At 51.6% G+C, this 287479-nt stretch overlaps 3 protein-coding genes across 6 annotated transcripts; 1 reads left to right on the top strand and 2 right to left on the bottom strand.

The window, feature by feature from the left end:
• The first annotated feature begins 19982 nt into the window (after positions 1-19982).
• EDAR (ectodysplasin A receptor) lies at positions 19983-82107 on the top strand. The gene is made up of 11 exons (XM_029051140.2): positions 19983-20099; positions 23397-23519; positions 28338-28519; positions 42528-42613; positions 67363-67449; positions 70951-71076; positions 71162-71236; positions 71512-71584; positions 74455-74617; positions 75077-75137; positions 81627-82107. The coding sequence occupies exons 1-11, from the start codon at positions 20049-20051 to the stop codon at positions 81947-81949; spliced, it is 1350 nt and encodes a 449-aa protein (XP_028906973.1). The 5' UTR covers positions 19983-20048; the 3' UTR covers positions 81950-82107.
• Positions 82108-123686: 41579 nt separating this feature from the next.
• Positions 123687-200396, bottom strand: CCDC138 (coiled-coil domain containing 138). Of its 2 annotated transcripts, XM_029057570.2 has the most exons (15): positions 200311-200396; positions 194509-194569; positions 192385-192508; positions 190623-190741; positions 187844-188031; positions 182710-182868; positions 177105-177224; positions 174702-174779; positions 174515-174622; positions 172341-172505; positions 167577-167693; positions 165637-165826; positions 154023-154199; positions 132178-132316; positions 123687-125702 (listed from the first exon to the last, which is right to left on the bottom strand). In XM_029057570.2, the coding sequence occupies exons 1-15, from the start codon at positions 200386-200388 to the stop codon at positions 125537-125539; spliced, it is 1989 nt and encodes a 662-aa protein (XP_028913403.1). In that variant the 5' UTR covers positions 200389-200396; the 3' UTR covers positions 123687-125536. The 2 variants fall into 2 exon arrangements, with proteins under 2 accessions (XP_028913403.1, XP_028913404.1); XM_029057571.2 differs by lacking the exon at positions 154023-154199.
• Positions 200397-207599: 7203 nt separating this feature from the next.
• On the bottom strand, positions 207600-268097 carry RANBP2 (RAN binding protein 2). Of its 3 annotated transcripts, none has more exons than XM_029057955.2 (29): positions 267992-268097; positions 259109-259176; positions 257258-257369; positions 256567-256719; positions 251233-251463; positions 249501-249646; positions 246841-247033; positions 245668-245758; positions 243637-243846; positions 242320-242501; positions 242042-242217; positions 241766-241889; positions 240956-241117; positions 236538-236675; positions 236308-236454; positions 233830-234003; positions 233645-233728; positions 232535-232673; positions 231618-231712; positions 225870-230643; positions 221428-221598; positions 220899-220991; positions 216082-216281; positions 213706-213910; positions 212160-212264; positions 211730-211872; positions 209075-209348; positions 208656-208990; positions 207600-208134 (listed from the first exon to the last, which is right to left on the bottom strand). In XM_029057955.2, the coding sequence occupies exons 1-29, from the start codon at positions 268061-268063 to the stop codon at positions 207829-207831; spliced, it is 9303 nt and encodes a 3100-aa protein (XP_028913788.1). In that variant the 5' UTR covers positions 268064-268097; the 3' UTR covers positions 207600-207828. The 3 variants fall into 3 exon arrangements, with proteins under 3 accessions (XP_028913788.1, XP_028913789.1, XP_028913791.1); XM_029057956.1 differs by having other exon boundaries at positions 230547-230643; positions 267992-268063; XM_029057958.1 differs by lacking the exons at positions 225870-230643; positions 231618-231712; positions 232535-232673; ... (15 more) ...; positions 259109-259176; positions 267992-268097 and adding an exon at positions 224648-224708.
• Between the last annotated feature and the right edge of the window lie 19382 nt (positions 268098-287479).

The raw sequence follows: 287479 nt of genomic DNA, 5'->3' as shown, positions 1-287479 counted from the left end.
CACGTGGGGCTCACAGTTTTAATCCTCATTATACGGATGAGGTAACTGAGGCACAGAGACGTTAAGTGACTTGCCCAAAGTCGCCCAGCTGGCAAGCGGCAGAGCCGGGATTCAAACTCATGACCTGAGACTCCCAAGCCCGGGCTCTTTCCACTGAGCCACGCTGCTTCTCAGTGCTCTAAACACAGTAAGCTCTCCGTAAACGTGACTGATTCATTAATTCCTGGCTAATACTTTACAGAGGGATTGTGTGGCTGTGAGCTAGTCCAAGGCGACCATAGAAACAGCGTGGCTCAGTGGAAAGAGCACGGGTTTAGGAGTCAGAGGCCGTGGGTTCTAATCCCGGCTGTGCCACCTGTCAGCCGTGTGACTTTGGGCAAGTCACTTCACTTCTCCGCGCCTCCAGTTACCTCATCTGTAAAAGACCGTGAGCCTCACGTGGGACAACCTGATTACCCTGTATCTACCCCAGTGCTTAGAACAGTGATCAGCACATAAGTAAGCATTTAAATACCAAAATCATTATTATGATATATAGGTAAATGGCAGGGAGGATTCTGGGAAGTAGTAGGATTTGGGAATCCACAGAGTTTTTCAGCTGAATCCCGCGTTCTGGACATCTGAGGAGAAAATGAGTATCTGTGACTTTACTTCCAATTCATCTCATGTATCGATCTATCCGGCAATTATATTTATTGAGTGAAAATAAGTATCTGTGACTTTACTTCCAGTTCATCTCGTGTATCGATCTATCAAGCAATTACATTTATCGAGTGCTTACTTTGCGTCTTGTCTTACGCCGTCGAGTCGACTCCGACCCCCACGGTGATACCACGGACGCTTCTCTCCTAAAACACCCCACCTCTGTCTGCCGTCGTTCCGGGAGCGGATCCATAGGGTTTTCTTGGTAAAAATGTGGAAGCGGTTTACCGTTGCCTCCTTCCGCACAGTAAACTCGAGTCTCCACCCTGGACTCTCTCCCGTGCCGCCGCTGCCCAGCACGGGTGAGTTTTGACTTGTAGCAGATTGCCTGCCACTCGCCAGCCACTGCCCATGCTAGGCCTCCGTCGGACTCTCCCTCCTGTAGTCGAGACTGGTAGAGGACTGGGAACTCTCCAGATGTTACCCTGAAAGGGCAACAACTATATCAGATCTTATCATCAGAATAGTTAGCTCAGAGTATTTAGCAAAGAGAAAACAGCCGAGATTTACAGATCTGCCAAACTGCGGGTCACATCTGTGAGGTTCGGGGGCTTGATGTTTTGGGGGTTTCTGGAATTTGCCCTTCTGCCCGTCTCCTTCGAAACACGAGAAGCCGGAGGAGTCTCGATGCCGAGACTAGTAAAATGGGAAATTCTTCTTGCGGCCTGAGAGATCCATAAAATATCGTACGGCTCTTGCGTCAAAACACGCGTGGGACAGTTGGCACAGCAGATAGCCTTCCGATAACACCTTTCGGCAGTAGAAGCACGAGTGCTCGGTGTGGTCCCTACGGAACGGGGTACGCGGCCCCCATAAACCAACTCACAGGGGCAGGGTGGTCCGGGAAACCATCGACTCCGGGGAACGAAAAACTACTTGCGTGCAAGAGACGATGGCCGAAGACCCCCCCCCCCCCCCAGATTTAAACCGCCACAGCCTCACGACGCACGTCGTCCCCAGAGTGGGACGTCTCGCCCAACCTCAAGTCAGCCAGCTCCTGCTCAAAAGCCACTCGACTAGAAGCGCTGACGCTCAGACCGCAGCCCAATTCGGACAACCGACTGGAGGACCCCCGGGGAAATTTGGACTAGACGTCGACCCAGACGGCTCAACGAGGCTTAGATCCCTCCCTCCCCTCGCCACACACACATGCGCACACCTCACCGGAAACACACCTCTATCTATTTCCAGCCCACGAAAACCTAGGCAACACCAAATATGTATGTTTGCACCCATACATGTACAAAGCCCTCTCTGTGTGGGTCTCTGCTATTTAATCTGCGGCCAACTTCCACTCAAGAGGCTGAAAGAGTGCGTGGTTGTGCCTCGGAGCAGGCAGGCTCCAGGCCCTGGCTCTGAGCCAGGGGCTGTTTCCTCTTTACCCCCTCGGATCTCTTTCCGGCGCTGCGCTCCCCCTGAACTTCAAAGGGGACCAGAGGTGGAGGAGAAAGAGGAGCGGAGGGGCAGGTGAGGCGAGAGGAGCCCTCTAGCAGCGAAGTTGACCCTCATGGGCCGGCCGCCCACGGATTCTTGCGTTTCCAAACCGGTTTTGACTGACACCTGCCCAGTGCCTTTGGCTTCTCGGCAACCCCTTCACCACACGGGAGTTGCCCTCCAGCCTTCCGCCACCCATGATGGCAGCCTTTTAAATTACTGCAGCCCTTTAACAACCTTCCAGATGAACATCAAACCTTCCAAGTGTCCCTCCGGGGCTAAAAAATAATAATACTCTCTCCCACCGCCACCAACCGCCCCCCCCCCCCAAAAAAACCCTACACCCTCCCCCCCCAAACGTACCCTTACCTCACTGCTCATTGCAGCTTTGTAGCTAATTTTGCATCGATTGATCCCGGTGCCAATAAATGTTTATCTCCGAAAACTCCTTTTCCTTATAGGGATACATCTTCACTGTCAAATTAATGCCTTTGATTTGACAAACGCAGCCAGGGGTTCTAATTGTGTGCCTTACAATGATGGTTTATTGTGTGTTTGTTTTGGTTCCGCCGCCTCGCAGAATGGATGTGATGTGCCTGCGTTTGTCAAGAAAGCCCAACTCATAAGGCACTGTAAATATTTTAATTCAGGTGCTAATTTACCGCCAACCCGCGCGGTCTGGATCGGGGCTTAATGAGGCTGGATGGAGTCGGCAGGTGGCGGGCGGGTTTCTAAACTGCCTCCCGAAGCATCTCAGAATCCGAGCTTCCAGGAAAGGAATGAAAGGAGGAGAGAAGCGCCGATCGGGCCGCCCTGGATAAGCTGGGGATAGAAAAGGAGTCTTGATCGCCTCTTCACGCAACGCTCCTTAGAGAAGCAGCGTAGCCTAGCGGATAAAGCCCGGGCCCGGGAGTCAGAGGAACCTGGGTTCTAATCCTGGCGCCTCCACTCGTCTGCTGTGTGACCTCACTTCTCTGTGCCTCAGTTTCCACGTCTGTAAAATGGGGATTAAGTCTGGGAGTCCCGTGTGGGACACGGACTGTGTCCATCTGATTAGCTTGTATCTCTCACAGCGCTTAGAACTATCAATCAGTCGTATTCACTGAGTACTTCATGTGTGCAGAGCACTGTCCAAGACCATGGGAGAATAAAATATAACAGTAGAGCAGTGTTGGTAGATACATTTCCTGCCCATAATGAGCTTACAGTCTAAAGGGATAATAATAATGCTTACTATGTGCCAGGAGCTGTACTAACCGGTTGGGTGGATACAAACAAATCAGGTTAGGAACAATCCCTGTCCCATATGGGGCTGACAGACTTATTTCCCATTTTGCAGATGAAGTAAGTGAGGCCCGAGGTCAAAACAGGCGAGTGGCGGAGCCGGGATTAGAACCCAGCTCCTTCTGACTCCCAGGCCCATGCTCTATCCACTTAGCAGCCAAGCATATAGTAAGCGCTTAAATGCCGTTTAAAAAATGCCATTAGTGAAAGCGATCCACTGTAATTGATCTTTCCCCCAAGAAACTAAGGGAGAAGAGAAAGGTGAATTGGAGACAACTGAGCAATGATGGGGAATTCAATAAAAGAAAGTCATATGGTTTTTTGTTGTGTTAAGGAACAAAAGGGCCAGAAAAGAGCCAACCGCGAAGTTTAATAATGCCTTTTTTGGCTTCGATTTCCAGGAGAAGGAGAAGGGAGGTATTCGGTGGGGAAAACGCCTGCCTTTTTAGGAGCAGGCCATAAAAAACTCAGGAAATGTGAAAAACAGAGTTTTTGGTTTCCATCAAATGTGGACAGATCATCGTCTTCATGTATTGGCGCATGTATCTGTAATCACCAAAATAGCGGACTAAGCAACTAAAACCTATACTTGCGGCCACAGTGACGACATTGCACAAATACTGAATGTTCAAGGATGTCGCACCGTTTCCGACCTAATTACCGCCATCCCCGGGACAAGTAGGAAAAGAGACAGGGATAGCAGGTTTGATGCTTCCCTGTGCTTCCCAGCAGAGAAAACCGGTATTCCCAGGATTCCACCAGTTGTTCCGATCCCCTCCTGTTCAGCTTTTACACTGAGAAACTCTCACTTGGAAGCGTTAGCTCAAAGCTCAGATACGCATTCACCAGGTGGGAAGCCAGTCCCTCATTTTTTAAACCAGGAATCAATCAATCCGTGGTATTTATTGAGCGCTTATTGGGTGCCAGGGCACTCTACTAAGCGCTTGGGAGAATACAATACAGTATGGAGTCAGTAGATTGCGTCAGTAGATACAGTCCCTGCCCTGGAGGAGTTTACAGTCTCTGTTTCTCTGTCTCTCTCCACCGGATAAGCTTTCACACACCTTCACACCCAACACTGTATCTTTCCAGCTCCAAAGTATCCTAGATACTTCCAGAGTGTAAGCTTCCTGTGGGCAGTGAACGTGTCTGCCAATTCTGTTATACGGCAAGCGCTCAGTAGAGTGCCCTGGACACGGCGAGCACTCGATACATACCATCGACTGATCCCTTTGGAAGAAGGAGGTGGAAGAAGGCTAGTCTCTGAGGACCCGAGGTAGCCTGTTCATCGGTCGCAACCAGGTTTCCCGAGAAAGCCTGATTTCGACTAATCCTCTGCTGGAGGAGGGAGTCCATAAGATTTGCCTTCCGGACTCGCGTGAGGAAAGGTTTACGTCTGAGGCGGGAAGCCACGGCCCGAAAGGTGGCCGGCCTAGACGGAGGCTACTCCCAAGGAGACTGGTTAAAAGGAATGGGATTGGCTGGAGGAGAGGGGAGGAAGCCAGAGGGTGGGATTGAGCTAAGAGAGAAAGGATTTGAATTCTGGGTGAGATAGTTGATGAACTCAGTTAGGTCTTCCTGACTGGGGATTGTGCCTACACCCGGCTGGACTGGGTTAGGTCCTAGGGCTTCCCGAGGGGAAATCACCCAGAGACCACCCACAGCCTCGGCAGCCCACCCCGGCTGATCCGACGGCGTCCTCCCTTGCCCCACCCTTCCCTGCCTCGGTTGCTGTTCTGGACTGAAATCGCTCCCGGCACGTACTGAGCCTCAGGCATGTTCTCGAGATGCAGAGAAGACTAGGCTGGTCTCCCACGGTCCGGGTCTCCCCCGATCCATAAATGGGGCCTCCCAGATTCCCCACAGGGCTGGTGTCTGGACAGGACCGTCAGCCGTCCCATTCTGGACGCGGGGTCAGTCCCGACCGGCACTCCGTCCCCAACAGTGGCAATCCAACGACATCGGGAAGGGGAAAATTTCTCACTGCAGAATCAGGACCACTCTCAAGTAATAATACTCACGATGGTATTTGTTAGGCGCTTACTATGTTTCAGACACTGTACTAAGCAAATCAAGTTGGACCCAGTCCCTCTCCCATGCGGGACTCACAGTCTCAAGCCCCATTATACAGATGAGGAACTGAGACACAGAGAACATAAGTGACTTGCCCAAGGCCATACAACAGACGAGTGACGATGCCGGGTTGGAACCCGTGACCCTCTGACTCCCAGGACCGAGCTCTACTCACTACTCCATGCTGCTTCCCAATGATAACAAGAATAATAGTATTTGCTAGTTGCCGAGCACTGTCTAAGCGCTAGGGTAGATGCGGGAGAGTTAGATCGGACACAATCCCTATCCCACATGGGACTCTCAGACTTACGGAAGAGGAAACTGAGGCAGAGAAAAATTAAGTGACCCACAGTCACCCCAGAGGCTGAGCCAGGATTAAACCCAGGCCTTCTGACTCCCAGCCCTGTGCTCTTTTCACTGGGCCACATTGCTCCCCTCAATTCTATTCTTCAAAAGTCTTTCTAGGCCTAAACTTCAGCTTACACCACATTCCCTTCACACGGCCCCAGCCTGAGAGTGGTTTGGGGTGGTTTTTTTTTTTTTAAGCTTGGGATGGAATCATGTTACATATTCAGCGATCATGCTGTTTCTATTGCTACTGGATTTGCTTTCAGAGTGAGAACGGACCAGACGGCTGTCCTTCTGGGAAGCAGGGAGAGGGGTGAAGGATTCAAGAGTCCGTGAGTCTTCCACACCTTCCATTCCCCTCCGCCACTGGCTCAAGTAATTCCGAAGCCACCACGCTGCCCTGCTCCACCTATTTCCAGTTGACCATTCTTTCCACCGGGTCCCACTCAGGATTGCTGTAACTTCATCCTTTAGATTGGAAGCTCGTCCTCCAGACTCTAAGCACCTTGTGGGCAGAGGATGTGTCTTTCTATTCTTGCATCGACTCTCCCCAGCGCCTAGTACACTGCTCCGCACACAGTAAGCACTCAATTAATACGACTGATTGAATGACCGACTTCTGATCCCGCTCCGGACAGCGTCTCCCACTCGCCACAGCCCCGAAAAACTCAGCTGCCTCAGGGAGAGAGGTTGGGGGTTGGGGGGGGGAGGAGGGATTAATTAATCTCTTCACAATCTAGTGGTAATTAGCCTTATCCAGCGGAGAATGTGGAAATTGCACAGGCATAAATCCCATCAAATAAAACGATTTTCGGTTACTCGGATAATGAAGTCCACAGACTCCTGGAGGGTGAACAGGAGGTCCGCCTCCGTCTGTGGGAATTCTCAGGGCGCCTTCTGGGGAGTCTGCAGAGCAGAGGAGCCCGTTGAGGATGGGGGTGCGGGACCCCCCGGCAGGCGGGCTCCTGCCGGAAGAGGGGCAAGGAAGAGGGGGCGGGAGGAGAGGACGAGCCACCCTGCAGTCTCTCCCGGGGATACAAGTCGCTGCCAGAGTCAGTACAGAGCAGCCAGGATTGTCAGCCCACCTCCCCCAAACCTCCCCTCACCCCCCACATACACACACACACTCTCCCCAAACACCCCGGGTGGGCAAGGGGTGCGCCCAAAGGCTCCTGGTGGCGGCCAACAGACCCCCCCTCCCTCTGCAGATCCTGGGGCTGGGTGCGGGGGGGAGGAGCACCACCTTCTCCCCCTTCCCCTTTGATCCTGCCTCCGCCTCACACTGTTGATGTAAACGTGATTCACTGAACTTGCTCGTTGACGCTTCCTGTCCCGGGTCCCTTGAAGGCCCCGTCTTCAAAAAGCTGCCTCTCCTTTGCGTCTTCCCGGCCTTCCCGGCGCCGGGCCACCGGGATGGGAATACGCACGCCGCGTGGGCTGCTCCGGCCTTCCCCCATCGGCCGGCAGCAAGGCTTGGGAGAGTGGCCAACTGGACTGAACGTTCCTCAGGGAGACGGCCACTCTTCAGGTCACAGCGGAAGTCTCTGCTCTCACCAATTTTTCATCCCCGCTCCCGATTTCGGAGAAACAGCGTGGTCTAGTGGAAAGCGCGTGGGCCTAGGAGGCGCAGGACCTGGGTTCTGGTCCCGGCTCTGCCACTCGTGTGACCTCGGGCAACTCACTTCACCTCCGTGACCTCGTCTTCTCATCTGCGGAATGGGAATTCGATACCAGCTCTCCCTCCTATTTAGCAGCGTGGCTCAGTGGAAAGAGCCCGGGCTTCGGAGTCAGAGGTCATGGGTTCGACTCCCGGCTCTGCCACTCGGCAGCTGCGTGACTGTGGGCGAGTCACCTCACTTCTCTGTGCCTCACTTACCTCACCTGTAAAATGGGGATTAACCGTGAGCCTCACGTGGGACGACCTGATCACCCCGTATCTCCCCCAGCGCTTAGAACAGTGCTCTGCACATAGTAAGCGCTTAACAGATCCCAACATTATTATTTAGACTGTGAGCCCCATGCGGAACCTGATGATCTTGTATCTGCACCAGTCCTTAGTGCAGCGCTCGGCAGGGAGTAAGCACTGAACAGTTAATATCGTTATTATTGTTATCATTTTTATTATCTCGACCAACTGCTTGCTTGCGCGGCCCTCATTTCTCCAAACCCCTCTTCGAGTCTGGGAGGCAGTCTCTTACCGATCTTCCCATCGTCCCAGACGTGTTTCTTCTCAGCCACCTTAACCCACCCAAAGGGTTGGGATCCCTGCTCTGCCACTTGTCAGCTGGGTGACTGTGGGCAAGTCACTTCACTTCTCTGTGCCTCAGTTCCCTCATCTGTAAAATGGGGATTAAGACTCACGTGGGACAACCTGATCACCCTGTATCTACCCCAGCGCTTAGAACAGTGCTCTTCACATAGTAAGCGCTTAACAAATACCAACGTTATTATCGGGGCTGAGCACCTCTCTTGGGCTAAGCGCCTAAGCCGGAGCTTGTCAACCGGGACACGTGCCCGGGTATCTTCTGTATCAGAAGTGCCAACTCCACAACTTTTGGAGACTCCACTCCATACTTCACTCTGCTGCCTGGATCATCTTTCTGCAAAAACGTTCCGGACATTTTTCCCCACTCCTCAAGAACCTCTGGTAAAATTGCCCATCCGCCTCAAATCCAACAGAAACTCATCACCTTTGACTTTAAAGCACTCAATCTCCTTGCCTTCTCTTATCTCACCTTCCTACTTTCTTACTACAACCCGGCCCGCGCGCTTCGCTCCTCTAAATGCTAACCTTCTCACCGTACCTCGATCTCATCTATCTCCCTGCCGACCTCTCGCCCACGTCCTGCCTGGAACATCCTCCCTCTTCATATGTGACAATGACTCTCCCCACCTTCAAAGTCTTATTGAAAGCACATCTCCTCCAAGAGGTCTTCCCTGAGTAAGCCCTTTTCTCTCTCCTTCAATTCCCTCTGCGTTGCCCTGATTTACTCCCTTTATTCATCCCCCACTCCCAGACCCCCAACATTTATGTACATATTCATGTCTGTCTCCCCCTCGAGACTCTAAGCTCGCTGTAGGCACTTGTACTCTCCCAATCAGTGTGATGCCCTACACAAAGTAAGCGCTCAATAAACAGGATTGACTGACTGACTGTGATGGACGCTCTGACCTTGTTCCTCTCGAGCCAAGACCTGAACATTTTCCATCGGGGCTGGAGAACCTCAAAATGGTTTGCTCAAGGAAAGGGGAAGACCCAAAAGCTTTGGGCGGTATGCCAAAGATTTCATTAAAGTAATAATAATAATGTTAAAACGCTCAATCGCCTTGCCCTATTCTACCTTAACCTCGCCGCTCTCCTACTACAACCCAGCCCACACACCTCACCCCTCTAACGCCAACCTACTCACTGTACCTCAGTCTCGACTATCTCGCCGCCGACCTCTCACCCACGTTCAGCCGCTGGCCTGGAACGCCCTCCCTCTTCATATCCCACGGTCTTCAAAGCCTTATTGAAAGCACATCTCCCCTAAGAAGCCGTTCCTAAGCCCCCATTTCCTCTTCTCCCACTCCCTTCCGTCACCCTCGCTCTTTGATTTGCAAACCTCATTTACCCCTCCCTCATCCCCACAGCACCTACGTACATATCCATATTATTTATTTATATTAACGTCCATCTCCTCACTGATTGATAACTGCGGTATTCATTTAGCGCTTTCTCTGCTAAGCGCCGGGGTAAATACAATATAATCAGATCGGACCCAGTTCCCGTCCCACATGTGGGCCTCACAGCCCAAGTAGGAGGGCGAACAGATCTTGAACGCCCATTTTATATCGTGGCCAATGAAGTAATAAACCATTAAGCCAATAAACCTAGATTTGGAGGACCATCTGGTTCCCAACAGAGATGAAAAAATCAACAGAGGTGAAAGATCACCTTGATAGGACCCACCAAGCAGTTCCCCGAGGCCCCGGGGCCGATTATCATCTCTCAGTCAATCAACCATCTTTATTGAGCATTTACTGTGTGCAGAGCACTGTGCTGAGCGCTTGAAAGAGGACAGTATAACAGAGTTGGTAACTTCATTCCCTGCCCACAATGAGTGTACTAGGGGAGATGTACCCAGAACACTATTCTCTTCCCTTCTTCCTCTTATTTTTTTACCATGTGTCAGGTGCTGTACTAAGCGCTGGGGTAGATACAAGCTAATCACGTTGGACACGGTCCCTGCCCCACATGGGGCTCACAGTCTTAATCCCCATCTTACAGATGAGGTAACTGAGGCACAGAGAAGTTAAGTGACTCTACCGAGGTCGCACAGCGGACAACTGGTGGGCCTGGGATGGGGCCTTCTGACCCCCAGGCCCAAGCTCTCTCCACCAGGCAAACGGCTTCTCAGAAGAATCTTTTCCTGAGATTCTGCTTCCCCGTGGGGTCCGGCTTCCTGATAATAATAATAACAACAACAATAACAAATGATTGTTGTGTGGCTCAGTGGAAAGAGCCCGGGCTTGGGAGTCAGAGGTCATGGGTTCGAATCCCCGCTCTGCCACTTGTCAGCTGTCTGACTTTGGGCAAGTCACTCCGCTTCTCTGGGCCTCAGTGACCTCATCTGTAAAATGGGGGTGAAGACTGCGAGCCTCCCGTGGGACAACCCGATCACCCTGTATCTGCCCCTGTGCTAAGAACAGTGCTCTGCACATAGTAAGCGCTTAACAAATACCAACATTATTATTACTATTATTATTATTAAAGCCGTCGAATCGTTTCCAATTCATAGCAACTTTATAGACTTTATCTATAGAGTTTTCTTGCTAAAAAATATAGACGTGGTTTACCATCGCTTTCGTCCACGCAGTAAAAACGTCTGTCTCTGCCGTCGGCTTCGATCAACATTTTGATCGCTCGATCATCCACCTTTGACTCTTTCCCATGTGATTGCTGCCCAGCGCAGGTGAATCAACTTTATCTGATGCTTAGTTTTAGACCTTTCCATTATGGGTAACCCTGGCCAGAGAATATCTCTCAATGGCAAAGCTCGAAGACTCACCGGCGTCCGCAAACTCTCCCGCCACGTTAAGGCACTGCTTCGCTAAGCGCTGGGGTAGAGAAAAGATATTCAGGTGGGACACAGTCCCTGCCCCACACGGAGTTCACAATCTAAGCAGGAGGGAGAACAGACATGGAAACCCCATTTTACCGATGAGGAAGCTGAGGCACGGAGAAGGGAACTGACTCGCCTAAGGTCACGCAGCAGATAAGTGGCGGGGTCGAGATTAGAACCCAGCTCATGCCCGGCTCATCTTCCTGCAGAAACGCTCTGGGCCTGTCACTCCCCTTCTTAAAAAGCTCCAGCGGTTGCCCGTCGACCTCCGCACGAAACAAAAACTTCTCACTCTAGGCTTCGAGGCTGTCCAACACTTTGCCCCTTCCTACCTCTCCTCCCTCCTCTCTTTCCACCGCCCACCCCGCACGCTCCGCTCCTCCGCCGCCCGCCTCCTCGCCGTCCCCCGGTCTCGCCCGTCCCGCCGTCGACCCCCGGGCCGCGTCCTCCCGCGGTCCCGGAACGCCCTCCCTCCTTGCCTCCGCCAGACTCATTCTCTTCCCCTCTTCAAAGCCCTACTGAGAGCTCACCTCCTCCGAGAGGCCTTCCCAGACTGAGCTCCCCCCTTTTCCCTCTGCTCCCTCTACCCCCCGCTTCACCTCTCCACAGCTAAACCCTCCTCTCCCCCCTTTCCTTCTGCTCCTCCCCCTCTCCCGTCCCACCCCCTCGGCGCCGTACCCGTCCGCTCGACTGTATATATCTTCATCGCCCTATTTATTTTGTTTAATGGGACGTTCATCACCCCGATTCTATTTAGTCGCCATCGGTTTTTACGAGATGTTCTTCCCCTCGACTCTATTTATTGCCACTGTCCTCGTCTACCCGTCTCCCCCGATCAGACCGTAAGCCCGTCGAAGGGCAGGGACAGTCTCTATCTGTTGCCGATTGGTACATTCGAAGCGCTTAGTACAGTACTCTGCACTTAGTAAGCTCTCAATAAATACTATTGAATGAATGAACCCAGGTTCTCTGACTCCCAGGCCTGTGGTCTTTTCTCTGCCACGCTGTTTCTGACGTTAGTTAAGACTTGCTACAGAGGAATGATGATGACGAGAGGAATCGGATATAATAATAATGTTGGTATTTGTCAAGCGCTTACTACGTGCAGAGCACTGTTCTAAGCGCTGGGGTAGACACAGGGGAATCAGGTTGTCCCACGTGGGGCTCACAGTTGATCCCCATTTTCCGGATGAGGGAACTGAGGCACAGAGAGGGGAAGTGACTTGCCCACAGTCGCACAGCTGCCGGCATTCGAACCCATGACCTCTGGCTCCCAAGCCCGGGCTCTTTCCGCTGAGCCACGAAACAACAACCACCTGATCCACGGGGCTGAGGGGCGAGGAGGAGGAGGGAGCAGGAGGGGGGAGGGGGCCTCTCACACTTAAGCAGCGTGGCTCAGTGGAAAGAGCCCGGGCTTTGGAGTCAGAGGTCATGGGTTCGAATCCCAGATCTGCCGCCTGTCAGCCGTGTGACTGCGGGCAAGTCACTTAACCTCTCTGTGCCTCGGTTCCCTCATCTGTGAAAATGGGGATGAAGACCGTGAGCCCCACGCGGGACCACCTCATTCCCCTGTGTCTACCCCAGCGCTTAGAACGGTGCTCGACACAAAGTAAGCGCTTAACAAATACCAACGTTATTATTATGTCCCAGAGGTGGTGACTGTTCCCTCTAGGAAAACATCCTCCAGGCCCGCTGAGGCTGACTATCCGGGGACTTTCCCCCCCCCCCCGAGACTGTAAGCTCGCTGTGGGCAGGGAATGTGTCCGCTTATTGTTGCACGCTTAGTACAGTGCTCTGCACACGGTAAGCGCTCGATAAATACCATCGAATGAATGTACGAATGACTCCGTCCAGTCCCACACTCACCTCGGCGGTGCCTCGAGTTGGAAGGATGAGGAAACAGCATGACGTAGTGGATAGAGCGTGGGCCTGGGAGTCAGAAGGTCATGAATATGATGGCATTTTTAGGTGCTTACTGTGTGCCAAGCACTGTTCTAAGCACGGGGGTAGATACGATAATAACGATAATAACGTTGGTATTTGTTAAGCGCTTACTATGCGCCGAGCACCGTTCTAGGCGCTGGGGGAGATACAGGGGAATCGGGTTGTCCCAGGAGGTTGTCACAGACTTAATCCCCATTTTAGAGATGAGGTGACTGAGGCACGGAGAAGTGAAGTGACTTGGCCAAAGTCACACAGCTGCCAAGTGGCTGAGCAGAGATTAGAACGACATCTGACTCCCAAGCCCGCGCTCTTTCCACTAAGCCACGTGTCATATGCTCATGGGTTCTGATCCTGGCTCTACCGTTTGTCTGCCGCATGGTCTTGGATAGGTCACTTCACTCTTTTGTGCCTCAGTTCCCTCGTCTGTAAAATGGAGATCGAGACTGTGAGGCCCATGTGGGACAGAGACTGTGTCCAACCCGACTGGCTTGTATCCACCCCAGCGCTGGCACACAGGTCGACAAATACCACAGTTATTGTCATTGATAATAATTATTACAGTAATGAAATATAATAGCATACATCATTATAAAATAATTTATATTATAATGCATTGAAATCTAATATTGTGTATTCTACATTATAAAATTTACTATTGCAATTATTAATGATAATTTTGGTATCTGTTAAGTGCTTACTATGTGCCGAGCAACGTTCTAAGCGCTGGGGTAGATACAGGGTCCTCACGGTCTTCATCCCCATTTTACGGATGAGGTCGCTGAGGCGCCGAGAAGTTAAGACACTTGCCCACAGTCACCCAGCTGGCAAGTGGCAGAGCTGGGATTCGAACCCATGACCTCTGACTCTCGAGCCCGGGCTCTCTCCACTGAGCCACGCTGTTTCCAGAACGCCAGCCACTAATGCTGGCCCTGCAGTCGATTCAATCAATTAGCCCGTCGGTAGAATATGTCAAGCGCTCACTGGGTGAGGAGCACTGTACCGAGCGATAGGGAGAGCACGGTACAATCAATGCGGTCGCCGCTATCCCTGACCTTAAAGAGCTTACGGTCTAGTGGGGGGGGGAGAGACATTGAAATGAATATTTTAGAGAGGGCAAAGAGCAGAGGATGAGGATATGTGAATTCCATTCATTCAATAGCATTGATTGAGCGCTTACTATGTGCAGAGCACTGTACTAAGCGCTTGGAATGGACAATTCGGCAACAGATAGCCCCGTCCGATGACGGGAATATAGGTGTGCTGTGAAACCACCGATGTTGCAGGGAGAGGGGGTAATCTGGATTCTTGCCCCTTGTCAGCTGCGTGACCGTGGGCAAGTCCCTTCACTTCTCTGCGCCTCAGTTCCCTCATCTGCAAAATGGGGATTAACCGGGAGCCTCACGTGGGACAACCTGATGACCCTGGATCTCCCCCAGCGCTTAGAACGGTGCTCTGCACAGAGTAAGCGCTTAACCGATACCGACATTATTATTAAAAATAGTAAGGATGATTTGTTAAGCGCTTACTTTGTGCTAAGCGCTTAGCTGAACGCCGGGATAGATACAGTGTAATCATGTCAGACACAGTCCCCGTTGCCCCACCCTCCACCCCCGGGGGGCTCACAGTCTAAGGTGAAGGGGAAAAAAAACCAGCCTCTTAGCCCCATTTTACAGATGAGGAAACTGAGGCACAGAGCATTAACGTGACTTTCCTCAGGCCACAGAGCAGGCGAGTAGCAGAGCCAAAATGAGAACCCAGATCTCCTGAATCCCAGATCCGTTCTCTTTCCACTAGACCACATTGCTTCAGCGTGGCTCAGTGGAAAGAGTCCGGGTTTGGGAGTCAGAGTTCATGGGTTCGAACCCCGGCTCCGCCCCTTGTCAGCTGGGTGACCGTGGGCGAGTCACTTCACTTCTCTGGGCCTCGGTTCCCTCATCTGGAAAATGGGGATTAACTGTGAGCCTCACGTGGGACGACCTGATTCCCCTGTGTCTCCCCCAGCGCTTAGAACGGTGCTCGGCACATAGTGAGCGCTTAACAGATACCAACGTTATTATTATTATTCTTGCCGCTTCTTTCACGCTGCTTCTGTGTTTTCTCCAAGCCCCCAGTACAGGTCTCTGCAGCCGATCGGTGCCCAGTAGATAAGGCTGATGACCAGCCGGTCGATCGTATTTACTGAACGCTTACTGCGTGTAGAGCGCTGTACTAAGCGCTTGGGAGGGTACAGTATAAACGTCTAAGCGATGACATTTTAGACCCAAACCAGATCCCTGCTCATCAACGTTTCTCTCCAGATAAAAAAGCAACCGACCTTTCTCCTTCCTATTAATCCGAAAGCTATCACCGTGGACGGAGAATTGTATCTGCTTCTTGTTATATCGTCCTCTCCCAAGCGCTCAGTAAACTGGTGGTATCTGATAAGCGCTTACTATGTGCAGAGCACCGTCCTAAGCGCTGGGGGATACGAGGTGATCAGGTTGTCCCACGTGGGGCTCACAGTTTGAATCCCCATTTTACAGATGAGGGAACCGAGGCCCAGAGAAGTTAAGAAGAGAAGCAGCGTGGCTCGGTGGAAAGAGCGAGGGCTTTGGGGTCGGAGGTCGTGAGTTCGAATCCCGGCTCTGCCCCTTGTCAGCTGTGTGACTGTGGGCGAGTCATTTCACTTCTCTGGGCCTCAGTTCCCTCGTCTGTAAAATGGAGATGAAGACTGTGAGCCCCACGTGGGCCGACCCGATTCCCCCGCGTCTCCCCCAGCGCTTAGAACGGTGCTCTGCACATAGTAAGCGCTTAACAAATACCAACGTTATTACTATTATCATTAAGTGACTTGCCCGAAGTCACACAGTGCTCTGCACACGGTAAGCGCTCGATAAATACGCTTGAACGAATGAACGTACGGCTAGATAGGCAGGCCCACTCTCCACCCCAGCGCTTAGAACGGTTGCTCTGCACATAGTAAGCGCTTAACAAATACCAACGTTATTATCCTCACTGAACGGAAAGGGATCTCGGACCGCAGAGCTCGCACTGGAACACGCTGAAAGCGTTCCTTCTTCGTAGCAAGTTAACGGTCCGATCGGACCGCAAGCCCGTCCGAGGGCAGGGACCGTCTCTATCTGTTGCCGATTTGTCCATTCCAAGCGCTCAGTCCGGTGCTCCGCACACAGTGAGCGCTCAATAAATACTATCGAATGAAGGAATAGGCGCCTCCTTCCACTTGAGTTCCCTCCCGCCCCTGCTAAAATTAGAATTCAATTAAATCATCCCTGGAAAGCCACCAGGGCCCGGCAGGCCACCAACCCTCCTGGCCGATTGCGGCGTGGGGAGGGTTATCGCCCCGAAAGGAAGCGAGGGAAAAGTCGAGCGTGTTTCAACAGAGTCAGCTTCTCCTCCGTCCCTCCCCCCCGTCCCCTTCACCGGCCCAAAAGCCATTTCCCGGAGAAGGGGATGGATCGGCAACGTTGGGCCCTCTCCCCCGACTACCTGCCTCGACCCGCACCGTTGCTCGAAGGGTAACATCCAGTGAGGTCACCGTCGGGCGCGACGGGGCTTTAACCTTCACTCTTGCGCGTTTCCCGAGTGAACCGCGGCGCTCTCCGCGTTCGATCCGGGCAGCCGGCGGGAACGGGCCGGCCGCCGGGGCGTGACCCAGTTCTGAGGTCGCGTTTGCCGTGGGCACCCGAGGAGATCCCAAGAGAGGCGACGTCCGGGGCCGTTCCTACCGCCGAGGACCGGTGACCGGATGGGACGGGCCCGGGCGAGAGGCTTGAGATTTCTTCACGGGGATGGGTGGGTGATGCCGACGAACCGGTCCCCGGAAACGGCTCGAATCGCGAGGCGGACCCCGGAAGGCTCACCCCATCACACCCTCCCTTCCCGTCAAAGCCAGCACAAAGTGGATCGTATTTACGGAGCGCTTCTGTGTGCAGAGCACGCCGCACCAAGCGCTTGGGAGAGTACGGCGGAACAATAAACAGACGCATTCCCTCCCCACGGCGGCGTGGCCTAGCGGCGAGAGCACGACGGGCCTGAGAGACAGAGGACCCGGTTCTAATTCCCGACCTGCCATTCGCTTGCCGTGTGACCTTGGGCCAGTCGCTTGACCTCTCTGCACCTCAGTTTCCCCAACTGTAAAATAGGGATTTAATACTTGTTCTCCCTCCTACTTAGACTGTGAACTCCAGGTGGGAAAGGGACTCTGTCTGACCTTATCAACTTGTATCTACCCAGAGTTTAGAACAGCGCTGGACACACAGTAAGCGTTTGAGTCTCGTCCCATGCCGTCGGGTCGTCTCCGGCCCATAGCGACTCCGCCTCCATCCGCGATCGTTCCGGGAGTGGATCCCGAGAATTTCCTTGGTAAAAAGAAGAGAACGGTTTACCGTCGCCTCTTTCCGCACGGTGAACTTGAGGCTCCGCCCTCCACTGTCTCCCGTGCCGCCGTCGCCCAGCACGGGTGAGTTCTGACTCGTAGCAGATGGCCGTCCGCTCGCCAGCCACTGGCCGAGCTAGGAATGGGACGGACGGGCCTCCGCTTGACTCTCCCTCCCGTAGCCGAGACTGGAAGAGGACTGGAAACTCTCCAGGTGCCGCCTGAGAGGGGAAAACACTTTAGTACCGTTAAAAAAACAACAACATCTTAAGCCCTCAGAAGAGTTAGACCGCATCGCGGGCCCCGTACGTTATCGCCCAGACATTGCGGTGAGGTCAGTCGGTCGATCTATCGTATCGACTGAGGACTGGCTATGTACAGAGCACCGCGCTGAGTGGTTGGGAGAGCACCGTCATGGCCGACTGGCAAGACCACAGCCTCAAAAGTCAGTAGACGTGAGTTCTAATCCCAGCTCTGCCACTTGACGATGAGGAGGAGGAGGATGAAGGTATTTGTTAAGCGCTTACTACGTGCCGAGCACTGTTCTGAGCTCTGAGGGAGATACAGAGTAATCAGGTTGCCCCACGTGGGCTCACGTGCCCAATCCCCGTTTTACGGATGAGGTCACTGAGGCACGGAGAAGTTAAATGCATTGCCCAAGGTCACACAGCAAACGATAATAATAATAAGGTCGGTATCTGTTAAGCGCTCACTATGTGCCGAGCACTGTTCTAAGCTCTGAGGGAGGTACAGAGTAATCAGGTTGCCCCACGTGGGCTCACGTTCTTAACCCCCGTTTTACGGATGAGGTCACTGAGGCACGGAGAAGTTAAATACCTTGCCCAAGGTCACACAGCAAACGATAATAATAATAATAACGTCGGTACCTGTTAAGCGCTCACTATGTGCCGAGCACTGTTCTAAGCGCTGGGGTAGGTACAGAGTAATCAGGTTGCCCCACGTGGGCTCACGTTCTTCATCCCCGTTTTACAGCTGGGGTCACTGAGGCACGGAGAAGTTAAGTACCTTGCCCAAGGTCACACAGCAAACAATAATAATGTTGGTATTCGTTCAGCGCTCACTATGTGCAGAGCACTGTTCTAAGCGCTGGGGTAGATAAAGGGTCATCAGGTTGTCCCTCGTGAGGCTCACAGTTCATCCCCATTTTACAGATGAGGTCACTGAGGCCCAGAGAAGCGAAGCGACTCGCCCACAGTCCCGCAGCCGACAAGTGGCAGAGCCGGGAGTCGAACCCACGACCTCTGACTCCGAAGCCCGGGCTCTTTCCGCTGAGCCACGCAGAGCCGCGATTGGAACCCATATCCTCCGAGTCCCGGCCATATGCTCTTGCCACTAAGCCACGCTGCTTCTCTACCCTTCACTTCACTCGTCTACTCTTCTTCTCTTCACTCGTCTACCGTGTGACCTGGGACAAGTCACTTCACTTCTCTGTGCCTCAGTTACCCCATCTGTAAAATGGGGATTAAGACCGTGAGCCCCATGTGGGACGGGGACTGTGTCCAAGGTGATTGCTTTGTATCAACCCCAGCACTTAGAACGGTGCTTGGCACACAGTAAGCGCTTAACGAATGACATAATTATTATTATTACAGCACATCTGTAAACAGACACATTTCCTGCCCACAGTGAGCTTAGAGTCTAGAGGGGGAGACAGACACAAGTAGAAATAAATACATTACAGCGATGTACTGTCTGTCCGTCTCCCCCGATCAGACCGTAAGCCCGTCAGAGGGCAGGGACCGTCTCCATCTGTTGCCGACTTGTCCCATTCCAAGCGCTCAGTACAGTGCTCTGCACATAGTAAGCGCTCGATAAATACTACTGAATGAATGAATAAGAGCTGTGGGTCTAAGAGGGAGGATGAATGAAGGGAGCAAGTCAGGGCGACACAGAAGGGAATGGGAGAAGAGGGAAGGAGGGCTCAGTCAGGGAAGGCCTCTCGGAGGAGATGGACCTTCAGTAAGGCTTTGGGGGCGGGGAGAGCAATTTGGAAGCACCCGGGAGGGGCGGCGAGGGAGACCGTCTCGATAAATGGATATCGACGGGAGCCCCGGGCGTCCCGGTGAGGACCGACGAATCCGGGCCGCTCGTCGAGCGGCTCCGCCATCTTGGCTCTTGAGAGCCAGCGGGTCGGCGGGGCGAGCTCCGCGCAGCTGCGGACGACGATGGGGGTGGAAAGGATGAGCCCGGGCTTTCATCCCGGAGATCCCCACGGGGGGGAACGGTCTCATCGGACCGGAGCCGCACCTCCGAGCCACCCGGGTGTCGGGTTCGCGCTGAACGACGCTCTTGGCCCTGGGCGCTTACGTAAGGTTTGACGTCTTCAAAGCCTTTTCCGAACATGAAACGATTAGTCACTAACCATTGGGTTTTACAACGGGCCCTTCAAGGTTCTCCGAGGCCCCCGTTCCTGTGGTCCCGGCTCGCCGGCGTGGGCGTCCTGGGTCGGGGCCACCCAATCCGCCCCAAGGGAGGAGAGAATGGAATTGAGCTGGAAGCCCGGCTTTCTTTCTTTCTTTCTTTCTTTCTTTTGGCATGGGGTGCTCCTCCTCTGCTCGGCGAGGGCTGCACAACAGCTCCTTCATCCCCCGCCCCCCGATAATCTGCTCGCGAAAGGCTGCTTTGTTCACCGTTCTGGCAGGAGCGGAGAGAAAAGAGGTCGCCCTGAGCCGGATCGGGGAGGAATTGAACTCACCCCGCTGGGGAACGCTCCCGTGGTGACCGCTGGCTGTGTCTTTTTTCAGGTGAAGAAGCAAGAAAACATGGCGCCCGTTGGGGAGTGCAAATGGACCTCCCTGCTTCCCTTCTTGGTGGTAAGCCTTCCCCGATGCCTACGCCCCCATCTCCATCTTCCGTCCGCTCGCACCGAGGATTCCCCTCCCGGTTGATGACCGGCCCGTAGGTCTTCTCCGGGCCTCGGTTTTCTCATCTGCAAAACGGGGGTCCGGTACCCGTTGGCCCGCCCGCTTAGACCGGGAGCCCCACGTGGAAGGGGAACAGTGGTCCGATACGCTTTTCCCGTATCTGCCGCAGTGCTCGGTACAGTGCTTCGGCGCGTCGTAAGGATTGACGAATCACTGTTATTTACGGTTTGGAAGATCTGTCAGGAGTCCATCCTAGTTTTCCCCGGAGTCAGTGGCAGTTGGGATTGGAGAGGAGGGAGGTGACACCACCTCAACCCCAACCCCGACGGTTACGGAACTCTCGTGCTCCGCAGCTGAATCCCAGGCCATGGAATAATAATGATAATAACAATGTCGGTATTTGTTAAGCGCTTACCATGTGCCGAGCACTGTTCTAGGCCCCGGGGGAGATACAGGGTCATCAGGTCGTCCCACGTGAGGCTCGCGGTTAATCCCCATTTTCCAGACGAGGGAACTGAGGCCCAGAGAAGTGAAGTGACTTGCCCCCGGTCACACAGCTGACGAGCGGCAGAGCTGGAAGGAACCAGATAATCATAATTATCATCACGGTATTTCTCAAGTGCTTACCATGTGCCAGGCACTGTACTAAACACCGGGGTGGAGACGAGCAAATCGGGTTGGACACAGTCCTTGTCCCACGCGGGGCTCACGGTCTCAATCCCCAGTCGACCGATGAGGGAACTGAAGCGCGCAGAAGTGAAGTGACTTGCCCACGGTCACACAGCTGACAGGAGTAAGATAATAATTAGGCTATCTGTTAAGAGCTTACTATGTGCCAAGCACTGTTCTAAGCACTAGGGTAGATACAAGGTAAGCTGGCTGTCCCACGTGGGGCTCACACTGTGGGCAGGTCCCTTCACTTCTCAGTGCCTCAGTGACCTCATCTGGAAAATGGGGATTAAAACTGTGAGCCCCGCGTGGGACAACCCGATTCCTCTGCGTCTGCCCCAGCGCTTAGAACAGTGCCCGGCGCATAGTAAGCGCTTAACAAATACCAACATTATTGTTATTATTAATCCCCATCTGACAGATGAGGGAACTGAGACACACAGAGGTTAAGCGACTCGCCCAAGGTCGCACAGCAGACAAGCGGTGGAGCCGAGATTGGGACCCAAGACCTTCTGACTCCCAGGCCCCGTGCTCTAGCCACTAGGCCCCGTTGCTTCTCTAATACCATCCTTGGCCTCGCGGCGGAGATTTATAATAATAATTATTATTACAGTACTTGTTAAAAGCTTACTATGTGCCAAGCACTGTTCCAAGCACTGAGGTAGGTACGGATTGATCAGGTTGGACACAGTCCCTGTCCCACATGGGGCTCACACTCTGAATCCCCATTTTACAGGTGAGGTAACCGAGGCACGGAGAAGTGCGGGTCATTCCATAGCATTCATTGAGCGCTTCCCGTGTGCAGAGCACCGTACTAAGCGCTTGGGATGGACAAATGGGTAACAGATAGAGACGGTCCCCGCCCTCTGACGGGCTTACGGTCTACCCAAGGTCACACGGCAGACGCGTAGAGGAGCCGGGATTAAAATCCGGGTCCTTCTGAATCCCGGGCCTGTGCGCTATTCAGTAAGCCACGCTTGCTCCTCTAGATTTCTCCTTCCTGCAGTTACCCCGCTACGTGACTGGCGCTTTCTCCACAGGCTGAAAGGTGAATCGGGCGACGAGGTGACTGCGGGGAGGGAGAATGATAATGTTGCTATTTATCAAGCGCCGACTACGTGCCGAGCACCGTTCTAAGCACTGGGGGGGGGAGATCCGGGGTCATCAGGCTGTCCCACGTGAGGCTCCCAGTCTTCATCCCCATTTTCCAGATGAGGGAACTGAGGCCCAGAGAAGTGAAGTGACTTGCCCACGGTCACACGCACTCTACTGAGTGCTGCGGGAGACGGAGGAAAGTTGTACATTCCAAGCGCTTAGGACAGTGCTCTGCGCACAGTAATACAATTCCCTCACCCCGCACGCCACTCCAAGGGGGGGGTCTTAAGCTTGCCTCGGTGAAATGAGCCAGTCTGGGTCATCAGGGAGGAAGATTCCCTGAAAGAAAAAGAAGCTGTCATCTGAGCTAAAGGAGAAAGGAAGAAGGAGTGCCGAGAATAATGATGTTGGTATCTGTTAAGCGCTTACTATGCGCCGAGCACCGTTCTAAGCGCTGGGGGAGATACAGGGCCATCGGCTTGTCCCGCGTGAGGCTCACGGTTAATCCCCATTTTACAGATGAGGTCACTGAGGCCCAGAGAAGTGAAGTGACTTGCTCACAGTCGCCAAGCTGGCAAGCGGCAGAGCCGGGATCCGAACCCATGACCTCTGACTCCCGAGCCCGGGCTCTTTCCACTGAGCCACGCTGCTTCGGGGCCACCTGTGGCTAGAGATCGGGGGCCTGGGAATCAGAAGGACCTGGCTTCTAATCCCAGCTCCGCTATTTGTCTGCTCTCTTACCTTCACTTCTTTGTACCTCCGTTATTATAATAACGTTGGTATTTTCTGAGCGCTTACTAGGTGCAGAGCCGTGTTCTAAGCGCCGGGGGAGATACAGGTCGTCCCACGTGAGGCTCACGGCTAATCCCCATTTTCCACGTGAGGTCACTGAGGCCCAGAGAAGTGAAGTGACTCGCCCACAGTCCCACAACTGACAACAGCAGAGCCGGGATTGGAACCCATGACCTCTGACTCCCAAGCCCGGGCTCTCTCTCCACTCCTCCTCATCTGTAAAATGGGGATTCATTCATTCATTCATTCATTCATTCAATAGTATTTATCGAGCGCTTACTATGTGCAGAGCACCGTACTAAGCGCTTGGAGTGAACAAGTGGGCAACAGATAGAGACGGTCCCCGCCGTCTGACGGGCTTACGGTCTGATCGGGGGAGACGGACGGACGAGAACGATGATTTATGAGGCCCGGGGGTCCCGGGCCTGTATCCAACCTGATTAGCCTCTATCTACCCCAGCGCTTAGTACGGTGACTGCCACATAGTGAGCCCTTAACAAATACCATTTAAAAAAAAAGTGAAAATCTCCAGGCTCTAGACTCCCGGGGATTAACGGATTTCCAGAGAGGCGGCCGGTCTGGGTGGGCGAAGGTACCCGTCCTCCTCCCTCCTCCTCGGGGGGAGAACGTCCCGGGATTGGAAAGAGAATGCGGGGGCCCCGACATCCAACGTCGGCTCTGTGGCGACAGGTGTCTCTGATGTTCACGGCGCGGGCGGAATATTCCAACTGTGGAGAGAATGAATACTACAACCAGACGACCGGCATGTGTCACGGCTGCCCGCAGTGTGAGCCGGGAGAGGAACCCTATATGGTAAGTCCCGCCTTTCCTCTTTCTCCCATTTTCCCTGGCCGGACCCCCGACGGCATCCCAGCTAGTCTCCCCGTCTAGACCGTGAGCTCGTCGTGGACAGGGACGGCGACTACCAACTCCGTCTGTACTCTCTCGAGCGTGAGTGCTCAGTAAATACCATCGACCGATCGATCGATCCGTCGGTGGGCGCCAGCTGCGAAGTCATGGCCCGGAGGGGAAAATTGGCCCCAGGAATTAGCTGACCCTCCGCCTGCGTATTAACAGATAAGTACGCAAATACACACGTGCACACACACACGCTCATCCCCCACTTGCCGTGTCAACATTTCCATGCCACCTAAGGATTTTAGAACTCCCCTCCTCCGTCGGGAAGCGGCGTGGCTCAGCGGAAGGAGCCCGGGCTTGGGAGTCAGAGGGCACGGGTTCGAATCCCGGCTCCGCCACTTGTCAGCTGGGTGACTGTGGGCGAGTCACTTCACTCCTCTGTGCCTCGGTTACCTCATCTGTGAAAATGGGGATTAAGACCGTGAGCCTGACGTGGGACAACCCGACGACCCTCTATCTCCCCCGGCGCGTAGAACAGTGCTCTGCACATGGTAAGCGCTTAACAAATACCAACGTTGTTATTATCATTAGTATTGATGTATATTGCTTGTATCCACTCCAGCACGGAGTACAGTGCCCGGCACATAGTGAGCACTTAACAAATACTGTAATTACTGTTATTATTATTATTATTACATAGCAATATAGTCTATTACTTCCTCCTATCTGTAATAGAAGGTTAATTTTACAGTCTGTCTCCTCTGCTAGTTTGGAAACTCTTTGAGGGCAAGGATCGAGTCTGCTGACTCTATTGCATCGTACTTTCCCAAGCTCTTAGTACAATGCTCTGGTCATGGCAGGTATTCAGTAAATACGATCGACTGATTGATCGATATCTAGGCACCCGCGTTAACTGATTAATACACAGACACCGTTCACAGATACCGTGACTTGGAGGTTGTGTTTTTATTCCTCCTGGAGACTGTATACTCCCTTTGGGCAGGGAACATGTCTACAAACCCTACTGTAATATTCTTTCCTAAGCACCTAGTCCGCAGAGAGTAAGCACTCAATAAATACCATTAATAATAATGTCGGTATTTGTTAAGCGCTTACTATGTGCGGAGCACTGTTCTAAGCGCTGGGGGAGATACAGGGGAATGAGGTTGTCCCACGTGAGGCTCAGAGTCTTCATCCCCATTTTACAGATGAGGGAACCGAGGTACAGAAAAGTGAAGTGACTCGCCCACAGGCACACAGCTGACAAGGGGCAGAGTCGGGATGCGAACCCATGACCTCTGACTCCCAAGCCCGGGCTCTTTCCACTGAGCCATGCTGCTTCTCTAATAAATGGTGGTATCTGTTAAGCGCCTACTATGCGCACACCACTGTTCTAAGCGCTGGGGGATACAAGGCGATCAGGTTGTCCCACGTGGGGCTCACGGTTTTAATCCCCACTTTCCAGATGAGGTCACTGAGGCACAGCCAAGTGACCCGCCCACAGTCACCCGGCTGACAAGGGGCAGAGCCGGGAGTCGAACCCACGACCTCTGACTCCCAAGCCCGGGCTCTTCCCACTGAGCCACGCCGCTTCTCTATTTTGATTTGATTAAGGAAAATTCACACTCTAGTTCTCATCCATTCTGCTGTTGAGTGAGAATGCCCACAAGTAATTTCTTCCAGTCGGTCAGTCGACTGTATTTATTGAGTGTTCACCATGTGCAGCGCACACAGAGAGTACAACGTAACGGAACTGGTAGCCACGTTCCCTGCCCACAGTGAGCTTAGAGTCTAGAGCCCGCCACGTTCAAACAGGTTCACTTTACGATTCCTTAGCAACCTTCTACCCGAAAGTTCATAATGGAAACAACATAGTAGCTCAGGACTGAGTATATAATGAGCTGTTTTCTCTTTTAATAATGATGTTGGTATTTGTTAAGCGCTTACTGTGTGCAGAGCACTGTTCTAAGCGCTGGGGGCTACAGGGTAATCAGCTGGTCCCACGTGAGGCTCACAGCCGATCCCCATTTTCCAGATGAGGGAACCGAGGCCCAGAGAAGTGAAGTGACCCGCCCACGGTCACCCAGCCGACAAGGGGCGGAGCCGGGAGTCGAACCCATGACCTCTGACTCCGAAGCCCGGGCTCTTTCCGCCGAGCCACGCCGAAGATGACGCCGTTAGTAGGACATATATTCATCCCGTGGCGATCACACTGATCTCCTGGAAAAGCCAGGCATCGAGAGGCAGTGACTTGGAAGGCTGGCAAGAAGTCGAATCTTTTGTAATTTCCTCTGCACATACCCAAGTCCTGTTCGGTTTTCGGCCACGGAGCTTCTCTGAGTCCATCTCAATTCCTGGATGGGCAAGGACAGACTAGGTGTAAAGCCCCGCTGCAATTCATTTAACGAGCATGTCCACCCTCTACAGCGAGCGTGGCTCAGTGGAAAGAGCAAGGGATCGGGAGTCAGAGATCATGGGTTCGAATCCCGGCTCCGCCCCTTGTCGGCTGTGCGACTGTGGGCGAGTCACATGACGTCTCCGGGCCTCCGTTCCCTCATCTGGAAAATGGGGACGAAGACCGGGAGCCTCACGGGGGACAACCCGACCACCCTGTATCTACCCCAGCACTTAGAACAGTGCTCTGCACATAGTAAGGGCTTAAGAAATAGCAACATTATTATTATTATCAAACCGAAACTCCTCACCATTGGTTTTAAAGCAGTCGATCCCCTTGCCCCCTCCTACCTCAATGCACCGGGTCCTACTACAACCCAGCCCGCGTACTTCACTCCTCTATCTCTAGCCTTCTCGCTGTACCTCCATCTCATCTATCTCGTTGCCAACCTCTCGCCCACATCCCGCCTCTGGCCGGGAACTCCTTCCCCCCCTCATATCTGACAGGCAATCGCTCTCCTTCAAGGCCTTATCGAAGGCCCATCTCCTCCAACAGGCCTTCCCTAAGTCCTCCTTTCCTCTTCTCCCGCTCACTCCCTTCCGCGTCGCCCTGACTCGCTCCCTTACATTCATGTCTTTCTTCCCCTCTAGACTGTCCACTCGCTGTACGCGGGCCATGTGTCTGCTCATTCAAGCGTTTAGGACAGTGCTCTGCACACAGTTAGCACTCGATAAATGGGATCGACTGACTCGATTGACCCTGCTGCAGAGAGGGCAGGCTGGTCCACCACGATGATGAAGCCGAGTCTTCGGCAGACTCAATTTTGCTCCTGGACAGGACCGTCTCCTTCGTTATTATTATTATTACTATTAAGAGCCGTCGAGTTGTTTCCGATTCATAGAGACTCCGTGGGTGTACGTTCTCCTGAACGTCCCGTCCTCTGCCATAATCCGCAACCTTTCTAACGGTTCTTCCGTTATCGTTGTTTTGGTCTCCGTCCATCTAGCTGCCGATCTGCCTCTTCCACGCTTTCCCTGGACTTTTCTTAGCATTAGTGTCTTCTCCAGAGAATTAGTCCTCCCGATTATGTGCCCAAAATATGCGGAGACAAGTCATTTGGCCTTCCGAAGACCATTTTCCTTTAATTTGCTCTAAAATCCATTTGTTTGTCTTTCGGGCCGTCCGCGGTATTAGCAAAAGCCTTCTCCAACACCACATTTCAAAAGAATCGATGTTCTTTCTATCCTGTCCTTCTCACTGTCCGTCTCCTTCATAAAGGGCCTTAAAAAATAAACTCCACACTCGTCTACCCTCCTTCCCCAGAGCAATCAAAGCTCTTTCCAAAGGAGCATCCATTAAAAGCTGGGGTCCGAGGCCTAACTTGGCAGATGGATCACTCCGCACGCAGGACTCCCCGTTCCCCGGCTGCCCCATCGGTTAAGGATGGGGCCCGGGGCCCAGTCTCGCTTCACGACTTAGGCTGCAGAGGGGACAGGTTGGTCCGTCGCGATAATGAGACCGAGGATTTTTTCACGTGGGCGGTTCCTCCGACCCAGAGAGAGGAGGGAGAGAGAGAGAGGCAGAAAGAGAGACAGGAAGAGAAAGAGAGAGCGCACCCAGCCCCATTTGAGAGTTTGTGATTGCCACGAGCGATCAGATTACGCCCTCCTGCGTCACCCTGACTTGCTCCCTTGGCTCTTCCCCCCTCTCCCCACCCCATAGCACTCACGTCTATATCCGTAATTTTATTTATTTACGTCGACGTCTGTTCACTTGTATTGATGTCTGTCTCCCCCCTCTAGCCTGGGAGCTCATTGTGGGCAGGGATTGTCACTCTTTATTGCTATATTGTACTTTCCCAAGCGGCTAGTACAGTGCTCTGTACGCAGTAAGCGCTCGATAAATACGATCGAATGAATGAATCGGAGCCCTACTTGACAACAGTAACAGCGTTGGCATTCGTTAAGCGCTTACAAATGTGCAGAGCGCCGTTCTAAGCGCTGGGGGAGATACGGGGTCATCAGGTTGTCCCACGTGAGGCTCACAGTCGTAATGCCCATCTCACAGATGAGGTCACTGAGGCCCAGAGAAGTGAAGTGACTTGCCCACAGTCACCCAGCTGACGAGTGGCAGAGCCGGGATACTTAAGAGCTGGCATGGGAACTGAGGACCCTGCAGAAGCGGTGGGTGGGAAGAGAGAAGGCCCGGGGGTCGGGTTAGCTGAGGCGGAACACGCTTCCCGAATCACGGAGAGGGAGCACGGGGCTTCACGGGGGGGCTACACGAGGGGCAACACGCTACCTGAGCCAAGGAGAGGGAGCGCGAGGCATCCCGGGCCCATCCCCGGCTGACCGTCCCCCCGTGTTATTCCATCCCAGACGTGTGGCTACGGCACCAAAGATGAGGACTACGGCTGTGTCCCCTGCCCTTCCGAGAAGTTCTCGAAGGGAGGCTACCAGATCTGCAGGCGCCACAAAGACTGCGAGGGCTTCTTCCGGGCCACCGTCCTGACGCCGGGCGACACTGAGAATGACGCAGAATGCGGGCCTTGTCTCCCCGGGTAAGTACCCGACGAGCTTGAGGGCAGGGGTCGGCTCTCCCTCTACACTTTAGAGTCACCGTGGGCGGGGACCGTCACTCTGTCAGTCGATCGTACTTAGATTGGACGGAGCACGGGTCAGCAGGTCCTGGGTTCTAATCCCGGCCCCGGCCACGGCGTAATAGTAACGGCGGTGTTTGTTAAGCGCTTCCTATGGGCAAAGCACCGTTCTGAGCGCTGGGGGGATACGAGGTGATCAGGTTGTCCCCCGGGGGGCTCACACGCTTAGTCCCCATTTTACAGATGAGGTCACCGAGGCACCGAGAAGTGACTTGCCCAGAATCGCACAGCAGAGAAGTGGCGGAGCCGGGATTGGAACCCATGACCTCTGACTCCCAGGCCCGGGCTCTTTCCGGATATGTGACCTAGGGCAAGTCACTTCACTTCTCTGTGCCTCGCTTACCTCATCTCTAAATTGGGGATAAGGGTGTGAGCCCCACGTGGGACAAGGACTGTGTCCAATCTGATTCACTTGTATCTACCCCAGCACTTAGAACAGTGCTCGGCACATAGTGAGCGCTTAACAAGTACTATTATTATTATTAATAATAATAATAATGTTGGTATCTGTTAAGCACTCACTATGCGCCGAGCACTGTTCTAAAGCGCTGGGGTAGACACAGGGGAATCCAGATTGTCCCACGCGAGGCTCACAGTCTTCTTGCCCATTTTACAGATGAGGGACCTGAGGCCCAGAGAAGTGCAGTGACTTGTCCACAGTCACACAGCTGACAAGTGGCAGAGCCGGGGTTCGAACCCACGACCTCTGACTCCCAAGCCCGTGAGCTTTCCACTGCTTGCTGTGTGCTGAGCACTGTACTGAGCGCTCAACATACAACAATAGAGCAGACACATTCCCTGCCCATAACGAGCTTACAGTCAAGAGGGGGAGACAGACATTAATATAATAAATCAATTTCAGATGTGTACATAAGTGCTGCGGAGCTGGGAGGAGGGATGAGAAAAGGGAGCAAGTCAGGGTGACACAGAATATAATGTTGTTATAGTGCACTCTCCCAGGCGCCTAGCTCAGTGCTCTGCACACAGTAACAGCTCAATAAATACCATTGATTGATTGATAGTAACTCAGTAGTACTCTCCCAAGAGCTTAGGATAATAATCATCATGGTGGTATTTGTTAAGCGCTTACTACGCGCAAACCTCTGTTCTAAGCGCCGGGGGATACCAGGTGATCAGGTTGTCCCACGTGGGGCTCACAGTTTTAATCCCCATTTTCCAGATGAGGGAACTGAGGCCCAGAGAAGTGAAGCGACTTGCCCAAAGTCACCCAGCTGGCGAGCGGCGGGGCCGGGATTAGAACCCACGACCTCTGACTCCCAAGCCCGGGCTCTTTCCACTGAGCCACGCTGGATAGTGCTCTGCACACCGTAACGGCTCAATAAATGTCACTGATTGATCGACTGATCGTTACTAACTCTACAGTACCCTCCCAAGCGCTTGGTACGGTGCTCTGCACACGGTAAGCGCTCAATAAATACCACTGATGGATAGGCTGGACATTTCCTCTGAGGTCACTTGCCTGAGGCTTCTGGCAGAACGGTCGCTTCTCGGAGAGTCGGACCTGGTGGAACGTTAAATGGCCGAGGCCCCGGTCCTTCCTTCCTTCCGTGAGATCTCAAGCACGACGGCCTTGGCCGGGGGACGGTAATTGAGAGCATTTTTACACGAGCGACTAGGGAGTGGTAAACCTAGCGGTGCTTATTCATTCATTCAATAGTATCTATTGAGCGCCTACTATGTGCAGAGCACTGTATTAAGCGCTTGGAACGGACACATCGATAACAGAGACAGTCCCTGCCCTCTGACGGGCTGACGGTCGAATCGGGGGAGACGGACGGACAAGAACGAAGGGCAATAGACTGGGAGCCCGTCACTGGGCAGGGATTCTCCCTATCTGTTGCCGAATTGTACATTCCAAGCGCTTAGTACAGTGCTCTGCGCTATCGAATGAATATTCATTCATTCAATAGCATTTATTGAGCGCTTACTATGTGCACAGCACTGTACTAAGCACTTGGAACGGTCAATTCGGCAACAGATAGAGTCAATCCCTGCCCATCGACGGGCTTACGGTCTAATCGGGGGAGACAGAGGGACAAGAACAAGACAACTTGATCGCAATAAATAGAAGCGGGGGGATGTACACCTCATTAACAAAATAAATAGGGTGATAAAAATATAGACAAATGAGCACAGTGCTGAGGGGAGGGGAAGGGAGAGGGGGAGGAGCAGAGGGAAATAGTAAGTGCTCAATAAATGCTATTGAACGAACGAACGAATGACTTACAATAGAAAACGTCTGGAGGGAGGAAACCCTGCCTGCTTTCAGTCTGAAAATGTCTCCTTTCAAGAAAGTGGATAATAATGTTGGTATCTGTTAAGCGCTTACTATGTGCAGAGCACTGTTCTAAGCGCTGGGGTATATAGGGTGATCAGGTTGTCCCACATTCATTCATTCATTCAATAGTATTTATTGAGCGCTTACTATGTGCAGAGCACTGTACTAAGCGCTTGGAACGGACAAATCGGTCACAGATAGAGACGGTCCCTGCCCTCTGACGGGCTCACGGTCTAATGGGCGGAGGCGGACAGACGAGAACAATGGCGATAAATAGAATCGCGGGGATGAACATCTCATTAAAACAATAGGAAATAAATAGAATCGAGAGCAAATAAATAGAATCAAGAATAAATAGACTCAAGACAATATTAATAATATAATAATAATAATAATAACGTTGGTATTTGTTAAGCGCTTCCTGTGTGCAGAGCACTGTTCTAAGCGCTGGGGGAGATACACAGGGGAATCAGGTTGTCCCGCGTGAGGCTCACAGTTCATCCCCATTTTCCAGATGAGGTAACTGAGGCCCAGAGAAGTGAAGTGACTCGCCCACAGCCACACAGCTGACAAGTGGCAGAGCCGGGAGTCAAACCCATAACAATAACAACAATAGAATCGAGATCCAATATTAGCCACTATAATAGCCAAAATCCCAGCTCCCTTTCGACTCCTGAATGCTTTAGATGGCATTTCTCTTTGCCGTCTTGTATTTTCACATCTTCACTTTCAGGGGAGAGGAGCCTCAAGGATTCTTACGGTCAAGGCCCTTAGGTTTTCAACAATTTCCACCCAAGATGACACAGAGTCTTGCCTCGGCGGTTCCACGTCCCCCTGCTGTCTTCGCCGCCGAGGTGGGGGAGCATATTTGATGTCTCATGAAAGCACCCGCCCTTTTCCCTTAGACAGTGTGGACAGGAGTAAAATGAAAGTAATAATTTTTAAAATCAAAGTATTTTAAGGACTTCATATATACCAATAATAATAATAATAATAATAACTGTGGTATCTGTTAAGTGCTTACTACGTGCCAGGCACTGTACCAGGAGCTGGGGTGGACACAGGCAAGTCGGAATGGACACGGTCCCTGTCCTGAATGGGGCTCAGTGTCTTAAACCCCATTTGATCTTAATCCCCATTTGATCTTAATCCCCATTTTACAGATGAGGGAACTGAGGCACGGAGAGCTGAAGTGAAGTGAGCGAAGTGAGTGAAGTGAAGCCGAGCTGAACTCAGCAGACAAGTGGCGGAGCCGGGATTAGAACTCATGACCCTGTGACTCCCAGGCCCGTGTTCTATCCACTACATCATGCTGCACCAGAGACTAGGGGAGTTACAAGAAAACTGGTCAGACGTGAACCCTATCCCCCGCAGGGCTCGCAATCTATGAGAGAGAGAGAGAGAGAGAGAGAGCAGGTCTAGTATCCCCAGTTTACAGCTGGGGAAACTGAGGCACGGGACGGTTAAGCAACTTGCAGATCCGGAGCAGCAACTTAGCTTAGTGGATCGATTTCGGGCCTGGGAGTCAGAAGGACCTGGGTTTCGATCCCAGCTCCGCCCCTTGTCCACTGCGTGACCTTGGACCAGTCATCCAATCATCTGTGCCTCAGTTCCCTCATCCGTAAAATGGGGATTAACACTGGGAGCCCCATGTGGGACAGGGACTGTGTCCAACCTGATTAGCTTGCCTCTACTCTAGTACGCAGTACAGTGCCTGGCATATAGTGAGCGCTTAACAAATACCCAGGGAAAAAAAGGATCCACTAACGACGTCGGGTGCGGCTTGCCCCAAGGGAAGCCTCCCAGTCTTGACCCTCCCCCAGGCTCCGAGTTTCCAGAACCCAATTTTCCTGTCCCGTGAATGTTGCTGCGAAGATTTCATAGCGTTTTCGGCAGCTTGGTTTAATTAGCTGCGGGCAGGGTGTTTATTTTTTCTAACCCGCCGTGGCTTTTAGCCGGATTCGGGCTCCCTTGTATTTATCTGTTCTGCTCCTCAGGCTCCCTTGCTTCCCCCTCCTCACCTGTGGTTTGGCAGGGCCTCTTTCCCCATTCATTAAGGCCCCCACGGGGTAGCTTGAATAGGGCACGGGGCTTTCTTGGCAGAGGGGTGGAGGGTTTGGACCGAGGAATGAGCACGTGAGAGGAAAGGGGGAAGAGGCAAACCTTTCACACACAACTGCCCTCCGGACCTCACCGTGTGCCTGGAGGCCCCTCGATTTCCGTCGCGGGCCTCCCTCCACCCTTTGGCCAAGAATAGGAGAGCGCAGAGAGCGGGAATAAATGTTCGACCGGCTTTCCTGGGCTCGTCAGAAGACAGAAGTGACCGTGGCCCAAGCCCGGGCCGTTTGCCCTAAGTCTGAGTTGGCTTGCCCCAAGGCCAGGCTGTCTGCTCCAAGTCCCGTTTCCTAGCCCTAAACCCAAGTCGCTTGCCTCAAACCCAGACTGTCGGGTCTAAACCGAAAGCTTGATGTTTGTTCGTTTGGGGTTTGGGGTTTGGTATTTATTAATAGTAATAATAATAATGTTGGCGTTTGTTAAGCGCTTGCTACGTGCAGAGCACCCTTCTAAGCGCTGGGGGAGACACAGGGGAATCGGGTCGCCCCACGGGAGGCTCACAGTTAATCCCCATTTTACAGACGAGGTCACTGAGGCCCAGAGAAGTGAAGTGACTCGCCCACAGTCACCCAGCTGACAGGTGGCAGATCCGGGATTCGAACCCATCACCTCTGACTCCCGAGCCCGGGCTCTTTCCCCTGAGCCACGCTGCTTCTCTGAGCACTCACTATGTGTCAAGCACCGTTCTAAGCCGTGACAAGAGCGCAGGACTGAGAGGAAGAAGACCTGAATTCTAATGCCGACGCTGTCTCTTTCTTTGCGTGGCTTTGGGCAAGTCGCTTGATTTCTTCAGGCCTTAGTTTCCTCATCTGTAAAATGGGGACTACGAACCTCTTTTCCCTCCCCCTTAATAATAATAGTAACACTAATTATGGTATTTGTTAAGCATTTGCTATTGGCCAGGCACTGTACTAAATGCTGGGCTGGATGCAAGCAAATTGGGTTGGACATAATCCCTGCCCCTCGTGGGGCTCACAGTCTCAATCCCCATTTTACAGATCAGGTAACTGAGGCCCAAATCACTCAGGTGAGGAATAGTCCCTGCTCCACATGGGGCTCACAGCCCAAGTAAGAGGGGGAACGGGTACTTAATCCCCATTTTACAGCCGAGGGAACTGAAGCACAGAGAAGCCAGGTGACTTGCCCAAGGTCACAGAGCAAGCTATTAGTAGAGAAAGGATTAGAACTCAGGTCCTCTCATTCCCGGGCCCGGGCTGCTCACTGTGGGCAGGCAACATCTCTACCAGCCAACCCTGTTGTACTCTCCCGTGCGCCCAGTACGGTGCTCTACGCAGAGTAAACACTCAGTAGGTTCTGTTGACTGATTGGTGATCGGTCGCCCTCCGAACCCAGACCGTGATCCTCATAACCAGATCGCTTGACCCAAGTCCAGATTGTAACCTCTGGATTGTACATCGACTGTGGGCCTGGAACGTGTCTACCGGCTCTGAGAGTGTGAGAGAGGAAAGACGGAGAGGGGTGAAAGAAAGGGAAGAGAGAGTGAGAGGGGGAGAGAGAGAGAAAGGGAAAATAGGGAGAAAGCGATGGTGGGAGAGAGACAGAGAAAGGGAAAATAGGGAGCAAGAGATGGAGGGAGACAGAGAAAGGGAGGAAGGGAGGGGGGAGGAAGAAGGGGGAGAAAAGGAGAGACAGAGACAAAGACAGAGGGGGAAGAGAGAGGCAGAGAAAGAGGGAAAGAGAGAAACAGAAACAGAGGAAGAGAGAGAATCAGCCCAGCTTGGGACCTTTTTATTGCCTGGTGGGGTTAATGTGGACACCGGGCACTCACGTTTGGCCTTCTCAGAAAGATGTTTAGAGTATCGATTAATGAATGCTTATAAGTGGATCAAAGACCAGATATTTGTCACCGTGATGGAATTGGGAGAGCACCGTCTTCATTTAGCACTGGGAGTGTTTTTTTGGAGGTGCTCGGTCCCTCCGGACCTCCAAGTGGACAGTAACAGCAGCAGGACTCGCTCCCGGGGCTTCTCTGGGAACCGCGAAAAGAACCGGTAAACAACAACAACGGAAGACCCAGGCACGCGGCCCTATTAGTCATAGCTTGCACTGTCAGAAATGAACGATTAGACCGCGAGCCCGTCAAAGGGCCAGGGACCGTCTCTATCTGTTGCCGACTTGTTCGTTCCAAGCGCTTAGTACGGTGCCCCGCACCTCTTTGCTTTACTTAATCTACTTTTCAGGTTGTGATAAATGGCTTCCAGGCCCACGGCTGCGGGTTGATGTTTATGGAGCTCTGGCGTCTCTGAGATCAGCCTTTCGGACAGACCGAGGGGCAAGGGCAGAGGCCGAGAATGTCTTCTCTCTAGGCCTGCCAATCAATCGGCCGTTTTTATTGAGCATTTATTGTGTGCAGAGCACTTTTTTTCATTGTATCTGTTAGGCGTTTACTATGTTCCAGGCACTGTACTAAGCTCTGGGGTAGATACAAGCAAACAGGGTTAGACACAGTCCCCGTCCCATGTGGAGCTCCCAGTCTTAATCCTCATTTTACAGATAAGGTAACTGAGGCACAGAAAAAGTGAAGTGACTTGCCCAAGGTCACAGCGCACACGAGTGGCGGAGCCGGGATTAGTTCACCCTGACCTTTTGACTCCCAGGCCCGGGTTCTATCTTGTACTGAAGTGCTTGGTAGAGTCCAATATAATAATAATTATGGTATTTGTATGTGTTAAGCGCTTACTGTGTGCAGAGCACTGTTCTAAGCGCTGGGAGAGATGCAGGGTCATCAGGTTGTCCCACGTGGGGCTCAGATTTTTTAATCCCCATTTTTATAGATGAGGTAACTGAGGCCCCGAGAAGTTAAGTGTCTTCCCCAAGGTTACACAGCAGACGAGTGGCGGAGCCGGGATTAGAACCCACGACCTCCGACTCCCAAGCCCGTGCTCTTTCCACTGAGCCACGTTGGACCCTGGTCTCTTCTATCAATAAATCATCGAAGCCACGCTGCTTCTCAATATGACCGAGGCGGTAGATACGTTCCCTGCCTAAGAAAGAGGCTTTCTTCCCTAACAGCTTCCTGGATAGATGGGAGCTTGGGGGGGGGGGGGTTAAATAAGTGATTCAACCATTATTATCTAATAAATCATTCGATGATTTATCGATTGAAGAGACCAGGGTCCAACGTGGCTCAGTGGAAAGAGCACGGGCTTGGGAGTCGGGGGTCGGGGGTTCGAATCCCGGCTCTGCCACTTCTCAGCTGGGTGACTGTGGGCAAGTCATCTCACTTCTCTGGGCCTCAGTTCCCTCATCTGGAAAATGGGGATTCACTGCGAGCCTCCCGTGGGACGACCCGATGACCCTGTATCTACCCCAGCGCTTAGAACGGTGCTCTGCACATAGTAAGCGCTTAGCAAATACCAACATTATTAAGTTAAAGGATGTTGTTGTCCTAGGCCATGGATTAGAATACAAAGGCCGAGAAGAAAGGAAAGGAACCTAAGAGGACAGGAAAGAGTGGATAGCTGGAGTGGGGAATAATAATAAATTATGGCATTGTTAAGCATCGACTATATGCCAAGCACCGTTCTAAGTGCTGGGGAAATAATAATAATAATAACAATAATAATGATGATGATGATGATGGTATTTGTTAAGCTTACTATGAACCCAAAAAAAATGCTGGTATTTGTCACGCGCTTACTACGTGCAGAGCACTGTTCTAAGCGCCGGGGCAGATACAGGGGAATGAGGTTGTCCCACGTGAGACTCACAGTCTTCACCCCCATTTTACAGATGAGGGAACCGAGGCCCAGAGAAGTGAAGTGACTGGCCCACAGTCACACAGCTGACAAGGGGCAGAGCCGGGATTAGAACCCGCGACCTCTGACTCCCAAGCCCGGGCTCTTTTCCACTAAGCCACGCTGCTTCTCTGATTCAAGTTGATCAGGTCAGACCCAGTCCCTGTCCCACAGGGGGCTCACACTCTTATCCCCATTTTACAGATGAGGTAAGTGAGGCACAGAGGAAGGGAAGTGACTTACCCAAGGTCACACAGCAGACAGGTGGCAGAGCCGGGATTAGAACCCACAACCTTCTGACTCTCCGGCCCGTGTTCTATCCACTTGGCCCAGTGACTTGTGGGCAGGGAATGTGTCCGTTCATTGCTGTGTCGTACTCCCCCAAGCACGTAATACAGCGTTCTGCACGCGACACGATAGCAACACAAAGATAGACCGTGAGGAAAGTTAGCACGTTTGAGAATGCGGGGCACCACCGTGGCATCTGGGCAAGTCACTTCGCTTCTCTGTGCCTCAGTTCCCTCATCTGTAAAATGGGGATGAAGACCGTGAGCCTCACGTGGGACAATCTCATTCCCCCGCACCTCCCCCAGCGCTTAGAACAGTGCTCTGCAGGAAGTAAGCGCTTAACAAATACCAACATTATTTTTATTATCTAGGTTCAGGCCAAACTGAAAGAGATAGAGGAAGGGAGGGTAGGGGGGGGAGAAAGAGGGAGAGAAGTAGGAGGGAGAGAGAGAGAGAGAGGCAAAGACAGAGGGAGGAGAGAGGAAGCGAGGTAGAGGAAGAGAGAGAGGTTGTGGTGTCCAACCTTTTAATAATAATAATGTTGGTATTTGTTAAGCGCTTACTACGTGCCGAGCACTGTCCTAAGCGCCGGGGTGGACACGGGGTAATCAGGTTGTCCCACGTGGGGCTCACAGTCTTCATCCCCATTTTACAGATGAGGTGACTGAGGCACCGAGAAGTCAAGTGACTCGCCCAAAGTCACACAGCTGACGAGTGGCCGAGCCGGGATTCGAACCCATGACCTCTGACTCCCAAGCCCGTGCTCTTTCCACTGAGCCACGAAAGCTCTCTACCACACCCCCAAATTCCGCATCCGCCGTCCAGACCAGTATATCCTCAGTGCAATCCTTAGCATCCAGTGGCTAGGCAGGATCCCGGGAGGGCGGCCCGTTTTGCCGCTTGCCTGCTGTGTGACCCTGGACAAGTCACTTATCTTCTCTGTGCCTCAATTTCCTCATCGGTAGACTAGAGATTCGAAAGCTGCTGCCCTCCTACTTAGGCCGAGAGTACGACGAGGCTCCAATCTGATTATCGCGTAGCTTCCCCAGTGCTTAGATCGTCCGTTCATTCAATAGTATTTGTGGAGCGCTTACCGTGTGCAGAGCACTGGATTAAGCGCTTGGAATGGACAATTCGGCAACAGATAGAGACCGTCCCTGCCCAATGACGGGCTCACGGTCTAATCGGGGGAGACGGACGGACAAAAACGAGACATCATCATCAGCTTAGTTCATTCGTTCACTCAATAGAGTGCTTACCATGTGCAGAGCACTGTACTGAGCGCTTGGAATGGACAATTCGGCAACAGACAGAGACGATCCCTGCCCAATGGCGGGCTCACGGTCTAATCGGGGGAGACGGACGGACAAAAACGAGACAACATCATCAGCGTGGCACATAGTGCTTAACAGAAACCAGTTACTGTAGTATTTGTCAGGTTCCAGCAGTAAAGCAATGTTCATTTTGTATTCCCTTGCAAGGGTGGGCTGTCGTGGGTAGGGAATGGGTCTGTTTACTGTCATACTGTAGTCTCCCAAACGCTTAGTACAGTACTCTGAGTACAGTAAGTGCTCAATAAATCCAGTTGAATGAATGAATGACATGGGAAAAGAGTGGAAAAGAGCGGAATAAGCAGACGACTGCTTAAGAGCGAGCTGATGTGAAACGGCGTTAACAGCAAATATGAGTCCGTGTTGAAAAGCAATATGGTCGAGTGGTTAGAGCACGGACCTGGAAGTCAGAAGGACCCGGGTTCTAACCCCGGCTCCGTCCGTTGTGTGACCTCGGGCAAGTCACTTCACTTCTCGGTGCCTCGGTTCCCTCATCTGTAAAATGGGGATGAAGACCGTGAGTCCCATGTGGGAGACGAAGCAGCAGCAGTGCTTAGAGAAGCAGCGTGGCTCGGGGGAAAGAGGCCGGGCTTGGGAGTCGGAGGTCAGGGGTTCGAATCCCGGCTCTGCTGCCGGTCAGCTGTGTGACCTTGGGCAAGTCACTTCGCTTCTCTGTCCCTCAGTGACCTCATCTGTAAAATGGGGATGAAGACTGTGAGCCTCACGCGGGACAACCTGACGACCCTGTATCTGCCCCAGCGCTTAATGTTCGTTCATTCATTCGATAGTATTTATTGAGCGCTTACTATGTGCAGAGCACTGTACTAAGCGCTTGGAATGAACAAGTCGGCAACGGAAATGTGCTCTGCACCTAGTAAGTGCGTAACAGATACCAACAGCAGCGTGGCTCTAGTGGAAAGAGCCCGGGCTGGGGGGTGGGGGGCGGTCAGAGGTCATGGGTTTGAATCCCAGCTCTGCCACTTGTCAGCTGGGTGACCGCGGGCAAGTCACTTCACTTCTCTGGGCCTCAGTTCCCTCATCTGGAAAATGGGGATGAAGACTGGGAGCCTCACGTGGGACCACCCGATGACCCTGTATCTAGCCCAGCGCTTAGAACGGTGCTCTGCACATACAAAGCGCTTAACAAATACCGATATCATTATTATTATTATATGGACTGGGTCCAACCCGATTAACTCACATCCACTCCAGTGCTTGGTATATAGTATGCCAGTTCCTGGCATATAGTATGCATAGTAAACGCTTAAACAAATACTATAAAAAAGACCAAGGAGAACAGAAGGAATCATTCAAAGATATAACAAAGCAAAACCTCAAATAACATAGCCTAGCCAGGGGCGTCGGAGAGCAAGCATGAGAAGATTAACAGACCGGGGCAAGCAACTAGAAATGGCCCAAGTCTCTCAGGACGGAGATTTCAGGAAGGTTACAACACGAACGAGTCGAATCCACACCACCGCCAGGCACGGTGGGTATCAGATGCGGTGCCGGCAGTCGGCAGTGACCGGGAAGCAGCTTCGGAGTCCGAGGTCACGAGTTCGACTCCCGGCTCTGCCACTTGGCAGCTGCGTGATTGTGGGCAGGTCGCTTGGCTTCTCTGTGCCTCAGTTCCCTCATCTGGAAAACGGGGATGAACTGTGAGCCTCACGCGGGACGACCCGATTCCCCCGTATCTCCCCCAGCGCTTAGGACAGTGCCCTGCCCCTAGTCAGGGCTTACCAAACGCCAGCGTTGTTATAATCTCTACAAGCAGACGACGTAGAGAGGCCGTCAGTCGTACGCGTTCGTCTTGATACTTGCTGATAAAATCTCCTCGTCGGCAGCTCCCTGTTCAAACCCCGAACAACAGAGGTCAACGTGTTGTGGCCTCGTTCCGGGGAACGGCGTCTGTGCAGTCGGGAGGCAGACGGGGCTCAATCTCCGGGCCCCGAGACCGTAGGCCTGTGGGGGGCAGGGAGTGCGTCCGTTGTATTGTCCCATTCTACTCTCCCAGCGCCTGGCACACGGTAACGCTCAATCGAAACTAACGATCGACTGACTTCGGGAAGGTTAGGATGCCAAGTGACAAGCCGAAAACTGAGTTGCGCCCCCTCTTTGCCACCCCTCTTCGCCCCACTGTTTAGCACAGCAAGGATCTCTCAATAAGGACCCGGGTTCTAATGCCATTTCTATGCTGTGTGACCTTGGGCAGGTCACTTACTGAGCGTGAGCCTCATGTGGGACGGGGACCGTGTCCATCCTGATTACCTTGTCTCTACCTCAGCGCTTAGAACGGTGCTTGGCACCTAGTAAGCGCTTACGAAATACCATTATTATTGTAATATAATATTGTTATATCATTATAATAATCATGATTTCTCCGTGCCTCTGTTAGGTCATCTGGAAAACAGGCATTAAGACTGTGAGTCTCTTGTGGAACAGGGACTGGGACCGATCGAATTGGCTTGTATCTGCCCCGGCGCTGAGTAATACTAATAATAATAATAATAATGTTGGTGTTTGTTAAGCGCCTACTATGTGCAGAGCACTTTTCTAAGCACTGGGGTAGATACAGGGTCGTCAGGGTGTTCCACGTGAGGCTCACAGTGAATCCCCATTTTACAGATGAGGTCACTGAGGCCCAGAGAAGTGAAGTGACTCGCCCACAGTCACACAGCTGACAGGTGGCAGAGCCGGGATTCGAACACATGACCTCTGACTCCCAAGCCCGGGCACTTTCCACTGAGCCACGCTGCTTCTCTGAGTACACTGCCTGGAACATAGTAAGCGCTTAAAAAAGACCACACAAAAAGAGGGTAAACACCACGGGTGGGTGTGCCAGTCTGGCATCCCTCTTTCCAGCCTCCACTGGATTATTGAAAGTGTCATCACTTTTAAGAAGGACAGGTGTGTGTGAGAGAGAGATAAATGTGCATAAATTGTATAATAATAATAATGTTGGTATTTGTCAAGCGCCTACTATGTGCAGAGCACTGTTCTAAGCGCTGGGGTACACAGAGGGGAATCAGGTTGTCCCACGTGGGGCTCACGGTCTCAATTCCCCATTTTCCAGATGAGGTCACCGAGGCCCAGAGAAGTGAAGTGACTTGCCCACAGTCACACAGCTGACAAGCGGCGGAGCTGGGATTCGAACTCATGACCTCTGACTCCAAAGCCCGTGCTCTTTGCACTGAGCCACACTGTATCTACCCCTTCTCTTAGCACAGAGCTGGGCTCCCACTAAGCACCTAACAAATATCACAATTATTACTATTACTATCTTGATCATTATCTCTGCCGTAGCTGAGAAGCAGAGTGGCTTAGGGGGTAGAGCCCGGGCCTGGGAGTCGGAAGGAACTGAGTTCTAATCCCGGCTCTGCCACTCGTCTGTTGTGTGACCTTGAGCGAGTCACTTCACTGCTCTGTGCCTCAGTTACCTCATCTGTAAAATGGAGATTAAGACGGTGAGTCCCTTGAGGGACAGAGCCTGCATCCAACCCTATTAACCTGTATCGACCCCGGCACTTAGAAGAGTGCTGGGCACATAGTAAATGCTTAACAAGTACCATAATAATAATTATTACGATTATTATCATTATTATTGTAGATGAAGAGAGGCAGAAAGGGGGGAGGGGGCGAGAGAGGGGGGATTTAGAACGGAGCAGTCTATAACTCATAAAGCGTTTCTGGTTTACGCTGCGCCTTTCGCGGATCCGCTCCATCCTTCAGACGCTCAGAGAAGTAAATGGACCCGAAAGAGCCGCTCGGCGCACTTTACGGCAGATCGTTTGGGTTCCGCCATCCCGGTTCGGACAAAATCCCACCTCGGGATCCTCTGAGTTGGGCCCCGACTTCGGCAGGGAGAACGTTGTTTGCGAGCCGCGCGATCTCTATTTCGCGGCTGATTCGCGGCCTTTGCGGTGGAGCCGTCGGGAGGGGGGATGAAAGCAGCGCACAGCCCGTTGAAAATTATAATGTCATCAAAATGTTAATAAAGGTTCTGCCAATTAATAGCGATTTTATCTCCGACGATAATTGGTCACCGTTCGTTTGCTCATGACCGTACCCACTCACTCGGATCGCTTGTTCTGCCTTGCCCTGCCCCTTCCCTTTTGCAGTTACTACATGTTGGAAAACCGTCCGAGGAACATCTATGGAATGGTTTGCTACTCCTGCCTGCTGGCGCCTCCCAATACCAAGGAATGTGAGTTCCCCGTCCGTTCCGTTGAGCATCCGTCCGCGTAGGCTTGGGCGAAACCAGATCCTCAGGAGTCGAATAACGGCTGGGCCGAAGAGAAAAAACATCCAGAGGGGGCTTGACATCTCCCTGACTCCCTCTCCCTCCTGCGTCACTCTGATTTGCTTCCTTTATTCACCCCTCCCTCAGCCCCACAGCACTTAAGTACATATCCACTTCTCCGTGCCTCGGTTACCTCATCTGTAAAATGGGGATTAACTGTGAGCCTCACGCGGGACAACCTGATTCCCCTGTATCTACCCCAGCGCTTAGAACGGTGCTCGGCACATAGTAGGCGCTTAACAAATACCAACATTATTATGCAAAATGTATCGATTTCTATTAATGTCTGTCTCCCCCTCTAAACAGTGAGTTCATTGTGGGCAGGAAATGTTTCTACCAACTCTGTCACTTTCTACTCTCGCCCAAGCACTTAATATGGTGTTCTGCCCTCAATAAATACAACTGATTGATTGACGGATTGATTGATCGAAGCACAGTCAATCCTCAGAAATGGGTTTTTTTCCCGGTTCCCACAGAGGTGATTTAGGGCAGGACTGTAGCCCCGAAGTCTCCGCTGTTCTCCCGAAATTTCCCTTATCTTTCTCCCCTCCCTCCTGTCATACAATCGATCGATCCATCAATCAGTGGTATTTGTTGAGAACTGACGGTGCGCGAAACACTGTACTAAGTGTTTGGGAGAGTACAATGCCACAGAGTTGCTTAATGGAAAGTGTGGCTCAATGGAAATGGCCCGGGCTTGGGAGTCAGAGGTCGTGGGTTTTAATCCCGGCTCTGCCGCTTGTCAGCCGTGTGACTCTGGGCAAGTCACTTCACTTCTCTGGGCCTCAGTGACCTCATCTATAAAACGGGGATTAAGACGGTGAGCCCCACTTGGGACAACCTGATGACCTTGTATCTCCCCCAGTGCTTAGAGCAGTGCTTGGCACATAGTAAGCACTTAACCAATGCCATCATCATCATTATTATTATCCCGGCTCTGCCGCTCGTCAGCTGTGTCACTTCTCTGTGCCTCAGTGACCTCCTCTGTAAAATGGGGATTAAGACTGTTAGCCCCACATGGGACAACCTGATTACCCTGTATCCACCCCAGTGCTTAGAACGGTGCTCGGCACGTAGTAAGCGCTTAACGAATACCATGATGATGATTATTATCATAGAGCTGGTAGATGTAACCCCTGGCCACATGGAGCCTGCAAACTCCTTGGCCAGAGGAGGGGGACGGAGGAAGAAAGACATTAAAATAAATTATAGGTGGATATGTACATAAGTAATCCAAGGGTGGGGTGAAAATCACAGTGCTTACTGTGTGCCCTCGCTCATATTCAGTTCCCCATCTCTCTCTCTCTCTCTTTCTCTCTCTTTCACACACACACACTCACACATACCTCTTCCCTCTATACACACAGACAATCTGAAATATTCACCAGGATTGAGCAACCCTTTTGGGGAAACTAAAAACAGCAGCAGCCGGAGCGGGAGAAAAGAGAAAACATTTCCTTTGTGACTCAGAGCAGAGCCCATCTGACAAAATCCTCTCTTCTCATATGTTCTTTCTGAGGAACCTCTCCCCTCAACTACTCATTACCTGTCCTCATTGTCCGTTGCAGAAACGGCATATCCCCGACTGGGTTTTGAAGTACACCCAGATGAAAATTCTCAATGCTCTTTAAAATAGAGCCTCAAATCTAAACTTAGAACCTTCTAAGAGGGAAGGGGATAGATTGCTTTTGCTCCTAGAAAATCTAGTTGTCGTTTCTAAATAAGATCGAATAAGAGGGTGGGTGACCTAGTGCCACATCTATATGCTGTGATTTCTATGATTTTTTTTTTTTAAATTTATGTGCCCAAGGTCTAAGATAAATCTGACAGGCACCTAAAAGTATCACACTGTTCATTTTTTAGTTTGCTTAGGCGAACCTGTTTGGGTGCTTTGGGGAACTCGGAAAGATTGTACTGCTTTAAGATGATTATGCTCACTTGGGAAGGAAGGGAGTGGGAAGATATGGGCAAAGCAAATGCAAATTTTGCAGATCAGGCGGAAAGTTTACAGGCTACATAGAATGTTTGCGGGTCGGTTAGAATAATTACAGGCCAACTCAACTATTCATAGGTGAAAGTAGAATGTTTACTAATAGACTGTCTTAAGGCCTAATAGGGTCTGAAAACTATTTACAAAGTTGCTTTTTCTCCCAAATCATCCCCAATCTCTCATTCATCTGTTTGTTCAGTCTCCCGTTGTTCTCCCACATCCCGACTTGGAAGGAGGGTTATATGGGAATTGCCAAAGGCATTCATCCTCTTCCATTCAGAGATTCATTCATTCATTCATTTATTCAATCATATTTATTGAACACTGTACTAAGCGCTTGGGAGACTACAGTATAACAATAGACACGTTCCCTGCCCACAGCGAGTTGACGGTCTAGAGGGGGAGAAAAACTCTAATAGAAATAGATGACGGATACGGACATAAGTGCTGTGGGTCGATTAGACTGCAAGCCCGTCACTGGGCAGGGATTGTCTCTATCTGTTGCCGAATTGTATATTCCAAGCGCTTAGTACAGTGCTCTGCACATAGTAAGTGGTCAATAAATACTACTGAATGAATGAATGGGAGGGATGAATAAAGGGAGCAAGTCAGAGAGATGCAGAAGAGGAGGGGGGAACAAAAATGAATGGGAGGAGAGGGTTTCGGGGGGAGGGAGGCGGTGGCTTTTGTGAATCTTCAGTAGGAGCTGGGATGGAGGGTGGCAACAGGGAGAAACTGGGGTATTGGGTTTCTGGGACCCCACTAGAGTTTCTCAACCTTCTTATTTTCCCCTTGGTTCCCACTGGGTGTAGAGTGTGAAAAGGCAGGCTTCACATTCTTTTCCGTATGGTCATTAGGTCTAAACTGTGCTCAAAATTCCCTCCAGCTCTCCATATTGGTTTTCGCTGTTAAATGAATATGCATGGAGATAGGAAATGGCTAGGTCAGCTCAGAGAAAAGCCAGGTCTGCTTCCCACATAATAAGATCACAGCTAACACGGGCAGTGAGCTGCTGAGGAGTGAAAAGGACTTTGGAAAGCAGAGGAAAGGCCAAACCGTACTGGGCTGGCAACACACTGGACACCCTTCTCAGCACACTACATGCTACCTGACTGACAAATCTATGGCGGCTGCTTTTTTAAGTCGAATTTGCCGTAGAAACCCACTCGACGCCTTTTACGACCAGCGGTCGGGTCTCCCTTCCACCGGACATCGTAACCAACTGCAGAGAAGCCGTGCGTCCTAGTGAGAAGCTGTGTGGCCCAGCGGAAAGAATAAGGGACTGGGATTCAGAGGACCTGGATTCTAATCCTGGCTCTGCCACTTGCCTACTGGGTGACCCTTCATTCAGTCGTTCGTTCAATCGTATTTATCGGGCGCTTACTGTGTGCAGAGCACTGTAGTAAGCACTTGGGAAGTACAATTGGGCAACAAACAGAGGCTATCCCTGCCCAACAATGGGCTTGCAGCCTAGAAGGGGGGAGACAGACAAACGAAACAAGTAAACAGGCATCATTAGCATCAATATGAAGAAATACAATTATAGATATGTAAACATTAATAAAATAGAATAAATATGTACATATGTGCACAAGTGCTGTGGCGGGGGGAGACGGGGTAGAGCAGAGGGAGGGAGTCGGGGCGATGGGGAGGGGAAGAGGAGCAGAGGAAAAGCGGGGCTTAGTCTGGGAAGGCCTCCTGGAGGAGGTGAGGGTTCAGTAGGGCTTTGAAGGAGGGAAGCGTGCTAATTTGGCGGATGTGAGGAGGGAGGGCGTTCCAGACCAGAGGTGGGCCGTGGGCCAGGGGTCGACGGTGATAGAGGCGAGAACGAAGCGCGGTGAGGAGGTTAGGGGCAGAGGAGCGGAATGTGGGGGCTGGGCAGTAGAAGGAGAGAAGGGAGGTGAGGTAGGAGGGGGCAAGGGGATGGACAGCTTTGAAGCCAAGAGTGAGGAGTTTTTGTTTCGTCTGAAGGTTGATAGGCAACCACTGGAGATTTTTGAGGAGGAGGGTGACATGCCCAGAGCGTTTCTGTTGAAAGATAATCCAGGCAGCAGAGTGAAGTATAGAACGAAGTGGGGAGAGACAGGAGGTTGGGAGATCCCTTGGGCAAGTCATTTTACTTCTCAGTTATCTCATCGATTAAAGGGGTTTCAATACCTGTTCTCCCTCCCCATTACACTGTGAGCCCCACGTGGGACAGGGACTATGTCTGACCAGATTACCTTGCACCTACACCAGTGCTTAGTATAATGCCTGGCACACAGTAAGTGCTTAATAAATACCATATCATCATCATCGATTTAAAAAAAAGCCCATTCATTTTCTTTAGCCAGCAGAATAGCTAAAAAATTCAGATTGTGATCATAATGGTATTTGTTAAGTGCTTACTATATGTCAAGCACCGTTCGGAGCGCTGGAGTAGATATAAGCTAATCTGGCTGGACTCGGTCCCTGTCCCACATAGGGCTCACAGTCTTAATCTCCATTTTACAGATGAGGTAAATGAGGCCCAGAGAAGTAAAGTGACTTGCCCAAGGTCACACAGCGGACAAGTGGCAGAGCTGGGATTAGAACCCATGACCTTCTGACTCCCTGGCCCTGCCTGTGATCTATCCACTATGCCAAGACCCCAGCCTGCTGGCCCAGTTCTTCCTGAAGGCTAATTCCCCTCCACATCCAGGAGAAGTTCCTGATTATTAGCTTTAATGCGGTGTCAACTCTCTCACTCCTATTTATCCACCACAGCCCATGTCGTTAGCCTCATGTGGGACATGGTGTATGTCCAAACTGACTGGCTTGCATCTACCCGAGTGCTTAGTACAGCGCTTGGCACATAATCAGCTCTTAACAAATGCCTTTCATAAAAAAGGAAGGCTTTCTCCGATTAATTTCTCCAATTATTACTTTCTCGACGTACAACCAAGAGAAATTTTTTACGGTATGTGTTGAGCGCTTACTCCGTGTCGATCACTGTTCTAAGCAATAGAGTAGGGACGAGTTAATTAGATCGGACACATTCCCTGTCCCGCATGGTACTTACAGTCGAAGTAGGCGGGGGGACGGTTGTCCTGATTTTACAGTTGAGGAAACTGAGGTGCACATAAATTGAGTGACCTGCTCAAGGTCACCCAGCAAGCAATTGGCAGAGCTGGAATTGGAACCCGGGTCCTTCTGACTCCCAGGTCCGTGTTGTCTCCGCTGGACCACGCTGCTTCCCAGCCTATCTGTAAAACTGTACATGGAAGAAATTCCCCCGCCTCCTTCGGTAGCCCATTCGGGGGATCCGAAAACCCTTCTGCCAAGGCCTGGGAACTATCAGGAGGGGAGATACCCACCCCGATGGATGATCGATCCTTTCCTCCTCCTCCTTTTCTCTTTCCTCCACATCATCACCTTCTTTGAGTCAGGGAAGATGCCTTGGACATCATGACTCAGAAGTTCCGAAAATACCTAAGAGTCCTTGCTCAGCTTTGCAACTGGAGCCTCCTCCAGACATGCTTAGACCTTGCTCAAAAGCAATCACCAACTCGATGCTTTTTGGAGATCCCCTTCATGATTATTCATGAAGGGGATGCAGTTCACACTTAACTCTGCTGCCCGGATCATTTTTCTACAAAAACGTTGGGGACATCTTTCCCCCCCTCCTCAAGGAACTCCCATCCACCTCTGCATCAGACAAAAACTCCTCACCGTCGGCGTTGAAGCAGCGTGGCTCAGTGGAAAGAGCGCGGGCTTGGGGGTCAGAGGTCCTGAGTTCGAATGCCGGCTCTGCCGCTTGTCAGCTGTGTGACTGTGGGCGAGTCACTTCACTTCTCTGGGCCTCAGTTCCCTCATCTGGAAAATGGGGATTAGCCGTGAGCCTCACGTGGGACGACCTGACGACCCTGTATCTCCCCCAGCGCTTCGAACGGTGCTCGGCACATGGAAAGCGCTTAACAGATACCGACATTATTATTATTATTTAAAGCACTCAATCATCTTGCCCCCTCCTACCTCACCTCCCTACTCTCCTACTATAACCCAGCTCACACACCTCACTCCTCTCACTGTGCCTCCATCTCATCTATCTCACCGCACACCCCTCGCCCACATCCTCCCTCTGGCCTGGAACGCCCTTCCCCCTCAAATCCGACAATTACTCACTCCCTCTTCGAAGCCTTATTGAAGACAAATCTCCTCTAAGAGGCCTTCCCTGACTAAGCCCCGCTTTTCCTCCTCTCCCACTCCCTTCTGCATACCCTGACTTGCTCCCTTTGTTCATCCCCCCCCCCAACCCCCGATACATATCTGTCATTCATTTATTTCTATTAATGTCTGTCTCCCTCCCTCTAGACTGTAAGCTCGTTGTGGGCAAGGACTTAGTACAGTGCCCTGCACACAGTAAGGACTCAGTAAGTGTGACCGAATGAACCATCCAAACGGAAGCAGTGTGGCTCGGTGGAAAGAGCACGGGCTTTGGAGTCAGAGGTCAGGGGTTCGAATCCCTGCTCCGCCACTTGTCAGCTGTGTGACTGTGGGCAAGTCGCTTCACTTCTCTGTGCCTCAGTGACCTCATCTGGAAAACGGGGATTAAGACTGTGAGCCCCACGTGGGACAACCTGATTCCCTTGTGTCTACCCCAGCGCTTAGAACAGTGCTCTGCCCATAGTAAGCGCTTCACAAATACCAACATTATTATTAACATTATTATGGAGGCGGGCCCCAATAAGCAGAAATCCAAGCCCTTTCCTCTTCCTGCTCTGACGACCAAGCCGATCGATTAATCAATCAGTGGTACTTTGTAAGCACTTACTATGGGCAGAGCACTGTACTAAGCGTTGGGAGAGTACAATACAACATTCCAAGCGCTTTGTCCAGTGCTTCGCACATAGTAAGCGCTCAATAAATACTACTGAATGCATGAGTGAATGAATGAATATAACAGAATTAACCCACCATTCCCTGCTCATAATGAGCCCACGGCAGCGTTGGAATGTGAACTTTAAAGGGAAAAAGAAGAAGCCATCGATCCTTTCAAGTGGTCAACCAGCAAGACCGATCCTCGGCCACACCTTTGCCGTGGAGGGGGTCAAGTCGGGAGGGGTGGGGGAGTTTCGACAGAACTCTCCCGGGCAAAACTTTGATTTGGCAAAATCACTAGCTTCTCGCACAAAAAGGCTTTTATGCATCAGCCACAAGAGGGAACTCAGACAATGCAAAGGGATGGGGGAGGCTGTTATCGATAGTGGTGCCAAAGGGAAATCCAGTCATTTCTTCAGGTGCCCACTACCTCCCGCGAAGCGTTATGCCAATCCATCTCTTAGCTACATCCTGGCAGCCTTATAACCCACTTGGACTAATGAATCCTCGAAAGCCCCATTATGCTTCTCTCTCGCTCACCGATCATCAGCATGATGATGAGATGCAACATGGCCCCGTGGATAGAGCGCGGGCCTGGGAGTTGGAAGGTCCCGCGTTTTAATCCTGCCTCCGCCTCTGTCCGCTCCGTGACCTCGGTCAAGTCACTTAACGTCTCTGGACCTCGGTGATCTCATCCGTAAGGCGGGGACTAGGAGTGTGGCCAGGGACAGTGTCCAACCTGATTAACTTGGATCTAAACCAATGCTTAGGCCAGTGCTTGCCGCGTAGAAGGCGCTTAACAAGTACCATAATTATTATTACACTGCAGAGGAAATATCACCTTCTCAGAATTTAATAGAATTGAGTCCTCCCCCCCGGAAGGAGGAACCGGTTAGCCTTCGCAGCTGGGATCGAAGGAAAATACACAAGTCCACCAAACTTCTCCTCTGCTGTCGTCTTTGAAATCCCTGCTAGTCTGAAACTCCCGGGGACAAGGAGAACCTGGGGTCCGAGGCCAGGCTATAGCTTTAAAGCTTCTGATTAGGAGGCTTGACTACGGAAAACCTGACGGGATTTTATGGCAGTAGAATTGGTCGAGCTGGGTGGTAAATCCTGCAGTTTTCCAGGCACCAGGGGCAGAAAACCCAAACTCCACTGCTGTCCTCAGCCAGCAGAACGCCGAGGCCCCGAACAAAAGCCGTTTCCACACGGTGCTGTACGATCCCTTCCGGAACCTCTCTGAGACCACCCCCGGGACGCGCCTGGAACACCGGGTCTGAGGCCTAAATGAAGGCAGGCCTCCCGGCGCCATCTTTCCAACCCTGTGGCGTGTCTTTAAATGAAAAGGGCAAAGCAGCTAGAACAACTCTTCTTTCATGGAGGGAGGGGAAAGGCCAGCTGCTGGTTTCCTCTGGGAATCTCATTCCCGCTCCCTCGGTCTCTCTGGGGTAATTAACGAAGGAGCTGAAGAAACTGGCTCTTTTTGGTTCACCTCCCCTCCCCCGCCCGTATTCTGCAGGTGCCTTTGCTGGCACCCTCCACAAAACCACATCCAAGGCCCAAACTTGGCTCTTTGAGATCGAATCTGCCAAATTGTTCCTATTGATAATAGGCTTTACATAGGTATAATAAGTGTAACACCTACTTAGGAAAAGTGGCATTCCTGGGCCCCCATCAGCCCTGATCCCCAGAGAGCCAAGAGATCGTTAAAATTCCATTCTAACGAGAAAGCGAGCAAAGGAGAAGGAGCCGCTGCTGGAGAACAGAAGGATGCACTGTTGATGGAGAGCTTTTGTGGCTTCCTGTTCCACCCCGCCTTTTACCCATTTACCATCCCCTTTATAGTGGGGAGAAGTGGAGAAGACCCCTTCCCTCTTCCTCTTCCTCTTCTTCCTCTTCCCTTTCTCCTTTTCCTCATCCTTTTCCTCCTCCTCCCCATCCTCTTCCTCCTCCTCCCCATCCTCTTCCTCCTCCTCCTCCTCATCATCCTCATCCCCCATTTTCCCTCATCCTCTTCCTCCTATTTCTCCTTCGTCTCCTTCCCTTCCTCTTCCCCTTTCCTCTTCCCCTTTCCTCTTCCTCCTCATCATCCTCTTCCTCCTCCTCATCCCTTTTCTCTTCCTCCTCCTCCTCCTTTTCTCCTCCTCCTCTTCCCCTTCTCCTCCCTTCCTCCTCTTTCTCCTCCTTCTCGTCCTGCTTTTCCACCTCCTCCTCCTCTGGTGCAGTGGATAGAGCGCAGGCCCGGGAGTCAGAAGGTCATGGGTTCTAATCGTGGCACTGCTTCTCTGCTGTATCACCTTGGGCAAGTCACTTCACTTCTCTGTGCCTCAGTTACCTCTTCTGTAAAATGGGGATTGAAACTGTGAACCCCAGGTGAGGCAGTGACTGTGTCCAACTTCATTTACTTGGAACCACCTCGGCGCTTAGTACAGTCCCTGGTACATAGTAAGTGCTTAACAAATACCACCGTGATTATTCTTCTTATTATTATTTCTCCTCCCTCTCCTCATTTTCCACCCCCTCCTCTTCTTTCTCCTCCCCTCTTTCTTTCCGTTCCTTCAGGCTCTCAAAATGAATATTCTTCTGCCAACTGTATTTTCGGTTCCAAAGGTCTTCTGAACTCTTCCACCCCCAAGTAATAATAATAATAATGTTGGTATTTGTTAAGCGCTTACTATGTGCAGAACACTGTTCTGAGCGCTGAGGGAGATACGGGGTAATCAGGTCGTCCCACGTGAGGCTCACAGTTAATCCCCATTTTACAGATGAGGGAACTGAGGCACAGAGAAGTTAAGTGACTCGCCCACAGTCACACAGCCGACAAGTGGCAGAGCTGGGATTCGAACTCATGAGCCCTGACTCCAAAGCCCATGCTCTTTCCACTTAGCCACGCTGCTTCTCGTGGAAGTAGAAGGGGCAAGTGAGTTGAGGCATTTTTAATGGAATTGGTTCAGTGCTTACTATGTGTCAGACACTGTTCTAAGCACTGGGATAAATATACACTAATTAGGTCAGACATAGTCCCTCCCCCACATAGGGTTCACAGCCAAAGTAGGAGGAAGAACAGGTATTGAATCCCCATTTTACAGTTGATGAAACTGAGGCAGGGCAAAGTTAAGTGACTTGCCAAGGGTCACACAGCTTGTCGAGAGCTAAGATTAGAAACCAGGTCCTCTGATTCCCAGATCCAGGCTCTTCCCACTAGGCCAGGCTGCCTCTCCAGCTTGTCCACCTTGACTCAAATAAGCGTGTAGGAGGAAAAATGGATGGCCACCCCGGTCGCGAAGGGGTCCGTGGCCCAACCCACCAAGAACCCCATCTCTGACAGATGTCATCCTTGCACTTTTATATGGCATTGGTTAAGTACTTACTATGTTCAAAGCACTGTGGCAGATATAAACTAATCAGCTTGGATACAGTCCATGTCCCACATGAGACTCAAAGCCTTAATCCCCATTTTACGGACGAGGCAACTGGGGCACAAAAAGTGAAGTGACTTGGACTGGCCCTCTTTATTCACTCCTCCCTCGGCCCCACAGTACTTACGTATCTATTTGTAATTTACTTATTTCTATTAGTGTCTGTCTCTCCCTCGAGCTGGAAACTCCTCGTGGGCAGGAGAAGGTCTACCACCTCTGATCTGTTGTTCTCTCCCAAGCGCTTAGTACAGTGTTGAGCCCACTGAAAGTGCTCAATAAGTACGACTGATTGATTGCTAGGAGCCCCGGGATGAGGAGCTGTGTTCTAGTTGCCCTCCCGAACATCCATCGTCAGTCGGGGATGGAACAGCCACTCTCTACCATTCCCCTCTCCATCCTTGACTGACCCGTGAGAGGCCCAGCACGGACCAATTGTCCTTGGATTTGCCCAAAGCTCTTTTTTTGAAATGGTATTTATTAAGCACTTACTACCTTGTCAGCTGTGTGACTGTGGGTAAGTCACTTCCCTTCTCTGTGCCTCAGTTCCCTCATCTGGAAAATGGGGATGAAGACTGTGAGCCTCACGTGGGACAACCCGATGACCCTGTATCTCCCCCAGCGCTCAGAACAGTGCTCTGCACATAGTAAGCGCTTAACAAATACCAACATTATTATTATTGCCTGCCAGGCATTGTTCTAAGCGCTGGGGTAGGCATGAGCTAATCAGGTTGGACTCGTCCATCTCCCACATGGGGCTCGCAGTCGTAATCCCCATTTTACAGATGAGGTAACTGAGGCCCAGAGAAGTGAAGTGACTTGCCTAAGGTCACATAGCAGAGTGGCAGAGCCTGGACCAGCTCTCTCAAACCTGGCGGTATTTTCTTCTTGAATGAATTCCCCGACTGAATTCCATCCGTTCATTCTCCACTGGGACGAAGAAGCAGTAAGCTTTCTGGGGATTCTGTCAGGGCCCAAATTTCACCGGTTAAGGATGTGGTCCGATCAGCCTCGGGTGCTAGGAAGACCTAATTTCACCGGGAGGTGAGGAGGGAGAGATGGGGTTGTGGGCAGGATTCAGCATTCCTCTTTCTTTGTGGGATTTATTCAGCGCTTAATATGTGTCAAGCACTGTTCTAAGGGCCGGGGTAGATTTGAGCTTATGAGGGAGGACACGCTCTCTGTCCCACGTGGATCTCCTAGTCTAAATAGGAGAGAATAGAGAAGCAGCGTGGCTCAGTGGAAAGAGCCTGGGCATGGGAGTCAGGGGTCATGGGTTCGAATCCCGGCTCGGCCGCTTGGGAGCTGTGTGACTGTGGGCAAGTCACTTCACTTCTCTGGGCCTCAGTTCCCTCATCTGGAAAATGGGGATTAACTGTGAGCCTCACGTGGGACGACCGGATGACCCTGTATCTACCCCAACGCTTAGAACGGTGCTCTGCACATAGTAAGCGCTTAACAAATACTAACATTATTAAATAGGAGGGAGTGGGATTTAATTCCCATTTTACAGTTGAGGAAACTGAGGCCCAGGGAAATGAAATGACTGACCCAAAGTGACACAGCAAGCAATTTGGTGGAGCCAGGATTAGAACCCAAATCCTCCGACTCCCAGGCCCGTGCTCTTCAAACTAGGCCATGCTGCTTCCTCTTGGCCTAAGAGAGATGATGTCCCGGACCTTTTTCTCCCCTTGGCCAAAGATGGTGTAATAATAATAATGTTGGTATTTGTTAAGCGCTTACTATGTGCAGAGCACTGTTCTAAGCGCTGGGGTAGACACAGGGGAATCAGGTTGTCCCCCATGGGGCTCACAGTCTTAGTCCCCATTTTACAGATGAGGTAACTGAGGCACAGAGAGGTTAAGTGACTCGCCCACAGTCACACAGTTGACAAGTGGCAGAGCTGGGATTTGAACTCATGACCTCTGACTCCAAAGCCCATGCTCTTTCCACTGAGCCACGCCGCTTCTCATAATACTGTTGGCATTTGTTAAGCGCTGTTCTAAGCGCTGGGGTAGATACAGGGGAGTGAGGTTGTCCCACGTGAGGCTCACAGTCTTCACCCCCATTTTACAGATGAGGGAACTGAGCACAGAGAAGTGAAGTGACTTGCCCACAGTCACACCGCTGACAAGGGGCAGCGTGGGATTTGAACCCATGACCTCTGACTCCCAAGCCTGGGCTCTTTCCACTGAGCCACGCTGCTTCTCTAAGCATAAGTGTAAGCATTTACAAGTGCGGTAGATACAAGCTTAGATCAATGCTTGGCACATAGAAAGCGCTTAACAAGTCCCATAATTATTATCATCAAATGTGATCACAGAAGCTTCTGACAATAATAAAATCAAATCTCCCCACAATTCCCGATCCTTTTTAGATCCTCATTTTTTAACCGCGCCTTCCAGGAGGCAAAACAAATGAAATCCACATGCTTGTCTCCTCCCCACCAATCTCCTCTTCCAATTCCCCCAACCGCTGGCTGCCCCATAGTGTTCCATCTCGTAGTTGGTTCTTCTGGGCCCAGAAGATCCAGGCAGCCCTCAGTCTAACCGGAAAATAAAACAGGTCGTGTAGCAGAACTGGAGTGGAGGGAAGGTCAGTTTATTTCTGGGTCTGTTTTTAGGGAAGCAGCGTGGCTCAGTGGAAAGAGCCCGGGCTTGGGAATCAGAAGGTCGTGGATTCAAATCCCATCCCTGCCCCTTGTCAGCTGTGTGACTGTGGGCAAGTCACTTCACTTCTCTGTGCCTCAGTCACCTCATCTGTAAAATGGGGATTAAGACCGTGAGCCTCACGTGGGACAACCTGCTTACCCTGTACCTACCCCAGCGCTTAGAACAGTGCTCTGCACATAGTAAGCGCTTAACAAATACCAACATTTTTTTTTTTTAATCATTCCACTTGAGTTAACTCTCCACCAGTCCAGCTTCTTCCTTTCGTCTCTCCCTTCAATCCTCATCTTCCTTCCCACTCTGATATACTCCTCCCACCCACCCTCAGCGGAAAGAGCGCGGGCTTTGGAGTCAGAGGTCATGAGTTCGAATCCCGACTCGGCCACCGGTCAGCTCTGTGACTGTGGGCGAGTCACTTCACTTCTCTGTGCCTCAGTTCCCTCATCTGTAAAATGGGGACGAAGACTGTGAGCCCCACGTGGGACGACCTGATTCCCCTGTGTCTACCCCAGCGCTTAGAACAGTGCTCTGCACATAGTAAGCGCTTAACAAATACCAATTTTTTTTTTTTTTTTTTTTTTTTTTACCCCAAAAGGCCTCCTCGGGTAGGATGGACACCAGGGTTCCCTGCCTCTTCGCCGAGGTGAAATAATAATAATAGCAATAATAACTGTGGTGCTTGTTAAGCATTTACTATGTGTCAAACACTGTTCGAAGTTGAGGGGAAAATCGAAAGTAATTAGGTAGATGGAAGAGAGGAGCTGAGTGGAAATGGCTTGCTGACCTTTCCCTGTGACTCCAGGAGGGCCAGAAGGAGCCATGACCATTTTTTCTCCCAGTCATCTTCCTTTCCAAGTCCAAAAGGAAGCGGTTTAAGAACCAGGAGTTTCCCCAGGAGGGCTGTGGGAAGATGGGTTCTTTTTGGTTTGGGGTTTTTTTTGTTTTGTTTTATGCTATTTGTTAACCGCTTACAATGTGCCAGATACCGTACTAAGCCCTGGGGTAGATACAAGCTAATCAGGTTGCACGCGGTCCCTGTCCTACACGGGGCTCACAGTCTTAATCCCCATTTTACAGATGAGATAGCTGAGGCACAGAGAAGTGAAGTGGCCTGGCAGCAGACAAGAAGCAGAGCTGGGATTAGAACTCGGGTCCTTCTGACTCCAAGGCCTGTGCTCTATCCACTAGGCCACACTGTCTCTGCAGCTGCCTGTTTGCTTAGGAGTTCTGCCTGCAGCAGTCCTCCGGGTTGGGGGATCGAAGAGGGGAATGGGAGGAGAAAAGGACTGGGCCCGCGCGGTGACGGATTAAACCACTCAGGTTAAAGCGTTCGATAAATCCAGTTCGGGCAAAGGGTGAAAGGCGAATTTCCTTTTCCCTTCATTCATTCAGTCGAGCGTTTACTGTGCACCGTACTAAGCGCCTGGGAGAGTCCAATTCAACGATAGACAGATTTCCTGACTACAAAGAGCTTTCCTTCCTTGGCCCCCCCGAAACCCCTTCGCGGCCCCCTCCCCTCCTCCCCCAACATCATTTATGCCCCTTAAAGGGTGTCACCAGGTAAGCCGGGGCTGGGGGACGGGAGGGCGACTGACGGTCCCCGTCCCCGTCCCCCCCCCCCGGGCGAGGGGGCCGGACAAGGGGATCGTCCGACCGTTCGGAGCCGCAGTTCAGTCGTCAAAGCGGAGGCCGGGATCAGGACAGAGCTTGCTCCCGGGGGGAGCGAGACGTGGCTTGTCGGGCATCGGCTCAAGGTCTGTGCCTGCTTGGTTTGGGGCGAAGGCAACCTACTGTTGACTTGTTGCAGCCTGCGAGGAGTGTTTGGCACCGTCCTTGTTTAACCAGCCCGTGCCAGGGGGAGGAGGAGAAATTTCACAAGCCCGGTGGGCTGAACTGGCCGTGTTGGGGCGGGCTGGGGGGGGGGGGGGGAGAGTGAAGGAGGAAGGTGGGCGGGCCGGGGGAGAGACTGGGGGCTCGAGCACGGGCCTGGGAGCTTAGAAGGTCATGGGTTCCGATCCCGGGCCACTTGTCTGCTGCGTGACCTTGGATAGGTCGCTTCGCTTCTCCGGGCCTCAGTTACTTCATCTGTCAAAATGGGGATTGAGACTGTGAGTCCCACGTGGGACGGGGACTGTGTCCAATTTGATTTGTTTGTGTCCACCTCATCGCTTTGTACGGTGCCTGGCACGTAGGAAGTGCTTAATAATAATGATAATAATGATGTTGGTATTTGTTAAGCGCTTACTAGGTGCAGAGCACTGTTCTAAGCGCTGGGGGAGATACAGGGTCATCAGGTCGTCCCACGTGAGGCTCCCAGTTAAGCCCCATTTTAAAGATGAGGGAACTGAGCCACAGAGAAGTGAAGTGACTTGCCCACAGTCACACAGCTGACAAGGGGCAGAGCCGGGCTTCGAACTCAGGACCTCTGACTCCCAAGCCCGGGCTCTTTCCACTGAGCCATACCATCTTTATCATCATCATCATTCCTATCCTTTCCCCCAGCTTCAGCCAGGGATTCATTCATTCATTCAATCGTATCTACTGAGCGCTCACTGTGTGCAGAACACTGTTCTAAGCACTCGGAATGTACAATCCGGCAACAGACAGAGACGATCCCTGCCCAACAATGGGCTCAGGATGAGATGCCGGGTGGACTCGCCCTCATCTGGACAAGTGGCGGGCTTTCCTGCAGACCCGTCTCATCTACTTTATTTTCTTAAATGATATTTGTTAAGTGCTCACTATGTGCCCGGCGCTGTATTAAGCGTTGGGATAGCTACAGGTTAATGAGGTTGGACACAATCCCTGTCCCTCGTGGGGCTCACTGTCTTAATCGCTCACTGTCGAGAAGCAGCGTGGCTCAGTGGAAAGAGCCCGGGCTTGGGAGTCAGAGGTCATGGGTTCGAATCCTGGCTCTGCCACTTGGCAGCTCTGTGACTGTGGGCAAGTCACTTCTCTGGGCCTCGGTGACCTCATCTGTAAATGGGGATGAAGACTATGAGCCCCACGTGGGACAACCTGATTCCCCTGGATCTACCCCAGCGCTTAGAAGGGTGCCTTGCACATAGTAAGCGCTTAACAAATACCAACATTATTAATCCCCATTTTTTACAGCTGTGGTCACTGAGGCCCAGAGGAGTTACCTGCCTCGCCCGAGGTCACACCGCGGACACGGGGCTGAGCCGGGATTAGAACCCAGGTCCTTCTGTCTCCCAGGCCCTTGCTCTATCCACTAGACCACCCTACTTCACCTTTTTTCTTGTGGATTGTTTGTTTGCTTTGCAAAGACGGTCTGTCAGGCCGTAAGCCTCATTAGCCCTTCTCTCTCTCCAATACTGTCGGATGGCCACTGGATGAGACACAGTCCCCGATCAGACCGTGCGCCCGTCAGAGGGCAGGGACCGTCTCTATCTGTTACCGATCTGTCCATTCCAAGCGCTTAGTACAGTGCTCTGCACAGAGTAAGCGCTCAATAGATACTATTGAATGAATGAATGAATTTAGAATTACCCTCCTCCCGGGGGCCACATCTCCCCGCTTCCCTCTCCCCTCCCCTGCCCATGAAACCAAGCATTGGTGGCTATAAATGATTGTAATTTACATTTCACCCAGAGCAGATTTCAACTATATTTTGATTAGCTGCAAATAGCACCTAATGGGTGACCCCCCCCCCCTCCTCCCGCCCTCCCCAACCGCCCCCACTCTTCAAAACAAATAAATCCTGTGGAGAAGGAAGGGTTCAAATAACATTAGGAGCAGGAGTGGGTGGAGTGGGGCACAAAAACATGCAAGAACACGAGCCCGCAGACTAGGTTATTCTGGACCGGCGTCACGACCCATCCGAAACAGACCTCTGTTGGTATTTGTTAAGCGCTTACTATGTGCAGAGCACCGTTCTAAGCGCTGGGGGAGATACAGGGTCATCAGGCCGTCCCACGAGAGGCTCACGGTTAATCCCCATTTGACAGACGAGGTAACTGAGGCACAGAGAAGTGAAGTGACTCGCCCACAGTCACGCAGCTGCCGAGTGGCAGAGCCGGGAGTCGAACCCATGACCTCTGACTCCGAAGCCCGGGCTCTTTCCACTGAGCCACGCTCTGTGTCAGCACCCTCTCTCTCAGACCCCTGGGGCCGAGACTATGATAGCTGCCCTCCTGAATCCTAGCTAATAATAATCGTGGCTCAGGGGAAAGAGCCCGGGCTTCGGAGTCAGAGGTCATGGGATCGAATCCCGGATCTGCCCCTTGTCAGCTGTGTGACTGTGGGCAAGTCACTTCGCTTCTCTGGGCCTCAGTTCCCTCATCTGTAAAATGAGGATTAAGACCCTGAGCCTCATGTGGGACAACCGGACTACACTGTATCTCCCCCAGCGCTTAGAACAGTGCTCTGCACATAGTAAGCGCTTAACAAATACCAACATTATTATTAGTATTCGTTCATTCATTCATTCGATCATATTTATTGAGCACTTACTGGGTGCAGAGCACTGTACTGAGCACTTAGGAGAGTACAATACAGGTGCTTAGTCCAGTAAGCGCTCAGTAAAATCCGATTGAATGAGTACAATACTAAACGCAATCCCTGCTCACAAAGGAGCTTACAGTCCGGAGGGAGGGGAGTAAGCGTGTACTATGTGCCAAGCACTGTTCTAAACACCGGGGTAGATACAAGTCAATCAAGTCGGACCCAGTCCCTGACCCACATGGGGCTCAGGGTCTTAATCCCCATTTTAAAGATGCAGAAACTGAAGCACAGAGAAGTGAAGTGATTTGCCCAAGGTCACACAGCAAATAAGTGACGCAGCAGGGACGGCCTAGGGGCAAGAGCACGGGCCTGGGAGTCAGAGGTCGTGGGTTCTAATCCCGGCTCCGCCACTTGTCGGATGTGTGGGCAAGTCACTTCACTTCTCTGTGACTCAGCTGTAAGACGGGGATTGAGAATGTGAGCCCCGCATGGGCTTGTATTTAGCCGAGTCCTTAGAACAGTGCTTGGCAAATAGTAAGCACTTAAATACCGTAATTATTATGACTGTTATTAGAACCCAGGCCCGAGCTCCATCCACTAGACCACGCTGCTGCCCTCCTGGACCCAAAGCTCATCGTTAAGGAGGAATTACCCCAGACTTCTAACTTTCCCTCTAATAAACCATTAAAGATTTAGAACCCATCTATTTCAACCCTTTCTCGACCTTCTAATAAACCAAACTTTTCCTTCTGCTGGCCTAATTAGATATCTAACAATCCCGTTATGGATTCCCCCTCCGTGAGATTCTCCATGACAAGAGTTCAAGGAGGATGAGGGGAAGAGGAGGAGGTGGAGCTTACGCTAAATTGTAAGCTCCTTGAGGGCAGAGTTAATGTCTAGCAATTCTATTATATTGTACTCTCCCAATCGATCAATAAATCAGTGGTATTTATCGAGCGCTTACTGGATGCAGAGCACTTGGAAGAGTACAATAGAACAGAATTTTCCTGCCCACAAGGAGTTTACAATCTAGAGGGGGAGCACTTAGTACAGTATTCTACATACAAGAAGCCTTAATAAATACCAGTGATTGATCGGTTAAGCGGCTCGGCTTAGCGGAAAGGGCACGGGCTTGGGAGTCAGAGGTCGTGGGTTCTAATCCCGACTCCGCCACTCTCTGCCGTGTGACCTTGGGCAAGTCACAACTTCTCTGTGCCTCAGTTACCTCATCTGTACAAATGGGGATTAAAAAATGTGAGCCCCATATGGGACCATCTGATTACCCTGCATCCACCCCAGCACTTAGAACAGTGCTCCGCACATAGTAAGCGGTTAACAAATACCAACATTATTATCATTATTATTGAGGAGGAGGAGGAGGAGGAGGAGGAGGTGGAGTTTATTTAAAATTGTAACTTCCTTGAGGGCAGGGATTGTTTTTCCAACTCTATTATATCGCACCACCCGAAGCTCTTGGTACACAAAGCACAAAGTCAGTTCTCAATAAATACCAGTGATTGATTGATTGAAGAGGAGGAGAAAGAGGGGAAAGGGGGAGGAGAAGGAGGGGAGAAAAAAGGAAGAGGAAAGATGAAGAAGGGGGGAAGAAGAGGAGGAAGAGAAGGAGAGAGGAGAAGGAGGAGGAAGAGGAGGAGATCATCAAGAGAGATGATGATCAGGATGGTTGACTTATTTTTTAAAAAATGATGCTCATTCTCTTTTTTCCTTTTGATATCAGTAAAGCTATCTAATTCTGTGGTGAAATGACTGGGAAGCAGCATGGCTTATTGGAAAAAGCACAGGTCGGGGTGTCAGGAAACCCGGGTTCTGGTCCCACCCTCGTCACTGGCCTGCCGTGTGATCACTTAAGTCACTTAACCACTCTGTGCCGTTAACGTTCTAGAGGCCAGTCGGGGATAAGAATCCCAGCCTCTCCCCGCAACGTTAAGCAGACAGAAATGAGCTAAGTAATGTAAAAGCACTTTTGCAAAATAAAAGAGCTCTCTAAATGCGAGGCATTATTATTACTAGGGTATTAGGGAATTATTTATCTTTCCTGGGATAGGATACCTTCTCACGCCAAGCAGTGTTTCATAACATTAAGGTTCGTTATTTAAAGAGCATGTATATTTTGTTATTGAGGGGGCCCTGTGACATTTCGCCTTCCCTGCCAGACAGTTTAATTTCCCGAGGGATGGGCCAGGGCCCGTGTGACTTAGGGCCCTTCAAAGGGCTGCACAATGTCAGAGCACTAGTCATTTTTCAGCCGTGACATCAATCTGCTCAAATAATGACTTCCACTCCTTCCCCCGCATTGCTTTGTATGCATTCAGCTGAAAGCGCTGTCATTCAACATCAAAACTCCCCGGCTCCAGCTCCTCTAACCAACCTCTGCCCTCACCCAGCCAAGTGCAGAATAAATCAGCCTCCCTTCAATCGGTCTTATTTACTGAGCGCCTTCTGTGTGCGGAGCACTGTTCTAAGTCCTCGGGAGAGTACGTATAACAACAGAACAGAGTGGCGGAAACATTCCCCGCCCACAAGGAGCTTACAGTCTAGAGGGGGAGACGGACATTAATATATATCAATAATTTATTTTCCCCAGCATCGTCTGGAGGTCGTCTTTTTAGGGCCGTGAAGTGTCTTCTGGATTTCTGTGCTCCCCGGTGACTCTTTGACTCAGTCAATATTGTAGATCCCCTTGATTCTATTTATCGTGATTATGTTGTCTTGTTTTGGTCCGTCCGTCTCCCCCGATTAGACCGTGAGACCGTCACTGGGCAGGGATTCTCTATCTGTTGCCGAATTGTACATTCCAAGCGCTTAGCACAGTGCTCTGCACATAGTAAGCACTCAATAAATACTATTGAACGAATGAATGAATAAATCAATGGTATTTGAGTGCTTACTGTGCACAGAGCACTGTGCTAAACATAGAGTAAGCCTTCAAAAATGCCTAGAGGATTCAGGAGAAAAGACGGGGAAGAGGGAGAAATCGTTTCTGGGGTTTAAGCAGCATGGCGTAACGGATAGAGCACGGGCCTGGGAGTCAGAAGGTCATGGGTTCTAATCCCGGCTCCACCCCTTGTCTGTGGTGTGGCCTTGGGCAAGTCACTTCACTTCTCTGTGCCTCGGTTCCCTCATCTGGAAAATGGGGATTAAGACTGTGAGCCCTGTGTGAGACAGGGACTGTGTCCAACCCAATTACCGTGCAGCTACCCCAGCGCTTAGAACAGTGCCTGGCACATACTAAGCACTTAACAAATACCATTATTATTATTAACATCCCCAAGGTTCGATAATGCTAATAATAACGATTATTATTATAGTATTTGTCAAGAACTTACTACATGCTAAACACTGTGCTTAGCACTGGGGAAGAGACAGTGCAATCAGATAGTAGACAATCCCCGGCCTTTATGGGGCTCAAAGTCTAACGGGAAGGGAGACTGGATATTGACCTGAGGGAACTGAGACATAGAGAAGTTAAGTGATTTGCCCCAAGTCACACAGCAGACAAGCAAAGGATGCATGATTAGAACTCAGGTCTCCTGATTCCGGTCCTCTGCTCTTTCCATTCAGCCATGCTGCTTTTCTCAGGTCTGGGAAACGGGCCACAGGTGGAAATGTGACGCGTGGCCTGTAGCGACAGCAAGGCCCAGAGGAAAGAGCAGGGACTGGGCCACGGGAGACCTGGGTTCGAGTTCCTGCTCTGCTACTGGTCTCCTGTGTGACCTTGGGCAATCCGCTTAACTTCTCTGTGCCGCAGTTTCCTACTCTGTAAAACATGAGGATGAGATAGATTGTGAGGCCCCTGCGGGACAGGGATTCATAGCTGTCCCAGGACCCAATACAATGCTTGGCGCGAAGCAAAACCTTAATAGAACTATAATTATCAGCGCTTGGCATCTTGTAAGAACTTAATGAATGTCGTAGTTGTTATTATTCAGTGCTCCAACCTCACAGCTCGAGAGGAGACAACTGAGACAGAAGTTATTGATCTGTTGGGGAGTGCTGATATCTCATCCTTGATTCAGGACCTGCCTTTCCTTCCTCAAAATCCACTTTATGACGGCTCCAGCGTTGGATTAATAGAAAGTCAAGCAACTGATATGAGCGAGATCGTTCTCATTGATCTCACGAAGTTATCGGCAGTGAGGACACGGGGTCATTGGGTCAGCTGGGGCAATAGTGCCCCGGCATCAGACGCCCTCCGGGACGACGCTATGTATTCTTGCGTTACTTATGGATCCCTTTTTAACCGAAGGATTCTTCAAGGCAAGAGGCAGCCTGGTCTCCTCGCTGCATTGGAGAAGCTGAAAGAAGACATTTCTCCTCATTCTTCACTGGCTACGGCCTCATCCCTCATCCTAATGAATAATGTCGGTATTTGTTAAGCGCTTACTATGGGCCGCTCGCACTGTTCTAAGCGCTGGGGTAGATGCAGGGGAATCGGGTTGTCCCACGTGGGGCTCACAGTCTTCATCCCCATTTTCCAGATGAGGGAACTGAGGCACCGAGAAGTTAAGTGACTCGCCCAAAGTCACACACCTGACAAGTGGCCGAGCAGGGAGTCGAACCCATGATCTCTGACTCCAAAGCCCATGCTCTTTCCACTGAGTCACGCTGCTTGTACCTCCATGTTGGGGTTTCGTAGTAATAATGATGATAATAATAACAATAAGAAGAAGAAGGTCGACAAGATCGATTAAACACTTGAGAAATAATCCCGGCTCCGCCGCTAGTCAGCTGTGTGACCTTGGGCAAGTCACTTAACTTCTCTGTGCCTCGTTACCTCATCTGTCAAATGGGGATTAAAACAACTGTGAGCCCCACGTGGGACAACCTGATCACCTTGTATCCCCCAGTGCTTAGAACAGTGCTTGGCACATAGTAAGCGCTTAACAAATACCACAATTATTATTATTATTATTATTAGAAAGAGCACAGGCCTGGGAGTTTTATTGTAGTCTCTCAAGGGCTTAGTAAAGCGCTCTGCACACAGTAAGTGCTCGGTGCAGTGGCTAGAGCACGGACCTGGGAGTCAGAAGGTCATGGGTTCTAATCCCAGCTCGGCCATCTGACTGCTGGTTGACCTTGGGGCAAGTCACTTCACTTCTCTGGGCCTCCGTTCGCTCATCTGTAAAATGGGGATTAAGACTGTGAGCTCCATGTGGGACAGGGATTGTGTCCAAACTGATGACCTTGTATCTACCCCAGCACTCAGAACAGTGCCTGGCACATAGTAAGAGCTTAACAAATACCACCATCGTTATTATTAACAATAAATATGATTTACTGGCTGATTTGCTGACCTAGGTTCTAATCCCAGTTCTGCCACTTGCCTGCTGTGTGACCTTGGGCAAATCACTCGACTTCTCTGTGCCTCAGTTCCCTCATCTGCCAAATGTGGATTTAACACCCGTTCTCCCTCCTGAGCCCTACGTAGAACTGATTATTTCGTATTTACCCTGGTGTTTAGTTCAGCGCTTGGTAGATAGTAAGCAGTTAATAAATGTCACTATTATCATCATTGCTAGGATTCTTATTATTATTACTATGTGCTAAGCACTGCGATAGATATTCTACAACCAGGTCAGAACCCGTCTCTACCCCACATAGGGTTCACAATCTAAGGGAGAGGCAGAACAAATATTTTATTCACATTTTCAGATGAGGGAACTGAGGCAAAGAGAGGATAGGCGACTTGCCCGACGTCACACAGCGGGAAAGGGACCCAAGAACCCACGTCTCACGACTCCCGGCCCTGCGTTCTTTCCTTTGGGCCCTGTTGCTTCTGGACTAAAATGTTTTGCCTTGGATCATCCAAAAAGTCTTCTGGTGGGGCTCTAAGGAGGATTGCTGGGGCGGCAGAAAGCTAAATGGATTTGTGCTCCTCCTTTCCTTAGAATGACTAGGCCCTCAGTACATATATTAGATGTATATTACACTTACGCATCCATCTCACAGATGCACATATTTCTTAAGGACAACTCATGGACCTAGCCATTTTTCCCTCTTCCTCATATCTGTAACCCCTTTAATAATAAGTAGAATAACTACAGTGTTTGTAAAGTGCTTACTATGTGCCAGGCGCTGTACTAGACCCTGGGGTGGATACAAGCAAATCGGACAGGACGCGGTCCCCTGCCCACGGGGAGCTCACCGTCTCAATCCCCAATTCGGCAGATGAGGTAACTGAGGCCCAGAGAGGTAAAACGACTTGCCCCAAGTCACACAGCAGACAGGTTTCAGAGCCGGGATTAGAACCCCTGACCTTCTGACTCCCAGGCCTGCGATCTATCCACTAAGCCATGCTGCTTCTCAGATCCCCTTTCCAGGTCTGTCTCCCCTGCTAGGATATAAACTCCTTCACAGCAGCAACCATGTCTACTAACCCTATTAGCTTCTCCCCAGGTGCTCACCATAGTGCTGTGCACATAGTAGATGCTCAAGAAATATTTCGGATGGATGGATGAGAGGCAGCATGGCAGAGTGTCTAGAGCACGAGCCTGGAAGTCAGAGGTCATGGGTTCTAATCCCGGCTCTGCCACTTTTCTGCTGTGTGTCCTTGGGCAAGTCACTTCACTTCTCTGGGCCTCAGTTACCTCATCTTTAAAATGGGGATTGAGACTGTGAACCCCTAGTGGGACAGGGACTGTGTCCAACCCCATTTGCTTGTATCCACCCCACTGCTTAGTACAGTGCCTGGCACAGGGTAAGCACTTAAATACCGCAATTATTATCATCATTAGCTGCATTCTAGGATCTCGCTGCTTTGGAATCGCTGCTTGCGGGGAGGAAGGGCCCTTCCCACCGTTATATCCGTGGTATTTGTTAAGCGCTCACTACGTGCCAAGCACCGTACTGAGCGCGAGCGCTGGGATCGATACAAGATAATCGGGTCCCACCGGGGGCTCAGTAGGAGGGAGCACAGGTATTGAATCCCCATTTTGCAGATAAGGGGAACTGAGGTATGGAGAAGTTAAGTGACTTACCCAAGGTCACCCAGCAGGCAAATGTGACTCCTAGACCCATGCTCTTTCCGCTAGGCCACACTGCTTCCCTGGTAACTTTAGAGGTAACTTCAGAGGGACTGTCTCTCCCTCTGTCTCCTCTTCTAGACTGTAGGGTGGGCAGAGAACTTGTCCTCCAACTCTGCCTCACTGTACTCTCCCAAATGCATAGTACCACGCTCTGCACGCAGTAAGTGATCAATAAATGCAATGGATTGAGCGATCGATTGATTGAAGGCCAATTTGTTCTGCTTTGCAGGTGTGGGTTCCTCCTCAGGAGCTGCGGCTAGCTCTCCCAGTACCTCTGGAACCAGCACCCTTTCACCTTTCCAGCACGCACATAAAGGTGAGTAAAGAGCCGGGGTTGGAGCTTCCGGATTTCCCCTCCACAGAAACAGAAGGGGACGGACCGTGAGGGGGAGGAATCATTACCGGGAAGATTCCTGATGCATTCCCTGCTCCTCTAAACCATTTTCTCACCCCGAGCTGAGCCAGAGAATGGCTTGCCACTTGCTCGGGCTTAACAGCAAACACTCGGAGCAAATTAGAAGCAGAGTGGCCTTCCGGGGCTGGGTTTTAGAGTGGTTTGGGAAGAAATGCTGCCGACCGTTGAACTTGCCGGAGGGATCGAGCGGTTAGGAAAAGGCCTCCTCCACCTAGAGGTCGAAACTGACTGCGGTACAGAGAAATGGAGTGACTCGCCCAAGTTCACACAGCAGGCAAGGGGCAGAACCGGGATTAGAATCCAGATCCGCGGACCTGCGGGCCTGCGCTCTTTCCCCTACGCCATGGTACTTCTCAGCGTGCGGAGGAAAGGCCCCATTTCCTCCCCGAGCTCACCTGTGAATGAGGTGATGGTGGTGAGCAGTGCCTGAGGGAAGGTCCAGGGGTTACAGGTCCCAGAGGTCGGAGCTCCGTCTTTCTGGAAGAGAGGATGGGACTTGGAATTTGGGGCTAGATTGGAATGCCACAGTCTGACTTCTGCTCAGGCTTCAGACTCCCTGCCCAAGCCTCACCTACCTACCAGACTCAGGCCTCAGACATTCATTTTGATTCCACACAGCTGTTTTCCTTCCCACCTTTCAGTATTGGGAAAGGGTATCGAGAGGAACAAGGCTGGATAATCATCTCAGAGAAATCTTTAGACTGGGTTTTCCGTCCCCTGGGTTCTTTTCTTCTTTAGGAAACATTGTTTTGGGGAGCTTGGAGGGAATATTGGCCCATCCCCCAACGTATCTAGGGGTCCCCTTATTTATGTAGGGTGCCAAACCAGTGAAACCTTGCCGAGATAGATGTGTCTCATTTCTCCTGACACTCCGGGGAGGTAGCACACAATACTGAGAATATTAAAAAGATTATATCATCTGCTCTTGGCTAAGCAAGCCAAACATGCTTTCCTTCACTTGCAGAGACTAATTTTCCTACTTTGCTACTTTAATAGTTCTCTAGTCATTGTTTTTTCCCAGGCTGCCACCTGAAGATTATTATTTCCCTTTTTTTTTTTTTTTACCTTTGGCAACATAAAATACCTAAGTAAAACTGGATTCCACTTCAATCCTCTAACTCCAACTTAACGGGCTTCGATTTCGTCTCTTTTGCCGATGACCCCCTTCCTCACGTCTTTCCTCCTGTCAGGAACTCCCTCCCCCTCCACCATTCTCCCCACCATCAGAGTCCTCTAAAATCACATCATCATCATCATCTTAAGGTCGTTATGAGCAGGGAACGTGTCTGCTAATTCTGTTGTTTCATTCTCTCCCAAGGGCTTAGTGCTCTGCACATAGTAAGCGCCCAATAACTACCATCGTTGGACTGATTCATCATCAACATAAAAAATGATAATAAAAGTTATATTTGTTAAGTGCTTACTATGTATCAAGCACTGTTCTCAGCTAGGTAGATACAAGGTAATCATGTGGGACACAGTCCCTGTCCCTCATGGGGCTCACAGGGACAGAAATTGAAATCTCCTCCTCCTCCAGGAAGTCTTCCCCAATTAATCTCCCATCTGCCCATCTATTCCCCCATCCTTTTTTATAAACAGTATTTATTAAGCACTCTCTATGTGGCAAACACTATTCTAAGCACTGGGGTAGATACAGAGTTATCAGGTTGGACACAGTCCCTGTCCCACCTGGGACCTCACGGTCCAAGAGAAGCAGCGTGGCTCAGTGGAAAGAGCACGGGCTGCGGAGTCAGAGATCATGAGTTCAAATCCCCGCTCTGCCGCCTGTCAGCTGTGTGACTTTGGGTAAGTCACTTGACTTCTCTGGGCCTCAGTTCCCTCATCTGTAAAATGGGGATTAAGACTGTGAGCCCCATGTGGGACAACCTGATCACCTTGTATCCTCCCCAGCGCTTAGAACGGTGCTTTGCACACAGTAAGTGCTTAACAAATACCAACATTATTATTATTAAGGAGACTCCCCTCTGCATCACCTTTGGGTCCTTATCCCCTAAGCACTTCAATAATTAGGGCATTTGTTAAGTGCTTACTATGTGCCAGGCACATATTCTAAACGCTCTACTCACTCCACCTCACTTATGTCTGTATCCTTTTACTCAGCTGCTTTCCCGATCTGTAATTTATTTCAACGTCTGTCTCCCCAATTAGATTGTTATGCCCTTGTGGGAAGGAATATTTCTACCGACGGCACTTTACGCTCCCAAACAAAACAGCACCAGACGCTACAAACATTAAGTACAACAGAAGAGACTCCCTTTCCATATGTTCAATTAGGCCAGGACTGCCAATCCTACGCTGGCGTGTTCTATTGTTATATTGTACTCTCCCAGGGGCTTAGTACAGTGCTCTGCACACAGGAAGTGCTCAATAAATAAGATTGATTTTTCAGTGACACTCAGAGAAGGACTGCCCCATCAGTGTTGTCGTCTTTGAAAACGGAGAACAAATCACATATATTCCCCCGAACATTTAGTACAGTGTTCTACAAAGAGTAAGTGCTCAATAAATACCATCGATCGATTGACTCTTCACATTCGCAGGCTCCTCCTTGTCTTAGAATGCTGGCCTCGCCACCGTAGAGCAAGGGGCTGTTTGGTGAGAGAGTTTTACCAATACAGTCCTCAGATTACCCATCCAAAAGGCAGAAAGAGCGACGTTTGGGAGTTTAAAGCTCAAGCTCTGGGTCGCTGGTCTTTTAGCCACCTTTTGGAACAGTGTATCTAGCTTCTACAATATCAATAAGTTGCTCACTCAGGGATGGGAACCCAATTCCCTTTTTACTATGTGAAAGTGGTTCACCTTTACCCAGATTTGTTGGCAATTTTTTTTGGTGGTTTTTTTTCCGGGCACAATCCCAGGGCAAAGGGAACACATCCTAGGTTATGACGGATGATTGAGAAGCAGCAAGGCCTCGTAAAATGAGCAAGGGGTTGGAGATCAAGAGGACCTGAGTTCTAATCCCAGCTCTGTCACCGTGTACCTGCTGCATGATCTTGCCTGCTCTCTGCCTCGGTTTCCTCATCTGTCAAATGGGGATTCACTCCCTGTTCTCTACGTGGGGCTGAGTCCATCCTGATTAACTAGCTATCTGCCGCGGCGCTTAGTGCAATGTTTGGCAAATGTCACTTATCATTATTGACTGCTCCACCTCTGCGGCAGGGCTTCCTCGGGCATCAGCCGGGATGCCCCTTATCAAAATGCACCTGTTCTTTAAATGTAGTTGCTAAAAGTAAGCGCTCAATAACCAATTGAATGAATAAACGGGCAAGGACCTGGCGCCTGATCGCATGAAAATGTTCTGACAGTCCTAAGTGTGCATCAAGAGTTCTCTGCCACCGTGCGATAACCAGGAGTTTCCTTCTTTCTCCCCGGGCTGTAAAGACCTGGCAGGGCAAGGGCACCTGGCCACCGCCCTGATCATCGCCATGTCTACCATCTTCATCATGGCCATCGCCATCGTCCTCATCATCATGTTTTACATTGTGAAAACCAAGCCTTCCGCTCAAGGTAACCGTCACAACTCTACCCAGCTTCCCCCCTTTCCCTCCCTCCCTCGGCTCATCCCCTAATGGGCTCTTCGTTCCTCTTCCAGCCTGCTGCACCAGCCACTCGGTCAAAAACGTGGAGGCCCAAGTCAGCAAGCCGGAAGAGAAGAGAGAAGTCCAAGGTTGGCATTCAACTTTCTACTTTCGCGCCTGGGCTACCGAGGGATTGAGGTCCCCGTTTAGTTCCCATCCTACCCAGCCGTCTCTCCTAATTGCTTCGGCTCTACTGCTGGGGAGCAGAGAGATCAGGGGAAGTGGTGTCTTGATCCCTGGGGAGTCATGAAATGAGTGGATTTAGCCCTTCTCCAGAATCAGACAGCAGAGGAAGCAAATACCCTTCTTCCATAGCCTTGATGCCAATTTTGACCTCTCCTCCCTCCTTCCCGTTACCCTGCAGAGAACGGAGTGATATTCACCGAAAAGGATGAGTTTGAGAAGCTGACGGCCACTCCGGCAAAGACCGTTAAGAGGTAAACCACGCTCGGTGACCCAGATTTGGGGCCGTAGGGACTTTGGGAGACTCCCAGGACTCGGACCCAGGTCGAGAGAGGGCGGATGAGGAAGATCAGATTCAGATCCCGATTCTGGGATCCGGAGATCTTTGTTGAATAAACCAGGTCACGCTGACAGCCTGGTTCATTTCATCAATGATAATAAGAGCAAGGGCCTGGGAAGCAGAGGACCTGGGTTCTAATCCCGGATCTACCACACAGACCTTGAGCAAATCACTTAACTTTCCTGTGCCTCAGTTTCCTCATCTGAAAATGGGGATTCAACACCTGTTCTCCTTCCTACTTTTACTATGAGCACTATGCTGGACCTGATTATCTTGTATCTACCCCCGTCCTTAGTACAGGAGTAAGCACTTAAATATTAGAATTATTGTTATTATTCTTATTGTTGTACTTATTAAGCTCTCCTTCTATGTGCCAAGCACTGTACTAAGCACTGGGGTAGAGATAGAATCATCAAATTGGACACAGACCCTGCCTGAGACTCACAGTCTAGGAGGGAGGGAGACCAAGTATCTTATCCTCATTTTTACAGATGAGGAAACTGGGCACAGAGAGGTTAAGTGACTGCCTCGAGGTCACACAGCACTCAAGTGGTGAAGCCAGCATTAGAATCCAGGTGTCTGGACTCTAGAAGTTAGAGATGTCTGCTGCTCCATCCTTTATCCTCTAGGCTGTAAGCTCACCATGGTCAGGGAATGTGTCCAATGATTTTGTTGTGTCACGCTCTCCCAAATGCTTAGTAAAGTGCTCAGCACATAGTAAACACTCAATGAATACCACTGATTGATCGATCGATCAATCAAGGGGATGAAGGACCACAGGACGACAGTAATAATGTTGATATTTGTTAAGCGCTTACTATGTGCAGAGCACTGTTCTAAGCGCCGAGGGAAATACAGGGTAATCAGGTTGTCCCACGTGAGGCTCACAGTTAATCCCCATTTTACAGATGAGGGAATTGAGGCACAGAGAAGTTAAGTGACTTGCCCACAGTCACACAGCTCACAAGTGGCAGAGCTGGGAGTCGAACCCATGACCTCTGACTCCAAAGCCCACGCTCTTTCCACTGAGCCACGCTGCTCCCCAATCACCCGGGCCCCCCCCCAAGAATCCTGGCACCACTGTCAATCAACCGGTGGTATTTATTGAGCCCTCACTGTGTGCGGAGCACTGTACTAAGCACTTGGGAGAGAGAAGCAGCGTGGTTCAGTGGAAAGAGCGTGGGCTTTGGAGTCAGAGGTCATGGGTTCGAATCCCCGCTGGGCCACTTGACAGCTGTGTGACTTTGGGCAAGTCACTTCACTTCTCGGCGCCTCAATTCCCTCATCTGTCAAATGGGGATTAAGACTGGGAGCCCCACGTGGGACATCCTGATTCCCCTGTCTACCCCAGCGCTTAGAACAGTGCTCTGCACATAGTAAGCGCTTAACAAATATCAACATTATTCTTATTATGTCCATCCTGATGAGATATTGTATCAACCCCAGCTTTTAGAACAGTGCTTGACACAAAATGGAAAGAGCACAGGCTTGGGAGTCAGAGGTGGTCGGTTGTAATCCCGGCTCCGCCACTTGTCAGCTGTGCGACTTTGGGCAAGCCACTTAATTTTTCTGTTCCTCAGTTACCTCATCTGGAAAATGGGGATGAAGGCTGTGAGCCCCACGTGGGACAGCCTGATTACCTTGTATCTACCCCAGTGCTTAGAACAGTGCTTGGCACATAGTAAGCATTTAACAAATACCAACATTATTATTACTATTATTATTTCACTGCTGAGTCTCATGGGTCAGGTTGTTGTGTGGGCGGCGTGATTATCACCCAGTTACCAGCAAATATAATTCCTTTTTAAGGCTTCAGCCCAAAGCACGAGGGGAAGATAAAATTCTTATAAAAGACTATGTTTTTAATATATTTTGAGTGATTTTTCCGTAGCTCACTTCCCCCTAGTTTTAAGCCCTTAATGAACGCAGTGCGGCTGTGTTGGTTTCTGAGGAGAATTCGGAGAGTAGCATTCGCCACGGGGCCCAAAACGTACACCTGACACAGTCCTCCGTTGCCGAGGCTTAACAGGTCACTTCCCGTCACCACGGCTGTGGGATGAGGTAGCCCTCGGGTAGCCCTGTAATTCCTCCCTTCGGGGACTTGCCCATTCCAGCCCGTTTGAGTCCAGGCACAAAGCGAGAGTCCCCATGGGCCTTGCTTCCAAGCGTGTAGTTTTGATCTAGTAGTTGAGGTGAAATCTCCTGGAAATAGGCTTCCATTAATCCTAGCCAGGAGTGGAGAGGCAGTTTCTGCGAATCTTGACAAGGAAAAGTGGTGGTCGGGTAATAATAATAATACTAATGTTGGCATTTGTTAAGCGCTTACTATTAGCGCTGGGGTAGATACAGGGTAATCAGATTGTCCCACGTGAGGCTCACGGTCTTAATCCCCATTTTACAGATGAGGTAACTGAGGCCCAGAGAAGTGAAATGACTTGCCCACAGTCACATAGTTGACAAGTGGCAGAGCCGGGATTCGAACGCATGACCTCTGTCTCCCAAGCCCGGGCTCTTTCCGCTGAGCCACGCTGCTTCCCCGTGGGTAGGTAGGAGCAAGGCGATTGAGTGCTTTAAACCCGATGGTAAAGCTTTTCCGTTAGCGACCGTAGATGGGGTCAGAACTGGAGTTTCTTCAGGGGTGGGGAAATACGGACCCAACGGTTTTGTAGAAAAATGATCCGGTCGGCAGGCTGAAATACGCACTGGAGTGGATGGACTGAGCACTCAGCACAGAGTAAGTGCTCCATAAATGCCACCGATCGATCGATCGGCTTGTTTTTCCAGTGAAAACGACGCCTCTTCCGAGAACGAGCAGCTGCTGAGCCGGAGCATGGATAGCGATGAAGAAGCCGCCGTTGACAAGCAAGGATCCCCGGAGTTGTGCTTGTTATCGCTAGTTCATCTGACGAGAGATAAATCTTCCACCACCAACAACAAATCCACCGGGGTACGGTCCCACAGCCAACACTCCGGGCTTTCACAAACACCCATTATTCATAAGTGCGGCGAAATGATGTACTGTAGCTGCAGCTGAGATTAGGGGAATTTCTGGCCAGGAAATGGGAACGCTCTTCACTTCAATAATTGCTTCTGTTCTTCCAAATCTTCCTTGACTATTCCCCAGGTCTCTTGCTTAAGCGTCCCGCTAAAAGGAAGCAACCCACTTAATGCAGTGCCTCGTTAAAGTCCCTTGCGATGGGCCGCGCAACAAAGCGGTGGATGGGAGATTTTTCTCCCTGGCCATCTAATCCCTTCCCACCTGGCTGTTAGAACCCTGCACTTCAAGGGGAGAGGTTGGGTGGGGTATTTTCGGCGCGGGCTGTTCCGTGTCGAGGAGATGCTCTGTTAGTCCACATCAGTGGCCTTCGCTAAGGATGATACGCTCTCTCTGTTTTGTGTCCTGCAGATTCAAAGTCGACGGAAAAAGATCCTTGACGTGTACGCCAATGTCTGTGGGGTGGCCGAAGGTAAAGGAAAAAGGGGTTTGGGGATGGCCGACGATTCAAACAAGCCATCACATGATGTATTGCCAGATCTCTCTAGAAATGCTTTCCCACGATCTGCCTCCAGAGAGCAGGGATTCCTTGAGGTGCCCCCAGTTTTTTTTTTCTTTTTGATGGGATTTAATAAGCGCTTACTATGTGCCAGGCACCGTACTAAGTGCTGGGGCAGATATCAGGTTGGACTCAGTCCATGTCCCACACGGGGCTCAGTTTTAGTCCCCATTTTACAGAACTAAGGCACAAAGAAGTGACTTGGCCGAGGTCACACAGCAGACAAGTGGCAGAGCTGGGATTGGACCCCAGGTCCTTCGGACACCGAGGCTCTACCCATTAGGCCACACTGCTGCTCTCCCTCCATCTGAGTGGCGCATTTTTGGCATTCAAGCTGTCGGTGCCTTCTGTTTCTAGGCTCCTGATTCCTTGCTTCTCGGGAGAACATCCTTCTCTAGACCCTTCTCTCATCCCAACTGCCCTCCGTGATCCAGCCCTCTGCTCCATATACTGGAAAAGAGAACTTGTCCGCTGGGTGACCTTAGGCAAATCACTTCACTTCTCTGGGCTCAGTTACCTCATCTGTAAAATGGGGATTAAGACTTGAGCTCCACGTGGGACAGGGACTGTATCCGAGCCAATTAACTTGTATCTGCCCCAGCGCTTAGTACAGGGCTTGTTGACAATGAGCACTTAAGTACCGTAATTATCATTATTTACTTCACTTCTCTGTGCCTCGGTTACCTCATCTGTAAAATGGGGATTAAGACTGTGAACCCCATGTGGGACAGGGCTTGAATCCAACCTGATTTGCTTGTATCCACCCCATCGCTTAGTACAGGGCCTGGCTCTGTGACTTTGGGCAAGTCACTTCACTTCTCTATGCTTCACTGACCTCATCTGTGAAACGGGGATTAAGACTGTGAGCCCCACGTGGGACATTCTGATCACCTTGCGCTTAGAACAGTGCTCGGCACATAGGAAGCGCTTAACAAATACCATCATTATTATTAACAAATACCACAATTATTAGTATTATTATTGCTCTCTCTGCTGTATTATGGAGGGTGTCTCCTGAGTCCCACCCTGATGCCATTTACTTAGCGTCCGCCCTAGTGATTCTTGGTCTCATCGTCGACCTGCTCCCTCTGCCTCTCTCCCGTCTGTTCCGGCGTGGGGTCTCTGCCTGGCCCGGTCCCACCCTTCCTTCCTTCCAGCCCAGACTCCGGCGCCTCTGTCCGGATATTTGGCCCGAGGTCTGAGCAAAGGAGTCTTGGAGAGAACCCACAAAGTTCTCCCTCCCTTCAGCACTGCCCTCCTCTCTACCCTACCTCCATGCACTGCACTCCCCCAACGGCCTGCGGTGATATATCTCGCCCCCGTCTCCGAATTAGAAAACTCAACCACACCCTGCAGAAACTTCACAGACATTATCTCCAGTTTTGCAAAAATGGCTGGTAGCAGTCAGATTTGCTCCCTTTCTTCACCCCTCCCTCACCCTTGCAGCACTTATGTACGTTTCCCCCATTTATTTATTCGTATTAATGTCCGTATCCCCCTCAAAGCCGTAAGCTCATTGGCGGCAAGGGAACGTGTCTACCGACTTTTTTCTGTTGTACTCTCCCAAGCTGTTAGTATAGCACTCTACCCAGTAAGCACTCGGTAAATACGATTGATAAACTCAGAACTGAAGCTCCGAAGTTTTCCTCCCAGGCTTAAACCTCTACTCCACGACTTCTGAGGGAGAACTTAATTTGAAGAAAAAAAAAAAAATGAGTCTTCTAACAATCATGCTGTCAATCCTACCAGATAGAGGGCTTTGAAGATGTCTTGCTTTGATGTTTGGGAAGGCCTTTGAAACCGGCAAAGACTCTAGAGATGCCACTCATAGCCAGAGGGCTGTTTTAACGCTATATTTTGGTATTTTAAATGCTTATTAGGTGCCAAGCACTGTACTAAGGGCTGGGGTAGATAAAATATAAGTTGATCGGATGCAGTCCTTGTCCCACGTGGGACTCGCGGCCTAAGTGGGAGCTTCACACTTCACCTGTGTCCAACCCGATTTGCTTGTATCTACCCCAGTAAAGGGCCTGGCATATAGTAAGTGCTTAACAAATACCCCAATTATTATTATTACCTAGCATCCAGTGATCTGGACAAAATTCCATTAGTGAGTGTCATTCATAATGGTGAATAAGGAATCAACCAACTGTAATTATCGAACGCTTACTATATGCAGAGCACTGTTCTAAGCGCTTGGGAGAGTACGATATAACAGAGTTGGGTAGGCATGTTCCCTATGGCACGGCTTAGTGGATAGAGCACGGGGCTGGGAACCAGAAGGTCATGAGTTCTAATCCCGGCTCCGCCGCTTGTCTGCTGTGTGACCTTAGGCAAATCACTTCATTTCTCTGGGTCTCAGTTACCTCATCTGTAAAATGAGATTGAGACTGTGACAGGGAATGATCCAACCTGATTTGCTTGTATCCACCCCAGTGCTTGGAATAGGGCCTGGCACATAGCAAGCGCTTAACAAATACCACAAAAAAACCCCTAAAAAACAAGCTCACAAGAGTCTAGAGACTGTGATCAAAAATAATCCAGAATAATTAAAAAAAACTTGAATTTTTACCATTTGATCCTCACAACATCCCGGTGAGGTAGGGAGAGGCAGAGTTATTATTCTTCCCATTTTACAGATGAGGAAGCAGAGGCACAGAGAGGTTAAGTGGCTTGCCTGGGGTCCCACAGGAGCCCAGAATTCCCTCCCTCCCTCCCTCTCTCCCGATTCTCTACGGGGAGAAGCTAAGGCGCGTACACAACGTGCCTTGCCTGGAAGCTCAAGTCAGTGACGGAGCTGGGCCTTTGGTTCTCAGAACTGCTCCTCATCCGCCTCAAGAAGCAGCACGGGCTAATGGATAAAGCACGGGCCTGGGAGTCAGAGGGACCTGGGTTCTAATCTCGGGTCTGCTGTGTCCTGGGACAAGTCACTTCACTTCTCTGTGCCTCTGCAACGTCAATGGGGGACAGGGACTGTGTCCAACCTAATTAACTCGTATCTACCCCAGCGTGTCCAATCTAATTAACTCATATCTTGATTCTATTTATTGCTATTGTTTTTGTCCGTCTCCCCCGATTAGACTGTAAGCCCGTCAATGGGCAGGGACTGTGTCTGTTGCCGATTTGTACATTCCAAGGGCTTAGTACAGTGCTCTGCACATAGTAAGCGCTCAATAAATACTATTGAATGAATGAATATCTACCCCAGCACTCAGTACAGTGCCTAGCATACAGTCAGTTCTTAATGATCCCATAAAACAAACGCCCCACCTCTTCCCCCACCACATGACCAACTGTAATAATAGTAGCAATGACTGTCGGACTCGCTAAGCGCTTACTATGTGCCGAACACTGTACTCAGCGCCGGGGTAGATGCAAGATCATCGAGTTGACAGTATTTACTAAGCATTTACTATACGCGGAGCACAATACTAAGTGCTGGGAAAGAGCGGGAATTATAACCATCCCTCAGGGGAGACCCTGACCCACGCAAGACACACAGATGAACAGGGAGGGAGAACAGGTATTGAATTCCCATTTTACAGAAGAGGAAACCGAGGGTCGAGCGACAGGCAGGCAGCAGGCAGGAGGCAGAACCAGGATTAGAACCCAGGTCTTCTGAGTCCCAGGCCCGGGCTCTTTTCACTAGACCCTCGCTGCTTCTCTCCAGATTTATCTTCATCTCCAGCTGCAGAGGTGGGCAGAAAGCTTGGCTGAGACTGCACGCCAAGCCCAAGGGAAAGCCAGAGAAGAGGGCCTGGATCAAGAACTGAGCGGATTAGTAGCTCTCGTTAAACTGCTCTGACAAAAACCCGGCCGTGTCTTGCACCACCCAAATTCTGGCTGGGCCTGGTGGGAGTCTGGCAATCCCTAAACGAAACACCTGGACACCAGCTCGCTCAGCTCAGCTGCTCCTTCTTATTATTATATCCCACATCGGCGGCTTACTTGTTGTCAGAGAAGCAGTGTGGCCTAATAATGATAATAATAATGTTGGTATTTGTTAAGCACTTACTATGTGCGGAGCACTGTTCTAAGCGCTGGGGTAGACACAGGGGAATCAGGTTGTCCCATGTGAGGCTCACAGTTTTAATCCCCGTTTTACAGTTGAGGGAACTGAGGCACAGAGAAGTGAAGTCACTTGCCCACAGTCACACAGCTGACAAGTGGCAGAGCCGGGATTCGAACCCATGACCTCTGACTCCCAGTCCCGGGCTCTTTCCACTGAGCCACACTGCCTCCCTACAATGGAAAGCTCCCAGGCCTGGGCGTCAAAAGACCTCAGTTCCGATCCCGGCTCCGCCGCTCATCTGCTGGGTGACCTCGGGCAAGTCACTTCTCCGTGCCTCAGTTCCCTCACTGCAAAATGGGGATTCGATACCTGTGTTCCCGCCGACTTGGACCGTGGGCCTCCTATGGGACCTCATTACCTTGTATCTATCCCAGCGCTTAGGACAGTGCTTGGCACATAAGCACTTAAAAAAACACCACAATCAATCTGCTGTATTTATTGAATACTTACTGTGTGCAGAGACTGTATTAGAGCCTGGGAGAGTACAGTGAAACAGTCTAACAGAATTGGTAGAGACATTCCCTGCCCAGCATGAGTTTACAATCTAGAGGGAGAGACAGAGATTAACAGAAATAAATAAAATACGGCTATGGGCTGTGGTGACACTCATTCATTCATTCAATAATATTTATTGAGCGCTTACTATGTGCAGAGCACTGTACTAAGTGCTTGGAATGTACAAATCAGTAACAGATCAGTAACGATCGGCGGGGCAGAGCCGGGAGATTTGGAGCTGAGGGAAGGGGGGATAAAGGGAGTCAAGTGCAAGGGTGACGCAGAAGGGAGAGGGAGAAGAGGAAATGAGGGCTTAGATGGGGAAGGCCTCTTGGAAGAGATGGGCCTTCAATAAGGCTTTGAAGGTGGGGAGAGTGATGGTCCGTAGGATATGAAGAGGGAGGGCAATCCAGAGGCAGGACACGGGCAAAAATAATAATGATTTGCTGGAAAATTGTACCCTCTTGGCCTGCTCTCTCCCCACCCTGGCCTCAGTCTCCTGGGTTTCTGGGCCCCTCTCCATGCCCAGGCGTTGACAAAGCTCCCGGCTCTGCCATGCTGATCGTGTCACCTAGCCAGCGAGCCCCTCTCTAGGCCGGCGGGCCGCTGGGCGGTACCCACTTACCTCGGATGGGACGGGCATACAAGCACCGGGAAGGCAGTCTCTTCTCCCCGTGAAGTCCCCGGGAGCCAGAAACGGGGTCTGCTAAACGGAAACGGGGACAGTGGGGAAATGGGGAGAGAGGAGCGGTTTGATTAAGGAACTGGACCCTTCTGCCCAAAGAAGCCGGCTTTCACAGCCCAGCTGACTGGGGTTTGCCGCCTGATCTTCTAGACTGTAAACTCATTCTGGGCAGGGAAAGTGGCTGCTTATTCTCTTCTATTGTACTCTCCCAAGTGCTTAGAACAGTGGTCTGCACATAGTAGGCTCTCAATAAATACCGTTGATTGATTGAACGGGAGGGACTCAGAATTGTCATCTTCTCCTCAGACCTCTGATCATTATCTGGGATTAGATGGGAAATTCCCCCTCCCCTCGACACTTAATTCACGCTCACCTGGGCACTTAACTCACTCTCCTCTGGTCACTTCCCTCTCCCTTAAGCACTTACTTCACTTTCCCATTAGCATTTACTTCAATTTCCCCTGGGCACTTACTTCACTCTCCTGTGAGCCCTCAGTTCCCTCACCCCTGAGCACTCACTTCATTTTACCCCGGGCACTATCCCAGGTCTCACCTCCACTTCAGGTTCCCATTCTCTCAGGCAGAGTAATTAATCAATGAATCGAGGCTTACGTGCCACGATGATATACTAAGAACTGGAGTAGAGATAAGCAGGTTGGACACAGTCCCTATGCCACGTAGCGCCGGCGGTCTAAGTATTATTGTTTTTATTAGTATTATTATCATTATTGTATTTGTTAAGTGCTTACCACGTGCCAGGCACCGTACTAAGCGCTGGGGTGGATACAAGCAAATGGGGTTGGACACAGTCCCTGTCCCACGTGGGACTCACAGTCTCAATCCCCATTTTACCGATGAGGTAATTGAGGCCCAGAGAAATTAAGGGACTGGTCCAAGGTCACACAGCAGACAGGTGGCGGAGCCGGGATTAGAACCCATGACTTTCTGACTCCCAGGCCCGTGCTTTATCTACTGTGCCATGCTGCTTGAGGAAGGGTAACCTTTCACCAACAGTTCCTCGCTCGGGGTGCCCCCTTAGCCAGGGGGTGTTGACTCTCGGGCAGCACCGCCCCCAGAGCCGAAGGAGCGGGTCAGCCTGCCCCCGGCCTCCCCGGACTGCCAGCCATAACCGGGCCCGCTTGTCTTGCAGGACTCAGCCCCACGGAGCTGCCCTTCGACTGCTTGGAGAAGACCAGCAGGATGCTCAGCTCCACCTACAACACGGAGAAGGCCATCGTCAAAACCTGGCGTCACCTGGCCGAGAGCTTCGGGCTGAAGCGGGACGAGATCGGGGGCATGACGGACGGCATGCAGCTCTTCGACAGGATCAGCACCGCGGGCTACAGCATCCCCGAGCTGCTCACCAAACTGGTCCAGATCGAGCGGCTGGACGCAGTGGAGTCGCTCTGCGCGGACATCCTCGAGTGGGCCCAGGTCCTGCCCCCAACTCCCCCTCCGCCAGTGACATCCTGAGGAGGGCGGGGGGGGTCTCTGTCCAGACCACCGGTCCCCGGGATGAGTTTCCCCCTCTCCCCTGAGCGGAGAACGACCTGGACGCCGCTCTCACCGGGGCGCGGGGGCAAAAGGACTCCAAGTCGCCACGTTCTCCTTGCTCGGCCCTGCGGCTGGGCCGCCGGTGGCTTCCAAGAGCAGAGGCCGGGGGGGGGGGGGACGGGTCCGTCCACTGGGGGATGAGATGGGGGCCACCCCCCGCCCGCCCCCACCCTCTCCTGTGGCTCTCCTCTAGGCCAAATGGGCCGCTGGCAAAAAGCTTGTGGCTTCCCGGGGATGCGATCTGCGGTTGCCCCTCTCCGCCTCTCGCCCTATCATCTCCCTGCCACCATTTATCTGGGCCTCTCCCGATGGGCCATTAACATCCCGTCCGACTTGGCGGAAAAACCACCGAATAACTTGGTATGGAGCATGTTGCCGTCTCCTCCGACTGTCCCCACCGGTAATGGCGTTGCTCTCTCGGTGGCACATCTGGGGATTCCACCCTGGTAAGCCTGGGAATTCTGCGGGACAAATCCAGAGGAATTCTGCTGTGCACAGCCTGGGAATTCTGCTGAGTGGAGTTTGGGAATTCTGCTGAGCGAAGCCTGGGGATCCCTCTTTGCGAAGCCCACACTGACCAATCCCCAAGGCATCTCTTGCTTAGACCGCAGAGCGTATGTTAATTCCAGATGAGCCAGCTTGCATTTCGCCTGGTTCCACAGATCGGGGTGAATTTGCAGAGTAGCCAACTCTGGAAGAAAGCATTCTTCAGCATCTGTAGTTGCCAGTTTCTCTTATTGAAGAGGGATGACCTGGATCTGTGATTCCACAAATGCGCAGTTGCACCCAGGGACTCTGGCACAGACCTGGCGGTAGCTTCGAAGGAAAGTCCTCACTGTCTCGATTTACTGGATCCCGGAAAATCCGGCCAGAGAAAACGATTTCCACAGAATACCGTGCTCTAGCCCAGCCCACGGGGCATGTTTGGTGGGAAAGCAGGGTGCGGGGGGAAGGGGAGGGGGTCTTGAAGTTTTGACCTGGCAATACCTCTGAAGGAAGCCCCCCTCCCCTCCCGAGGGTCTGGGGGGGGGACCTGAAAATTCGCCTCAAAACATCCATTTCCGGGGATTACCACTTATCAGAGTACCACATCAAAGCTGTCAGGCTGAAATTTGAGAAGGAAATAACTCCGCACCAAGCTCTGCGCTATTATCCTGTGGGGAGAGAAATCCACACCACAAGGCCATTTCAGGGGGCGCTTCGGCCGAGAGGGGCCCGGGAGTACCTAGAAACCCACGCCAGGAAGTTCCGTTTTTTGAGTGGAGGAAAATGAGTCTCTGGTGACCACTGAAGAGATCAGCGTGGACGAAGAGCCCCCCGTCAAGAGCTCACAAAGCGAACCAGACTATCCAAACGGAGGTTTGACCTGTTCCTCGGCAAATATCTAACACGGCAGTCTGATTTAAGTTCATCAACCTTCACTGCTCTGACCCGGGGGGTTCCAAGCTCATCTTCGCCGACCCCCTGAACACGGTAGCCCCTACGAGCCCTGGTTTTCACAATTCACGGCTGAGTTGCCATAACGGTAGGGTTTGCTGACTGACCGAGGAATACTTTTTTTTTTTAATTACAAGTTAACATGACTGAGAAAATGCTTTGGGGAAACAAATTAAAAATCGGTCAGCGGTTTGAAGTCCATTACCCATTTCCCACGAATGCGAATGTAAAACATACTGTGATGGGATCGTAATGAGATCCTGAATATTTAATAGCCACCATTTACTGTGTCTGTTTGCTGCTGGTTTCGGAACCTATTTTTATATCGCCTGGAAGCAAAATTTTCTAAGGTGAAATTTAATGATCTTTTTTCATTCCTCTCTGCAATCCCACAGCGGTTCCCCTCTCTAACTGTTTGGTGCTAACAACGATGAAGTCATCTCTTGCAGTGGAAAGAGCACAGGTCTGGGAGTCAGAGGACCTGGGTTCTAATCCCGGATCCCCCGCTTGTCTGCTGCGCCTCAGTTCCCTCATCCTGCAAAATAGGGATTCAATGCCTGTTCTCCCTCCTGTGAGCCCCACGTGCGACCCGATTATCTTGTACCTACTCCAGTGCTTGGCACCTAGTAAGGGCTTAACAAATATCACAGTTATCGTCTGGATTGCCAATGCCACCCGTTACCTGAAGACAAGACGCTTCTTCCGTTTCGAAGTATCTTTCCCCAGGAATGGGAAGCCTGCCATTCCTCCGTTTCTCAGAGGCCCAACGTGCGTGCCGGAAGTGGTGATTGGCAGCCGGGGCACCTCTGCCTCCCCTCTTCTACTTAGATTAGGGACCCGTTTCCTTCCACAGGGAGAGATACAGCAGTGACATCTATTGATCGGGTCTCGGGAAGTATCATGACCTCTCCGGTTCAGGGAGTCCCCTGCCCTGGCCGTGGGAGCCGCCGGCCCCCGTCCTTGTTGGAGAAGCCGGTGATAAAAATCCTCCCTCCCTTCCCCACCCGACTCACCCGGGAGCCCGAACGGGATATGCCCTGTCGGCACGTCTTGACCGGCGAAGCCTTGATCGCTAATGATTTTGTGTAATTCTGTACATATAACTTATTTTATTGTACAATCTAAATATGCAAATAAACTAATAAGATCTACAGACAGCGCTGGGGTATGTCCTTTCTTTCATGAGAAGTTATGGTGACCTTTAATTATTTATTTCTATTAATAATAATAATAACATCGGTATTTGTTAAGCGCTTACTATGTGCAGAGCACTGTTCTAAGCGCTGGGGGAGATACAAGGTAATCAGGTTGTCCCACGTGAGGCTCAGTCTTCATCCCCATTTTACAGATGAGGTAACTGAGGCCCAGAGAAGTTAAATGACTTGCCCACGGTCACACTCCCGTCTAGACAGTAAGCTCGATGTGGGCAGGGAATGTGTCTACCCCCTCTTTTGTACTGGGCTCTCCCAAGCGCTTAACTGTGTGCTCTGCACACAGTAATGAAGGAAGGAAGGAAGGAATGCATTGCTGCCCCTCCCCCATAGGGCTAATGATTCAGAGGCATTTATTGAGCGCTTACTGAGAGCAGAGCACTGTACTAAGCGCTTGGGAAAGCACAGTACAACAATTAACAGTGACAATTCCTGCCCACAACAAGCTCACAGTCTGTTGGGGGGAGACAGACGTCAACACAAATAAATACAGATAGATAGATATAGATAGATAGATAGATAGATAGATAGATAGATAGATAGATGGATGGATGGATGGATGGATAGATGATAGATATAGATGATAGATATAGTTAGATATAGATGATAGAGATAGAGATAGATATATGATAGATATAGATGATAGATATAGATAGATATAGATGATAGAGATAGATAGATATAGATGATAGAGATAGATAGATAGATAGATAGATAGATAGATAGATAGATAGATAGATAGATGGATAGATAGATAGAAGTGCTGTGGGGCCGGAAAGGGGGTGGGAAGAGCAAAGGGAGCAAGTCAGAGTGATGGAGAAGGGAGTGGGAGATGAGAAAAAGTGGCGCTTGGCCCGGGAAGGCCTCTGGGAAGAGATGTGTCTTCAATAAGGCCTTCATTGGGGGGAGAGTCATTGTCGGATTTGAGGCGGGAGGGCGCTCCAGGCCAGAGGCAGGATGCGGGCCGGGGGTCGGTGGCGAGGCGGGCAAGGTGGAGGCACAGTAAGAAGGTTAGCACCAGAGGAGCGAAGTGTGCGAGCTGGGGTGTAGTGAGAGAGAAGTGAGGTAAGGTAGGAGGGAGCAAGGCGATGGACTGCTTTAATGCCAATGGTGAGGAGTTTCTGCTTTTGTTTGCACCCCCTACCCTCTCTCCTCCACCCCCTGCAACGTAAACAGGTAGGGCAGGACTAACTCGCCGCTTCAGACCATACGGCCCAGAGTCTCCGACTGAAGGGACCTTTCAAAATCAATCCATAAGAATCAGATTCATTCCATGAATGCAATGCTTACAATATACAGGTCTACTAAGCCTACGAGATGCATACGTACGTATAAAATAGACCGCCCGATTTACGGTTTGAGGTACGGATAATTGCCCCGAAGTCTTTAAAGTTATCTTGGATTAACGCACCATTCTACATGTTCGAAGACTGAAGCGGAGCCACGGAATGGCTTCGCGTTCATTAAAAGGCAAGTTTGGAATAGCGTTAATAACCTTGGAGCCAAAACTGTGATTGGTTCATTTCGCGCTAGGGAAAAGGCTCGGTTACAGAGGCCCCGAAAGGTCTTATCGTTCCGTGGCCCCCAGGGTAGTTAATTTGCCCCTGCACAGAGGGGGTGGCCCCTGCCAGGGGAGGAGAGAGGGGGAGATAGAAAGAGAGCCCGGTGGGGAAGGAGGGAGGGAGAGAGAGAGATAGAACACCTAGTGAGGAAGGAAGGATAGAGAGAGAGCTGGTGGGGAAGGAAGGAAGGAGAGAGAAAGAGAAAAAAAGACAGACGGGACACCCAAACCCGTAAGTAAGCAGACAATCAGGTAAGCAGGTTTGTGTTTGTGTTTAAGCCCTTGTGTTCGGTGGAGTCCGACTGCCGCTGGTGACTCTAGTGATCCTGAAACATCTTCCTTTGATAGGATCATCCCGGATTAGAACCCATTAATCAGTCAATCACTGGTATCTGATAAACATCTACCCCATGTCCAGCCCTAAGAGCTTGGGAGAATGCAACAGAAGATGTTCATCCCTTGCCCTCAAAAAGTTTGCAATCTAATTCGCGGGTAGAGAAACAGACAAAAACGTCCCAGTGTTGCCGAACTGTACATTCCAAGCGTTTAGTACGGTGCTCTGCACATAGTAAGCGCTCAATAAATAGGATTGAATGAATGAATGAGGGACCGAGAGGAAGAACAGGATGAAATAGCCAAACAAGAATGCACAGATGCACAATACAAATCAAACGCTCAGGACGTGTTTTTTTGGTATAAACGTACAAATAATGAAACACCAAACGTCTGAGGGTGGGAATAAAATACACAAGTTCTATGGGTGCGTGTTGGGTTGACATAGATAAGGTAGTGAATCGGTTGGGGAAGACTTCCAGGAAAGACTGTGGAAAGAGACCAGATCTGGAAGTCTGGAGGCTTGGGTTCTAATCCCAGCTCTATCACTTACCCGCTGTGTGACCTCGGGCAAGTCACTTAACTTCTCTGTGCCTCCGTTCCCTCATCTGCAGAATGGGGATTCGATACCTGTTCTCCCTCTTAAAACTGTGAGCCCCGTGTAGTATCTGATGACCCTGTATCTGCCGCAGCACTTAGTACAGCGCTTGGCACATAGTGAGCACTTAACAAATACCAGAATTATTTTTATTCCAGGAGGAGGTGGGATTTCAGGAGGGCTCAGAAGATGGGATCAGGCTGATTTGGGAGATAGTTTACCCCGGGAGGAACAGCATGAAGGAGGGCAGGATCCGCGGTATAGATGGAAGACAATCTTGGGAGAAGAGCAAAGAGCATGTGTTAGCACGGGAAGCAACGTGGCTCAGTGGAAAGAGCCCGGGCTTGGGAGTCGGATGTCATGGGTGCGAATCCCAGCTCTGCCACTTGTCAGCTGGGTGACTGTGGGCAAGTCACTTCACTTCTCCGTAGCTCCGTTACCTCATCTGTAAAATGGGGATTAAGTCTGTGAGCCTCACGTGGGACCACCTGATTACCCCGTATCTATCCCAGCGCTTAGAACAGTGTTCTGCACATAGTAAACGCTTAACAAATACCAACATCATTATTATTATTATTAGCAAGTAACAGGTGAAGAGAACCGACACACAGTAGAAATAGTCTTTATTAAACACTTACTGAAAGCAGAGCACTGTTCTAAGCACCGGGAAGGAGTGTACAAGTGGGATTTGGTCAGAGACCCTGTCCCTCAGGGGACTCACAATCTATTAGCATTAGAAGGTCATGGGTTCTAATTCTGCTTCCATCACTTGTCGGCTGTATGACCTTGGACAAGTCACTTTACTTCTCTGGGCCTCAGTTACCTCATCAGTAAAATGGGGATCGAGACTGTGAGCCCCACATGGGACAGGGACCGTGTCCAACCCAACCCACCCCAGCGCTCAGTACAGTTCCCTCCACATAGTACGGGCTAAACAAATACGCTTATCATTATTACTATGAAAGATTCATACACCGTGGTGCAGTGGAACGAGCACGGGCTTTGGAGTCAGGGCTCATGAGTTCGAATCCCAGCTCTGCCACTTGTCGGCTGTGTGACTGTGGGCGAGTCACTTAACTTCTCTGGGCCTCAGTTCCCTCATCTGTAAAATGGGGATTAAGATTGTGAGCCCCACGTGGGACGACCTGATTCCCCTCTGTTTACCCCAGCGCTTAGAACAGTGCTCTGCACATAGTAAGCGCTTAACAAATACCAACATTATTATTAGTAGTAGTATTTATTGAGCGCTTCCTATGTGCAGAGCACTGTACTAAGCGCGTGGAATGTACAGTTCGGCAACAGATGGGGACAATCCCTGCCCAATGACGGGGTTACGGTCTAATGGGGATTTTGTCCAGCCTGATTAACTTGTATCCACCCCGGCATTTAGTCCAGTGCCTGGTACCTAGCAAACGTATGAGGAGAGAATGAACGGCTGGAGCCCCCAAGCAGACCCTCTCCCCCTCGATTCGGGGTGGGGTCCGATTTAAGGGAGTTTGCTCTTGAGGGAGGCGCCCAGAGTGAGCCCCAAATCGGTGGGTCGCCAGATGCTTCTGTTTCTCAGGAGCCAGGGAGGCGTCCCTTCCCCTCTCCCACCGCCCCAGGGCTCCATCTTGTCCTCACCACCCTTCCTGTCACCACCCCCCGACCCGCCACCCACACTGGCGGCCTTTCCCTTCAAGGATCCCCTTCGGCCCGGCGTACACCGAGATACGGCGCAGGGAACGTGAGGAAATCGAGGCTGAGTCCTGAGCCGGGCCGGCAAGGTAGCCGGCAAATGCTTCCTGGCCGACTGGATGGAGCACAGGCCTGGGAGTCGGAAGGAACTGGGTTCTAACCCGGGCTCCACCACTTTTCTGCTGTGTGACTCTGGGTACGTCACTTCACTTCTCTGCGCCTCAGTTCCCTCATCTGTAAAGAGGGGATTAGGGATGTGAGCACCGCGTGGGACGGCTGTCCAAGCTGACGAGAAGCCGCGCGGCTCAGTGGAAAGAGCCCGGGCTCGGGAGTCAGAGGTCACGGGTTCTAATTCCGACTCCGCCGCTTGTCGGCTGTGTGACTTTGGGCAAGTCATTTCACTTCTCTGTGCCTGAGTTACCTCATGTCTAAAATGGGGATGAAGACTGTGAGCCCCACGTGGGACAACCTGATCACTTTATATTCCCCCCCCCAGTGCTTAGAATGGTGCTTCGCACATAGTAAGCCCTTAACAAATACCATCGTTATTATTAATATTATTAGCTTGTGTCTACCCCAGAGCTCACTACAGTGCCTGGCACCTAGTAAGCGCTTAACACATTTCATTAGAGAAGCGGCGTGGCTCAGCGGAAAGATCCCGGGCTTGGGAGTCAGAGGCCATGGGTTCGAATCCCACCTCTGCCACTTGGCAGCTGGGTGACTGTGGGCAAGTCACTTCACTTCTCTGTGCCTCAGTTACCGCAACTGTAAAATGGGGATGAAGACTGTGAGCCTCACGTGGGACGACCTGATTACCCTGTATCTCCCTCAGTGCTTAGAACAGTGCTCTGCACATAGTAAGCGCTTAACCGATACCAACATTATTATTATTAAAAAGAAAAAAATAAAGTGCCGCTTGACAGCTGACCTGGACCCGTGCCAGGACCTTGTTGGCGATCTTTTTCTGCCACTTGAGGTTAAATTGTTCAAGAAACCGAAGGGGGCCCCCGGTGCCCCAGCTGTGCTTTGGGTTGGATGCGATTCCGGGCCCGGAGGCCTCTGCTCAGTTTGGAGCTCGAAGCCGCCTTCCCCAGCCTCGCCCTACCTCACCTCTGCCCTCTCACTTCACGCTTCCTCCTTGTCTATCAGCACATCCTTTCAACTGCCAAAAGAGCCAATTTCAGAGCCAATTCTCAGATGTTCCCTCCGCCGAAGACTGAAGGTTGGGATTCCTTGAGCCTGGGGTGCTCTGCCACGTGCCTGCTGTGTGACCTTGGGCGAGTCACCATCTCCCTGGGCCTCAGTTTCCACATCTGTAAAATGGGGACTTGTTCTCCCTCATTCTTAGACCGTGAATCCTTGGATGGGACAGGAACGGGATCTGCCCTGATTATCTCGTATCTACCTAGTACTTAGTATTAATAATAACAATAACTGGGGTATTCGTTGAGTGCTTACTATAGGCCAAGCACTGGAATAATCACTGGGGGAGATGAAAGACAATCGGGTCTCATATAGAGAAGCGGCGTGGCTTAGTGGAAAGAGCCCGGACTTGGGAGTCAGAGGTCGTGGGTTCTAATCCCGGCTCCGCTATCTGTCTGCTGTGTGACCTTGGGTAAGTTACTTAACTTCTCTGTGCCTCAGTTACCTCGTCTGTAAAAATGGGGATTAAAAAAAATGGGAGCCCCACGTGGGCCAACCGGATTACCCTGTATCTACCCCAGCGCTTAGAACAGTGCTCTGCACATAGCAAGCGCTTAACAAATACCATAATTATTATATGGGGCTCACAGTCTAGGTAGGAGGGAGATAAGTATTGAATCCCCATTTTGCAGATGAGGGAACTGAGGAACAGAGACTCGCCTGAGAATACGCAGCACGTAAGTGGCAGAGCCAGGATTAGAATCCACGTCCTCTGACTCCCGGGCCCGTGCTCTGTCTACGGGGCCACACTGCTTCTCACCAAGTGCATGGAACAGTGCTTGCTTGGCACAGAGCAAATGATTAGCAAATACCACTCTAATAATCATCATTAATAATAATTATGGTATTGGTTAAGCACTTACTATGTGCCAGGCGCTGTACTAAGCACTGGGGTGGATACGAGCAAATCGGGTTGGACACAGTCCCTGTCCCACATGGGGCTCACAGTCTCAATCCCCATTTTAAAGATGAGGTCACTGAGGCCCAGAGAAGTGAAGTGACTTGTCCAACGTCACATTGCAGACAAGTGGCCGAGACGGGATTAGAACCCATGACCTCCTGACTCCCAGGCCCGTGGTCTATCCACTATGCCAGGCTGCTTCTATGATATTATTATTATTATCATTATTATGATTATTACTTTCTGACAGGCCTCTCTTCTTGGCACTGTCTCCTCTGCCCAAGTCTGTCTGTCAACAGTATGTATTGAATCGATTAGACCGTAAGCCCGTCAAAGGGCAGGGACTGTCTCTTTCTGTTGCCGACTAGTACATTCCAAGCGCTTAGTACAGTGCTCTGCACATAGGAAGCGCTCAATAAATACTATTGAATGAATGAATCCCTACTGGGTGCCAAGCGTTATGGGCATCTCCTCTAAGTAGTGACAAGGTACTGGAAGAGGACAATCTAGACTGAAGGAAAATCAGTGTCGCTTAGTGGTTAGAGCATGGGCCTGGGCGTCGGAAGGTCACGGGTTCTAATCCCAGCTCCACCACTTGCTGTGTGACCTAGAGCAAGTCATCTCACTTCTCTGGGTCTCCCTTCTAGGCCGTGAGCCCGCTGTGGGCAGGGATTGTCTCTGTTTGTTACTGAGCTGTACTTCCCAAGCGCTTAGTGCAGTGCTCTGCACACAGTAAGCGTTCAATAAATACGACTGAATGAATGAACGAATGAACCTCAGTTTCCTCATCTGTAAAATGGGGACTAAGACTAATTCTCTTCCCGCCAAACTAATTTCTTCCCCTTTTCAAAACCCTACTTAGAGCTCACCTCCTCCCAGAGGCCTTCCCAGACTGAGCTCCCCCTTTTCCCTCTGCTCCCTCTCTTCCACCTCCCCTCAGCTAAACCCTCTCTTCCCCCCTTTCCCTCTGCTCCTCCCCCTCTCCCTTCTCCTCCCCTCAGCACCGTACTCGTCGCTCAACTGTATATATTTTCAGTACCCTATTTATTTTGTTAATGAGATGTACATCGCCTTGATTCTATTATTTTGCTAATGAGCTGCACATCACCTTGATTCTGTCTATTTGCTATTGTTTTAATGAGATGTTCATCCCCTCGATTCTATTTATCGCTATTGTTCTTGTCCGTCCGTCTCCCCCGATTAGACCGTAAGCTCGTCAAAGGGCAGGGACTGTCTCTATCTGTTACCGATTTGTCCATTCCAAGCGCTTAGTACAGTGCTCTGCACAGAGTAAGCGCTCAATAAATACTAATGAATGAATGCATAAATAAGACTGTGAGCCTATGTGGGACAGGGACTGTGTCCAACCTGGCTACCTCATATCTGCCCCATTGCTTTGAACAGTACCTGGCATATAGTAAGCGCTTAACAAGTACTATTATTATTATTATTATTATTGTTATTATTATTATTAAAGGGCAATAAGAAGGTTTCCTTGTGGAGAGGAAGATCCCAGCAGGAGTGGAAGAAAAGGAGAGAAGTAGGTGTGGTCTCTTGCACTCCAATAGCTCACAAACAAAAAACTAAGGCCAGAAGCGGTGTTTTGCCAGACCCGATAGGAAAGATTAAGTAATGCAAAACTAAGAGAAAAAACTCCGAGTTGCCCACGAAGCCTTCCGACACTCTAAAAGTTGCAGTCAGAGAAGCAGCACGGCGTAGTGACTGGAACTCGGGCCGGGGAGTCAGAAGGTCATGGGTTCTAATCCCAGTTCTGCCACTTGTCTGCCGTGTGTCTTAGAGCGGGTCGCTTCCCTTCGCTGGCCCTCAGTCACCTCATCTGTAAAATGGGGATTGAGACTGTGAGCCCCACGTGGGGCAGGGACTGTGTCCATCCTGATTAGCTCTTATCCAGCCCAGTGCTTAGTATAGTGCCTGGCACATAGTAAGCGCTTAACGAATACCATAATTATTATTATTAATAACTTTAATCCAGTGGGCCCCCGTTACTGGTCAGTCGGGGGCAGCAGGGGGTCCCGGTGGTCCACCTCGGCAGTCCAGAGGGGCCGGGGGGGGGGGGAGGCGCGGGACTGCGTGATGGCAGCTGAGGTTCCAGGATTTCACCACTCCGCCCCGGCTACTCCCATCCTCTGTTTTCCACTCCTCCTTGTTCTTCTCTCTCCCTGCCGCCCTAAACCTCCCAACCTGATTAATCTATTTCTAGAACAGTGCTTGGCACAGAGTAAGTGCATAACAAGTACCGTAAAAATTTAAAAAAATATTTAAAAAGAGGGAGGAGTCGGCCTGCTCCCTGCCCTGAACCAGCTTTCACAAAATCCAACCACCTCCATCTCGCTCCTCTTTCTTTGAAGCCCACCCTCTCACCCTCAGCGTGGGGAAGCCCCCCTCCCTACACCCCTGCTAGGTGGGGTATAACAGAAGCACCCACAAAGCACCTTCACGCTGGAAAAGTTGCGGAGGTTTCTCACGGAGGACGGATGACCCTTGACCGCCCAGAAAAGATCACCTTACTTCTTTTGGTAGTGATGTTTTTGATAGTTGGATTTTCACTTGTATTCACTGAAGTAGCGCGGCCTAATGGATAGAGCACGGATCTGGGAGTCAGAAGGACCTGGGTTCTAATCCCCGCTCTACCACATATGTGCGAGACACTTAGCTTCTCCGTGCTTCAGTGAATATCATCTGGAAAATGGGGATAAGACTATGAGCCCCATGCGGGACACGGGTTGGGTCCAACCTGATTAACTTGCATCTGCCCCGGTATTTAGTATAGTGCCTGGCACATAGTAAATACTTAATGAATTCCATATATATATATACACACACACACACAAAGAAGATTAGACAAAGAGAACATAAAGATGATGATCCAAACAGCAATACAATACTGAACAAATCGCTTAACAAATACTCTGTGTGTGTGTGTACATGTCTGTGTGTTTGTGTGTCCTTCAGCTCCTTAGTAATGATTTGTGACCCAGGAACTATCTCCTAATTGACTTAAAGTGTGTAAAGAATACTATATATTTTAAATATACATATACATATGTGAAGGAGATTAGGCAAAAAGAATATGAAGGCAATCCAAATGGAAATATATAAATAGTAAAGAGCCTAACAGATTGTATATACATATGCACGCACACCATCCGATCCCACCTAGATTACTGCATCAGCCTCCTTGCTGACCTCCCAGCCTCCTGTCTCTCCTCACTCCAGTCCATTGTTCACTCTGCCTCTGCCCCGATTATCTTTCTATAAAAATGTTCAGGACACGTCACCCCCCTTTCTTAAAAATCGCCAGTGGTTGCCCATCGACCTCCGTATCAAAGAAAAACTCCTCAGCATTGGCTTTAAAGCAGTCCACCACCTTGCCCCCTCCTACCTCACCTCGCTTCTCTCCTACTACACACCCCAGCCCGCACGCTTCGCCTCCTCTAGTGCTCACCTTCTCACTAAGACCCGATCCCACCGGCCACTGGCCCACGTCCTGCCTCTGGCCTGGAACGCCCTCCCTCCTCCAATCTGGCAGACAACGACTCTCCCCTGCTTCAAAGCCCTACTGAAGGCCCACCTCCTCCAAGAGGCCTTCCCAGACTAAGCCTCACTTTTCCCCATCTCCCACTCTCTCTGGGTCGCCCTGACTTGCCCCCTTTGCTCTCCCCCTTGCCCCACCCGACTTATGTAATGGGGAAGAAGACTGTGAGTCCCATGTGGGACAACCTGATGACCTTATATCTACCCAGTTCTTAGAACAGTGTTTGGCACATAGTAAGCGCTTAACAAATACCAAAATTATTATTATTTATATATCTGCCCTTTCATCTATTTGTATTGATATCTGTTTCCCCGGGACTAGACTGTGAGCTCGTTGAGGGCAGGGTACGTCACTGCTTGTTGTTGTAGTGTACTCTCCCAAGTGCTTAGTACAGTGCTCTGCACGCAGTAAGTGTTTAATAAATATGATCAAATAAATGAATGAATGAATGTATATGTGTGTGTATATCATAATAATGTTGGTATTTGTTAAGCATTTACTATGTGCAGAGCACTGTTCTAAGCGCTGGGGGAGATACAGGGTAATCAGGATGTCCCATGTGGGGCTCACAGTCTTAATCCCCATTTGACAGATGAGGTGACTGGAGCCCAGAGAAGTGAAGTGACTTGCCCACAGTCACACAGCTGACAGGTGGCGGAGTCGGGATTCAAACCCATGATCTCTGACGCCCAAGCCCGGGCTCTTTCCACTGAGCCACACTGATCCATCTATATATAAATAGACAGATAGATATTGATAGTTGGATTTTCACTTGTATTCACTGGAGCATGTGAATGGCTTGTGGACATTCACAAGCCATTCATAAGCATGTGACATATATATATATATATATATATATATATATATATATATGCATATCTATCTATATACACATACACATATATACACACATATATACACATATCTATACACACATAGGTAGATAAATAGATATGTATATATACTTGTATATTGTTCTTTGAATGGTCTTCTTCATGTTCTTTTTGCCTAATCTCCTTCAGTCCCTTAGTACTGGTTTGTGGTCAAGAGGCTAAATTCTAATTCATTTGGGGGCAATATCCCAGCATTTAATACAGCTCTCTGTGCCCTGTGTATGCTTCGGGAATATTTCCACCAGCAATAATTGCCATCACTCTAGCTCAGCACTTGGGAGTTCACCCCTCCTAGCCCCCAACAGCACTTATGTACATATCTTCATACTTGTTTGCCTCCCCAATCCATCGGTGCTCCGCACACAGTAAGTGCTCAGTAAATACCACTGATCCATCGATTCAACATACCAGGCTCCAAGGTCTTGGGAAGCAGTGTGGCCCTGTGGATAGAACAAGGGCCGGGGAGTCGGAGGACGTGGGTTCTAACCCCGGCTCCACCCTTATCTGCTGTTGTGACCTTGGACAAGTCACTGCAGTTCTCTGGGCCTCAGGGACCTCACCTGTAAAATGGGGATAAAGACTGCGAGCTCCACGTGGGACAAGGACTGGGCCCAATCTGATTAACTTGAATTCATTCATTCGACTGTATTTATTGAGCACTGTACTAAGCGCTTGGGAGAGTACAATATAACCATAAACAAACACATTCCCTCCCCACGACGAGCCTGAATGCTTCGTACAGTGCCAGACGCATAGTAAGTGCTTAATAAATACCATTAAAAAAAAGACTACTACTAAAAAATATTCAAACGTTGAGCGCTTACTGTGTGCAGAACACTAGCGCTTGGGAGAGCCCGATATCGGTTGGTAGACGTGGAAGCTGAAGGTCTCTTGGCGATCCTTGGCTGATCTGACTTTATGTTTTATCTGGATTTATCAGTCAAATGGATACTCCATATCAAAGAGCACGGGGGCTCCAGTCCCATCCCCCACGCCCTCTCCGACAGAATATCAGAGTGAAAAGACCTTCCAGATAAAAGGCATCAGTCAGTTTCTAATCAGTTCGGGTTCAGGGACCTGATACCCTGTAGGCCTTCAGAGTAAGCAATAAACACTTTCAAAGAGGGTAGGCGAGGATTATCTACTCACCTCCCCTTGATGTGCCTCTGAATCTTGCCGTTGCTTTGAAAACCTACCTCTTCTCCCAGAACTAATGAGCTCTGTACCCTCCAGGGGCAATTAGGAAGGAAGTGATCCAGTGGAATTCGCTCTATGAAGATCTGCTTTCACCCCCTAGTCTCCCAACGACTTATTTGATTCTCTTTATTTGATGTCCTATGGAACAGCAAAGAGGAAAACTCACCTGCATGTATGTTACAGGCATTTATTTCATCCCCGGAGCTAATTTCCCGTCCAACCTACTTTCCATTTAAGTGTGGTGGTATGAACGGAGATCCTCACCCTATCTGCACCGGGTAGGTACAGATCTTAAAAGAAAATCTTTTTTTTTACGGTATTTATTAAGCACTTATTATGTGCCAAGCACTGCACTGAGCACTGGGGTAGACACAAGCTAATCAGGTTGGACACAGTCCATGTCCCACAGTGGTAATCCCCATATTACCGAAGAGGGAACTGAGGCACAGAGAATAATAATAATAATAATAACGTGGGTATTTGTTAAGCGCTTACTAGGTGCCGAGCACTGTTCTAAGCGCTGGGGGAGATCCAGGGTCATCAGGTTGTCCCACGTGGGGCTCACGGACTTTTAATCCCCCTTTTCCAGATGAGGGAACTGAGGCACAGAGAAGTTAAGTGACATGCCCACAGTCACACAGCTGACAAGCGGCAGAGCCGGGAGTCGAACTCATGACCTCTGACTCCGAAGCCCGGGCTCTTTCCACTGAGCCACGCTGCTTCTCCACAGAAGCTAAGTGACTTGTTCAAGTTCATACAGCGGAGCTCACTGTGGGCAGGGAATGACACTGTTCATTGTTGATTGTATTCTACTTTCCCAAGAGCCTAATGCAGTGCTCCGCACACAGTAAGCGCTTAATAAATTCAATTTAACGAATGAATGAAAGCGGCGGAACCGGGGTTGGAACCCAGGACCTTCTGACTCCCAGGCCTGAGCTCTATGCAATAGGCCACACTGTTTCTCGGTCTTCCTAAAGAAAATTCTGCACAGGCCAGAGCCATAAGCGCATACTATGTGCCAAGCACTCTTCTAAGCACTGGGGTAGATACAAGACAGGTTGTCCCACATGGGGCTCACTCTCTGCAAGTGGCTTAACTTCTCTGTGCCTCGGTGACCTCATCTGTCAAATGGGGATGAAAACTGTGAGCCTCAGTGGGACAACCTGATCACCTTGCATCCCCCAGCGCTTAGAACAGTGCTTTGCACATAGGTGGCGCTTAACAAATACCACAATTCATTTATTTATTTTTTTAGTTCAATCCTCGTTTTACAGCTGAGGTAACCGAGGCACAGAGAAATGAAGTGGCTTGCCCCAGGTCACACAGCGGACGAGTGGCCGAGCCGGGATTAGAACCCGGGTCCACTGACTCCCAAGCCCATGCTCTTTCCATTAAGCCACGCTGCTTCTCCATATACGATAGAACAATAAGCAGCGTGGCTCAGTGGAAAGAGCCCGGGCTTGGGAGTCAGAGGTCATGGGTTCGAATCCCCGCTCGGCCACTTAGCTGTGTGACCGTGGGCAAGTCACTTCACTTCTCTCTGCCTCAGTTACCTCATCTGGAAAATGGGGATTAACTGTGAGCCTCACATGGGGCAACCTGATTACCCTGTATCCACCCCAGTGCTTAGAAGAGTGCTCTGCACATAGTAAGCGCTTAACAAATACCAACGTTATTGTTATTATTAATATATAATAATATTCATTCAATAGTACTTATTGAGCACTTACTATGTGCAGAGCACTGTACTAAGCGCTTGGAATGAACAAGTCGGCAACAGATAGAGACGGTCCCCGCCGTCTGACGGGCTCACGGTCTGATCGGGGGAGACGGAGGGACGAGAACGATGGCGATAAATAGAGTCGAGGGGAAGAACATCTCGTAAAAACCGATGGCGACTAAATAGAATCGAGGCGAAGTACATCTCATTAACAAAATAAATAGGGTGATGAAAATATATACAGTCGAGCAGACGAGTACAGTGCCGAGGGGAGGGGAAGGGAGAGGGGGAGGAGCAGAGGGAGATGGGGGGAAAAGAGGGTAAGCTGCGGAGAGGTGAAGGGGGGGTGGCAGAGGGAGTAGAGGGAGAAGAGGAGCTCAGTCTGGGAACGCCTCTCGGAGGAGGTGTGTTTCAAGTAGGGTTTTGAAGAGGGGAAGAGAATCAGTTTGGCGGAAGTGAGGAGGGAGGGCGTTCCGGGACTGCGGGAGGACGCGGCCCGGGGGTCGACGGCGGGACGGGAGAGACCGGGGGACGGCGAGGAGGTGGGCGGCGGAGGAGCGGAGCGTGCGGGGTGGGCGGTGGAAAGAGAGAAGGGAGGAGAGGTAGGAAGGGGCGAGGTGACGGAGAGCCTCGAAGCCTAGAGTGAGGAGTTTCTGTTTGGAGCGGAGGTCGATGGGCAACCGCTGGAGTTGTTTAAGAAGGGGAGTGGCAGGCCCAGATCGTTTCTGCGGGAAGATGAGCCGGGCGGCGGAGTGAAGGATAGACCGGAACGGGACGAGAGAGGAGGAAGGGAGATCGGAGAGAAGGCCGACACGGTAGTCTAGCCGGGATATAACGAGAGCCCGTAACAGTAAGGTAGCCGTTTGGGTGGAGAGGAGAGGGCGGATCTCGGCGATACCGTAAAGGTGAGATCGGCAGGTCTCGGTAACGGATAGGACGCGTGGGGTGAACGAGAGAGACGAGTCGAGGACGACACCGAGATCGCGGGCCCGAGAGACGGGAAGGACGGTCGTGCCATCCACGGTGATAGGGAAGTCCGGAAGAGGACCGGGTTTTTGAGGGAAGATGAGGAGCTCAGTCTCGCTCACGTCGAGTCTTAGGCGGCGGGCCGACATCCAGGCGGAGACGTCCCGGAGGCGGGAGGAGATGCGGGCCCGAAGGGAGGGGGAGAGGACGGGGGCGGAGATGTAGATCTGCGTGTCATCTGCGTAGAGATGGTAGTCGAAGCTGTGAGAGCGGATGAGTTCACCGAGGGAGTGAGTGTAGATGGAGAACGGAAGAGGGCCGAGAACCGACCCTTGAGGAACTCCGACGGTTAAAGGATGGGAGGGGGAGGAGGCTCCGGAGAAGGAGACCGAGAATGACCGGCCAGAGAGGTGAGAGGAGAACCGGGAGAGGACGGAGTCCGTGAAGCCGAGGTGAGATAAGGTATGGAGGAGGAGGGGATGGTCGACGGTGTCAAAGGCAGACAATAACTGCTTGGGGACAACATGCTGGCATCCGGTGAAATGTTCTCGACTGTTACCCTAATATCACCTCTGAGTCCAACCCGGGAATCCTGACCTCAGTCGATCGAGAAGATTTATTGCGCACTTCCTGGGTGTGGAGCTAAGCGCTTGGGAGAGTGCACTATCATCATCAATGGTATTGATTGAGAGCTCTCAGTGTGCGGAGCACTGTACGACGCATGTGGGAGAGTAAAATCCAGCAGAACTGATAGACACGTCCTGTGCCCGCAGGGAGCTGGCAGGGTACAGGGGAAGACAATACAACAGAGTTGAGACAAGACCCGAAGGAGTTTGCGGTCTAGAGTGGAAGACAAACATTAAAATAAATTACAGATAACAGAAATGGCAGAGTATTAGCGATAAATACATAAACTCTGTGGGCCTGAGGTTGGGGTGAATAACAAGTGCCTATGGGGGGGGACATCTAGTTAATCACTCACAGAACACAGGCCTGGGAGTCAGAAGGACCTGGGTTCTAAACCCGGCTGTGCCACATGTCTGCTGTGTGACCTTGGGCAAATGACTTCGCTTCTCTGGGCCTCATTTACCTCATCTGTAAAATGGGGATTAAGACTGGGAGCCCCATGTGGGCCAGGGTCTGCGTCCCATCCAATTTGCTTATAGCCACCCCAGCGTTTACAACGGTGCTTGGCATTCATTCAGTAGCATTTATTGAGCGCTTCCTATGTGCAGAGCACTGTACTAAGCGTTTGGAATGGACAAATCGGTAACAGATAGAGACAGTCCCTGCCCTCTGACGGGCTTACGGTCTAATCGGGGGAGACGGACGGACAAAAACAATAGCGATAAATAGAATCGAGGGGATGAACATCTCATTAAAACAATAGCAAATAAATAGAATCAAAATACCATCATTATTATTAAGCGATCAGTGTTATTTATCGAGCGCTTACTACGTGCCGAGCACTGTAGTAAGTGCTCGGAAAAGTACAATATAACAGAGCTGTTGGATGTGAACACCGCCCATAAAGACTTCAAAGACTACAGGGAGAGACAGAAAATAACAGAGAATAAAGGTGCAGTCAAAGGGGTTATGAGTTATCACAGTTCTCAAGAGGTACGCAGTGACATGGTCTGCACTGTGACCTTGGACAAGTCACTTCACTTCTCTGGGCCTCAGTTCCCTCATCTGTAAAATGGGGATTCATTCTGTGAGCCCTAGGGGGGACAGGGACTGTGTCCAACCTGATTACCTCCTCTCTAACCCAGCACTTAGAACAGTGCTGGACATAGAGTGAGTGCTTAACAAACACCATCATTATCATTAATATTATTATTATTATCATCTGCCTGAGAGCATGCCAGTCCCCGGGTCGTGTCCCACTAGGGGGCGCTCAGCCCACGGCCATTTGGGGTGACTCCTGGGTCAATCAGAACCCCCCCCCCCCCCATGACTCAATCCCAGTAACAAGCTCATTCATTCCTTCAATTATATTTATTATTAATAATAATAACGATAATAAATGGTATTTGTCCACCACTTGCCAGCTGTGTGACTGTGGACAAGTCACTTCACTTCTCTGTGCCTCAGTTACCTCATCTGTAAAATGGAGATTAAAACTGTGAGCATGGGACATCCTGATCGGCTTGTATCCCCCCCAGCGCTTAGAACAGTGCTTTGCACATAGTAAGTGCTTAACAAACACCACCATTATTATTAAGCGCTTACTATGTGCCCAGCACTGGGGGGATACAAGGTGATCGGGTCTGGGCTTACAGTTTAAATCCCCATTTTACAGATGAGGCAACAGGCCCAGAGAAGTGAAGTGACTTGCCCAAAGTCACACAGCAGGCAAGCGGCGGAGCCGGGATACGAATCCACGCCCTCTGACTCCCAAGCCCGGGCTCTTTCCATCGAGCCATGCTGCTCCTCTAATAGTAATGATGGCATTTGTTAAGCGCTTACTATGTGTAAAGCACTGTTCTACGCGTTGGGGAGAATACAAGGTGATCAGGTTGTCCCAAGTGAGGCTCACGGTCTTAATCCCCATTTTACAGATGGGGTAACTGAGGCACAGAAAAGTTAAGTGACTTGCCCAAAACAAAGCTGTCCATCCCCTCGCCCCCTCCCACCTCTCCTCCCTTCTCTCTTTCCACCGCCCACCCCGCACGCTCCGCTCCTCCGCCGCCCGCCTCCTCGCCGTCCCCCGTTCTCGCCTCTCCCGCCGTCGACCCCCGGGCCACGTCCTCCCGCGGTCCAGGAACGCCCTCCCTCCTCACCTCCGCCAAACTAACTCTCTTCGCCTCTTCCAAGCCCTCCTGAGAGCTCACCTCCTCCTAGAGGCCTTCCCAGATTGAGCCCCCCAGAAAATGCTCAACAAATACTATTATAACTGTTTTAATTGCAATTATAATGATGCAAAATCATTATTACCTCCTCTTCAATCTTGCGTTTCCTTTAGTCTCCAAGTCTTCACCATACGAATATCTTGAGAAGCAGCATGGCTTAGTGGAAAGAGCACAGGTTTGGGAGTCAGAGGTCGTGGGTTCTAATTCCGGCTCCGCCGACTGTCAGCTGTGTGACTTTGGACGAGTCACTTCACTTCTCTGTGCCTCAGTGACCTCATCTGTAAAATGGGGATTAAGACTGTGAGCTCCACGTGGGACAACCTGATTACCTTGAATCTACCCCAGTGCCTGGCACATAGTGAGCGCTTAACAACTACCATTAATATTATCATCCCACCAGCTTCTTAAACTCAGAAGCAGCAAGCCCTGCTGGATAGAGGACGGGCCTGGGGGTCAGAAGGACTGGGGTTCTAATCTTGGCTCCACCACTTACCTATTGTGTGACCTTGGGTGAGTCACTTCACTTCTCTGTGCCTCGGTCACCTCATCTGCAAAGTGGGAATTGAGACTGCGAGCCCTAAGTGGGACAGAGATTCTGTCCAACCCAATTATCTTGTATTTATCCCAGCGCTCACTACCGTGCCTGACACACTGTAAGCATTTAATTAATATCATCATTGTTAATAAAAGTGAACTCTTCAACTTCCTTACCAGATTCACTCCTCCCGCTAAGTTTTCTCCAACGGTGACATCCATACGCCCTTGTCTCGGGAGCCAACAACCTCGGCATGATCCTCGACTCCTCGCTCTCATCCGACCCCCCCACGTTCGGTCCGTAGCTCAATCCCGTCACCTTTTCCTCCTCAGCCTTTCCCGGATCTGCCTTTTCTTTCCACTCGCAGGGCCCGCCACCCCGGGCCACGCACGACCCGTATCCTAACTAGGCTACTGAATCACCCTCCTCACTAGCCTCACTCAATCGATGGATGGTATTAAATGTGTATCTGTTCTTTGCGAGCACTGTACTGAGTGCTTTGAGAAAGTACTGTAGAATTAGTAGACACATCTCTGTCCTCAAAGAGCTTACTACCTAGCCGGGGGGAGACAGACACTTAAATGAATTACAAGTAATAATAACGTTGGTATTTGTTAAGCGCTTACTATGTGCAGAGCACCGTTCTAAGCGCTGGGGGAGATACAGGGTCATCAGGTTGTCCCACGTGAGGCTCACAGTTAATCCCCATTTTACAGATGAGGGAACTGAGGCACAGAGAAATAAAGTGACAATAATAATAATAATGTTGGTATTTGTTAAGCGCTTACTATGTGCAGGCACTGTTCTAAGCGCTGGGGTAGACACAGGGGAATCAGGTTGTCCCACGTGGGGCTCACAGTCTTAATCCCCATTTTCCAGATGAGGGAACTGAGGCACAGAGAAGTGAAGTGACTCGCCCACAGTAACACAGCTGCCAAGTGGCAGAGCCGGGAGTCGAACTCACGACCTCTGACTCCGAAGCCCAGGCTCTTTTCCACTGAGCCACGCTGCTTCCCGGCTGGAGAAGCGTGCCCCGTTTTTGTCCTTCCGGGAATAGTGCGTAAACTGGGCCGGGGTCCCGCGTCTTCTCAATATCCTGCTTGAACCTCCGCCCTTCCTTCAGTTCTCCCGGGCTCTCGGCTCGCCGGTTCTCCCTTTTCATTCATTCGATAGTATTTATTGAGCGCTTACTATGTGCAGAGCACTGTACTAAGCGCTTGGAGTGGACATATCGGTAACAGATAGAGACGGTCCCTGCCCTTTGACGGGCTCACGGTCTAATCGGTCCAACGGGAGAGATTTTGGAGACCGGAGTGGGTCCACCCTGCCCCTTCCTCGCAGTCTCTTGGCCAAACCGAACCGATCGAATTCTCTTTCGGTCTCCGCTCGAAAATCAAAGCCTCGAGACCATTATTTTCACCGCTGTTCTCTGAACTCCTTCCAGTCTGCGGCTTACCGATACCGCCGGATTCCAGGTGCGGGCTCCACGGAATAACAAGAACTCGGACTTCCACACGCTGGCTCTGGGACGGGACGCTGCCTGCCGGTGACGCGCGACGGCCCTCCGTTTAAGACTTCAACAACACATAATAATAATGTCGGTATTGGTTAAGCGCTTACTACGTGCCGAGCACCGTTCTAAGCGCTGGGGTAGACGCAGGGGAATCAGGTCGTCCCACGTGGGGCTCACGGTCTTCATCCCCATTTTCCAGATGAGGGAACCGAGGCACGGAGAAGTGAAGTGACTCGCCCAGAGTCACCCAGCTGACAGGTGGCCGAGCCGGGATTCGAACCCATGACCTCGGACTCCAAAGCCCGGGCTCTTTCCACTGAGCCACGCTGTCCCTTCCCTCAGCTTCTTCCAGCTTGGCTCCCGGTCGACCGAACGGCTCAGACACCGAAACGGTAGGTCCGGTGCAGGGTCGCCCTCTGCCACCGGCCAAGACCGTCTTTGCTCAGACGGTGGGGTCACGGGAGACGACGCGTCACGAAGTAACGTGGCCTCCTGGAAAGAACGCGGGCCTGAGGGTCAGAGGGCTTGGGTTCCGATCCTGACTCGGCCTGCTGTTGGACCTTGGGCAAGTCGCTTCACTTCTCTGTGCCTCAGCTCCCTCGTCTGCAAAATGACTGTGAGCCCCATGGGGGACGGGGACCGTGTCCAGCCTGATTGATTTCTATCAAACCCAGCACTTAGAACAATGCTTGGCACAAAGGAAGGGCTTAACAAATGTAATAATTATTATTATTGCTATTATTATTAATACTGGCTTGGCCACTTGCCCGTGGGACCTCGGGCAAGTCACTTCAATTCTTTGTACCTCAGTTTCTTCAACTGTAAAATGGAGATGAATGGCCTGTGCTCCCTCTTACTTAGACTTTGAGTCCCAATAGGGAAAGGGTCTGTGTCCAACCTGGTTATCTTGTATTTATCCCAGGATTTAGTACAATACTCGAATCACAGCGCATAACAAGTAATAATGATGTTGGTATCTGTTAAGCGCTTACTATGTGCAGAGCACTGTTCTAAGCACTGGGGTAGATACAGGGTCATCGGGCTGACCCACGTGAGGCTCACAGTTCATCCCCATTTTCCAGACGAGGGAACTGAGGCACAGAGAAGTGAAGCGACTCGCCCACAGTCACACAGCTGAAAAGTGGCAGAGCCGGGAGTCGAACTCATGACCTCTGACTCCGAAGCCCAGGCTCTATAGCATTATGCAATGTGGAACTTTCCATTCGGGCCTATTTTAGGACTGTATTCTCTTCTCTTCCTTCAGCCTCTAGACTGTGAGCCCATCGTTGGGCAGGGATTGTCTCTATTTGTTGCTGAATTGTACTTTCCAAGCGCTTAGTACAGCGCTCTGCCCACCGTAAGCGCGCAATAAATATGACCGAAGGAAATCTTGCACCCCTTTTCTGGTGGAAATGGAGACCTAATGGCCCGGTGGATAGAGAACGGGCCTGGGAGTTAGAAGGACCTGGGTTCTAATCCTGACCCTGCCGCATGTCGGCTGTCTGACCTCGGGTTAGTCACTTCACTTCTCTGTGCCTCAGTTACCTCATCTGGAAAATGGGGATTAAGACTGTGAGGCCCATGTGGGACAGGGACTGTGTCCAACCTGATTAGCTTGTATCTACCCCATTGTCAAGACCAGTGCTTGCCATTTAGTAAGTGCTTAACAAAAAAATAAAAAATAAATGGCGGTATCTGTTAAGCGCTTACTATGTGCAAAGCCCTGTTCTAAGCGTTGGGGGATACAAGGTGATCAGGTTGTCCCATGTGGGCTTACAGTTTTAATCCCCACTTTACAGACGAAGTAACTGAGGCCCAGAGAAGTGAAGTGACTTGCCCACAGTCACACAGCTAAGCGGCAGAGCTGGGATTCGAACCCACAACCTCTGACTGCCACGTCTGGGCTCTTTCCACTGAGCCACGCCGCTTCATCATCATCATCATCATTATTACAGTTCCTCCTCCTTCCAGCTCCCTACGGTTCCGTAGCGCTGGGCCGTGGACACCTACAGACACAGGAAATGCTCAGTAAATCCCATCAATCGATGGCTCCGCCACTTGTCAGCTGTGCGACTGTGGGCGAGTCACTTAACCTCTCTGTGCCTCAGTTACCTCATCTGGAAAATGGGGATTAAGACTGGGAGCCCCACGTGGGACAACCCGATGACCCCGGATCTCCCCCGGCGCTTAGAACGGTGCTCTGCACTTAGTAAGCGCTCACCGGATACCAACATTATTATTATTATTAGGGCTTTGATCAAGCGAGCGCACGGAAGAAAGAAATCGGTGGCCGTTCCCTGGAGAAGGTACAGAGTAGAGCGATAAGGAGGATGCAGGAGAGAGATGAAGATGGGCTGAAAAGATGAAAAGCAGGAGCGGACATAACGTGACCTTTTTCGTTTGTTTTTTTCTTAAAAATGCCGAAAGGTGAAGACGCACAAATATGGAACTGTTGGTCCCAGATCCCACACCGCCAGAATGAGGGGGGGCTTCCCGGACCTTGAAGGTGACATCCCCACCTCCCAATAACCCTCTCTAGACTGCAAGCTCCTTGCGGGCAGAGTCTCCCAACACTTAGCAGGGTGCGCTGCACATAGTAAGTGCTCGATGAATGCCACTGATAGACTGACGGATAGGCTTACCACGTTAATACAGTCACTCGTCCTATCCCGACGCGCATCAGCTTCCTTTCTGACCTCCCAACCTCCTGTCTCTCCCCTCTTCGGTCCATACCTCACTCTGCTGTCCCGCTTCCCTTTCTACACAAACGCTCTGGGCATGTCTCATGGCTCAGCGGAAAGAGCACGGGCTTGGGAGTCAGAGGTCATGGGTTCGAATCCCCGCTCTGCCACTCGTCAGCTGTGTGACCGTGGGCGAGTCACTTCACTTCTCCGGGCCTCAGTTCCCTCATCTGGAAAATGGGGATGAAGACTGTGAGCCCCACATGGGACAACCTGATTCCCCTATGTCCACCCCAGCGCTTAGAACAGTGCTCTGCCCATAGTAAGCGCTTAACAAATACCAACATTATTATTATTATTATGTCTCTTTCTACAGAAACGCTCTGGGCACGGAAGCAGCGTGGCTCGGCGGAAAGAGCCCGGGCTTGGGAGTCAGAGGTCGTGGGTTCGACTCCCGGCTCTGCCGCTTGGCTGCTGTGTGACTGTGGGCGGGTCACTTCACTTCTCTGGGCCTCAGTTACCTCATCTGGAAAATGAGGATTAACCGTGAGTCTCACGTGGGACAACCCGATGACCCTGTATCTACCCCAGCGCTTAGAACAGTGCTCGGCATGTAGTAAGCGCTTAACAGATACCAACATTATTATTATGTCACCTCCCTCCTCAAAAATCTCCAGTGGTTGCCTATCAACCTTAGCAAAACTCCTCACTCTTGGCTTCAAAGCTGTCCATCCCCTCGCCCCCTCCTACCTCTGCTCCCTTCTCTCTTTCCACCGCCCACCCCGCACGCTCCGCTCCTCCGCCGCCCGCCTCCTCGCCGGCCCCCGTCCTCGCCCGTCCCGCCGTCGACCCCCGGCCCGCGTCCTCCCGCGGTCCCGGAACGCCCTCCCTCCTCGCCTCCGCCAAACTAGCACACCCCCCCCCCCCCCTTCAAAGCCCTACTGAAGGCTCACCTCCTCCAGGAGGCCTTCCCAGACTAAAAGCCCCCTTTTTCCTCAGCTCCCCCTCCCCTCCGTGTTGCCCTGACTCGCTCCCTTTGCTCTACCCCTCTCTCCCCACCCTACAACACTGGTGCATGTATGTAATAATAATAATGTTGGTATTTATTAAGCGCTTACTATGTGCAGAGCACTGTTCTAAGCGCTGGGGGAGATACAGGGGAATTAGATTGTCCCACGTGAGGTTCACAGTCTTCATCCCCATTTTACAGATGAGGGAACTGAGGCAGAGAGAAGTGAAGTGACTCGCCCTCAGTCAAACAGCTGACAAGGGACAGAGGTGGGATTCGAATCCATGACCTCTGACTCCCATTCCCGTGCTCTTTCCACTGAGCCACGCTGCTCCTCATTTGTACGTATCTAAAATTCTAGAGGGAATCACCTCCCAATTCAATCAATCAATCAATCAATCAATGGTATTTACTGAGCGCTCGGAGTGAGCAGAGCATCATCATCATCAAGTAGCGGACAGAACACAGGCCCGGGAGTCAGAAAGTCATGGGTTTTAATCCTGACTCTGCCACATATCTGCTGTGTGATCTTGGGCGAGTCACTTAACTTCTTAACTTCTAGAGAAGCAGCGTGGCTCAGGGGAAAGAGTCCGGGCTTGGGAGTCAGAGGTCATGAGTTCGAATCCCAGCTCTGCCACTTGTCAGCTGTGGGACTGCGGGTGAGTCACTTCACTTCTCTGGGCCTCAGTTACCTCATCTGGAAAATGGGGATTAACTGTGAGCCTCACGTGGGACGACCCGATGACCCTGTATCTCCCCCCCCCCCCAGCGCTTAGAACGGTGCTCGGCACGTAGTAAGCGCTTAACGAATACCAACATTATTATTATTCTGTGCCTCAGTTACCTCGTCTGTATAAAATGGGGATTAAGAATGTGAGCCCACTGTGGGACAGGGGCTGTATCCAACCTTATTAACTTGTACTACCCCAGTGCTTAGAACAGTGATTGGCACTTAATCATTATTATCATCGCCAGTATTTATTGAGCCCTTACAGTGGTTTGGACAAGTCACATCATTTCTCTGGGCCTCACATACCCCATTGGTAAGACGGGGATTAAGACTGTGAGCCCCATAGGGGACAGGGACTGGGTTCAACCTGATTAGCTTGTACCCACCCCAGCGCTTAGTACAGAGCCTGGTACATAGTAAGCACTTCACAAATGCCATTTAAATCAAAAAGAGAGAGAAAGGCAAAGAAAGTGACGTCGAGGAAGACGAAGAGACAGATAAAGAGACAGACGGAGAAGCTGCTATAGCAGGGAGAGAGAATGAATAGCTTATAAAAGTCTTAAGAAATCTTTAGAAAGGGTTTGGGGGAATAAAATGGACTGGAAATTCAAAAAAGGAATAAAAATTCTGCATGAAAATGATAAGCTCCTCCCCATTAGGTTGCAAGTGCCTCGAGAGGAGGGATCACGTTGATCCTCGATTCTATTTATCGTTATTGTTCTCGTCCGTCCGTCTCCCCCGATTAGACCGTGAGCCCGTCAAAGGGCAGGGACCGTCTCTGTTACCGATTTGTACATTGCAAGCGCTTAGTACAGTGCTCTGCACAGAGTAAGCGCTCAATAAATACTATTGAATGGATCATGTCTATTTCGCTTTGTGGGCAGGGAATGAGTCTGTTTATTATTTATTATATCGGACTCTCCCAAGCGCTTAGTACAGTGCTCTGCAGACAGTAAGTACTCAAAAAATACGATTGAATGAAGTGCTCAGGACAGTGCTCTGCAGAGATTAATCAATGAATGACATTTACCGAGCGCTTACTGTGTGCAGACCACTGTCCTGAGGGCTCGGCCGACTATAACATAACAATGTAACAGACACGTTCTCTTTTTTATTGTACGCTCCCAAACGTTTAGTACAGTGTTCTGCGCACAGTGAGCGCTCGATAAATATGACTGATGCTTTCGCCTAGGTTCTTTCCACGCCACGATATACAGTCCGGACAACCAAATGGTTTGAGGCTTCAGCAAGCCAGCGAGTTGTTGCAAAATGCTAAAACAGCTGAAGAAGCCGGGTCTCTCCGCCGCCGGCTAAAATTTGGGGATTCATTCAATAGTATTTATTGAGCGCTTACACTACGTGCAGAGCACTGTACTAAGCGCTTGCAATGGACAAATCGGCAACAGATAGAGACAGCCGCTGCCCACTGACGGGTTTACAGTCTAATCGGATTAAAGATGGGATTAAAGATGTCTGCATTTTAAAGGGAGTTCCTAAAAATGATTGACGAAAACCCTGATCAAGAGGGGAATTCAATCAATTATATTCTAATCCCGGCTCCGCCGCCAGTCAGCTGTGTGACCTTGGGCAAATCACTTAACTTCTCTGTGCCTCAATTACCTCATCTGTCAAATGGGGATTAAGAGTGTGAGCCTCACGTGGGACAACCTAATAATAATAATAATAATGTTGGTATTTGTTAAGCGCTTACTACGTGCAGAGCACTGTTCTAAGCGCTGGGGGAGACACGGGGGAATCAGGTCGTCCCACATGGGGCTCACAGTCTTCATCCCCATTTTCCAGATGAGGGAACTGAGGCCCAGAGAAGTGAAGTGACTTGCCCACAGTCACCCAGCTGACAAGTGGCAGAGCTGGGATTCGAACTCATGACCTCTGACTCCAAAGCCCATGCTCTTTCCACTGAGCCTGATCACCTTGTATCCCCCAGCGCTTAGAACAGTGCTTTGCACATAGTAAGCGCTTAACAACTACCACAATTTATTTCAATCAATTAATTGTATTTATCGAGTGCTTACTATGAACAGAGCTCAGTGGCCTGTTTACTTGTTTTGATGCCTGTCTCCCCCTTTTACACCGTGAGCCCGTAGTGGGCAGGGATTGTCTCTATTTTTCGTGGAATTGTATTTTCCAAGCGCTTAGTACAGTGCTCTGCCCACAGTAAACGCTCAATAAATATGACTGAATGAACGAGGGTTCTAAGCGTTTGGGAGAGTACCATCTAACAGAGTTGGAAGGCACACAGAGAAGCAGCGTGGCTCAGTGGAAAGAGCCCGGGCTTGGGAGTCAGAGGTCGTGGGTTCAAATCCCGGCTCTGCCACTTGTCAGCTGTGTGACTGTGGGCGAGTCGCTTCACTTCTCTGGCCCTCAGTTACCTCGGCTGGAAAATGGGGATTAACTGTGAGCCTCACGTGGGACAACCTGATTACTCTGTATCTACCCCAGCGCTTAGAACAGTGCTCTAATTCTCTTCCCCTCTTCAAAACCCTCCTTAAAGCTCACCTCCTCCAAGAGGCCTTCCCAGACTGAGCTCCCCTTTTCCCTCTGCTCCCTCTACGCCCCCCTTCACCTCTCCTCAGCTAAACCCTCTTCTCCCTCCTCTCCCTCTGCTCCTCCCCCTCTCCCTTCCCCTCCCCTCGGCACCGTACTCGTCCCCTCGACTGTACCTATCTTCATCACCCTATTTATTTTGCTAATGAGATGTACATCACCTTGATTCTATTTATCTGCTATTGTTTCAATGAGATGTTCTTCCCCTCGATTCTATTTATCGCCATCGTTCTCGTCCGTCCGTCTCCCCCCGATGAGACCGTGAGCCCGTCAGAGGGCGGGGACCGTCTCTATCTGTTACCGATTTGTACGTTCCGAGCGCTTAGTACGGTGCTCTGCACATAGTAAGCGCTCAATAAATACTGCTGAATGAATGAATGTTCTGCACATAGTACGTGCTTAACAAATACCAACATTATTATTATTGCCCGCCCAGGATGAGTTTACAGTCTAGAGGGGGAGAGAGACACTACTATCATTAAATTTCAGATATAGACATAAGCGCCGTTGGGCTGAGGGAGGGGTGAATAAAGAGGGAAAATCCAAGCGCTCTGCACATAGTAAGCGCTCAGTAAATACTATTGAATGAATGGAAGTGCAAGGGCGAGGCAGAAGGGAGTGGGAGAAGGGGAAATAAAGGCTTAGCCAGGGAAGGCCTCTTGGAGGAGACGTGCTTTTCAGAAGGAGCTAGTCTGCTGTATGGCATTTTAGGAAGACAAGAGGAAGGCTGTTTCTCCATCTAAGTGAACAGATTCTTCATTAAAGTTGAAAAACCTCTGCCCCGGCCAGCAAAACAAGCTTCTACTTCCGCAACCTCTTGCAGTGATTCGTAAGCCATATCACAGATCCTCATTTATTCATTCAATCGTATATATTGAGCGCTTACGATGTGCAGAGCACTGTACTAAGTGCTTGAAATGTACAATTTGGCACCAATATAATGATGCTTTGTTTTGAATTACTGGGACAAAGATTAAATTCATTCATTCAGTAGTATTTATTGAGCGCTTATTAGGTGCAGAGCACTGTACTAAGCGTTCGGAATGTACAATGAAACTACGGCTATATGGCGCGAAACAGTATTCGGCACCAAGAGGAATTTCATATTATTTTGCCAGAGATTTCAGAATGGATCCCTATTCATAACATGTAGGTCCAAGGGGAAAATCGTGGCCGAATTGTACATTCCAAGCGCTTAGTACAGTGCTCTGCACATAGTAAGCGCTCAATAAATACTATCGAATGAATGAAAAGCCTAGCTCAGGGTACGGCCTTTCCTAATAATACTTTTGCTATTTGTTAAGCACCTACTTTGTGCCAAGCACTGGGATAGATACAGGGTAATCAGGTGGTTGCCACGTGGGGCTCACGGTCTTAATCCCCATTTAACAGATGAGGTAACTGAGGCACAGAGAAGTTAAGCGAGTTGCCCAAGGTCACCCAGCAGACAAGTGGCTGACGGGATTGGGACCCGCGTCCTCCGCCTCCCAATCCCGGGCTCTTTCCACTAAGCCACGGGGCTTCTCCGGTTTGTTTCAAGAAGGAAACCAGTTTGGTAGGAACACAGCAATTAATTAATTAATTCATTCATTCATTCAATTGAATTTATGGAGCACTGACTGTGCGAAACGCTTGGGCAAGTGCAATACAACAATAAGCGGCACATTCCCTGCCCATCACAACTCTAGTCTTTAAGCTCCTTGAGGGCAAGGATTGTGTCTACCAGCTCTATCGTATTATACGTTCCTTAAAGCTTAGTATAGTGCTCTGCACACAGTAGGTGCTCAATAAATACCCTTGATAGATCGTCTGTTCTTGGGGTGTGCCTGAAATAATAATAATAATAATGTTGGTATTTGTTAAGCGCTTACTATGTGCAGAGCCCTGTTCTAAGCGCTGGGGAAGATACAGGGTCATCAGGTTGTCCCACGTGAGGCTCACGGTTAATCCCCGTTTTACAGATGAGGTAACTGAGGCACAGAGAAGTGAAGTGACTCGCCCACAGTCACACAGCTGACAAGGGGCAGAGGCAGGATAGAAGCCTTCAAAGTCTCCCCAGTTTTGCCCTGAAGGAATGGCCGATTCACGATGCAAACCTTCAGAGAATGGGACAGCTTTGAGGCGTGGCTCAGCGGAAAGAGCCCGGGCTTGGGAGTCAGAGGTCATGGGTTCGACGCCCGGCTCTGCCGCTTTTGTCAGCTGTGTGACTGTGGGCGAGTCACTTCATTTCTCTGGACCTCAGTTCCCTCATCTGGAAAATGGGGATTAAGACCGTGAGCCTCACGTGGGACGACCTGATCGCCCTGTATCTCCCCCAGCGCTTAGAACAGTGCTCTGCACATAGTAAGCGCTTAACAAATACCAACATTATTTCCAATCAATAGTATTTATTGAGCGCTACAGGCAGAGCACTGTACTAAGCACTTGGAGAGCAGGATACCACAGAATTAGCAGACACGTTCCCTGCCAATTACAAACCTACCGTCTAGAGGGGGAGACGGCCGCCGATGTAAATATAATATCTAATTTAAAAATATGTACACACACGCTATGGAGCTGGGGTAAATATCAAATGATAATAATAAAGATGGGATTAGTTAAGTGCTTACTATGTGCCAAGCACTGAGGTTGTCCCACGTGGGGCTCACAGTCTTAATCCCCATTTTCCAGATGAGGTACCTGAGGCCCAGAGAAGCGAAGTGGCTTGCCGAAGGTCACGCAGCAGACAAGTGGCGGAGCCGGGATTAGAACCCAGGTCCTCTGACTCCCAAGCCCGGGCTCTCTCTGTCCAAATGCCCGCAGGTGACAGAGCCAAGGGCATAGATGATGCGGAAGGGAGAATGAGCCGGGGAAAAGAAGCCTCAATCAGGGAAGGCCTCTTGGAGGAGGTTTGTCATGGTGGCTACTCTCCACCCACCACCTCCCGACTGAGAGCCCGAGGTGCAAAGCTCGTTTCTCCTCAAGACTGAAAGCTCGCTGTGGGCGGGGAATGTATCCGTTATACTGCTATATTGGGAAGCAGCAGCGCGGCGCGGTGGAAAAGAGCCCGGGCTTCGGAGTCAGAGGTCATGAGTTCGACTTCCGGCTCTGCCGCCTGTCAGCTGTGTGACTCTGGGCGAGTCACTTCACTTCTCTGGGCCTCAGTTCCCTCATCTGGAAAATGGGGATGAACCGTGAGCCTCACGTGGGACGACCCGATGACCCTGTATCTACCCCAGCGCTTAGAACGGTGCTCTGCACATAGTAAGCGCTTAACAAATACCAACATTATTATTATTATTATATCGGACGCTCCCAATCCTCAACACGGTGCCCCGCACCCAGTAAGCACCGCCGATTGATCGATTCACCTCTACAGCTCCCGAAATGAGTCTGCGGCCGGGGAGGGTGCCGAGTGCTGAAATGGAAGGGACGTGAGGGGGGACGGTGACCAGGTTTTCCCCTCCCTGACCGCCCCCGGCCTCATCTTCCCCTTCGACGGGGCTCGGGGGGGTGGACACGTCTGCACCGGCCCCTGGACGGCCTCGATAGAGAGGCCTGGGCTGCTCGGCTGATCTGCATTAATAATAATAATAATAATGTTGGTATTTTTTAAGCGCTTCCTAGGTGCAGGGCACTGTTCTAAGCGCTGGGGTAGATACAGGATAATCGGGTTGTCCCACGTGAGGCTCACAGTTAATCCCCGTTTTCCAGATGAGGTAACTGAGGCCCAGAGAAGTGATGGGGACTCGCCCACCAGTCACACGGGTGGCAGAGCCGGGAGTCGAACCCACGACCTCTGACTCCGAAGCCCGGGCTCTTTCCACTGAGCAACATCCGCATTAAAGCGGGGGCGAACGAGGAAGCGACCCTCTTCGAAGTCTGAACTTGCCAAAGCAGCCCACGGTAATATTTACCTTGTTACTCAGCCAACGCGTCACCTGAGGGGGAGAAGTCACATCCTTTTCTTCCTTTCTTTCCTTCCCGAAAGGTATCCGTTAAGGACTTGCCGTCTGGCAGACGCTGTTCGAAGCGCTGGGGCAGAGCCGAGTTAATTGGGTCGGAGGCGGTGCCGCAGTCTAAGTAGGAGGGAGAATTCCGCCGCTTGTCCGGGTGACCTTGGGCTGGGTGACCTTGGGCAGGTGGCTTAACTTCTCTGGCCTCCGGTTAACGTCATCTGTAAAATGGGGATTGAGTCTTGAGCCCCACGCGACGCAGGGACCGTTCCAACCTGATCAGCTCGTATCCACCCCGGCGCTTAGATCGGTTCCTGGCACATAGTAAGCGCTTAAAAAGATGCCATTAAAAAAAACGAAGAGGAGAACAGAGGGACCGAGAAGTGAAGCGACTTGCCCCGAGTTACACAGCAAGCAATTGGCGGAGGCAGGATTAGAACCCAGGCCCTCTGGCTCCCTGGCCTGCCATGCCGCTTTAAAAAAAGCCCTCTTCTCATGGCCCTAGGTTTCCACCGTGAGGATGAGGCTTCCTCCCCTTTTCCATCTCTCCCACGTCAAGTGGGGAATCTCAGGGTTCTGAAAGGGGAACGATACAAACCTTTCCGGGGCAGGCATCTTCTCAGAGGGAATCCGGGAAGTCCATCATATTAACTGAGCGCTTACCGTGTGCAGAGCACTCTACTGAACGCTTGGGAGACTACAATATAACAATAGAGCAGACATATCATAGACTCGAGACATATCTTGATTCTATTTATTGCCTTGATTCTATTTATCGCTATCGTTCTCGTCTGGCCGTCTCCCCCGATTAGACCGTGAGCCCGTCAGAGGGCAGGGACTGTTACCGATTTGTCCATTCCAAGCGATTAGTACAGTGCTCTGCACATAGTAAGCGCTCAATAAGTAAATACTACTGAATATCCCGGCTCTGCCACTTGTCAGCTGTGTGACTTTGGACAGGTCACTTAACTTCTCTGTGCCTCATCTGTAAAATGGGGATGAAGCCTGTGAGCCCCACGTGGGACAACCTGATTACCTTGTACTTGGCACATAGTAAGCGCTGAACGAATGCCAACGTTATTATTCCCTCCTCACAGTGAACCTACGATCTAAAGGGGGAGACGGTCAGTAATATAAATCAATTAATGATAGATATGGACATAAGTGGTGTGGGGCTGGGAGGGGGGATGGTAAAGGGAGCGAGCGTGGGGGATGAAGAAAGGAGGGAGAGAAGAGGAAAGGAGGATTTGGTCGGGGAAGGCTCCTTGGAGGAGATGGGCCTGCAATAAGGCCTTGAAGAGGGGAAGGGTCTGTCGGATACGAGGAAGGACGGGCCTCACCGCTCTGCCGGACGGTACGTCGGGGTGAGGAGAGCGGCCCGGTCCATGCAGGCTGCAGGGTGGCCCGCGAAATCCCCCCGAGGGGACCGGGACTTCTGGATCATCACCCCAAAATAGGAAGCTGGCAGACCCTTCTCCAACAGGGAAAGCGCAACATCTTCCCAGTTTTATTTCATTTCCTTTAAATGGTATTTGCTAAGCGCTTCACTATGTGTCGGGCACTGAATTAAGCGCTGGGGTAGATACATGCTCATCAGGTTGGACGCAGTCCATGAGCCACGTGGGACGCAGTCCATTTCACAGATGAGGGAACTGAGGCACAGAGTAGAAGTTCAGTGACTTGCCCGAGGTCACAGAACAGAGGCAGAGCCGGGATCAGAACTCCCAAGTCCGGACTCTATCCACCAGGCCGTGACCCGGACGCTTCATACGGATACTGAGATTCCCCAGTGAAGCTAACGAAAGATTGGATTCCAGACCGTACGGTTCGCTACACGGGTCGTGTCGAATTCCTCCTTCCCCACTTAGATCGAAATGAACGATCTTCTCACCGGCGACTCAGATCTCATGTGAGTCCTAAGGGGGGAAATCGTGCCAGTGGCCGGAATAACGCATCTCTAACCATCCAACCCAGATTGGCCAAGAAAGGGCCACGCCATTCGGCAAGATGAGATTTGCCAGGCAGAAGTCACGTGCACCTCTTTATACGAGCAAAAGCGCGAGGATATTTTTCATTTTCACGGCACTTACGAGATGCCTATCGCTTCACTCCTCGGCCGTTTGTCAAGCCTGCTAGTGAAGCCCAAAATATATACGGAAAAACAAGATTATCCTCTGTGGCTTTCGGCCTTCCTGGATCTCTGGCCCAGGAAGAAGTATAAATTCGAAGCCAATCTGTACCGTCCAAGGTCACACAGAAGACAAGTGGGGGAGCTGGGATTAGCCAGAGTAAAGTGTAGAGTGGGCAAGCAGAGTACGGACTGCAGCGGGGAGGTCAAGGTAATCAAGGTAGGCTAGGATAAGTGCTTATCCTATCCGTTACCGATCTGTCCATTCCAAGCGCTTAGTACAGTGCTCTGCACATAGTAAGCGCTCAATAAATACTATTGAATGAATGAATGAATGAATGGAAGTGTTTGGTATTTTGGATGGAGGGGAAAGGGCGGATTTTAGCCATGTTGGATGGAGGGGAAAGGGCGGATTTTAGCGATGCTGGATGGAGGGGAAAGGGCGGATTTTAGCGATGCTGGATGGAGGGGAAAGGGCGGATTTTAGCGATGCTGGATGGAGGGGGAAGGGCGGATTTTAGCGATGCTGGATGGAGGGGGAAGGGCGGATTTTAGCCATGTTGTGAAAGCTGAACCGCCAGGACTTAGTGACCGCCTGAATGCGTGGGTTGAAAGAGAGAGGAGTTGAGGCTGATGTCAAGATCGCAGGCTCGTGAGACAGGAAGGACGGCGGGCCGTCTAGTTTGTGAGATAGGAAGGATGGTGTGCCGTCTACAGTGACGGGAAAGTCAGGGGGAGGACAGGGAGTGGGTATGTTCGGTTTGAGTTGTGTTTCGGGGGTGTTAAGTTGGAGGTGTCGGGGGGACATCCAAGTAGAGGTGTCCTGAAGGCAGGAGAAAAAATGAGACTGCCGAAAAGGAGAGAGGCCGGGTCCTTGTGACTCCCAGGCCCGTGCTCCGTCCACTAAGCCATGCTGCTTCTCCCCACATTTTTTTACAAGTAAGGAATCAGGGTGGCCAAATCCAGGGGAAACACCAACATCACGGAAAAGAAAACGTCAGTGCCCCCAAGAGAACCAGATTTCAGAAAATACAGTCCAGCTCGAAGCCATTCCTGGGGCAGACCCACAGTCCGGCCAGCCAGGGTTCAGTCGGTCAGTCGGTCGTATTTATGGAACGCTTACCGTGCGCAGAGCACTGTGCTAAGCTCTTGGGCGAGTACGATAAACAATGTAACGGACACATTCGCCGCCCACAACGAGCTTACAGTCGGGAGAGGGAGACAAGAGTGGCGACGACAGGGCTCAAGGTAAAAGCGGCTTCTGGGGGGAAGTGCACGGGCGGTGAGTTGGCGTGACCGGCATGAAAGAGGGCGAGAGAGGGAGAGCAGGAGGTAAGAGGGAAGCCCGAGGGACCCCGCTCCTCCCCCCCGAGGGCCTGCATCCCACAGAGCGACGGCGGCGTGGCTCAGGGGAAAGAGCCCGGGCTTGGGAGTCAGAGGTCATGGGTTCCAATCCCGGCTCCGCCACCTGTCAGCTGGGTGACTGTGGGCGAGTCACTTCACTTCTCTGGGCCTCAGTGACCTCATCTGTCAAACGGGGATTAACTGTGAGCCTCCCGTGGGGTGACCTGATGACCCCGTATCTACGCCAGTGCTTAGAACAGTGCTCTGCACATGGTAAGCGCTTAACAAATACCAACACTAATGGGGAGGGATGGGGGAGAGGGTGGAGAGAGGGAAGGGATGGGGAGGCTTTGCAGGGTGGAGGCTCGGCGCCAAGGAGGCTGGGGAGGGGGGCATAAGGCATCTGGGGGGGCTCGGGGATCAGGGACCCTCCTCCCTCGGGCGGCTCCGGCAAGGCCCGCCTCGGCCTTCCCCTTCCCCGGCTCATTCCTCCCCCCCTCTGCCGCTCCAGAAACGCCTCGGCCTCTGCTCCTCGCCGACCGCAAACTGAGAAACACCTCGGCCTCTGCTCCTTGCCGACCGCAAGCTGAGTCAGAGAGGCGGAGGCAGCCCCAGCGTTTCTCACAGTGCAGCAGCATCCCCGCCCCCCCGTGGGACCCTCCATCTCCGCTCGGCTCCCTCGAGTCCTAATGATAACGGTGGGATCTGTTAAGCGCTTGCTGTCGGGCACTGTACTAATCGCTGGAGTAGGTACAAGGTAACGGGGTGGGACGTGAGGGTCCCGGGCTTAATCCCCATTATGCAGATGAGGTAACTGAGGCACGGAGAAGTGAGATGACTTGCCCAAGATCACCCAGCAGACGAGTGGCAGAGCTGGGATTAGAGCCCAGGTCCTCCTGAGCAGGGTGGCTCAGCGGAAAGAGCGAAGGCTTGGGAGTCAGGAGACGGGGGTTCTAATCCCGGCTCCGCCGCCTGTCCGCTGTGTGGCCTCGGGCAAGCCGCTTAACTTCTCTGTGCCTCAGTAACCTCATCTGTAAAATGGGGATCGACTGTGACCCCTACGTGGGACAAACGGATTACCTCGTAGCTACCCCAGGGCCTGGAACGGTGCTCGGCACATAGTAAACGCTTCACAAATACCATAATTATTTATTATTATTGATTTACTCTGACTCCCAGGCCCGGGCACTACGTCACGCCGCTCCTCCTGCTTCCGGGGGCCCCGTTCCGGCTGCGAGTCGCCCATGAGCGGAGACGTGGGAAATGGCGGGCAGGAGGTGCGTGAGAAGCCGGCACAGCTCGGGAAATTGGGAAGGGGAGAAGGGAGAGAGTCCCCCGCCTCTGTCCCATCCTCTCCTCCCCTTCTCCTGCCCCCCCAAACGCCTGACTGTGAGACAGGTGACCCCACGGGGGGCCAAGGGGGGAATGGAGGGCGGGGGTCAGCACCACCTATAGCCCTGAGAAATAATAATAATTCTGGTATTTGTTAAGCGCTTACTACTTGCCAGGCACTGTACTAAGCGCTGGGGTGGACATAAGCAAATTGGGCCGGACACCGTCCCTGTCCCACGAGGGGGCTCGCGGTTTTAATCCCCATTTTACAGATGGACAGAGAAGTAGAGTGACTTGCCCAGGGTCACACCGCAGGCACGTGGCAGGGTCGGGATTAGAACCCGTGACCCCCCCCCCGACTCTCAGGCCGGTGCTCTCTCCGCTACGTCACGCTGCTTCGAAAGAAAGCTGCCAGTTAAGTCCTCACCATCTCGCTCCTCTCTATCAATGGTATTTATTGAGCATTTCCTGGGCGCGGCAAACACGACCCCTGCCCTCAGGAGGCTTTTCTTTTCTTTTCTAATGGTGCTGGTTAATCAATCCATCAGTGTATTGACCGACCACTTCAGAGAAGCAGCGTGGCATAGTGGATAGAGCCCGGGCCTAGGAGTCAGAAGGTCAAGGGTTCGAATCCCGACTCTGCCACTTGGCAGCTGCGTGACTGTGGGCAAGTCACTTCACTTCTCGGTGCCTCAGGTACCTCGGCTGGCAAACGGGGATGAAGACGGTAAACCTCACGTGGGAAAACCCGATTACCCTGTATCTACCCCGGTGTTTAGAACAGTGCTCTGCACATAGTAAGTGCTTAACAAATACCAAAATAATCCCGGCTCCGCCACTTGTCTGCTATGTGACCTTGGGCTAGTCACTTCACTTCTCTAGCCCTCAGTTCCCTCATCAGTAAAATGGGGATTGAGGCCGTGAGCCCCATGTGGGAAAGGGACTGTGTCCAACCCGATTTTTGCTTGTACCCACCTCAGCGTGTTAAAAACAGCATAGCAGCTCTTGATCTAAATGACTCTGTTTTTGTCTCAGGAAGTCCCCCAATTCAGGCGGGATGTATATCACATCCGCAAATTCCAAATTCCGGGGGACAGGAGATTGCTTCTCACCCAAAACGGATAAGGCCCGCTTGAAGAGTCTCTTTTGTCACTGAAGAAAACACACTTGTCCGAGTTCTTTCGTGACTGGCTACTTCTCCTATACGTTGCAAATAAAGGCCCAGCCAAACAGGAGAGGGGGGCCGTTGCGTCACTCGTACCTCTCCGGAGGTGAACGGGCACTCGGTCACCTTCCTCCCTTTTCTGATCTCTCCAACGCTGTCTCTGAGTGTCGCTTTTCCTCGCTTGCGTCACCACCTGGGGTTCGAATCCTCACTGCCTTTGAGTTCCATTCCCTTTTCGAGTACAAGCACTTAGTAGAGTGCCTGGTGCATAGAAAGTGCTTAACAAGTACCATATTTATTATTAATTCATTCATTCAACAGTATTTACTGAGCACTTACTATGGCCAGAGCACTGTACTAAGCGCTTGGAATGTACAAATCGGCAACAGAGAGAGACGGTCCCTGCCCACTGAAGGGCTTACGGTCTAATCGGGGGAGGCGGACAAAAACAATAGCAATGAATAGAATCGAGGGGGAGGTACATCTCATGAACAAAATAAATAAGGTAATAAAAATATATAGAAATGAGCGGACGAGCACAGTGCCGAGGGGAGGGGGAGAGGGGGAGGGGCAGAGGGAAAGGGGGGAAAAGGGGCCTTAGCTGAGGGGAGGTGACTGTGTGCAGAACACTGTTCTAGGCGCTTGGGAGAGTACAGTATAAAAGATTCCCTGCCTACAGTGGCCTTTCAGACTACAGGAATAATTACTGTGGTTTTTGTTAAGCGCTCACTACGTGCCAGGCATTGAACTAACACACAGTCCCCTGTCCCACACGGGGCTAATCCCCATTTTGCAGATGAAGAAACCGTGGCCCAGAGAATTGAAGTGGCTCGGCCAAGGTCACGCAGCAGACAGGCAGAAGAGCACGGATTAGAACTCACATCCTCTGACCCCCAGGCTCAGGCTCTATCCACAAGGCCACGCTGCTTCCCGATTCTCTCCCTTTCCAACCAAACTTGACTGCTGCAGCAGATGGGGAATTGCAGCCCAGTCTCCAGAAAGTCCAGGTCCTCGGAGGAAATCTGCAGCGAGGTGACCACCGGTGTGCAATTTCCCACATCATAAAACGGGAGGCGTTGCCGCTGCCATGCCTGACGGGGCGGCTTCGGAACCTGTGATTTCCGGCCATTTTGCCAGCGTTCTTCCAGTCGTTCCCTAAAGTGAGCTGTGCTGACCAGGGAGAGCGTCCGACATCTTGGATCCGTGCCGGGATAGTCCCGCCATTCCCGTGCTCCCGTCCCTGGGGGCTCCTCCGTGTGAACCCTCCGGACACCCGGATCGAGTCGGGTGCGGGATTGGGAGGCATCAGGCTGGTGAATAATAATAAAAATGATGGTATTTGGTAAGCGTTTACTGTGTGCCAAGCACTGTTCTAAGCGCTGGGGCAGATACAAGACGATCAGGTGGTCCCAGGAGGGCTCCCGGTTTTAATCCCCGTTTTACAGTTGAGGTAACTGAGGGCCGGAGGAGTGAAGTGATTTGACCAAAGTCATACAGCTGGTAAGTGGCAGAATCGGGATTAGAACCCACGATCTCTGACTCCCGAAGCCAGGTTCTTTCCACTATGCCACGCCGCTCCTCAGCGCGAAGCGATTCGGTTTGTGTCTATCTATTGTTATATTATGCCCTCCCAAGCTCTTAGTACAGTAGAGAAGCAGCGTGGCTCAGTGGAAAGAGCACGGGCTTTAGAGTCAGAGGTCACGGGTTCGAATCCCAGCTCGGCCACTTGTCAGCTGTGTGACTGTGGGCGAGTCGCTTCACTTCTCTGGGCCTCGGTTACCTCATCCGGAAAATGGGGATGAAGACTGTGAGCGCCACGTGGGACAACCTGATTCCCCTGTGTCTACCCCAGCGCTTAGAACAGTGCTCTGCACATAGCAAGCGCTTAACAAATGCTAACATTATTATTATTATTACTCTGCATCAAGTGAGCGCTCAGTACGACTGAATGAATTGATTGGTTTTGGCGCAGTCACAGGCGAAGCAGCAGGAACACCGCAGAACTTGGGCCAATATGCTGGGGATTTCGTTTAAATGCTTTGGGACGACTTAAAGATTTCTCACTGATCTTCCAGGCTGTCCAGGACTAGGAGTCCAAGACCCCCAATAACTTTGTTTTATAGTAGAAAGAGCCCGGGCCTGGGAGTCAGCGGTCAGGGATTCTAATCCCGGCTCCGCCACTTGTCTGCTGTGTGACCTTGGGCACGTCCATCACTTCTCTGTGCCTCAGTTACCTCAAATGGGGATTGATACTGTGAACCCCATACGGGACAGGGACTGCGTCCAAATTGATTTACTTGTTCCACCCCAGCGCTTAGTACAGTGCCCGGCACGTAGTAAGAACTTAAATACCATCATCATTATTATTATTGTTATTGTCAGTGTCTCTGCCCTGTCTTTTCCTCTCTTCCCCAACATTTCCCCTTGTGCCTCTCTCCTCTCTTCCCCTGTGTTCTATCCTCTGCTTCACTCTTCAGAGCTCCTCAGATCCATCTCTGAGATCTACCGTAGCAAGGAATTTCTCTTCCAAGTGTGAATGTTGTTTCCGGGCTGGAGGTGCAAGTGAACTATATCGGGAACGTTTTAGGAGAAACAAAACAAGAAGTCAAGCTTAAAACAGTAAAAGGAAAGGCATTTTATTCATCCATCTCTAAAACAAATGCTTTTAAGTACAAAACCTTTACAGCTATTTAAAAAGAAATTAAATATTCAGTGTTTTATTTCCAGCCTCTGAGAGGGACGCAGGCCCAACGGAACACTCTCTAGATAGGAAGTGCTTTAAAATACGACTATTAGAGGGCCACAGTGCAGCAACACAAACTAATTTCTGCAACAGGGACACTGCCAAACATTCTTTCCTGTGATTACTTTTATGGAGAAAACAGTTCAAATATAAAAGATTTAAAAGACCCCAAGAATTTGAAGGAAATGGTGGGAGAAAAATAAACCTCTGCAAAAATGGTACGCTGATTTTTTTTTTTTTTCTTCTGCAGCATACCTCTTTTGGAGTGCTTGCTTTTTCCACTAAATTGAATGACTACTTTCAAATTTAAGGTCTGTCCTTTAGGGTTTTAAAGGTCAACGCTCTTTAGGATTGAAGCAGTTATCTAGGCACAAGTGATTTTCCAACAATAAGGAGAACAACCGATTGCCTCCGGGAACTATTTCGCATGGGAAATGGGACAGATCGCTTCCAACCAATTCCGTATTTTTGAAGGGAAAGGGAAATTTCTAAAAATTGAAATTTCCATAAACATTCTTTACAGCGTGCGCGCACACACACACTTTCAAGACATATGTGACCAGAGACCGCTATTTTAGACAAACACATTTTAGACGAAATATTTTAGACGAAATATTTAACAAGAATGAACAGGGTTAGAATTGTCCACGTTGAACGCGATTCTCGCTGCTGCTGAAGAGATCGGGGAAAGTACGATTTCGACAGGGCCCAAACCCATTCAGAAGGCAAAAAATATTTAACAAGAATGAACAGGGTTAGAATTGTCCATATTGAACGCGGTTCTTGCTGCCGCTGAAGAGATCGGGGAAAGTATGATTTAGACAGGGCCCAAACCCATTCAGAAGGCAAGGAATATTTAACCTCCAAGAAGTTGAACATTTTGAAAGAGCAGGAGCCTGGTTATTTGATTCTAAGAACTCTTAGAAACAGCCCAATCAAGCACCTCCTAATAACAATTCCCAATTTAATTACACCGGCAGAAGAGCCCTGACAAGTCTGAAAAAGCTTCCCAACGCTACAACCTCCTGGATACCATTTCCTCAGAGTATCTGCTCATGCCTCTTTTGGTGGGCCCAAATTTTGAAAGAACCAGACTGCTCAAGGATGAATTAAAGCACTGAGGGCTAACAGTTCAAGAAAGCCTTTAAATTCCACTGGATTCCACTGTGCCTCAGGGAACAGAAATATCCCTATTTCAGAATAAGACTCTAAATGCTATTCTTTGGAGAAAAACAGTTCTGAAAGGGTGAAATTCGCAACTGTCTTTAGTCCCACGTACCGGAGGACTGATCCTGTTGTGGAATCTCTTCGGGAATGGATGGGGATTCGTTCCGTTTCCTCAGCACACGCACCCCGAACCACAGCCTCAAGAGGGCTGTCGCTCGGGGAAAAGACAATGGACTCCCCCCGACCCCGACACTTCTTCCTCGGCTTAATCTAAAGGTAACAAGCAATCAATTCAAAACTGACGTTTTCCCGAGAGGCCCGGCAAACGACAGCGTGAACTTTACCTGTCAAGGCCGTGGTATCTGGGTTTAAAAGACAGAATGTTCCAGTGTTAAAAAAAGGAAGTTTTTTTAAAAAAATCCACGCCTTCCACTCCCTGACAGGAGACGGTAATGGCGCACCGGATAACTTTGCTTTGTCAGTGTCTCCGTCGTTCTGGTTAATTTCTCCTCAGACGAAATACATCAAACAACCGACCAAAAAGATGACTCCTAATGGACTGTAGTGGTGGCCACGGAGCTGCATTTGGTCATCCCCAGGTTGAAGAGCGTTGAATTGAGGTTGATGCTGAGAAAAGCATTGTCCGGATGTGCTGTCCTTTGAATCTCCTGAAGCATCAGATGAATAGTAAAAAGTTCAAACAGCTTCTTGTTACTCCTAAATGAGAATTTAGGGCATGAAATTAATCACAGGTGACTGGGATTTTTTCACTATAATGACATTTTCGATCCATATTCCATATTCAATCCATCACTAAAACCTGTGGTTCGACCTTTACATCATCGCTAAAATCCGCCCTTTCCCCTCCATCCAAACGGCTACATTATTCCGAGCCTTCATTTAATGGTATTTACTGAGTGCTTACTGTGTGCTAGAGTACAATACAACAGCACACACATCCCCTGCCCACAACAAGCTTACCTTCCAGGCGGGCCATGACAGACATTAATATAAATTACAGATATTTATGACTTTATTACTTCAGCACTTATCCTATCCCTCTTCGATTACTGCATCAGCTTCCCTGCTGACCTCCCTGCCTCCTGTCCCGCCCCACTCCGGTCTATATTTCACTCGGCTTCCCGTGTTGTTTTTCCACAAAAATGTTCAGGCCATGTTTCCCCACTCCTCAGGAACCTCCAGCGGTTGCCCATCCACCTCCGCATCGAACAGAAACTCGTCACCACCGGCTTTAAAGCACTCAAATCACCTGGCTCCCTCCTACCTCGCCTCACTACTCTCCTACTACAACCCAGCCGGCACACTCTGCTCCTCTAATGCCAAGCTATTCACTGTAGCTCGATCTCCTCTTTCACGCCGCTGGCGTCTCGCCAACGTTCCGCCCCTGGCCGGGAGCGCCCTCCTTCTTCATATCCATACTGAAGGCACAACTCCTCCAAGAGGCCTTCCCTGACTAACTCCTCCTTTCCCTTCTCCCACTCCCTTCTGCGTCACCCTGACGTGCTTCCTTTATTCATCCCTCCACCATGTCCCACAGCACTTTTGCGCATTTTATTTATTTATATGAATGTTCGTCTCCCCCTCTGGATTGTAAGCTCACTGCTCACCCAGTGTCTGTTATTTTGTTACACTGTATTATCCAGAACGCTCAGGACAGTGCTCTGCACACAGTAAGCGCTCAAGAAATCCGACTGACTGATTTTCCGACAGGCAGCAATAGGCATCTAATAACATCAAAACAAGCAAGGCAGAGGGAACTTCCTCTTTGACAAAAAATGTTTTTTGATGTTGAAAACCGTTGCAAAAAAAAATGTGGTTAAGTAAAGCCCTAGTGGCAAGGAAACTGAGTAGCGTATGTTTGAAAGGAAAGTGAGAAGGGAGACCTCAAGAGAGATCTGAAAGATTGCTACAAAAGGAATCGATCTTATTTAGCCTGTGAACCGATTTGATCTTTCAAAGTGGGTAATATTTACTTTCCCCTTTCGAAGCACCTTGTGGTTCTGCGGCTGACAATCATGTTTTTACAAACCAGAGTTCCTATTTGTTGGAGATGGGGTATCTGTTTACTCCTTGACTTCCTATGCTTCGAAGTACAAGAAACCATCTCACGACGACCACTCCTTCCCCAACTTCCCAGCCACCTCAATAATGGCACCTGCGGTCATAAAGAACACTAAATTTTAGATCCCTTTCTAATTTGCTTAATGGATTTAGCAAGTCACCCGGTAAGCCCACCTTCTTCGACAAAAGGCTCTAATTTACATCTTGGTGGTTTTACACACTCACGGCAAGACCTGGTTGAGCACTAAACGATTGGTTCCGTTTGACTACCGAGACTTGGAAAAGAACTGAGTGAATGCTTGGATTAATGACGGTATTTGTTAAGTGCTTACTATGTGCCAAGCACTGAATTAAGTGCTGGGGTGGGTACAAAATAATCAGTCTCGCATGGGGCTCACATTCTAAATAGGAGGGAAAATAGGCACTGAGTCTCCATTTGGCCAAGGAGGGAACTAAGGCCCAGAGAGGTGAGTGACTTGCCCAAGGTCACACAGCAGACAGAGAGCAGAGTCGTGATTAGAACCAAGGCCCTCTGACTCCCGGGCCCGTGTCATTTCCACGAAGCCACGCTGCTTACATCTGAAATGAGAGCGGACCGGAGACGAGCCCATTAATAGACATTCGACCGGAGGACTATTTTTAAAAAGTTAAATTAAGTAGAAATGATCAAGGTGGGTAGAGGAAATGACTTCATAGATTTGGGACACGGTTTGGTTACTAAGACCGCCCGTTTCGTCGCATTTCTGGATCACGAAATACTAAGTGATGGGATCGCCGAGTGGGAATTCAGTAGCGTGGAGAAAATCTGAGCTGTTCTCAGGACGGAAAAACACGATTCTTGGATTGGCTCGAGTGTTGAGTTTTAGGGCCTCAGCTAGCGGAGTTGGCTCGTACGATAATCATCACCCCACTTCAAATATCCACTTTCCCCTACATGCCGCGCACTGTAAACACTGGGCACTGCCAGGATACAAAAGATACGGCCCCTGCCTCCGGGAAGGGTGAAGTACCTGAAATTCATTCCCGCAGCAAACGGTTCCTGCTAAAAATATCAGTAGGATGAAGAAAACTTTGGATACATTCGTAGACAAGATCCCGTAATGGGCTAATGGAAGGAAAACGAGGACTGTGGGGGAAATGCTGGGATGTGTTTCTCATACAGAATCCTTCTGTTCATGTCTAAGACAGAATATTAGGCTGGACGGACCGCTGGGGTGACCCAAAATGTCACTCTCTTGGGTCTTAGTCATGATGGGTATGAAGCATTCACTCTCTACTCAAAAAGAGTGGTGTGGTCTAGTGGAAAGAGTACGGGCCCGGGAGTCAGAGGACTTGGGGTCTAATCTTGCCCCCCACCCGGCCCCAACACCCACACCCACTTGCCTCTACAGGACCGTGGTCAAGTCACTTCACTTCTCCGGGCCTCAGTTTCTTAATCCGTAAAATGTGGATTCGATGACTGTTCATCCTCCTTAGCATCCTACTTAGTAACCAATGGTGTCCCATAGCAAGATTAATCGAGCCCCGTGCGGGACAGGGACAGGGTCTGACAGCCTGGAGAGGCACTGTGGCCTAGCGGGTAGAGCACATCCCGGTAATCAGAAGAACCTGGGCTCTAATCCCCATTCCGTCACTTGTCTGCTGTATGACCTCGGGCAAGTCACTTCAATTCGCCGGGCCTCAGTTTCCTCATCTGTCAAATGGAGATTTAACGCCTGTTCTCCCTCCTACTTGGACTGTGAGCCCCATAACCCCCTCTGTAAAGTGAGGATTTAAGACCGTGAGCCCCATGTTGGACGTGAACCGTGCCCAGCCTGATTAGCTTGTGTCTGTCCCAGCACTTCATACAGTACCTAGAGAAGCAGCGTGGCTTAGTGGAAAGAGCCCGGGCTTTGGAGTCAGAGGTCATGGGTTCGAATCCCGGCTCTGTCACTCGTCAGCTGTGTGACTGGGGGCGAGTCACTTCACTTCTCGGTGCCTCAGTTAGCTCATCCGTCAAATGGGGATGAAGACTGGGAGCCTCCCGTGGGACAACCTGATGACCCTGTATCTACCCCATTGCTTAGTACAGTGCTCTGCACAAAGTAAACGCTTAACAAATACCAACATTATTATTATTATTACCTGGCATATAATAAGCACTTAACAAATACCATAAAAACTCACCACGTTAAAAACTGGAGTAAATACAATGCAATCAATTTAGTTACCTGTCCCACAGGAAGCCCCCAGTCTAAGTGGGGGTAATAATAATAATAATAATAATGTTGGTATCTGTTAAGCGCTTACTATGTGCCGAGCACTGTTCTAAGCGCTGGGGTAGATACAGGGTAATCAGGTTGTCCCACGTGAGGCTCCCAGTCTTCATCCCCATTTTACAGATGAGGGAACTGAGGCACCGAGAAGTGAAGTGACTCGCCCACAGTCACCCAGCTGAAAGGGTAAGATGCCTTAGTGGCTACCGCACGGACCTAGGAGTCAGAAGAACCCGGGTTCTAGTCCCGGCGCTCTGCCAATTGTCTGCTGCGTGACCTTGGGCATTTCTCTGTGCCTCCGTGAGCTCATCTGTAAAATGGGGATTACGACTGTGAGCCCCATGTGGGACAGGGACCGTATCCTCCCCAAATAGCTTGCGCCTGTCCCAGTGCTTCGTACTGCGCCTGGCACAGAGTTAGCGCTTAACAAATACCCCAATTCTTATTACTTATACAACAGGAATGAATCGTAAACGGTCCTCTGGACTGTGAGCTCGTTGTCGGCAGGGAATGTGTCGGATGGTCTGCTGTACTCTTCCGTGCGCTCAGTACAGTGCTTTGCACACACTAAGTGCTCAATAACTACGATTGAACGGAATTGAGCCACAGCAAACTGATAAAACCAACAGTCCAAAATAGCAAGATTAAACTGTGTAGGTCAAAGAGCATTTAAAGAGGGCCCCTAGCATTAATCTTTAGTTAGGAAGCATCTCAGTCACCCCGGTTTTCAAGGAGCTGGGATAATAATAATATTGTTGGTATCTGTTAAGCGCTTACTATGCGCAGAGCACTGTTCGAAGCGCTGGGGTAGACACAGGGTAAGCAGGTTGTCCCACGTGAGGCTCACAGTCTTCATCCCCATTTTACAGATGAGATAACTGAGGCACAGAATAATAATAATGTTGGTATTTGTTAAGCGCTTACTATGCGCAGAGCACGGTTCTAAGCGCTGGGGTAGACACAGGTTAATCAGGTTGTCCCACGCGAGGCTCACAGTCTTCATCCCCATTTTACAGATGAGGTGACTGAGGCACAGAGAATAATAATAATAATAATAATGTTGGTATTTGTTAAGCGCTTACTATGTGCAGAGCACTGTTCTAAGCGCTGGGGTAGACACAGGGTAATCAGGTTGTCCCACGTGAGGTTCGCAGTCTTCATCCCCATTTTCCAGATGAGGTAACTGTGGCCTAGAGCAGTGAAGTGACTTGCCCAAAGTCACCCAGCTGACAAGTGGCAGAGCTGGGATTCGAACCCACCACCTCTGACTCCTAGACCCGTGCTCCTTCCACTGAGCCACACTGGATGAAAGGCATCCCCGGTTCCGGGGGCCAGGAAGGCTGGTCCGGCCACCGGGCGAGGCCCCCTGGGATGGAGGAGGAATCCTCGTGGCGTGGGAGTTCTGGAACACGCGGTGCCAGCCTCTTACTTTGAAGAGATAAATGACCAGTACTCAAGGCCAATACAGTAGTCCCCCATGTCACTTTCCAACCCACCGAGACCAGAACGGGGTGGTGTAGAAATTGGAGAAGAAATCCTAAAAGCACATGATGCCCAGCCTCGCAGATATTACGATCGAGCCCGCTAGAGGGACAAAATACACTGCGGAGAGAACAGAAAGGAAAAAACGGATACGCTCAAGGGGTAAGGAATGGAGGACGGCACATGCGGGAACGTTATGGCAAGTAGGATATCTGGGCAAGTCACTTAACTTCTAGGGAACTCGGTTTCCCCGTCTGTACGGCGGGGATTAAATACCTCTTTCTCCCTCCTACTCAATCTGTGAGACCTATGTGGGACAGGGATTGAGTCCAACTTCTCTTGACTCGTCCCCACGGCTTATTTCTGTGCTTAGCATATAGTAATAATAATAATAATAATGTTGGTATTTGTTAGGAGCTTACTACGTGCAGAGCCCTGTTCTAAGCGCTGGGGTAGACACAGGGGAATCAGGTTGTCCCACCTGGGGTTCTACATTTCACAGATGGGGTAACTGAGGCACAGAGGAGTGAAGTGACTCGCCCACAGTCACACAGCTGACAAGTGGTAGAGCTGGGATTCGAATCCGTGATCTCTGACTCCAAAGCCCGGGGTCTTTCCACCTAGCCACGCCCGTAAGTACCACAAATATTATTATACGTGCATGGTCGAAGCAACAGTAAATAGCATAATTATTGTACTCCCGTCTTCCCGGGACCTCAGATACTCCTTAACCACCCTGGATCGGTTTTGAACGCCGGAGAGGGAAAACGTGGTGAGTCAAGGCACCTAGGCTCAGTGCAAAGAGTCCGGGCTTGGGAGTCAGAGTTCATGGGTTCGAATCCCGGCTCTGCCACTCGTCAGCTGAGTGACTGTGAGCGAGTTACTTCACTTCTCTGGGGCTCAGTTCCCTCATCTGTAAAATGGGGATTAACTGTGAGCCTCACGTGGGACGACCTGATGACCCTGTATCTCCCCCAGCGCTTAGAACGGTGCTCTGCACATAGTAAGCGCTTAACAAACGCCAGCATTATTATTATTGGCACAGAAGGCAAAGATACTTAACTACCGGTCAATATCAGCCCTCCTTGGGTTCTAGATATCAGGGGAAGATCGGACGGTTATGGATTCAGATTTTTGTGGATTTCCCCTCAAGAATCTTCCTAATGTGAATAATCTGAATCTACCCCAGTGCTTAGAACAGTGACTGCCAGATGGTAAGTGCTTAACAAGTACCACGATAAGAAGAAGAAGAAGAATTCACAAGCTTGTTCCCAAACCATCTAAATTAGATCTGGAGGAAATCACACAACTGGAAAGGGACAAGACACGTAAATTTCTCTTACAGGGGACCGGCTGGAAAACGTAACACTTACTTAATTTTGGAGAGTTTCTGCAGTATGATGCTGAGCTTTTCCAATATCTGCGTATCAAGCTTAGGGTTGCGAAGCAGCACAGAGCAGGTCCGGAAAAATAACTCGTTGCTACAAGCTTCTAGGAAAGGCTGCAAGGATCCTGGAAAAGAGAAAGGGAGTCCTCACTTAACTGCATCGCTTTCATTCTACTCTGAGAGCATTAGGGAATACGGTCGGAGGAGTGGTATTTATTGATCGCCCCTGGGGGCAATGCACTGTATTAAGCTATTGCTTACCGTTTAGATGGAAAACGGTACTTGAGGGAAACACTACAATTTAAGCTAAAGCACTACTGTAAAATGGGCATTAACGGTGAGCCTCACAGTTAATTCTGAATCAACATTAAAACTGGAAGCATTAGGGTTTACCATCACATACACACACAAAAAGAGGCCTATTAGAGACCTCATTTTTGCTCTCCTGATTTAGAAAAATAAGCGGTTTTTTTTTTAGACCAATTTTCTTGTTAACAGCCTTTCTGACTAGTTAGTGCGGATAAACACAAAAAACGGAGCTGCGGTTCCACTAATTTACCATAATCCCTACTACTCTACAGTTTTTCTTAAATACAAGCTCAAACTGTTCTAATTTTGTCAATGACTCCTTTTTTTTCAGTCTAACCACAGATATACCTCCGCTTTTTAATAATGTTGGTATTTGTTAAGCGCTTACCACGTGCAGAGCACTGTTCTAAGCGCTGGGGGAGATACAGGGTCATCAGGTTGTCCCACGTGAGGCTCACGGTTAATCCCCATTTTCCAGATGAGGTAACTGAGGCCCAGAGAAGTGAAGTGACTTGCCCACAGTCACACAGCTGACAAGCGGCAGAGCTGGGATAGATTCCCTTTTAGATTCCCTCAGGTTCCCTTTTTAGAGGGAACCTAAGCAAGGGACTTAAGACCTCGCTTTGAGTTATAACCTTATTAGTTCAGGAGGGTGAATCTAGATGTTTCATACTCAATACAAACTTGGTTTCATGCTGCTATGGACTTTGATAATAATAATAATAATGACGACATTTGTTAAGTGCTTACTATATGCCAAGCGTTGCTCTAAGCGCTGGGGCGGGTACAAGGAAAGCAGGTTGTCCCACATGGAGCTCACGGTCTTAACCCCCGTTTTCCAGATGAGGTAACCGAGGCCCAGAGAGGTTGAGTGACTCGCCCAAAGTCACCCAGCTGACAAGTGGCAGAGCCGGGATTCGAACCCACGACCTCTGACTCCCAAGCCCGGCCTCTTTCCACTGAGCCACGCTGCTTCTCGATATACTTCCATATATTGGTCTACTCAAAATCAACGGGATCACCACTAGATGTTGGCGAGGAGATAATTTAAAAGGCTCATTCGTTCAGTAATATCTGCTGAGCGCTTACTGTGTGCAAAGCACCGTACTAAGCGCTCGGGAGAGTGCAATACAACAGTGAATAGACACATTCCCTGCCCACAGTGAGCGTACGGTCTAGAGGGGGAGAGAGACATTCATATAAACAAATAAATTACCGATATGTACATATCGCTGTGGGGCTGGGAGGGGGGATGAATAAAGGGAGCGAGTCAGGGCGAGGCAGAAGGGAGTGGGAGAAGAGGAAGGAAGGCATAGGTGGCAAGTGGTTTCCGCCGGTAAAGAATCAGTTCGCTTCACTGTCTGCATTAATTCTTCTACCACATCATTCTGAACACGCCTCTCCACCTCTCACCCCCGCCCGTTTCCTGCCTGGTTCCATTTTCCCATAATAATAAATGAGGCATCTGTTAAGCTCTTCTTATATAATAATGTTGCTATTTGTTAAGCGCTTACTGTGTGCCGAGCACTGTTCTAAGCGCTGGGGTAGACAGAGGGTCATCAGGTTGTCCCACGGGAGGCTCACGGTCTTAATCCCCCGCTTTACAGATGAGGGAACTGAGGCCCAGAGAAGTTAAGGGACTTGTCCAAAGTCACCCAGCTGACGAGTGGCGGAGGCGGGATTAGAACCCATGACCAAGCCCGGGCTCTTTCCACTGAGCCACACAACTGAGTTGGTAGACACAAACCGAAGGGGCTTACACTCCAGAGGATGACCCAACAGTCTACCTCTTGCCATCTCTCTTCCTACCCAACGGTTCCTGTTCCTTTACCCTCTCCTCAGAGGGGAGGTCACGTCTGACGCTTCAACTCGGTTGCTGCAGACTCTGGCTTCTCCGCCCGCCTCTGCAACGTGACGGCGACAAAATGAATAAAACCCTCCGGTGTGGTTCTAACTGAAGTGCCGGCCCCGGCGGGATCTCGGGGTTTCGTTGCCGGCGGGCGCTTCTCCAACCCCTCCACTACTCACATCGTGTTTCGAACTTCGAACTTCGACCTTTTAAAATGGCGACGTTACGGCGACGTCTGGAGAATGTCGGCGCTCTCAACTGTTAAGCGGGACGAATGCTGCTGATTATTGGTTTTAAATTTGGCTGGACTTGCCACTGGTCGGAGGACAATTCCTCTCTTTTCTCCATCTACACCCACTCCCTTGGAGAACTCATTCGCTCCCATGGCTTCAATTACCACCTCTGTGCGGATGATTCCCAAATCTCCATCTCCAAGCCCTGATCTCTCTCCCTCTCTGCAGCCTCGCATCTCTTCCTGCCTTCAAGACATCTCTACTTGGATGTCCTCTCGTCACCTCAAAATCAACACCTGATTTGGTCCCTTTTTTCACCCGCCCCTCTGCCCGCGGCACATATCCGCAATTCATTTATGTTAATGTCTGCCTCTCCCTCTCGACTGGCGGCGAATGTGTCTGTTAAGTTGTCATACTGTAGTCTCCCAAAATGAACATGTCCGAAACAGAACTCTTCATCTTCCCACCCAAACCCTGACCCAGCCCCGACTTTCCCATCACTGAAGAGAGCACCGCCACGCTTCCCGTCTCACCGGCTCCTAACCTTGACTCATCTCGCTCACTCTCCCCACATATTCAATCGGTCACTAAATTCTGTGGCTTCAACCTTCACGACATCGTTAAAATCCGCCTTCTCCTCTCGATCCAAAGTACTTCCACGTCAAACCAAGCATCTATCCTGCCTCCTCTTGATTATTATATCGGTCTCCTTGTTGACCTCCCCGCCTCCTCTCTCCCCCCACTTCAGATGGTACTTTGCTCTGCTGCCTGGATCATTTTTCTACAAAAACATTCAGGCCGCGTTTCCCTTCTCCTCAAGAGCCTCAAGTGGTTGCCCATCCACCTCCGCATCAAAAAGAAACTCTTCACCATCGGCTACCCCGGCGCTTAGAACAGTGCTCTGCACATAGTAAGCGCTTAAGAGATGCCGACATTATTATTTACAGCCCTCCAACACCTTGCCCTCTCTTACCTCACCTTGCTGCTCTCCTATTACAACCCGGCCCCGCACTTCGCTCCTCTAATGCCAACCTTCTCGCTTTACCTCCATCCCGTCTACCTCGTCGCTGACCTCTTGCCCACTTCTCACCTCTGCCTGGAAACCTCTCCCCGTTCATATCCGACAGACAATTACTCTTCCCAGCTTCAAAGTCTGATTGAAGACCTTCCTTGACTAAGCCCTCACTTTTTATTCTCCCACTCCCTTCCAGGCCACCCTGATTTACTCCCTTTTTTCACCCGCCCCTCAGCCCCCGGCCCATATCCGCAATTTATTTTAATATCTGCCTCCCCCTCTAGACTGGCAGCGAATGTGTGTTATATTGTTACACTGTAGTCTCTCAAGCGCAGATACAGGGCTCTGCACTCGGTAAGCGCTCAATAAATATAATTGATAAGCCAAGAATAATAATCTCAGAAAATAATAATAATTTCCTGATTATCTTGGGTTCAAAAACTATCTTATTTTAATATACCCCCCCAAAACTGGAAGCAATGACTAAGTTGACAGCTGATCTGTGTCTCCTTCCCTTCCTCAATGCCCCTCATCTCTCGTCCATTGACCCCCACCTTGACATCTGTCGGAAACTACGCGTTGCCAGTTGATTACGGCTTCTTTTGATCGACATTTGTGGGGTGCACGTCGAGAGGCCTCAAATTCAAAGCCATCTGATCTAGTCAGAACAAATACGATCTAGTTGCAACAAACTTATTGGAGTAAAGAGTCAATTTAAAAAACCCCCATAAAATCAAAGCAGAACGCCCCAACGTAGCCTAATGCAAACCCCTCAAAATCTACTTTAGCCCAAAGTCAAAACCTGTGACGCTCTCACTCGCACTCTGTTATAAATCTGCACGTCACTGATTCAACTTCATTTTTCACTTCTGAAGAGGGCTTATAATGTGTTTCTGGGTCTTACTACTCATTTGAAGCTATATTAATGGGGGGGGAGATACGTATCTGTTATTAAAACATTGCAAAATAAAACCAATTAATGCATTACAGCCATTCATCCTTTCCAAAGGGTGAGTGACTGAAACAAGCCTTACAAAGGAGGACAGGATAAAAGGCAACCAGAACTGGACTTCCTGCAAAAATGGATCTGCCACATTTCTTAGCCTACATAAGCTATAAATCATTTCTTTTCTTTAGCTTCAGTATCGCGCTCTTGAAATCTATTGTATTGCACAATGAAAATGGGGAATAGGTTTTCGCTTATTAGTATTTATGGACTTGAAAGTGATTTTTTTTCAACACATTACTTCATAGACACCCGTCAAATATAAGGTCCACATCTGATTTACTTTTTTCTCTCTTTTGCTTCTGTACAGAGCAAAAGCCACTCTTTAGGGTGGAGAGCTATTTTTGGGGGGCCTCGTAAACACGTATTAGACTGTCTTTTCTTTCTGAAATATAGACGATAAAAAAAAAAAACAACGCTCAAGGCAGTAAAGCAAATGCGCTAATGATCCGGAGCAATATCTAAACCGATCAATATTCGTTGAGCCGTCAGGTGTGTCTGAGGCATCTCCTGTTTTGCCGAAACATGAGTCGTCTTCACAGGGGAAGCGGCACGGCCTCGTGGATAGAGAGAATGGGCCTGGGGGTCAGAAGGTCATGGGTTCCAAACCCGGCCCTGCCACTTGTCTGCTGCGCGACCTTGGGCCTGTCGCTTCACTTCTCCGGGCCTCAGTTCCCTCATCTGCAAAATGGGGATCGAGACCGTGAGCCCCCCGTTGGGCGGGGACCGTGTCTGACCCGATTCGTTTGTCTCCGCCCCAGCGCTTAGTACGGTGCCTGACACAGAGTGAGCGCTTAACCAACACCGCAATTATCATCGTCATCAAACCTGCCTTGATGCTGTCTCTCTGCCTCGTCCAGAGTCCGTACTCTCCCGGATGGTTAGTCCAGTGCTCTGCACACAGTAAGCGCTCGTTAAAGACGACCGAGGGACGGAGGGCTGCTCGGCGGACGGTAGCGTCTCTGAGAAGCGCCCACATCCCGGTCCACGTCATTCCTCGTTGGGGTTCCTGGTTCCGACGGGAGAGCCGTGGTGCTGTCTCGAAGCATCGCGTGGGTTTCCTCACGTTTTCGGAGCTCAAGATTTAGCCTTACCTGATGGCTTGGGTGCCGCTTCTCAATGCGCGGATCACACTGAGTCAATGCTCCATCCAGAACAATAATAATGATGGCATTTGTTGAGCGCTTACTTTGTGCCAAGCGCTGTTCTGAGCACTGGGGTAGATACACGCTAATCGGGTTGTCCCACGTGGGGCTCACGGTCTTCATCCCCATTTTACAGATGAGGTAACTGAGGCACCGAGAGGTTAAGCGACTTTCCCAAAGTCACACAGCTGACAAGTGACGGAGTCGGCATTAGAACCCACGACCGCTGACTCCCAAGCCCGGGCTCCTGCCACTAAGCCACGCTGCTTCTCTGAACTCAGAACTCTGTCCCTTACCCTGCCACTGTAATCTGGCCACCTCTCCAGAAGCGCCGACAGGTGACGGTATAGTTTATGCCACTGGCGAAATAATAATAATAATAATAATGTTGGTATTTGTTAAGCGCTTACTACGTGCAGAGCGCTGATCTAAGCGCTGGGGGGGGATACAGGGGAATGAGGTGGTCCCACGTGAGGCTCACAGTCTTCATCCCCATTTGACAGATGAGGGAACTGAGGCCCAGAGAAGTGAAGTGACTCGCCCACAGTCACACAGCTGACACGTGGCGAGCCGGGATTGGAACCCATGACCTCCGACTCCCAAGCCCGGGCTCTTTCCACTGAGCCACGCTGCTTCCTTAAAATGCCACCGTGATCACCAGTTTCAAAAAGAACGGAGAGCTGACTGGGGCAAGTACGGGGTAACCACCCCCGGAGCTTCCACTGACTGGAGAATGAGATCAGCGGGACTCTCACCTGAATCCAGATTTGGCTTTAGACCAAAGTGGGGCATAGAGATGGGAATCTTTGAGCTTTTCTTAGCTGTGTCCCGCTGGGGAAGGTAACGACGAGGCCTCTACGGAGCGTTGATCCATCTTACAGAGGGAGGCCCCTTGGGATCGATATCTCTACCACTGCACCGTTCATTTTCCCTCCTGAATCCACTCCTCCAGCCACTCCGCCCCATCTCTGTTGTGCGGTACTTTCCCGAGCTCTTAGTACAGTGCTCTGCACACGGTGAGCGCTCAGAAAATACGACTGAAAGAATGAACGAGGCCCGTATCTTCAGTATCATCGGTCCCGCCTTCACAACATCGCTAAAATGCACGTCACCTCTCTGTGCCTCAGTGACCTCATCTTCAAAATGGGGATTAAGACTGTGGGCCCCACGTGGGACAACCTGATTCCCCTGTGCCTACCCCAGCGCTTAGAACGGTGCTCTGCACATAGTAAGCGCTTAGCAAATCCCAAATTATTATTATTATTATTATACGTAACTCCTCGCTCCCTTACAATGCTCGGCGTCGCTAAACCCCGCCGGGATCTTCCTCCGACCGAATGACCGTTATTCCACTGCAGTCAGTCATCACATCCCAACTGGCCTCCCCGTCCACGCTTCACGCTGCTGCTCGAATCATTCTTCTAAAATGTCACGCTGCATATGTATCTCCGCTCTTCAAAAACCTTCAATGGCTAGGCGACTCTCTCTTTAATTATAACGTCGGTATCTGTTAAGCGCCTACTACGTGCGGAGCACTGCTCTAAGCGCTGGGGGAGATACCGGGTAATGAGGTTGTCCCACGGGAGGCTCACGGTTAATCCCCATTTTGCAGGTGAGGGAACCCAGGCCCAGAGAAGTGAAGTGACCTGCCCGCGGTCGCACAGTTGACAAGTGGCGGAGCCGGAATTCGAACCCGTGACCTCTGACTCCCAAGCCCGGGCTCTTGCCACTGAGCTCAAGTAGACACTACGGACCAGCCCACTGGCTTTAATGGCGTCCATTCCCTCTTACTTATCGGCTCTCTTGTCCCACTTCATCCCAGCTCGCACTCTTACTTCCTCCCAAGGTGACCTCGATGGGCCTCGTTATTCTCCCGCTTCTGACCGCTGCTCATTTCCGCCTACCGGTTTAGAATTCCCTGCCGCCGCAAATCCGCCCCACCACAGAGCTCCTCGTGTCCAAAGCCCTCTTGAAATCCTTCCTCATGCAGGGCACATTCCCCGATTACTTTCCTTCTCCCAATCTCACAACCTCCCAACTTCCACCCCATCTAGGGCGCATTCTCCATTGCTTCTCCCAATCTCATATCCTCCCAACTTCCACCCCACCTAGGGCGCATTCCCGATTTTCTTTTCTTCTCCCAATCTCATATCCTCCCAACTTCCACCCCATCTAGGGTGAATTCCCGATTTCCTTTCTTCTCCCAATCTCATATCCTCCCAACTTCCACCCCATCTAGGGTATATTCCCGATTTCCTCTCCCAATCTCACATCCTCCCAACTTCCACCCCATCTAGGGCGCATTCTCCATTTCTTCTCCCAATCTCATATCCTCCCAACTTCCACCCCATCTAGGGCGCATTTCCGATTTTCTTTTCTTCTCCCAATCTCATATCCTCCCAACTTCCACCCCACCTAGGGTGCATTCCCGATTTTCTTTTCTTCTCCCAATCTCATATCCTCCCAACTTCCACCCCATCTAGGGTGCATTCCCGATTTCTTCTCCCAATCTCATATCCTCCCAACTTCCACCCCATCTAGGGTGCGTTTATGATTTCTCTTCTTCTCCCCAACTCAGATCTTCCCAACTTCTACCTCATCCAGGATGCATCTCCTGATTAATTTTCTTCTTCCAAATTCATATCCTCCAAATTTCCGGCTCATCGCTCATAGATTTCACAGCCACTTGGAGCACTTTCTCCCTACAGATGACCTACCCAAAACTTTCCTCATTATAATCTCCTCGTGCCGGGGCTGTACTTAGTGTGGAATTAGAGGTGAAGAGAAGAGGAAAGGGAATCACGCAGGAGTACGCGTCGGGCGGCACTGAGACGCAGCACGGCGTAGTGGAAAGAGCGCGGGCCCGGGAGTCAGAGGGTCACGCGTTCTGATCCCGGTTAAGCCGCTTGTCGGCCGTGTGACCCTGGGCAAGTCACTTGACTTCTCTGGGCCTCAGTTACCTTATCTGTAAAATGGGGATTGAGACTGTGAGCCCCACGTGGGACAAGGACTGTGTCCCGCACGATTTGCTTGGACAAGTCGCTTCATTTCCCTGGCCCTCAGTTCCCTCATAAATGGGGATTAAGGCCACACGTGGGACCACCCGATCACCTTGGATTTATCCCGGCGCTCAGAACAGTGCTTGGCGCACAGTGAGCGCTTAACAAATACCATCATTACTCCAGCGCTCGGAACAGTGCCTGGCACACAGTAAGCGCTTAACAAATACCATCATCATTATTTTAACAAGCTCAGATTTCACTGAGATCTTCCTTTAAAAAATAAACACCTATCCCGGCTCTGCGACGTGTCAGCCGTGTGACTGTGGGCGAGTCACCGCACTTTCTCTGGGCCTCGGTGACCTCATCTGGAAAATGGGGATGAAGACTGGGAGCCTCACGTGGGACGACCCGATGACCCCCGTATCTACCCCGGCGCTTAGAACGGTGCCCGGCCCATAGTAAGAGCTTAACGAATGCCAACGTGATTACTCACCTTCGAACTCGTAGAGTCCGACGAAAAGTACAGCAGGGCAAGAGTAGCCGCGCAGAACGACCCAGTAGCTGGAAAAATGCCTAACCTAGTGTGCCGCCGAAGGCTCAGTGGAAAGAGCCCGGGCTTGGGGGGGGGTCAGAGGTCACGGGTTCGACTCCCGGGCTCTGCCACTTGGCAGCTGTGTGACTGTGGGCGAGTCACTTCGCTTCTCTGGGCCTCAGTGACCTCAGGGAAAATGGGGATTAAGACTGGTGAGCGCCCCGTGGGACAACCTGATGACCCTGTGTCTACCCCAGCGCTTAGAACGGTGCTCTGCACGTAGGAAGCGCTTAACGAATACCAACTGGGCAGCTTTGTGGGCGAGTCCCTTCACTTCTCTGTGCCTCAGTTCCCTCATCTGGAAAATGGGGATTAGAAGTGGGTGAGCCCCACGTGGGCCAACCCGATGACCCTGGATCTCCCCCAGCGCTCAGAGCCGTGCTCGGCACCTAGTAAGCGCTTAACAAATACCAACGTGATTACTATGATTATTATTAAAAATGGAAGCGGTGCCCACGGGCGAATATCAAAGCAGACAGGAGAGCTGAGGGCAGCTGGCAGAAATCCAGGCGGCTGACCGGCTTCTGCCATTAGCAGCTCATTCTGTCGGTTGGAACTCGACTCTCTCTCCTGCCGTTCTCCCATCCCTCCCTCCCTCCCGTATGCAGTCCCCCGGCCACAGTCCGACTCTTCCGAACGTGTCGTTCCCTCCTGAGGTTCCCCAGACCCTTCCCCGCCTCGCCAACCCCTGACGACCGCAGCGGTTCCTCCCCATCCTTCCGATTAGTAATAATGCTAACGATGGTATCTGTTAATGATAATAACGCCGGTATCTGCTAAGCGCTCGCTATGCGCGGAGCACTGTTCTAAGCGCTCGATTAGACCGTAGGCCCGGCGGAGGGCGGGGACCGTCTCCGTCTGTTACCCATTTGTACATTCCGGGCGCTCGGCACACATGGTAAGCGCTCAATAAATACTACTGAGTGAATGAATGGGGGAGATACGGGGGGATCAGGTTGTCCCACGTGAGGCTCCCAGTCTTCATCCCCATTTTCCAGATGAGGGAACTGAGGCCCAGAGGAGTGAAGTGACTCGCTCACGGTCACACAGCGGACAAGCGGTAGAGCCGGGGTTCGAACCCATGACCGTGTTAAGTGCTTACTATGTGCCAGCACTGTAATGATAATAATGACGATACCTGTCAAGCACTTACTATGGGCCAAGCGCTGAGAGAAAAGGAACGCTTTGTCCCCCCCCCCGCCAGGGAAAGTAGCGTTGCCTGGTGGAAAGGGCACAGGACTGCAAACGACCAGGCACTGTACTAAACGCCGGGGTGGATCCGAGCAAATCGAGTTGGACACAGTCCCCGTCCCACGTGGGGCTCCCAGTCTCACTCCCCGTTCTACGGATGAGGGAACCGAAGCGCCGAGAAGTGACGTGACTTGCCCCAGATCACACGGCGGGAAAGTGGCAGAGCTGGGATTGGAACCCGTGACCTTCTGACGCCCGGGCTCTATCCACGCCGCCGCGCTGCCTCTACTAAGCACTGAGGTGGCCGCAAGCCAATCGGGCTGGACACAGTCCCTGTCCCACATGGGGCTCACAGTCTTAACCCCCTGCTGATTCTGCTGATCAGTACAGTGCCGGGCACATAGTAAGCGCTCAATGAACGCCATCGATTGATCCGTAATGACAACGGTGTTTGTTAAGCGCTTACTATGCGCAGAACACTCTTCTAAACGCTGGAGTGTACAGGGTAATCAGGTTGCCCCACGTGAGGCTCACAGTTAATTTCCATTTTCCAGATGAGGTCACTGAGGCCCAGAGAAGCGAAGCGACTCGCCCACAGTCCCACAGCTGCCAGGCGGCGGAGCCGGCATTCGAACCCACGACCTCCGACTCCCAACCCCGGGCTCTTGCCCCTGAGCCACGCTGCTTCTCAGGACAGTAATAATAACAACGTTGGGATCTGTTAAGCGCTTACTATGTGCCGAGCACCGTTCTAAGCGCTGGGGCAGATACCGGTTGAGCAGGTGGTGCCAAGGGAGGCTCACAGTCTTCATCCCCATTTTCCAGATGAGGCCACTGAGGCCCAGAGAAGCGAAGGGGCTCGCCCACAGTCACACAGCTGCCAGGTGGCGGAGCCGGGATTCGAACCCATGACCTCTGACTCCCGAGCCGGGGCTCTTCCCACTGAGCCACGCCGCTTCTCAGTACGGTACAATACGACGGGGTGGGTTAACACGATCCCTGCCCAGCAGCTTAGCGTCTAAACAGTCGCTGCCTCCCCACTGGCCGCCCCGCCCTCAGCCTCTCCCCTCTCGCATCAGAACGGTGCTTGGCACACAGTGAGCGCTGAACAGATACCGTCATTATTCCGGGGCTTGACACGTGGTAAGCGCCCGACGAGTACCATCGTTATCGTTTCAACAAGCCAAAACCCATATTCAAAATTTCGCTGAGATCCTGCTGCCCGGATCGTCTTCTTGAAGGGCACCGCTCAGCACACGGGTGCTCATTTGTATATATATTTATTAACATTTATTTTGCTAATGAGGTGTCCCATCCCCCTGCGTCTATAATAATAATAATAACGTCGGTATTTGTTAAGCGCCTCCTATGTGCCGAGCACCGTTCAAAGCGCTGGGGTAGACACAGGGGAATCAGGTTGTCCCACGTGGGGCCCGCAGACTTCGTCCCCGTTTTCCAGATGAGGTCACTGAGGCACCGAGAAGTGAAGTGACTCGCCCACGGTCACCCAGCTGACAAGTGGCCGAGCCGGGATTCGAACCCATGACCTCTGACTCCAAAGCCCGGGCTCTTTCCACTGAGCCACGCCGCTCCTCAATAATAATAATAATGTTGGTATTTGTTAAGCGCCTACTACGGGCAGAGCACCGTCCTAAGCGCTGGGGGAGACACGGGGGAATCGGGTCGTCCCACGTGGGGCTCGCGGTCTTCGTCCCCATTTTACCGATGAGGGAACTGGGGCACGGGGAAGTGAAGGGACTCGCCCAAAGTCACACGGCTGACAAGTGGCCGAGCCGGCGTTCGAACCCCCGACCCCCGACTCCAAAGCCCGTGCTCTTTCCGCTGAGCCACGCTGCTTCTCTAAGTGCTTACTACGTGCCAGGCACTGTGATGATAGTAGTAAGCGCTCAATAAATACTATTGAATTGAATAACTGAATGAATAATAATCATGATATCCGTCAAGCCCTCACTATGGGCCGAGCACTGAGAGAAAGAGCCCGGGCTTTGGAGTCAGAGGTCATGGGTTCGGATCCCCGATCCGCCACTTGGCAGCTGTGGGACTGCGGGCGAGTCCCCTCACTTCTCTGTGCCTCAGTTACCTCATCTGGAAAAGGGGGATTAATAACAACAACGTTGGTATCTGTTAAGCGCTTCCTATGTGCCGAGCACCGTTCTAAGCGCTGGGGTAGACACGGGGGAATCGGGTGGTCCCCCGTGGGGCTCACGGTCTTCATCCCCATTTTCCAGATGAGGTCACTGAGGCACAGAGAAGTGAAGTGACTCGCCCAAGGTCACCCAGCAGACAAGGGGCGGAGCTGGGATTCGAACCCGTGACCCCTGACTCCGAAGCCCGTGCTCTTTCCACTGAGCCACCCTGCTTCTCTAAGATTAAGACTGCGAACATCACGTGGGGCAACCTGCTTCCCTTGTGTCTCCCCCAGCGCTTAGAACAGTGCCCTGCACATAGTAAGCGCTTAACAGATACCAACATATTATTATTACTATTATTATTATTATTATTATTACTATCAATGCCCAGCATTCCACTTTCTATTAACCCACTAGGAATCACTAGCATACATGTCCTTATTCCCATCCTCGACACACACCCGGGTGTATCCAAGTACAACGCGCACAGCACAGGTACAATAAAGACAGACCTACGTGTTTACCTGATAGTATTTATTGAGCGCTTACTATGTGCAGGGCACTGTACCAAGCGCTTGGAATGGACACATCCGCCCGCACATTCAATCTGCGGACGACTCCGAAAATATTTTTACGTCTTCCTGGCCCGTTCAGCTCCCTGCGAGCCGGGAGAGTGTCACGTCTTCGTTTTGAGCTTCCCGCGTCCTCAGTAGAAATGCTTTACTCGCACTCCCGTCTCTCTCCCCCTCTAGACCGTAAGCTCGTTGCGGGCACGGAATGCGAACGTCGGCTCCGTTGTACTCTCCCAGGCGCTTAGTACGGTGCCCTGCACCTAGTGACCGCTCACTAGATACCACTGATCGCATGGAGCGGCGTGGCTCAGCGGCAAGAGCCCGGGCTTGGGGGTCAGAGGTCATGGGTTCGAACCGCTGTGGGACCGTGGGCAAGTCGCTTCACTTCTCTGGGCCTCAGTTCCCTCATCCGGAAAATGGGGATTAACCGTGAGCCCCTGATGATCCCGTATCTCCCCCAGCGCTTAGAACAGCGCTCCGCACACAGTAAGCGCTTAACAGAGACCAACATCGTTATGTAGTACGGGCCCGGAATGTGAATGCCAACTCTGCTGTACTGTACTCTCCCAAGCGCTTAGTACGGTGCTCCGCACCTAGTACCTGTTCACTAGATACCACTGATTGTGGCTCAGTGGAAAGAGAACGGGCCAGAGAGTCGGAGGTCACGGGTGCGAATCCCGGCCCCCGCCGCTCCTCGGCTCCGTGACCTCGGGCGAGTCACTTGACTTTTCTGTGCCTCAGTTACCTCATCTGCAAAATGGGGATTAAGACTGTGAGCCCCAGGCGGGACAACCCGATCACCCTATATCCCCCCCCCCCCCCCCCCCCGGCACTCAGAACGGTGTTTTGCACAAAGTAAGCGCTTAACAGATGCCAACGTTATTAACGGTACATAAAATAAACACTATTACTGCCCCACATGATAATTATAATTACGGCACTTGTTAAGCGCTTACTATGTGCAAAGCACTGTTCTAAGCGCTGGAGAGGATACAAGGCGATCAGCTTGTCCCTCGTGGGGCTCACACTCTTAATCCCCATTTTCCAGATGAGGGAACGGAGGCACCGAGAAGTGAAGGGACTTGCCCGAGGTCACACGGCTGACAAGTGGCGGAGCTGGGATTAGAACCCATGACCTCTGACTCCCAAGCCCGGGCTCTTTCCACCGAGCCACGCTGCTTCTCTACGTCAGGAGCCGATCGAGGATCTCAGATGAGGGCCGAATCGTTCGACGAGTCTCTGCTCGGCACGGTCCTCGGCATACCCTGGGCGCTCGGTACGCTCGGTACACTTGCCCAGTACACCTAGCACAGCGCAAGCGCTCGGTACGGCGCTCTGCACGTAGTGAGCGCTCGATAGATACTATCGAAGGAACGACCGCTCAATAAATGCCATAGGCCGACGGGTCCGCGAAGCGTCCGAGCTTCAGAGGACAAAATCGACCGACAACATCCACTCGGAATAACTCAGGATGGCGGCACGCGAAAGAGGCGCAGGAAAAGTATCGACGAAACTCAATCCGATGCGCCGCTGCCACTCAGGTGTGCGGCCCGGACCGAATCGTACGTAAAGGTACAAAGCCGTCTTAAGTCACGATAACATCGGTGTATTTTAAAGGTACCGACTTAGAGCCCTCTATTCAACCAATCTCCGACAGGCGAACAAAAGTATCCTTTGTAGCGAAAAGGGAGATTTTCAGGTCCGTACAAAGCCAGACCTAAACCCCAAAGAACGGCTTTCAGCAACACGTACGGAAAAGCAAGACGACGAAAACCGCGCACCCGAAACGAGCCGCGGGGTAATCTTCCCGTTGCGATACCAGCTTGCCTAAATGACACACGGTACGATAAAGGAGTCATTCAGCGGAGTCACTTATCGGTTCGGGAACGTGCCGTGGGCACAACGTGGGCGAGTTAAGACCACCGCGCGCGCTTCCTGAAGGGTGCAAGCGTACGTTCGGCCGGCAACGTTCAAATACAAAGATCTGCCCCGTTCCCTGAGACGGAAAGGAAGCGACAGAGAAACGGAACTCATTCGCTGCAGCGCGATCCACTGAAAGCAACCCGACGCAGGCTATCCTTCGGTCTCTCGATCACAGTTCCTCCGGCGGGACGATTTAGAAAGCGGCTCTCCCCTCGGCAACCGACTTGCGGCTGAAGGCTTAACGACCGTTGAACGCTCGGTCCCGCCCCAACCGTGTCTCCGGTCATGAGGAAACCGGGGAGGCTTTCCCCGAGTCTCTTGGGACGCCCGAGAGGCGAGGCGTCGGAAAGAACGAACGGTTGGGGCGTCGTCGTTCGTTCGTTCGTACAATCGGATTTCTCGAGCGCTTACTGTGCGCGGAGCGCTCGGGAAAGCACCACACAACAATAAACAGGGACATCCCCCGCCCACAGGCCCGTCACAGGGCAGGGACCGTCTCTCTCCGTTACCGATCTGCCCGTTCCAAGCGCTCTGCACAGAGTAAGCGCTCAGTAAATACTACTGAATGAATGAACAGAATGGGGGAGGCGGACATCGATACAAACGAATAAGATTACCGATATTTATACGTGCTCTGGGGCTGGCGGGGGAGGGCGAAGGGAGCGGGTCGGGGTGACGCGGCAGGGGGTGGGAGATGAGGGAAAGTGGGGCTTAGTCTGGGAAGGCCTCTTGGAGGAGACGGGCTCTCGGCAGGGCTTTGGACGGAGGAGAGAGCGGTTGTCCGTCGTATCAGAGGAGGGGAGGCGTTCCGGGCCGGAGGCGGGCCGTGGGCCTGGGGCTCGGGGGCGAGACGGGCTCGGTGCTTCGGGGGAAGCGGCGTGGCTCGGTGGAAAGAGCCCGGGCTTGGGAGTCAGAGATCACGAGCTGGACTCCCGGCTCGGCCCGCTGGGCGGCCGTGCGACCGTGGGCGAGTCGCTTCGCTTCTCTGGGCCTCGGTTCCCTCATCTGGAAAATGGGGATTAGCAGCGTGTGAGCCCCCACGTGGGCCAACCGGATTCCCCTGGATCTCCCCCAGCGCTCGGCGCCTGGTAAGCGCTTAACCACTACCGACATCATTATTAGGTGGGACGGAGGCCCGGGGAGAAAGTCAGCGTCAGAGGAGTGAAGCGTGTGGGCCCGGGGGGTAGAAGGAGAGAAGCGAGGCGAGGTAGGAGGGGGGCAAGATGACGGGCTGCTTTAAAGCCAACGGAGAGGCGTTTTTGTTGGATGCGGAGGGGGATGGGCGACCACTGGAGTCTTATCTGAGGAGCGGGGTGACGTGTCCAGAACGTCTGAGTGAAGAAACGATCCGGGCAGCGGAGTGAAGTACGGACTGGAGTGGGGAAAGGCCGGAGGCTGGGAGGTTCAGCAAGGAGGCTGATGCGGTAATCCAGGTGGGATGTGATGATAATAATAACGTTGGTATTTGTTAAGCGCTTACTGCGTGCAGAGCACCGTTCTAAGCGCCGGGGGAGACACGGGGGAATCGGGTCGTCCCACGCGGGGCTCCCGGTCTTCATCCCATTTTCCGGATGAGGGAACTGAGGCACGGACAAGTGAAGCCACTTGCCCACCGTCGCACGGCTGACGAGGGGCAGAGCCGGGATTCGAAGCCATGACCTCGGGCTCCCGAGCCCGGGCTCTGTCCGCTGAGCCCCGCCGCTTCTCAGTATGGCCACGGAGTGCTGTTTCGGTTTTCGGTCTCAGGTGGTAGTGAAGGGTAAAATGACTTTATAACGGCCCGTAATTTGGGATCTTCGCCTTGAGCTTCGAAACGAGGGTCTTCTAAGACCAAGTTAACCTGAGCAATGTTCTCTCTTCGTTCTACTTAAAGAGACCATCTACGTCGGGGGGGGGGGGAGGACCCGGGTTCGAATCCCAGCTCTGCCCCCTGCCCGCCGTGTGACCTTGGGCAAGTCGCTTCATTCATCCATTCATATTTACTGAGCACTCACCGTGTGCGAAGCACTGCACTAAGCATCTGGGAAGCAGCGTGGCTCAGTGGAAGAAGCCCGGGCTCGGGAGTCAGAGGTCACGGGTTCGGCTCCCGGCTCTGCCACCCGTCAGCTGTGCGACCGCGGGCGAGTCGCTTCACTTCTCCGGGCCTCGGTTACCTCCTCCGGAAAACGGGGATGAACCGTGAGCCTCACGTGGGACCGCCTGATTCCCCCGTATCTCCCCCGGCGCTTAGAACGGCGCCCTGCACATAGTAAGCGCTTAACGGATACCAACATTATCATTATCATCGTTACTGGGAGAGCGCACTCGAACAACGGACACATTCCCCGCTCACAAAGCGCTCACCGTCACCCCTTCCGTGAGCCTCGGTGACCACATCTGCAAAACGGGGATTAAGATCCGCGGGACGCGGACCGCGTCCGGCTGGATTCGCTCGCGCCGACCCCAGCGCTCAGCTCAGGGCGTGCCGCACAGTAAGCGCTTAAATCCCATCAAGGGACATAAACGAGAAAAGGACTCGAAAGGTAAAGCCCACGGAAAGGGGGAACCGTTTCGCTCCAAGCACAGCCCGCGGACGTGAAACTGGGGACTCTTCCTGGTCCACCCCGAGATGCGCTCCCGGGTCTGTTCCGAATCCCGGTTCTCCCGTCTCCGCTCCGTTGAATAAACTCTTCCCCAGGCGTGGGGTTCCCTCCCTTTCCTCAAACCCGGCAAACCGCCTCACCTTCAAAGCTTCCCAGAAAAACGCCCACCTCCTCCCCACTAATCCCCATCATCCTAGTTCCGTCTCCCCGGCGGCCCCCCCCCCCCCCCCCCCCCGGCGCGCCTGAGTCGACATCGGTTCACGCGTTACGCTCATCTCTTCATTCTGGCTTACGTTTAACGCCGTCCGTCGTCGCCCCTCCCGTTACGGGCCCCGCCTGCCCGCCGCCGTCGATCGACGCCCTGTACCGAGCGCTCGCTGCGTGCGCAACGCTGCATTCGGCGCTACCCCGGAGTCAGCGGCGCGGCGGAGAGAGCCCGGGCTTGGGAGTCGGACGGCGCGGGTTCGACTCCCGGCTCTGCCGCTCGGCAGCTGCGCCGCTGTGGGCGAGCCGCTTCACTCCTCTGGGCCTCAGCGACCTCGTCTGGAAAACGGGGATTAAGACCGTGAGCCTCACCTGGGACCACCTGATGACCCCGTATCTCCCCCGGCGCTTAGAACGGTGCTCGGCACGTGGTAAGCGCTTAACGGATACCAACACTAGTAGTAGTAGTAGTAGTAGTAGTAGACACGATCCCTGCCCACGAGAAGCTCAGAGTCTAGAGGGGAAGAGCTCGGTAAAGCGATCTGCACAGCGTAAGCGCTCGATGAATACGACCGAATGAACGAAGAGCGGTCTGGAATATAAACCGCTCGAGATCCCGGGCTGCGTCTTGGACCGCGGGTGCTCTCTGGGGGCTCGGTCCGTCGTCGCTCTCAACGCAACAGGGCGGCGCGGCTCGGTGGGAAGGGCCCGGGCTCGGGAGTCCGAGGCCGTGGGTTCGAATCCCGCCTCTGCCCTCTGTCATCTGGGCGACTCTGGGCGAGTCCCTTCACTCCTCTGTGCCTCAGTGACCTCACCTGGAAAATGGGGATTAAGACTTGGAGCTCCGCGAGAGACAACCTGATCACTTGGCACGCCCCCACCCGCGGCGCTCAGAACGGTGGCTTATCGTGAGCGCTTAACGAACGCCATCCCTGTGACCGTCACACATCGACGACGACGGTGACGGGATGGCGCGCCCTCTCCCCACCGAAGCCCGTCTGCGGAATCGTCTTCCGACCAAGTCCCAGGCGGTGTCGTCCCTTTTAAGCTCACGGCGGAAGCCCAGCGTTTGAGTCGGGCAAACCCCGACCGGCTTCTCCGGCGAGCTGAGGTAGGGACCTGGCTTCTGTTGAGATTTGTGGTTTTTAGGAACCGTTCAGAAGCATAATTGCCCCCAGGAGCCTTGGGGCGCCCTGTGAACTGTTCAGTATGTTATCTCGGTTAATTTCGCGTAGTACCTCACTCAAAGGAACCCAAAGCTATCTCGAGCTATCTCATCCTTCTTTAATGTTCCTATTAAGGCAAGAAGAGACAGGTTGATCCTCAGTTCGAGTGAGGCACGGAAAGACCCACGGTGACTCAGCACCGGAATGCGGGCAAAGTCCTGTTTTTCCTCGTACGAGGCCCGGGATTACCTCTCCTGGGCCCCCTGACCCGATGGGGTTCATTCGCTCGTATTTACTGAGCACTTACCGTGTGCGCAGCACGGTCCTAAACGAGATGCTCCCAAATTCAAGAGTATTTCTTGAGCGCTTACTGTGTGCAGAGCACTGTACTAAGCGCTTGGAACGGACAATTCGGCAACAGAGAGAGACGGTCCCTGCCCCCTGACGGGCTCACGGTCTGATCGGGGGAGACGGACAGAAAAAAAAACAATAGCAATAAATAGAATCGAGGGGATGGACATCTCATTAACAAAATAAACGGGGTAATAAAAATATACAGAAATGAGCCCAGTGCTGAGGGGAGGGGAAGGGAGAGGGGGAGGAGCAGAGGGAAAAGGGGCTCAGCCGAGGGGAGGTGAAGGGGGAAGGGGAGGAGCAGAGAGTGGAGGGGGAGCAGAGGGAAAAGGGGAAGCTCAGTGTGGGAAGGCCTCTCGGAGGAGGTGAGCTCTAAGGAGGGTTTTGAAGAGGGGAAGAGAATGAGTTTGGCGGAGGCGAGGAGGGAGGGCCTTCCGGGACCGCGGGAGGACGCGGCCCGGGGGTCGGCGGCGGGACGGGCGAGGACGGGGGCCGGCGAGGAGGCGGGCGGCGGAGGAGCGGAGCGTGCGGGGTGGGCGGTGGAAAGAGAGAAGGGAGGACGGGTAGGAGGGGGCGAGGGGATGGAGAGCCCCGTAGCCCAGAGTGAGAAGTTTTTGTTTCGGGCGGAGGTCGACGGGCGACCGCTGCGGGTTTTTAAGAAGGAGAGTGACAGGCCCAGAGCGTTTCTGCCGGAAGATGAGCCGGGCGGCGGAGCGAAGGATAGACCGGAGCGGGGAGAGACGGGAGGAGGGGAGATCGGAGAGCGGGCCGACACGATAATCCAGTCATCTACAAGCACTCCGTGTAAGCCAAAGTCCTAGAGAATTCACTCATTCATTTAATCGTATTTACTGAGAGCTTACTGTGGGCAAAGCACTGTACTAAGCACTCGGGAGGGTAGAATATCACAAGAAACAGACACAGTCCCTGCCCACCATGAGTTTAGAGTCTAGAGAGGGAGTTATCTATAGAAATAAATGAAGAAGTTGAGGGGTGGAAGTAACAGGTGGGACTTTTCTCATCACACCCACCCTGAAGAGGGTTGGGGGTCAGGATTCTAAGCCCGACCCTATCGCCTGCCTGCCGAGTGACCCCGGGCAAGTCCTTTCACATGGCGTGATGGACAGAGCAGGGGCCCGGGAGTCAAAAGGTCTTGGGTTCTGATCCCGGCTCTGCCACCTGTCGGTTACGTGACCCCGGGCGAGTCGCTTCGCTTCTCTGGGCCTCAGTCACCTCATCTGCAAAATGGGGATCGAGACTGTGAGCCCTGCACGGGACGGGGATTGTGTCCACCCCTGCCCTTAGTACAGCGCCTGGCACAGAGTAAGCACTTAACAGATACCGTTATTATTATTTTCTGTGCCTCCGTCTCCTTGTCCGTAAAATGGGGATTCAATCCCAGTCATTCATTCATTCATTCATTCAACCAACCGTATTTACTGAGTGTTTACTGTGTGCAGAGCACTGTACTAAGCCCTTGGAAAGTACAATTCGGCAACAGGTAGAGACCATCCCTGCCCAGCGACGGGCTCACGGTTTAGAAGGGGGGGGAGACAGACGACGATACAGAACACGTAGATGGACATCAGTGGCGTCAAAATAGAGAAATAGAATTCTTCCTCCTACTTTGACCGTGAGCCCTATGTGAAACAGGGGAATATCTAATCTGATTACCTTATAGCTAATGATATTAATGTGAGTAGTTGTTAAGCGCTTACTATGTGCACGGCACCGTTCTAAGCGCCGGGGTAGATACAGGGTCATCGGGTCGTCCCACGTGAGGCTCACGGTCTTCATCCCCATTTTCCAGATGAGGTCACTGAGGCGCAGAGAAGTGAAGCGACTCGCCCACGGTCCCACAGCTGACAAGTGGCAGAGCCGGGATAAGAACCCACGACCTCTGACTCCCAAGCCCGGGCTCTTTCCACTGAGCCATGCTGCTTCCATAATAATAATAATAATAATAATAATAATGTTGGTATTTGTTAAGCGCTTACTACGTGCAGAGCACTGTTCTGAGTGCTGGGGGAGATACAGGGTAATCGGGTTGACTGTGAGGCTCACGGTCTTAATCCCCATTTTCCAGACGAGGTAACTGAGGCGCAGAGAAGTGACTCGCCCACAGTCAGCCGCCAAGTGGCAGAGCCGGCACCCGAACCCGTGACCTCGGACTCCCAAGCCCGGGCTCCGTCCACCGAGCCGCGGCCCCAGCGCTGGGGACGACGCTTGGCCGACGGTAAGCGCTTAACAGCTACAGCTACGGGAGCGAGGCGATGAAGCGAGGGAGGGCGGGGGGAAAGGGTGCCGAGCTCGCGTGGGCCAACGTCCGGCCGGTAGCAGCGAGAGGTGACGTTCTCACGGACGAGAGAAGACCTGGGCGAGTTGTCTACGTCTCTATCCACGCCTGTTACGATTAAAGGAAAGAACGCTTTGGCATGGGGCAAATGACGCCAAACGACGCCAAGTGTGTAAAGAGGGAGCTGCCCGCTCAGACGGGATGGAGTTGAGCGGCGCTGTGCATACGTTATAAGAACTTACTTGACTCTGCCGTCATCTGAAGCAAACTATCGATGACATTCGACAGCAGTCCTTTACTGGATATTCTCAGGTGATCCAAAAGGAGCGGCACGGCCCGACACTCCAAAAATAAGGCTTTCCCTTCGTCGGTCTTCAAGTCCAAGCACAGAGAATCAAACGCCTGAGCCAGGTAATCCGCTGCGAGGAAATAAAACGCCAAATCGACAGACGTTCGCTAGCATTTACGGAGCGCTTACGGAGTGCGGGGCGCCGTACTAAGCGCTTGGAACGGACAGATCGGGGACGGGACCAGAACCGAACGGGGACGGGACAAATCGGTAAGGTCACAGTGGCCCGCCCGATCGACGATCAGACCCGGCAGAAGGGACGAAAATGGGCCAACTCGAGCCATCCCCCTAAAGAAACAAGTGAAATGCTTCCGTGGATGTGGTCTTCAGGTCGTTCATTCATTCATTCAATCGTATTTATCGAGCGCCTACTATGCGCAGAGCGCTTGGAACGGACAAATCGGTAACAGATAGAGACGGTCCCTGCCCTCTGACGGGCTCACGGTCTGATCGGGGGCGACGGACGGACGAGAACAGTAGCAACGAATAGAACTACTTCCCAGCGCGGGGCCGAAAACTGATGATGAGAATAATGATAACGTTGGTATTTGTTAAGCGCTTACTATGTGCAGAGCACTGTTCTAAGCTCTGGGGTGGACACAGGGGCATCGGGTCGTCCCACGTGGGGCTCGCGGTCTTCGTCCCCCATTTTACAGATGAGGGAACTGAGGCCCAGAGAAGTGAAGTGACTCGCCCACGGTCACACAGCTGACGGGCGGCGGAGCTGGGATTCGAACTCATGACCCCTGACTCCAAAGCCCGTGCTCTCTCCACTGAGCCACGCTGCTTCTCTCAGAAAGGGAGACGAGTCGAATGGGATAGAGTCGGCTCAACTGGAGCCGTACGGGCACGATGGCTTCCGAAGGCCCTTCCTTCAAGTATTTTCAGTTTTCTCCGTTCTCAGGGGTCGCTCCCCCCAGACTGGCTGTGTTGGCTTTAAATCAGGCTTTCTCCAGGCCCCAGATTTCCAGTCCTTCTCTCCCTAATTCCATAACTGCACCACGCATGCCAATTAAGCACTAAATTTAATAATCCAAATAACTGCTAGGCCTAATTACTGGAGTACCCGATATGCCCTCTGACTGGAGAAACTAACAGCAAGGCAGAAAATCTGCTTCACTTGACTCTTCTTAAACAATCTGCACGCACAATTCAGAAAAGAAAGTTTTCTTAGATATGCTTAGGCTTGTTTTTCCTCCAACCATGATGCATAACCGTGTCATTAAAGGTAGCGGGAGCACCGCACAGAGACCACTGTTTCAACAGCAGTGTATTTAATCTGCATCATCGAGAAAGGCATTTTTAAGCCGATGCGATTACGGCTCGGTAACTCGACGGAACGCTCTTTCGCTCATTCAAGTGTATCTGTCGGGCGCTTGCCGCGTGCCAAAGCGCTGTAATGATAATGTTGGTATTGGTTAAGCGCCTACTACGTGCCGAGCACGGTTCTAAGCGCTGGGGGAGATCCAGGGTCCTCAGGTCGTCCCACGCGAGGCTCACAGTTAATCCCCATCTTGCAGACGAGGGAACCGAGGCGCAGCGAAGCGAAGCGACTCGCCCCCCGGTCGCACAGCTGACAAGGGGCAGAGCCGGGAGTCGAACCCATGACCTCTGACTCCCAAGCCCGGGCTCTTTCCGCCGCGCCACGCTGTACTAAGCACTTGGGAGGATACGGTAACAAACAGACCCGTTCCCTGCCCGTAATAAGCTCACGGTCTAGAGGGGGGAGCCGGACATTAATATACGTGAATGTATTATTTGACATCTTGCAGATATGCACGCAGACATATTTGAACAATACAGACTTCCTGAATATTTTCTTAACACTCCAATAACGTGGGTATCTGTTAAGCGCCTACTGTGTGCCGAGCACCGTTCTAAGCGCCGGGGTAGATACGGACGGGGTCATCGGGTCGTCCCACGTGTGAGGCTCCCGGTCTTCATCCCCGTTTTCCAGATGAGGTCACTGCGGCACCGAGAAGTGAAGTGACTCGCCCACGGTCACACAGCTGACAGGTGGTGGAGCCGGGATTAGAACCCATGACCTCTGACTCCTAAAGCCGTGCTCTTTCCACCGAGCCACGCTCGGGTAAAACGGCAACCGCTCCTACTAGCCGTTGGGGGCTAGAATCACGATAGCCCCCCCCCCGGAAGATGCTTCTTCCAACGCGGTTTTCTTCTCTAGATATTTCTGAAATCACTACAGGTAGGGTGCATTACACTTTCTCCTTCGCCACAGACATTTTCTGGGATTTATTATTAATAATCACGATCCCGACGGTAGCTGTTAAGCGCACACCGTGCCAGGCGCCGTGCTCAGTGCCGGGATGGAGACGAGCAAAGCGAGCGGGACACGGTCCCCGTCCCACATGGGGCTCGGACTCGCCATCCCCGCTTTCCGGAGGAGGTAACTGAGGCGCAGGGGAGTGAAGCGACTCGCCCAAGGTCCCGCAGCGGGGCCTTCCGCCGGCAGGGTAAAGATACCGCCGTAAAGGTTTCGAGCCACTCTTCATCTCCCTTTGGTAGTTTCTGTGATACGCCAATATTTTAACCCTTCTCCTTTCCCCTCCTTGACGGTCCTCGTCTTCCCTTCCCCATCCAGGCCTCTAGCGGGGCGGGAGGCCGTGCGGCCCGGTGGAGGACGCGGGGACGTGGGCGTCAGGAGAGCCGGGTTCTAATCCCGGCCCGGCCGGTCCGGCGCGTGACCTCGTGCCAGTCACGTGGCTTCTCCGCGCCTCAGTTCCCCCGTCTGCGGCATGGGGATCCGACACGTGTCCTCCTCCCTTCACAGACAGGGATCCCTACGAAGGATGCGACGACCCGGCATCTACTCCGGCGTCCGGCACTAGGCGTGGCACGGGATAAGCGCTTAAACACCACAATTACCGTTATTATGATTATCATCACAGTTTGGGTTAAGTTGTATTCCAGCGCAGGGCAGCGTACTGAACGTCTGGGAGAACACAACGGAATTAGGAAACGCGATCCCTGCCCACGAGGAGCCGAAGATCTGACAGACGGGAGACGGGAGCGATCGTAAATTACGCTCAGGGAAGCGGCGTGGCTCAGCGGAAAGAGCCCGGGCTTGGGAGTCAGAGGTCATGGGTTCGACTCCCGGCTCTGCCACATGTCAGCTGCGTGACTTTGGGTAAGTCACTTCACTTCTCGGTGCCTCCGTTCCCTCATCTGGAAAATGGGGGACGAAGCCCGTGAGCCCCACGTGGGACAACCCGATTCCCCTGTGTCCACCCCAACGCTTAGAACGGTGCTCGGCACATAGTAAGCGCTTAACAAATACCAACGTTATTATTATGATTATTATGCGCCGAGCACCGTCCTAAGCGCTGGGGGAGATACAGGGTCAGCAGGTCGCCCCACGTGAGGCTCACGGTTAACCCCCATTTGACAGATGAGGGAACTGAGGCCCAGAGAAGTGAGGTGACTCGCCCGCAGTCCCCCAGCTGACAGGCGGCGGAGCCGGGATTCGAACTCATGACCTCTGACTCCCAAGCCCGGGCTCTTTCCACTGAGCCACGCTGCTTCTCTGGCAGCTGTGTGACTGTGGGCAAGTCACTTCACTTCTCTGGGCCTCGGTGCCCTCATCTGGACAACGGCGATTGACCGCGAGCCTCACGTGGGACGACCCGATCGCCCTGTCTCTCCCCCAGCGCTTAGAACGGTGCTCTGCACATAGTGAGCGAGCGCTTAACAAATACCAACATGATTATTATTAAGTTAGAGCGTTTAGGACATGAGGTACCTAAGAGCTACGGGAGACTGCGGACCCTGCTGACCTCGTATCTCTCCCTACGCCTTAGTACAGTGCTTGGCACATAGTAAGCACTCAAATATCCCAGTTATTACCAGTATCATTACTGGTTTCTTAACTAGTAGCAGTCGGGAGGCTGAGAGATACGGGGGATTAGCTTGAAATGCATCAACAAAGACCTCCTAGAGGAGATGTGACTTCTGAAGGCTTTTTAATTCACTCAGTCATATTTACCGAGCACTTTCTGTGCGCCGAGCACTGTGGCAAACGCTCGGGACAGTCCGACAGAACAGTAAACACTCGTTGCCCGTGGAAGGGAAGCAGCGTGGCTCGGTGGAAAGAGCCCGGGCTCGGGAGTCAGGGGTCACGGGTTCCAATCCCGGCTCCGCCACCTGCCAGCTGTGTGACTGCGGGCAAGTCACTTCGCTTCTCCGCGCCTCAGCGACCTCCTCTGTAAAACGGGGATGAAGACGGTGCGCCTCACGTGGGACAACCCGACTACCCCGTACCGCCCCCGGCGCTTGGCCCGTGGTACGCGACGAACCGATTCCGTCATTATCGTCGTCAAAGTCTAGAGACGTAAGCTTTTAAGAACGGGAAGAGCTCTGGATCGTGGGATACGAAGGGAGAAGGTGGGGGTCGAGGGGGGCGTGCGAGCAAGGGGTCGGCGACGGCAGAGGAGAGAATGAGGGGCAGCGAGCGGGTCAGCTTGAAAGGGACGAAGAGCGCGTGCTGGGGTGCGGTGGGCAAAGAGAGTGGAGAAACGGGAAGGCGAAGCGCCTTGAGCTGAGGGTCCGTGGCTTCTGACCGAGGCGGGAACAGGAACCCGCTCTGTGCGGGCCACGGGGGACCGAACTCTAATGGGTTTCCAGAGGTCGAGGCCAAGACGGACGGCGGAATGTCCGCGGCGCCAACGGGGGCCGGGCGCGGACGGGGCTCTCGGTCCCGGTGCCACGATCCGCGCCCGCGGCCTCGACCGCCCGAGCCGGGGCGGGCGCCGGGGCGGGGGACGGGGGACGGGGACGGACGGACGGGCACGGACGGTCGAGGAGGAGGTCGACGGTGACCTCGGAGAGAGACTCTCGCGGGGGGCTCTCGGGGGGACCCGGCCGGCTGGGGGCCGAGGAGGCAGTTAGAAGGGAGGAAATGGAGGCAGGGGTTGGCCAGGATCGGGTGGAGGAAGATGGGACAAAGGCACAGATGGCGCAGTGGGATCAAGAGAAAATACGGGAGACCCGTCCACGGCTTCCGGGCCCGGGTATTTAAGCATCGCTAACTTGGGTTCTAATCCCGGCTCCGCCACGCGTCCGCTCTGTGACCCTGGGTCTGTCACCTAACTTCTCCCCCTGTAAAATGGGGACTGAGAGTGATAATGATAATAACGTTGGCATCTGTTAAGCGCTCACTATGTGCCGAGCACCGTTCTAAGCGCTGGGGTAGACACAGGGGAATCGGGTCGTCTCACGTGGGGCTCGCGGTCTCAATCCCCATTTTCCAGATGAGGGAACTGAGGCGCAGAGAAGTGAAGCGACTCGCCCACGGTCACCCAGCCGACGAGTGGCAGAGCCGGGATTCGAACTCATGAGCCCCGACTCCAAAGCCCGTGCTCCTTCCACTGAGCCACGCTGCGCAGAGTGGGAGCGTCCAGTCTGATCAACCGATATCTACCCCGGTGCTTAGGACGGTGCTTGGCTCACAGTGAGCACGGAACGAGCACCATAATCATCGTCATCATTACCATGATACTACTTTCCCTTCCTTCTCCTCAACTGTGCATTATTTAATGAGCCCGCCTTCCCCGCTAGACGGCGAGGACCTTCTCACGTCCCGCCGCTGGCCTGGAACGTCCCCCGCCTCAAAGCCGACGACGACCCTTCTCCCCTTCAACGCTTTATTGAAGGTCCTCCTCCTCCGAGAGGCCTTCCCAGCCTAAGCCCCACCTTTCCTCACCTCCCACTCCCTTCTGCGTCGCCCTCTGCTCCTCCCCTCGCCGCTTCCGTACATATCTGTCATTTTATTGATTCGTGTCGCCGTCTCCCCTCCTCTAGACTGGAAGCTCCTCGTGGGCTGGGAGGGTCCGTTGATCGTTGTATCGTACTCTCCCGAGCGCTCAGTCCAGTGCTCCGTACACAGTAAGCGCTCGATAAATACGATCGAATGAACGATCCTCACGCAGGCTCAATCCACCACGTACTCCCAAGTCCTTACTCCAGAACCCGGCCCACAGAGAGCGCCCGGGAGCTACTGTCGATCCGTCGCCGACAACCGGCCCGCCCACCGCGGTGGTGAAGGGAGTGTCGCTTCTGGAAAAGGTTCTCCGCAACACGGGGGGGGGGGGAACCGGATCCCGAACGAAAGACAGACGAATCCGTCAATCCTGTCTGCGGGACTGGGCCCGCAGGGAAAAAGGAACAGTCTCGGGGGGGGGGAGGGGGGGGTCACAAGACCAGACGTGGCCGCTGTCCCAACCCAACGGGGATTTTTTTTCCCGGGAAGCAAAGCTTCCCGGGAGATCCGGCCATCGACCCGGTCCGGCACGCGGGGCGAGTCACCGGCCTCGGAACGCTTCCCGCCTTCTCGGCAATCCGCCGGAGACACTGACCCGTCGGAAACTACTTCAAAGGCAGAGCGAATATCGACGGCAGCGGGGCCTTGCTTCCAATTACTGCCATCGTTCTCGTCCGTCCGTCTCCCCCGATTAGACCGTGAGCCCGTCAGAGGGCGGGGACCGTCTCTTTCCGCTCCCGAATTGTCCATTCCGAGCGCTCCGGTACGGTGCTCTGCACCTAGGAAGTGCTCAATAAATACTACCGAACGCATGAATGAATGAAAGAGCTCAGGCCTGGGAGTCGGGGGACCTGGGTTCTAATCCCAGATAATAATAATTCTTATTATTAATAAGGGCACCGTACTAAGCGCCGGGGTGGATGCAAGCAAAACGGGTGGGACACGGTCCCCGTCCCGCATAAGGCTCACGATCTGAACTCCCCATTTTACAGACGAGGTAACCGCGGCCCAGAGAAGTCGAGCGGCTCACCCAAGGCCACGCAACAGACAGGTGGCAGAGCCGGGATTAGAACCCATGACCTTCTGGCTCCCAGGCCTGTGCTCTATCCACTAGGCCAGACCCGCCACCTGTCTGCCGGGTGATCCTGGGCAAGACGCTACACTTGCCTGGGCCTCGGTTTCCTCAATTGTAAAATAGGGACTCGATCCCTTTTCTCCTCCTACTCAGACTGTGAGCCCCACGTGGGACAGGGACTGGGTCCAACCTGATAAGCCTGTATCTACCCGAGCCCTTAAAACAGAGCTCGACCCCCAATAAACGCTTAACAAACACCATAAAACAAAACGAAATCCCTCAGACGCTCAATCTTCGGGTGGGCAAAAACCGCCAGACGGCCCTCCTTGTCGCCTTTCCAATGTTTTCGGTGAAATCTGGCCAGAGGAAAACGTAGCAATACTTGATCCCGGCTCTAATAATAATACTAATGCTGGTATTCGTTAAACGCTTACTCTGTGCCGAGCACCGTTCTAAGCGCTGGGGGAGCTACGGGGTCATCGGGTCGTCCCACGTGAGGCTCACAGTTAATCCCCGTTTTACAGATGGGGGAACTGAGGCCCGGAGAAATGAAGCGACTCGCCCACAGTCCCCCAGCTGACAAGCGGCAGAGCCGGGATTCGAACTCATGACCTCTGACTCCCGAGCCCGGGCTCTTTCCACCGAGCCACGCGGCTTCTCCGCTGCTGCTCTGCTCTGCCGCTTGTCAGCTGTGTGACCTTGGGCGAGTCACCGCACTTTCTCTGGGCCTCAGTGACCTCATCTATAAAATGGGGATGAAGACTGTGAGCCTCACGTGGGACAACCTGATGACCCTGCATCGACCCCAGGGCTTAGAAGAGCGCTTTGCACACGGTAAGCGCTCAACAAATGCCATCATTATTATTATCATGCTTGATTATTTGCTCGAGAGAACCCAAATCAAAGTGTCAGCAGGGGCTCTTTCACACATTCTCGAATATCGGAGCTGTTCTATTTATTTGCCATTGTTTTAACGAGACGTTCTTCCCCGCGACTCTATTCATCGCCATCGTTCTCGTCCGTCCGTCTCCCCCCGATTAGACCGTGTGCCCGGCGAAGGGCGGGGACCGTCTCTCTCTGTTACCGGTTTGTCCGTTCCAAGCGCTTAGTACGGTGCTCTGCACCTTGTAAGCGCTCGATGAATACCGCTGAATGAATGAACGAATGAAAATCTATTCCAACACGATCCCTCTTCCGGGCACGAGGCGCTTCGGCAGTAAAATGGACAGCGGAGAGAAACGTAAATCACGAACGCCTCCACTTTCCGGAGCAAAGGTTTAATAGACGGTGCCATCTACGGTATTTCGGGCACTTGACACAATCGGCTGTCGAACGCGAAGCGACCCGCCACGATGACAATAAGAAGTCAACGATACTCTCCGGCGTAGGGTCGTTTTCCAAAGCGGTGAATCGGATTTTAAAAAGAAAAAAAAAAAAAAATCATTTCTTCAAGAGTCTCTTCTGGTTTTGAAAAAATGACAAAACCAGCACCCGCAATCTCCCATTGGGAATTACATTTCGTGAGGATTTCAAATCCGGTTTCACTGGCACTTGTCGTCGGATACAATAAACGGGCTGAGCGTCCGCTAACTCCGCTGCATCGTACTCTCCTAAGCGCTTAGTACGGCGCTCTGCACGTAATAATAATAGCAATGTTGCTATCTGTTAAGCGCTTACTACGTGCAGAGCACTGTTCTACGCGCTGGGCTACAGGGTCATCAGGTTGGCCCACGTGCGGCTCGCGGTCTTCATCCCCGTTTGACAGATGAGGGAACTGAGGCCCAGAGACGTGAAGCGACTCGCCCACGGTCACACAGCTGCCAAGTGGCAGAGTCGGAATTCGAACCCCTTATCATAATAACAATGCCGGTATTTGTCAAGCGCTTACTATGTGCAGAACACTGTTCTAAGCACTGGGGGAGATGCAGGGTCATCAGGTCGTCCCTCGTGAGGCTCTCACTTAATCCCCATTTTCCAGATGAGGGAACTGAGGCCCAGAGAAGTGAAGCGACTCGCCCGCGGTCACACAGCTGTCAAGTGGCAGAGTCGGCATTCGAACCCATTGCCTCTGACTCCCAAGCCTGGGCTCTTTCCATTGCGCCAGGCTGCTTCTCTAATAATAAGCATAATCAGATAATGAGCGTGCAATAAAATACCATCAATGGATTGATTTTCAAGTGTCATCCTGTGGCCTTGCGAACACGGCTCCGTGACGCCTGTTGCTGCTCGCGACAGGGCAATGAGAGTTTCTCTTTGCCTGGGCCCACACGTTCCCCCACCCACTCTCCCCTCTGAATCTCCTTGAATTCTGATTTTCACCCCAGCCCCACCACACTTCTGAAAATATCCTGCCGCTCTCTGATTTCCCCTATCTGTAACTTTTCGTTCAGTGTCTGTCTGCCTCCCCCCGTAGCCTGTAAATTCTTCGTGTGCAAGGATCACGTCTCCCAACTCCGTATTTTTATCATTATCGTTATGGTAAGAGAAGCAGCGCGGCTCAGTGGAAAGAGCCAGGGCCCGGGAGGCGGAGGTCACGGGTTCGACTCCCGGCTCTGCCGCTTGGCAGCTGTGTGACCGTGGGCGAGTCGCTTCACTTCTCTGGGCCTCAGTTCCCTCATCTGTCGAACGGGGATGAAGACCGTGAGCCTCACGTGGGACAACCTGATCACCCTGTATCTACCCCAGCGCTTAGAATCGTGCTCTGCCCATATCTGTACATTCCAGGTGCTTAGTACAGTGCTCTGCCCACAGTAAGCGCTCAATAAAGACTATCGAATGAATGAATGAATAGTAAGCGCTTAACCAATACCAACATTATTATTATTATTTAGCAACCAGTCGGGAAACGGGCAGATGGAAAGCCTCGTTTCTCCTAGCTACTAACGTCAGTTTCACACGCAGCGTATTATCCTAGTGCTGATCCAGCGAACTGCCAAAACATCCCACTCAAAAAAAAAAGACAGTCTTTAGATTCAAAATATGTCAATCGCGTTTATTAAGCATGCACTGTACTAAGCGCTTGGTAGAGTACGATACGACAATGTATAAATAACACATTCCCTGCCCACAACAGTCTCCCTGCAAAACCAGCATCGATTATCCCCGATATTTACTGAGCTCCCATACGCGGAGCACCTCACCCGATATCCGGAACCGCACGGACCATTAAAAGACTCATTTCCCGACCTCAAGGAGTTGACACCCAATGGGGAAATAATAATAATAATAATATTAATAATGATAACGATGGTATCTGTTAAGCACTCACACCGTTCTAAGCGCTGGTGTAGAGACAAGGTCGTCAGGCTGTCCCACGTGAGGCTCACAGCCTTAATCCCCATTTTCCAGATGAGGGAACTGAGGCCCAGAGAAGCGAAGCGACTCGCCCAGGGTCACACAGCGGACAGGTGGAGCCGGGATCGGAACCCACGGCCTCTGACTCCCAAGCCCGGGCTCTCTCCACCGAGCCACGCGGCTTCTCGGGAAAACAAGCTGCCAGAAATTGTACTCGGGCAGCAGAAGCAAAAAAAAAAAAAAAAAAAAAAAATCACAGCTGCACAATAAAACCTAATAGCAACGTTGGTGTCCGTGAAGCGCTCACTACGTGCGGAGCGCTGTTCTGAGCGCTGGGGTGGATCCAGGGCAATCAGGTCGTCCCACGTGAGGCTCACGGTTAATCCCCATTTTACAGAGGAGGTCGCTGAGGCCCAGTGAAGTGACTCGCCCACAGTCACCCAGCGGCCAAGTGGCAGAGCCGGGAGTCGAACCCATGACCTCTGACTCCGGAGCCCGGGCTCTTCCCACATAAACACATGGACTGGACCTATCCGCACACCGGTGCTACGGGCGGCCGACGGGACGACGTGAACGCTATTTATACGAACGCCTCCCTCCCCGTCTAGGCCGTACGGTCGGGGCGGGCGGACGCCGTATCCCAGGCGCGGGGCTACGTTGCTCTGCACATAGGAAGCGCTGAATAAATACGGCGGATTGAGTGGGGTGGAGACGGGCTGGGGGCAGCCTCTTGGGGGAGGTGGGTTTTAGGAGAGCTCCGAAGGAAGGAGGGGGCAGCTGGAGGGGTAGCGGGTTGCCCGCCGGAGGAAGCGGGTGGAGTTGGAGACGGCTAGATCCGCAGTCACAAGGAGCAGGAAAACGTGCAGGGGCGGAGTGGGAGAAGAGAGCGGCGAGACTGGAGAGCGGTGAAACGTCATCGGGCCGTCATACGGTCACTTCACCCTTCACTGCAGCTTGAGACCGACGGCCAAAACGGTACTCCGTAGCCCTACTGAGCGGCTCAGTGGAAAGAGCCCGGGCTTGGGAGTCCGAGGTCGTGGGTTCGACTCCCGGCTCTGCCGCCCGGCAGCCGGGCGACCGGGGGGGGGGGGGGGGGGGGGGGGAGTCACTTCACTTCTCTGGGCCTCGGTTCCCTCATCTGGAAGATGGGGATTCACCGTGAGCCTCACGTGGGACAACCCGATCACCCTGCATCTCCCCCAGCGCTCTTAGAACGGTGCTCCGCACACAGGGAGCGCTTCACAGATACCAACATTATTACTACTATCTACGAAATGACCCAAAACCTTCTTCCAATTATTAAAGCCCCGGGTGGGTTTTGCCGATCCCGTCCCCCGAATTACCTCCGCTCTGAGACCTTACCTCGAGTGACTGTTTTGAGGACGATTAAGGTGGAGAGAAATCTCAGAGGTAGACTGGAGCTCTTAAAAAAAGCCGCCGTCCTCGGTTTACCCCCTGCCAGAGGCTCTGCGGGACTGGGGGCTCCCTTCGTTATTACCCCTTTGAACAGGTCTTCGCCCAGTCTCCTCAGAGTAGAGGTCACAGTCGTGTGCTGTTGGAGAAATGGATTATTTAGCAGACGGGAGAGGGGCCGGGAGAGGGGGAAAAGCTGTCCGTGGGCAGGGAACGGGTCCGTTCCTTGTCAGGGAGCTCTCTCCCAAGGCCTCAGTACGGTACGAGGTGATCAGGCTGTCCCTCGCGGGGCTCGCGGTCTTAATCCCCGCTTTCCAGATGAGGGAACCGAGGCACAGAAGTGAAAGGACTTGCCCGAGGTCACACAGCTGCCGCGCGGCGGAGCCGGGATGAGAACCCTTGACCTCTGACTCCCGGGCCCGAGCTCTTCCCACTGAGCCACGCTGCTTCTAATTATAATCATTACCCTATTTATTTTGTCAACGAAATGTACACCGCCTTAATTCTATTTATTTGCCACTGTCTTAATGAGACGTTCATCCCCTCGATTCTATCCACCGCCGTCGGCCTCGTCCGTCCGGCTCCCCCGATGAGACCGACCGTGAGCCCGTCAAAGGGCAGGGACTGTCTCTGTTGCCCATTTGTACCTTCCAAGCGCTTAGTACGGTGCTGCTCTGCGCGTAGTAAGCGCTCAATAAATACTATTGAATGAATGCAGAAATAACGATGGCATCCGTTAAGCGCTTACTATGTGCCAAGCCCTGTTCTAAGCGCCGGGGAGATACAAGGTGCTCAGGCTGTCCCACGGGGGGCTCACGGTCCTAATCCCCATTTTACAGATGGGGTAAGTGAAGCCCAGAGAAGTCAGTGACTTGCTCAAAGGCACGCAGCTGACAGGTGGCGGAGCCGGGATTTGAACCCATGACCTCCGACTCCCAAGCCCGGGCCCCTCCCACCGAGCCACGCTGCTCCTAATGACGCATTACGCTGCACTGTGGTCTGCGGGCCCTCGGGCTGGGCTTGGAGGGGAGGGGGAGAACGATCAAGCGCACAGTACAGTGCTTTGCACACAGTAAGCGCTTAAGCAATCCGACCGACTGAACGGACGAACGGCTCTCTCTGCGGGTTAATAATAATGTCATAATGTTGGCGTTTGTTAAGCGCTTACTATGTGCAGGGCACGGTTCTAGGCGCCGGGGGGAGATACGGGGTCATCGGGGTGTCCCACGTGGGGCTCACGGTCTTCACCCCCATTTTACAGATGAGGGAACTGAGGCCCAGAGAAGCTACTTGCCCAGTCACACAGCTGACGAGTGGCCGAGCCGGGATTCGAACCCATGGCCTCTGCCTCCCGAGCCCCGGGCTCCTTCCACTGAGCCACGCCGCTCGCTCCACACGGACGAGCTCCGGAGCAGGGCATCCTGGGGGGGGAATTCATTCCCTCGGTCGTATTTATTGCGTGCTTACTGTGCGCAAAGCACTCTACTCCCAAAGCACTTGGAGAAGCAGAGTGGCTCGGTGGAAAGAGCACGGGCTTTGGAGTCAGAGGTCGTGAGTTCAAACCCCGGCTCTGCCACTTGTCAGCCCTGTGACCGTGGGCGAGTCGCTTCGCTTCTCTGTGCCTCACTTACCTCATCTGGAAAATGGGGATGAAGACCGTGAGCCCCACGTGGGACGACCCGATTCCCCTGCGTCTACCCCAGCGCTCGGAACGGTGCTCGGCACGTAGTAAGCGCTTAACAGATACCGACGTTATTATTACTCCCAGCCCCGCGCTCTACCCGCTACGCCACGCGGCTTCCAGTACCGAAGGCCGGCACCGGCCAACCCCGAGAAGCAAATCGCAAGGACCGAGATGCGGCTGTGGAAGTTGGAACGGCATTTCTTACCTGTGTCCCACTATCTAACTGCCTCATAGCCCAGTAGATAAACTTCACAAGCGGTTCGTGCAGTTCGGGGTTCACGAACGGCATCCACTGCAGCTGTTCTGCAATTACTGGCAACAGCTAAAAATAAAAACCAGAAAAAAACCGTGAAAGCCAGAAACCCGGAAAAAACCAAAACGCGCGAAACTGGAAGATCACGCAACTTTTTTCTGCAAATACTTCCAGCCCAAAGGACGCCCAGGACACCAGCTTTCTATTTCCGAAACGCACGCCGAAAGGATAGGTGAAAGAGACGGACCCGCTAACTGAACGGGCCCAACGGAAAAGTTGATATTTAAGGAACCGCAGAATTCCTTAAGAAGCTCTGCTTTAAAAGGGGGGCAAACACGTGACATCAGGAATTTATTTGAAAGGCTCACGGATGAAGCTTCAAATTCATCCACGAGACATCCCAAAGACTCAGTTCCATCCCACGACGATCATGTCGGTATCCGTTAAGCGCTTGCTATGTGCCGAGCGCCGTTCTAAGCGCTGGGGGAGACACAGGGAAAGCGGGTTGCCCCCCCGTGGGGCTCACGGTTTTAATCCCCATTTTCCAGATGAGGGAACTGAGGCGCAGAGAAGTGAAGTGACTCGCCCACAGTCCCACAGCTGACAGGTGCCAGAGCCGGGACTCGAACCCATGACCGCTGACTCGCAAGCCCGGGCTCTTTCCACTGAGCCACGCTGCTTCTCTAATAATTATATCGTATCATAGGACGGAATTGAGACTTTCTTTATTATTACTATTACGGCATTTGTTAAATTCTTAATGTGTGCCAGGCACCGTACTAAGCGCTGGGGTGGGTACGAGCCGATCAGGTTAGACACGGTCCCCGTCCCACGTGAGGCTCACGGCCTCGATCCCCATTCTACAGATGAAATAACTGAGGCGCGGTGGAGTCAAGTGACTGGCCTCGGGTCACCCGGCACACAAGTGGATCAATAATAATCATAATGATAATGGTATTTGTTAAGCGCTTACTTTGTGCCAAGCAGTGTTTTAAGCGCCGGGGCAGACACAAGGTGATCGGGTTGTCCCACGAGGGGCTCGTAGTCTTCATCCCCGTTTTACAGACGAGGGAACTGAGGCACAGAGAAGTGAAGCGATTTGCCCAAAGTCACACAGCTGACAAGTGGCGGGGTGGGGATTAGAACCTGTGACCTTCGGCCCACGCTCTACCCACTGTGCCACGCTGCTCATATACGTGATATACAGATATGAGCTCTTTCTCAAAAGAGCAGCAACCGGGGATAACCGCCTGCTACCAAATACGCCTCTCCAATTCATCACTGCGCCCTATTTCGAATAAACAGACTACCTTCGGATAATAATGTTGGGATTTATTAAGCGCTTACTCTGTGCAGAGCGCTGTTCTAAGCGCTGGGGGGAGAGACAGGGTCATCAGGTCGTCCCACGTGAGGCTCACAGTCTTCATCCCCATTTTACAGGTGAGGGAACTGAGGCTCAGAGAAGTGAAGTGACTTGCCCACGGTCACACAGCTGCCAAGTGGCAGGGCCGGGACGAATCCCTCGAACTCTGATTCCGCTAGAGCTGAACTGTGGCAGAACCGTTCACTAAAAAGTATGTTGGGACCCCAGGAAAAGCAGCAAATACACGAAAAAGCAGGGAAATGCAGAATGGGGAACCCGATTTCATTCATAAATACTGTTTTTATGAAGCCTTTAGTCTTAGAGGGAGAGTAGTACAGTCCCTGTTAAGTGTTTATCAAGACCCTGGCAGAGAACACACGGGACGGAACACACGGGACGCAGCGACTGCCCCTTCGGGAGCACGCGGATTGAAAATGAAACGGAGAGGGGTCTGACGACAGCCACGAAGGATTAAACGCAACGTTAAGACGACATAAAAACGGAGCTCAGTAGGTTCACCGTGGCGGGGAGCCGGATTTCAGGCTCCTCGCGGCTCAGGCCAGTCACGGCCACGGGCCGCGCCGACCGCCGCGGTCTTCCCGAGGCGGCCCCGGGACGCGGCTGCTGTCCCCTGTCCCGCCGGGGTGGGGAGAGGCGGGCCGGGCCGCGGGATCCTCGGTGACCCGGAAGATCACCCGCACGATCCCGGGGAGGCAGGAGAGGATGCCCGAGGCCCCCCATTCCTGCCGTCGGCTTGACCCAGCGCTCACCGTGCGCAAAGCCGGAAGCCTCGACGGGAAGGCGGCGGCCACGGCGGCGGATTCGCCCAGCCGCCCGGTGGAGAGGAAGGCCCGGGGCCCGATCCGCGGGGCGTGCCGGGAGCCGGGGATTAGGGAACGTTCTGCGGATGACGCGCCTCTGGTAAAATCGAGATCCCGCCGACAGCCCTCCTCCAGTTAACTGCCGAGCCTCTCCCGGAGACGTGGCGCGGAGCAGACGGGGCCGGCGGCCGGCTCCGAGTCGCACACCTCCATCCTCGCTCCTTCCCGGGAGGGGTCGACGTGAGGCTGCTGGTCCGAGCCCTCAGCTGAGTGACCAGTCAAAGATCAGAGGCTGCGAATCCCTACTGGGCCACCTTTCCCGATTCCTCAGCAGCCGGGGCCCGGATGATTCGTGGTACAGGGAGAGAGGAAGGAGGAGAGAGCCGGAGTCTAAAAGCCCCTGAAACCGCTGAGAGGCCTGGGCTAGGGATGCCCGCTGGTCATTTTGCAGGGGGAGACGGATGAATTCGGGGCGGGGTTAGGCCAACCATGAGTCTCACGGACATAACGCACAATCAGGGGAGATACGACGACATACGAGGGCCCAAGAAAAGACATACAAACGCAGCCAAACGCACGCAGCGTCGCAAGTAGCAAGACGGCAAAGACACTAGGCAGGAAGGTGAAAAGCCCAGCTGTATATACGCGGCTAGGAGGGCCTGTTACCTCATCTGTAAAATGGGGATAATAATCATCAGAATAAAGATGGGGTAACAGGCCCTCCTAGCCGCGTATATATAGCTGGGCTTTTCATCTATAAAACGGGGATAATAATAATCAGAATAAATGATGACGATGGCATTCGTTACGGATCTAATACGTGCCAAGCACTGGGACAGATACGTGGTTATCGGGTTGTCCCATTCGGCGCTCACAGTCTTGATCCCCATTTTCACGATGAGGTAACGGAGGCCCAGAGAAGTGAAGCGACTCGCCCAAAGTCACGCGGCTGACGAGCGGCCGAGTCGGCTTTAGAACCCCCGACCTCTGACTCCCGAGCCCGGGCTCTTGCCACTACACCACGCTGGGTCGGACTGCGAGCCCCATGTGGGACGTGGATTGGGTCTAAGTCCACCGCTTAGAACGTTACCCGGCACACGGCAAGTGCTCGACGAACACCGTGATCGTCACTGTTATTATTTAACGCACCACTCGGTTTGGCTGGTTACGGACGCCCGGGATCTTTTCATTGGAAAGGCCACCCAACGGGTCTCGGCCAGCAAAATGCCAGGGGAGGCAATTATCCAACCGGGTGAAGCTCTAAGGTCACATTCACTACTAATGAAGGTTGCCCATGACCACAATCAATTTGCCCCGAACCACCAAGTTAAACCCTTAACTGCCACAGAGCGATTAAGCCACGCTCCAATTAAATTGCTACTTAACTACCGGAGCAGCGCCAAGAAAGGAGGATGAAACGGTGTCTCGGAATTTCTCAGAACTTGGTCACTCGAAGTCCAACAGTCAGGGAGGGCAGCTTTCTACGTTTAGAAAGCGTCACTGTGGTTTGATCTACTCTCCCCTCTTCAAAGCCTTACTGAAGGCGCATTTCCTCCACGGGGCCTTCCCTGAGTCACCTTTTCCTTTCCTTCGCCTCCCTTCTGCGTCGTCCTGACTTGCTCCCTCTATTCATCTCCCCCTCCCCAGCCCCGCAGCACTTTCGTCCACATCTGTACTTTATTTATTCATATCGGCGTCCGTCTCCCCCTTTAGACCGTCAGCTCGTTGCGGGCACGCAACGTTTCCGTTACAGTCTACTCTCACAGGGGCTTAGCAAGGTGCTCTGCACAGAGCAGGCGCTCGATAAATACGATCGACTGACCGATGGTCTCTTCCGGGGCAAGAAAGGGAAGAATTTCCCTCTCGCTGTGCGGCCCGCGGGATGGCATACATGAGGATATGCGCTAAGTGAAGCTATTGCCTTACGCTCCAATATACGTGATGAACTCCTTCTAGCCAAGTATATATTTAATTTTGCCTTCAAGTCGGGGGAAGGGAAGCAGAGCAGAGACGACTGCCCGGGGTGACTAAAGCGTGTTTGGAAGGACCTAGTGGAGAGGGATAGAACGAAATTCTGGACCTCAGACCGACTATTCTAAACTCTTGAGAATAATCGGGAACTGAGAACCCCCACACGCTTCCAAGATGATGCTGAAGAATGCGATTTCATTTGAGAAGCTGGAGCGCGGGCCTGGAAGTCAGAGGACCCGGGTTCTACTTCCAGCTCCGCCTGCTGCGCGACCTCGGACGAGTCACTTCACTCCTCTGGGCCTCAGTTATCTCACCTGTACGGTGAAGAATGAAGACCGAGAGCCCTCTGCGGGACAGGGGCCGTGTCCAACCCGATTAGCTTGTATCTACCCCAGAGCACAGCAAAGTAGCTGGTACACGGTAATCGCGTAACACGTACCGTAACGAAGATACGCTGCGGTATATACGTCTGCGCGCGCGTACGCAGATGTAAGCAACGGCCAGTTTTTTTCGATTTTGAAAACCATTATCCCCGCATTAACCGAAGAGCTTCGAAATTACCTTGGCACACTTCTCCTGGATATAGTTTTTGTGGGAGGAAAGCATGCACAGATGCTTCTGGCTGTCTCCTTTCATTTCTTCTTGCCTGAGTCTGCTGAGCTGATGATCGGCGATCCAGTCCATAAGAGCTGCTAAAAGCTCATAAACTTGGGTATTAAGTGGTACCTACAACAGCCAGAAATTCAGTCTTAAAAACCCAACGGCACTCTACTCTCTTCCAACGCCTTCGGGATTAACCGCAGACGTTACATCACGGGTGCGGGTCCACCCCCCGCGACACCTTTCTATAAGACGTTCTTGGGGAGCTTAGCCAGCTCCGACCGATACACCGCCCCGTCAGCCCACCTCGTGAGGGAACCCAGAAGACGGTATATTATAAAACTGGCCGCCGAAAGAAATACCGCTTGGAAACCCTACGGGGAGAGTCGGCGGAATCGTATCTCGGGAAGGAGTGAGTCCAGTGGAAGCGCGCTCAAGAAAAGGGGATGAAACAATATCGGGGGACTTCTGGTAAACTGTGTGTCCCAGGGGCATAAGAGATACAATCCCGGGTCCCATCTTGCCCGGATTACTGCATCGGCCTCCCCGCTGACCTCCCAGCCTCCCGTCTCTCCCCATTCCGGTCCATACTTCACTCTGCTGCCCGGATCATTCTTCTACGGAAACATTCAGGACCCGTCAGCCCGCTCCTCAAAAAACTCCAGCGGTTGCCCAGCCGCCTCCGCATCGTTGCGGATCGCCTCAAAATGGCGACGGCGAGGCCGGCCTCAACCCCAGGTCACGGGACCTGCACCGCGTGAACCGTAAAATGCCTGCGCCGTTGCCCGGGCCGCGTGGACCGCGAAACGGCCACGCCACGCGAAACTCCTCCGCCACGCGCCACTTCGAACTTGGCACGCCACTCTCGCGCGGGCCGGTCGGGTGTGACGGGATCACGAAAGTGCTTACTGACTGCTTATTGTTACGACGTGCGCCTAGCCCCGATTGGGCGCCCTGTGCCGGCGGGGGGTTTCGCCGTACCAATAAAGCTGGCGGGGCGGCCCGGGATCGGGGCGCTGCGGTCACCCGTACCCCACCGGGGCCAACGGGCCGCTCGCCACTTTCCTACCGTCCTGTTCTCTGACCCCGTCCCCTCGGAGTCTTCCGTCTCTTCCTCGACTAAACGGACCCTTACTAATTTGTCTAAATTCTGCCGATGACAGTTTCGAACAAAGACTCCTCACCATTGGCCTTAGAGCTCTCCACCGCCTTGCCCCCTCCTGTCTCACCTCGCTTCTCTCCTTGTACGACCCGGCCTGCACACTTCGCTCCTCTGGTGCTCACCTTCTCACTGGGTCTCCATCTCGCCTATCTCGCAACCGACCCTCCCTCCGCGTCCTGCCTCCGGCCTGGAACGCCCGCCCTCCTCAAATCCGACAATGACTCTCCCCTGCTTTGGAGCCTTACGGAAGGCGCGTCACCTCAAGAGGTCTCTTCCTCGTCTCCCACTCCCTTCTGCCCTGCCCTGCTCCCCCGGCTCTTCCCCCGACCCCACCCCCTTCTAGGACTGTAAGCTCACTGTGGGCAGGGAACGTGTCGGTTTATTGTGCTATTTTCCGCTCCCAAGGGCTTAGTCCAATGATCTGCATACAGTAAGTGCTTAATAAATACAACTGAGTTAATTTAGAAAGGATTTCTGGGGTCTGGGCAGTCCCCGGACAAGAAGGGTAAGTGCTTAATAAATATAACTGAATTAATTTAGAAAGGATTTCTGGGGTCTGGGCAGTCCCTGGACAAGAAGGGGAAGAACTTCCACCATAATGAACTCGTACTTCCTCCGGCGCTTGGTACGCCGCTTGGCAATGGGTCATATTTTATTACTTACTGCGTGCAGACCACTGACTAAGCGCTCGGGAGGGCCGGCAGACACCTTCACCGCCCATGACGAGCTCGCAGTCTCGAGGGACACAGCAAGGATCTAGATACCATTTAAAAAAAAAAAAAAAACCCTCTCCCTTCTAAGTCTCTCGGTCAGAAGCAATCCCACTTCGATCTCCTTGGCTCAAGTTCTAGTTTTCCCTTCGGGTTCATTCTTCCTAGGGAGATCCTGACGGATCGTGAAAACAGCCCCGAGAACAAACGGCTTCTCTAAGCGGTCTCTGTCCCTGCTTAGGAGATTTTTACTCACGTCATACCTTGCAAGTTCTTGAAGCGGGCGCTTTCTCTTGCTTCCCCGGTTTCATTGCGGCGACTGCCCGAGAAACATCTTTTGACTTCTGGACGGTCAAAAACTCATACTTCCTCTGCAACGGTACACATCCGTGAAAGACCCGACCTTCTATCTGAAAGTCACCGCCGAGACAGACACGCTTCAGGTCCTACCTGTAAGTTTTCTAATCTTGCTTGAACTCTTTTGGCCTGAACTTCCAGTTTCTTGTTCTCTCCACTTGCGTCGTTAAGCTAAAGAGGGAGGGAAAGGTTCGACATGACCAAGGCTTCCACGGGCCACGGTTTCCACGTCCACGGAGGTCCTCCTTCAAAACCCGCCGGCCGACTCAGGCCGCCCGACGGAGGCTCGACGGAGTCTTCCGAGACGGAGTTCCGCACGAGCCTCGGTCCGGTCTCGGCGGCGACTCTGGGCCGGACACCCCCGGGGTGAGGGAGCGATAACAGGGACGGACGTCCGCACGGGGCCCGGGCTTCCTAAGGCGGCATGGGAGGCGGGCGGGGCAGCGGGACCCCGTGAAGCGGCGTGGCGCGGTGGCTACGGCCCGGGCCTGGGAATCAGAAGGTCGTGGGTTCTGATCCCGGCTCTGCCACCCGTCTGCTGCGTGACCTCGGGCAAGTCACTTCCCCTCTCTGGGCCTCGGTTACCTCCTCTGTGAAGTGGGGATTGAGACTGTGAGCCCCATGGGGGACAGGAACGGTGTCCAACCCAATCACCTTGTATCCAGCCCAGTGTCTAGTACAGTGCCTTGCACGCAGCAGATGCTTAATACCATAACTATCATTATCGCGCAGCACAGAGGACTGTACATTTGCGGGCAGGGAACACAACTCCCGTACCGTACGCTCTGCCGGTCCATCGTATTTACCGAGCGCTTTCTGTGGGCAGAGTAACGATAATAATAATGGTGGCATCTGCTAAGCGCTTACTACGGGCAAAGCGCCGTTCTAGGCGCTCGGGGGATACGAGGTGATCAGGTTGTCCCACGTGGGGCTCACAGTTTTAGTCCCCTTTTCACAGATGAGGTAACTGAGGCACAGAGAAGTGAGGTGACTTGCCCAAAGTCACACGGCTGGCAAGCGGCGGAGCCGGGATTTGAACTCACGACCTCTGCCTCCCAAGCCCGGACTCTTTCCACTGAGCCCCGCCGCTTCTCTATGTGCTGGGCAGAGTACAATACGACGATAAAACAGTCACATTCTATTAAGCAGATATACTAAGACTGCACTACTAGGTGGAATCTAAATTGTTCCATCAATTGTTTAATGCCTTTTGTTTGTTTCACGCCTATCCGTTTCATGTCCTTTATTTAAAGCTTAACGCTTTGGGCTCTACAGCCTTCCAAAAGGACGGTCAGTTTTCATTCCTCACGTCGTATCCCCTTGTCGGCACTAATGAACCCAAGAGTACCTGGCTCGGTGGAAAGAGCCCGGGCTCTGGAGTCAGAGGCCATGGGTTCGAATCCCGGCTCGGCCGCTTGTCAGCGGTGTGACCGTGGGCGAGTCACTTCACTTCTCTGTGCCCAAGTTACCTCATCTGGAAAATGGGGATGAAGACCGTGAGCCCCACGTGGGACGACCTGATTCCCACGTGTCTCCCCCAGCTATTAGAACGGTGCTCTGCACATAGTAAGCGCTTAACAGATACCAACATTATTATTATTATTATTATTAATCTGAAAAATGCAGCCTCGGGGCAAAGATGAGATTCTTTTCAAGAGGTTACCTGTCCTCTGAAATGTTTACACCCGTCACTGAATGTCAGACGTTAGAATCTGGTCCTCTTGACCGTAAAAGCTCCTTGAGGGCAGAGTTCGTGTCTACCAACCCCACTCTATCGTACTTTTCTAAATGCTTAGGACGGTGCTCTGCACAGAGTAAGCGCTCAGTAAATATAATAATGTTGGCATTTGTTAAGCGCTTACTCTGTGCAGAGCACTGTTCTAAGCGCTGGGGTGGACACAGGGGAATCAGGTTGCCCCACGTGGGGCTCACGGTCTTCGTCCCCATTTTCCAGATGAGGGAACTGAGGCCCAGAGAAGCGAAGCGACTCGCCCACGGTCACGCGGCTGCCCGGCGGCCGAGCCGGGAGTCGAACTCACGACCTCTGACTCCAAAGCTCTTTCCACCGAGCCGCGCTGCCCACGGTCACACAGCAGACACGCGACGGAGCCGGGATTAGAACCCGTGACCTTCTGACTCCCAGGCCCGGGCTCTAGCCACGGCGCCGTGCTGCTTCGGCACTCTGGCGAGGGCCTGGATTCACGTCTGCCCAGCTCCTCCTCCTCCTAACCGCCTTTTATCGCGGGGATTCCCTTCCAGTTACGAGAAGATCGATCCCGGTGGCGGAATCCCACTGAATCCCGTCTGCAATTCGCGGCACCTTTCCGTGCCTGGCGCCCGAGCTGGCTACCAAAACAACGGCGAGCGTTTCAGGACGTTTTTGTTCGTGATCATCCGATCGCCTCCGCTGAAACTACCAAGAACTGCGGTAGCAAAGGTGCCAGAACGAGCTAGAATCTGTTGTACTACACCAGTAGGTAGAAAAACACAGCTTGCCTGTTTTTTCAAGGAATCGTTCATTTCTTTCAAGGTGTCAAAAGATGATTTGAGCCTTTTATTTTCCTTAATCTTCTCCTTCAGGGCTTCCGACAAGTGTTTAACATCTGCACTGTGTTCCTGGAGAAAAAAATAAGCTCGAAAAATTATTTAAGGCGGCAAGTTCAAGAAGCCTACCCCCAAAACGACTTCCCGCTCATTCTAATTAAGTGACCACACCACGGTAAACATTCAATATCTGAAGGTTGTAATTTAGAAACCCCTCTGGCGAGAATCATTATCTCAGCTAATCCCCTAAAATGGAAAACATGAACACAACCCAATGAATGAACTCTACCCCCAGAAGGTCTGAGCTCACACAGCTAATTCGGTACTTCCACTCTTTCTAGAAAGCGGCTGAAATGCGTCGACAAAGCCGCTTCAGTACAGGAGAATGATGATAATAATACTACTTGTCCCTTACCATGTAAGATATATATATACTTACCCGTATGTATCCTCATCACCCTGTTTATTTTGTTTAATGAGACGTACATCCCCCGGATTCTATTTATTTGCCATTGTTTTTATGAGACGTCCTTCCCCTCGACCCTATTCATCGCCATCGTCCTCGTCTGCCCGTCTCCCCCGATCGGACCGTGAGCCCGTCGGCGGGCGGGGGCCGACTCTATCGGTGGCCGATTTCTCCATTCCAAGCGCTTAGTACAGTGCTCTGCCCACAGTGAGCGCTCAATAAATGCTATTGAATGAATGAATGAATGAATATGCCACTTGTCAGCCGTGCGACTGCGGGCAGGTCACTTGACTTCTCGGTGCCTCAGTTACCCCATCTGGAAAACGGGGATTAAAACCGTGAGCCCCACGTGGGACGACCTGATCGCCCCGTATCTCCCCCAGCGCTCAGAACGGTGCTCTGCACACGGTAAGCGCGTAACAAGTACCAACGTTATTATTATTATGTGCCGACCTCTGTTCTAAGCACTGGGGTAAATACAGGCTCGTCGGTTTGGACGCGGTCTCTCTCCCACACGGAGCCTAAGGAGGGGGGAGTAGGATTGAATCCCCATTTTACAGACGGGGCAACTCGGGCACAGAGAGGTCAAGTGACCTGCCGAAGGTCACACGGGGGACACGTGGCAGAGCCGGGATTAGGACCCAGGGCCTCTGACTCCCGGGCCCGGGCTCTTTCCACCGGGCCAAGCCGCGCCTCATCTTCACGGAAGCCCGTCCGACACAGTCCACTGCAGGCATTTTGCCATCGCTTCCTCCGCCGCCGTTACGGGACGCCAAACGAAAAACGCCCCGGCTGACGCAGCGCGGCTCAGTGGGAAGAGCCCGGGCTTCGGAGTCGGAGGTCGTGGGTTCGACTCCCGGCTCCGCCACCTGGCAGCTGGGTGACCGTGGGCGAGTCGCTTCACTGGGCCTCAGTTCCCTCATCTGTAAAATGGGGATGAAGACCGCGAGCCCCACGTGGGACGACCCGATTCCCCCGTGTCTACCCCAGCGCTTAGAACGGTGCTCTGCACGTAGTGAGCGCCTAACAGATACCAACGTTATTATTCTGGGATTAAACAAACAAACAAAAGGTCCATCGAGCTGTACGACCTCGTCGGCCACCAACGGCGAACGAGAACGGCGTTTCTCTTCCTGGGGCTTATTTACGTGTTGGAAGTCGACTGATGTACGAGCTGAGACCAGCAAGGGTGACCAGAGTTTAGGCCGGAAGGTCGGGATTCCCGCCTGGCTGCTTTCACCGCTCCGACGGCTCCTAACGGATCCCCTCCTATCAGCTGGAACCTCGGATCTGTCGGCCCTCTTCCCCCATTAGACCTCGGCTCACGCTCTTCGCTCCTCCCAAGCTAACCTCCCCATCATCTCCGGCTCTTCGCTCTTCCTCCTTCAATCCATCCCCACTGCCCGGCGGAAAGAGCCGGGCCCGGGAGTCGGCCGGGCCCGGGGTCTGATCCCAACTCTGCCATCCGCCCGCTGTGTGGCCTTGGGCAAGTCGCACGACTTCTCGGTCTCCCCAGCTGTGAAAGAGAAACCATCCCCCCTACTAGGACTGCGAGCCCCGCGCGGACCCAAGGACTGGGTCCGGTCAGATTATTTTCTCTCTTTTTCCTTTTTTAACGGTGTCCGTTGAGCGTTTACTAGGAAGCGGGCACTGTACTAAACGCCGGGGGGCGGGGGGGGGGGGGGGGGGAGATGCAGCTGACCAGGTTGGAGACAGTCCCCCGTGGGGCTCAAGGTCTTAATCCACATGTTACAGATGAGGCGACCGAGGCACACGCCGAGAAGCGAAGCGGTCACAAAGCAGACACGGGCTGAATCAGAGCCAGAATTAGAGCCCGGGTCCTCGGACTCCCAGCCTGCGCTCTATCCACTAATTACAATAATAATAATAATAATGGTGGTATTTGAGCGCTTACTATGGCCCAAGCACTGTTCTAAGCGCTGGGGCGGTACAGGGTGATCGGGTTGTCCCACGTGGGGCTCACAGTTTTCATCCCCACTTTCCAGATGAGGGAACCGAGGCCCAGAGAAGCGAAGCGACTCGCCCACAGTCACCCGGCTGGCGAGCGGCGGAGCCGGGATTCGAACCCACGACCTCTGACTCCCAAGCCCGGGCTCTTTCCACCGAGCCACGTTGCTTCTCTAGGCCACGCTGCCCGTGGCTCGGTGGAAAGAGCCCGGGCTAGGGAGTCAGGGATGGTGGGTTCGGATCCCGGCTCCGCCGCGCGTCAGCTGTGTGACTTTGGGCGAGTCGCTGCACTCCTCCGGGCCTCGGTTGCCTCATCTGCCAAATGGGGGTGAAGACCGTGAGCCCCACGCGGGACAACCCCATCACCTTGTATCCCCCCAACGCTTAGAACGGTACTTTGCACACAGTAAGCGCTTAACGAACGCCCACGTTATCATTATTATTCTCTCCAAAGTTGTTCCACAGAGCGACTTCCCCGACTACAGCCGGCATTCCCTTAGAAGTGACCTTCCTGGCGGTGTCATCTCCCCAACCCCCTCGGCATTCATCCGCTGATCCGTTTCTCGACTCCGTTTGCGCCTCCCCCCTATTTTCTTACTCTCGATGTCATACTTCTGGATTTCTCTCTCACGTTTCCCTCACCCGCCCGCAAAGTCCTCGAGGGCAGAGATCGGGTCTTACTTGCTTGACCTCTTTCCCAGATGCCCGGTCTAGCGCTCTGCACCCAGGAGGCCTTATTGATTCCACTCCCTTTCGCTGCCCGTGGCTTAGAAGCGGCGTCGCTTAGCGGATAGCGCCCGGGCCTCCGAGGCAGGTCCCGGGTTCTGATTCCGCCTCTGCCACCTGTCTGCCGTGCGACCGCGGGCAGGTCACTCCGCCGGGCCTCAGCTACTTCGTCCGTAAAACCAGGTCTGAGGCCGTGAGCCCCGTGGGGGACGGGGACGGCGTCCAACCGGATTTGCTCGGAGCCACCCCGGCTCGTGACACGTAGGAATGATAACGGTGTGGGGAGCTGGGCTTACCGGGTGCAGAGCGCTGCTCTAAGCGCTGGGGGAGATACAGGGTCGTCAGGCTGTCCCACGTGAGGCTCACGGTCCTCCTCCCCACTTGACAGATGAGGTCGCTGAGGCCCAGAGAGTGAAGTGACTTGCCCACAGTCACACGGCTGCCAAGTGGAAGGGTCGGGATGTGGTGAGCACTTCACCAATGCCGCAGTTTTTATTATTATTACTATTATTCGGAAAGTCGGATTCCTTAGGTCACACATCTCCTCCGAAGCGAAGCAGTAGTGAGGGAAGACTCCTCGGCCCAGACCTCCCAAAACCAGTCGCTTTCGGCAACTCTGCTGGGGTCACGGGCAAGGCAGCGCATTATCCTACATTGGGCTCACGTGTCCGGGCTAATCTAACGTTCTGTTGCCGGCGTGCTCATTCCAAGCGCTTAGTACAGTGCTCTGCACATAGTAAGCGCTCAATAAATACTATCGAATAGCATGACGCTTGACAAGCAATCTGGGGGTTCGCCTACCACAGGGCGAGGGTGCCTGAAACCTCGCTACGGCGGGAGCCGTTAAGCGCTTACCATACGCCAGGCACCGTTCTAAGCGCCGCGCCAGCTACGAGACCATCCCAGTCGCCGTCCCCCTTGGGGCTCACGGTCTTAATCTCCATTTTACAGACGAGGAAACCGAGGCCCAGAGAAGTCGAGCGACTCGCCCGAGGTCACAGGCGGACAAGCGGCGGAGCCGGGATCAGAACCCAGGTCCTTCCGACGCCCGGGCCCGTGCTCTGTCCGCTAGGTCACTCAGAGGGTAGATCCCTGACAGAGTACTGGAGGCAAATGAAAAAGGGGTTTCCAAGCAGCAATTATCCCTTTTTATTCTTTTCTACGATATCTCTGTGGGGCACGGCAGTGGTGCTCTCATAGCATTTTCTTTTTACGTCGAGAAAGGAGGAGGTACAAAGGCGTCTGAAAATATCTTGGGAAAACACGTGGATCTTTTAAAAGCCTCACGGGTCCACGTCACACTTGAGTTTCTCAGGCCCGCGACAGAAGAGGACGGTCTTACTATACCGATAAATCTCTTTCCAGGACCTGTGGAGGATGTACAATCAAAATCATCGTGGATCACTGCCAGATGGAGTACTGGAATACCATTCATTCGTTCAATAGTATTGACTGAGCGCTTCCCATGTGCAGAGCACTGTACTAAGCGCTTGGAATGAACAAGTCGGCCACAGATAGAGACGGTCCCTGCCCTCCGACGGGCTTCCGGTCTACGGCGGCGGTATTTATTGAGCGCTCGCTATGTGCCGAGCACCGCTCTGAGCGCCGGGGGAGATAGAAGGTGATCGGGTTGTCCCGCGTGGGGCTCACAGTCTTCATCTCCCTTTTACAGCTGAGGTGACTGAGGCACAGAGAAGTGAAGTGACTCGGCCAAGGTCACAGCTGACAAGCGGGGGGGAGCCGGGATTAGAACCCACGTCCTCTGACTTCTAGGCCCGTGCTCTTGCCAGGAGGCCACGCTGCCTTAGTCCGCTACTTCAGTCTTTTGAAGCTTTCCAGTTTCTCTTCAGTGTTGCCTTTGGTGCCGACAGAACTGAGACTAAGTGTCCGTAGATATCTCACACCGAAAGGAAATGCAACATATACAATTCCCCTTGGCCCTAGCCCAAGCTACTAGTCTGAAACTGTGCTCCCCCTAGATGAAAATGTTTTGCGTATTCCGTATTTCCTGAAGATTATCTTCAGAAGCAGCGCGGCTCACTGGGAAGAGCCCGGACTACGGTCGTGGGTTCGAATCCCGGCTCCGCCACTTGGCAGCTGGGTGACCGCGGCGAGTCGCTTCACTTCTCTGTGTCTCCGTTACCTCATCTGGAAAATGGGGGTGTAGACCGTGAGCCCCACGCGGGACCACCTGATTCCCCCGTGTCTCCCCCAGCGCTTAGGACAGTGCTCCGCACATAGCAGGCGCTTAACGAATACCAACATTATCATTATCTGTACAGCAAACATTTTTTTAGAAAGGTCGGTTGGCGAAATACAGCCCAAGCAAAAGTTGGGAAATGGACCATAAGGAGAAAGCAACTTAAACCAAAGCTCAAAATCGACATGTTCAGATACCTCCTTCAAAATTTGAAATTTAGCGTGAATTTCTTCTTCAACATCTCGGATCTTGGTCAGGGCGGCTTCATGTTGAAGGAGCATCTCTTCTTTATTTATTAAAAATTCTTCTTTCTCTCGCAGTTGGAGGGCATACTCTTGCTGGGCTGCTGTTTCGTGCTACATTTAAAAAGACAACGTTGGGGGGGGAAAAAAAAAAGATACAAATTACGGTCAAAATGTTGGCTTCGATAAATACGTTCTTCGGTATGGACGACGGGCAAAGATAGCCCGGGTCACCTCTAGCTCCTTGACCGCTTTCGACTACGTCACCAAGCCGTCACACTGAACGATAAAATGGCGAGTCAAGACGGCCAACAAGGAGGCCCCGGGATAATCCGGCTACCGGCTAATAACGCCCGCAACCTGCGCAGGGTTCGGCCGACCCCTTTCCCCTTGGAAGCAGCGTGGCTCGGTGGAAAGAGCCCGGGCTTCGGAGTCAGAGGTCATGGGTTCGACTCCCGGCTCTGCCACTCGTCAGCTGTGGGACTGCGGGCGAGTCACTTCCCTTCTCTGGGCCTCAGTTCCCTCATCTGGAAAACGGGGATCAACTGTGAGCCTCACGGGGGACCACCTGATGACCCTGTATCTCCCCCAGCGCTTCGAACGGTGCTCTGCCCACAGTAAGCGCTTAACAAATACCAACATCATCATCATTTCCCTCATCCTGCCTCCCGCTTCATATCCGACAGACCGCAATCATCACCGCCAGTGATACTTACTGAGCGCCTACTGTGGGCGGGGACCTGTACTAAGCGCTTGGGAGAGGAGCTGCGTGGCTCGGGAGTCAAAACCCGGCTCTGCCACTTGGCAGCTGTGGGACTTGGGGCGGGTCACTTCACTTTCTCTGGGCCTCGGTTACCCCATCACCGATGAAGACCGCGGGCCCTACGTGGGACAACCCTGCATCCTCCCCAGCGCTCGGAACGGTGCTTTGCACGTAGTAAGCGCTTGGCAAATGCCGTCACTATTAGACATATTCCCTGCCCACGACGAGCTCGCCGCCCGGGGGGGTCTGTGGTATTCATTCATTCATTCTATCGTATTTATCAGGCGCTCACCGGGTGCAGAGCCCTGTACTGAGCGCTTGGGTGCAATGCAACCAGAAAGAGTGACGTTCCCTGTCTGCGACGAGCTCACAGTCTGAGGGGGGGGGGAAGACGGACATCCACACGAATAAACGCTACCCTCCTTACCCTCAGAGCCTCATGAAAGTCACCCCGTTTGCAAGGGGTCTGCCCCGGAAGAAGCCCTCGTTTCTTCTACTCCGTCCGTCCCTGCCGCTTCACCTGAGCACTTGGATCTGAACCCTTCACTCACCCCACCCTCGACCCCCGGCAGCACCTACGTACTCATCCACGATGCATTTTCACGTGTCCGCCAACTCCGCTGTACCCAGCTCCCCCACGTCCTCACTCGCCACACAGTAAGCGCTCAATACAAATGCTGAATGATCACGGTACTTGTTTATAGTAAGAACGTTGGTGTTGGTTAAGCGCTCGCTATGCGCGGAGCACCGTTCTAAGCGCCGGGGTAGACCCGGGGGAGTCAGGTTGTCCCACGTGGGGCTCACCGTCTTGATGCCCATTTTCCAGATGAGGTCACTGAGGCCCAGAGAAGTGAAGTGACTCGCCCACGGTCACCCAGCCGACAAGTGGCCGGGCTGGGATTCGAACCCACGACCTCCGACTCCAAAGCCCGGGCTCTTTCCACTGAGCCACGCTGCTTATGGCATGTGCTAAGCGCTTACTACGTACAGAGCACCGTTCTAAGCGCTGGGGCGGACACAGGGGAATCAGGCTGTCCCATGTGGGGCTCATTTTAATCCCCATTTTTACAGATGAGCCACAGAGAAGTTAAGCCCAAGGTGACGCAGCAGACACGCGGCGGAGCCGGGATTAGAACCCACGACCTCTGACTCCCGAGCCCGGGCTCTTTCCACTGAGCCACGCCGCACTCCCCGACGCGCCGACTCCAACAAATCCACTGTTGCAATTCCCGAGAGACGGAGGTTGATCCGGCTGTCACCAATCCTATCTAACTGGCAAACTGAAGCAGCGGAAGTCAGGGAGAAGCCGCCGAACAGACCAAGAGAGAACAAGCAAGGGGCAGAAAGAATCTGAGAGCGGCCATTTCATTTAACGAATGGACCGAGTCGGTATCTCATCCATTCATTCGACAGTATTTATTGAGCGCTTACTATGGGGGGGCGCCGTACTAAGCGCTTGGAATGGACAAATGGGTAACAGATAGAGACGGTCCCTGCCCTTCGACGGGTTTACGGTCTGATCGGGGGAGACGGGCGGACGAGAACAGTGGCGATAAAGAGAATCGAGGGGATGAACGTCTCATTAAAACAGGAGGGGAGTGACACGCCCGGAGTGTTTCTGCAGGAAGATGAGCCGGGCAGCGCGGAATGAAGAATAGACTGGAGCGGGGAGAGACGGGAGGAAGGGACATCAGAGAGAGAAGGTTGCCACGATAATCCAGTCGGGATATTATGAGAGATTTGTTGAGCCCTGCCCTTTGCTACACAATGCCGCTTTTCACACGGTATATGTTAAGGGCTTACTACGTGGAAAACACATTCTAAGCGCTGAGGTGGAGACAAGTCAGTTAGGTTGGACGCGGTTCCTGTCCCTCTTGGGGCGCACAGACTTGAGTAGAAGGGAGAACAGGAGAACTGAGGCACAGAGAAGTTAGGTGACTTCATAATAACAATGTTGGTATCTGTTAGGCGCTTACTATGTGCAGAGCACCCTTCTAAGCGCTGGGGGAGATACAGGGTCATCGGGTCGTCCCACGTGAGGCTCACGGTCTTCATCCCCATTTTCCAGATGAGGGAACTGAGGCACCGAGAAGTGACTCGCCCACGGTCACACAGCTGACAAGGGGCAGAGCTGGGATTCGAACCCATGACCTCTGACTCCCAAGCCCGGGCTCTTTCCACAAAGCCACGCTGCAAGGTCCCACAACAAGCAATTGGCAGAGCCTAGATTGGAACCCGGTCCTCCGATCAGCAGCCCCGGGCTCTTTCCAGAAGCAGCGTGGCTCAGTGGAAAGAGCACGGGCTTTGGAGTCAGGGCTCATGAGTTCGAATCCCAGCTCTGCCACCTGTCGGCTGTGTGACCGTGGGCGAGTCACTTAACTTCTCTGTGCCTCAGTTCCCTCATCTGGAAAATGGGGATGAAGACCGTGAGCCTCACGTGGGACGACCCGATTCCCGTGTCTACCCCAGCGCTTAGAACGGTGCTCGGCACATAGTAAGCGCTTAACAGATACCAACATTATTATTATTTCCACCAGGCCACGGTGGGCTCTAATCCCGGCTCCGCCACGTGTCAGCTGTGTGACTTCGGGCAAGTCATTTCACTTCTCTGTATCTCAGTTCCCTCATCTCGAAGATGAAGACTGGGAGCCCCACGTGGGACAACCTGATCACCTTGTGTCCCCCCCAGCATTTAGAACGGGGCTTGGCACATAATAAGCGCTTAACAAACGCCATCCCGATCAGACCGTGAGCCCGTCACCGGGCGGGGATCGTCTCTATCTGTTGCCGATTTGTACGTGCCAAGTGCTTAGTACAGTGCTCTGCACGTAGTAAGCGCTCAATAAATACTGCTGAATGAATGAAGGGTTCCGTTGATGGGACACATGCAGAAAGAAGACTCTCGAACATGGGGCAACGACCCAAAGGACGGACAGGAGGAATGTTTTTTAAGGCACGATGAAGCGCAAACTCAAATAATGAGGGAAAGGGACCGTCTATTCGGAAATCACGGCAGCAGTCAGCAGATTAACTAGGGCTGCTTAAATGGATAAAAGCTTCGAGCAGAAAAAAAGTCCATAATACTAATAACAATGGTGGCATTTGTTAAGCGCTTACTAGGTGCAAAGCACTGTTCTAAGCGCTGGGGGGATACGAGGTGATCTGGTCGTCCCACGTGGGGCTCACGGTTTTTAATCCCCGTTTTCCAGATGAGGTCACTGAGGCCCAGAGAAGTGAAGTGACTTGCCCACAGCCACACAGCTGGCAAGCGGCGGAGCCGGGATTAGAACCCCTGACCTCTGACTCCCAAGCCCGGGCTCCTTCCGCTGAGCCACGCTGCTTAACAAGACCAAATACTGACAGCGGTTTGAGACACAGGCTGGATGATCCTACAGAAACACAATGCCATTTACTCATTCAGTAGTATTTATTGAGCGCTTACTATGTGCAGAACCCTGTACTAAGCGCTTGGAAGGTACAAATGGGTAACAGATAGAGACGGTCCCTGCCCTATGACGGGCTTACGGTCTAATCGGGGGAGACGGACGGAGGAGGACAATAGCAATAAATAGACTCTGCTTGCTTTCCTTCCTATCCCCACATACTCACGGGTTGCTTTCACCATTAACACTAATACCACTAATAATAACAGCTGTTCTTATTATGGCATCTGTTAAGTGCTTACTACATGCAAGGGACTGTACTAAGCGCTGCGGTGAAAAGAAGAAAATCGGGCTCACGTGCCCGGGCGGGGGGCTCGCGGTCTTAATTCTCATTTGCCAGACGAGGTCACCGAGGCACACAAAAGTGAAGTCACTCGTCCAAGCTACCGACAGGTGGTAGAGCCAGGATTGGAACCCGGGACCTTCTAACTCCCAGATCCATGCTCCATCCACTAGGCCAGCTGCGGCATGGGAGTCGGAGGTCATGGGCTCGAATCCAGGCTCTGCCACTTGGCAGCTGTGTGACTGTGGGCGAGTCACTTCACTTCTCCGGGCCTCATCTGTAATATGGGGATTAACCGTGAGCCTCACGTGGGACAACCCGATTCCCCTGTATCTCCCCCAGCCCTTAGAACAGGGCTCTGCACATAGTAAGCGCTTAACAAATACCAACATTATCATCATTACCCAGAAGACAACTATTTAGCTGCGATTTTTCCTTCGTCCTCCTTCCTTCTGCCCGAAACAGGCCCAGGGCATAGTCCTTTCGAGTTCTCCCCTTCCCGCGCTTTCCCCAGCCGTTCAAATTTGAACGCCCGGCGCCACGGTAGGAAGGGAGACTTGATGCCGTGGATTCTCTTTCAACTGGGACGGCGGCTCCTACCTGCAGCTTCTGATGTATCAGCAGTAACTCATCATAAATCTCACTGACGTAGGGCGGCAATGAGCTCCTCTTATTTGCTGTTTTCGAGGCCGGCCGGCGGGCGTGCTTCAGTGGGGATTCGCCTGGGTTGCCGTCATCGTCGCTACAGGTCACTGGGTCGGCAGCCAAACTAGACGGCAAGGTGACATCTGGGGGGGGCAAATAGCATAAAAAAAAAAACCCACGTTACCACCCGTTTGCTTTATTCCTACATGGAAGAAGTAAGGCACGTCTGCACCGTTAAAATAATATTAAACCACGTGTCTCAATCTGATGACGGTTTTAAAGCCTCCCGCAGATGAATAAAGCTACAATGGATGTCTTTCTTCAAAGCCATTTTCATCACCAACATTATTAAGTGCCTATTTGGGTGTGGGGCCATTCTATATGTTCCATAAAGTTAAATTCAACAGATAATAATCATAATAATGTTGGTATCTGTTAAGCGCTTACTATGTGCAGAGCACCGTTCTAAGCGCTGGGGGAGATGCAGGGTCATCGGGTTGTCTCACGTGGGGCTCACAGTTCATCCCCATTTTACAGATGAGGGAACTGATCCGATCCCCCGTCTCTAAGAGTCTGTCTGTTTTTTTTAAGGCTCCTGCTACGTGTCAAGCATTGTTCTAAGCACTGCTTAAACTACACTGCCACAAAAATCACAATTTTTTTCACTATTTTGGAAAACAGTTCAACATCTCCAAATGACCACACTCGGAAGGAGCATGCCCTGCGGAGAGAGGCCGGGCCTGGGAGTCCCAAGGACCCGGATTCTAATCTCGACTCCGCCGCCTGTCTACTGCGTGACCTCGGGCAAGTCACTTCACTTCTCCATGCCTCAGTTTCCTCATCTGTAAAATGGGGATTAAGACCGTGATCCCCACGTGGGCCAGGGACTGTGCCCAGTGCCTAGTAAGGTGTCTGCAACTTTGTAAGCGCTTAACAAATCCCCGATTAGACCGTAAGCCCGTCAAACGGCAGGGACCGTCTCCATCTGTTGCCGACTTGTTCATTCCAAGCGCTTAGTACAGTGCTCTGCACATAGTAAGTGCTCAATAAATACTATTGAATGAATGAAATGCCATAAAAAAAGGTAAAAGCTGGTAAACCGCAGCAGGTGTTATCCGCATCACAGAGTACGGAGTTTTCGGCAGACAAAAACGCCTCGTCTTTCGCCTGAAAATGCATTATCGAAACTGCCGACTGTGAGAAGAGCACTGACGTCTAGCGGAGTCCGTGAGGACTTGGAATCCTGTCTCGGCTCTTCACCGACCCGCCGGGTGGGAAACACTGAGCACATCCCTGAATCCCGCTGGGCCTCGATTTCTTCATTTAATAATAATAATAATAATGCTGGTATTTGTTAAACGCTTACCGTGTACAGAGCACTGTTCTAAGCGCTGGGGGAGATACAGGGTCATCAGGTGGTCCCACGTGAGGCTCACAGTCTTCATCCCCATTTTACAGATGAGGGAACTGAGGCACAGAGAAGTGAAGTGACTTGCCTACAGTCACACAGCTGACAAGCGGCGGAGCCGGCATTAGAACCCATGACCTCTGACTCCCAAGCCCGGGCTCTTGCCGCTGAGCCACGCAAAGGGAAGATCACAGGCTCATTCCTTCTCTACCTCACAGTGATGTCGGTGTGGGCAAAAAAGAGAAGCCGGGTGCAAATTCGCTCTGGGAAATCAAAGCACCGAACGGATAAGAGGGTTGTGTCGAGGAGCAGCGTGATCTAGAGGAAAGAGCCCAGGCCTGGGAGTCAGAGGACCTGGATTCTAATCCCAGCCCTGCCACTTGCCTGCGGTGTGACCTTGGTCAAGTCACTTTGCTTCTCTGTTCCTCATCTGTAAAATGGGGATTAAGACGGTGAGCCCTATGTGAACCAGGGACCGTGTCCAACCCGCTTAGCTTGCATATAATAACGTTAGTATTCGTTAAGCGCTTTCTATGTGCCGAGCACTGTTCTAAGCGCCGGGGTGGACACTGGGTAAATCAGACTGTCCCACGTGGGGCTCACATTTTTTAATCCCCATGTTTACAGATGAGGCAACCGAGGCACCCAAGTCGGACAGCTGACAGGTGGCGGAGCCGAGATCAGAACCCGTGACCTTTGACTCCTAAGCCCGTGCTCCTTCCACTGAGCCTATTTAGCTGCCACTGTTTTTACGAGACGTTCTCCCCCTCGACTCTATTTATCGCCATCGTTCTCCTCCGCCCGTCTCCCCCGATCAGACCGTGAGCCCGTCGAACGGCAGGGACCGTCTCTATCTGCTGCCGACTTGTTCGTCCCAAGCGCTCAGTACGGTGCTCTGCACACAGTAAGCGCTCAATAAATACTACTGAATGAATGAATGAGCCACGCCGCTTCTTTATTACCCCAGCGCTTAGTACAGCGCCTGGCGCATAGTAAGCGCTTAACAGAAACCACTGACGGGGGCACAATTACCAACTTTTCACAACGTGAAAAACCCAAGATCTCAGCTGGCCCTTTTGGGGCTCTTTTCCCACCAGTCGACAACTCTCTTAATCACCCCGTCCCCCGTCCCGGCTCCGAGCAATTAACTCTCTTGTCCTCCTTTCTCTCCTACCCCCGGGGAGGCCGATTACAATTCGGATTAGGAGGCGAAGTCGGGCCAGTTCCCCTGCCTATCACGCTGTGCGAGAAGACCAGCGGAAGCCGCATCAGTCTCTGCCTGCAAAGTGAAACAGATTATCAGGATGAACATATATTTCCGCTTACCTGCTTCTGCGTGTGCGCCTGTGTTCTGCATAAGACTGCCTCTCCGATCAGCCTCGATTAACTCTTCCTCCGTCTCCAAGGGGTTTATTTCAGAGAGGGCATCCAATCCACCTCGGAGGCTTTGACAACGAAAGATTCAGACACGGGACTGTCCGGTTGTTTCCAATAACAGTATTATAAAGTCAAACATAAACAGGCACATAATCCGCTCACATGGACGGTTCTTGAATTTCTCACGGTGCCTGTCGATTGCTCTTCCAAGCGGTCGGTAGAGTGCTCGGCACATAGTAAGTGCTCCATAAGTAACATTCAATAGTATTTATTGAGCGCTTACTATGTGCAGAGCACTGTACTAAGCGCTTGGGATGAACAAGTCGGCAACAGATAGAGACGGTCCCTGCCGTTTGACGGGCTTACGGTCTAATCGGGGAACACTGTATCAGTGACACTGATTGACGCAGCGGAGAACGCTTTCTCTTTCTTTCCAGAAGAATCAAACCTGACTTTATTACTTTCTCGCTTTCCAGTTGGGTTTTTTTTATGGTGTCTGTTAAGCATTTACATTGACACTGTACTAAGCGCTGGGGTAGATACAAGTAATCAGGGTGGACACAGACCTTGTCCCACATGGGGCTCACAGCCTGAATCCCCATTTTCCAGATGAGGTAACTGAGGCCCAGAGAGGTGAAGTGACTTGCCCGAGATCACACAGCAGACGAGGGGCGGGGCCGGGACCGGAGCCCAGGTCCTTCGGTCTCCCCGGCCTGGGCTCTATCCGCTAAACCACGCCGCTTCTGAACCTTGAGGGGACCCCACAGTGACAGGCAGGGGAGGGTTTGTGAAAGAGACTGAGAAGGGATGGTCCGAGAGACAGAAGAGAACCAGGACAGGACAGTACCAGCGACGCCAAGGTTTACAGTGCTTCACAAAAATCGATCTGTGAAGAATATCCATTCCTAGGGTAGACACGATCTTAATGCTGCCAAAGTAAGGTCTCGGGAAAATCTTCGACACCGAAGCCTTTTTCTCTGTGGCGGAGACCATGAAATAAGGAGCGGGGAGGGCAGGACTACGGACGTAAGACCTTCCCCAGCCCTCTGTCTCTTCTTTAGCAGATTAAAAGAATTCAATTCCTGGGAACGGGGGTTGACTCTGTGCCTAACGATAAGAGTTCAGAATCACTCCCTCACAGAAACTGGTCTTAAAGCTACTTGCTCGATAATGTGAACATGCTACCTCACCCTGGATATACCGTGAGCCCGTCAAAGGGCAGGGACCGTCTCTATCTGTTACCGATTTGTACCTTCCAAGCGCTTAGTACAGTGCTCTGCACACAGTAAGCGCTCAATAAAGACTATTGAATGAATGAATATAACGATGATGATAAAGTTTCGAGTGAAATACACTTCCAAAGGGGATTCCGAAATACGCTAGGTAAGATCACACTGGCCGAGTGCCAGTGAACCAGTACGGGTTAGTGGACAGGGCACGGGCCTGGGAGTCAGAAGGACCTGGGTTCTAATCCCCGGCTCCGCCACGTGTCTGCTGTGCGACCTCGGACGAGTCGCTTCTCTGCTCTGGGCCTCAGTTCCCTCATCTGTAAAATGGGGGTGAAGAGCGTGAGCCCCACGCGGGACAGAGAACGCGTCCGACCTGATTAGCTCGTACCTACCCCGGCGCTCAGAACAGCGCTTGGCAAATATTAAGTGCTTCACACGTACCATTATTATTATTTAAAAAGAAACTAAAACCGTGCTCTTACCGATTCAGATGAGTGTGCAAGTCATAATGGGATTTTCTATAATGTTTTCTTGAACCGTGGGAACATTCTGATGGTGAATTGACTGTCAAGGATGCAAGTGGATCATCTGATGAGTCAGAACTATCTACAAAACAAAACCAAGTAAAAACCATCTGATGGGACACACGTCGGGCCACGAGAGCTTGCTCATTTTTCATTTCAACGTTATTTGGAATTGATTTTTTTCCACTTGTTTCTACTTAGATCTCCTCTGCCACTCAACCGGCGTGCATACAGTTTAATTCTCACCCCCGGCTAAGCTGAGACGGAAAAGCAAAGTATTATCACTATTAATAATGATAATGACTGTCTCTATCTGTTGCCGATTTGTCCATTCCAAGCGCTTAGTACAGTGCTCTGCACATAGTAAGCGCTCAATAAATACTATTGAATGAATGATGACAAATTATCGTGGTCTCCTTTCCCCACCCGATTCCCCCTCCCTTCTCCATCACTTCTAAGCTCGGGACCGTACCCCTTAAACTCTTTGCTACCGTCCCCACCCCAAGCCCCACAGCACTCATGTCCCCATCCTTACTCCGCCATCTCCCCTGTCATTTGTTTTTAACGTCCGTCTCCTCCTCCACGTTAATACAGCCACTCATCCTGCCCTGCTTGGATTACCGCATCAGCCTCCTCGCTGACCTCCCGGCCTCCTCTCCCAAACTCCGGTCCGTACCTCCCTCTGCTGCCCGGATCATTTTTCTACAGAAACGTTCGGGACACGTTTCCCCACTCTTCAAAAACCTCCGGCGGTTGCCCATCCACTTCCGCATCGAACAGAAACTCCTGATCATTGGCTCCAAAGTCCTCCATCCCCTCGCCCCCTCCTACCTCACCTCCCTGATCTCCTACTTCAACTCAGCCCGCACGCTTGGCTCCTCCAACGCTCACCTTCTCACTGGGCCTCGATCTCGTCTGTCTCGCCGCCGACCCCCGGCCCCCGTCCTGCCTCTGGCCTGGAACGCCCTTCCCTCCTCAAATCTGACACACAATCACTCTCCCCTCTTCAAAATCCTACAGAAGCCTCATCTCCGCCAAGAGGCCTCTCCTAAGCCACCTTTTCCTCTTCCCCCACTCCCTTCTGCACTGCCCTGATTCCCTCCCTTTGTGCTTCCCCCATCCCTGCCCCACGGCACTTTTGTGCATATCTTTCATTGATTTATATTGATGTCTGTCTCTCCCCACCTCTAGTGCTCATTGTGGGCGGGGAGTATGTCTATTGCTTTATTGTACTCTCCCAAGCGCTTAGTTCATGCTCTGCACATATTAAGCGCTCAATAAATACAATCGAATGACTGAATAAGAAATCTCAAAATGATTATTATGAATAGGCCCAAAAGAACTTTAATATCAATTCATTCAATAGTATTTATTGAGTGCTTACTAGGTGCACAGCACTGTACTAAGCACTTGGAATGTACAAATTCATTCATTCCTTAGTATTTACTGAGCGCTTACTAGGTGCAGAGCACTGGACTAAGCGCTTGGAATGGACAATTCGGCAACAGAGAGAGACAGTCCCTGCCCACCGACGGACTTACGGTCTAATCGGGATGGCATTTGGTAAGCGCTTACTAGGTGCCAAACACTGTTCTAAGTGCTGGGGGGAATACAAGGTAATCAGGTTGTCCCACGCGGGTCTCACAGTCCCATTCATTCATTCATTCATTCATTCAATAGCATTTATTGAGCGCTTACTGTGTGCAGAGCACTGTACTAAGCGCTTGGAAGGTACAAATCGGTAACAGATAGAGACAGTCCTTGCCCTTTGACGGGCTAACGGTCTAATCGGGGGAGACGGACAGACAAGGACAAGGGCAATAAATAGAATCGAGGGGAAGAACATCTCATTAAAACAGTAGCAAATAAATAGAATCGAGGCGATGTACGGCTCATTAACAAAATAAATAGGGTAATGAAAATATTTACAGTTGAGCGGACGAGTACGGTGCTGAGGGGATGGGAAAGGAGAGGGGGAGGAGCAGAGGGAAAACAAGTTTCCATTTACCTAATGTTTTCCCGCCACGCCTATATCTTTCAAGTACCTAATAAATACCAAAACACGCGATATGTTTATCTTACCCGGATAGGTTAGAGATCTTCTACTTTTAAATCTCGTCCGTACAGCTTTCGAACCTGCAGTCTAAAGGGAACCATCGACAGTTAACCGTTTACAAGGGGAAACGGGTTTGTAAAATACGAGAATCCTCCAAGCAACCCTCCTATGTTTTATGTCATATGTTTATTATATGAGCACTGTGTAGCAGGTTCTTATTTAATAATAATAATGTTGGTATTAGTTAAGTGCTTACTATGTGCAGAGGACCGTTCTAAGCGCTGGGGGAGATACAGGGTCATCGGGTTGTCCCACGTGAGGCTGTCTTAATCTCCATTTTACAGATGAGGGCCAGACAAGCGAAGTGACTTGCCCACAGTCACCCAGCTGACGAGCGTCAGAGCCAGGATTCGGAACCCATGACCTCTGACTCCCAAGCCCGGGCTCCTTCCACTGAGCCACGCTGCTTACTTTATATACACTCAGATGCTGAAACATTTTGAACTCTCTATATACACTCATTCAATAGTATTTATTGAGCACTCACTGTGTGCAGAGCACTGTACTAAGCGCTTGGAATGGACAATTCGGCAGCAGTTATTAAGGCCATTTCACCTCTCTGAGTTCCCTCATCTGTATAACGGGCATTAAGACTGGGAGCCCCACGTGGGACAACCTGATCACCTTGTATCCTCCCCAGTGCTTAGAACAGTGCTTGGCACACAGAAGGCGCTTAACAAATATCATTATTCTTCAACAGTTATTACTCAACAATTCGGCAATATACCTTTATATATAGGTAAATATGCGTATATATTTATATAAATCTATTTATATATAAATAAACATTTATATATATATAAATCTATATAGATATAAATATATTTACATATTATATATAATATATAATATATTTATATCTATTTATATTTGTATTTATATATACATATATACATTCATTCATTCAATAGTATCTATTGAGCGCTTACTATGTGCAGAGCACTGTACTAAGCGCTTGGAATGAACAAGTCGGCAACAGATAGAGACGGTCCCTATACATATATACATATACATATACATATATTATATATATATACATAAATAGCCCTTTCCACTCAAACACATGCCCGGCTGTGAAATTCCCCAGCGAGTACTAATCCAGCCTCTGCACTTGTCCGCTGTGGGCTCTTGAGCAAGTCACTTCACTTGCCTGGGCCTCGGTTACCTCGTTTGTAAAACGGGGGTTAAGACCGTGAGATTCATTTCATTCATTCATTCCGTAGTATTTATTGAGCGCTTACTATGTGCAGAGCACTGTCCTAAGCGCTTGGAACGTGCAATTCGGCAACAGATCGAGACAATCCCTGCCCAGTGACGGGCTCGCACCGTGTCCAACCCAAGCTCGTCCCTCTCCCAGAGCTCAGCGTAGCACCCGGGACAAGTCGTAGGCTCTTAACAGATAGTCGGTCAGTGGTATTTACTGAGCGCTTACTGTGTGCACAACACTGAACCAATAACGGTGGCTTCTGTTAAGCGCTTACTACGTGCCAGGCACCGCTGGGGCGGACACGAGATAATCGAGTCGGATACGGTCCCCGCCCGACGTGGGCCTCCCGGGCTCAATCCCCATTTTCCAGATGAGGGAACCGGGGCCCGGAGAAGTGACGCGACCTGCCCGAGGTCCCACAGCAAACGATGGAGCCGGGATTAGAACCCACGACCTCCTGACTCTTATCCACTCCACCACGCTGCTGCTCCTGCGCGTTTGGGAGCGTTGGCTAGAACGAGAGACGGCCGCGATCCCTGCCCGCGACGTAAACACCCAAGTGATTCTTTAGTAAGTTCGTCGTGGGCGGGGAACGTCACCGTTTATTTTTGTACCCTACTTTCCCTAGCGCTCAGTACGGCGCTCTGCACACAGTAAGCGCTCGATAAATACGACCGGACAAGGGAAACCGGGTAGGGAGGTAAGAGTGGAGAGTCCCCACGCAAATGGGTCGCGCGGCTGGAGTCGAGGGAACCGTCCATTCATTCGACCGTATTTATCGAGCCCTTACTCTGCGCAGGACGCTGTGCTAAGCGCTCGGAGAGCACAATTCGGCAACAGAGACGATCCCTACCGCACAAGCAGTTCACAGCCTAGAAGGACCAGAGATGGAGAAGGGTGAGGCAGGGGTCGGTGAGGAGGAAGAGGAGCTGCCGTCCATCCCGTCAACTGTATTTATTGAGCACTGACTGTGTGCAGAGCACTGTACTAGGCGCTTGGGAGAGTACGATACAACACTGTAACAGACACATTCCTGCCCACAACGAGCTCACGGTCTCCGGGGGGGGAGAGTGCAGGGAATGTGCCCCATGTGGGACAACCTCATTACCGTGTAATAGTAATAATAACGAAGGCATTTGTTAAGCGCTCATTACGAGCCGAGCACCGTTCTAAGCGCCGGATGGTATTTGTTAAGCGCTCACTACGCGCCGAGCACCGTTCTAAGCGCCGGATGGTATTTGTTAAGCGCTCACTACGCGCCGAGCACCGTTCTAAGCGCCGGATGGTATTTGTTAAGCGCTCACTACGCGCCGAGCACCGTTCTAAGCGCCGGATGGTATTTGTTAAGCGCTCACTACGCGCCGAGCACCGTTCTAAGCGCCGGATGGTATTTGTTAAGCGCTTACTACGCGCCGAGCACCGTTCTAAGCGCCGGATGGTATTTGTTAAGCGCTTACTGTGCGCCGAGCACCGTTCTAAGCGCCGGATGGTAGTTGTTAAATGTTCACTCTGTGCCAAGCACTGTTCTAAGTGCTGGGGGGGGGTACAAGGTGATCAGGTTTCCCAGGCTTCATCCCCATTTTCCAGATGAGGTAACTACGGCCCAGGGAAGTGAAGTGACTTGCCCAAAGTCACACAGCGTGGCTTAGTGGAAAGAAAATGGGCTTGGGAGTCAGAGGTCATGCGTTCAAATCCCGTCTCTGCCACTTGTCAGCTGTGTGACTGCGGGCAGGTCACCTCACTTCTCTGGGCCTCACTTACCTCATCTGTAAAATGGGGATTAAGACTGTGTTGGGCCAACCTGATGACCCTGTATCTACCCAGTGCTTAGAACAGTGCTCTGCACATAGTAAGTGCTTAACAAACACCAACATTATTAAGCAGCGGAGGCGGAATTAGAACCCACAACCTCTGACTCCCAAGCCCGGGGTCTTGCCACTAAGCCATGCGCTTGGCAAATAGTAAGCGCTTAAGAAATACCACCACCATCATAATAATAATAAAGGCATTTGTTAAGTGCTTACTATCTATGTGCCCGGCACTGTTCTAAGCGCTGGGTGGGGTGGAGTGAGCGGTACGAGGTGGTCAGGTTGTCCCACATGGGGCTCACAGTCTAGAGAAGCAGCGTGGCTCGGTGGAAAGAGCCCGGGCTTGGGAGTCAGAGGTCATGGGTTCGAATCCCGGCTCTGCCACTTGTCAGCTGGGTGACTGCGGGCGAGGCACTTCACTGGGCCTCGGTTCCCTCATCTGCAAAATGGGGATGAAGACTGTGAGCCTCACGTGGGACAACCTGATGACCCTGTATTGGCTCAGTGGAAACAGCCTGGGCTTCGGAGTCAGAGGTCATGAGTTCACCTCCCGGCTCTGCCACTTGGCAGCTGTGTGACTGTGGGCGAGTCACTTCACTTCTCTGTGCCTCAGTTACCTCATCTGGAAAATGGGAATTAACCGTGAGCCCCACGTGGGACGACCTGATGACCCTGTATCTCCCCCAGCGCTTAGAACAGTGCTCTGCGCATAGTAAGCGCCTAACGAATACCAACATTATTATTCATCCAGTAGTATTTCTTGAGCGCTTACTAGAGCGCTGTACAGCGCAGAGCACTGTACTGAGCGCTTGGAATGTACAATTCGGCAACAGAGAGAGACGATCCCTGCCCAATGACGGGCTCACGGTCTAATTGGGAGAGACAGACGGCAAAACGGAACAAAACAATTCTATTAATGATGTGTCTACGATTCTATTTATCTATTTTGATGCTACTGATGCTACTTGTTTTGTTTTGCCGTCTGTCTCCCCCGATTAGACTGTGAGCCCAGCATCATCATCATCTCTACCTGTTGCCGAATTGTACATTCCAAGCGCTTAGTACAGTGCTCCGCATAGAGTAAGCGCTCAATAAATACCAACATTATTATTATGGGTGGCAGAGGCGAGATTAGAACCCATGACCTCCGACGCCCAAATCCGGCCACTGGGCCGCGCTGCTTCCCTGCTCCCATGAGGCTCTGGGGGGCGGGGAGGGGGCTGATGATAATCATAATAATGTTGGTATTTGTTAATGGCTATGACTGAATGAATAATAATAATAATAATGACGGTATTTGTTAATGAATATGACTGAATAATAATCATAATGGTGGTATTTAATGAATATAACTGAATGATCACAATTATGGTATTTAATGAATGACTGAATGAATAATAATAATCATAATGCTGGCATTTGTTAATGAATACAGCTGAATGATGATAATCGTAATGTAATACGATAATGACGGTGCTTGTTAACGAATATGACTGAATAATAATCATCATAATGCTGGCATTTGTTAATGAATATGGCTGAATGAATAATAATAATCATAATGTTGCTATTTGTTAATGAATATGACTGAATGAATAATACTCATCATAATGTTGGTATTTGTTAATGAATATGGCTGAATGAATAATAATGATGACGGTATTTGTTAATGAATATGACTGAATAATAATCATCATAATGGTGGTATTTGTTAATGAATATGGCTGAATGAATAATAATAATAACAATGACGGTATTTGTTAATGAATATGACTGAATAGTAATAATGATGGTGTTTGTTAATGAATATGACTGACTGAATAAGAATAATCATAATGGTGGCATTAGTTAATGAATATGACTGAATGAATAAGAATCATCATAATGGTGGTATTTATTAATGAATATGGTTGAATAATAATGATGGTGTTTGTTAATGAATATGACTGACTGAATAAGAATAATCATAATGGTGGCATTAGTTAATGAATATGGCTGAATGAATAATAATAATAATGATGGTATTTGTTATAATGAATATGACTGAATGAATAATCATCATAATGTTGGTATTTGTTAATGAATATGGCTGAATGAATAATAATAATAATACTGACGGTATTTGTTAATGAATATGACTGAATGAATAAGAATCATCATAATGGTGGTATCTGTTAATGAATATGGTTGAATAATAATGATGGTGTTTGTTAATGAATATGACTGAATGAATAATAATCATAATGATGGTATTTTTAGTGAATATGACTGAATAATAATGATGATGATGGTGTTTGTTAATGAATATGACTGAATAATAATCATAACGATGGTATTTTTTAGTGAATATGACTGAATAATAATAATGATGATGGTGTTTGTTAATGAATATGACTGAATGACTAATAATCATAATGATGGCATTTTTTAGTGAATATGACTGAATAATAATAACAATAGTATTTGCTAATGAATATGATTGAATGAATAACAATAATAATAATGATGTTGGTATTTGTTAAGCGCTTTCTATGTGCAGAGCACTGTTCTAAGCGTTGGGGGAGACACAGGGTGATCAGGTTGTCCCACGTGGGGCTCACAGTTAATCCCCATTTTGCAGATGAGGGAACTGAGGCCCAGTGAAGTGACTTACCCAAAGTCAGACGGCTGACCAGCGGCGGAGGCGGGATTCGAACCCACGACCTGTGACTGCCGAGCGCCGCCGCCGCCCTCAGAGTCCCGTCCGTTCGCACCTGGGCCGCGCCTCCGGGCCGCTCCGCCTCCCGGGACGGGCTCCGCTCCGGACCCGACAACATGGCGGCCGCCGCCATCGTCGTCTCCACAGCCGCCGCCGCCCGCCGGAAGTGCGTCACGCCCCGCGCTCCCTCCTCTGATTGGCCGAGACGGGGCGGGGGGCGGGGCTCGGCCTCTCGGCGCCTCATCGGCGCGCTCGTCTCTCATTGGACGGAGGGGCCGCGGGGGGGCGGGGCCTCCCGCCAGCCTGCCTGCCGTCACTCATTCCTCCTATTTCATGAGGACCGGGCTATTTATTGGCCCCTTATTCTTCGTTCATTCATTCCACAGTACTTATTGAGCCCTTACTGTTCATTCATTCATTCCATAGTATTTCTTGAGTCCTTATTCATTCATTGCATAGTATTTATTGAGCTCTTACTATTAATAATAATAATAATAATGTTGGTATTTGTTAAGCGCTTACTATGTGCCGAGCACTGTTCTAAGCACTGGGGTAAACACAGGGGAATCAGGTTGTCCCACGCGGGGCTCACAGTCTTAATCCCCATTTTACAGATGAGGGAACTGAGGCACAGAGAAGTTAAGTGACTTGCCCACAGTCACACAGCTGACAAGTGGCAGATCCGGGATTCGAACTCATGAGCCCTGACTCCAAAGCCCGTGCTCTTTCCACTGCGCCATTAGTATCTCTTGAGCCCTTACTATTCATTCATTCGTTCCATAGTATTTCTTGAGCCCTTATTCATTCATTCCATAGTATTTATTGAGCTCTTACTATTCATTCATTAGTATTTCTTGAGCCCTTACTATTCATTCATTCGTTCCATAGTATTTATTGAGCTCTTACTATTCATTCATTCGTTCCACAGCATTTCTTGAGTCCTTACTATTCATTCATTCGTTCCACGGTATTTCTTGAGCCCTTACTATTCATTCGTTCGTTCCACGGTATTTCTTGAGCCCTTACTAGTCATTCATTCGTTCCACGGTATTTCTTGAGCCCTTACTAGTCATTCATTCGTTCCATAGTATTTCTTGAGCCCTTATTGTTCATTCATTCATTCCATAGTATTTATCGAGTCCTTATTCATTCATTCCATAGCATTTATTGAGCTCTTACTATTAATTCATTAGTATTTTTTGAGCCCTTACTATTCATTCATTCATTCCATTGTATTTCTTGAGCCCTTACTATTCATTCATTCGTTCCATAGTATTTATTGAGCTCTTACTATTCATTCATTAGTATTTCTTGAGCGCTTACTAGTCATTCATTCATTCATTCCATAGTATTTCTTGAGCCCTTACTAGTCATTCATTCATTCCATAGTATTTATTGAGCTCTTACTATTCATTCATTAGTATCTCTTGAGTGCTTACTAGTCATTCATTCCATAGTATTTATTGAGCTCTTACTATTCATTCATTAGTATTTCTTGAGCGCTTACTAGTCACTCATTCATTCCATAGTATTTATTGAGCTCTTTCTACTCATTCATTCCATAGTATTTATTGAGCCCTTACTATTCATTCATTCCATAGTATTTATTGACCCCTTACTATTCATTCATTCATTCCATAGTATTTATTGAGCTCTTACTATTCATTCATTCATTCAATAGTATTTATTGAGCACTTATTCATTCATTCAATGGTATTTATTGAGCACTTATTCATTCAATAGTATTTATTGAGCACTTATTCATTCGATAGTATTTATTGAGTGCTTACTAGTCATTCAGTCAGTCAGACTGAGCACTTACTGTCTTCCAAGAACTCTACTAAGCATTTGGTAAGCCCATCGATGGGCAGGGATTGTCTCTATCTGTTGCCGAATTGCACATTCCAAGCGTTTGGTACAGTGCCCTGCACATAGTAAGTGCTCAATAAATACTATCGAATGAATGAATGATTGGACAATCGGGCAACAGATAGAGACCATCCCTGCTCAATGACTGGCTCGCGGTCTAAACGGGGGAGACAGACGGCAGAGCAAAACAGAACAAAACAAAAACAACATTATCATGATAAATAGAATCAAGGGGATGGACACCTCATTAACAAAATAAATAGGGTAATGAAGATATATACAAATGAGCACAGTGCTGAGGGGAAGGGAAAGGGGAGGGGAGGAGCAGAGGGAAAGGGGGGAAAAGAGAGCTTAGCTGAGGAAAGGTGAAGGGGGGCAGAGAGGGAGCAGAGGGAAAAGGGGAAGCTCAGTCTGGGAAGGCCTCTTGGAGGAGGTGAGCTCTCAGGAGGGCTCGGAAGAGGGGAAGAGAGTTAGTTTGGCGGAGGTGAGGAGGGAGGGTGTTCCGGGACCGCGGGAGGACGTGGCCCGGGAGGTCATTCATTCATTCATTCAATAGTATTTATTGAGCGCTTACTATGTGCAGAGCACTGTACTAAGCGATTGGAATGAACAAGTCGGCAACAGATAGAGACGGTCCCTGCCGTCTGACGGGCTCACGGTCTAATCGGGGGAGACGGACAGACGAGAACGATGGCGATAAATAGAGTCGAGGGGAAGAACATCTCGTAAAAACCGATGGCAACTAAATAGAATCGAGGCGATGTACAATTCATTAACAAAATAAATAGGGTGATGGAAATATATACAGTTGAGCGGACGAGTACAGTGCTGAGGGGAGGGGAAGGGAGAGGGGGAGGAGCGGAGGGAAAGGGGGAAAAGAGGGTTTAGCTGTGGATGGTAGAGGGAGTAGAGGGAGAAGGGAGCTCAGTCTGGGAAGGCCTCTTGGAGAAGGTGAGTTTTAAGGAGGGTTTTGAAGAGGGGAAGAGAATCAGTTTGGCGGAGGTGAGGGGGGAGGGCGTTCCGGGACCGCGGGAGGACGCGGCCCGGGGGTCGACGGCGGGACGGGCGAGACCGGGGGACGGCGAGGAGGCGGGCGGCGGAGGAGCGGAGCGTGCGGGGTGGGTGGTGGAAGAGAGAAGGGAGGAGAGGTAGGAAGGGGCAAGGTGAGGGAGAGCCTCGAAGCCTAGAGTGAGGAGTTTTTGTTTGGAGCGGAGGTCGATGGGCAACCCCTGGAGTTGTTTAAGAAGGGGAGTGACACGCCCAGAACGTTTCTGCGGGAAGATGAGCCGGGCGGCGGAGTGAAGAATAGACCGGAGCGGGGCGAGAGAGGAGGAAGGGAGGTCAGAGAGAAGGCCGACACGGTAGTCTAGCCGGGATATAACGAGAGCCCATAGCAGTAAGGTAGCCATTTGGGTGGAGAGGAAAGGGCGGATCTCGGCGATATCGTAGAGGTGAGACCGGCAGGTCTTGGTAACGGATAGGACGCGTGGGGTGAACGAGAGAGACGAGTCAAAGATGACACCGAGATCGCGGGCCCGAGAGACGGGAAGGACGGTCGTGCCATCCACGGTGATAGGGAAGTCCGGGAGAGGACCGGGTTCGGGAGGGAAGACGAGGAGCTCAGTTCTGCTCATGTTGAGTTTTAGGCGGGGGGCCGACATCCAGGCGGAGACGTCCCGGTGGCGGGAGGATATGCGGGCCCGAAGGGAGGGGGAGAGGACGGGGGCGGAGATGTAGATCTGCGTGTCATCTGCGTAGAGATGGTAGTCGAAGCCGTGAGAGCGGATGAGTTCACCGAGGGAGTGAGTGTAGATGGAGAACGGAAGAGAGCCAAAACTGACCCTCGAGGAACTCCGACAGTTAAAGGATGGGAGGGGGAGGAGGCGCCGGCGAAGGAGACCGAGAATGACCGGCCGGAGAGGCGAGAGGAGAACCGGGAGAGGACGGAGTCCGTGAAGCCGAGGTGAGATAAGGTATGGAGGAGGAGGGGATGGTCGACGGTGTCAGAGGCAGCAGAGAGGTCAAGGAGGATCAGAATGGAGTAGGAGCCATCGGATCTGGCAAGAAGGAGGTCACGGGTGACCTTAGAGAGAGCGGTCTCGGTAGAGCGGAGGGGACGGAAGCCAGATCGGAGGGGGTCCGGGAGAGAATGGGAGTTAAGGAATTCTAAGCATCGATCGTAGACGACTCGTTCTAGGATTTTGGAAAGGAAGGGTAGTAGGGAGATGGCCAGATCACTGGGGGTCGATGGGATAGGCGAGGACGGGGGCCGGCGAGGAGGCGGGCGGCGGAGGAGCGGAGCGTGCGGGGTGGGCGGCGGAAAGAGAGAAGGGAGGAGAGGTAGGAGGGGGCGAGGGGACGGAGAGCCTCGAAGCCTAGAGTGAGGAGTTTTTGTTTCGAGCGGAGGTCGACGGGCGACCACTGGAGGTTTTTAAAGAGGGGAGTGACAGGCCCAGGGCGTTTCTGCGGGAAGATGAGCCGGGCGGCGGAGTGAAGAATAGACCGGGGCGGGGAGAGACGGGAGGAGGGGAGATCGGAGAGAAGGCTGACACGATAATCCAGCCGGGATATAATGAGAGCCTGTACCAGCACGGTAGCAGTTTGGACGGAGAAGAAAAAGCCTGACCATGCTGGCCAACCTGCACCAGGCCTGCCCGGGACCTCACACCCTCCAAGGGCCTTCCCCCGTCATTTGTGCCGGGGAAAGATGAGAGGGTGGAGAGACAGAGGGAGGAAAAGGGATGGGAAGGGAGAGGATTGAATGGGCACAGGTCGGAAGAGCTTTAAGTGGTTTTCAGAAAGGCAGGAAGCTGGCTCAATAATAATAATGACGATGGCATTCGTTAAGCGCTTACTGTGTGCCGAGCACCGTTGTGAGCGAAGGAGAGGATACAAGGTGATCAGGTTGTCCCGCGTGTGGCTCACAGTCTTCATCCCCATTTTACAGGTGAGGTCACTGAGGCACAGAGAAGTGAAGTGACTTGCCCACGGTCACGCAGCTTAGTGGCAGAGTCAGGATTAGAACCCACAGCCTCTGACTCCCAAGCCCACGCTCTTTCCATTAAGCCACACAATGATTCTGGGGGTAACACCGAGCCTGAAACAGGAGTTCAGACTCTTCAAACCCTTTCCCCCTGCCCCATCCTCTCGTCTATAAGATGGTGGTGGTGGACAGGGCACGTGTCTATTAGAAGAATGGCATTTGTGACGCGCTTACTATGTGCAGAGCACTGTTCTAAGTGCTGGGGTAGATATAGAGTGATCAGGTCGTCCCACGTGGGGCTCACAAGTCTTCCTCCCCATTTTACAGATGGGGGAACTGAGGCCCAGAGAAGTGAAGTGACGTGCCCACAGTCGCACAGCTGACAAATGGCGAAGCTGGGATTCGAACCCATGACCTCTGACTCCCAAGCCCGGGCTCTTTCCACTGAGCCGCGCTGCTTCTCTGTTAGAAGCTTGGGAGGCAGGGGACACGTGTTCTAATCCCCGCTCCGCCACTTGTCTGCTGTGTGACTTTCAGCAAGCCACTTAGTGACCCTGGCCAAGTCAATTCCCTTCACTGGACCTCAGTCACCTCATCTGTCAAATGGGGATTAAGAGCGCGGGCCCCACGAGGGTCAGGGACTGTGTCCAACCTGATTAACCTGGACCCAGTGCTTGGCCCGTAATAATGATAATAATAAATGACGATAGCATTTAAGCGCTTACTACGCGCCAGGCGCCGTAGTAAGCGCCGAGGCGGATCCAAGCGAATCGGGTTGGACGCCAATCCCTGTCCCAGGTGGAGCTCACAGTCTCGATCCCCATTTGACAGATGAGGCAACTGAGGTAACGGAGAAGCGGTCTGCCCAAGGTCACGGTAAGCGCTTAACAAGTACCATAATTATTACAAAGCAGTCGCCCCGAGTCCCAGGCTCTTCCCCCGAGCCTCGCCGCTTCTCCCGGCTCCCCTTGGGAAAGGGGCCAACTTTCCAAAACGAGCATCGGAGTCCACGCCCTTAGGAGAGGCGGTGGGAAGCTGGGTCAGCCACCCCTTCATTCGTTCATTCAGTAGTATTTATAATAACGTCAGTAATGTTGGTATTTGTTAAGCGCTTACTACGTGCCGAGCACTGTTCTAAGCGCTGGGGGAGATACAGGGTCATCGGGTTGTCCCACGTGAGGCTCGCGGTCTTCATCCCCATTTTCCAGATGAGGGAACTGCGGCACGGAGAAGTGAAGTGACTCGCCCCCAGTCACGCAGCTGACAAGGGGCAGAGCCGGGACTCGAACCCATGACCTCTGACTCCCAAGCCCGGGCTCTTTCCACTCAGCCACGCTGCTTCGATTGAGCGTTAGAGCTCACCTCCTCCAATAGGCCTTCCCAGAATGAATTCCCCCTTTTCCCCTCTGCTCCTTCTACCCCCCCTTCACCTCCCCTCAGCTAAGCCCTCTTCTCCCCCGTTTCCCTCTGCTCCTCCCCCTCCCCCTTCCCCTCCCCTCAGCACTGCGCTCATTTGCTCATTTGTATATATTTTTAATTACCCTATTCATTTTGTTAATGAGATGTTCTTCTCCTTGATTCCATTTATTGCCATTGTTTTTGTCCATCCGTCTCCCCCGATTAGACCGTAAGCCCGTCAGTGGGCAGGGACCGCCTCTGTCTGTTGCCGATCTGTCCATTCCAAGCGCTTAGTACAGTGCTCTGCACGTAGCAGGCGCTCAGTAAATACTACTGAATGAATTGAATATGTGCAGAGCACTGCACTAAGCGCCTGGAATGTACGATTCGTACTCCAAGACGGGCTCTCCCTTCTCCCAGGACCGAGAGCCGTTGCCTTAGCCGTGACTCGTGTCTTTCGGGCCGGCACCTGGACGAGCTGCCCGAAGAGTCAGGTCGTTCTCCTTGGGATCGATCACCGGTGGCCACAAAAATCCAGGGATCTTGGACGAGCGCTCCGAACGGGCCACCCTCCCCCTTCAAGGTCTGAACCCCGGCTCTGCCACTTGTCGGCTGTGTGACTGTGGGCAAGTCACTTCTCTGTGCCTCAGTTACCTCATCTGTAAAAGGGGGATGAAGACCGTGAGCCCTGCGTGGGACAACCTGATTCCCCTGTGTCTACCCCAGCGCTTAGAACGGTGCTCTGCACATAGTAAGCGCTTAACAAATACCAACATTATTTCCCCCCCCCTTCGGGTGTCTCTATTGCACAATCAATCCCCGCCCCACCACCCCCCCGCCCCCCAAAAGCAGGCAGAATAGCATATTTCCAATCTGCAAAGTGAAAGTCGTGGTCCCTCTATTCCAAAGGTCAAGTACGTTGCCGCCCAGGGGTCCAGATACTTTCAGACGCATCGCCGGCACGAAACTGTATAAAGTCAAAACCTCTGCTCGACCCCCGAATGACTACCGCTCTGACGAGATTTTTTTGTCCCCCATTTTAATATTTTAATACAAATATCCGTCAGGAGTACATCGACACAGGTACGCCTGAAAACAGACCAGTGCTTAAGAAAGCTTTATTTCTAACACGCCGTGCGGGGTCGATTATAACACGTTAAAAAAATGACAACAGCTATAAGCTGCAATTTTACATTTATACATCTGAAATGTCCATTTTTTTTAAAAAAAAGCTGAACATAATCACCATTACCGCCTATAACAGCTAAGCTTCGATTGAACGGTTTTTACAGAGAAGGTTCGCGACGGGAGAGCGGTCGTCCTTTAAATCTGCCCGCAGTCGGTGATGGTAATTCTTTTACTCACTACCCCTTTGGGAGAACCGAACGATTCTATCTTCTTCACAGTATCCATACCTTCCTTAACAAACCCAAATACCACGTGTTTAAAGTCCAGATGTTCGGCTTTCTTCAGCGTGATGAAGAACTGAGAGTTGTTGGTGTCCCGGCCGCGATTTGCCATGGACAACAAGCCGGGACTGGTATGCCTCACGTCAAAGTTCTCGTCTTCGAACGTGCTTCCGTAAATGGAGCGTCCTCCGGTTCCGTCCCGCTTAGTGATATCTCCTCCCTGTAAGAGAACGCCGTCGGGAAAACGTCACGCGTTAGAGACGGAGGAGGAACGACCTCCTAACGACCGCCGGCTCCGGGAGACCCATCGCTTCAAGGCGAAAGCCGCTCCTGCGTTTTACCTTCGTAAAAATGCTAGTCTTCACCGAAGAAGCTCTCGCAAGGACTTTAGGGTGGAGGTCTATTCTAGCTTTACGGTAAGGATGCTCAGAATCGGCTTTTTTTAAAAAATAATAATAATAACGTTGGTATTTGTTAAGCGCTTACTACGTGCACAGCACCGTTCTAAGCGCCGGGGGAGAGGCAGGGTCATCGGGTCGTCCCACGTGAGGCTCACAGTTAATCCCCAATTACAGATGAGGTCACTGAGGCCCAGAGAAGTGAAGTGACTCGCCCACAGTCCCACAGCTGCCAAGCGGCAGAGCCGGGAGTCGAACCCATGACCTCGGACTCCGAGGCCCAGGCTCTTTCCACAGAGCCAGAGGCTCTCGGGAAGCGACGAACGCCGCCGTTACCACTTACCTGGCACACAAAATCTGGAACTACTCTGTGAAAGATGGAATTTCTGAAACCAAAGCCCTTCTCTCCGGTGCACAGCGCTCTGAAGTTCTCTGCTGTCTGAGGAACGATATTTGCAAACAATTCCATGGTGATACGTCCGAGCGGTTCATCGTCGGCACTGACTTCGAAAAACACCACGGGGTTGGTCTCCCTCGACAGCTCTTCGGCCAAGGACGCCTGTCCTTTCTGGAGCTCGGACAAGTTGTGCTGACATTCTTCAAATCGCCTCTTAAAGGAATCCGCCATTTCTTGGGTTTTAAATCGCACCGCAAGTTGTTCTACTTTTGCTTCCCCGTCTGTTAACGGAAGGGGAGGGAGGAGATGACGATTCCATCGGGGTGAAAGGCTGACCGTCCCGCACCGCGTTTCGAGTCACTCACCTGCATAGTCCGAGGCCGTCCAGACCAGGGCGTTGTTTGACGTGTTTAAAGGCTTTAATTCCATTGTTTTGGTAATGACGTGATTTGCACACACTTTCAGGACTTGGTCTCTTCTCATCAGGATCCGGTAGTACTTCTTCATGGTGTGGAAGAGGATTTTTAGCTCTCCGACTCCCCGCTCCTTCCACTGACTGACGTCTCGGTCCCATCGGTAGAGTTTGGCCCTCTCTTTGAATAGGATCTCTTCGTCTTCTTCTCCGGATTTTACTTCCACCTGAGGAGGGCGAGAAGTTGGAAGAGTGACAGTAATAATGACGGTATCTGGTAGGCACCGTTCTAAGCGCTGGGGTGGGCGCGAGGTAATCGGCTCGTCCCACGTGGGGCTCACACTCTTAATCCCCATTTTACAGATGAGGTAGCTGAGGCACAGAGAGGTTACGTGGCTTGCTCAAGGTCACCCAGCAGACAAGTGGCGGAGCCGGGATTAGAACCCGCGGCCTCCGACTCCCAAGCCCGGGCTCTTTCCGCCAAGCCACGCCGCTTCTCCCTGAAATTGAGGTTTTCTTTTTAATTCCAAGATGAGGCTTAACTTTCCCGTGTCTGTACACGTGTCTGTCGCTCCCAGACATCACCTTCCCCTTCAGTGAAGTCTTGGCTAGGTAAGGCAGAAAATATGGTTGGCTGATGCTTTCTTACCCAAGGGGGAGTTCTAACTCTTGCCTTTAGAAATAAATCAGTCAATAAATCAATATTTACCGAGCGCTTGCCGTGTGCAGCGCATTCATTCAATAGTATCGACTGAGCGCTTAGTACAGTGCTCTGCACATAGTAAGCGCTCAATAAATACTATTGAATGAATGAATGAAAAGGAGGAGGAGGAGTGGTAAATGAGAGCCTTAAAGCCAACGCAAAGGAGTTTTCATTGGATGCACAGGTGAATGGGCAACGCTTGGAGGTTTTTGAGGCGCGGGGAGGAGGAGACTGAATGTGTTTTTAGAAAAATGACCTGGGAAACCAAGTGATAAATGGAATGGAGGAGGTAGGTCAGCACGGAGGAGGGAGGTCGGCAAGGAGAACGATGCGGTAATTGTGTGGGGGGATACGATGAGTGCTTCGATTATCCCGGCAGCAGGTCGGACGAAACAAGCAATAGGAAAAGGAAAGGGCGGCCTGAATCATCACAAATTCCAAATTAGTGGCGTCTAAATAGATTCCGGTTTTTAATCCATTCTACTCAACTCTGTGGGTCTGGAAAGCTAAAACGTTCTTTCGTTGTCTAGCTCTTCAGCATCGTACACTTCAGTCGATCAGACGTACGCCGGAGTTGCCACCACACACGGATAAAACGCAGAGCGACCCTGTGGAACATTCGATCGGGGTCGGTTCCCCCCACACCTGGTCTGACTTTTACGCTACACTTTCATTTCACGTTTACTCAGTGTTTTTAAGTGACGGTGAGGATTATAACTTTCCACGTGGGCCAGGGACTGTGCCGGACCTGATTATCTTGTAGCCAAACAGTACAGTGCTCAGCACACGGTAAGTGTTTTTTACCCAATACAGTTATTATTCGAATGTCTTTAGATGCTGAGATCCTCGACGGATGGTAACTCCATCTGGGCAGGAAATACATCTTTTGATTCTGCTGTAGTACTTTCCCGGGTACTCGGCACAGCACTTCCCGAGCGCTTACTGTGCGCACAGCATCGTACAAAAGCGCTTGGGAGAAGGCCTGCTGGATTATACGGCTCTGCACGCAGTGGGCACTCAATAAACAGGATTGAATGAACGAACCAAGGAGGGAACAGAGTTGGTAGACATATTCCTCGCCCATAACGAGCCTAAAATGGGATGTGTGTTGTCAGAAAGATGTTAGGGTAGGACACGGTTGCGACGCCACAAGAACGGATGGCGTACCGGCACGTGATGCCGCTCAAGGCACGCGTGCAACAGGGCGGATTTGGCAGACCGTGGGAGAACTGAACTTAGAAAACATTTTCCAGCCTGTGAAGCTTGCTATTTGAATGCATTCTGGAAGCTCACAGTGAACGCTAAGGAAATACTAAGCTAGTAATAATTGTGGTATATTGGAATGCATTTTGGGAGCTCAGAGTGAATGCTAAGGAATCACTAAGCTAGTAATAATTGTGGTATTGTTGAGCGCTTACTATGTGCCAGGCACTGTACTAAGAGCTGGGATGGACACAAGCAAATTTCTGTGCCGTATCTTGAGTAGTTAGGATTTATCGACGCCCCACGTTGAAACCGTCTTGGAAAGGATATTTCTGGCTTTTCAGATGAAATTTCGTTGGTCCTAACAAAATGTTAATTATTAGTTTATACAAAGATTGCATCTGTGTGGGACACCAAACCCTGTCCCAGGTGGGGCTCACAGTCTCAACCCCCATTTTCCAGATGAGGGAACTGAGGCACAGGGAAGTGCAGTGCCTCGCCTAAGGTCACACAGCAGACAAGTGGCGGAGCTGGAATCGGAACCCGTGACCTTCCGACTCCCACGCTCTACCTAGTGCGACGTGCTAATTTTTCAAGGCACTCGGAGGAATTATAACCGGGAAAAGTAAGCGCTCCATAGATGCGGTTGATTGACGATTAACGTTTCGGCCTATTTGCTTTAGCAGGACACCCAATATTTACCTCCGGTAAGGACACTATCGGTTCAAAGTGGATGTCGTCACTATGCACAACTTCTTCGTCACTTCCATCGTCATCTTCACCTTTGCTGACTGCCTGCATTCCAAATACAGCTGCTCCAGTATTTGCCCATTGGAAGTTTTTATCTACAAAACAAGTTAAAAATATTTTATCTCTGATGGGTTCTCCAATTTCCCCCTCCCCGCAATGGACGATACGTGAGTGCCCCGGCAATCATTTATGCTGTTACAAAATTTAAACATGTTCTTTATTCTTCGGCCTAGCGCACTCATCCTAACGACGTAGGGCTTGAATTTACCAACGATACGACAAGCCAAAGTAACAGACCCAAGGAAGGAACTACACTACGTTGTGCCAGACGCTATCGCCCCGGGCAGACACCTGAAGTTTTCATTCGGCCGCACGGTATTACCTTTCGAACCAAAAGCAAAATCCCCAGAATTTTTGGAAGCCAAATCTGCAAAGGAAAGCCCAGTGCTGGTGCCAAATCCAAAGGAGATGGTCCGGTTCTCCGGCACTAAACGGGAGGGAAAGGAAAGATAAGGTTGACGCATTTCATACACCATCCTAGCGCCACAGCTTCAACAGGACTGCGCGAACACACTCTGCGGCTTCTCTTCTGGATCGGAGTCGCCAAGGGAGGTCACCTCCCCCGGACCGAACCCAAATTCCCCTTGGCTCCATTCCCCATCTGGAAGACAAAGATCCCCCCCCCCCCCCCCCGCCAACTTCTTCCATGCTGGGGTTGGGGGAAAGTGGTCCCTCTGACCTCCTTAAAAATAATAATAATGTTGGTATTTGTTAAGCGCTTACTATGTGCAGAACCCTGTCCTAAGCTGGGAGATACAGGGTCATCAGGTTGTCCCACGTGAGGCTCCCAGTCTTTATCCCCATTTTACAGATGAGGTAATTGAGACACAGAGAAGTGACTCGCCCTCAGTCACACAGCTGACAAGTGGCAGAGTCGGAATTCGAATCCATGATCTGACTCCCAAGCCCGGGCTCTCTCCACTGAGCCACGCTGCTTCGACCCAGTGTCACAAGTTTTAATTTTCACACGCTTGGACCAAAGCTTAAAAAATGCCCACGTATTTGGGGGCCCAATAACTCCCTTGATTTCGGCTCTGATCGCGCCTTGGCAAAGGCGGCTTGTCTCTCCAGCTACTGTGACTTGGAAAATATTCAATTTCTTCAACTCGGCCTGAAGAGAACGTCTTAAAAAGGACAGACTTCCACACAGATGCCATCTTTGTACAGTCTGATAATTCGAAATCCGTTAGAACCAACAAAATTTCATTTGAAAAGCCAGCAACATCCTTTCCAAGACGGTTTCAACTCGGGGGGGGGGCGGATAAATCCTAACTACGGCAGAAAGAAAGGCTCGTGACCGTCTTCCGATAACTAGCCCAACAGGATACCCACCCAATCCGACCGAAAAGGAAAATAATTCACAAAATAAACTGAATACAGGGCCGGAGGGCAAAAGGACAAAACATTCGCTAGTTGCACAATTAGCCGATGACACCAAAGAAGTGTTTTGTGCGGGTCCCTCCTACTGCTAGATTCTGAGCCATGAGATCCATCCATAATCCCGGATTTAGTTTCCCTTTCAACTACTCGAGATACGGCCTGGATAATCTGAGTCAATCACATTTATGAATCAATCGAAGAGATTGATATTGAATGTTTGCAAAGTGCAGAGGACTTCACGAAGCGCTCGGGAGAATCCAGTATAAGAGGTAACAGACACATTCCCCGCCCGCAACAAATCTGAACGCTCCTTAACCTGTCCTTCCCCAAGAGCAGCTGTTCGAAAAAAACGACACCGCGTTAATTATTTTTACACAGAGCGTGCTCGACTGAACTTCTGAGGCGGTTATTTGCTACACCGATGCCAAGCAGTTCATACAACCTAGACCGCGTTTTCTGAAATCCCATAAAAAAAAAAGCAGAGTTACCTGGGCTTACGGAATCGGCTTCGGTCTCTTTTTTAGTTGACAAATCCACAGGTCTGTCGTCAGCCCCAGAGGATAGCCGGGCGACCTCGACAGACTCAGTGGTAGAATCGGGTTCTTCGGACTTACAGGTAAACGCAGCAGGGATTTTCTTCTCACCGTTCGACGCCGCGTCGGTCGAACTGGAGACCGCCTCATCTTGAGGTTTCTAAAAACGACACACAAACGGATTCCGCCGTTACATTTAAAATGAAAGTACTGGCCCTTAACTAAACAAGCCTAGCCGGCGCACCCCAAATTAAGTCGTTCTGAGTACTCAATCCCAGAGAAAGATAGTACCGCCCACCCTGGGGAAGGTCACCTTGACAGAGAAGCAGCGTGGCTCAGTGGAAAGAGCCCGGGCTTGGGAGTCGGAGGTCATGGGTTCGAATCCCGGCTCTGCCACTTGGCAGCTGCGTGACTGTGGCCAAGTCACTTCACTTCTCTGGGCCTCAGTTCCCTCATCTGGAAAATGGGGATTCACTGTGAGCCTCACGTGGGACAACCTGATTCCCCTGTATCTACCCCAGCGCTCAGAACAGTGCTCTGCACATAGTAAGCGCTTAACAAATACCAACATTATTACTAAATAGATTTGCTGATGGTTGTTGTGCCGTCGGGTCGTGTCCGACCCACAGCGACGCCACGGACACGTCTCTCCCCCAACGCCCCGCCTCCACCTGCGATCGTTCCGGTCGCGGATCCACAGGGTCTTCTTGGTAAAAATCTGGACGCGGTTGACCGTCGCCTCCTTCCGCGTAGTAAACCCGAGTCTCCGCCCTCGACTCCCTCCCGTGTCGCCGCGGCCCGGCACGGGGGAGTTTTGACTTGTGGCGGATTGCCTGCCACTCGCTCAACCACCGGCCAAGCTAGGCGCGGAATGGGTAGGACAGATTTGCCGATACCTGCGCTAAGTTAAAATCGGCTGTAATCACTATTCGAACAGTCGAAAATACTTCAATGGGTGGGGCAGGGAAGTGCTAATTTTCAAGAGGTTATCTTTTTCACCTTAAATCGAGGGGGAAAAATGCAACTTGAGCTAACCCACAAGGGCCTAACAGACTAAGCAAAACAGAACCGCGGACATCTACTTAATAGATTATGAAAATAACCTCTAATCGAGTCAGTCAAAAACACTTCGGTGGGTGGGGTAGGAAAGTGTTCAAAATTCAGCAGCGTGGCTTAGCGGAAAGAGCCCGGGCTTGGGAGGCAGAGGTCGTGGGTTCTAATCCCGGCGTCACCGCTTATCAGCTGTGTGACGTTGGGCAAGTCACTTCACTGTTCTGTGCCTCAGTTACCTCATCTGTAAAATGGGCATTAAGACTGTGAGCCCCACATGGGACAACCTGATGACCTTCATCTCCCCCAGCGTTTACAACGGTGCTCGGCACGATGTAAGCGCTTAAATACCGTAATGATTATTATTTCTATTATTAAGGAGAGGGCAGGCCCGATCTCTGGAAACGGACATTAGTGAGTGTTGATCAAAAATCCGTCAACTATTCCCGTACAAGTGAAAGAGCCCAAGAGAGTGGACAGCCTTCAGCCTTCCTGAACACAAGCTACTACTGGAGAAGCAGCGTGGCTCAGTGGAAAGAGCCCGGGCTTGGGAGTCGACGGTCATGGGTTCGAATCCCACTCTGCCACCTGTCAGCCGGGTGACTTCGGGCCAGTCGCTTCTCTGTGCCTCAGTTCCCTCATCTGTAAAATGGGGATTGGGACTGTGAGCCTCAAGTGGGACAACCTGATTCCCCTGTATCTCCCCCAGCGCTCAGAACAGTGCCCTGCGCATAGTAAGCGCTTAGCAAATACCAACATTATTATTATTACCACACTGAACCCTCTCAGGACGGCACCTGGAGAGTTTCCAGTCCTCCACCAGTCTCGACTACGGGAGGGAGAGTCAAGCGGAGGCCCGTCCGTTCCATTCCCAGCTTGGCCGGCGGCTGGCGAGCGGCAGGCCGTCTGCTACGGGTCAAAACTCCCCCGTGCTGGGCGGCGGTGGCACGGGAGAGTCGAGGGCAGAGACTCGAGCCGGCCGCACGGAAGGAGGAAAAGATAAACCACTCTCGTGATTTTACCAAGCAAACCGTCTGGATCCACTCCCAGAACGACTGCAGAGGGAGGTGGGGCGTTGTGGGAGAGATGGCGTCCCCGGGGTCGCCGCGGGTCGGAGACGACTCGACGGCATAAGACTACACACAACTAAATGCTAGAGCCCGAAAATTCACCCATTAGGCACTCAACATTAGAAGAAACTACAAGACGGGGGCAGCTTGCCAGCCGGTTCACTCGACGACGGGAATCTACAAGGCTTAAAGAGAACAGAGGTGTCTTTACTTCGGCTTCCTGAGCTTTCCGAAATTCCGTCTGAAAGTCTTCTAGAGGGTCGTCGTCGTCGTCGGTGTCGCTGCCAACGCCACAGAAGAAGGTAGGCGGGAGTTGCAGTGTTTCCGCTCTCGCCTTCTCTTCGGGTGTTGGTTTCTTTTCCCAGACGATGACGCATTCCTTTTCGCTCTCTGGACTCGCTTTGGCAAGGCCTACGCAAACACAGCCGGAGCATCACGTGAGGGTAAAGGCAGAGCTTGGGAACTCTAGCCGGGTCGCAGCGGCGGGCGAGCCCCCGGCCACGCCACGCGAGGTGCGGCCCCAACCGGACAGGCTCCGTGCACGGCGGGCTGGCCTCCGTCGTGGCCGAGTTCGCGACACGCACGGGATGGAGGAGACGTGGGGAGGGCTTCAGCTAAAGATGCTCACACAGCGTGGCTCAGTGGAAAGAGCCCCGGCTTGGGAGGCAGAGGTCATGGGTTCGATCCCCGGCTCTGCCACTTGGCAGCTGTGGGACTGTGGGCGAGTCACTTCACTTCTCGGGACCTCAGTTCCCCCAGCTGTAAAATGGGGATTAACTCTGAGCCTCACGTGGGACGACCTGATGACCCTGTATCTCCCCCAGCGCTTAGAACAGTGCCCTGCACATAGTAAGCGCTTAACAAATACCAACGTTATTATTATTATTATTATTCTTCCACTACCTGTCCCTCTTTCCCCTTGCCTTCCAGGGTGGGAGATGGACAGTGGCCTCAATCACTTCTTGAAAAACCACGGGGATAATAATAGTGATGATGATGATAATTATGGTGTTTGTTAAGTGCTTACTATGCACTCTACTAAGCACTGGGGTAGATCCAAGCAAATCAGGATGGACGCGGTCCTCGTCCCACAAGAGGCTCACGGTCTCAATCGCCACTCTGCAGATGAGGGAACAGAAGCCCAGAGAAGTGACCTGCCCAAGGTCACACAGCAGACAAGTGATAATAATAATAATGTTGGTATTTGTTAAGCGCTTACTATGTGCCGAGCACTGTTCTAAGCGCTGGGGGAGACACAGGGGAATCAGGTCGTCCCACGTGGGGCTCACAGTCTTCATCCCCATTTTACAGACGAGGTAACTGAGGCACCGAGAAGTCAAGTGACTTGCCCAAAGTCACACAGCTGACAAGTGGCCGAGCTGGGATTCGAACCCATGACCTCTGACTCCAAAGCCCGTGCTCTTTCCACGGAGCCACGGGGATTAGAACCCATGACCTTCTGACTCCCGGGCCTGGGCTCTATCCACTAGGCCACGCTGCCTCTCATTCTTGTGAATGTTGACATCGGCTAAAATGCCCGGAGCGATCTAACAAACAATCCGTGGTATAATAATAATAATAACAACATTGTTATTTGTTAAGCACTACTATGTGCCAAGCACTGTTCTAAGCCCTGGGGGTGTTTCAAGATCAGGTTGTCCCACGTGGGGCTCACAGTTTTCATCCCCATTTTCCAGATGAGGTAACTGAGGCCCAGAGGAAGTGAAATGACTTGCCCAAAGTCACACAGCTGACAAGTGGCGGGGCCGGGATTAGAACCCATAACCTCTGCCTGCCAAGCCTGGGCTCTTTCCCCTGAGCCACACTTCTTATTGAGCGGTTACTGTCTAGGCTGTAAGCTTGTCAGGGGCAGGGAATGGGTCTTTTATATTGTCCTCCCCCAAGCGCTTAGTACAGTAAGCAGCGTGGCTCAGTGGAAAGAGCCCGGGCTTCGGAGTCAGAGGTCACGGGTTCGACTCCCCGCTCTGCCACTTGTCAGCTGTGTGACTGTGGGCGAGTCGCTTCACTTCTCTGGGCCTCGGTTCCCTCATCTCTAAAATGGGGACGAAGACTGTGAGCCCCACGTGGGACAACCTGATCCCCCTGTTTCTCCCCCCAGCGCTTAGAACAGTGCTCTGCACATAGTAAGCGCTTAACGAATACCAACATTATTATTACAGTGCTTTGCACAAAATTAAGCACTCAGACACGATTGACTAAGAATAAATACGGTATCTGTTAAGCTCGTGGTGAGCAGGTAACGTGTCTCCTAGGTTTTCCTCTCCCAAGAGCTAAGCACAGTGCTCTGCACACAGTAAGCCCTCGATACGGTTAACCAGGAGGGGAAGAAAAATGAGAAGGATCGACTAAAACGGTAAGGATCCATATCAACGGGACCTCGGCATTCGTGTCCATACTGATTAACTTGCACCTACCCTAGCATTTAGAACAGTGCCTGGCACGTAGTAAGTGCTTAAATGCCATTATTATAATCGCTATTATTACTGTGTCACACTCTCTCCAAGGACCTTCTAGCGCCTTAAAATACTCGTGAGGACACGATCCTCGTTTCAGATCCCCTTGATGATCAGTACTCTTCACTTTTCACAGAAATAAGTTCCTCAGAATTCTCTCTCAAACGAGGCCGCGCTCCAGAGACGCAGAGGAGGGTTGCTTGGAGGGGGACATGTTACTTTTAGCCAATTCTATGAGGATCTGAAGCACGGGAGCAAGCGGCAGAGGGGAAGGAGAACCCACCTTCTTCCACAGCCCACAGCCCACACCCCATTCCTCAGTCTGCTACTGCCCCCGGGCTCGAAATATAATTATAAAATATCACATGATAGTAAATAATGCCGTTTGTTGAGCGCTTACTATGCATCAAGCACTGTTCTAAGCGCTGGGGGAGATACAGGGTCATCAGGTTGTCCCACTTGAGGCTCACAGTCTTAATCCCCGTTTTACAGATGAGGGAACGGAGGTCCGGAGAAGCGAATGACTTGCCCAAGGTCAAGTCGGGATTAGAACCCACGTCCTTCTGACTCCCAGGCCCGGGCTCCAGCCACTAGGCCACGCAGGCTCAAAATATCTCCCAGCGCCGTTCTGTGGCACTTCCTACCAGTCCCCTCGGTCTCCGTAAACTCAGAAATGTGGGGAATCCTGAGAATTTAATCTCTACAAGGCATTAAAAATCCGGGAGTCGCTGAAGAAGAGAGTAAAGCAGCCACTACCCTAATCCCTCCCTTATTATTGTCACTCGCAAACCCCTCGGCAGCCTCATTTGGGAACCCTCTGAGGGGCTACCCAGAAATGATCTGCTTATGTACTCGTAACTGGAAGTCAAAGCAACAATGTTCAATTACGGCCACAAAGTTTCCTTTCAAACTTCGACCGCTAAAACCAAAAGGAAAAAAGGAAAAAATAGGATTTTAATAACTCGTTGAAGTACTTCAAACAAGTAAAAACGACCACAGCAAAGCTTGAAAAGTGTAGGCGTTTACTGCCCTACGCCCTTTTCCTATTATTACATTTGTTAAGGCCTTGCTTTGTGAAGCAGCGTGGCTCGGGGGAAAGAGCCCGGGCTTAGGAGTCAGAGGTCGTGGGTTCTAATCTCGGCTCCGCCCCCCCCGTCAGCTGTGTGACTTTGGGCAAGTCGCTTCACTTCTCGGTGCCTCAGTTCCCTCATCTGGAAAATGAGGATTAAGACCGTGAGCCTCACGTGGGACAACCTGATGACCCTGTATCTACCCCGGCGCTTAGAACAGTGCTCCGCACAGAGTAGTAAGCGCTTATAACAAATACCAACATTATTATTATGTGTCCAACGCTGCTCATTCATTCACTCAATAGTATTTATTGAGCGCTGACTATGTGCAGAACACCGTACTAAGCGCTTGGAATGGACAATTCGGCAACAGACAGAGACAGTCCCTGCCCACTGACGGGCTTACGGTCTAATCGGGGGAGACGGATGGACAAAAACAATAGCAATAAATAGAATCATGGGGAAGAACATCTCATTAACAAAATAAATAGGGTAATTAAAAATATATACAAATGAGCAAATGAGCGCAGTGCTGAGGGGAGGGGAAGGGGGAGGAGCAGAGGGAAAGGGGGGGAAGGAGGCTTAGCTGAGGGGAGGTGAAGGGGGGGGTAGAGGGGGAGCAGAGGGAGCAGAGGGAAAAGGGGATGCTCAGTCTGAGAAAGGCCTCCTGGAGGGGTGAGCTCTGAGTAAGGGTCCGAAGCGGGGAAGAGAGTGAGTTTGGCGGAGGTGAGGAGGGAGGGCGTTCCGGGCCCGCGGGAGGACGTGGGCCGGGGGTCGACGGCGGGTTACGCGAGAACGGGGGACGGCGAGGAGGTGAGCAACGGAGGAGCGGAGTGTGCGGGGTGGGCTAAGCACTGGTGTAGACACAAGTTAATCGGGTTGGTCACGGTCTCTATACCACACGGGTCTCTCGCTCTAAATGCGAGGGAGAACACATATCGACTCTCCGTTTTCCAGCTGAGGAGACTGGCACAGAGGAGTTAAGGGACTTGCCCAAGGTCCCGCAGCGGACAAGTGATGGAACCGGGACCGGACCCCAGGTCCTCTGACTCCCAGGTCCATAGAGAAGCAGCGAGGCTCAGTGCAAAGAGGCCGGGCCTGGGAGTCAGAGGTCATGGGTTCTAATCCCGGGTCCGCCGCCTGCCAGCTGTGTGACTTTGGGCCAGTCACTGTGCCTCAGTTACCTCATCTGGAAAATGGGAATTAAAACCGTGAGCCCCACGTGGGACAATCTGATTACCTTGTATCCCCCCGGCGCTTAGAACGGTGCTTTGCACATAGTAAGCACTTAAATACCACATCATTATTCTCTTTCCCCTAGGCCACGGTGCTCCTCAAGTCTTTTACACTTGAAAGAACTGAGCGGCTGTCAGTCCCTAATATTTTTAAAAAAACCAAAAACCCAACAATAACCACACACACACAAAAAATTCCCTCATCGTAATCAAAGATCCAAAAAGCACAACTGCCTTATAATAGCCTACCTGCCACAGACTCTTGGGACACCTTACTCTTCCTTGGACTGTCCGGATAGAGCTTTCCATTAAGTTTCCTGACCGCCGTGTCAAAGTCTTCGTCTGAAAGCGAATAGTCGATAACGTAAATGGATCGGCTGATCTCCCACCGGAGGCGGTCCTGCCGTACTGTCCGTTTTCCCCGTGGGCTTCGCGTTAAATGCCGTGGCAGAATTAGGGCGCGTTCTTCCAAGAGCCCGCCCCTGCCCGGGTACCGAGTGAGGAGGTGACGAAAGAAAGGGATGCGTGATTCCGCCCAGCGTCGGCTACTGAAAGCGCAAGGACGCTTTTCCTCAATGCGGGCTTCTGCGAGAACCAACCCCAGAAATGGACGTGCCTGTATCGACCCCAGCGACAGGCTTCTAATTGCTACGATCGCTTTTGACGTGCGACGCTTCCGCTTGCCTCGGCGGACACCCGGATGCCTCCGTGAGGTCTCTCCCGCCCAGTTCACCTGAGGCTCGCCAGAATTATCTCGAGGACGGGAAGAAAGGTTTACCGTCGTCGTCTTCCTCGCTGAAGTAGCCCGGCTTGTTCTTGTAGCAGAAGAAAGTTGACGGGAGCTGCAGATCATCGGCGAGGGCTTTTTGCTCAGGGGTGGGCTTCAGCTCGTACACAACGAGAACGTCGTCGGAAGGAGGCTCTTCTTCGGGTTTCTTCTTCGCCTCGTCTACCGAAAAAGAGTAGCCAAATGTTAGTTTAAATCGGGGCGCAAGGAGTTACACGTAACAACAGCGGTATCCGTTAAGCACTTACTGTGTACCAGGCACCGCACGGAGCGCTGGGCGGATACAAGAAAAATCGGGTTGGACACGGTCCCTGTTCCGCGTGGGGCTCGCAGTCTTATCCCCATTTTACTGATGAGGTAACTGAAGCACGGAGAAGTGCCGTGACTTGCCCAAGGTCACCACGGCAGACAAGTGGTGGGGCCGGGACTAGAACCCGCGACCTTCTGACTCCCGGGCCCGTGCTCTCTCGACTACGCCACGCTGCTTCCCACGTACAGATATCTAGGGCGTCACCCGAGATAGATCGCGAGGTTTTTCGGTGAAACCACCTCCGGCGGAATGGTGACGTGGTACGAATATTCATCCGGTAGCCACTCGGCTCTTCCTATGACGTGGAGAAAAACACGATGCCATCTTCCGCCATCGGCGGGCTGTCAGTATCAAATCTTCCACTGTTGTTACTCATCCGCTTTTCTCCGTTTGGATGGGAGCGTCGTCATAATCAGACAGCAGACTCCCGTGGGCAAGGAAACGGGTTCTTACTTTGTATTTTTCCCAGGGCCGGACGGTACGTGTCTCCTCATCCGCTCTTCCTCATTTTTTGTTTCAATGGTATTTGTTAAGCGCTCTGCGCCAGGCACCGTACTGAGCGCTGGGGGAGAGGCAAGCTCATCGGATTGGACACGGTCCCTGTCCCATTTAGGGCTCCCGGTCTTAATCCCCATTTTACGGTTGAGGAAACTGAGACCCAGAGAATTAAGTGACTTGCCCAAGGTCACGCAGCGGGCAAGTGGCGGGGGCGGGATTAAAACCCAAGTCCTTCTGACTTCAGGCCCGGGCTCTAACCGCTAGCCCGTGTTGAAGATCGTTAAAAATAGATTGTAATTTCCCACGAGCAAGGGAACACGTTTTTTATTTCGATTGGATTTTCCCTAGCACCGCACGATAGGTGCGCGACGTCACTGAAGTAGCTGGGAGTGACTCTCAGGACTCGGAAGAGCTGCGCGCGAGTTGCCGCGGAGAGGATTTGGCAGGCTAAACCAGCCAGTTAGCAAAAGAGCGGCACGTTGGCAAAGCTCACCGAACACGTGTTTTATGAAGGAAAACGTCACAAGAGTTAGTAGTTGCACGAAACAAGTCAAAAGCCAGACCTCGCCCGAACCAGACTGGAAATCCGGGTCGTTCGGCCGGCGCGAGTGAGACGGGGCCGGACCAGAAGTGACCGGAAAAGACTCGCTTTCGAAGATGCTGCGGCCGCCTCGGCCCCAACTGGCACACCACCGTCCCCCCTCTCGCTGCATCTGGCTACTTCCAAGGGATAATAGCCGTTTTCCTCCCTGCCAACTGACAACGGGGTGTTCCGGAGGAGCTGTGAATCAAGCGTGGCTTTGCCAACACCTCCCAACGCTTTGCCCAGACGTGCGTATCTCCTGTTATAATGGTTCCCAAACGGCATTTGAACTTTCACCTTTATGATCTCCATTTAAGCAGGTTGCAGATGGAGCCTACATCTGAGAAAGGCTGCAGAATCGAGCCTCATTTTCCAGCAAAATGCAGAATTTCCCCGCGGGTCAGGTCTTAATTAGGACGTGAACGTACTATATGTTCGCCATCAGATTTCCCAGGGCGGGGATCTCCGTTCCTCTTCTTTTTTTGAATGGCCAGTTTAAAAATGCGTTCGAAACCTCGGCTAACTTGCCTTTTCCCCAGGATTTTCATCGATCCACGGTATTTAACAAGCGCTTCCTGCGTCCAGAGACCGGCACTAAGAGGTTGGGGAACGTCCAATACAAAAGAATCGGTGAACGCACTTCCAGCTCACAGGTTTACAATCTAGTGGAGTGTCGAGATTAGCGTAAAATAGATGGTCAGCCCATGGACTCTGGGCTCACTGCGGGCAGGGAACGTTAGACCGAACTCCCCCAAGGGCTTAGTACAGTGCTCTGCACACAGTAAGTGCTCGAAAGATACGACTGGATGAATGACTCTCAGTTACTAATTTTTACAGAAGCTGCCCGTTCAACCGCCCTAAATGACTACCGCCAACTAAGCATTGTGTATCTGTAATTTATTTATTATTTCTATCAATGTCTGCCCCCCCCCTCTAGACTCTGAGCTCGTCGGGGGCCGGAATGTATCTTGTAGCGTACTCTCCCCAGCGCTCAGTACAGTGCTTTGCACCCGGTAAGCGCTCGATAAAGAGGACTGAATAAGCAGCCTAAATAATCAGAGGCTCCGAGGCTAGCGCTTTCGACGACTGGGTACAAAAGGGCTATAAACCGGAACCAACGGGCTACTTCTTTTCGGCGTGACCGCCGCCATCAGCCGGGAGACCACCAGACGGACGGCTGCCGCCCAAGGGACGCTGCGTCGTCCCTTCCCCCTCCACCAATCTAAAGCCACCCAGGGTGCCAGAAGGAAGGGGTCCGAGCCGAGGGCGGAAGAGGCCAGCGGGCGGGCGGTCGGTCCGGGATCCCGTGGTGGGTTTGCAAGCGAGACTCGCGCTTGGCTACCGAAACATCGACCGCGGGCGCAGGAGCCCCGTTCCTACTCGCTTCTCCCGAGCCGATGCGAACGACAAATGAGATTATCCACGCAAAAATTCTTTCCCAGAAAACAAACCCCCCAAAAAAGGCAGGGACCATGCAGACACGGCCAAGTCATGCATATGAGTCAGTTAAATGTCACTCTACGCCTCCAAGTTTTCTACGTTAGAGGGAAGACTCTCTTCCCTACCTCGAGAGATGTGGTCAAAGTGTGAGCAAACCTCAAAGGCCACTTGAGATTCAAGAACGAACAGCTTTATGTTACAGCTGCCAGCCAAAAGGACTTTTCGTTTGTTTTTTGTTTTTTTTTTTTTTTAAAAAGCAGCATTTTTAACATGCAGTTTGCATGCTATTAAAATATTTTCATTTCCTTCGGGAAATGACTGCCAATAGCGGGCCGGCTGCTAAGAACACTCATCTCACTCTGACAGCGGGGACGAAATACCTTTGCTGTCGGGCTGTGAAGAGGGGGTACTTGTCCAAAAGGCCATTGGATTAGATTTAAAAAGGCTAAAATTAAATCCTAAAAAAAAAAAAATAATATAGAGTTAAGGGATTTCATTTTTAAGGGCCGGGGGCGGGTGAGGGGATCGATTCCTACGACCGATCTAAAATACGGTTTGAAAAAGAGAATTCCGAAGTTTGTTTTTTTTTGCAAATGCCTTATATCACCACTCTAACCTACAGAATTCATTCAGTAGTATTTGAGCGCTTACTATGTGCAGAGCACTGTAGTAAGCGCTTGGAATGGACAATTTGGCCGCAGACAGAGACAATCCCTGCCCAATGACGGGCTCACAGTCTAGTCAAGGGAATAAAGTAGTAATTAAAGGTCTGTCGATTTGGCATCTCCACTACAAAAAATCTGCAGTCTCTAAAACCCAAACTGCGTTCACGCCAATACCGAAGTCCTAACGGACAAAAATTTACGTTATTTGTTCAAATACAAAATAACCGGTCTTTAAATACGTCGCAATTCTGTACGAAGTGGTGGGGGCTCTCTTCTGGCTTTCCGACAGGGAGGGGTAAACGAATTCTCCCACACACTCAACGTATGCCCAGGGTTTAGTACACCCTGCAAACGTACTCCAAAGAGATTTTCCAGATAGGTGCACTTGAGCGCTTACGGCGTGCGGAGCACTGCCCTAAGTGCTCGGGAGAGTACGATGCAGCTGGAAACGAGTAAGTCTCCTAAAAAATAAAGCCAAAGGTAACAGCTTTTCCTCTTCCTTGGTAAAACGTTGGCTGTGCCATCCCAAACGGTCTCGTACGCCAGTGGAGAAAGCACCTAAACCTAACGCATTTTCCCAACTCCACTTGGAGTCACAGTAATAGCTTCTGGGACGCCGAGGGAAGTCTCATCACGCTGAGTAAAAACAATTCGGCCCAAGGGAGGAGTTTTCCGAAAACTGACACGCCTGCCAGGAAAGTGCAGCTATTCAAAAGCCAACCTGTACATTCGTATGCCTCTGCCTTAGGAACCTACATCAAATAACCCACTACTGAAGTCACCACTTCACCAAATAGAAAAAAAAAAGCAGCACAAAGACTCAGAAAGGCTCGGTGTAGATGGTTTTTAACCCGCAACGTCGACTCCCCTAACTGGCAACACGAGCCCGGCGAACAAAGAAGAGCTTCGAGAAAGAAACGGCCGATTTAACACCTACCCTTTTCTAGTGTTTCGAACGTGAAAGGAGTCGAGGAGGTCGGCTTGGCCAAGAGGCTCCGGGGACCGCCGTCCGAAGCCTCTCCGACGACGGACGTGCCCGGGGATTCCACTTCTCTTTTCCTCCCGCTCTGGGCTTCGGAAATATCTTCGTCGCTTCTGCTTTTGGACGGCGCGTTGAAGCTGAATCCGAACAGAGACCCCGTAGCCGAGTTATTTCCGAAGGTAAAGGGTTTGGATTTCTCGTTGCTGAAAATGCTCTTGACCGACTCGGAGCCGAACACGAACTTCGGGGGCGAGACGACGGCTTTCGTCGGCGTCTCGGAAGCGCCGGGTACCTCCGGGGCTTCCGGGGCCGCCTCGGCCTCCTCCTCGCTCCGGCTGAGGTCGGTCCTCTCTCTCGTCGTCTCTTCCAGCACGGCTACCGCGACTTTGCCGCAGGGGGATTCTCGGGGGGTAGGGGCCCGGGCGAAGCGGGGACTTATGAGAGTCTGCGTTTCCTGGGCCCGCTTGGCTTCGTCGAAAATCTGCCCGAACGAATCGGCGACGTCCTGCAGCTTGAAACGGACCGCTAGATATTCCACTTTCCTTTCTCCTTCTGCGAAATCGCAGGCGGTCCACACCCAGGCTCTCTCGGCCCCTTTCATCTTCTGCAAGTTCATGTCCGGGGTTATGCGGTGATTGGCACAGAGCTTCAGAACCTGATCCCGCCTCATGACTATGCGCGCGCGCTTGTTGTCGTAGTTCTGTAAGATCTTTATGTCGCCGATTCCCCTCTCTTTCCACTGACCGGCGTCTTTGTCGTACCTGTACAGTTTGGCCCTGTGACTGAAGACCACCTGCTCGTTTTCCTCGCCGCTGGACACCTCTATCAGATCGGGCAACGGCACGACGGGTTCGAAGTACTGCCCGTCTCTCTCCTCTTCCTGAGTGACGTCGGACTCTTCGTCGGTGCCGACGGAGGCCCCGCTCTGATTCAGCCTGGCAGGGGACTTCGAGGGGCTCAGGGCGGATTTGAAGCTGAAATTGAACCCCGCCGTGGACTCCCCGAAGCGGAAGAGGTTTTTCCGCACGGGGCTGCTGGCTAACGGGGAGGCGTAGACCGAACTGCTGCTCACGCTGTCGTCCAAGGCGTCGTCCCGCAGATCGTAGCTCCCCCACTCCGGAGCGGGCCCACTGTTCTCCGGCAGGGCCTTTATCACCGACTCGGAAGGCCCGGCGCCCGGGCCCGAGTTTCTCGTCTCCTCCTCGGTGAGTTTCGCCTTGTCGTTGGTCAAGAACGTCTTGAGGTTCTTCAGCCCGCTCTTCATCTCTTCGGCCCTCTGGATCAGCTTGGCCGCTCGGCCGGTATCTACCAGCTTGTGAGGGGTCTGAAGCGGGATATCTAGCAGGAGTCGCTGGCACTCTTCAAACTTCTGCTTGAATTCTTCGGCCAGCTCGGGGGTCTTGAACCTGGCGGCCAGCTGCTCCAGCTTGGCGTCGCCATCGGAGAAGTCGCTGGCTAACCACATCCACGCCCTGTCAGAACCGGACAGGGGCTTGAGGTTCATCGTGGTGGTTATCCAGTGGTTGGCACACACCTTCAGGACCTGCTCCCGCCGCATCAGCATCCGGAGTTTGCCGTTGACTTCGTTCTTCAAGATCTTCAGGTTCCCTAGGCCCCGTTCTTTCCACTGGCTTATCTCTGCGTCGAACCGAAACAACTTCACCCGCTGGGAATACAGCACTTTCTCATCCTCTTCTCCCGTAACGAGCTCCACTTTTTCGGGCATCTGCACCACGGGTTCGAAGTGGATGTCGTCGCTCTCCTCCGTCTTATAGGCGTCGTCGTCCTTCTCGGAATCGGCCGAGGTGTTGGCCACCTGAGCCGCCCCCCGACCGCCCTGGGACGAGAACAGTTTCTCGCCCGCCCCCGAGAAGCCCTTGAAATCGGGATCCTTTTGGCCGAACTGAAATCCGTCGCCCGAAGAGGTCTTGGCGAGGTCGGCGAAGGTGAAGGTGCTGCTGCTCTGGCCAAAAACCAGGTCGCCACCGCCTTGCTTCTTACTGGGGTCTCGAGACTGGGGGCCCGTTTCACCTGCCGGGGGGGGCTCGTTCTTTTTTTCTTGCTCCTTCGGCTCCCGGATGCCAAATTTGAACCCGCCGGCAGGCACCGGCTTCGCAAAGCTAAATCCTTCCGTGGAGGCGGCCGCCGTTTCCGTGCCGGAGGGAAGCTGAAACGGGAAAGAAGCCGGGGAGCTTCCTTGTTCGGCCTGGCCGAATTTCACACCCTGCTCCGCGAGGCCAAATTTAAATCCCTGCACTCCTTGGCCGAATTTAAATCCCGGTCCCGCCTGGCTCCCGGAAGGTTCCGATGACTTACTCTTGATGCCAAACGTGAAAGCCGAAACCGCTTCGGGTTTCCCCGCTGGATTGGGCGTCTCGCAGGCCACGCATTTCGAAGCGGCGTTCTCGTTTCGTACCAAGCACACGCTGCAATCCCACTGCCCTTCCTTTTTAGTAAAGAGTCCGTCGAAACCACCCTGGGGAGGCTTGCCGGCCTCCGAAGAACCGAACTTCGGAGCGGGAGGAGCCGGAGCGGCGTAGGTGGGTTGGCTCTGTGAATTCGGACTCTGACACGCCACGCACTTGGAGGCGCCGGCTTCATTCCGGACCAGACACACGTTGCAATCCCACTGTCCTTCCTTTTTGGCAAACATTATGTCAAAACCACCCTGGGCGGCCTTGCCGGCCTCCGGAAGACCCAACTTCGGAGCGGGAGGAGCCGGAGCGGGACAGAGGGGTCGGTTCTCCGAATTCGGACTCTGGCACGCGACACACTTGGAGGCGCCGGCTTCATTCCGGACCAGACACACGCTGCAATCCCACTCTCCTTCCTTTTTGGCAAACATTTTGTCAAAACCAACCTGGGCGGCCTTGCCGGCCTCCGGAGGACCGAACTTTGGAGCCGGGGGAAGTCGAGAAGCGAAGGTGGGCCGGCTCTGGGAATTTGGATTCTGGCACGCGGCACATTTCGAGGAGTCGGCTTCATTCCGGACCAGGCACACGCTACAATCCCACTGCCCTTCCTTCTTCAAAAACAGGGTCCTGAAATCGGTGGCCACGGGCTTAGACAAATTGCCCTGGCCAAATTTGAAGGTAGGCTGTTGACTAAAGGGAGGGATATTGGCGCTCCCAGAGCTTGTATTCTGGCAAGCAATGCACTTGGAGGCCAGAGGTTCATTTCTCACCAAACAGACGCTGCAATCCCAGTGACCTTCTTTCTTGGGAAATACCGATCCAAACCTATCCTGAGGGTTATCTCTGTTCTGCTTAAAAGCCGTCGGGGTTTCGCCTAACGGGGGAACCGGCTGTTCCGTATCGCTCGGATTTACATTTTGACAGGAAACACACCTCTCGGCCGTCGCAGCGTTCCTCACCGAGCAGCGGTCACAATCCCACGTTCCTTCTTTCTTCGGGATCTGGAATCCGAAGTTCAGATTCCCGGAGGCGGGTTTGCCGGGATCCTTGTTCCCCTGGACCGTGGATTCTTTCGACCCCCCGACACTTGGGCTTGGGCAGACCGCCGGGCCCGGGCCTCTCAGAATGTTCTGGGCCTCTTCGAACTTGAGCTTGAAGAGCATCGCTTCCTCGGGCGTCTTGAACCGAATAGCGAGCTGTTCGGGTTTCGGCGACTCATCCGCGTAATCGAGGGCGTGCCATACGAACGATTTGTCCGACCCAGTATTGGGGGTCAGCTTCATATCCGTGTTGATATAGTGATTGGCGCAGATCTTCAGGACCTGCTCTCTTCTCATGAGCAGGCGGAATTTACCGGACACCTTGTGCCTTAAGATTTTCACATTTCCGACGCCTCTCTCCTTCCACTCTTTGGATTCCGCATCGAAGCGGAAGAGCTTGGCTCGATTGCAGAAGAACTCCTCTTCATCTTCTTCGCCCGTTTTGACTTCTATCTTATCGGGGAGCGGCACCACGGGTTCAAAGTGAGGCCCGTCGTCGTCGTCGTCTCCGTGGGCGCTTCCCACGTCCGTCTCGTGGCTCTTGTTGGCCGGGTCCGCGGAAGGGGAGCCGAATTTTGCCCTCCCGGCGTCCTGGAAGGAAAACCCCTCGTCGCTCCTCCCGAAAACGGGGGTTTTCGGTTGCCCCGAGATGCCGGGGATGGTTTTGCTCCCGAAACCGAACGCGTTCCTCTGCCCGGCGGTCTGACAGGGGGCGGGTTTGGGCCCAGCGAAGCGATCGTCTTGTAGAGGCTTATCCGACGTCAAGAGCCCCAGAAGGCTTTCGCTGTTGTTAAAGGTCGACGTGAGCGGCGGGGCCGCCGCCTGAGGAGAGGAAAACGTGAAGTCGCCGTCGTTGGATTTGAAGTTCGAGTTGAATTTAAAGGGGGTGGGCTGGGCCGCTGGGGCCGGCGTGCTCGAGGGCTGCCTCGCTCCCTCGGCCGGCGCCGCTTTTCCGAAGTTAGGCTTCCCGAATTCGATGACCTTGGGGTCGGCGGATTTTGAGGGCTGGGGGGGCGGCGCCGAGGGCTTGGTGAAATAACCCGGCTCCGGCAAGGGTGGATTTACGTTGGCCTGAGGGACGTTGTAATTGAAGTATTCATCCCCCCGGGGAGACATGAGTCCGGCGGCGGGGGAATCGAACCGCAAGGGGGGACCGTACATTTCTTGAGAGAACATACACGTAGAGGTGTTCTGCAGAGGCGGAGTGTGCATCTGCTGCGGGTAGGCATAAATATGCTGTTGGGGAGTAAGCCTATTCATTCCGTACACTGGGGCCTGTAGGGTGGCGGGCGGGGGGAGAAAAAAAAGAAGGCAGTTTAAGATTTCTCGTGGTCACACGCAAGGAGTAATTAAACCACTTCCCTTCACAGTCCCGGTCACATCTCTACCCCAAAACCAAGAGTGGGAGGTAACAGTAATAATCATTATAATAATAACAATAATAGTGGGTATTTCTTAAGCACTTCCTACGTGCCAAGCACTTTACTAAGGATAGATACGAGATAATCGGGCCGGACACGCTCCCCGTCCCACACGGGGCTCACGGTCTTTAATCCCCATTTTCCAGGCGAGGTAACTGAGGCGCCGAGAAGCGACCTGCCCTAGGTCAACGAGTGGCAGAGCCCGGACAGCCCGGGCTTGGGAGTCAGAGGTCGTGGGTTCGAATCCCGACTCCGCCACCTGTCGGCCGTGTGACTTTGGGCCGGTCGCTTCACTTCTCGGTGCCTCAGTGACCCCATCTGGAAAATGGGGATTGAGACTGTAAGCCCCACGTGGGACAACCTGATTACCCTGTATCTATCCCAGCGCTTAGAAAGGTGCTTGGCACATAGCAAGCGCTTAATACCAGTATTATTTCTGACTCCCAGGCCCACGCTCTTCCCCCTAGGCCACGCCGCTTGGAAGACGGACGAAACTGTCACCGCTCCGCATGACCCTCCCAGCTTCAAGACTCCCAGCAAAAATTCAGATTGCCCGAGCTGGACTGACATGTCAAAATATCCACCAACGCTTCCAGGGTTGACCGATGCCTTCCATCTCGCACAGTGGACAGTTGGAAAAATACAAACAACGTCACCCTCCACGAGAAGCTCTTCTTGTGGATAAATCGTAACACACAGACAACAACACGGTGATAAACGGCAGACGTCAGTACAAGAGGATGTCACTTAGAAAAAAGGAAACATCCGAGACCGATTCTGTCAAGACAAATAAAGCTGAGACATTTTGTTAGTTATACTCTGTATTACCTTTGTGGGTGTTACATTAGCTGCTGTTCTCAGGAGATATTGGGAATTATAGGCCGGAGACTGATTGTAATACCCTGAAGGCCCGGTGGTTGCCACTAAAATCGAAAATAAAAGTACCAGTAAATGTTAAAGATTAAAATTACAATTAAAATGTAGATGTTTGGGAACACTTGCTTTCCCAAGACCATATTCTTTAATGCGAGAAAATGTTCTCAGCAAGCGCATCAAGTCTCTACGTGTGTTTTCCCAACAATATTTTATTACTGGAGCCAGATGGATTGGGATTCCCTCTTCTGTCCGCACAGTAGGTATCTTTGGCTCGGGGTCAAATAGGAGACGAACCAAAAATAGGGGATTACTGGGGAGGCTCAATAGATTCTACGGGTGTTCTGGGATGGCACCGTCACGATCTGAACACTCAGGCCTGACGCGGGGAGAGTCCGTAACAATATACCAAATATAATCTAACAAAGACTTTAAAGACCGAAAAACGCCGACGATCGAATGACTACCTAAATCCACGCAAAGGTTCTGAGAATGTCAACACTGCTGTCTCGTTACAGGACTCACGTTTCAGCTACGCTCCGTGACGCCGAGCATAGGTTCTGGCCAGAAGTATGTTTATTCCATAAAGTTCTCCACCATGACACCGCAAACAGATAATACGAGTGATTCTAAGCATTGTTTCGAAAGGGATTCGACGGGGACAGGGAAGACGCCATCGCTTACCGCCGGACTCTCCGATCTATTTTCTGTTACTGTGCTCGCCGTAAAATCGACGGCCTCCGTTCAAGTTTGAACTCTTTTTTTTGTTTGTTTCTTTACAGATTCTTCGCTAGCAGTTTGGCGGCACAAACTATTCTCCTTGCACCATTTTTCTCATCGATAGCTTAGCGGGAATTTGCCAGTCTACTTGCCTGTTAGCGGGGCACCCTGAAAATTTTGGGTTCCCTGATAACCATCCGGCACGGACTCTGTTCCATAACCATCTGCAGGCCAGCGGTGAGGAGACCCAGTAGAGTTGCTGCTGTTTAATTTCAATTCGTGCATTTCTTTCTATATGTCGAAGAAAGGAAGGACGACAGAGTCACGCGCAAATCATTTAGGCATTCGACGGCCCACTAAAAGCAGCTCTTTCAAGGTGTTACTACAAGGATTACACAAATGTTTTGATGACCAATGAAGTACCTGTAAGTAACCTTACCGAACAAGTTTATAAAATCAAAAGCAAACAAGTACGCGGACAGAAAAATCCAGACTTATTTACTCATAATCCAGCCCTCTCAGAGGGAAAAGGGAAAATCCAGACAGAATAATAATAATAATGTTGATATTTGTTAAGCGCTATGTGCAGGGCACTGTTCTAAGCGCTGGGGTAGACACAGGGGAATCAGGTTGTCCCACGTGGGGCTCCCAGTCTTCATCCCCATTTTACAGATGAGGGAACTGAGGCACAGAGAGGTGAAGTGACTGGCCCACAGTCACACAGCTGACAAGTGGCGGAGCTGGGATTCGAACTCATGACCTCGGACTCCAAAGCTCGGGCTCTTTCCACTGAGTCGCGCTGCTTCTCTACATTTGGGAATTAGTTTTAGATTACCCCTTGAGGACTCAAACAGGGATCCTGAAAATTCAACATTAAAGGCCGCTCATCTTGGCGCCAGAAGAGCTCCGAGGGCTCTAGAAGATGCTATTTTCAGGGACCTAAATTACTATTTTTTAAAGGGCAGTGTTAAGCGCTTACTGTGTGCCAGGCACTGTTCTAAACACTGGGGTGGATATAAGCTCATCGGGATGGACACAGTCCATGTCCCACTCGGGGTTCACAGTCTTAATCCCCATTTTACTGATGAGGTAAGTGAAGCGCAACGCTAAGTCATTTGCCTAAATTCACCCAACTGACGTGACGGTACCGGGATTAGAAACCGAGGCCTTCGAGAGTTAACACGCAAGTCTCGATTGATCACCGTTTAATCAACTACGAGATCTGCCCCCTCCCCTCACAAAAATAAGTTCCACCTCCTTACTTTAATAGCTTCTACTTGCTGGCAGATCATTTTCAGCAAAGAGTTCTGATCTTCCGCCCAGCGAGGTGGCGTCTTAGGAGAAAACTACAACATAAAAACCAAAAGGTATGATTAAAAAAAAAAAAAAAAAAAAAAGGATCCGAAGACTAACAACGGAAAGCTAGACTCGGCCCTCCATGCCGCACCTTGTAGCTTTTACTCGGTGATAGGGAGTACTTAGTGGGAGAAGGAGTAGAGTGTTGTATTTCGGAATCGGCGTTCTGTGACGAATTATTCTTGTAAAAGGGGTCTCCACCATATTCAAGTTCGTGCATCACAGAATTCAGCATCTCTTTCACAGATTCTAGTGTCACAGGTAACTAAAAATAAAAAGAAAAATCACAGCTCTCTCTACTCATACCAATACAGAGATGGCAAAAATATGAAAATTGGGTCTAGGTAAATATTTACATATGGAAAGAAAATGCAACCAAGATTTTTTTTTCACTCGAAAGAGCATTTTGAAGAGTTACCCCCAATAGGTACTTTGTCCAACTTCCTTTATTCATTCAATCGCAGTTATTAAGCATCTAACCAAGATTTTTTAACTCGTAAGCGCATTTTAAAGAGTCGCTCCCAATACGTTTTGTCCAAATTTATTTATTCATTCGGTCGTACTTATAAAGCGCTTAGTGCGTGCAGAGCACCGTTCTAAGAGCTTGGGAAAATCTAATAGAGAGATAAACGGTGACATTCTCTGCCCACGATGAGCACGCGGTCCAGTCAATTCACGCTCCCGAACGCAACAGGAGAGTCCGAGGGTACAGGCAGACGGGGGGACCACAGATGACAACTATCACGTGACATGATCACCCCGGGGATGAGCCCTTATTGCCCCATGCCCTGCCCCTGGGAAAAGCCCAAATGCCCTGGGGTGGGGGTGGCCGGGTCAAGGGTCCCCATCATTTACCGTTGCCGTGTTGTGCCTCGGATGGCTTTAAGAAAGATCGAACGACTGCTCGGTGAAGTTTAGAAATTAGAGTATATGGCGTGAAAAAAAAAAAAATCAGTCCATATTATTCTTCTGGGCTTTCTGGGATGGGCCCTAATTTAGAACGTGCAAATTTCTGAAGAAACGGATTCCAGGACACCACGTTTTAAGGACCGTAACCCTGGTTGTGTCGTGGGGCTTGTTTGTGAATTTCTAAGCAATTCTCCAAGTCTGCAGAGTAATCCTTCCAGATGTAAGCTCCTTATTATTATTATCCTATCTGTTAAGCGCTTACTATGTGCCAGGCACTGTAATAATAATAATGACGACGGTATTTGTTCAGAGCTTATTATGTGCCGAGCACCGCTCGAAGCGCTGGGAGGGATACAAGGTAATCAGGTTGCCCCACGTGGGGCTCACAGTTTTAATCCCCATTTTACAGAGGAGGTACCCGAGGCACAGAGAGGTTAAGCGGCTTCCCCGAGGTCACACAGCAGACAAGTGGCGTTGCTGGGATTAGAACCCACGTCCTCTGACTCCCCAGCCTGCGTGCCTTCCCCTAAGCCACGCCGCTTCCCCACATCCTTGGTGGGTGGGGGATTGTTCTACCAAACTCTGTTATACTGCACTCTCCCAAGCGCTCACTACAGTCCTCTACAAAGAGTACGCACTCAATAAATACCACTGCTCGACTGATTAACTGCTGGAACTAAGCAGCCCACAAAAGCCTCTCTAGCATTTTTCCTTCCTCCCTCCAGTCCGAAGCGACACATATCAATAATAATAATAATGATGATGTCGGGATTTGTTAAGCGCTTACTATGGGCAGAGCACTGTTCTAAGCGCTGGGGGAGATACAGGATACTCAGGTCGTCCCACGTGGGGCTCACAGTCTTCATCCCCATTTTACAGATGAGGGAACTGAGGCCCAGAGAAGCGAAGTGACTTGCCCACAGTCACGCAGCTGACAGGCGGCGGAGCCGGGATTCGAACGCAAGACCTCTGACTCCCAAGCCCGGGCTCTTCCCACTGAGCCACGCTGCTTCAAATACCCAAGCTCACTGAGGGCAGGAATGGGTCTGTTGTCATATTGGACTCCCCTGAGCGTTTAGTACAGTGCTCTGCATACAGTAAGCACTCAACAAATACAACTGAGTGAACGAACGAATGCCTCCGGGGCTCAGAGTATATTGTTTTTAAGAAGTATCTGGGTTGTAGCTTCTGAATGATTTAAGTTTGGTTTAATTTGTTGGGCTGGACAATACTTTGCGAGAGAGGCAAGGAAATAAAAACCCACACATAATCAAATGGGTTTTAAAGACTTGCTCCAGTCCCGTCCAACTGCCCCCAACCTTCACGCTTCCTGAACCCAGTGGAATATTACCATTTATAATTATATGCAATATAATCATTATATGCAATATAATCATTATATGCAATATAATCATTATATGCAATGTAATTATATGCAGTTATATGCAATATTAGCATTTTAATCATTATACATCTTCCTCATCGCCATTCGGTAGCGTTCATTCAACGGTCAGTTCGACAGCAAGTAATCATTTGAAAATTAAGGAGAGGCGGTTTTCAAAGACGGCAAAACGCGCAACCATCTGAGACTCCGAGAGCCGGCAGGAGAATCTGTTATCAGCGGCGACTTCAAAAAGGAAAAAACTTTCAACTTCCCCACCTTCTTGACAACTGAAGGATCTGAGCAGGTTTCGTCGGAAATTTTTATTAGGTAGTCTCTACACTTCCTTAGGTAGTTTTTGCACTCTTCTTGTTCTTCCGGAGAGAGCGCGTCATTCTCCAGGTCTTCGGCTTTCCTGTGGAAAATCTGAGAGGAGAAACGATTTTCAAAGCCGTGCGACGAGAGCTACGGTCGGTAGGACGGCAATTCGAGTCGAGCGCTCCGCTTACCAGGGCCAGATTCCAATAAGCAGCGACATTTTTAATAGCTTCAAAGGCGACCATCGCGTCCTCCGTTTTCCCATCTACCGCATCCAACATAGCAAACGCGATGTACGCCTCCTCTTCGTAGTCTCCAGCTTCGCAGGCCTAAACGGAAAGCCGAGAGCCGCTTGATTATAGCGATAACGTGGGTATTTTGTGGGTATCTGTTAAGCGCTTACTACGGGCAGAGCACCGTTCTAAGCGCTGGGGTAGACACAGGGGAATCAGGTTGCCCCACGTGGGGCTCGCAGTCTTAAATCTGTGAGGTAACCGAGGCCCAGAGAAGCGAAGTGACTCGCCCACAGTCGCACAGCTGACAAGTGGCCGAGCCGGCATTCGAACCCATGACCTCTGACTCCAAAGCCCGGGCTCTTTCCACTGAGCCACGCCGCTTCTCTAATTATCCGATCCTTTGGGCGTTTCTTCAGAAAAATAAAACCCCTGAAGTCCACTGATCTGCGTGTCTCAAGCTAACCGGACCGGATACATCGGCCTCTTCGTATCGATCGTGGCTACCTCCGCTAGGAAAGTAACGCGGCCCAGAGGAAAGGGCACGGGCCTGGGAGTCGGAGGACCTGGGTTCTAATCCTGGCTCCGCCACGTCTCTGCCGGGTGACCTCGGACAGGTCGCTTGACTTCTCCGCGCTCCCATTTCCTCGCCCGTACTGTGGGCATTCAAGGCCCGTCCTCCGTCCGACTTCGGCTGGGAGCCGCACGTGGGACGGGGACCGTGAACGACCTGAGTCACTCGTATCCTCCCCACAGTGCTTAGAACAGTGCTGGACACACGGCAGGTGCTCACTGACTACGGCGATTACTTTCGTTACTTCTCGGGAACAAAAGTGATTATCACACTGGAGTGTCAACTCCATTTTACATGACGAGGAGGTCACTGCATTTACACTTTCTCGGGGTCATTTTTATTCAAATGGAAGGTCCCCGGGGGCAGGGACTGTCTTATTCTGGGCAAGTCACTTCACTTCTCGGTGCCTCAGTTACCTCATCTGCAAAATGGGGATGAAGACTGTGAGCCTCACGTGGGACAGCCTCATTCCCCTGCCTCTCCCCCAGCGCTTAGAACAGTGCTCTGCACATAGTAAGCGCTTAACGAATACCAACATTATTATCCTAGATCAAGCAGGAGCCTTTAGGGCCTACGGCGATAAGCAGCACACGGTGCAGCGTGGCCTCCTGGACAGAATCCAGGCCCGGGAGTCAGGAGACCTGGTTCTAACCCCCACGCCATCTTTAAACTCCTCTCTCCATAGAGAAGCAGCGAGGCTCAGTGGAAAGAGCACGGGCTGGGGACTCAGAGGTCATGGGTTCTAATCCCGGCTCCGCCGCTTGTCAGCTGCGTGACTTTGGGCAAGTCACTTCACTTCCTCTGTGCCTCGGTTCCCTCAACTGTAAAATGGGGATTAAGACCGTGAGCCCCACGTGGGACAGCCTGATGACCTTGTATCCTCCTCGGCACTTAGAACAGTGCTTTGCACATAGTGAGTGCTTAACAAATGCCATTATTATTATTATTATTATTATTAGGGTCGCCGTCTTCAGTCGCACTTCTAAACTCACACTCGTTCTCGAAAATTGAGGCGCGACATTTTAACTCCAAGGTTTTAGCCGGTATCAGAGAAGGCGTTAACTCCCACTTCACCGGCCGGCCATGCTGCGGTGGATTACCTCCTCTTCCCCGCCCATCCCTTTAGTCCCCCCCGATGCCACTCGGGGCTAAAAGGGTTTGTTGATTCTTATTTAATAATGATAACGTTGGTATTTGTTAAGCGCTTGCTATGCGCAGTGCACTGTTCTAAGCGCTGGGGTAGGCACAGGGTGATCAGGTTGTCCCACGTGGGGCTCGCAGTTTTCAGCCCCATTTTACAGACGAGGGAACCGAGGCACCGAGAAGTGACTTGCCCACAGTCACACAGATGCCAAGTGGCGGAGCCGGGATTCGAACCCATGGCCGCGGACTCCCAAGCCCGGGCTCTTTCCACCGAGCCACGCTGCTTCTCCGTATTTCACGGCGTCTTCTAAACCACCCAAGGTATCGCCAGCCCTCGGCACTGGATTCTAGCAAGCAGTTCGAGTAAGGTACCACCCCTCCCGGGGTCGCACCTGGAGAGCGTCCGGTCCTCTACCAGCCTCGGCTCCGGGACGGAGGGCCAGGCGGAGGCCCGTCCGTCCCATCCCCGGCTTGGCCGGCGGCCCGCGAGCGGCAGGCCGTCTGCTACGAGTCGAAACTCCCCCGTGCCGGGCCGCGGCGGCACGGGACAGAGTCGAGGGCGGAGACTCGAGTTTACCGCGTGCAAGGCGGTAGGGGCAAACCGCTTCCGTACGTTGACCGGGAAAACTCTCCGAACGACCGCAGACGGGGAGGTGAGTCCGTGGTGCCGCTATGGGTCGGAAACGACTCGACGACATAAGACGGGACGGGACTTCAAGTACCGGTTTCCCTCTCCCGTCCCAGCCCCTCAGCACCGTACTCGTCCGCTCGACTGTATATATCTTTACTACCCTATTTATTTTAATGAGCTGTACATCACCCCGATTCTATTTACTTGCCACTGTCTTTACGAGATGTTCTTCCCCTCGACTCCATTCATCGCCATCGTCCTCGTCCGCCCGTCTCCCCCGATCAGACCGTGAGCCCGGCGAACGGCAGGGACCGTCTCTAGCTGTTGCCGACTTGTTCATTCCAAGCGCTTAGTACAGTGCTCTGCACATAGAAAGCGCTCAATAAATACTACTGAATGAAGGAAATACCGTGAGCCCGTTGTTGGGCAGGGATTTCTCCGTTGCCCAACTGTGCTTTCCAAGCGCTTAGTACAGCGCTCTGCGCACAGTAAGCGCTCGATAAATAAAGACTGAATCAACAAGGCACTGTTCGAACCCCAGGATACGGTATTTCCACTGTCCTTTCCCTGAGCGGGCCACTTCAAGTAAACGGTCCCCAGGCCCACATCAAGATATCGCGTAAACTTTAAATTGGGGCAATGCCTCGGCTTTCAGAGATCAATCAAGCCTGAGCGGTCGACGCCCTTCACTGACAGGGAAGTTCTTTCTAATGTTTAATTTAAATCCCTCCTGCTGCAAACGGGGTTCGCAGTCTTAATCCCCATTTTACAAATGAGGTAACGGAGGTGGAGAAAAGTTAATAATAATAATGATGTCGGTATTTATTAAGCGCTCATTATGTGCCGAGCACCGTTCTAAGCGCTGGGGGAGACACAGGGGAATCAGGTCGTCCCACGTGGGGCTCACAGTCTTCATCCCCATTTTACAGACGGGGGAACGGCGGCACCGAGAAGTGAAGCGACTCGCCCACAGTCGCCCAGCTGACGAGCGGCCGAGCCGGGGTTCGAACCCACGACCTCTGACTCCAAAGCCCGGGCTCTTTCCACTGAGCCACGCTGCTTCTCGCGTGGTTAGGTGACTTGCCCGAGGTCACGCAGCGAAGCACCGGGTCTGACTCCCAGGCCCGTGTTCCATCCGCTAGGCCGTGAATCGATCATATTTACGGAGCGCTTAAGGTGTGCACAGCACTGTCCTAAGCGCTTGGGAGAGTCTAACGGCGGAGATGGTGGTCACGTTCCCTGTGCGCAACCAGTTTACTGCCTAGAGGGACACCAGCGAACCAGCTGGACCCTCCTGCCCCCCGCTAGAATCTCAACGCGTACCCGCAAAAGTATATATATATATATATATATATTTTGGTATTTGTTAAGCGCATACTATGTGCCGAGCACTGTTCCAAGCGCTGGGGTAGACACAGGGGAATCGGGTTGTCCCACGTGGGGCTCACGGTCTTCATCCCCCTTTTACAGATGAGGTCACTGAGGCCCAGAGAAGGGAAGTGACTCGCCCACGGCCACCCAGCTGACGAGCGGCAGAGCCGGGATTCGAACTCATGACCTCCGACTCCAAAGCCCGCGCGCTTTCCACTGAGCCACGCTGCTCCTCTACGTACCACTTTGAAACTGGAGAAGCGGTTTAAAATCTGAAACCTTTTTATCCCAGGTTCCTAGAAAGCCCCTTCTGGGGAAGATGAGCTTCCGTGAGAAGGCACGTGGCTTAACGGGAAAAGCCCGGGGTCGGGAGTCAGAGGTCGTGGGTTCTGATCCCGGCTCCGCCACTTGGCAGCTGTGTGACCGTGGGCAAGCCACTCAAAATCTCCGCGCCTCAGTTACCTCGTCTGTAAAATGGGGATTAGGGCTGTGAGCCCCACGTGGACCAACCCGATCGGCTTTTATCTACCCCAGCGCTTAGAACGGTGCCGGGCACCCGCTGAGCGCTTAAATACCATAATTACTATTAGTCTAACATTCAAATTACCCCAGAGGAAGTCACTTTCCTCCGGGTAACTGCCACTCATTTCACAGTACCTGAATATCCGCACTGTGAAAATGCTTAAACAGAGGATCGATGGGTTCGGGAATGCTGTTCTTCTTTTTGATTGTCTTCAACAGGGGCAATACTTTCTTCCAATAGTGAACACTCCGTCCTATGTACTCCCGCTGATCGTAGAAAGAATTGAGACCGCTTCCCTACAAAGAGATGAGGTATTATTACACACACGTCGTTTCTCAACTGTCACAGATCCAACACCGCTCCACCGCCTGGCTCAGTGGAAAGGGCCCGGGCTTGGGAGTCCGTGGTCACGGGTTCAAATCCCGGCTCGGCCACTTGTCAGCCGGGTGACCGTGGGCGAGTCGCTTCACTTCTCCGGGCCTCAGTGACCTCATCGGGTAAATGGGGCTGAAGACCGTGAGCCTCACGTGGGACAACCTGATGCCCCTGTATCTACCCCAGCGCTGAGAACAGTGCTCGGCACATAGTAGGCGCTTAACAAATACCAACAGTATTATTATTGAGCTGGAGGAGCAGTTCGCAACACCGCAGCCTTGACTCGCTGGGGGCTGGGAGGCCGGGACCTAGTTCCAGCTGGGCCGCTGGCCTGCGACGGGCCCTCAGGCAAACCACGTCACTCCTCCGGGCCCGTCTCCTCATCTGAAAAATGCGAAGAAGGCACCTGCCGCTCCCCAGCAATGTGGCCGATCCCTCTCTGCCTTGGCCCAGCGCTTAACATCATACCGATCGGCGCCGAAAATAAAGGCCCGAATTCCTACTAGGTGAAGGACTGATCCGAGACTATTCAAAGAGAGAATTCTCGCGGATGAAGTGCTGAGCCTTACTGTTTTCTGAAGATTTTTCGCCCAGTGTATTATCAAAGACGGCTGGAGACCGTGCTTCCCCAAGCCTCTCAGGGTACTGATTTCGTGCTGAACCAGGAGGCGTAGTTTGGCAGAAGTACCGGGTCTACAGAGGAAAAAGAGAGGGAAAGAAGAGCGTATTTCGAAGAGCTACACCACCACGGACAGATACCGAGGCACATAAAACCAGAGCTGTCCTGGCAATTTCATCCTCCCCAAACGAAGGGGTCCGCGGACTATTCCCGGCCAACGACTCACGCCGCTTTCCTCTGGATGAGACTGACGACGGCATCCCACCACGACTTCTGCCGTTCTGTACAAAGCTGTTTACACACCGGCAGGGGCAAGGAGGGAGGCTGGTGTAAGCTGAACTGACAACCGGATTTCTCCTGCAATTGTAAGTGGCTGGTAAATACCACTCCGAGCAGAAACACCTGAAAACCGGAAGAACGGAACAAATTGGAAGTTGGCAGGCATCTCACAGACTCATCCGACTCGTCCGCGCTGAGGGGAGGGGGAAATACGAAAGCGCTCACTTCTAGATCTAATATACAGATCGACTCAGGGACGTTGGTTTCCGGTCTCGAGGTCTCCTGGGGTAAGTGATGAAAGAGCTGCTTCAGCCACTTGCGGATCGCGGGTGAGGTGGACATCGAGTTCCACTGTAAGCCAAGCCAAGTGAGGTGCTGGAGACTCCCGTTGTGCATTCGAATGGCGCCTAAACCGTAAGACAAAACAAGAGGCAGGCTCGCTTAGCAAAAGCTCATCAGCCACGTCGAGGCCTGCGTGACGACGGAAGCTGACGGCAGAGTGGACAGGGCGCGGGCCTGGGAGTCGGGAGGCCGTGGGTTCTAATCCTGGGCTCTGCCACATAATAATAACGTTGGTATTTGTTAAGCGCTGCCTATCTGCGGAGCCCTGTTCGAAGCGCTGGGGTAGACACAGGGGAATCGGGTCGCCCCACGTGGGGCTCACGGTCTTCACCCCCATTTTCCAGATGAGGCAACTGAGGCCCGGACAAGTGAAGTGACTTGCCCACGGTCACACAGCTGACAAGGGGCAGAGCTGTCCGCCGGGTGGCCGCGGGCGAGTCGCTTCACGTCTCTGGGCCTCCGTTACCTCATCTCTAAACTGGGGTTCGAGACAGTGAGTCCCATGTGGGAAAGAGACTGCGTCCAACCCAATTTGCTTGGACCCACCCAACTGGCACATAGTAAGCGCTCAATAAATACGACCGAATGAAATACCATAATAATATCATCATCGTCATTACACTGGTCCACGACATCTTATTTCACATACGCAATTCTACGTTCATTCTCAGAAAAGCAACCGAAAGCACGGTGTAGCGGATAGCATGGGCCCGGGGGTCACGGGATCATGGGTTCTCGTCCTGACTCTACTACATGTCTGCTGTCTGACCTTAGGCAAGTCACTTCACTTCTCTGGGCCTCAGTTACCTCATCTGTAAAATGGGGATCGAGACTGCGTCCAACCCAGTTTTGCTCGTATCCAACCCCGGTGCCTTAGTAGGCCGCTTGGCACATTCATTCATTCATCCAATCCTATTTATTGATCACTACCGACCCGATTTCCCGGTATCCACCCCGGCACTTGGCGCCTGGCACGTAGTAAGCACTTAAATACCACCATTATTATTACTAAAGAAATACCATTAAGTAAATATCCTACGGGGTCAAGATCCTCTCCTTTTGAACCTTTAAAATAAAATCCACCGGACCACGTACTGCCCCAAATCCTGCCCGGCTTCAAAAGTGGGATATTCCCAACAATAATGAGATTTACTCCTGTATTTCCAAGACCGGTCATTCCACAACGTCGCACCATCTTACCGATGTCGTATCTAGCCAACTCGGTAGGTTCCGGGGTCTGCACCCCGACGTTGCCGATGTCATCGCTGCCCAGGAAAGATCTGTCCTTCGATGACTGACTGTTAAACAAGACATCAAACAGAGCGGACTGCCCGCTCTTATTGGCAAATGATTCCACGACTTCCTTGATGAAATCCTGCTTGCCGCGACTTAAGTTTAACAGCATATGTCCTGTAAACAGACAATTTTAAAAGTATTTTCACCTTGATGTCGGACACCATACGATATCTGCTAAAACAGCACGTGAGAGTCTTGTCAAAATCCACTCTCACCTACTCTAAGGAAGGTAGAGGAGGAGGGTGGCCGAACTGATACAGCCCAGGCCTGGATGCCAGGTGGACTCAGGTACTAATTCGGTATCCACCACTGTCTGCTGTGGGACTTGGCTCAAGTCACTTTACTTCTCTGTGCCTCAATTCCCCTCTGTAAAATGGGCGTGAAAACTGGGAGCCCCCCCCCCCGTGAGGCACGAACTCTGGCCACCCTAATTAGCTTGTATCTAGAGAAGCGGCACGGCCGAGTGGCAGGAACACGGGCTGGGAGTCAGAGGACGTGGGTTCCGATCCCGGCTCCGCCACCTGCCTGCTGTGTGACCTTGGGGAAGTCACTTCGCTTCTCTGGGCCTCAGTTACTCTATCTGCAAAATGGGGATTAAGACCGTGAGCCCCACGTGGACAACCTGATTACCCTGTATCTACCCCAGTGCTTGGCACACAGCAAGGGCTTAACGAATACCATAATTTTCATTATTATCGCTTCACGTCTCTGTGCCTCAGTTTCCTCATCTGTAAAATGGGGATGGAGATCACAAGCCCCAGGTGGGACAGGGACTGTGTCCAACCCGATCTGCCTGTATCCACCCCAATGCTTTGTACAGTTCCTGGCAAGTGCTTAAACACCACTATTATTATTAGTTCCTGGCACACTGTAACTCCTTAACAGATACCATTTAAAAAAGAAAAAAAAAATCCCGGTGCTCAGCCCCAGCTGAACCCTACAACCCATGGACCCGTGCTTACCCTGAAACCCCAGCCAGGCTTAACTACTCAACTTCACCTCACCAAAAACGCCAATTCCCAGAAGGCAGGGAGAAAATATTTAGCGGGGTCTAAGCAGCACGTCAGAGCCGGTCGGCGTACAACATTTTATTTTCAGAAAGTCGCTTGAATTTGTCATTTGTTGCCACAGTGGTTTGATTCCAGACAAAAATCGAGAACAGTTGCAATCTCCAACTCACTCAGCATCAGCTGGCTGGGAAGAAATCCCCACCCCCTGGAGAACAGTGTTGAATTCTGAGGCCGTGGCAGATCGCACGAGGCTCAAAAAAAAAAAAAAAAAAGCCAAAAAAAACAAAACCTAGGCCTTCTTCTAAGGCAGTGCCCATTATGTAGTTTGCCAACTGGAAACAGCCCAAATCCGTTCACCACTTACCACTGGAACACACGCCTGCATGAGCGGGAAGGATTACGGATTCAAAATGCAGGTGAAAACTAAAGGCCTCTCTTCGCTCCGTGCTCTGGCTAGACGGCGGTGAGGAAACTAAGGCGTGTTCTTCGGAACCCCCCCCCCCCGGGGCCTGTTGGAATCCCTCACAACCTGACGCCGGACAGAACGGTCGTGTGCGTGCGGGCGGGATCCGACAGGCGACTGCTACAATGCAAGGATTCCTTAACGCTGGGTTTTGTAATAAGAAAGCACCGCTGGCATCAGAGGAGAACTGAGCCTCGTCAGTGCATTTTCCACTTCCAAATTACTTCAGGACTGTCGAAGAGCGGCCCAGATAGGGACTGTCTCCCTCTGTTGCCGAACTGCACATTCCAGGCGCTTAGTACAGTGCTCTGCACATAGGAAGTGCTCAATAAATATGATTGAATACTGGAAAAGGCACTAAATCTTGAGGGTAAGATAGCCTCTCGATAAACTGGACACATTCAAAAGCGGTTCCGGGTCTTAGGATTTTTTTTTTAAGCCGGAATAATTTCATCTACTTACCTGACTGGCTGAGCCGATCGCAGGCCATCGTTTCCAGCAAATCCTGCCCCGCCTCATTGCCCTTTATGAGTTTGGTCTTTGGTCTCGGAACCTGATTAGAGTGTTTGAAATTAAACCAAAATATTAAGTCATTTTCAAAAAGTTCTTAGAAACACACACCCGCAGGCCTCCCCGCTTTCCGTCCCAAGACGACAAATGCAGAACTGGTGATGGGAAAATCAAAGAGCTAATCCACACTCCCGGAAATGTTAAGAACAGCAACTTTTAAAGACCCCCCCCCCCCCACCTCGAGGTATGAACTTGAAGATGACAAAAATAAAACCCACAGGCTAACAGCTCGTTTTTTTCCCCGCTTCCACAATCACGGGGTAAGTTACACGTACATCGAGGAAGGAAACTCCACGATTAAGCAAGACTTTTAACTGGCTTTCAAGATTGGGAGTGGCTGCTGGGTGGTTTTTTGGTTTTTTTTTTTTTTTTACAGCTCTAAACATGGCTAGCGCCAATATTTACATTTTAATCAATTCATGCTCATTAAATATTGGCTCTTGGGCAGCGAACATTGCTGATTTCGATAATGGCTGGTAAACTCATTCAACAGGCCAGAGGAGAACAGAATGCCAACCTCTAAGGGAAGACCTGAAAAAGCAGCACGGCCTGGGAGTCAGAGGACCTGGGTTCTAATCCCAGCGCAACCCCTTGTCTGCTGTGTAACCTTGGGCAAGTCACTTCACTTCTCTGGGCCTCAGGACTGGAATTAAAGTTGTCATCTGTAAAATGGGGGGTGGTTAAGACCGTGAGCCCAAGGTGCAGCGGGGACTGGGCTCAACGCCGTTAGCTTGTATCTACCGCCAGCACTTCCTGGCACACAAAGTGCTTAAACATTAAAAAACATAAAAACGTGTTCACACTTTATTCACCAACTAAAAACATTCCTTCGGGAAGCCAGCGCTGCCATCGTCTATACTATTTCCCACCCGTCGCGCGGTTCAGTGGATATTTAAGCCAGAGATATTGAGCCAACTGCTCTACCGGGTCAGTGCCCGATCTATTCCCTCCCTCAACGCCCCCTGCAAAGTACACTTCTCTGAAATGGGCACCCGAGTGTTCACGAGGCGTCCAAGAGGGCGCGTGCGCTCGGGGAACGTGTTCACGGAGCTGGAAGAGGCCTACCTGAAACGCTACCAGATAGCACAGAGCTGCCAATTCGGCCAGAGCTCTCCACTGCACCTCACTGTGCTGGGCCATTTTCAAGAGCAGAGTCCCGGCGTGCATGTAGAAGTGACCTCGCATTTCCAAGAAAGTAACCGAGAGCTCGTCGGCCCCACTCGCGAAGGATTTCACGGACTGAAGGGCGGCGTCAAAACTGTAACGCAAGGAGGGTTCGTCAAAAGGCGATCCAGAAGGTCAACAGCCGCCGGCAAAAGCACGGGTCCTCTAAAAGCCGGGAGGGTAAGCTCACGGCACAGAGCCGAGTTCGAGAAATAACCGAGGGATGCCGTTTTCCTTAGCTGAGGTGCGTTTCGGATTTGAACTCTTCAGCCCTTCTTTAGTTGAAAGATATCATTAACGGTATTCATTGAGCACTCGCTATTTGTTTTGTCGTCCGTCTCCCCCGTTTAGACCGCGAGCCCGTCGTTGGGCAGGGACTGTCTCTATCTGTTGCCGAACTGTACATTCCAAGCGCTCAGTGCAGTGCTCTGCACATAGGAAGCGCTCAATAAATATGACAACGAATACTGTAAAAGGCACTCAATCTTGAGGGTAAGACAGCTTCTCGACTGAAGCCTGGAAAACAGGCCGTGACGCTAGAAAAAAAATACGTGACGGCAGGGCAGGCTCACGACTACAATATAAGCTTGTCATGGGCTGACCTGTCTGCTAATTCCATTGCGTTATACTCTCCCGAGCACTTACTACTACTGACGACGGTATTTAAGAGCTTACTGTGTGCCAGGCACCTTACTAAGCTCTAGAGCGCTTAGATTCGAATCCAATATCCTGGGGTCTTGGGTGGAGTTTTGCTCCTCCCTGGCTGAATCCCATCGTGCACCTGGTTGAACTCGAATGGGACTTGAGTTTCAGGATACAGTCAGGACGCAGCCGCATCCGCCACGCTGACGGACAGAGCATTAAGACTATGGTCTTTCCTGCCCAGGTCCCCCCTCCCGACTTCTCCTAGAACGGCAGGGTTCCATTCTTGCCAGACCCCGCCACTTCTCCACTGGGACGGACCGGGACGGCAGCGGTCGGCTTCTTGGGTCCCCTAGGCCCCTGCCGCGGCTCCCGGGGCCCCCGGCGTCTTCCTCCGCCCGACTCCCTCCCCGGGTTCCCGCACCGGCTCTCCCCCGCATCCTTCCTATCCCGCTACTAACTAAACAGAAGCGCTTTTCCCGCCCATCCCGCCGGGCACGCGATAGCGCCGAGGACTCCCCTGGGCGCCGGGACATCCCGCGGGGCCCGAAGCTGCGGCGGGGCACCGCTCGGCCTCGCGCTCGACCGGGCTGCGGAGGGAGACCGCCGGGAAGCCCCCCCAAAACCGGTCGGTCAGGGTCCCCTCTCCCGACACGCTCGGTGTGAGACTTGTACACATTTCAGAACCGGGGGACGCTCCGGGTGTCACTGAGGGTGGCGGCGACCTGACGCCCATCAGGTCCCCTCTAACTACGAACCCGTCGAGGGCTGGACTTCCACGTCGGTTTGTACATTTCCTCTTTGCCCCGGTTTCTGTCGCTCAGACCCTTCCCCGCCTTATCTGTAGGCTCTGAGCCCCTGAAGGGCCAGGGACTGTGTCTCTCATCTGGGCAGCCGTTCCCGGCGCTCTGTACGGTGCTCTGCACAGACTAAGTGCTTAATAAAGAAGCAGCGTGGCTTAGTGGAAAGAGGCTGGGCTTGGGAGTCAGAGGCCTTGAGTTCGAATCCCAGCTCTGCCGCTTGTCAGCAGTGTGACTGTGTGCAAGTCACTTCTCCGTGCCTCGGTTCCCTCATCTGGAAAATGGGGATGAAGACTGTGAGCCCCACGTGGGACGACCTGATTCCCCTGTGTCTACCCCAGCGCTTAGAACAGTGCTCTGCACATAGTAAGTGCTTAACAAATACCAACGTTATTATTATTATTATTATTAAAGACTACTATTTCTATTCCTAGGCAGAAAACCCAGGCTCGAGCCCGTAGGAGTTCGACAAATGTGTTGGCCAATCCTAATTCCCTAGGAAGAGCGTGCAGCGAAACTCACAGTTATTTAAAAACCGTGAAATAAAGTACAAAGAACTTTCTGGCAAAAGATTTACTTCAACTGCCAAAGAATTCACATACGCTTGAAATCGGTGGCCTGCTGGAGAGAACACGGACCTGGGAGTCAGAGGGACCTGGGTTCTAATCCCGGCTCCACCACCTAATAATAATAATAATAATGTTGGTATTTGCAAAGCGCTTACTATGTGCCGAGCGCTGTTCTAAGCGCTGGGGTAGACACAGGGGAATCAGGATGTCCCACGTGGGGCTCACGGTCTTAATCCCCATTTTACAGATGAGGGAACCGAGGCACAGAGAAGTTAAGTGACTTGCCCACAGTCACACAGCCGACAAGCGGCAGAGCTGGGATTCGTCTGCACTGTGATCTTGGGCACGTCGCTGCCCGTTCCTGTGTCTCAGTTACCTCACCTGTAAAACAGGGGTGAAGACCGTGAGCCCCACGTGGGACGTCGACTGTGTCCAGCCAGACCAGCTTCTATCTACCCTAGCGCTCAGCATAGTGCTCGGCCCGTAGTAAGTGCTTAAACACCATCGAAAAAAAAAGTTTTCCTTTAAAAAGGCAAAATAGACCACTCACCTTTCCAGTAACCGTCTACTTTCCTGCACATCCCTGGTGGAAAGGGTAAGAAGTGTCAGGTTGGCATAAGCCAGAAGTAAATCTTTATTAGTTGCTCGCCAGTTGCTTTTATTGGACTCCAAACACTGTAGTGATTCCAGATATTCCTATTGGATGGAAATAAAGAGAAAGTCACGTGCAAACCTTCATCCAATCTTAGCAAAAGAGAACTTTCATCCTCCAGCAGCCGTTCCTCTGCTTTTGCCCACCGCCCAAAGACACCCGTTGAGTTCTTACAGACTCCACTGTAGGGAAAACTTGGGCTGTAGCTCTCACTTCATGCACATGCCAGAGAAGCAGTGTGGCCTAGCGGAAAGAGCACAGGCCCGGAAGCCAGGGGACTTGAGTTCTAATCCCGGCTCCGCTTCTTGCCTGCTGGGTCACCTGAGGCAGGTTACTAACTTCTCCGTGCACTGGTTAACGTCTGGAAAATGGGGTTAAAGTTGGGATCCCCATGTGGGACATGGACCGTGTCCAACCTGACTATATTTTATTTACCCCGGCACTAAGAGTGCCTGGCACATTCAGTACTATATTTAAAAACAAAACAAGACCAGCAACACTGCGTTAGTGTCCAGGGACGCACTGTCGGTAGAAAATCCCCTAATTCCGCCATCTTCTTCAAAATACGGAGAGAAAACGCCACGTTTTGCCAACTTGAGTGTATCAAGCTCTCTCCTGGGCAAACATTACTTGGGCTCTTGGGGTATTCTAATGAACCCATAATCTGTTCAACAGGTTTAAAAGTTCAAGGGAGCACAGAGCCCCTTCTTCACCTCCAATAAATCAATAACTAGGAACAGGATTTAATTAGCTTTCTTTATTACTCATCCACAATCAACTGCTTCTCATCCTGTCAAAGAAGCTATTTTCAAGGCTACCCTCCATACACAAAAATGGACATACAAGTAGCAAAAAACTGGGCTGGATTATTATTAATAGTAATAAATGGTAACAATAATAACTATTATTACTGGTTTTTAAGCGCCTAATGTGTGCCAGGCACTGTACTAAGCGCTGGGGTGGATACACGCAAATCGGTTGGACACAGTCCCTGTCCCTCGTGGGGCTCACAGTCTCGATCCCCATTTACAGAAGGGGTAACAGACACGGAGAAGTGAATTGACTCGCCCGGGGTCACACGGCAGACGAGTGCAGAGCCGGGATTAGAACCCTTGACCTGCGGACTCCCAGGCCCACGCTCTAGCCACTAGGCCACGGAAAGTTAAGAATGTAGAGGGGAGACAGTGGGGACCTTGGATGGTTTGTCCTTAATGGTAGGAGAGAGGTCAAGGAAACCAACCATCACCTATTTCCTCCCACGCCCTCTTGCCTCCAATGGAGATCGAATACTGGGCTGGACCGACTGCTGAAAGTACTCGAAACAGGCCAGACTACTTGTTCTGTTCTGTTTTGCTTTGCTGTCTCCCCGGTTTAGACTGTGAGCCCGTCATTGGGCAGGGATTGTCTCTATCTGTTGCCAAATTGTACATTCCAGGCGCTCAGTACAGTGCTCTGCACATAGTAAGCGCTCGATAAATACGACTGAATGAACGGATGAATGAATACCACTGAATGATCGATGGGCCCCTGGACTATCCCGGTAATGGCAGTTCTTACGTTCTTATTTCTTACCTTCGCTTTTAAGCAGAGCTACCCCGAGATCCCCTCCGGAAACTTGGCTTTTTCCTACCTTAAGTGTGTGAACTACACAGGAATTCCATTCCAAGCTTCTTCGCAACGCCGCGTTTTTCTCTGCTGCTTGACAATGAGCCACCGCATCTTGTAGTCTTTTGTTTGCCCGATATAACTCGATCAGTCGGATGTTCACGTACACATCATCAGGTCTCACGTAGAGCTCCGACTGGATTAGGTCGAAAAGTTGATTCCATCCATCTTCGCCTTTACAATCTAAAAGCTGCTCCTATTTAAAAAGATACAGAAATAAATTTGCAGTTTTTTTCCCCCTCCGACACTGAAGATGCTCAAATCTCAACATACTATTAAGTTGGATTTTTCTGATTCAGGCCCCACTCCTGAAAAGCTAATCATGGCTCGACAAACACTGATAGTTACAAGTATCACTTCCTTGATCAGGATTAGACCTGGATTTAGGGGATTAGATCAGGATTTAGGGGAAGCAGCGTGGCTCAGTGGAAAAAGGCCGGCCTTCGGAGTCGGTGGTCATGGGTTCGAACCCCGGCTTTGCCACTTGTCAGCTGTGTGACTGCGGGCGAGTCACTTCACTTCTCTGGGCCTCAGTTACCTTATCTGTAAAATGGGGATTACGACTGTGAGCCTCACGTGGGACAACCTGATCACCCTGTATCTCCCCCAGCGCTTAGAACAGTGCTCTGCACATAGTAAGCGCTTAACAAATACCAACGTTATTATTAGACCGTGAGCCCATCATCGGGCAGGGAATATCTCTCTCTGTTGCTGAACTGCACAGTGCTCTGCACACAGTAAGCGCTCAATAAATACTACCGAATGAAGGAATGAATGGGCAATTAATTGAGTTGAGGGCCGCCGCATTTCAGTAAGCTGCTGGGGATCGCACATTAAATACTCACCGTCCTCAGTGCCTATTAAGAAAATAATGGAATGTATTACATGCCATTAGAGGAAGGATGAGGGAACCACATTTTGCATATCAGGAACTTGCAAAACGAGTTCTGCAGGCAGTAGGTGCTCATTTAATGCTGTGGGTGATGGTGTTTCCAGCCACACACCGACGATACTGACAATAGTACACGTTATTTAATTTCACGGGTCAAACAGGAGCAATTCACAGACCACCGAAAGAGCGTGGCAGAGGGAAGAGGACACAGGCCTGGGAAGCAGAAGGACCTGGATTCTAATCCCAACTCCGCCACTTGCCCGCTGTGAGATGTTGGGCAAGTCACGACTCCTCGGGGCCTCGGCTACCTCGTCTGGAAAATGGGGAGTAAGACTGTGAATCCCATGGGGACGGTGGACTATGTCCAACCTGATTAGCTTGAATCTACTCCAGTGCTTAATACAGTGCCTGGCACGTACTAAGTGCTTAACGAATGCTATTTAAGAAAAAAAATAAGTGTCAGAGGCTGCTGACTATATTGTGTATATTGGCTTTTTTTATTTCTTCCAGCAAACACCCTAACATGAAGACTATAATCTTGGCTAACTGTATTTGTAATGAGTGAATATTAAAAAAAAAAAAAATAGATCGATGCTCTGAGGATGGTGAAAGAAAAACAAAAAGCTCCATTTATGTACTTAATCTTTGTTCTGTGTCCCTTTCCCGATCTTTTGATTTTTCAACGGTGGGCTTCTTTCGCGTGATCTCATTTTACACCGCCTTCTCTTAGAACGTGACCCTAGAATACGGGGGACGGTCGCAGGCCGGATTGCCAGTTTTACGAGAGCAGAGATCCAGCCTGCTAATTGATATTACTCTCCCAAGCGCTCAGAATATACCCTTGCACGCAGTCCGAGCTCGGTAACGATTACCGACTCAGAGTCGGCAGTCCAATTGGAGGCCAATTTCTTAGATCCTATAGGTGAGCATAGAAAGTGGGCGAGAAATAACTCCTCTAAGCCACCTTCTCTAAAGATTTCCCGTATTCTTCTACGGAAGCAGATAGGGACCGACTGAATAGCTCCTCTAAAACGTATAATGCTGCTGTGTTCCCGTGGTTTCTAGCTTGTTTTTTGCCCAAGACAACCCTGAAAACAGGTGGAAGGATCAACAGTTAATAATAAGGTTGGTGTTTGTTAAGCGCTTACTATGTGCCGAGCACTGTTCTAAGCGCTGGGGTAGACACAAGGGAGTCAGGTTGTCCCACGTGGGGCTCACAGTCTTAATCCCCATCTGACAGCTGAGATAACTGAGGCACAGAGAAGTTTAGTGACTTGCCCACAGTCACACAGCTCACTCACTGTGCTCATTTCAGATTTCGGTTCACCCGGGGATTTGATTTCTTGGGCAAAACTAGGGAGAGGCCTCTGGCTACGCACAACTGACACAGTTGATAGTGGTCGCAACTTTATAATATAGTGAGGTCGTCCCTGTCGTTTTTCTACGTCTGAGTCTCCCCCTGTAGCTCTGTAAGCTCCTTCTGAGCAGAGAATGTGGCTACCGACTGGCCTGGACCTTCCCCCGCGCTTACTACAGTGTGCCGATCACAGCGTACACCTTCAATCACGTGACCGGTCGATTGGCGCGCAGACGTCACCCCGTCAAGTTCCCCACAGTTTCTCGGGACTTAAGTCCACGCCTGACTTAGTCCCCTCAACTCCTTAGTGCGGAGTTGGGAAATCAGCCGCTTAGCCCGCATCCCGGTCCGTGTTCATTTGAGGAAAAAATTCACCCACCAAGTTTCCTAAATTCTGCCGGGTCAATCGTATTTACTGAGAGCCCAGCACTGGACTAGGGGCGATGGGAGAGTACAATGTAACATTCCCTGCATACAATGAGTTTACAGTCTAGGGGACTACAGGAGAAATTACTTCTAAATAATAATAACGACGGTATTTGTGAAGCCCTTACTACGTGCCGAGCACTGTTCGAAGAGCTGGGGGAGATACAGGGTTCTCAGCTTGTGGGGTTCACAGTCTTAATCCCCATTTTACAGATGAAGAAACCGAGGCACACAGCTGACAAGCGGCGGAGGCAGGATGAGACCCCCCCACGACCTCTGACTCCTAAGCCCGGGCTCTTTTCACTGAGCCACGCTGCTCCCCCTAAGCAGCTGCTAAATCATTGAGTCCAATGACGCACAGCGTTTTATAAACTCGGTGTTTTTTCCTGTTTTAAAAATAATCTCGTGCAAACGGGAACGGTCACGACTGTTGAAAAAGGGAGAGACCGGTCAGAGGGGTACGGTGCTAAAACCTTCCTTTGCCTTTAACTCCAACCTCACACTGATAACTGTGCTATCTGTTAAGCGCTTACCAGGCGCCAGGCACCGTACTAAACGCCGGGGTGGATACCGGCAAATCGGGTTGGACACAATTCCTGCCCCAAGTGGGGCTCACAGTCTCAATCCCCATTTTCCAGATGAGGGAACCGGCACAGAGGTGAACTGACCCGCCCAAGGTCACGCCGCAGACAAGCGGCGGAGTCGGGAGTCCAACCCGTGACCTTCCGCCTCCCAGGCCCGTGCCGCGAGTTGGACACTTCGTGGGAGGCAATAAATTTGTCCCTTTCCTCCGTGTTTCGTGCCAAACGCCGACACAAATACAACTACACAAATACACAAACCACTACACAAACAGAGAAACGTGAAGTTGGAAATTTTAAATGTAGGTTGGGGGAGGAAACGGTGAAGGCCTCTCCCTGTTTTCTCCATCTCCTCTCCTACCAGTCTATTTCCTCCCTTCCCGCCCAGGGATGGTGTGAACACCGGCCTGGCCAGACTCACCGGGAGAGGTCCGGACCGGCTCCTACGAGGACAAGCCCGAGGGAGACCTAGCTTTCGGCCTACACCCACATATGATGAGTCTCTCTTATATGTAAATAATGTTGGTATTTGTTAAGCGCTTACTATGTGCAGAGCACTATTCTAAGCGCTGGGGGAGATAGAGGGTCATCAGGTGGTCCCACGTGAGGCGCACAGTCTTAATCCCCATTTTACAGGTGAGGGAACTGAGGCACAGAGAAGTGACTTGCCCACAGTCGCACAGTTGACAGGTGGCAGGGACGGAATTCGAACCCATGACCTCTGACTCCTAAGCCCGGGCTCTTTCCACTGAGCCAGGTGGCTTCTCTAATGATTTCCTTCCACTTTTTTCCTCCCTCCTGGTTTCACTGATCACCCGATGATGATGATGACGGCATCTGTTAAGCGCTATGTGACAGGCACTGTACTAAGCGCCGGGGTGGAGACGAGCAAATGGAGTTGGACCCAGTCCCTGTCCCATGTCACAATCTCAACCCCCCTTTTTACAGATGAGGTAACTGAGGCCCAGAGAAGTGAAGTGACGTGCCCAAGGTCACGGAGCAGGCAAGTGGAGGAGCCGGGATTAGAACCCACAACCTTCTGACTCCTTGACTGCCTCCAAATTAATTCCCAGCTTAATTAATCGACTTTTGCCACAAGTTCACTGCCTCTTATTGTTAGAGCAATTATTTCAGTCAGTCCAACGAGAATACAGGTTACACTCTCAATAATGCTAATAATGGTACATAATGATGGTACCCGTTAAGCGTTTACTATGTGCTAAGCATTGCTTTAAGTGCTAGGGTAGATACCCGGTAATCGGGTTGGACAGAGTGCATGTCCCGCACTGGGGTGGTATTTAAGCGTTTACTAGGTGCAAAGCACTGTTCTAAGCGCTGGGAGGGATATAAGGTGATCAGGCTGTCCCACGTGGGGCTCACAGTCTTAATCCCCATTTTCCAGATGAAGTAACTGAGGCCCAGAGAAGTGAAGTGACTTGCCCAAAGTCCCACAGCTGGCAAACGGCGGAGCCGGGATTAGAACCCATGACCTCTGACTCTTTCCCCGAGCCACGCTGCTTCTCTAATCCCCATTTTACAACTGAGGCCCAGGGAAGAGAAAGGTCACACGGGAGACGAGCGGAGGAGCCGGGATCAGAACCCATGACCTTCTGTCTCCCGGACCCGAGCTCTATCCACTAAGCCACGCTGCCTCCTCAGGGAGCAAGGTGCTAAGGACAACTTGCGCTGAAGCACTTCGGTGCCCGACGTCATCCGGGCAACTATTTTTTCTTCTTGCGCTACCCAGACACAAACAATAATACTAAAAATGGTATTTGCTAAGTGCTTACTATGCGCCAAACACCGTACTGAGTGCTGCGAACAGATCAGGTGGACGCGGTCCCCGTCCCACATGGGGCTCTCAATCCGCTGCACACAAGAATATTCCTTAATTCCCCCCCCCCCCAGCGCTTTAGCCAAAATGCACAGCGTAAACACGCATACTGGGGAGCACCGGCTGTTCTACTTGGGATTTCTTCCCCGATAATAATTTAGTGCGGAAAGTTAGAGGTTGCGAGTAAATGGCCACGGGCCGAGTTTTACCTTCATTCTGTAGACTGAGGTATTTCCAGGGAAAAGTTTGGCAGCTCTCTCAACCCAGTACTTCGCTCTTCCGTCGGTAGGGTCGTTTTTACACAGCAATTCTGCAATCTTCAGGACAAGATCTTTTTGCGTAGGGTTTAATTCGACCGAACGCTGGAATTTCAAAAAAAAAAAAAAAAAAGGAAAAAAAAATCGATAAATGAAATCGAGTACGGCTGGGATGGACGTTACGGCCCGAGTTTTAATCAAATACTACGAGTCGGGTATTTTAAAGGGTCAAACTGACAGCGGGGTCTCGGAATTACTTTTAGAAGACAAGGGAAAACCGATCTCTTCGGAAGGGAAGAGGCAGTACGACGACTTTCCAATCCCACGCCAGTTAAGGGCGAAAGGTTGTACAAATTAGCAGGAGTGATAAGGCACGGCCTGCCCCGAGTTCGAATGTCCACCGCCGAGAACTTCTCCTCGGTGCGACCGTCAAAGAGCTGCTATTTATGTACTGCTCATCATTACGTTCGCGCGTAACTCTATCTGGAGACAAGCTCGCCGACCAAAACCAAACTGTCAGATAGCATCAACGGAGACGGTACACCTGGATCGAAATTCGCTCCGACCTCAAACTCCGTTAATCCTAAACTATCCTCCGAGGACCCGAGGAGAGCGGGTTGCAACTCTAAATCCTACTCGTTACCTTGTAGCAGCCGACGGCTTTGTCCAGGTTTTCCTCTGCTTCGTACAGCTGGCCCAGGAACTTATGGGCTTTGGGATCTCGCTCTTGGACATTAAGGTAATTCGATATGTACCTGTGAGAAACATCCAGCTCGTTTTAAAACACCAGATTTAAGTCGCTTCGGGGGATTTTATCAAGACCAAAAGAGTCTGAACCAGAAGACGCGAGAGCCTGAATTACAAAGGTGCCTAAATACAGGCTATCAGCGTCCCACCCTCCACATCTTTAAAAATACAGAAGTGTTATAATAGCAGCCCTTATTGCGTGCAAAGCACTGTTCTAAGGGCTGGGAGAGAATACACAGGTGGGATTTAGACACGGTCCACGTATCTTGGGGAGCTCATAATCGAAGAATTTAAGAGGGGACGAGGCGGGGGGGGGGGGGGGGGGTGAGCAGGTGCAACGTATAAATCGGGGGAGAGGATTCGATTAGACCGTAAGCCCGTCAAAGGGCAGGGACTGTCTGTTACCGATCTGTCCATTCCAAGCGCTCAGTACAGTGCTCTGCACATCGGAAGCGCTCAATAAATACTACCGAATGAGTTCCTAAAGGGCGTTTGGCATTCGGTCTGAACCGTAGCGGTCGGCCTCTACTTCCTATTTCTTCCAGGGATATCAAATCTACGAGTCACGAGGTGGGGACGATGTCACGGCACACTGGCGTGGAGCCCCAAGAGAATCCACGTCCTCCCGTAAATAAGCCAGGAGCTCCGGGCCTCTGGCGTTACAACCGCAAAAGTGGCAAGAAGCTTTATCGCCATTATCCGAATGCTTCGCTTACCCACCCCTCGATGATTCGAGGCAGAGGAGATGGAGGCGGTGAAGACCCAGAGGTAACCCCGGAATTTAACTGACGATCTTTCCCCCGCTATCTTGTTTTGACCCCCAAAGGCTACCGGGGAGAACTATTTCGTTGAGTTCCCCTCCTGATCCTGCCTACCTGTTGGAGATGTTAATAAAAGACGTAATGAAACGGGCAAGAAGAAAGCAGAAGGTAGCTCCGCCAGGCCCTGAACTATCATAGAGTGGCCCTGGGAGTCAGAAGGACCCGGGTTCTAATCCTGGCTCCGTCCCTTTGCTGTGTGACCCTGGGCAAGTCACTTCACTTCTCTGTGCCTCGGCTCCCTCACCTGTAAAATGAGGATTAAGAGCGTGAGCCCCATGGGGGGGGGGGGGGGGGGGGGGGGGGGGCAGGGACTCTGTCCCACCTGACCAGCTTCTTTCTGCCCCAGCGTTTAGTTCAGTGCTTGGCACATAGTCAGTGCCTAACACCACTCGATCAGACTGTGCGCCCGTCGACGGGCAGGGACTGTCTCTATCTGTTGCCGATCTGTCCATTCCGAGCGCTTAGTGCAGTGCTCTGCACCTAGTAAGCGCTCAATAAATACTGATGAATGAATGAATTTGTCCATTCCAAGCGCTTAGTACAGTGCTCTGCACATAGTAAGCGCTCAATAAATACTATTGAACGAATAACACCACTGAAAAAAAGAAAGAAAACAAGCAAAGAGGTCTCAGAGCACCGGGCGTTTTTACACAAAAAGAAGCATCACCTAAGTTTGAGATTCTTCGAGTAAACCAAAGCAACCTTAAAAGGATAACTGAACTAGTCTTGCTACATATTCCTTAGTAACTCAATTTAAAACACTTGAATTCAATTCTTTAGAAGATCGGCCTAATTCGTCTCCTTATTAGTTACGTTTCGACCGAGTGGCCGTGGCCTCGGTCCACTTCCCATTTCACTGCCCGCTCACGGAAATCTTAGCCAGCGACCAATTTTTAGAAGCGCGAAAGGCGAGAAGAGGAATTTACCTTTTAGCCAGATCGTATTCTTTGGCTTCATAATACAGCTTAGCGAAAAGGAAGCCTTTCATTGACTTCTGAAAGGAAAAACATTTTGCTAGTTAGAAATCACTCCACAGAACGTGTTCAAGCTGAAACACCTCTACGATCACTAATAAATGGTGCTAGATGGTCTTGATTATATTCCACAGGCAGAGAAGCAGCGTGGCGCAGTGGAAAGAGCCCGAGCTTTGGAGTCCGAGGTCGTGGGTTCGAATCCCGCCTCGGCCCCTTGTCAGCTGTGTGACTGTGGGCGAGTCACTTCACTTCTCCGGGCCTCAGTTCCCTCATCTGCAAAATGGGGATGAAGCCTGTGAGCCCCACGTGGGACAACCTGATTCCCCTGTGTCTACCCCAGCGCTTAGAACGGTGCTCGGCACATAGTAAGCGCTTAACAAATACCAACATTACATTATTATCGAGGCCGGGAGTCAGAAGGTCATGGGTTCTAATCCCGGCTCTGCCGCCTGTCTCCTGCGCGACCTTGGGCAAGTCGCTTACAAGACCGGCTGAAGTTTTATTAGAAGCTTTTTAGATTTTTTTTTTTTTTTTTAACACGTTTAACAGCTTTGCAGTGAGAGTAAAATCTGTGTAATTAGTTGATCTGGATAATGTAGCAGTTAATTTTTACGGTGCTTCATTTTTGCTTCACAGGGATTACTGTAAATTTATGGAACTGTAAGCGATTAATTAGCAGAGCGCTCCGCACACAGGAAACACTCAGAAACCATCGATTGCTACAGCGTGGCTCAGTGGAAAGAGCCCGGGCTTGGGAGTCAGAAGTCATGGGTTCGAATCCCTGCCCTGCCCCCTTGTCAGCTGTGTGACTGTGGGCAAGTCACTTCCCTTCTCTGGGCCTCAGTTCCCTCATCTGTCAAATGGGGATGAAGACTGTGAGCCCCACGTGGGACCACCTGATGACCTTGTATCTACCCCAGCGCTTAGAACAGCGCTCGGCACATAGTAAGCCCTCAACAAATACCAACGTTATTATTGTCAGCTGTGTGACTGTGGGCAAGTCACTTCACCTCTCTGCGCCTCAGTTCCCTCGACTGTAAAATGGGGATTAAGACCAGGAGCCTCACGTGGGACAACCTGATGACCCTGTGTCTACCCCAGTGCTTATAGAAGCAGCGTGTCTCAGTGGAAAGAGCCCGGGCTTCGGAGTCAGAGGTCGCGGGTTCGACTCCCGGCTCTGCCACTTGTCAGCCGTGTGACCGTGGGCGAGTCACTTCACTTCTCTGGGCCTCAGTTCCCTCATCTGTAAAATGGGGATTAAGACTGTGAGCCCCACGTGGGACAACCCGATTCCCCGGTGTCTACCCCAGCGCTTAGAACGGTGCTCTGCACATAGTAAGCGCTTAACAAATACCAATATTATTAGAACAGTGCTCCGCACATAGTAAGCACTTAAATACCAACATTCAAAGAGCGGAAGGTTTTCTTTCTGAATACCAGACTTGATTTAGGTGTGAGAAAGGTTAGTAGAGGTCGAGAGTCTGAATTCTATAGCTCTCAATAATAATAATAATGTTGGTATTTGCCACGTGTGGCTCCCTTCCCAGCCAAACGTGGGGTTCCACGAACCGCAATCCTGCCCCGAGAGAGAGCGGGGCTCCTGCTGCCAACACGCGGGGGAAAAGCTTTGTGGATGGTTTTGAGGGCGAGCCCGGCGGCTGCCCGGCGGGACCTCTGGCGCTCCTACCTAATAATGTCGGTATTTGTTAAGCGCTTACTATGTGCAGAGCACTGTCCTAAGCGCTGCGGGAGATCCAGGGTCATCAGGTTGTCCCACGTGAGGCTCAGTCTTCATCCCCATTTGGCGGATGAGGGAACTGAGGCGCTGAGAAGTGAAGTGACCTGCCCCCAGTCACACGGCTGACAAGTGGCAGAGCTGGGATCCTTCAGCAACGGCGTGCAGGGGCTGGGGAAGGCTGGGCAGGGACTGTGCCTACCGAATCTGTGCTCTCCCAGCCGCTCAGTACAGTGCTCTGCACACAGTGGGCGTTCCGTAAATACCACTGACGGATTGACTGAGGGTAGACGTGCAGAGCCCAGGCCTCGGGTTCGGGAGGTGGTGTAGGGCACGGTGGCAAGCCAGAGCAGACCCGCGGGCGGCCACAACGGCTGCCGTCGATTGGTTAATCGTATTTACTGAACACTTACTGTGTGCAGAGCACTGTACTAAGCACTTGGGAAAGTACAAAACAACAAGAAAGAGCCACACTCCTGGCCCGCAATGAGCTCAGAGTCTGGGGGGGAGGGGGGGGCGGGAGGGGAGGAAAGATATCAGTAAAAATAAATAAAATGACAGATACGTACGTAAGTGGCGTGGGGCTGGGAGGAGGGGGAAGAACAAAGGGAGCAAGTCAGGACGACGCAGAAGGGAGTGGAAGACGAAGAAAGGCGGGGGCTTAGTCTGGGAAGGCCATGAGACGGTGGCCGCAGGCTCAGGGTACACGGTTTCATTCATTTATTAACAATAATAACGATAATGGTATTTGTTAAGCGCTTACCATGTGCCAAGCACCGTTCTAAGCTCTGGGGGTAGATAGAAGGTAAGCAGGTTGCCCCCCGTGGGGCTCACGGTCTTCGTCCCCGTTTGACAGATGAGGTAACTGAGGCCCAGAGAAGCGAAGTGACTCGCCCAAAGTCACCCACCTGACAAGTGGTGGAGCTGGGGTTAATTACAATAAAAAATAAATAATCTCGGTATTTGTGAAGCGCTATGTGCCGAGCACTGTTCTAAGCGCTGGGGTAGATACAGGGTAACCAGGCTGTCCCACGTGGGGCTGCCCGTCTTAATCCCCATTTTCCGGATGAGGGAACTGAGGCCCAGAGAAGCTGAGTAAGCCCGTCGATGGGCAGAGACCGTCTCTGTCTGTTGCCGATTTGTACATTCCAGGCGCTTAGTACAGTGCTCTGCACATAGGAAGCGCTCAATAAATACTACTGAATGAATGAGTGACTTGCCCCAAGTCACCCAGCTGCCAAGGGGCGGAGCCGGGATTCGAACCTCCGACCTCCGACTCCCAAGCCCGGGCTCTTTCCGCTGAGCCACGCTGTGTATTTCTTTATGGTAGCAGAGAAGCAGCGTGGCTCAGTGGGAGGAGCCCAGCTTGGGAGTCGGAGGTCACGGGTTCGAATCCCGGCTCTGCCGCTTGTCCGCTTTGTGACTGTGGGCGAGTCACTTCACTTCTCTGGGCCTCAGTTCCCTCATCTGGAAAACGGGGATTACCTGTGAGCCTCGCACGGGACCACCTGATCACCCCGTATCCTTCCCAGCGCTCAGAACGGTGCTCTGCACACAGGAAGCGCTTAACAAATACCGACATTATTATGATGGTATTGAGCGCTTAGGTCGTGCCAAACGCCGCTGTACGTGCCGGGGCCGGTATGAGTGAATCAGGTGGGATGCTGATGTCACTCCTGCGGCGCGATGTCCTTTTCCGGGGCTCTTCTGAACACAAAGGTCGCCCCCTCCAAGCCGAGGTTAACGGTCTACTCCGCGTGACCCCCGCGTGGCTTATCAGCCAGAGATTTCTCCTCCCGCACGGCGGCTGGGGTCCCGGACGCCTGGGGCTTCGGTTCGGGCTCCACCCGGCAGGGAAATGTCGCTGGGGTCACGTCGGCAGAGAAGCGGTGGTGGCCTAGCGGGTGGAGCGCGGGCCCGGGGGGTCGGAAGGTCACGGGTTCTCATCCCGGCTCTGCCGCTCGTCTGCTGAGCGACCCCGGGCAAGTCACTTGGCTTCTCTGGGCCTCTGTTCCCTCTTCTGTAAAACGGGGGATCAAACTGGGAGCCCCACGGGGGAACGGGGCTGTACCCCGCCCGATCAGCCGTATCTACCCCAGTGCTTAGAACACAGTAAGCACTTAAATACCATTATTATTAGTAATAAATGAAGCCGCGGACCTGAGTCCGCGGCCACCGTTTCACGGCCTTCCCAGACTGAGCCCCCGCCGTTCCTCACCTCCCGCTCCCTTCTGCGTCGCCCTGACAAGCTCCCTTTGTTCTTCCCCCTCCTCGCGGCCCCACCTGTCTTTTTATTTAGCTTAGTCGTCAGCTACTACTCTCGGTGGTAAAGCTCGCGGACCGAACGGGGACGCCCTGACGGACCGTCCCCCTGCCGGGGGACGCCCTGACGGACCCCCGGAGAGGACGGCGGACCGACTCGGGCCGTTTCCCTTCCCTCCTCATCGGCTCCTCGCTCCTGGCTGCACCGTAAAACTAGCCGGGACCCCAGCCGGAGAGGCGGCGTGGGCTCGGTGGAAAGAGCCCGGGCTCGGGAGTCGCCGGCGGTGGGTTCTAATCCCGGCCTCCGCCCCGTGTCAGCTGGGTGATTTCGGGCGAGTCGCTTCACTTCTCTGAGCCTCGGTTCCCTCGTCTGGAAAACGGGGATTTTAAGCCTGGGAGCCCCACGTGGGAAGGCCCGATGACGCGTATCGACCCCGGCGCTTCGAACGCTGCCTTGCACGTAGTAAGCGCTTAACAAATCCCGACATCCCATTATTATTAAGTGGTGCCGTGCGGACCCGCTATCAATTCCATCGCTAGAGAAGCAGCCCGGCCCAGTGGGATAAAAAGTTACCCATCTCAGTGCGTGGAGCCAGGAGCTCCGGAGGTTACCGTTCCAACATTTGCGAACTTCGAAGGCAGCGGCAGAACGGCTCCGCCTCTTCAGAAGCAGGAGGAGGAAACCCTCCCTCCATTCGCCTTTGTTTTGCTCTTCTCTGGGAAGGATTGCTCAACAGCCGCTCCTTCCTGAGGAGCAGGAAGGGAATCCCTAAGTGAACAAAAGCCACACCGCCCCTGGCTCGGCCCAACCAAACGCTAACTGAGAGCAGAGCTCGGCCCAGAACCGTCGCCTAATCCCCGACGTGGAGAAGTTTACCAAACTAACGTTTCGAACCTGGGAGTCACCAGGCCTGGCTTCTAACCCCGGCCCCACTACGTGCCTGCTGTGTGACCCTGGGCAAGTCCCTGAACTTCTCTGGGACTCGCTGGCAAAATGGGGACTGGACTGAGCCCCCTGTGTCCTACCCCGGCGCTTAGTAATAAGGTAATAATGTTGGTATTCGTTAAGCGCTTACTACGTGCCGAGCACTGTTCTAAGCGCCGGGGTAGACACAGGGGAATCGGGTCGTCCCACGTGGGGCTCCCAGTCTTCATCCCCATTTTCCAGATGAGGGAACTGAGGCCCGGAGAAGTGAAGTGACTCGCCCACAGTCACACAGCTGACGAGTGGCCGAGCCGGGATTCGAACCCATGAACCCTGACTCCAAAGCCCGTGCTCTTTCCACTGAGCCACGCTGCTACAGTTCTGGGCACCAAGTAAGCGCTTCGACAGCTCGTCCTCCAGACTGGAAGCTCACGATGGGCAGGGAATGTGTCTTATATCAGGAATAATAACTGCGGTACTTGTTGCGCATTTACTACACGCCACGCTCTGAACTAAGTGCTGGAGAAAATACCAGGTGATCAAGTTGGACAGGGTTGCCGCCCCACACGGGGCTCACAATCTTAATCCCCATTATAGAGATGAGGTAACTGAGGCCCAGAGACGTTAAGTGACTCGCCCAAGGTCACGCAGCGGGCAAGTGAAGCAGCGTGGCTCAGCGGCAAGAGCCCGGGCTCGGGAGTCAGGGGTCGTGGGTTCTGATCCCGGCGCTGCCACTAATCGGCTGTGTGACTTCGGGCGAGTCACTTGACTTCCCTGGGCCTCGGTTACCTCATCTGAAAAATGGGGATGAAGACGGTGAGCCCTACGTGGGACAATCTGATTATCTTGTATCTCCCTCGGCGCTTAGAACAGTGCTCGGCACATAGTAAGCGCTTCACAAATACCAAAATTATTCTGAAATTATTAAGTGGCGGAGCCAGGATTAGAACCCGTGCCCTTCTGAGGTCAGCCTGGCCCACTGGATAAAGCACGGGCTGGTAGTCAGAGGGCCTGGCTTCTGAGCCCGGCTCCGCCACGGGTCTGCTCCCCGGCCTTGGGAAAGTCACTTCCCTTCTCCGTGCCTCAGTTCCCTCACCTGTCAAACGGGGACCGTTCCCTTCTCCGTGCCTCAGTTCCCTCGCCTGTCAAACGGGGACCGTTCCCTTCTCCGTGCCTGGGTTCCTTCATCTGTCAAATGAGGACTAACACTGAGTCCCACTTGGGACCCAAACCGTGTCCCATCCAATTTGCTTTTACCCGCCCCCTCCCCGCAGTGCTTAGCACGGGGCCTTCCACACGGCACACGCGCAAATACCACCACTACGCCACGCTGCTCCTCGCTCTGCACCCAGTGAGCGCTCCAATACGACCGACGGAGGGCATTAAAAGTGAAAATGCAGTGCCTTTTTCGGGAAAAGGCACGGGAATAATAATAATAATAATAATAATGGTAGAACGAATCTGGTGAGGAGGGGAAGGAGGGATCATTTTTCTTCCAAAACGTTCAGACCAGGCCTCCCCACTCCTCAAGCAACTTGGGTGGTTGCCCATCCACCTCTGCATCAAACAAAAACTCCTCCCTCTAGGCTTCGAGGCTGTCCGTCCCCTCGCCCCCTCCTACCTCTCCTCCCTTCTCTCTTTCCACCGCCCACCCCGCACGCTCCGCTCCTCCGCCGCTCCTCCTCGCCGTCCCCCGTTCTCGCCTCTCCCGCCGTCGACCCCCGGCCCACGTCCTCCCTCTGGCCCGGAAAGCCCTCCCTCCTCCTGGCGGATTAACTGCCCCTTCCCCCACTTCCAAACCTTACCGAAGGCCCACCTCCTCCAGGAAGCCCTCCCTGCCTGTGCCCTCCTCCCCTCCCACTCCCTTCTGCGCCGCTCTTACTTGCTCCTTCATTCGTCCTCCCTCCCAGCCCCACGGCACATAGGTATAGATCTGTAATTTATATATAAAGAGACGCAGAGAGGCTAAACAGCGTGGCTCAGTGGAAAGAGCCCGGGCTTGGGAGTCAGAGGTCATGGGTTCGAATCCCGGCTCTGCCCCTTGTCAGCTGGGTGACTGCGGGCAAGTCGCTTCACTTCTCTGGGCCTCGGTCACCTCATCTGTCCAATGGGGATGAAGACGGTGAGCCTCACGTGGGGCAACCTGATGAACCTGTATCTCCCCCAGCGCTTAGAACGGTGCTCTGCACGTAGCAAGCACTTAAATAACATTATTACTATTACTATAATCATAATAATAATAATAATGGCGTTTCTTAAGCGCTTACAATGTACAAAGCACTGTTCTAAGCGCTGAACACTGTTTTGCCATGGATGCTACTGATGCCTCTTTACTTGTTTTGCTGCCTGTTTCCCCCCTTCTGGACTGTGCACCTGCTGTGGGCAGGTTCTCTCTACTGCTGAACTGCTTTCTGAGCGTTTAGCCCAGTGCTCCGCACACAGTAGGCGCTCGATGAAGCAGCAGGGCTCAGTGGAAAGAGCCCGAGCTTGGGAGTCAGAGGTCATGGGCTCGAATCCCGGCTCTGCCGCTTGTCAGCTGTGGGACTGTGGGCAAGTCACTTCACTTCTTGGTGCCTCGGTTCCCTCACCTGTAAAATGGGGATGAAGACTGTGAGCCTCACGTGGGACAACCTGATTCCCCTGTTCCTCCCCCAGCGCTTAAAACAGTGCTCTGCACATAGTAAGCGCTTAACAAATACCAGCATTATTAACTTAGAGAAGCAGCGTGGCTCAGTGGAAAGAGCATGGGCTTTGGAGTCAGAGGTCATGAGTTCGAATCCCAGCTCTGCCACTTGTCAGCTGTGTGACTGTGGGCAAGTCACTTCACTTCTCTGGGCCTCAGTTACCTCATCTGTAAAATGGGGATTAAAAGTGTGTGGGCCCCATGTGGGACAACCTGATTCCCCCGTGTCTCCCCCAGCGCTTAGAACAGTGCTCTGCACATAGTGAGCGCTTAACAAATACCAACATTATTATTATTATTAACTTCTCTGTGCCTCAGTTCCCTCATCTGGAAAATGGGGATGAAGACTGTGAGCCTCATGTGGGACAACCCGATTCCCTTGTGTCTACCCCAGCGCTTAGAACAGTGCTCGGCACATAGGAAGCGCTTAACAAATACTAACATTATTAACTTCTCTGTGCCTCAGTGACCTCATCTGTAAAATGGGGATGAAGCCTGGGAGCCTCACGTGGGACAACCTGATGACCCTGTCTCTCCCCCAGCACTTAGAACGGTGCTCGGCACATAGTAAGCGCTTAACAAATACCAGCATTAACTTCTCTGTGCCTCAGTTCCCTCATCTGGAAAATGGGGATGAAGCCTGTGAGCCTCACGTGGGGCAACCTGACTCCCCTGTCTCTCCCCCAGCGCTTAGAACAGTGCTCTGCACAGAGTAAGCGCTTACCACCACCATGACGATGATGAATGGGGCTGAATGAATGAGTGAATGAATGAATGAATGATGAGGGAGGGGCGGCCGTTATTTCCCGCCGGGCTGGCGAGGGGGAGGGGCTCGAGCTGGGGCGCGCGCCGCTCCGCCGTGACGTCAGCGGGGGACCCCCCCCCCCCGCACCGCCGGCCGCCCGCGAGACGCCCGCGCGCGCCCCGACGCCGTGACGTCGGCGGGGACCCCTCGGCCGCCCGCGAGACGCCCGCGCGCCAGCAGGAGCCGCGCGCGCCCCGACGCCGTGACGTCAGCGGGGGACCCCCAGCGGCCGAAGACCAGGCGGGAGGGGGCGCGCATGCGCGCGCGCTCCCATCCCTCCCTCCCTCCCTCCTCCTCCCCCCCCGCCGGACGTGTGGGCGCGCGCACGGCCCAGTCCGGCCCGAAGCGGCCCAGCCCGGCCCTGCCGCCATGGCCGCCGCCGCCCTTCCCTCCCTCCCTCCCTCGCCACCCACCCACCGGCTCACCTCTCGGGGCGAGGGGGCGGACCCCTGCACCGAGGCAATGTAGCGCTCCACCTCGGCCCTGCTGCGCCACATGGCCCCGGCTCCGGAGGCGGCGGGGACGCGCCCGCGCTGGCAGGAGGCTCGGCCGGGGGCCGCTTCCAACCCCGTGACGCGAGCGCCGCCGGGGCCTAAAGAAGGCGCCGACACCCCGCGCGCTGACGTCATCGCCGCGCGACGACACGACGTCGGCGTGGCGGGGGGCGGGGCCGCAGAGGGCGGGGGCTGGGACGCGGGGTCGGCCTGCGCTCCGGCCTGAGGGCCCTCACTCGCCGGTCATTCCCTCAGTCGTTCAGGCAGTCAGGCAGTCAGGCAGTCATTCATTCCCTCAGGCGGTCAGCCAGTCATTCATTCACTCAGTCATTCAGGCAGTCAGGCAGTCATTCACTCAGCCAGTCATTCAGTCATTCCCTCAGTCATTCAGGCAGTCAGTCATTCATTCATTCCCTCAGTCATTCAGGCAGTCATTCAGTCATTCCCTCAGTCATTCAGGCAGTCAGTCATTCATTCATTCCCTCAGGCGGTCAGCCAGTCATTCATTCACTCAGTCATTCAGGCAGTCAGTCATTCATTCACTCAGCCAGTCATTCAGTCATTCCCTCAGTCATTCAGGCAGTCATTCATTCAGTCAGTCAGTCATTCATTCACTCAGTCATTCAGTCATTCCCTCAGTCATTCAGGCAGTCATTCATTCATTCACTTAGTCATTCATTCATTCACCCAGCCAGTCATTCAGTCATTCCCTCAGTCATTCAGGCAGTCAGTCATTCATTCACTCAGCCAGTCATTCAGTCATTCCGGCAGTAAGTCATTCATTCAGGCAGTCAGTCATTCATTCATTCCCTCAGTCAGTCATTCAGTCATTCCCTCAGTCAGTCATTCAGGCAGTCAGTCATTCATTCACTCAGCCAGTCAGTCATTCCCTCAGTCATTCCTTCATTCGGTCACTCAGTCATTCATTCATTCACTCAGCCAGTCATTCATTCCCTCAGTCAGTCATTCAGGCAGTCATTCATTCGGTCAGTCAGTCAGTCATTCATTCACTCAGTCATTCCCTCAGTCATTCATTCATTCGGTCACTCAGTCAGTCACTCAGTCATTCATTCGGTCACTCAGTCAGTCACTCAGTCATTCATTCGGTCACTCAGTCAGTCACTCAGTCATTCATTCAGTGTCAGTCACTCAATCATTCATTCATTCATTCGGTCACTCAGTCAGTCATGCAGTCATTCATTCATTCACTCAGTTATTCATTCAGTCAGTCGGTCATTCATTCACTCAGGCAGTCATTCATTCATTCACGCAGTCATTTCTTGTCATTCCCTCATTCATTCATTCGGTCACTCTGTCATTCATTCATTCACTCAGGCAGTCATTCATTCCCTCAGTCAGTCACTCAGTCCATTCATTCATTCGTTCAACAGTATTTATTAAGCACTTACTATGTGCAGAGCACTGTACTAAGCGCTTGGAATGGACAAATCGGTAACAGATAGAGACAGTCCCTGCCCTCTGACGGGCTTACGGTCTAATTGGGGGAGACGGACAGACAAGAACGAAGGGCAATAAATAGGATCGAGGGGACAAACATCTCATTAAAACAATAGCAAATAAATAGAATCGAGGTGATGTACATCTCATTAACAAAATTAATAGGGTAATGAAAATATATACAGTTATGCAGACGAGTACAGTGTTGAGGGGATGGGAAGGGAGAGGGGGAGGAGCAGAGGGAGATGGGGGGAAAAGAGGGTTAAGCTGCGGAGAGGTGAAGGGGGGGTGGCAGAGGGAGTAGAGGGAGAAGAGGAGCTCAGTCTGGGAAGGCCTCTTAGAGGAGGTGAGTTTTAAGTAGGGTTTTGAAGAGGGAAAGAGAATCAGTTTGGCGGAGGAGAGGAGGGAGGGCGTTCCGGGACCGCGGGAGGACGCGGCCCGGGGGTCGACGGCGGGACGGGAGAGACCGGGGGACGGCGAGGAGGTGGGCGGCGGAGGAGCGGAGCGTGCGGGGTGGGCAGTGGAAAGAGAGAAGGGAGGAGAGGTAGGAAGGGGCGAGGTGACGGAGAGCCTCGAAGCCTCGAGTGAGAAGTTTTTGTTTTGTGCAGAGATTGAGCAGAGTGCAGAGTGTCAATCATTCACTCAGTCATTCATTCAGGCAGTCATTCAGTCAGTCATTCAGGCAGTCATTCAGTCAGGCATTTGCTGTCAGTCAGTCATTCAGACAGTCATTTATTCAGTCAGTCATTCATTCACCCAGTCATTCATTCTGTCAGTCAGTCATTCAGTCATTCATTCACTCAGTCCATCATTCAGTCATTCATTCATTCAGGCAGTCATTCAGGGTCAGTCAGTCATTCAAGCAGTCGATCAGTCAGTCATTCAATCAATCGTATTTATTGAGCCCTTACTGGGTGCAGAGCCCTGTACTAAGCACTTGGGAGAGCACAATTCAACGGCAGAGAGAGAAAATCCCTACCCAACAACACTGCCAGAGAAATCTAGGGGTGAACGGGCCCTTAAATCCGAGAGAGGAAGATAGACCTGAGTTCTAATCCCGCCCCTGCCACCTGTCTGCTGTGTGGCCTTGATGGTGGCGATGATGATGACGACGGTATTTTTTAAGCACTTACTATGTGACAAGCACCATTCTAAGTGTTAGAGAAGGAGCGTGGCTCTGTGGAAAGAGCATGGGTTTAGGAGTCAGAGATCATGGGTTCGAATCCCTGCTCTGCCACCTGTCAGCTGTGTGACTTGGGGCAAGTCACTTACCTGCTCAGTGCTTCAGTTACTTCATCTGTAAAAGGGGGATGAAGACTGGGAACCTCACGTGGGACAGCCTGATGACCCTGTATCCCCCCCAGCGCTTAGAACAGTGCTCTGCACATTGTAAGCGCTTAACAAATACCAACATTATTATTGAGAGGTAGATTTGGGACTCATCCACGTAGAGATGGTAGTGAGAGCCATGGGAGTGAATGAGTTCTCCAAGGGAGTGGGTGTAGAGTTCGAATCCCAGCTCTGCCACTTGTCGGCTGTGTGACTGTGGGCAAGTCACTTAACTTCTCTGGGCCTCAGTTCCCTCATCTGTAAAATGGGGATTGAGACTGTGAGCCCCACGTGGGACAACCTGATTCCCCTATGTCTACCCCAACGCTTAGAACAGTGCTCGGCACATAGTAAGCGCTTAACAAATACCAACATTATTATTATCATTATCCTTCACGCAGTAAAATCTCGAGTCTCTGCCGTCGTCTTTGATCGACGTTTTGATCCCTCGATCATCCGCCTTTGACTCTTTCCCGTGCCGCCGCTGCCCAGCAAGGGTGAATCGACTTGGATGTTTCGGCTTAGACCTTTCCATCGTGGCAGAGCTCGAACCAAGCAGTCAGTCGATCGATCAATCCATGGTATTTTTTGAGCCCTTACTGTGTGCGGAACACCGTAGTAAGCACTTGGGAGAGTGCAATCTCGCGTTATAGAGAAGCAGCGTGGCTCAGTGGAAAGAGCCCGGGCTTGGGAGTCAGAGGTCATGGGTTCGAATCCCGGCTCTGCCACTAGTCAGCTGGGTGACTGTGGGCAAGTCACTTCTCTGTGCCTCAGTTACCTCATCCGTAAAACGGGGATTCACTGTGAGCCTCACATGGGACAACCTGATGACCCTGTATCTCCCCCAGCACTTAGAACAGTGCTCTGCACATAGTAAGCGCTTAACAAATACCAACATTATTATAGGAGAACTGGCAGCTCCGAGGGCGGATGGCAGTTGTCTGTGCTACTGCGTTGGTTGGCGTCTGTCTCCGCTGGACCCTGGGTTGGTCTGTGGTGGGTTGAAAGGGGGTGATAATTATAATAATAATGTTGGTATTTGTTAAGCGCTTACTAGGTGCAGAGCACTGTTCTAAGCGCTGGGGGAGACACAGGGGAATCAGGTTGTCCCACGTGAGGCTCACAGTTAATCCCCATTTTCCAGATGAGGGAACTGAGGCGCAGAGAAGTGAAGTGACTCGCCCACAGTCACCCAGCTGACAAGAGGCAGAGCCGGGAGTCGAACCCATGACCTCTGACTCCCAAGCCCGGGCTCTTTCCACTGAACCACGCTGCCAGAGGACACTTTAAGGATGTAGTCGAGGTCGGCCCCAGACAGTACAGCAACACAAATATCCGGAGAGATCCATGGACAGTTTCTAGGACTTTACCAGTCAACTATGGGAGGGAGAGTCGAGCAGAGGCCTGTCCATGCCATTCCTAGCTTGGCCAGTGGCTAGCGAGGGGAAGGCCATCTGCTAAAAGTCAAAACTCACCCGTGCCGGGCAGCGGCGGCACGGGAGAGAGTCGAGGGTGGAGAATCAAGTTTGCCGCGTGGAGAGAGACGATGGTAAACCACTTCTGGATTTTTACCAAGAAGCCTCTGTGGATCCACTACCTGAACGATTGCAGACGGAGAGCGGGGCGTTCGGGGAGAGATGTGTTCTTGCCGTCGCTATGGGTCGGGGACGACTCGACGGCATAAGCAGCGTGGCTCAGTGGAAAGAGCCCGGGCTTCGGAGTCGGAGGTCATGAGTTCGACTCCCGGCTCTGCCACTTGGCAGCTGTGTGACTGTGGGCGAGTCACTTAATTTCCCTGGGCTTCAGTTCCCTCATCTGTAAAATGGAGATTAACTGTGAGCCTCACGTGGGACGACCTGATGACCCTGTATCTCCCTCAGCACTCAGAACAGTGCTCTGCACATGGTAAGCGCTTAACAAATACCAACATTATTAGTGTGGTCTAGTGGAAAGAGCACTGACCTAGGAGTCAGAAGATCCAGGTGCTAGTCCTGGCTCTGCCACTTGCCTGCTGAGCGACATACTTATCTATTTCTCTATCTATCTGCCTAGCTATAATAATCATAATGGTATTTAGTGCTTACTATGTGCCAAGCACTGTGCTAAAACGCTGGGGTGGATACAAGCAAATCGAGTTGGATATTGTCCCTGTCCCACGTGGGGCTCATAGTCTAAATCCCCATTTTACAGATGAGGTAGCTGAGGCCCAGGGAAGTGAAGTGACTTGCCCAGGATCGAGCAGCAGGCAAGTGAGAGAGCCAGGATTAGAACCCATGACCTTCTGACTCCCAGATCCGGACTCAAGCCACGGCACCATGCTGCTTCTTTGTATACTGCTTCTCTATCTGTCTACAGATAGATTTATACATGTTTTATAGAGGTTTTTGGGTTAAACGCTTACTTCATTCATTCATTCACTCATTCGGTCATATTTTTTGAGCGCTTTCTATGTGCAGAGCACCGTACTAAGCGCTTGGAACGTACAATTGGGCAACAGATAGAGACAATCCCTGCCCAACGACGGGCTCACCGTCTAGAAGGGGGAGACGGACAAGACAACAAAACAAGTAGACAGGCATCACTACCGTCAAAATAGATAACTAGAACCATAGATAAATGCACATCATTAATTAATTCATTCATTCAATAGTATTTATTGAGCGCTTACTATGTGCAGAGCACTGCACTGAGCGCTTGGAATGGACAATTTGGCAACAGAGGCAATAAAATAAATAGAGCCATCAATATGTACAAATAAATACAAGCGCTGTGGCGGGGGCGGGGGCAGAGCAGCAGCATGGCTCCGTGGAAAGAGCCCGGGCTTGGGAGTCAGAGGTCAGGGGTTCGAATCCCGACTCCACCGCTTGTCTGCTGTGTGACCTTGGGCAAGTCACTTCACCTCTCTGTGCCTCAGTTACCTCATCTGTAAAAATGGGGATTAAAAAACCTGAGCCCCACGTGGGACAACCAGATGACGCTGTATCTACCCCAGCGCTTAGAACAGTGCTCTGCACATAGTAAGCACTTAACAAATACCATAATTATTTTTAGAGCAGAGGGAGGGATTCGGGGCGATGGGGAGGGGAGGAGGAGCAGAGGGAAAGGGAGGGCTCAGTCTGGGAAGGCCTCTTGGAGGAGGTGAGCTCTCAGGAGGGCTTTGAAGAGGGCTTACTTTGTGCCAGGCATTGAACTAAGCACTGGGGTAGGTACAAGCTAATCAAAGTTAAAAAAAAAAGTGACCTTGTGGAGGTGACTTCAGTTTCCCGCTTCAGTTTCCTCCTCTACACAACGGAAGGCGAAATACCCACCGGGGAAAATTCCTGCCGATCTTCCTTTTTATCCCCTGGTAGGATAGGGAGTGTGTCCAATCTGGTTATAATAATGTTGGTATTTCTTAAGCGCTTACTATGTGCAGAGCACTGTTCTAAGTGCTGGGGGAGATACAGGGTCATCAGGTTGTCCCACGTGGGGCTCACAGTCTTAATCCCCATTTTCCAGATGAGGGAACTGAGGCCCAGAGAAGTGAAGTGACTTGCCCACAGTCGCACAGATGACAAGTGGCAGAGCTGGGATTCGAACCCATGACCTCTGACTCCAAAGCCCGTGCTCTTTCCCCTGAGCCACACTGCTTCTCTAGGGCTTAGCACCTAGAAGCAGCATGGCCACGTGTCGGCTGGGTGACCTTGGGCAAGTCACTTTACTTCCCTGGGCCTCAGTTTCTTCACCTGTAGAAGGGGGATTAAGAGTATGAGCTCTATGTGGGATAGGGACTGTGTCCAATCTGGTTACCTGGTATCTACCCCAGAGCTTAGACCAGTGCTTGGCATATAGTAAGTGCTTAAAAAGTACCTTAATAATAATTATAACGATTATTATAATCAGCCTTTTCAGCCAAGTGCTTAGCTCTTAGAAGCAGCATGGCCTAGTGGATAGAGCACAGGTCTGAGAGTCAGAAGACCTGGATTCCAATCCCAGCTCCGCCACTTGTCTGCTGTGTGACCTTAGGCAAATCACTTCGCTTCTCTGGGACTAAATGATCTCATCTGTAAAATGGGGATTAACTCCTCCTCCCTGTGATTTAGGCCGTGAACTTTAGGTGCGACCGCCTGATTACCTTGTATTGCACTGTACTCTCCCAAGCCCTTAGTACAGTGCTCTGCACACAGTAAGTGCTCAATAAATACCACTGATCGATGTACCCAGCACTTAGTAACAATAATAATAATAATAATGGTATTTGTTAAGCGCTTACTATGTGCCAAGCACTCTTCTAAACGCTGGAGTAGATACAGGGTAATCAGGTTGTCCCATGTGGGGCTCACACTTTTAATCTCCATTTTACAGACGAGGGAACTGAGGCACCGAGAAGTTAAGTGACTTGCCCAGAGTCACACAGCTGACAGGTGGCGGAGCCGGGATTAGAACCCACAACCTCTGACTCTGCTCTTCCCTCGACTTCCATAATTGGCTGTTTGTCTCCGGCTACTCCCTAGCCTCTCCGCACCCCGTCCTGCCTCTGTTAATAATTATGGTATTTGTTAAGCGCTGACTATGCGCCAGACACTGCATCCGCTTGGTGCCTCCTGACTCAGCCTCTGCCCGTGGCCCGGCCCCAACCCTGACCCCACTTTTCAAGCTCTCCCCTCCCTGGAAGCCGAAATTCCACTTAGTTTCTGCGGGCCCGGGTCCAGTTGATCGTTCCCCCTCAATAAGTTAAGTTTTCTCGTGTCATTTTGATATTGGCCTTCTCGTTCTATTTTGCAAGCCTCATCGTGCCCTAGCATCTACTGGGTTGCTTTCCCTCTGACCTTGGGTTACATTTTAATCTTTGCCTGGAGACTTGTTTTGCCCGGCTTATCTCTGATGCTGTCTTGCCAAACATTATGTTGCTGCGTTCTAAATTTGGCTCTCTCCCTCTTGGGGGGGGGTCTCTGTTTTTCCCCCTCTCCCCTGTCGGTCTGTTTCTTTCTCTGCCCCTGCCCACCCCCCCCCCGGAAGGCTGGCAATACCTCTGGGCTCGTCCTCTAGACTGTAAGCTCGCCGTGGGCAGGGAATGTCACTGTTTATTGTTGTATTCGTGGTGAGCCCGCAACGAGCTGCCTTCTCAGTGACTGTTTGCCATCCCATGAGGGAGAACAAGGGATAGATTTTGCAAAGGCACTGATGGGCTCTACCCGAGCCAGGTGATTGCTGGCTTATGGGGGTGGAGCAGGGAGGGAGGTGGGCTTTCTCTCCCTGATGTAAAGGGCCTGGATCCATCAATGACGGCCCGTAAGGCCACAGCTGCTGTGCCTAAGGGAGATAAAAGGCAGCTCCTTTGAATCGGCATCCGGAGGTTGAGGAGCATATTGGAGAGTGGCAGGAAAGCAGCATTTGGGAGCAGAAAGAAGAAACATGGGCGGACTGGGTTTCCTTGATCAGCAGACTGGTACTGGACCCTTTCATTCATTCACTTGTATTTATTGAGCCCTTACTATGTGCAGAGCACTGTACTAAGCGCTTGGAATGAACAAGTCGGCAACAGATAGAGACAGTCCCTGCGGTTTGACGGGCTCACGGGCTAATCGGGGGAGACGGACAGATGAGAACTATGGCCATAAAGAGTCGAGGGGAAGAACATCTCGTAAAAACAATGGCAACTAAATAGAATCACTTGGTAGAGTGAGTGAGGGTGTGTATGCATCATTCCCTTGCACGCCGATAAAACTAAGTAAAAAAACTTTCCCCAGTAACCTTGGTGATCAGAGGTGAGCTTTGACTTCTGTGTGTCACCGAAGCTCCCCCGGTCCAGGAAGGTCCTGGTTGGTACAAACCAGGGGCTCGTGATGGTATTATACTTTCCCCAGTGCTTAGTACAGTGTTCTGCATACACTAAGTGCTCAATAAATACGATTGAATGAATGAACTCCCATCTCTTTTTGCTAGGATTACTAGAATAGATTCTCCCAGAATATTCAAATGGAGATTTTTCCTCACCCCCATCTCTTTTTGCTAGGATTACTAGAATAGATTCTCCCAGAATATTCAAATGGATATTTTTCCTCACTCCCATCTCTTATTGCTAGGATTACTAGAATAGATTCTCCCAGAATATTCAAATGGAGATTTTTCCTCACTCCCATCTCTTTTTGCTAGGATTACTAGAATAGATTCCCCCAGAACATTCAACTGGAGATTTTTTCCTCCTTGCTTCTTCTGTACTGAATGCAGCTGTGAAATTCCCAGTTCTGTGCATTATGTCCTTCCTCTGAGAGGTAAAAGGCCAAGTCCAGAAGTGCCACCTTTTCATTTTTGGCATGGAGCAGAACTTGGGGCAGAGTTCCTAGGGAGAAAGTGAGAAGTGTAGACCAGCAGTGGCTAGGGAGAGGAATAATAAATCAATCTAGAGAAGCAGCGTGGCTCAGTGGAAAGAGCCTGGGCTTGGGAGTCAGCGGTCGTGGGTTCTAATCCCGGCTCCGCCACTTGTCAGCTGTGTGACTTTGGGCAAGTCGCTTCACTTCTCTGTGCCCCAGTTCCCTCATTTGAAAAATATGGATTAAGACTGTGAGCCCCATGTGGGACAACCTTATTACCTTGTCTCTTCCCCGGTGCTTAGAACAGTGCTTGGCACATAGTAAGCGCTTAACAAATACCAGCATTATTATTATCAATCAGTGATGCTTATTGAGTGTTTACCGGGTGCAGAACACTGTACTAAGCTCTCAGGAGAGTACGCTGCAGTAGAATCGTAGTGGATAAGGCATGGCCTTGGGAGTCAGAAGGACCCAGGTTCTAATGCCGGCTCCGCTGCTGTGTGATCTTGGGCAAGGCACTTTGCTTCTCTGGGCCTCCGTTACCGCATCTGTAAAATGGGGATTAAGACTGTGAATCCTATTTGGGACAGGGACTGTGTTCAATTCGCTTAACTTGTATCTACCCCAGCACTTAGTCCAGAGCCTGGCACACAGTAAGCACTTAACAAATACAACAATTATTATTATTATTATTAGAATTGGTAGACAATCCCTGTCCACAAGGAGTTTACAGTGTAATATAAACTGAATAGGAACCCAATGCCCAGGGTTGGAGAGGGGGACACACACAAAAACACACAGACACCCCCCCGCCCTCCCCAATCCAGAGCGATGGACCCATTGGATGAGGCTTTTTTTCCCAAAGTTTCTGGCAGGAACGTCTGGGAATTTTACTGACATGACGATGACCAACCAACAGAATTATGGGAACCATAGTCTGCATGGCCCCTGAAGCCTTACAACCAAATCTGACATTTATAGTTTTGGCCTACGGCGAGTTTCAAGGGGAAGAATAATCATCATTAATTCCTTCCCATCTGACAAAAACATGAAGCAACGATTGAGTTGAATGGCAAAACTGAAAGCCCCATTTTCCAGCAGTTTTGTCCATTTTGACATCAAAAGAAACACTGGCTAGGGGCCACTTAAGAAAGTTAAGAAACACAGCTGGTCTTAGAATCCAGATCCGTCCATGAGTTGGCGGATCTGGATTCTAAGACCAGCTGTGTTTCTTAACTTCTCTGTTTCTAAAATTTCTAAGCTGTAAAATGTGGATTGAATATATAGTCTCCCTGCTCCTCAGACTGCAAGGTCCATATGTGACTGGGGCTGTGTTTTATTCATTCATTCATCCAATCGTATTTATTAAGCGCTTATTGTGGCTTATACTGTACTTAATGCTTGGGAAAGTACAATACAGCAATAAACTGTGACATTCCCTCCCCATAACGAGCTCACAATTGGAGAAGCAGCGTGGCTCAGTGGAAAGAGCACGGGTTTGGGAGTCACAGGTGATGGGTACAAATCTCGACTCTGCTGCTTGTCAACTGTGTGACCTTAGGCAAAGTCACTTAACTTCTCAGTGCCTCAGTTACCTCATCTGTAAAAGGGGGATGAAGAGCATGAGCCCTACGTGGGACAACCTTACCTTGTATCTACCCCAGCACTTAGAACAGTGCTTGGCACATAAGTGCTTAACAAATAACAACATTATTATGAGAGGGGGAATACAAATGAACTTACATCAATATAAGTAAATAAAATGAGAGATATATACATAAGTGCTGTGGAGCTGGGCGGGGGGAGAGCAAAGGGAGCAAGTCAGGGCAAAGACTGTATCTATGTCAGAGTAAGGCACTTTGATACTGCAATTATTATTATTAAATCATTAGTGAATCATTTATGGATATGCACATAAGTGCCGTGGAGCTGAGGGTAGGGTGAATATCAAGTGCCCAAAGAATATAGATCCCTATGCGTAGGTGATGCAGAAGGGAGAGGGAGTCAGAGAAAAGGGGGCTTAATCAGGGAAGGCCTCTTGGAGGAGATGTGACCTTAATAAGGCTTCGAAGGTGGGGAGAGAGGTGGTCTGGCGGATATGGAGGGGGGAGGGAGCTCCAGGCCAGAGGGAGGATGTGGGAAAGGGGTTGGCGGTGAGATAGACGAGATCAGGGCAGAGTGAGCAAGCTGGTGCTGGAAGAGCAAAGTGTGTGGGCTGGGCTATAGTAAGAAATGGGTGAGGTAAGGTAGAAGGGGGCAAGCTGATTAAGTGCTTGAAAGCTGAGGGAAAGGAGTTTTTGTTTGAGGTGGAGGTGAATGGGCAAACTCTGGAGGTTCTTAAGGAGAGGGAAGATGTGGACTGAACCTTTTTCGGGGGGAAAAACGAGCCGGGCAGCACAGCGAAGCACTGACTGAGCGAGGAGAGACAGGAGGCAAGGAGGTCAGTGAGGAGACAGATGCCGTAGTCAAGGCGGGATAGTTATATATGCTTGGATCAGCGTAGTACGGGTTTGGATGGAGAGGAGAGGGTGGATTTTAGAAATGGTTCGAAGGTAGACCCGACAGGATTCGACGACAGATCGAATTTGTGGACTGCATGGGAGAGAGGAGCCGGGGACAGGGCCGAGCTATGAGTTTGGGAGATACGGAGGGTGGCGGTATGGTCTTCGATGGTGAGAAAGACAGGGTTTGGGTGGGAAAATTAAGAGCTCTGTCTGGGGCATGTTTAGTTGGAGGTGTCCTGAAGGCAGGAGGAAATGTGAGACTACAGAGAAGGTGGGAGATCAGGGCTGGAGATGTAGCTTGGGGAATCATCTGCATAGAGATGGCAATTGAAGCTAGGGCGTGAGTGTAGATGGAGAATAAAAGGGGGGGCTCAGAATTGAGGGAAGGAGACACACAGGCCCAGGCAGGAATGGGGACACCCAAGGCTTAAATCACCGTGCAAGTTGATCAGAATTTTTCAGAAACGGAGGAAGGCAGGTGGTTTTAAGGCAATTTAAACTTCCAGGTTACCTTAAGGTGAGAGCACCATAAAAAACACCATTCATTCAGTCACATTTATTGAGCGCTTACTGTGGGCAGAGCATTGTACTAAGCGCTTGGAAAGTACAATTGGGCAACAGAGAGAGACAGTCCCTACCCAACAGCGGGCTCACAGTCTAGAAGGGGGAGGAATCATCGTGCAATACCATGGGATGGATTGATAAGAAAAATGCCAATCGGAGCATGGCCTGGTGGATAAACAGGTCAGAGCTCCGCCACCTGTCTGCTGGGTGACCTTGGACAAGTCATTCATTCCGTCATATTTATTGAGTGCTTACTGTGTGCAGAGCACTGTACTAAGCGCTTGGGAAAGTACGGTACAGCAATAAAGAGAGACGGTCCCTGCCCACAGTGATTTCACAGTCACTTTACTTCTCTGTGCCTCTGTTCCCCATCTGTAAAATGGGGATTAAGATTGCGAGCCCCAAGTGAGACGTGGACTGTGTCCACCCTGATTATTTTATACTTGTCCACCCTGATTATTTTATATCTATCCCAGTGTTTAGAATAGGGTCTGGCACATAGTAAGCCCTTAACAGATACCATAATCATTAGTGGAAATTGCAATTGCAAATTCAAGAGTTCCAGGATCGAGGCTTTGGAACACTAAAATCCGGCAAGCTAATGATAATAATGATGGTATTTGTTAAGCGCTTACTATGTGCCGAGCACTCTTCTAAGCGCTGGGGTAGATATAAGGTCAGCAGGTTGTCCCACGTGGGGCTCACAGTCTTCGTCCCCATTTTCCAGATGAGGTAACTGAGGAGCAGAGAAGTGAAGTGACTTGCCCAAAGTCACACAGCTGATAAGTGGAGGAGCTGGGATTAGAACTCATGACCTGTGACTCCCAAGCCCGGGCTCTTTCCACTAAGCCAGCTGCTCCCACAAAGTACTCAACTCTAAATCTACCTTAATCCCTAACCCCAACTCTGCATCTAAGTCGGTCAATCGGTCAAATGAGAGTATTTAATTAAGCGCTTACGGTGGGCAGAGCACTATGCCCAGAAGCAGCGTGGCATAGCGGATACAGCACGAGCCCGGAAGTCAGAAGGTCGTGGGTTCTAATCCTGCCTCCGGCACTTGTCTGCTGTGTGACCTTGAGCGAGTCACTTCACTTCTCCGGGCCTCAGTTACCTCATCTGTGCAATGGATCTGTGATCCCCATGTGGGACAAAGACTGTGTCCAACTCAATTTGTTTGTATCCACCCCAGTGCTTAGTACAGTGCTCTGCACACAGTAAGTGTGCAGAGTAAGTAAGCCGGTTCGAATCCCGGCTCGGCCACTTGTCAGCTGTGTGACTTTGGGCAAGTCACTTCACTTCTCGGTGCCTCAGTTACCTCATCTGTAAAATGGGGATGAAGACCGTGAGCCCCACGTGGGACAACCTGATTCCCCTGTGTCTACCCCGGCGCTTAGAACGGTGCTCGGCACATAGTAAGCGCTTAACAAGTACCAACATTATTATTTATTATTAAGTGCTTAATAAATATGGTTGAATGAATAAATACTTTTATTATTATTGATAATAATGTTGGTATTTGTTAAGTGCTTATTATGTGCGGAGCACATTATTACCAACCAACATTTCCAACGACAAATACCAACATTATTATTAATAATAATGAATAACAAATATTTTTATTATTAATAATAATGTTGGTATTTGTTAAGTGCTTATTATGTGCGGAGCACATTATTACCAACCAACATTACCAACAACAAATACCAACATTATTATTATTATTATTACTCAGCGCTTGGGAGAGTACGACACAGCAGAGTTGGTAGACACGTTGCAGTCTGTCAGTCGACCAGTCGATGAAAACACAAGCTCTGGCTCCGAAATAATTTGTATCTGACAGTCCACCCTTTTCCCCATCTTCAGAACCCTCGCCAAATCTCAGCCCCTCCAAGAGGCCTCCCCTGATTAAGGCCTCGTTTCCCCCTTCTGCTCTCCCCTCTGCGTCAACTCTCCGCTTGGCCGTGCCCCCCAACGCGCTCCACTGAGCACTAGACCTCGTCCAATCTGCCCTCCCAGGGCAGGGATCCAGGCGGACTGTCGGCGGAGAGGAGCCCGCTGGATTTCTGTGAGCGTTGCTTCCGTTAAGGAAGGACAAAACCGAAAGAGTCCCGAATAGAAAAATACAAGCTCTTAGTTTCTTCCTGACACAAGCTCAGTCCCCGACTAATAATAGTAACGTTGGTATTTGTTAAGCGCTGACTATGTGCCGAGCACTGTTCTAAGCGCTGGGGGAGATACAGGGTCATCAGGTCATCCCGTGTGAGGCTCACAGTTAATCCCCATTTTACAGGTGAAGAAACTGAGGCACAGAGAAGTTAAGTGACTCGCCCACAGTCACACACAGAGAAGTGAAGTGACTCGCCCACAGTCACACGGCTGACAGGTGGCAGAGCCGGGAGTCGAACCCATGACCTCTGACTCCGAAGCCCGGGCTCTTTCCACTGCTGCTTCCCAGGCTTACTAGACTGTAAGCCCCTCAGTGGGCAGGGATTGTCACTATCTGTTGCCGAATTGTATATTTCAAGCGCTTAGTACAGTGCTCTGCACATAGTAAGTGCTCAGTAAATACTCTTGAATGAACGAATACTTGTATTATCTCTAAAGCACTCAGTTTGGCCTCTCTTACCTCACCTGGCTACTCTCCTACGACCACCCGCCCCGCACACTTCGCTCCTCTAAAGCTAACCTTCTCTCTGTACCTCCATCTCGTCCACTCGCCCACGTCCTGCCTCTGGCCTGGAACGTCCTCCCTCTTCATATCCGACAGACAGTTACGCTCGCCGCTTTCGAAGCCTAATTAAAGGCCCATCTCCTCCAAGAGGCCTTCCTGGATCAAGCCCCCCTTTCCTCTCCGCCGCGTGATCCGGACATGTCTCGGGGCCTCGGTTACCCCATCTGTAAAATGGGAATTGAGACTGTGAGCCCCATGTGGGACAGGGCCCTAACCTCATTTGCTTGCATAAATCCCAGTGCTTAGTACGGTGCCTGGCACATAGTAAGAGCTTAATAAATGCTGTTATTATTAGTATTATTATTATTTGATAAGTGCCAGTGATTCCAAACAGAAGATATAATAATAATGTTGGCATTTGTTAAGCGCTCACTCTGTGCAGAGCACCGTTCTAAGCGCTGGGGTAGTTACAGGGTAATCAGGTTGTCCTACGTGAAGCTCACAGTGAATCCCCATTTTACAGATGAGGTAACTGAGGCACAGAGAAGTGAAGTGCCTTACCCACAGTCACACAGCTGACAAGTGGCAGAGTCGGGATTCGTACCCATGACCTCGGACTCCCAAGCCCAGGCTCTTTCCACTGAGCCACGCGGCTTCTCTAAGATCATTATTAAAAGAAGGCAACTGCGCTAAGAGTTCCAGGCACCAAGACAAGAGTGTCGGGCTACACTCCAGACGAAAATAATCAAGTTTCTCTGATCTGAAGATCTATGGCATCCTGTAAAGAGAGAAGCTTTCAGCTAGTTTATCATTTGAGGCGTGGAAATTTCCAAATCCAGTGGATTGGCAACTTAAATAAAGCATTTCCGAGAAAATTACTAAATTCAGTCCACTCCTTTGGCTCCGTTTAATTAAAAGCCACCTCCCTTCTAGAAAACCAAAGCTATCCCCTAGCACTTGAATGTCAGCCCGTGTTTCGCACCATCAACCCCGGTCAAGATTTTATCTTTCATTTGGCTTTGAATTTCATTTTCTGAATGACCATTTTGGTCTGTCTGCCAACCGACAAGATGTCGGGCAGAAGTAGAAAGGGGTAGTCTCCCGCTCAAATGGCTGAGGTTTCTTTTTCTTCTAAAGTTTGAGGAAGTTAGCGATGACATTGCAACATTCTTTCTCTCGGGGCTTCGTGATAGATTGCAACGCTTAAGAAATCGTTTTCTGGTTCTATTGACCCTTTAAGTTACAACTCTATTTGTTATAGTGGCCCTCCTACTCAGTGTTTAGCACAGTGCCCGGCCCACTGCCTATCCCCCTGCCGATCTCTCGCCCACCTCCTGCCTCTGGCCTGGAACGCCCTGCGTCTTCGTGTGTGATGGACGATCACTCTCCGCCCCTTCAAAGCCTTACTGAAGGTGATAATGTTGGTATTTGTTAAGCGCTTACTAGGTGCAGAGCGTTGTTCTAAGCACTGGGGTAGATACAGGGTAGTCAGGTTGTCCCACGTGAGGCTCACGGTCTTCATCCCCATTTTGCAGATGAGGTAACTGAGGCACAGAGAGGTTAAGAAGCTGACAGGTGGCAGAGCCGGGATTCGAACCTCTGACCTCTGACTCCCAAGCCCGGGCTCTTTCCACCGAGCCACGCCGCTACATCTCCTCCAAGAGGTCTTCCTTGATTAAATCCTCATTCCCTCTTCTCCCACTCCCTTTGCGACACCTTTGCACTTGAATTTGCTCCTTTTATTCACAGCACTTAGGGAAGCAGTGTGGCTCAGTGGAAGGAGCACAGGCCTGGGAGTCAGAGGTTGTGGGTTCTAATGCCGACTCCGCCATATATCAGCTGTGTGACTTTGGGCAAGTCACTTCCCTTGCCTGTTACCTCATCTGGAAAATGGGCATTAAGACTGTGAGCCCCACGTGGGACAACCTGACTACCCTGTATCTCCCCAGTGCTTGGCACATAGTAAGCGCTTAACAAATACCATCATTATGTACAAATCTGTAATTTATATTAATGTCGGTCTCGCCCTCTAGATTGCAAGCTCGTGGCCAGGAAACGTGTCTACCAACTCTGTTGTACTGTATTCTCCCAAGTGCTCAATAATAATGTTGGTATTTGTAAGCGCTTACTATGTGCAGAGCACCGTTCTAAGCGCTGGGGGAGATACAGGGTGATCAGGTTGTCCCACGTGAGGTTCACAGTCTTAATCCCCATTTTCCTGATGAGGTAACTGAGGCCCAGAGAAGTGAAGTGACTCGCCCCCAGTCAGCTGCCAGTGGCAGAGCTGGAATTCGAACCCAGTCCACGTTCTTTCCACTGAGCCACGCTGCTTCTGTGCTCTGCGTGCAATAAGCGCTTAATGAATTCGATTGATTGATTTCGGGTGGCTTTCTGCCCCCCCCCGCCCCGCCCCCAACCCTGTCTTTTCTTGTCTTCCCAAGCTCCCAACCCCAGCAGCGTGGCCTAGTGGATAGACCACGGGCCTGAGAGTCCGAAGGACCTGTGTTCTAATATCGGCTCCGCCACGTGTCTGCTGTGTGACCTTGGGCAAGTCGCTTCACTTCTCCGCGCCTCCGTCACCTCATCTGTGAAGATTAACCTCATGCGGGAGCCCCGGGGACAGGGGCCGTTTCCAATCTGATTTCCTTGTATTCACCCCAGCACTTAGTACAATGCCTTGCCCATAGTAAGCGCTTAACCGATACCATAATAATAATAACTTCATCTGTAAAACGGGGATTAAGACCAAGAGCCCCATGTGGGAGAGGAACCGATTAACTTGTATCTACCTCAATGCTTAGAGCGGTGCTTGGCCCTGTAAGAAAGCTCTTAGCATAATTACCTTAATCATTATTAATTTTTGTCTTTTTCAAAACTCAGCACGGTGACATCCGCTCGTGTGAAAGGACAGAGGGCCGGGGGGACGGGAAGTGATGGCCGCAGCGGCCATTTGGAAGAGAACTTCGGGTCACTGTCTCTGACTTGTGGCCGAACCTTTTCTGTGGCTTTGGCCGGCGGCGGAGAAGTGGGGCTGTAAGTGAGAAGAGGAAGAGAGGGGGGCAGCTGTGTTCCCAGCAGCGACTGCGGCTATGATGAGTTTATTTTATTTTATTGTTTTTACGGTGGCTGTTAAGCCCTTACTATGCTCCATTCACTTATTCGGAAGCAGCGCGGCATGGGAAGCAGCGCGGCTCGATGGAAAGAGCCCGGGCTCCGGAGTCAGAGGTCATGGGTTCGACTCCCGGCTCTGCCGCTTGTCAGCTGTGGGACTGGGGGCGAGTCGCTTCACTTCTCTGGGCCTCAGTGACCTCAACTGGAAAATGGGGATTAACTGTGAGCCTCACGTGGGACCACCTGATGACCCTGTATCTCCCCCAGCGCTTAGAACGGTGCTCTGCACATAGTAAGCGCTTAACAAATACCAACATTATTATTATTCATTCATTCAGTTGTATTTATTGGGCACTCACTCTGTGCAGAGCATTGTACTAATTGTTTGGGAAAGTAGAATACAGTAATAAAGAGAGACAGTCCCTGCCCACAAGGAGCTCACAGTCTAGCAGGGGGGAAGACAGACATCAATACAAGTAAACAGGCATCAGTAGAAATAAATAAAATTACAGCTATATACCTATGCATATATCTACATCTGTATATATACTTATATATCTGCATGCCGACTCTGCCCCTTCTCAGCTGTGTGACCGTGGGCAAGTCACTTCACTTCTCTGGGCCTCAGTTCCCTCATCTGTAAAATGGGGGTGAAGACTGTGAGCCTCACGTGGGACAACCTCATTCCCCTGTATCTACCCCAGCACTTAGAAGAGTGCTCTGCACGTAGTAAGCGCTTAACAAATACCAACATTATTATTATATGCATAGATATATAGATATATATATAAGTGCTGTATTATATTTATATAGTATATATACATTACAGATATATATCTATGCATATATCTATATATATACTTATATATCTATATGCATAGATATATAGATATATATATATGTGCTGCGGGGCAGAGAGAAGGGGGAAGAGCAAAGGGAGTGAGTCAGGGTGATGGCACTGGGGTAGATACAAGCTAATTAGGTTGGATACAGTCCAAGTTCAACATGGGGCTCACAGTCTTAATCTCCATTTTATGGATAGGGACCTAGATAAGTGACTTGTCCAAGGTCACACAACTGACAGTTGGGGGTGGTGGGATTAGAACACAAGTCCTTCTGACCCCCAGGTCTGTGCTCTATCTACTAGGCCACTCTGCCTCTCTAAAAAGACAAATGGGGGAGTAAACTGATAAGATTGGAGGACATCAATTTCAAGGTGCAAGAGGAAAAGCAGGAAAGTCACTGGCAGTCAGGCAGTAGTATTTATTGAACGCTTACTGGGTGCAGACCACCGTACTAAGCACTTGGGAGAGGACAATATGACAATAAGAAACAGAGTGGCTCAGTGGAAAGAGCGTGGGCTTGGGAGTCAGAGGTCATGGGTTCTAATCCTGACTCCGCCACTTATCAGCTGTGTGACTTGGGGCAAGTTGGTTCACTTCTCTGTGCCTCAGTCACCGTATCTGGAAAATGGGGATGAAGACTGTGA

The sequence above is a fragment of the Ornithorhynchus anatinus genome, chromosome 2 (assembly GCF_004115215.2).
Source record: "Ornithorhynchus anatinus isolate Pmale09 chromosome 2, mOrnAna1.pri.v4, whole genome shotgun sequence".
Taxonomy (NCBI): Eukaryota; Metazoa; Chordata; class Mammalia; order Monotremata; family Ornithorhynchidae; genus Ornithorhynchus; species Ornithorhynchus anatinus.
The sequence above is the reverse complement of the archived record's forward strand: the minus strand, read 5'-3'. Positions and strand labels throughout refer to the sequence as shown.

What these genes read in the sequence shown, in the direction of transcription:
- EDAR (XM_029051140.2), top strand. Translation starts at nt 20,049, where the DNA reads ATGGCGCCCGTTGGGGAGTGCAAATGGACCTCCCTGCTTCCCTTCTTG. An exon ending in GCCTCCCAATACCAAGGAAT is followed by an intron (nt 42,614 to 67,362) that starts GTGAGTTCCCCG and finishes TCTGCTTTGCAG; the next exon opens with GTGTGGGTTCCTCCTCAGGA. An exon ending in AGAGAAGAGAGAAGTCCAAG is followed by an intron (nt 71,237 to 71,511) that starts GTTGGCATTCAA and finishes GTTACCCTGCAG; the next exon opens with AGAACGGAGTGATATTCACC.
- RANBP2 (XM_029057955.2), bottom strand. Translation starts at nt 268,063, where the DNA reads ATGTGGCGCAGCAGGGCCGAGGTGGAGCGCTACATTGCCTCGGTGCAG. An exon ending in AAGCCGTCGGCTGCTACAAG is followed by an intron (nt 256,720 to 257,257) that starts GTAACGAGTAGG and finishes TTGAAATTCCAG; the next exon opens with CGTTCGGTCGAATTAAACCC. An exon ending in CAGCGAGGAAGACGACGACG is followed by an intron (nt 220,992 to 221,427) that starts GTAAACCTTTCT and finishes ATTCGCTTTCAG; the next exon opens with ACGAAGACTTTGACACGGCG.
- CCDC138 (XM_029057570.2), bottom strand. Translation starts at nt 200,388, where the DNA reads ATGGCGGCGGCCGCCATGTTGTCGGGTCCGGAGCGGAGCCCGTCCCGG. An exon ending in AGTTAGATAGTGGGACACAG is followed by an intron (nt 165,827 to 167,576) that starts GTAAGAAATGCC and finishes TTTCTCCAACAG; the next exon opens with CACACGACTGTGACCTCTAC. An exon ending in CAGAAACTCTCCAAAATTAA is followed by an intron (nt 125,703 to 132,177) that starts GTAAGTGTTACG and finishes ATTCTCATTTAG; the next exon opens with GAGTAACAAGAAGCTGTTTG.